The sequence below is a fragment of the Amphiprion ocellaris genome, chromosome 13 (assembly GCF_022539595.1).
Source record: "Amphiprion ocellaris isolate individual 3 ecotype Okinawa chromosome 13, ASM2253959v1, whole genome shotgun sequence".
Classification (NCBI taxonomy): domain Eukaryota; kingdom Metazoa; phylum Chordata; class Actinopteri; family Pomacentridae; genus Amphiprion; species Amphiprion ocellaris.
In genome coordinates, this window is record NC_072778.1 from 22176705 (window position 1) to 22445425 (window position 268721).

The window sequence follows — 268721 nt, forward strand, 5'->3', positions numbered from 1 at the left end:
TTGAAGTCAAGAAGAGGGACAGTGGCTTTCAGCTGGTGCGGGAAATGAAAGGTGGTGGGGGTGATGAATGCCCATGGGCCTCCGCTTGATGAATTGGGCAAAGGGGTTGACGAGGAGTCACTGATGGTCAGGCTTTGTGCGAACAGACACCAGGGCCCTCGCTGCAGAGGAGGATGAAAGGAGGATTCGTCTCAGCTAAAGGGTGGAAGGAGAGGGATTAAAGAAAAGAGAGAAGAGGGGAAAGAAAGTGACTGAGCGAGTGAAAAGGAGTAACAGAAAATTAAAAGGAAACACCCAATCCTCTTTTCTTCCCTCCCTCCTCGTGAGCATGTTCTGACTTTTGCTCGCTGTCCATTGCCTCTACACAAAACTAAAATCAATCTTATGTTAGAATAAAAATCTAGTGGTGGTAAATTTTGATTTCGTTTTTTTTTTCGGTAGCTATTAGAGCTACATCTGTTGCTGGTCAGCCATATTTTATAGTTGACATGGCAGATTTATGGCTGCAGATGCAAAAAAAAAAAAAAAGAAAGAAAAAAGCAGAAATCCAGAGTTAAAATGTTCCCATATGCTGAGAACCTGCAGAGGACATAGAAATGAAGATAATGACCTCAAGTGCATGGCTGCTGCTTTGAAGTCGCTCTCCCATGAGTCACAGCGAGAGAGCAGAAATTGAAAATGAAGTTACACTTGCAATGGGAACTGGGGGCTAATAAGTGCCTCACCTGCTTATTTGGATTAGACAAACTTCATATGTGTCTTCCTCTCAGGGGTGAGCAAAGGCCCTCTTGGACAAACAAAGCCGGTATGTTGTACAGACCTAGATGTGTTTGATTTGATTACAAAGCCCACTGGAGGTGCCTGTCTGTATTTCACAGAGTTATTGTTGACGAAATACCTTAACATTGTGGGAAATACACCCTCTTGCCAAGAGTTAGATGGGATACAGTTCTCATGTCTGCTGCACAGTAAATATGAAGATAGAGCTTTTGTAGTTTAGTGTAGAGACCGGGAACATGGAGACACATCTCGCCTGGCTCTGTCTACCTACCAATACCTCAATCATTAACATGCTTTGTTTAATCTCTATAAAAACCGTCTTTAAAACCAACACAAGATTTTTAGAGGATACTGAACTGTTTCTTGGCCGGAGCCCAGTAGCCTCCTGGAGGCCTCTGCTCCCCCTCCTGCTCTCCTCCTCTCCAGTCTTATACTGGTTAGTGGAGTGTTGCAGCCTCCCAGTTTAGAAGAAGACCTCCTGCTGCTCCTGCTGGCTCACACGTAGTCATCAGATCTGGGATCAGGTTCCTCGAAGCCCTTCTTAACCTTGTCTATTGAGGACACAAAAAAAGGGCTGACTCAGCGTTAGCGGCTACTACGAACGAGGGCTCGTATCTTGTACCACTCGGTTAACAAGGCCGCTAAAGGGGTCAAACCCCCCGATGTCTGCCTGCTAGCAGCGCTGTGCCTCTCAGGACTGTTGAGTTTAGCTGCAGAGCAAAGCTACAAACTCCCAGAGAGAGAGGATATCATCTGTTCTTATTTTACCTTTTGTCAAGCAGCATGTGGAAAATGATCTTCACTGTGAGTTATTTGCAGAGCTGGATTCCATGTTATTTCATTCCCTAGCAGAGACATAACAGAGAGGGTCTCCTCTTTCACACAGGTGGTCCTTCGGCCTTGTTCAAGGGCGCCGTGTGCGCTGGGGCAGGGTCGGGAGGGTACGCAGGGGGGGAGACACAGACAGATGCATGTGAATTTAGGTAATGGTGTAACATTTCAACGCCTGCTTTCCTTGGCCACCCCACGTAAAGACAGTGTTAATTAATTTGTTTGCTTTGCTTTCAAGCACTAACAAATGGAGCCCTCTAGGTTTGGAGAAGCCACCAGTATGCAAGGAACACAGTCTAAAACCAACATTTGTTGTACAAATTACTTGCATATGTTGTCATGAGTGGGAAAAAAAAGATCCTTGTCATGACACCAACAGAGATGTCCCACTATGTTTTTTTCAAAGGGAAAACCTTGGTATGAATATTTTAAGTTTGTCGCCAACATTTTGGCTTAGCAGTTAATTATCCATACTCTTGTGGTTTTTCTGTTTTCATGAGGCAGCTGACTTCACACTAAAAGCTGCATTTCACCATAAAAACTTCCTACTTATCCATGATACAAGAGGAGTTTTTAAACTTTTTTTCTTCGTGTTTCTTTGGCTCACTCCTTCTGGTCACTCTGAAATCCACAAAATGAGCAAATGAATATACATTTACCGGGTTATGATTACTCTCGCTAATTACAGCCTCATTGCTTTATGCTCTCACTATCCTAGTGATGCACCACCTGTCCGTGCATGCTGGCGACTGAGGTGCGGTGTAGCAACAGCAATAACAGCTCGACTGTTTCTCGGCCCTGTAGAGCTGCGGTCTGACGTTAGAGTGTATATGCGTGATCATGATCCTGTCTGATGAGGGAACAGGCCCTCAGAGCGAGACTATTATTCTTACTACAACACACAGCAGGAATCTACCCTCAAACAGATGTTAGGAGCCCTTTGTAGAGCCTTTGGCACGGAGCCCAACCCTACCTATCTGCACTGCTATTTACATGGCAATCCAGCTGCTCAGTCTCTTTTTTTCCTCCTCTCTCTTTCTTCCATCCCTCCTTTGCTTTTTCCCCCTCTCTGTCTATACATTTACATTCCCTCTCTTGCCCTGCCTCCCCCTTTTTTCTCCCCCTCGCTGTTTGAAATCAAATACCTGCTCTCGTATAAACTTTGATCAATCAAACGCACTAATTTGTTTAGCTGAGGAGACAGTGACATACTGATGCAGGTTGGGTTACACAGGGATGAAGAAGGCCAGGCGTCCCCCGTATCTCAGAATATCTCAGTGGTGACGCAAACCTTTTACTCCACACTTTATATTTAGCCAGTCCCTTTCACAGAAAAGCCAAATATATCCCCCAAAATTTCTACCTGCAACGTTGACTTATTGTCCCCTCTGGTTCGAGCAGATGTGGGAGAGGATAATAATCATTCCTGGAATCAGAGTTTATATTTGCTTTCTCATTAATCTTGTGAGGTGCTATAAAACACCTTCCACTTCTGTTTAAGCCAGCAGGGCCGCTGCAGTGTGCATAGCAAGAGTAAAGTTATTTGTAAAGTGAGTTATTTAATTTTGATAAACTCATCTATAAAGTTCAGAGCTCTCGAGGGCTCAAACTTGTGCTTCTCTTTATGTAAAAGACAGTTTTTCTTTGTACCTTTCACCTTGTGAGAGAAAAATTGCAACAATCTCAATATCTACAACAACCAAAATGCTGCAGATATTTTCACCATTAATAACATCAAGAATTTAGCATGGTGAAACCCGGTGAAGCCTTTAATATGTAAATGCAACACTAATTCTAAAATTTTGGCAGGACTGTTGTCAGATTGCCAAATGCACCTTTGAGGCCTGTGGCTCAAAACAAACTATTTTATGTGACTTTTTTCATCCCTCAGCAACTCTCACAAGGGAGGAATAAAACAAAATATAAATCTATGCTGAGAAAAAGTTAGAAGACCCTCCCCTGTTATCCAGCAAATTAGACCGTGGTTGCTAGAAAAAATGAAATAAGTGTGGATAGGACCAACTCATAAGTGTCTTTCCCTCGTGTGGTTCTGACATCTAACTGTATTATTGTCATTTTCATAATCCTTAAGATTTAAGAACAGTCACAGTGACTTAAATGATCCAAAGCATAACAGCTTTCCAGTTTTCCAGCTCTCGCCCTGGGATTTGGTCCTCATTAGCAGGCAGCTCAGTGGCAGCATTATCATAGGATGATAATTAGACAAGCAACCTTCATGTAAATGAAAGGAAATGAAATCAAAGTCCGATGAAGCCCTGAAGCTGGCCGGCTCATCAGTAGAGGGTGCTGATGTTTTCCCCTTTCAGAGCCCGGCTAACATCTCAGATTGCCTCAGAATCATGCAATGTCACGCTATGACAAATGGAGATACATTAGTTTATTAAAATGGGGAGTTCAGGCCGGGGTGATGCAGGTCGTCATTTTTTTTTTCTTATTGCTTTCATTCTTAAACATTCCTTCATGTCACGATGCAAAAGCAGAGCTGAGTCCAACTCTCTGACTCTCCTGGCGTGATTGGTTCAGTTTCTTTCTCAGTTTCTCAGTAATCAAGGCCACTTCGGCTTCTGACGTAGTTTTGCTGATATTCACCTCCTTCTGCTGGGTTGGTTGTTGACTTAAGTGAACACTGAGATCTGGTATATTGTTGGAGGTAATTTACTGTCTAGAGTGATTTACAGTTCAGGGTGATTGTGTGGGCCTGTGCCTGAGAATGCACAGTTTGTTTACCAAATACTATTAACAGAAGGCACGTCTTTTGCGTGCTCATTGACATGAAGCAGTTTCTCCACCAGAGACGTTTTAATTGACTAAAAGTGATTTTTGGCAAATGAGGAAACACCAAAGGAAATAATGGGGGCAGTGGGTTCATTGTTGATGATTTGAATTGGGAGGCTAAAATGGAAAAGAAAGCACAGAAACTCACTGTTTTCTTCCGAAGTCTTCAACTTCTCCCTCTTTGATGTTAAGGGGGCGAATAGTTGTTGGGTTGAGACAATCTCTCCTGCTGCCAGAAACAAGGCTGGAGGCTGAGACAGGTGCACTACGTTCATCACATCCTGATGGAGGAGACTGAAGGCCAAGATGTTGTTCTCAACATGTTGGAAGTGTTTGTTAACAGATGGAGACATGTGCTGGCAAACGTTACCTCACTTTGTCCAGAGAGAGGGGAGAGAAAAAGGGATGGGGTGGAAAAGCAGCGTTTAATTTTCAATGGCACGAAGTGACGTGGAGATAGAAAGAAATGCAGAGATAAGAGAGAAATTAATCAAAATGTAAATTTACTGTTTGCATGCCCAGCCGCTACAGCTGAAGATAATGTATGGTGGTAAAAGTAAGTACAAAAATATCTTTGCATTTTAACTGTCAATCTAGTCTGAGAGAAAACGGTCGAGACTGTTTATTCCCAGGTTTTGACTATAATATCCAGCTGCAAATTGTGCAAAACCACAAGCAGGTTAAGGATTTTTCCCTCAGGAAATCTTTCTTTATCCAATGTCTGTCATACTTTTCAAGCATGTCTTAGTCACATATGTTCCTCTGCAGTCCACTCCTCTATCTGTGTTTGTATCACAGCTTTATTTCTCTTGTAAGGTCATGCAGCTACAGCTGGCATTAATATGGCAAGGCTTTTTTTTCTCTTCTGTCTCAGCCCTGCTCTGGAAAGTTATATTCATCGGGCTAATCAGTTTAAAAGATAATGAAAACAGAGATTGTTTACAGAGATTAGGCCCTTGGAAATGGAGTAATCAGTGCTTTGAAAGGGCACTGACAGCGGTGGGCTGGATTACTGTCTGTAGAAACTGAGCAACGCCGCTGTAACTCTCCATCTCTAACAAGCTCTCAGAGCCCTGATGTCATCACAGATAGAAGATAGAGTACCTTATCCTCCACTGCTCTCCATTTGCTCCTCTTTGCTGGAATGAAATTACTCAACGTTTTACAGATGGGGCACCTGTCAGCCAGATGTGTCTGAGTAATGAATAAAGTATAGGATGAAGTAAGCGTTTTGACAAAAATGTCCAGAGAAAAATTAATCATGAGCTTAATTTTTTCTCAGTCCCATTGTTTAATATGCTGTTATGATTGATGTGGCAATAGATTGATTTATTTCAGGGAAAGATGCTGGATTGTACTCGAGGAAAGTTACCAGCTCCAAGCTCGACTCCAGCTCTCGAAATATTTGTAACATTTCACACTTTAATAAGCATATACTTCTGTTGACATAAACCGCATAAACAGAGGCCAAGTATTGCATTTTTTTCTCCTCCTTGTGAGGGTAGGTTTTAATTTGTGTGGCTTACATAGTGTTGTTTGTTGGCCGAACTGTTCGATCCAGTTTGTGTTTTATTCATTGCAGAGACACATGGGGCCCCAGTTTAATTGGGGAGGGGTTCCCTCATAAGAGCTCACCCTAGAAAAGCCATGAAAGTAATTATCAGTATCTCAGATCTCATCCAGCGAGGGGGGAACATATGTTTAGGATTTGGACTTACAGGGTTGCCCCGTTCACCAGCCAAACACAACTTGTATTCTTTCGCTAACTGTGCGCTTAGTGTGAGTATGTATTTATCAACATGTCCTCTGACAGAAAAAAAAAAGATCTGGGAGGAAGATAGATGGCGGGGTTGTGTTCAAGATGTGCCAGGACAAGAGGTAGAGCAGCTTGCTTTGGCTCAAGCTTTGACATAACATTTGGCTGCTCTCAGGCCTTTCGTCTTGTTATTTGGGGAATCAGATCTAAATTCCCGCCTCCATCCTAATATTTCGCTGCTTCAGTATATAAAGCATAGGCTGCTACAAATGTATAGATATGAGACAAGTTAAGAGACAGAAAGTGAAGCATGTGGTGGCTTTGTTCGCACTGTGACTGATCAGGAAGGCTCTAGGGAAGAACTCTTGCTGGAGAGGGAAGGATGGGTGTGAATCTTTTGTCTCAGTCTGAGTCCACTCTTGGCCACAACTTGCTGTCAGTTGAGCAGCCTGGGGAGGCTAAGGCCTGGTCCTCCGCCTCTGACCAATGGCTCTGGCATTCTCTGCTCTGGCACAGTGACGTCCTGGGGGAATCTTTATTCTGATCAGAATATGGGGCAGAAAGCTCCCATAAAGTCTTACAATAAAGTGAAACGGAGAAACCACGGACTGATCACCATAAAAATGTCATTTGTCTCCAGGGATTCTACTTGATCACACCATCCTATTTTCCCTACAACACATCTTTCTGTACTTTTACAACGAGCAGGAATTCGCCATTTTGTGTTGCTGCTGCCGCTGTCACATTTTGAACCATTTTCAGAGACTAATGTAAGGGGCTTGTAAAGCGCTGAATGTATTCCAGCCGCTTGATTCTGAAGGGGAACCTGACAGTGTGCTTGACAAACAGTCGGCTGATCCATTTCCTTCCCAAAGGAGAATGGCAGCGGACTACCTTTGCTGCGAGCGGCCCTACTGTGTGCCTATAAGAGCTGAGAGTTGGGTGGTCTGTCCATCAACGGCAGATCTGGGGTTAGGCCTGAGAAAAGCAGCTCACCCATATCACTTTCAAAGAATGAAACCCTACGCGCCAGCCGCTCTGTGCTCGCTGCAGCCTCATACGCACAAAGACACCTGTTGTTCGACTCTCATACAAAGGCTTAATCAATCTAGTAATCTAGGTGTTTGTAGCCAAACAAACACAAATGCCATCTTGTATTCAATTTGTTAAACTTCATATGATTAAGAAAAACTGTGCATGTTTTGCACTTGGCCGGCTGAGGCGACTGTTTGCCAAAGCACTGATTACACACAGTTTTTAACATTGGGCCTCGTGGTGTTGTGAAGCTATTTGAAACAGATATGATTTTCCATGCGCTGTCAGTTTGCAACACAAATTAAACAGTAACTCAGTGCTGAGCAGTAGGTTGCCTCTGGTTAGGTAATAAATAAAGAACAAACGTCAGCCCTGTAGGACACTGAGATGACTGTGTGCAACTTCCACAAATATTTCCCAACCTTTAATTTGCTAGTTTACAATAAATAACCTAAGAACGTCTCAGAATTACTAATAATAATCACTAAATCTGCAAATACTGCACATTATTACCGACTGCTGATTTTCTGAAAACGGTGCCTTAACTAAGTCAGAAGTGTATTTCTGAGATGATGTTTTCTTGTAACAGTTTTGAAAAATGTTGTTTATTAATTTCATTAATTATCTTTGGACAGCAGTGGTGGATTGTGCTTCTTCTCTGGGAGCAGCAAGAAAACTTTGTCAGTTTATGAATGCCAGCAGTTAAATATAGTTTGTAAGTAAGTTGAACAAAACTCAGCCAAAATTTGACAGCGTTTGTGTTTAAAGGTAGACTATGCAATTCTTGAATATATCTTTTTAGATGTCTGGCTCTGTAAATTACAAACAAAGTGGCTCAGACCAAACTTCACAACAATATTCATGCAAGTCGTGGAACAAAAGGAACACTAAATCTTTTAAATGGTAGCTATCTAAATAGCAACAATCTCTCTACAGAATCACAGACTCCACCTTTAGATTTAATATTTGAATAAATATGTACTGTAAATGCCACTGGGAGCTTGAGGGATCTCATCAAAATTTGTTTAACTTTGTTCAAACTGTTACAATATTGCATTTGGAAAAATGTTAAAAGTTTGAATCATTTCTTCTGGTTCCATTAGAGACATTTAGCTCTAATCCACATTTAACCTTTGTGCAATGAGCTCACAATATGTTTTCCCGCCTTGTGACTAAACAAATTTAATACAGCACAAATGAAAAACAGCAGCAATGAGAATTAGGCAGTAACATAGAAAAACGAAGACAAAAGTTCAGTGAGAAAAAGGGGAAAAAGAACATTTAAAATATCTTTTATATTAGTTTACACTCATGTTGCTCCTGCTGGCTGAATTTATCTGATGCTATTTAATCCAGTTATTAAACAGCGGACAAAAAAGAGAGACTGAAGGTTGTTGAGGAAAGATGGGATTGGTTTCTACCTAAATCTTTCCAGTAGAGTGGAGGCAGATATGAATAGCTGTGGTAATTTGATGAGGCGCTGCCTGTCTTTGGGATCACACACTGAGAGGAGGCTTTGTTTACGTGCCAAATGGATTTATGGAATCAAATAGAAGTTTTCATTTCCTTGTTTGAGTCGATGTGCAGGGGATTAGAAGAGGGAAAAATGTGGGCAAAGATAAAAGTAGTTATCAGACACATGGTGGCGGAACAAAGGCTCTTTGGTTTGTTCTGATTTTCCATTTCACTTTGAACACCGTCTCTATGGCGAAAATCCAGTTTGGTTCACAGTTCAAGAGGGTTTACGGAATTTAGGGTCAAGATGTGAAATGTGAAAAAGCTTTTTGATGCATTTTTTCCAACTGAAAGAGTAAGTTAGTCAATTTATTTCCACATTTAACAAAACAAAAAACAGGACGTAATGCATTAAAGGGTTTCATGAAAGTTTGTACGGGTGAATTCAATGATGATTACGAGCATAATAAACAAAGAACAAGCAAAATCTAATAAGCATATTGTGGAAATTATGTAAGTTTTAGTGAAGAGATCTGCAGTGTTATTGATCACGTGACTGTAAGAGTAAATTTCGTATTTCTTATGTCATTGCTGTTTCAGTGATGATTCTGATTGATCACAAGAGATTTTGTAAGTGTTTCTGCACTGTCAAATTTTTTGTGATTGGTGAAAATAAGTACATTTAGCCCTTAGCAGAACAAACCATTTAGCTTGTTTTTGTGCATTCAAGTCGTTATAGGAATAGCTTGTCATTTTGGAAAACTAATTAGGCTGTAAGTTTGAGATGAGAAACATCAATATCACTTCAATACCTTTCTGTTAAATATGAACAGCCAGGAGAGTTTAACAGACGGCTTTTGTGCAGGAAGTGTCGCATTTTACGATTTTAAACAATCAGGTTTGTCTGTTTATTAGTGAGTTTTTGTGTTTATATTTACTATACAGATGTGAAAATATATCCATCTTCTCATCTAACTCTTTGCAAAAAGCTACCAATATATTTCCCAAAATGTTGAATTATTTCCCTAAACAGACAAAATAAATTGCTTCTATTAGGGAGCTTCAGCGGTTGATTGTCCTCCTGTCTTAACTATGCTAAACAACTGTAATATTCATTGTATATTTGCACAAGAATGACATTTATCTTCTAATTTGACTCTTGGTAAGTGCATTTCCCAGGTTGTCCAACTATTAAACTGTGACCCGTTAGACATGTGATTCTGGGCAAATATTTTACACTGTTGAGCACTGACTGCCTGTTTTAAACAGCGCTGCCCTCTTGGCCTCCTCCATGTAGTTAAAGGAGTCCTGTTCACATCTTATTCTATTTTACAGTCCAGAGCTGGAATCAAACCTTCAGTCTGGCTGCCCTCAGTGGTTTCAGGGGCCATGGGTTCAAATCTGTCAGTAGGAAAACTCAGCAGCCAGCCAGTCGCACTCTAATTTAAGGCATCGAGATGAGGTACATGTGTATGTTTTCTGCTTTTTGTGTGCTTGTGTGCATGTCTGTTTTTTCCAAGCTTGAAAAGGACACTCAAGTCCGCAAGTGGTTTGCTCTCTCTCCGCCCTTTCTTCCCCTTTTTCACTTTCGCTGAAAGTCTGACAACATCTCTCTTAAATCATCCTCTGATATCATCAACTTCATTTTATGTTTCCAACAACTTAGAACAAATCAGTACAGAGTAAACAACATCAGCTTGCTGTCAACTGCATTGGACTGGATGTGAGACTCCATCGCAGACCAAAACAGCAACTTCATGGATAAAATATGGAACTATTTGTCATGGCATTGTGTGTATTTTGACTTCAAACTTGCTCATATTAGCTTTTGCGTGTGAGGCACAAGCGAGGTTATTAATTATCATGGTCTCTCAGCTCTAGTAAAGGCAACAGCTGCATTTCATAGAAGACTTGCAGGCAGCTTTGTATATAAAGCGAGGGACAGAAATAGACCTTTGTGCCTCAGCGTGATGTGTTACACACAAACTGCCATTTCATCAGAGAGTTGAAGTGACTGAAGAGTTTCTTATCTCTCTATAAGATTTTCCATAACAGATCTCAGTGCACAGATATGTGGGTTACAGCAATGATGGTGCCACATGAACAACTTCAAATTCTTGCTAATAATTGAAACTGAAATAACAAATTTCATTGGAAGATTTTAACAGCTTTAGTGAGCTAGCTAATTAAGCTAATGAGCTTGTAACCAGTTGACTTTAAATATTTCCAGGTGATGTGATCAGCACTCAATAGCTACAAACATAATGCCATGCTGAAACCACAGAGAGCTTGATAATGCCATTTTTTCCACTAGTCACTTGTTGCACTGGCATAAAAAAATCCCCCCAAAAGTATTTTCCTTAGTAGGTCAGGTTTTACTCCTTCAGTTATGACAAATGAAAGTTTATTATTGGTCAAACCTGCCATTGCCAGGAAAGTGAGCTCTTGTGCTGTCATTCCAGTTCAGTTCAATTCAGTTTTATTTAGTTAATGCTAATTCTCAACTTGTCTTAAGTTGAAGAGCTTGACAATATTGCATTATAGAGAGGAACCCAAAAAGATCAAAGAGTCCCTCTGAGGAAGCTCCGTGGAAACAGTTGAAAGGAAAAACCCTTCATAGAAAGAAACCTCCGGCAGAACCAGGCTCAGGGAAGGAGGATATCTGCCTTGGCTGGTTCAGGAGAGGGTAAAGGGGAGAGAGAACAGCATGAATCAGACAAACAACACTTAATAACATCTATGGGCCAAACCTAGAAGTTGAAACTATTTGGACATATGTGCCAAAGGAACAGTTTTTTAAGTTCCACCTTTGGGTCTGGTAGCCTTTTTTTCATTAATACTGGGGTAGAGGTGGTATTTTTAACATCACTGGTCCTAAATTTAAATGATATAGGAGAAAGCTAGACCTCTGGACCTTCTCCTGACTCTGTTTTCACACTTGAGAATTTCTTTTAGCAACTTAGACAATCACAGGCCTTTTAACTCAGAGCAGGTGAGTTAGTACAAAGAGCAACAAAGACAACAGTGGAAGTAGGAGGTGATGGTGCAATGAGTTAGACTGTCAGAATGAAGAGCAGGGTTTGAATCCCAAATGTTGACTTCTAGCTTAGTCTTTGTGAATCTGAAGCACTTGTAATTCGGTAGCTTTAGTAGATCCATGGCTGAGTTGCACACTGCAAAATCCAGCCGGATGTAACAGGACGCTCTGGTATTTTTTGGCAAACTGCATTTAACATACTATATATTGTGACATACCAGTTTTGTTTTTTTTTTCACAAATTATATAGAACCTTTAAGTCGTGTGAATACACGACTTACTCAGGTGTAGAGGCAGTCAGTCCTGGTACTTAAAATGTAATCAGGAATAAGTTAACAGCCAGAGTAACAGAGTCTTTCTCTTGTTTTGTTTACAACCCTGTTTGGCATAGCTTGCATACTTGTTCCTATTTTCAAAGAACCACTTTGTTTGGCAAACATAACACTATCTCGCTTAATGTTTGCTGGGGCTGCTAGAATGTAAACTGTTCCCAAATTCAGTAAAGATCACCACGGAGCCGCTATTCTAATAACATCCGGCAGCAGCTTCCACACAGCAGTGACATTTTCCACTGTGGATGTGCTGGTCATGTACACTTTTATTTTTTCACGTGAGCTATAATTCACAAAATAAATTCATGATGTGCTGCTCAGTCTCGGCAGTAACACTCTGCAACATTACTTGCTACCTGGATATGCTAACAATTGCAGCATATGTTGAAGACACAAACATAATGTTTAAACAATTCTTTACACTTATGTGTTTTTGGCAACGCTAACAAACAGACTCCATCCTCTGAACATCATACTGGAAGTCTCTGCTCCTTTGGCTTGCTCTTGTGGGTTACTTTCCATATTTTTAGACAAATTGTCATCCACTATGACACTTTAACAAACTGAAACTTTTATGATTTTATAGATTACTTTCTGGGTACGGGCTGCACGTAGCTGGACAATCTCCGGTTCGCATCCCGGCCTGGGTCTGGGATCGGGATCTTTCTGTGTGGAGTTTGAATGTTCTCCCTGTGCATGTGTGGCATTTCTCTGGGTTCTCTGGCTTCCTCCCACAGTCCACAAACATGCTGAGGTTAACTGATGATCCTAAATTGTCCGTAGGTGTGAATGTGAGTGTGATTGTTTGTCTGTATATGTAGCCCTGTGATAGACTGATGACCTGTCCTGGGTGTCTCCTGCCTTCACCCTTAGTCACCTGGGACAGACTCCAGCCCCTTGTGGCCCTAATGAGGATTAAGCGGTGTATAGATAATGGATGGATGGACTTTCTGGGCACAAAAAACCCTACAGCTTCCATAAAGTACAAGCACTCCAATGTGGATACTTAGATCACTGGAACTTGCTGAGTTCATGTAATTTTTTTTCCCCTGAAAGTTTCAATGTATTTCAACTGTAGCTCAAAAGCACTAAAGCAAAAAAGTTAAATGTAATATATGGAACACTACAATGAAAAGGCACAATATTTTGTTGAAAGCACACTTTTGCATTGTAGCGATTGCCAGTGTTTTTAACAGTCTGGTTTCTATGTTGTATGATTTTTTTTTTGTTGTTTTTGTGTCAGTCTGTCTTGCATCAGTACTATTTTTTGATTAAACATAAATAACAACAGAAATACTGATATTTTCTGTTCTTCAAAAAATGATGAGGTGTGACAAAATCATGTGATTGAAATTTAGCCACCATCAACATCAAAGCAGTCTCGCTCTGCAGTGACACACCACTCCAAGCGCTTCTGCAATGCTTGCTGGAAGCCCTGTTGTGTAAATTTGTCAAGCATGCTCCGTGTGTACTTCCAACATGATACACCTTGTTTGGTTTTCAAAACTAAAGGTTTTCATCATTAGAGCTGCTGTTTTTTCTGTCGGTGGGAACTGCAGTTCACCTCTCGGTGATGGAGATTTCATAAATGTGCATCTTCCAGTGATGACATAAATGCGTGTGACACAGTTCTAGTTCTTACTGTTGATAGCACAATGTTACACAGTGTTCTCATTTAAGACAGCCACTCCTCACATTTTGTACGTACCAAGCTCCATGTGGATCTCAAACAGTCCCAGGACAAATGAAATGAGGCGAATGGCACAATGTTGAACAAGGCTTCGTTCCAAGCATGGATTTTTAGTTATTAGTGTTTTTTGTAAATGTAAAGGGCATTTTGATGGAGGTTTTCATACTTCTGGAGCATCTGGTTACAGAGCTGTGAACACCAGTTGAACATGTGGAGAAATCCAGATCTTGACAGGTTGCTATGCCAAGTGGCAGCGGCTGCTTCGGGAGGGGTTTAACAAAAGTCAGTTTTCAAAAGGTCCTGATAGTGGGACCATGTTGTGGGAAACAGAGGTCTTGTGGTTTCTATTTGTGGCAATAAGTACATTTCCTTCTGTTGGATTTAATATCAGGATGATGGAGACAGAACACACACAGCGGCAGCTTCTTTGGAAGATATGAGCATAACCTTTGAAGTGAGTTGTAACAGTAGTTCATATATCTGGCAATGGTTTTGTCAGGTGGACAGCTGTCCATAAACACATTCCAGAAGTCCAGACATGAGCCATTTTCCAGAGTAGGTGGAGAGCAGCAATGTTAAAATCACAGGCTTGTTTAGGTTTTTCCGAGTGATCACTGTATGATGAAACTTTACATCTCTGACCCTGGGATCTGGAACTACCCACAGACACATGGCTTTTTCATTGTCCTCACAAAGCCCATCTTTTGTCTGCCTCCTCTCTCTGTGCCTCAATCGGAGTCTGACGCTGTTCTGCGGATGCACCTGGACCATAAGGTTTCACTCATATGTCCTCCACCTTGCAATATTAAAACGCTGACAAGAAGTTAAACTGAGTGGTGCTGTCATCTTTTAGCAGACTGCTCTGTGGTGCAGTATTAGGTGCTATTGTGTGGACAGTGAGATGCAAAAACAGCATGTTCTTTATTGGGGATATCATGTTTTGGGGAATGAATGCAGCTTTATTTGAACTGGATGTGCTGGGATATGGGGGCGAGGTGTGGAAGAAGGTGGCAGTGACTTGTGCTTTTAGTCTTTGCTCCAGCACAGGGGCACAGACCCGAGCCTAACAGATGTGGTTCTCCCTCTGTTCCCTGTCCAGGCTGCCATGGCAGTTGTTCAGTTATTCTCTGTCAGAGGTTCAGCACAGGGACTACAGGTTTGGGCCTTGCGTGCGCCCTCCTCAGTGTTTACCCTTCAGGCTGTCAGCATGGCTGGATGCTGGCTAAAAACAGCCAGCAGCTGATGATGTCCAGGACTGATAGAGGCATCTGCTTTCATTAAAGAAGACTCAGTTCACCAATGGTGTGAATTTAATGCTTGTTCTTCAAGGCCAAGCCGCAGATAAATGAAGGGTTATCTGTAACTCTCTTATTGGAACCACCTTGACTCTTGTTCCCCTCTCCGCCTCCATCCATCCCCGCCTCTCTAAAGAGTGATTTCATGACTTTGGTCAGTTGGCGTCACAAGAAACAGATGTGAGCAAGATTCCTGCTGGTTTCTGTTTTCGATCGAAAACCTGGTAGTTGGTTGGATTGATGACATTTTCTTTGCCTGTGAACATGTTCTTCATTGAATTTATGGAGTGCATCTCTGCTTTCAAAACACCTGCTGCGCTGGGGTGGAAGTCAAACCAAAACTGATACTCTCATGTTTCTCACATTGCCACACAAAAGACAGAGAGAAATAAGTAAAGTTCTTTTGGTTAACATATAATTCCTGGATTCTTTTTTTAAAGTTCATAAAACAGATAAATATGTGCCATAAATGCTATATTATAATCAAAGCAGGAGCCTCCATCATTAATTTATGATGTATAAATATATTATCTTGACGAATCATTCACTTTAATACCCTCAAAGATGAATGGTGCTCACTAATATGCTATATTGCTTTATTATAGTTGTCTTATCCAATAATGCTGTACTTTTATCTCCTCATGATTTAGCACCAAGTATTTAATCTGTTTAAAGTGTGTTTAGCAACGTGCTGTTTAAGCGATTTGCATTGAACTTGTCAAGTAGAAAAACAATTAATGCTGGATGTAAGTGTTTTTTCTGATTTGTGTTTAACCTGATAATTCTTATGACGGCTCTGGAAAGCAAAATGATCCTCTTTTCTTTGCCGGCTTCAGAGGCCCTGTCACTTCACATTAGCGCTAACAGTCAGCTGCACCCGGCCTGCTCTGTCTGGCAATCAGCTGGAGAGTCTAAAACACCTGCTCATGTTCGGCAGTTTCCATGGAATAATGTCGTAATTCCATCAGGAATTGATTGGAACTGGGGGGAAAAGGGAAAACAAACATGCACCTGCACATACAGTAGACTTGATTGGAAAGAATGCCACTGTTTGTTTTCTCAGGCAAAGGAAAAGCTCTCCTCTTTTACCAGGAGAGATCAAAGTGGTTATATCATATGAGATGGTATGCATGCATCGCCTCAAAGTGAATTACACCCCTGTGCAGTCTGCAACCTCTGATAATCATGAAAAAATATGAACCGTTTTATCTGCTTTTCTCTGTAAACCGTCTTTATTTATGTAAATTGAGCCAAAGTTCAGATGTAAGGTTTAGCTCTTTATTTGTATAAAAAAAAGATGTTTGAAATTCGGGGGATATCCAAGAACTTTAAATAAAAAGTGGAATTATACATGAAGCCTTGCAACTCCTCGCACAACTTAATGTCTTTGCAGTATTTTCTGGATCGTACTGTTAGCTGTTTTTAGAGGACATGAGTCTCTTATAATTTCTCCCACAGCTTGAAGGTCTCCTTCCTTTCTCAGACATTTTATTTGTTCTGACTTTCCTCAGACATGAACTGATTTTCATTTGAGGTATCTTTATTGGCACTCAAAGATAAATATGCCTATAATATTCATTGTTCCACTGCTGTATTTTTAAAAATTGTTTCTTCTTCATCTGTATGTGAAAAAAGTCTCTCTTTGGTTCACATTTTTTTCTGCCATTTTGACAAATACAAATATTCCCACTCCTTCCAGAGGGGAGGATAAGTGTTGGTGTACTTGCCAGGGTCCAACATGCTGCAGGGAAGTTGAGATATGAAAGGGCTGGGGAGGATCTGCAGTGTGAGGAAGCACACCTCTTGGGCCCTGGAGAAACACAAGTCTTCACACATTTATCATCCCACAACAGCACCATTAACGTCGTCATTCTTCATCCAGCCGACAGAGCATCTTTGCTCAAGCTGGATTTCTCTCTCTTGCAGAACATGCGATCTGAATTCCTTCATTCCTGTCAGAGCATCTTTCTCATAACCTCATTCATTGGAGTTTGATATTTATTTTTGACAAATTGTGCTTCACAGCAAACTGTGGTTGCCAGAAAATACAATTTGATTTGTTATTGAAAAGATGAAACATGTATTTTCAGCAATTACATTTAAAAAAAGTTTCTCCATCATGCTGTAACTTGGTTTGCAGCAGCCTTTTCCACACTATGCATCTTCCTTATCAAGGGGAATGGCAACGACTAAAAAGTTGATCTGTCCTGATAGCAAAATCAAGATTAACTGATGAAAAACAATGCGTGCGTAATGGAACTTTCCGCCTGATCTAGGAACAGATTGTCATGTTCGTGCTGTGCTTACTCGCTGTTTACTTTGTCTCCTCAACCTGCTAAGACATGAGATATTGTCTTACCACTCACAGGTATTCTACGAGCTGTCTCGCTTGAGCCTGGGCGCCCATGCGCATGCACAAACAGTTTCTTCCGATGTTGATGGCTGAGCGAGAAAAACATCCCTCAATCAGGAGGTGGAGGTGCCCTGAAGGATTACCCATATGTGTGTGTGCGAAACAGGCAGGACAGGAGGACAAAGGAGTCATTTCACAGCAGTTTGTCCCAGACAAGACAGTGGACACAATCAGCTGTAATCCCTCCTATTGCAGCGCCTGTCACACACACACACACATACAGTCGAGGCTAAGAAATAATAAAGAGCTCTTCCTCTTCACACACACAAGCAGCAGCAGAGGCTCACTTGTGCTGCAGAGTGAGGCCAGGTGGATTACATCAGGAGTTGGGTATTACTCCAGGTGATGCCTTGTCATCTGCAGGGTGTTGGCGTTGCAGATGGACTTACACTCCAGGGGAGAGGCATTTTGTCGGGGTGAAGACAAAACAGCGAAGAAATAACGTTGCCAAGGTAATATCAAGCATGTTCTCTCACGCCTGCCGAGTATTTCCGAAGTGTGCTGCCGTTTCTGTGCTCAAACACCTGCGACACACAATATGAGAGCAGCCTGGGAAAAGCAGGATTGTGGTTCCCCTGGGAGAAGCTGGGGATGAAGGGTGGGAATGTGTAGTGAGGCCTCCGAAGAAGTGTGTGTTCCTGGGGTGTTTGCCATGCAGCAGAATGTGTGGAGCTGAGGGCTGCAGGGGACTCCGGTGTGTGTTCAGCTGGACCTGCAGGATGTTTTTATAGGGGAGGTGATCCCATTCTGCAGTCCACACACACACATGCATACTCACAGGGACACAGGTGCTTACAGACTTTAGCTCTGACTGTGAAGGGTTATGTGGTCAGTGCACCATGCGTCACTGTGCAATAAGTTCGGTATGCAGAGAGTAGGCTGGTCTCGGTGCAGCGACGAGGCCTTTCCTGTAGCCTCTGTCTGATGTCTGCTTCATGCAACCTGGCTTGCATGCCTTTTCCTCTCTCTGCTGTCAGCCTGTCAGAAGGCTTGTTCAAAAAAGTGGAGCTTTTGGTCTGTCCGGCCAGGCCTCAGAGGGACCTCCACTCACAGGTTTCCCACAGGCAGCAGCAGCAGGAGGAGACCTGACGCTTGCAGCCAGTTTTGTGTAGTTACAGTAACTGTCTGGCTATTCCCCGCCAACAGGAATAAATAAATAAATATCTAAAGCAAACTCCACTTCATAACATTTTAATTGGCTTTGGAGGCTTAGCTGTGGCTCGCCTGTGGTTACCGCGGTCAGGCAAATATGGAGTGCAGGAGCCACTGGATGTTTCAGGCTCTCCAACATACTCTCTAAAGAAACAGACACATACAGAGCAACTACACTCACTCTCACTTTCTGAAGGCCAGTTATGCTGGGAACCCCCCCCCAAATCCAAATCCATCTTCCAAACAAGTCACATCAGACTGTAAACACAGTGAGCTTGTTTCTGTTCGACCTCCCGTTCCGCTGCTCTTGTGTGTGACTGTTTTGATGTGTTGACTTGAGGCTTTTGCGGTGTGTGTGGTTCCCATACCATTTGGAGCTGCGCTGGATGGGATCCTGTCAGCGTGGAGCCTCGCTGTGATGAAGGCTGCAAGTGGCATCTGATGATGTCATTACCAGTAGGAGCACAGAGGATGTATTTTTTAATGCGTGTGTGTGTGTGTGTGTGTGTGTGTGTGTGTGTGTGTGTGTGTGTGTCTATGCGCGATCCTCCTATGGCCCCTCGGTTTAGATGAGATGATATGAAGGTGTGCACAAGTGGGTGTCTGTATTTTTCCTGTACAAATGTTTCCTGGTTCCCTCTGAGTGATAGAATCGTCTCCAATTAGAGCCTGAGCTCATGTCACACATCTGCTGATCCCATCCACCCAGCTCCTGGAGTTTCCTACCTATTTATGAGAAAGCCATCCATCCGCCTTCACGTCTCCTAATCCTCCAGCCTTCATTATTCCAGGGAAGTGCACTGTCACCATAGAAATCAAAAGGGGGAAACAGAAAAACAACACAACAGACAGGGAGCAGGGGACAAAAACTATAATGGGGGTGGTGTAGAAGAAGAAAACAGGGAGTGAGACAGGAAACAATTGTGAACAATCTTCAAAGGTCAAAGCACTGGTTTATATATATATATATGTATGTGTGTGTGTGTGTGTGTGTGTGTGTATGAGAGAGAGAAAAGAGAGAGAAAAGTGAACAAAGAGGAAAAAGAATCGGCCATGAAAGTGTCAATGTGGAGTTTGTGACGCATTGTCAGTGCAGGGTTTGCCTGCTCAGGCGAATGGGTCTCAGGGGCTCTTTATTTTTGAAGGTTGACTGCAATTTGGATAGGAGAGCTAGTGGTCCCAGGGAAGAAGCCGCCAGCCCTGACAGGCTGCTGGAGGAGCCCTGCGCAGGGGTCACCGAGGGAACCCCATCCCCCTACGACTCTGGAAGACAATGCACCTCATGCACGTGCGCACACTCATGCATCCTGGTGTGAGAAGCCCATGGTGGGACGGTGTAGTCATACTACATCATGTGCAGACTAGAGGAGCTCATCAGTGTGTTATTGTTTACTTTCCACTACACTTTTCTCTCTTTCTTGTTCACTCCTCCACCTTAAAAAACAAAGCAAGATGGTTGTATTTCTCTGACAAGAAAGGTCTCAAATAATCTGTGGCCATGGAAACTGAAAAAATAATAAAAGCAGCTGCAAGACAACCCCAACTATTATCCTGCTCAAGCGCATTCACACAGATACGAGTTGTTCCCCTCGTACTGGTCCATGCATGCGCTAATTTGTCGGACTGGTGCTTCGTGAACATAATGAGGACAGTGAGTGTGAGAGTTTGAGTGGGAGAAAGAGAGAGAGAGGAACCTGTCATGTTCCTGTTTTGATCGGGAAATTCCATTATAACTACAAAGGTTAAACCTCCAGAAGGCTGACTGCAGACTGGTTGATGGGATTAGAGAATACATAATTGTTCACCAGTCACATGTGTCATAAAAAGAGATGCCAAACCCTTTGTAATGAGGATTATGTGTCTTTTCCATGGATTCATTTCTCCACTCTGTAACATTATTGTGTGAGCCACGAGGCCCTGTATCTCTCCCATCCTGACTGTCTTTGTCTGATTGCACACACAGGCCAACTACCTTGACTTTCCACTGTGCTCGCTGAGGTTTTTACTGGTCAGTGTGGATACAGAGCCCCACTGGCCAAAACACGTAAAACTAGCACAAGCATGCTTCATTGCACTACAAGGTGTGAACTAATGGAGTCTTAGTGTTTGGCAGCAGGGAGACCTGGAAGTGAATCCTTGGATCTTATCTAACCTCAGCAGATAATTGTCTGTTATTTTGTTCCTACTCAGGAGAAGTCACTCTGGTTCATGCAACCTACTGTTTAGGTATTTAATGTGCTGGACTGACTAAAGCATTGGTGGAGTCTTCTTTTTAAATATATGTGTGAAACTGTTTATTGTTCAACCTATTAATTGACTTTAAGTGCTCCCACAGGCACCATGAAGTCAAATTAAATAGCTACAGTTGTATAAATCTTCCCTAGAAGGTAATAAGGAAACCTCAGATATATGTTGTTTTCTTTTTGGGGTTGTGTGAGCTCATGTGTGTCAAGGAAGCAGAGAATAGAAAGAGAGATAGTAAGAGAAACAGTGTCATTCTCATATATCCAGTTGGTTTTATTTTTGTAACTTTAGTTTCAATGATTCTCTAAGCGCCAAAAGCAGTTTGTAACTATTTAAAATGCTTTGGATACTCTGAATACTGTTTTTATTTTCTGTCTGTACAACTTTCTAATGAGGGGCCCTTTCTAAAACTGTAATAAATAACTTTAATAATGGTTAAAATCCTTCACTGACTCTTTAAAGATCCATAATAAGCAATGTTCAAAAACAAACATAGGGTTGCCAGGTTGAGTAACATCCTCCTCCTATGACACTTGGATTGTCCCTTCAGCTAACTTTTAAATCCACCAGAGAGCCCCTTCAAATTATCTGTTTGGCCACCAATGTCCCTTTTAATAACTTAAATCATTCATGTAACAATTTTATTCAAGAGCCCATGTTAAACCTTAAAACCACCTGACTAATGTTGTGTAAATCCCCCTCATACAGCTCTGACCCATTGAAATATGGAAACAAGACCTCTGTGGGTGTCCTCTGGTGTCTGGTACCAGGATGCTGCTTCCTTCGGGTCCTCTGGGGGACTCCATGGATCAGCTTTGTTCTTGAACATCTCCTTGAAGTTGGAGGAGTGAACAACACCTCAGTGTCTTTGTCGTGTTCTTCAAGCTTGTTCTGAACAGTTCTTGAAGTGTGGTATTTTTCTGCTGGAGGCCAGTGCTGTCAAGGAATTTACTGTGTGTGTGGAACAATGTTCATGGAGTTGATACATAACAGCCACATGAATGCCAGGGCCCAAAGTTTCCCAACAGAATGTTGCCTTGTGGCAAAATTGTCAATGTCATTCACTTCACCTGCCAGTGGTTTGAATGTTGTGGCTGATCAGTGTAAAACTGATCCATTGAAGATGAGTAAAAGCCTTTTCATTTATTAATAAAGCCACCATGTGTGCCTTATAAATCCTTTATAAAAGGCACCTTATTTAAAAATTGTATATTATTTTTGTACATTCTTAGAAGTTAACATCTGCGACTTCCGGTCGAGGCACGAGGCGAGATGGCAGCGAGGCGCTGAGTCCCGAGCAACCCCCCCCCAACTCTCTGGTATATTTAGTCATTCCTACCGACGTTTTTATTTGACCGGAGGTGCGCCCTTACTTATTTTGTAACAATGTCGTCGAGGAGAGACCCAGGTTTGGTGAAAAAACAAGATGCGAGCAACAAACAGCCTCGACCCACAGAGCTAATGGAGGAGCTGGCTATGCTAATCAAGCAAACACTGGCAGGCGAGATGACAGCTTTCAACGAAAATGTCACCAAACTGATTAAAGAGTCCATCAAGGAGTCTCTAGCGCCCATCGAGAAGACTCTGTCCGAAAGTAGTGACATTTTGCGGTCACTGAACAAACAAATGGATTCTCATGCCAAGAAGTTCACTACCGTGTTTGGCAAAGTAGATAGCATACAAGCTAACCTAAAAAAGAACGAGACCGACACAGCGTACTGCATGAAGGAAATTGCAAAGCTGCGTGAGGAGCTGATTACACAGGAAGATCGAGGTAGGAGAAACAATCTGCGGCTGATTAATCTGCCAACCGGGGCCGAAGGCGACGACTCCCGGGGATACATTCAGAAGATGCTACCCACCTGGATTCCATCGCTTGGTGGTCCCCGCGGCTCACTGGTGGAAAACGACATGGCTCATCGGATCAACTCAAACAACACTTCGAAGCCCCAGATCATGATCTTCCGTCTCCTGCGCTACACGGACCGGCGGGCCATACTGGACGGAGCGAGAAAGGCCAGGCCAACTCTTTCCAGCGGCACTCCACTGTGGTTCTATCCAGACTACAGCGCAGCGACGAGTCGGAGGCGGCGGGGATTCAACGACATTCGGGCCAAACTTCGCAGGAGAGGAGTGGAGACGTTTCTGATTTACCCAGCCATTTTGAAGGTGAAATATAACGGCAAGAAGATGTCTTTTGAAACGCCCAAACAAGCTGAGGATGCTTTGGCCGCGCTGCTGCGGGAGGACGAAGAGGGGGGCGAGGAGGAGCAGCACAGTGACTCTGGGTGAAACGAGCTACTGCCAGGACTCAGGTTTGGATATGCTTGTTGGAGATAATAACGTAAAGTTGAGGAAATAAATGTTGGGACTATTTCTGTTATTAATTACTCTTAAGGTCACACAGCTCCTACTTATATTTTTATCTTAACATCTTTTAATTTTTATTATTTTATTCAAGGAGCGTTCTTATTTAATAGCATAGGTAAAGGAACAACTGAATTACATAAGTTGTTAAGTTAGAGAAATTATTTCATTTTATTTAATTATACAGACCTTGTTTGTATTCGCAATTTGAAGGTACAACTATATTGTAGCATTTTGATACCACTTTTGCGGTTACCTGTTACGTTGGGGGTTCAATTGTGTGTTGTTAATAAGCAGAGGAGGGGGAGGGGGGATCGGAGGATTGGCGTGTTGACCTTGCCAAGTGACGCTTACGGATGCAACAGGAGGGTAAGAGGGAAGAGAGGGGAGGGCCAGAAGGGGAAGCAATGGGTGTTGGGAATGATGGGGTGGGTTGGAGTGCCATCAACAGTAATAAGAAAAATGATACTGACACTTCTAAACCGAAATCTTTCAACATAATGTCTTTTAATGTTAAAGGCTTAAATTCCCCTTATAAAAGATCCAAGATCTTAGATTTTCTTAATAGAAAGAAAGTTGATATAGCAATGTTTCAGGAAACTCATTTGAGGCCAAATGATGTAGTTAGAATGCAGAATCGATTGTACAAACCAGTTGCTTGGTCAGCCGATGGCACACGTACAAAAGGAGTCTTGATAATTATGAAGCGAAATTTGAACGTGTCACTTCAGAAAACCGGTTCAGATGAAGCGGGTAGAATGGCATATTGTTGTATATCTGCTGAGGGCAAAAAGGTTGCGTTTGTTAGTTTGTATGCACCAAATACCTTTGAAAGTGACTTTTTCTCGTCAATAACAAAAAAATTGTTGACGCTTTCCGACTACCAGCTATATATAGGGTCAGATATGAACGCTCAAATGAACATGGAGCTTGATAAATCAACGTCAATATTTTCTAGCTCACAAGACGCTGCCTCCAGGGCACTTAACCTTTTTCTGAGGGACTTAAATATAAAGGATGTATGGAGAATACACAAGCTATCAGCAAGGGATTATACTTTCTATTCAGCTAGGCATAAAACATCCTCTCGCATCGACTATATATTGGTGTCTACTAGCCTTCTCCCTTTAGTTAATAATATAGACATTCTGTCTATATACATATCTGACCATAACCCAATATTATCAACTTTTAATTACAGTATGGTAAAGAACAAAAATAGCCGATGGAGGTTCAACACTACTCTTTTAAATTGTGAGGGCTTTTTGAAGCAAATGCGGACCCAATTAACTGAGTTTATTGCTATAAACAAAGGGACCATAGCAGATAAGACACTAATATGGGCATCAATCAAGGGATGTATTCGTAACGTGGCAATACAATTTGGTTCAAATCTTCACAGACGTCGATTACAAAAAATTTCAGATCTGGAAAATGAATGCAGAAATCTGGAAAGGGACTTGAAAAAAGACCATAAGGTGGCCATAGCAAACACGCTTAAATCTAAACAAGCAGAGTTAAATGATTTATTAAGAATTAGAGTTGAGTATGTGATGCGGGTAACAAGGTCAAAATATTATTCAGAGGGCAGCAAGCCAAGTCATCTCCTAGCTTTAACCTTAAAACAACAGGAGGCTAAGAGAGCCATCCCAGCTATTAGATCTATCCAACAAGAAATGTTAACCTCCACTGAAGACATAAACAAAGCATTCCACGAATACTTTAAAAAGCTGTACACTAGTGATGGGACTGCTTTGGAGAATGACTTGGATGAATTTTTTGCAGGCCTCAATCTCCCAACATTAACACCAGAGGAAACTGAAAATCTAGATCGACCCATAACGCTGGAGGAACTTTTAAAAGCAGTTAAAAGCTCTAAAAAGGGCCGTACACCAGGAATTGATGGGATCCCGATTGAATTATATCTAAAATTATGGGACCTCCTTGGGCCAATTTGGCTTGAAGCGATAAACTATGCAACTAATACTGGTTCATTCCATCGAGACCTCAACACCGCCCTAATAACTGTTATACCAAAACCTGGAAAAGACCACTTTGCATGTGCGAATTATCGCCCAATTTCATTGATTAATGCTGATCTAAAAATTTTCTCTAAAGTCCTAGCTTACAGGATGGAACATGTAATAGGAAACATAATTAACCCTGATCAAGCAGGTTTTTTGAAAGGCCGATTCTCTTCGGATAATATTCGACGCCTGCTCCATATACTCAGCTCATCACACAAGTTACCTCCAGCCTGTGGGTTGTTATTTTTAGATGCTGAAAAGGCGTTTGATCGCCTAGAATGGACATATTTGTGGAGAGTGCTCAAAGAATTTAAATTTGGGGAAAAATTTATTAGTATGATCCAAACTTTATATTCAAACCCATCAGCGAGGGTATGCGTTGGAGGCTGTTTTTCTGAACTATTTCAAATTGAAAGAGGGAGTAGACAGGGCGATCCACTATCACCTTTGGTATTCAATCTGTCTATCGAACCCTTGGCACAATTAATTAGAAACTGCCCACAAATATCTCCTATTACTCTTGGTACATCCTCACACTCTGTGTCACTTTACGCAGATGACACATTGATTTATATGGCTAATGTGCGACAATCTCTGCCTGTGGTCCTGGAGAAACTTAAACATTTTGGCTATCTCTCGGGATATAAAGTCAATTTTTCCAAATCAGCCTTAATGTTAGTGAATATCGACAAACAAGCTGTATCCCTTCCCTCGGAAGTAATAACTGTTACAGAAACTATTTACTTGGGTATTCACATCTGTCCCAATGTAACACTGACCGCAAAAAATAACTACCTTTCTGTTCAAAAAAAAATTGAAGAGGATATTAGTAGGTGGACACACCTACCGGCTTCGGTCCCAGCCCGAATAGCTACTGTCAAAATGAATATATTGCCTAGAATTAATTTTGTAAGCTCTATGATTCCACTACCGCCCCCAGCAGGTTATTGGCAGAAACTTGACTCTTTACTTAGGAAATACATTTGGAATGGGAGGCGTCCGGCAATTAAATGGTCAGTACTGCAAATGAAAGGGACAGATGGAGGATGTGCATGTCCCAACTTTAAACTTTATCATTGGGCTTTTGTGCTGAGAGGTTTATCTTACTGGTTAAATGATCACAAAAACACAGCATGGAAGTCCATTGAAAGTAACATTATTGAACCTTTAAGGCTGAAGCATTTTCTTTTTCTAGGATTGTCAACAAAAAAATGTAATTTGCAATATGGTCCAATTCTGTCATATATGTTGGTAGCGTTCCGAGCAGTAGAAAGGTATCTTAAGTGTAAACCAAAGTGGTACAAATCATCACCATTGTGGAACAACAGTAATTTTCTCTCAGGGGGAAAACCATTTATAAACAAAGACTGGAATAACAGAGGCATTAAGGTATTACAGGACCTTAACGGGGAACAATCACTTCTTGGCTTTCAGGATCTGTTATCAAAATATAACATTGATAAACACTCTTTATTCTTCTACCTCAGAATAAGATCTGCATGTAAAGCCTATGGGGTTCCCTGGGGATCAGAGCTGGAGGATCACCCCATTTCTAAGTTGTTACTAGATGCCCCCAAAAGGATAGTGTCTTTTTTTTATGATCAACTGCTGAAACAAAAGGTGGTGCCCTCTGTGGGGATGAAAACATGGGAACAAGACATTTCAACAGACACATCTAAACCAGACTGGCAATTAATTTGGCGCAATATCGAAAGAGCTTCCAAAAATTCTAATCATCGCTATATACATCTTAAGTATTGCCATAGAGCATATTTAACTCCATTAGTGAGACATAGAATGGGGGCAGCACCTGATCCTTACTGCCCTACTGTTTCCCGGGAACTATAGGCTCCTTTATTCATGTTGTATGGGAATGCCCAGCAATTCAGGAGCTCTGGATGAAGGTGGTGAACTGCCTTAGTACATTAACAGGAGTCCCTCTACCAATGAATCCCGCGGTACACATTTTGGATGATGACTCTCAAATATCGCTTCATGGACAGATGCGTAAAATCTGGCTGGCAGGTCTCACGGGGGCCAAAAAGATCATTGCTCAAAGATGGAAAACAAATGATGTATCATTCACTCACTGGTGTCACTGTTTTCTGGACATTGCCTATATGGAATTATCTGCTGCAAGGATTAACAATGCAGCATCTAATACAACTGAACTGTGGTCACAACTGATAGAAGATCTTGGAAAAATACTCTCAGAATGAAGTGTTATGTAACTGCCATTTATATGTTCTGCGATAATGTAGTTGCATGACATGCATATGTACTGTAGCTTGTTGATGGCAAGGGGACAAAGGGAGGGAGGATGGGGGGGTGGGACTGAGGGAGGGAGGATGGGGAGGTGGGTTAGAGCATGCGATGTTAAGAAAATTACAGAAGATCACCAGTTATGGTTACATTGTACTGTTCAATGTACATGCCTTGGATATACTGTGATTTTCTCAATAAAAAATTGATGAAAAAAAAAGAAGTTAACATCTGCTAGATACTGCATTTCTTATGTTATATCCTTTTCCATTTTGGCACAAGAATTTTCTTTGGGACTAATAAAGTTCTATGCTATACCATGGTATGTTGTTATGTTATCATATGCTATGCTGTGTTACTTTATGTTATTTATGTTATGCTATGCTATTCTATGTCATGTCATGCCATGCTATTCTATGATATGCTATGTTATGTCAGTGGTTCTCAATTTATTTCTGTCGGGCCCCCCTTCGGAGGACAAAAAACTTTCATGCCCCCCAATAACTTTGTGTGTGTATGTATATATATATATATATATATATATATATATATATATATATATAGAGAGAGAGAGAGAGAGAGAGAGAGAGAGAGAGAGAGAGAGAGAGAGAGAGAGAGAGAGAGAGAGAGAGAGAGAGAGAGAGAGAGAGAGAGAGAGAGAGAGAGAGAGAGAGAGAGAGAGAGAGAGAGAGAGAGAGAGAGAGAGAGAGAGAGAGAGAGAGAGAGAGAGAGAGAGAGAGAGAGAGAGAGAGAGAGAGAGAGAGAGAGAGAACGAGAACTGTGAAAACATGAATATTCAGGGCTGTGTTATTTTATCTGATTCCATTTTGTTGTTTTTCACAGTAAAGATCAGGGGTGTCAAACTCATTGTAGTCCAGGGACCGCATAAACTCAATCTGATCTCCAGTGGGCCCCATCAGTAAAATCACAGCATAATAACCTATAAATAACCACAGCTCCAACTTTTCCCCTTTGTTTTAGTTTAAAAAAAAGTACATACTGAAAATGTTCACATTTAATGAACTATCTTTTTACAAAATATTATGAACCTGAAATTTGTTAAGGAAAACAAGTTCAATTTCAACAGTAGCCTATTATGCCTCAGTTCACCATTTACACATGCATTGTAACTGCCAGATAACAGTTTATCTACAAAAACACAAAACATTCAGTCACAGGTTTCTGGAACTGAACAATCCAGTATTTTACTTCATGATCAAAACAACTTGTCAAGTTCTAGAAATTATTTGAAATTTACAGTTTTACAAATTTACAGTTAATGTTGTTGTAATTTTTATCATTTGTAATGTCGTCCCGCGGACCGAAATGGACCGTCTGGTGGGCCGGTTTAGGCCCACAGGCCGTATGTTTGACATCGCTGGTAAAAATAATCGGAGGAGATGAGCCGAGTATGTGACGTGATCAAGTACGCTGGTGTTCTGACTGCACATTAACGATGCGTTCTCCCGTTCTTAGGAGTCTGAACGGCCAGTGCATATACCATAGATACATAAAGAAGATCATTATTATTATTATTATCATTATTTATATCTATGGCAAATACAGTCTATGGGGTCAGCACAATCTCAGTATTGTTGTACGCTGCGAAAAACAGGCCGACGTTAAAACAATAGTTCACCTAATTAGTTCCGTGTTGAAGGACCTTTTCCTCCCAGTCGCCCGCGCCCCCCCCGACATGCCTCTGCGCCCCCCAAGGGGGGCGCGCCCCACTATTTGAGAAACACTGTGCTATGCTATGTTTTGTTATGTTATGTACAATTAACAATTTTCCAATGAATCTAATGCATTTTAGCTTGTAGTCCTCATAACTTGATACAGTTATATAACAACCTGACAGGTAAGAATGACCAAAAAAAAAAAAAAAATGTAATACCAAGAGTAAAGAAGGTGGGAGTGAACTATGACCAAAATAAAGAGACTTACAGAGCTTTTAATTCAGTCAGCTGCCAGATTAGGTACCTGCAGAGGTTTACTGGAACCCTTGGGACCAGTCAGCATCTCTCTGCTGCTTTAACCTGAGCCATTTTTATGTTGTTGTTGATGAATTTCCCCATTTCCCTGCTTTCTTCTCTCTTTTAACTTTTGGTTATTTGTATTTCGAGTAAAGCACCATTGTGTGTAAATGCAAAGTGATTATTGGAGCGCACACTGAAATAAGGCTTGGCTGTGGGGAAAGGAAACATTAAGTCTTGTGCTGCAAAGCAAACATCAGAAACTGCATTAAACATTATGGTCACATTGTAATTTTACAGCTTGTTTTAGTATTGCTCTTGACTCTGATGTACGAGTGAGACAATCAGTGTGCGTGAAGCTCGCAAATCCAAATGAACTTTGATGTGCACGATTGTGTAACGAGTTTTCTTGCATGCCAGGCTGTTAAATTGTGGGAACTGGTGGACGGAGCGGATTGGAGGCCGGTTTGTACAAGGCCTGCTGCTGCTCAGACCTCTGAACAGCGATGACAGTCCAAATGGCCAACTCCCTGAACAACCTTGTTCTTTACTGTCAGCCATAAATATGAGGGGCTTTGTTGTAATTGTGTCATTCTTGACACACTTAATATTAACTCTCCGACTTCAGACCAAAAAATGTTGTTAAGGCTGGATGTAGAACAGATAATCTGACAATGTGTGATGAGAAAAGAACGAAGAATAATTGCTTGACTGAGCTTTTTTAGTTACTTTCAGGTTGTTTATACCTGCTTAGTATTAAATGTCAAACAAACAAAATGAGCAACTAACATGCCAGTTGCTAATTGGATGTAGAATTTAGCAACTGGTTCAGAACAAAGTGGAGCTACAAGATGTGTCATTATTGGACTTTTATCATCGGCATGTCTACAAATGAATGCTGAAAGTCTAACTGAAAACTGAACACTGAGCTTTGAAGTATTCAAAATGAATTAAATATATGACATTATAAAAGAATACAAACATATGATCTAATATGAAACAATTACACTTTTTAAAATGTGGTTCATTACCATAAAACATTCTTATTTTTTGCTCATTTTCCTACTAATGGAGTTCATTGTAGATCATTTTGATTGATTTGTTGATGTTTTGACTTTTTTCTCTCTTTTGACTATTTTATTTCATAATGTCACTTCTCATTACTATAATTTTGCTTAGCAATTAAAGTAAACCCTGTGAATTTAGAAAAGTGTCTGGGTCGCATTTTTAATCACTGTGGGCTCATATTTTAGTGCAATATAAAGTCCTGCACCTCTGTTGTAACAGCAAGACCATGACTAGATGTAGAGAGTACTCAAATGTCTTTCATGCAGTATAAAAAAGTTAGGACATGAATTCTTAAAAAAAAAAAAATAATAATAATAAAAATTCGGATAATTTAAAAACAAAAGTTTTCAAACGTTGACAAAAAACTGGAATCAACATGTCTGAAACTTTAGTGCTACTGGTGAGACAGATAGATAGATAGATAGATAGGTAGACAGACAGACAGACAGACAGACAGACAGACAGACAGACAGACAGATAGATAGATAGATGTCACGACTATTGATCGTGGCTGCTCAGGAACACAAGTTTTTTTTTGCAGCAGCAGCAGCATTAGAGAAAAGTGTGTATTTTTGTCTGATCCTAAATAAGACATAAGAATAAATAAATAGTGTAGTTATGGCTTTTTATTTATTTTTTTAACTTGACTTTTAAACATGATGTTTTGGGGTTCACTGGGTTAAGTATCACTCACGATACTCACTAAAGGTTTTCTAAACCCGTTCATAAGGACAGCACAAAAGAGCACTACAGCCTGTTTTAAAATTGTTCTTGATTTCTGGCAATCATCCTGTGACTTATCCCCATCTTGTTTTCAGCATTATACTGTTAGGGGGAAAGGTCACACTAAGTTGATCTCCAATGAGTCACTGAACCATTATTTCTGGCCTGCCAAAGCATCCCAAACACAAAAATGATAATGGTCTAACGCAGGGGTGGGCAATTAATTTTCATATGGGGCCACATGAGAAACTTTGACGGTTGTTAAGGGCCGGACCAGTACATGTAAAAGCTCTGCTCAATATATATCTCAATAAAAACAGTAAATGAAACAATACAATGATGTACAATGCCCAACTCTTGAATCTCTGCTCTCAGATCCCAAACTCTTTTAAGCACCTTGTCCAGGCTGATCCATCTGACAGCTGTCTGGTAACCAAGGTCACCATGTTCACTCTCATCTCCTCCAAAAAGACAACAAACTGTCTGTAATTCAATGCTCTTGCCCTGATGAAGTTAACTACTTTAGCTACAACATCAGTCACGTGGTTGATTTTTAGCACTGACTTACACAGCACCTCCTGATGTATAATACAATGCAAAAATATCAGTTTCTGTTCTGGGTTTATTTCAGTCACTTTATCTTGCATCCGTTTCAAAAGTCCAACATTTTTCCCTATCAAATTTGGACAGCCATCGGTTGGAATACCAACCAAATTCTCCCATTTCAGTCCCAGCTTGTTCATGCGTGTATTTAACTCAGTGAACAAATCACTCACCGTCGTGGTTCCCTTCATTGGCTGCACAGCTGCCAGCTCCTCCGTCATCTCAAAGGCTTTTGTTAGTCCATGCACAAAGATGAGTAACTGGGCTGTGTCACGGACATCACAGCTCTCGTCCAGAGCCAAGGAGAAAACGTCAAAATCGTCTACTTTGTTGTGCAGCTGAAGATTTTCGGCGATGCTCTCCACCCGCCTCGTTACGGTTCGCCTCCAAAGGGTCACATTATCGAACGCTCCTTTCTTCTGCAGGCATATAAACGCTGCAGAGTCCACCAGACATTCTTTTATAAACTCTCCATCAGGGAATGGCTTACTGTTTTTGGCGATTTTGTAGGATATTACAAAACTCGTCTTGACTGCTGCATCCCTTGATGTGAGCTTTGGTATTAAAAAAAAAAAATCCTTGCTGCTTTAGCAGTTTAGCTAGCAAACCTGCAGACATCCTCCCCGCTCTGCATCAGTCAAATGTTTGTACTTCTCCGCCATGTTTGATCTCGTAATGTCGATTCAGATTATAATCCTTGAGCACCGCGACCTGTTCGCCACAAACCAGCCCACAGCTTTACCTCTGACTTCAGTAAAGAAGTACTTGGAAGTCCGTGCCTTGTTAAAAACTCTGCATTCGGAATCAATCTTTTGTTTTGCTGTTAGCTGACATCTTCCCGGGCTGAAGCTGACCAACAAACCGATCAGTGCATAAACCTTATGCTAAGTATGGAAAGCACGTGCGAAAAAACGTTAATTTAGCAGATCTTTCAAAATAAAAGCGATGCAGGCGTACTGTTTGCATGTATTGTGACGAAATATATTTGCATTGACTTTTAATATTTTCCAGTGACCTCAAACGGGCCAGTCAGGGTCATCCGGCGGGCCGGATGTGGCCCGCGGGCCGTAGGATGCCCAGGTCTGGTCTAACGCTATAGCAGAACAACAAAGTTCACAGTCTTGTCACATGTTCTCAGCAATTATTTACTGATGGATATAATGTATTTAGAAACAAATCTCTGAATTTCCTTTACATAGACTGTGAGTTTTCAGACAGTAATATAAAATCTACAAAAACATAAAATAATCAGGCAGTGAGGCCATTGAGGAAAAAAACAGTAAAAGAAAAGGACAGTGGGTACGGAAAGTATTCAGACCCCTTCAAATTTTTCAGTCTTTGTTTCATTGCAGCCATTTGCTAAAATCAAAAAATTTAAATTTATTTCTCATTAATGTACACTCAGCACCCTATCTTGACAGAAAAAAACAGAAATTTATTAAAAAATAAAAACTGAAATCACACGGTCATAAGTATTCAGACCCTTTGCTCAATATTGAGTAGAAGCACCCTTTTGAGCTAGTACAGCCATGAGTCTTCTTGGGAATGATGCAACAAGTTTTTCACACCTGGATTTGGGGATCCTCTGCCATTTTTCCTTGCAGATCCTCTCCAGTTCTGTCAGGTTGGATGGTGAACGTTGGTGGACAGCCATTTTCAGATCTCTCCAGAGATGCTCAGTTGGGTTTAGGTTAGGGCTCTGGCTGGGCCAGTCAAGAATGGTCACAGAGTTGTTCCGAAGCCACTCCTTTGTTATTTTAGCTGTGTGCTTAGGGTCATTGTCTTGTTGGAAGGTGAACCTTCGGCCCAGTCTGAGGTCCAGAGCACTCTGGAAGAGGTTTTCTTCCAGGATATCTCTGTACTTGACCGCATTCATCTTTCCTTCAATTGCAACCAGTCGTCCTGTCCCTGCAGCTGAAAAACACCCCCATAGCATGATGCTGCCACCACCATGTTTCACTGTTGGGATGGTATTGGGCAGGTGATGAGCAGTGCCTGGTTTTCTCCACACATACCTCTTAGAATTAACACCAAAAAGTTCAATCTTGGTCTCATCAGACCAGAGAATCTTATTTCTCATAGTCTGGGAGTCCTTCATGTGTTTTTTGGCAAACGCTATGTGAGCTTTCATATGTCTTGCACTGAGGCTTCCGTCGGGCCACTCTGCCATAAAGGCCCGACTGGTGGAGGGCTGCAGTGATAGTTGACTTTGTGGAACTTTCTCCCATCTCCCTGCTGCATCTCTGGAGCTCAGCCACGGTGATCTTTGGGTTCTTCTTTACCCCTCTCACCAAGGCTCTTCTCCTACGATTGCTCAGTTTGGCTGGATGGCCAGGTCTAGGAAGAGTTGTGGTCGTCCCAAACTTCTTCCATTTAAGGATTATGGAGGCCACTGTGCTCTTAGGAACCTTGAGTGCTGCAGAAATTCTTTTGTAACCTTGGCCAGATCTGTGCCTTGCCACAATTCTGTGTCTGAGCTCCTTGGGCAGTTCCTTCGACCTCATGATTCTCATTTGCTCTGACATGCACTGTGAGCTGTAAGGTCTTATATAGACAGGTGTGTGCCTTTCCTAATCAAGTCCAATCAGTTTAATTAAACACAGCTGGACTCCAATGAAGAAGAAATGGACCACAGGTGAGTTAAATATGAGTGTCACAGTAAAGGGTCTGAATACTTATGACTGTGTGATATTTCAGTTTTTCTTTTTTAATAAATTTGCAAAAATTTCTACATTTCTGTTTTTTTCTGTCAAGATAGGGTGCTGAGTGTACATTAATGAGAAATAAAATGAACTTTTTTGATTTTAGCAAATGGCTGCAATGAAACAAAGAGTGAAAAATTTAAAGGGGCCTGAATATTTTCCGTACCCACTGTATATATATATATATATATATATATATATATATATATATATATATATATATATATATATATATTAGTGGTGGGATGCGATTAAAAATTTTAATCTAATTAATTACAGGCTTTGTAATTAATTAATCACTATAATTGCAGTTTTGTCAAATAGCAATATTTGACACAATACCTGAAGTTTTTCAATTCAAATAAAATTGTGGTTGACAGCTGAATCAAAGAATAGACATATACGTGTTTATAATTTAAAATTTATTTTAAAAAATGAAAATGGGACATATAGAAAAAAGTGATTTTGATGACTTAAAGCCTGAATTTAGTTGTTTTTTCCACTGTATGGCACATAAAATCAGCATAAGTAGTCCAGAGATTCATTCTGTTTTCATCTTTTCTGGGTCTGATAAATGGTGTAATTTTGATGGTTCTTTTTATAGGAATATCAATTTTTATTTATGTATTTTTTTATAAACAAACATTTTATAATTGAGTTAATAAAAGAGATATTTTTGTTGTTTAGGTTATTCCTCCTCCAAGGAGGCAGGGCCTCAACGGAGTAAAAACTTAAACCACAAAAATGTTTCATTTCTATTTATCTGCATTTTTCATCTGTCTGCTACATTCACAGATTACTGCAAATCTAAGTGCAATTATAGCGATTTTATTCAACATTTTAAGACTTTCTGTAAACTGAAGCACTGTCTAGAAAAGTGGTCTATTATGGGATTGCTACACCGTTAGCCGTTAGCATGACTCGTGGCTAACGTTAGCTCTGGTGCTAACAGCAACATGTTTTACATTGAGGTGATACCGTCGGCTTGAAGTGACGCAGTGATCAGAAAACTCTTTGTTGTACAATTTGCACACAACCAGGATTTTATCCAAGCTGCCATCGGGAAGATTTTTAAAAGAAAACCTTCTGCCCAACAAGCTCAGTCTCATCTTCCTTCACTGTTCACCAGTGCCTGACTTCGCTCAGTGCTTCCTGTGCTTCTTCTTCATAGCTACAAACAGACTTTAGGTTCACTTCCGCCACCTACTGGGCTGGAGTGTTCATCAGCGTTACCAGTGTGACAGAAATGAGGGAGCTGAGGAGGGTACAAATAATTACTTTACTATTTTAACGCGTTATTTTCGCTGCATTTAATGAATCGAAATTAACGCGTTAAAGTCCCAGCCCTTTTATTTATATATATATATATATATATATATATATATATATATATATATATATATATATATATATATATATATATATATATATATATATATATATATATATATACATATATATATATATACATATATATATATATATATATATATATATATATATATATATATATATATATATATATATATATATATATATATATATATATACATATATATATATATACATATATATATATATATATATATATATATATATATATATATATATATATATATATATATATATATATAAATAAAAGGGCTGGGACTTTAACGCGTTAATATATATATAATATTTTATTTATATATATATATATATATATATATACATATATATATATATATATATACATATATATATATATATATATATATACACATATATACATATATAAGGATCACGCTGATATCCAAGCCACAGTCCTGGATGCTTCTACAACATGTTCCATGAACAAAACAAAGTTCGCTGTCACACTGTTGCTGTGAGGACGATCTTTAAATCAGAAAATTGACGTCCTGCTGCTTCTGCTTCTGTCCTGCATCAAGTTAAAATATTGTTTCAGCTGTGAGTTACCACCTGGTTGAGGCTGGTTCTCCATCTCCATTCCATTCCATTCTCCTGGGATTACTTCGCTCTTAGCAGTCGAGCTGAGGAAGCTTGTACAGCTCCTGTATTCACAAATATTGTGGCTTCACCTTTGCACAATTGCAGGAAGTGTTGACACATCGCCTAATTTTAAATACAGTTGCTGAGCTGTAAGAAGCTCAATCTAGTCTGCCATTGCACAAAATGTTTTGACCTGTGACAACAAACTGCGGTGGTTTAAATCAAGTTGCATTGATTGAAAAAGTAAAAAATCTACTGGAAATAAATAAAAGGGGTTTGCAGTTAAAAAATTATTTCAATTTTTTATTTATTCTTTTTTAAAAAATTGTTTGTTTGTTTTAATCATAGGCACCTTGGCATTCCATCTCTGTTTGTGTGAGAAACAAACTGAAAAAGCTGAGTGTGTGCAGTCCTGCTTGCGTACTTCTTCAACACCCTGAAAACCGTAAAATGGCCCTGAGTGTAGTGAGCCTTCACCCTGCCTATCACTCCATTACCAGCCGCGCTGCTCCGCTCAGGCCGATGTGCAAAACAGCTGTGGAAAAGGCCTCATGCTTTTTTCTTTAATAGAGTGTCCCTTTAGAAATGTTTTTCCTACTCTCCCCATTTTTATCAGAAGTACAGAAATTCCCACCCACTTCTGTCATGTAAGATTGGTTCCCCTCCAAGTATGACATGATGGAGCTCATCTGGATCGAGTTAGGGTGGGGCACCCTGTGGAGATAGAGTGGACGAGAATGTCATTACTGAATCGATAAAGCCTCATTTAGCATGTTTGGGCTCATGGTGTGCAACAAACACTCAGCTCTTGGTCAGACGTGTTCAGAGGAAGCCGCCACTGTAACATGACGATGCACCATTTTGCTTTTACGAAGTGCCCCGTCTCCCCCCTCTGCCTGGCCCCCGCTCCTGTTTCTGGTATGTTACTTGTGAACCACATGTTGCACAAATTTCAGCACCATTAAAAATGCTCTCTGTTGCCATTTGGGCTGTAAAGCACAGATCATTCTGGGAGGAAGGAGCAGATTTGGCTGTCTGCAGTATTAGCGAGAAGGAAAACGCATTACATATTTGTAACTGATTTCACTTTCTTTCAAAATTAATTCAACATCTTCAGGACATGCATGTATATGAAGATGTAAAAAAAAACACTTTTCTCTCAAAGCTTGAAGTGTCCATGAATGTTTACAGTAATTCTTCCCTCCCTTCGGTTCACACACCAAACATACTCTCTGGTCTCATTCAACAAAGCCAATAGAAACAGATCATTTGCCACAAGCTGCAGATCGTGTGTTAAGGTAATTCACTTTAATTAGTTGCACATTAGTCAAATCAGTGACGAGAATTTCTGTAAAGTCTTATCAAGTAATGGCAAACAAGATGTCTTCTTTTTGTACTGTGTCAACAGATAGTAATTTTTTAGCAACATTGCGCAATTTAACAACTTTTGCAATGTTTTACTACAAAATAAGGCTAATTTCATGCTATCCCTGCAGTCAATCAGCATGTTACTTGAACATATGCTGTGAGTGACATTCATCACACACTGAAAACATCCAGTATCAGAACAGTAACTGTGTGCTTGACGCTTCCATATATACTTTATTCAGAGATACACATGCAGCTATTATGTTTTATTTATGATATTGTGAAAAGAACATATTAGTGACAGAGAAAGAAAAATTATGAAGAGATAAATGTGTTACAGCATGACAGGTGGCAGTGAGACTGAAATGTATTTTTCTGTAATATACAGCAATTATTTATTATCATGTCTTGATAACCTCATACTTTTAAAAAATACATTTCATTTGGGGCCTTTTTGGACAGCGGAGAGTGACAGGAAATATGTTAAGAAATAGTATTGGAGTGACATGCAGCGAACAGTCGGAGATGTCAGCATTCAATCAGGAAACGGTTGCTCAGAGCTTCAGCACTCATGCATCAGGTCAACCTGTTTTCATTTCCAGGGCGTCAGATACTGCCATTTAAAATACACACAAGTTGTCCCCTTGCATTGGTGCCACCTCCACCAATATTTGATATAGACAAATGTATAGAAGTTTGTTCACTTTATAAGGCCCTCATTCACAGGACTTTCATTGTGGAGACTGAGCTCTGAGTCCCTTGTAGGAACAATATTTTTTTTCCACATGTTTGATTTTGTCACTTAGTTCGATTTAGGCACCTTAATGCTATGCAGTACTTTGTGGTTACCGGCTAGTTGCTAACTTTGTCAATCCATTGATTTGATCTCCAACAGCATGATTATTGGAATTTTTTTTTAACAAAAAATAAATTAAAAAGCTGCCAGCCACTACTGGAAATGAGGCTGATTAGAGTGGTCAGAGTAGAGCAAAACTGTAAAAATGTGGGTTTTAAAACAAAAATAACTGAAAAGAAACCTAACCAATTGATATTAAATCCATTTTTTTCATGATGTTTTTTTCTTTCCAGTTTTAACCCCTTGACGCTTGAATTTATTTACAATTAAATTTTTTTTAGAAACAACTTTGGAGTGTTTTTGCTTTCCAGCTGATGCTAAAATAAGTGGAGACTGTTGACTTATCTATTACGCATAGAACAGATATATAATAATAATAACAGATATATAGTAATTAGGTCCCACTCCGACCGCTCCTACAAGAAACCACTGCTTGCAAAAGGTTCCGAGGTACGTATTTAATATGCACAAACCGGCACTGGGGGAATGCATACGCCATCTCGGCTGCAGTCTGAATGAAAGTGGTTTGTTGTGAATTTGCGACAATAGGCGTCAAGGGGTTAAAGGAATACCACACAGTGAAAAGACTCAGTGCATGATATGTTTCCAATAACAGTCAAGAAAGGCAGCCTGTGTTCAGGTTTGTGTTGGATCATTAGTATTGTTTGGGGTTCATCATTTAAATTCAGAAGGCTTTTTACAGTCATGACAGACCCCATTAATATGACACTCAATCAATTAGCAGCAAGTTTAAATGAAAAAGCCAAACAAACTACAATGCAAAAATTAAGCCTCTATCTGCCTATATTTTTGCCTTATTTTTTTGTGACATATACTGCAATGCAGTGTCTGGCAAACCGATGTCAAATTTGGGAAAAAATAAAGCCCCAGTAATGGATTTGTACCTCTGCACATGACTTAAGATACATCTTGCATAAACAAGAGCAAAAACTTATGACCATCAAATCAAATCATGGCCAAAATGAGAGTTACAATCAAATGTCAAATCATGTTTTGTCTCATGGCATCTTGTTTTTCTAACATTTGTCTCCATGGTGCATTTCCAATTGAATGGAATAGGAAAATGATTCACGGAACAGAGGGTGTACCTGTGTCAGGTGTCCTAAGGTGCAGCTGATTCAGTCGCTTAGCACAATGCAAAAGCTGAAAGAAGAAGAATGTTGTAGGTGTTTGTGGTTCGCTGACCAGTCTTTTCCTGCTCAGTCCACTTCTAATTGTTTCCACTTGTCCTTTTGGTGCTGCATCCCTAAATCCCCCGCTGAATGATATTTTCTTTTTGAGTGACATTTCCTTGTGAGCGATTTAATTATGAAAAGATTTCCACTTTCCACTTTAATCTCTGCAGCCATGTGATCATGTCTCCCAATCAACCATAGTACATTTGAATTTGCGTAATGAAATGTGCTTTATGATGGCATGTGTATTTACAGTCCTCTCATCCCTCTACCTCTGCACCTCCATGTCGCCGAATCAGGCAGCTCTCACCTATTGCAACCCCCTGGTGGCTATTTAGGGTAGATTTGAGTCCTCGTAACCAGTTATGAAAGCAGACGTAAAAGCATAGCTGAAATAGCTGACATTTCCCAAGTCTTGTTTGATTATGTGAGAAAGGTTCTAATAAGAGACATCATGCTTGTTTTCCAGTACTTGTGCATGTCGAGCTCTCAGCCCAGGACCCATCAGGCCTGCTCTTTGATGCCAGTGCATAGCAATCAGACTAATTGGCCATGGCAACACTGATGAAATATTTCAGGAGGAGAAAAACACAGACTTGGAAAACTGAATCAATATCATTAATCACAGGCAGGAATCTGCTATTAATGGTGTCTGTTTTCTATTAGGGGCTGAATGCAGACGTCAGGGATGGGGATTATCTGACCCCAGCTGTCCTCAGCGTGACCAAACAGTAAAGTTCAAGGTAGAGTGTGCAGCAGAGTTCACAGAAACCACCGTCACCTTCCTAAATAACAACACAACACAGTCTCATCGCTATCTGTCAAGGTTGTAGTGGATGGCCCATCCGCAGGTGCAACTGCAAAGTTGATGGCGAGAAGCAGATGCAATGTCTACACTCTGTATAATATGCATCAGGAGGACATGTATGTGCCCTCCGATGTGCTTTAGACACAGCAGAAGTTAAGGCTTTGAGCTGCGATGATATGAGTGTCTATCAAATTCAAAACAGGAGGAATCATCCTTCCGTTGAGCAAGGCTGTCTGGACAGCTGTTGCACTTCTTTCTGTCTTTTTCTTTCACTCTTTGTCAGATAGTTTTTTGGCCACTTTGAGCAGAAACACGCACTGACACATTATCACCTATTAACTTGATATGGTGACATGGCAGCAAACAGAGCAACACTGGCGTTCATTTGAAGTTGTGTTTTTAACTACCTCTAGAATGTAAGTCATGCTCTTTTCAGCTATTTTTCTGGTCTCTGTTAACTTCTAAAGTCTGTCTCATCTACTAAATGCTCAACTATGTCCATCTGAATGTTCCAAACATTATCTGTCTGGTTTTCCAGTTCTGAGCAAGAAGCACATAGTGTGTTTTTTATTGAATAAAACTGTCTATTTCAGCAAGGGATACACAATGATATTGGTATTAATGTCTGCACTGGTGGAAAACGGCTCTGAAATCAAATATCATACATAGATAAATGACCAATGATGTCTGTTGAACTAGAAGTTTAAAATTTTGTTTGAAAATGTTACATGGAATTGAAAATGGCATGTTTTACAAGTTTTTTAAGGTAGTTTTCCCACTTTGTCCACTGACTGTATACGTTTGAAAAGGATTTTATTTTATGCCTGCACCTGCCAGTGGAACATCAACAGTAAGCATGATAATATATAAATACCGCTACAGGAGAGACTGCAATTAGGAAGAAAAAGCATGTGGATCTACAGCAGTAAACAAAAGTTTAGATACACTTGTAAAGATCATGTATAACACGGTAATCTTGAGTTTCCAAGGTCTCCTACAAGTCTGACCTTTCTATGATGGAATGATTGAAACACATGTAACAATCCAGCATTTTGTTTCTTTCACAGTTTTACTTTACGTCTTCTGGAATTACGACTAAAACTGTTGGATCAAAAACATACATACAGTTTTAAGGATGCAGAAAGTTCTGTTGATCAAATTTCTTAGTGGCATGACCTCTTACCTTCATGTGAGTGATTACGATTGACTATAGCTGCTGACTTCTCGGAGCCAATTTAAATAGGGCCCAGTTGATACACTCATTAGACTCTGCCACAAACACTACAGTGGGAAGGACAGTCCAAGGAGCTCGCCAAAATGAGTTGGAACATGTTGGCAAAATCTTATATTGTACATCTCTAGGTGCATTTGCATATTACACTCTTACAAAGCAATAACACTGAGACTAAACAGTAAAATTGTGGGGCAGTAAAAACAAAGAATCACTTGAAAAATGCTAAAAAAAAACAAAACAAAAACAAAACACACACACACAAACTCCATAGAGCCTTAAATTTAAGAGTTTGGGTGTGGCATTATCACTATGTGCAGCCCCAGTCACATACAACAGGCCATGTAATCCACTGTAAATGTAAGAAAATTAATTATCGCAGATTTAATGTCAAGGTATTGTATCAGGTCTTGGAATAGAGCAAGTGTAAAAAAAAAAGCAACAGTCACAAACACTGTGACCCACTAAGCACTGCCCTAAGCCAGGTAACATGAAAGGAGCTTGCACAAGTGGTGGGGTCTTTATGAGCGGCCTGGAGACCAGAATGCAGCCTGGCCTCCTGTGACACATACAGACCACAGAGACTATCCCATCAGTGTCCATCTATCCACAAGTACATCAACATAACCAAAGAGAACTACAAATGAACTATCTCAAGTGGAAAAGTTTGTTATGTTAATGTATTGAAGGACTGCAGGGAGAAGTGTCAAGTGTGAAGGGTGTATGGCTGCAGAGGCTACATAGGACGCCGTCCCAGCTCATAACTTCAGCATTGGTGCACTGATTCAGTACATGCCTGTTACTTGCCAGGGGGCGGGAAGAGGGAGTGGGGTACACAGGAGCAGCATGAACTGTACCCCTCCTCCCTCTCAGTCACTTTCTCTTTCCCTTCTCCTCCCTTTGCAACCCCTGACTTTGATGTAGCACTGCTGGTTATGCCATATTTTTCTTGGCTATTGAATCCAAATGGAAAATACAATGTCACAGAGTTCTTGTCGCTGCCCAAGTGCATAGATTTAACTTTTATGTGACTTTAAAAGATGGAAGAACTATTTGGAGGTGACACTGGCACCCTAATTCCCCCCTAATCCCTAACTCAACACAGAGCTCTTTTGCGAATGAGACGTCTCTTCCACACTCTATTTAATGCTGGAGCTCTCCTTTGTATGGAGGTAGTGACATCATCACTACAAGACGTGTCCATTATCAGCCACCTGATGACATATGGGCAAGTTGTATTTGCTGTCATGGAGACGGAAACATTGCTGTATATGCAAGGCATATCTCTGGCGGCAACATCCAGCGGCAGAGTGAGTTTACATTCGACTCTACATATGCTTGTATTTCACATCAGGAACATATCTTTGCTGCAATAACTAATGACAAAAATCAAAAGAAGATTAACTGAAGCAAAACCGCAGCAGTGCCATTCTTAGTAGTCTGAAATCAATCCAAGCCAGACCTACAACAGTTGCTCATAATATCAAGCATGATTATCCAAGGGAAACATGTTTCTATCCGTTACTGTTTCCTGTCAATGAATCACACACACATTAAGGAGAATCTGTGTTTGCCCTCTTTCAACAGTAATTACTTATGTTGTCAAATTCTTTGGAATGGCATGCCATAGTAGGCGTTGGGGTTGCTGTAGGTAGAATCTGCAGTCTCAGTGTGAATATATCTACGTGCAACGGGAACATTTTGGACATCACAGGCTGGATGAGGATTTACAGTCATGCTGACACCCAAAGGACCCCAACTAAGGTTCTCTTTGGACTCACGAGGATCTCTCTCCAGGCAGCTGTCGGTCTGGCCGGTGGCTCCTGACAGCAGTGGGACTGTAACACTGGATCCAGTGCAGGGGAGGCAAAGTCAGCTGCCAGGGTTTACATGACACTGCCAATGGAAAGATGGAGCCTTTAAAATAAAATACATTACTGGAAAAGACCTTCGATGAAACCAGCTTTCCCCTACTGATATAAGGTGCTGTGGCAAAAAAAATACTTTGTGATAATTTTTGACAGAATTTATCATTTAAGACCCCCACCAAAGAAAATTTATTATCATTATTTTTACCTTGTTAACATGTTCATACGATGTTATTTACATGCTAGAAGGCCAATCCTGTTTACCAGCAGGTTGAGGCTTCGAGTTGAAGGTGAGCTGGTGTGCTTGAGCTGCAGCATGTAGGGATCGGTGGGTGGATCCACCTATTCTAGAAAAAACAATAATTTAGAGTTCCATCCAAGACATTTTAAGGCAGGAATGGAAAAATCCCCTAAGTATGAGTTTTTAGGATTTTAAATAATGACCGGACACAGATGTTCATTTATAGTGTTTGTGTATTAATGTTAGCTGGGTATCTTTAGGTTTTTGTTAAATTAATTCTAATATTAATAATTGTACATGCTGATTATTTTTATTTTTAGCCATTCTTACAGTGCAAATACTATGTATTAGAATGGCTAAAAATAGACAATGACTGGCCCACTGCTTTCATCTGAACTGAAATATTTCAACTATTAGATTGCTATAACATTTTGTTTCCACATTCATGGTACCCAGATGATGAATCTTATATGAATTTACTGATTCCAGAGGTTTTCATTGAACACCAACACATTGAACACATGATCACCATCAGCACGGTTAACTTCATACCAGCTTAACATGAACATTTCAGCAGCTGACATTAGCATTTACTTCAAAGCACTGTTATACCTATAACAGTTCGCGTTAATGCCTGTGGACTCTTATTCTCATTTATTTCCTCTACTGCTTTATTTGTGAAAAAAACGTAGTTATCCACCTGAATGCACCACTTTAAACCACAGGAAAAAGTCTCAAAAGTTCAGAAACGATAACCAGTTTCTGTTGGCAACATGCATGTTTTTATTGGTATAAATTTCTGTCATCGCTACTGATTACACAGTGTGAACCCTCAGGCATGGAGTGGTGTTGTACAAACCGAGAGGAAATGTCTTTGCACTATGAGTAACAATTTGCAAGAGACATGGTTTATGCATTTTTTTTTCTATTTTTAAGCACGTCTGCTAATGAAGTGTTCCTGCTGGCACAGGCAGTGATTTGAAACGGCACATGTGCCCTGGTTGTATGCCTGCCTGCCTGCCTGCCTGTCTGTCTGTCTGTCTGCACTTCAAAGGCATGTATGTATCAGATACAGCAGCCGGTCGAGGTTTCTTGGGGGTGCAGACTGTTATGATCCTGCTCCAGCCCCTGCCCTTCTTGCCCCATTTTCCCCATTTTCCTCCTTTCTCCCTCATGTCTCTCTCTCTCCCTGTCTCTCGCCCTCCTGCTCTCCCTGTTTCACCTGCCTGCATTCTGCCATCAGCTGATTACTGCAATGAGTGTCACCTGCAGTAATTAGTTCATTCACCAGTTCTCTACCTCACCTCCAGTATTTAAGCTCCATGCTTCCATTCACTCCCCGCTGGACCACAGATTCACAGTCCCTTCTTAAATTCTGTTGCCCTCCGAGATTCAGTTTCCACATGGACTTTGCTTCCCCACCTTTGGACTCTGTTTTACCACCTCCTGGATTTTTCCCACATGGACTCAGTTCTCCTACCGGATTCTCACCAGCCCTGCTTCAGTCTCCAGCCTGTTTTTCCTGCCTCGCCTCCGTCTGCCCCTGGATTCCCTCAGCCTGTCTTCCCCCTCTGTTGTCAGTTCCCCCATCTTGTGAGTACCCCTCTTTAGCTTAGTATTGTTTATTCACTTTAGTTTTGTAGACATCCATTTTTGCGTTCTTAGTGTTGGTTTGTAGAGTTTTGAGTAGTTTGGTTTAGTTCGGTCCCCCCCAGTTTGGTTCTCCATTTTATGTATTGGTTTAGTTATCTGGTTTAATAAAACTCTTTCCATTATTTACTTGTCTGCCAGTTTCTGTGTCTGTGCTTGGGTTCTCCAGCCCCCACCATAACACAGACAAGGTCAACAACATGTGCTATGACTACTAACCAGCCCCCTGCGGCTCCAGTCTGCATCTGTTACATTCCTCACAAAATGGAACAAAACATGGTCACCCAGTTTGTTTTGGTAACCCGGAGCATGAAGCACATTAGTGGATCCGTCAGGAGGCTTTAAATGCAAAGGTTGGGATGACTTAATGTCGTTTACAACTCAGCAACCGTGCCACCTTTGGCTGCCTTCTCTCACTGTTCTCAGAGCTTGGACTGCATTACTAAATCAGTAAGCCCCCCTCTTCCACCCCATTTGCTTTCGATTTGCTGCTTGTACCTGGATCTTTCATTGTCAGCACGTCCACATTCATGTATCTTCTTAACCTCCTTTACCTATGCTGTTTACCCTCCTGTCTGTTCCTCACTCTTGTTACTCCTTGGTCATCTTTTCTTTCTCTCTATCCCTCTCCCTCCCACATTCATCTCTCTCTGATCTATTTATTCCACCCTCAGCCTCTCTGCCCCTGTATGTTAAATTGGAGCATGGAAACGGATTCCCTTAAGTACCTGCTCTGGAATCTCCAACACGATGATAACTCCAGACCCTTTCCATGCAGGACTGGGAAAACAGTCAGCCCATACTCGAATTTTCAGAGGGGAATGGAAAAGGAAGAAAAAAGAAACAAGCCATTAAAGTGTTTTTGCAACCTTTGAAATGTAAATTACTGTCATAGATGGGGTCACCTCTTCACTCAAGGCAGTCATCAGAATATTTATGAGCATGTAATCTCAGAAAGCACTCATTTGTGTATGGTTCAAATGGGATGCTCATAAATTACTGTACGCTGCTGTTGCAGGAGACAGATGAGCTGTTGTCACCCACAGTTTCTTTATGCCACATTACTACTCTGTCAGAGCTCAGTTCATTGCATGATCTGGCTCTGATAGGACTGTGCACATCTGGTACCAGACACTTGAGCTAACCTCTGTCTGTTTGCAGCCTTGGCCTCAGGTAAGTGTGAACTCTGCAACATGAAATTCTAGGAGAGGTGAAAAATAAGATTTTTTGATTATTGCCAAGTAGCACCTGGATTTTTCATTATTGCCGTTCATAAAATGGGCAAAGAGTCTTTAAAGTTTATGTATGCACAAAAGGTTCCATATCATTAATCCTGAGAGTGACTGACTGAAAAATAGAGGTCTTACTGTGTGTGTGTGTGTGTATATAGGCAGAGCAGTGTTTATTCATGAGGATGACTGACAGACACCAATGGTGGAAGAAGACTGATTTGGTCCCAAGTGAAGCTGACGTAGTTGCGTCAGTAAGACTGGATCATCAGAACCCAATGAGGCCTTCCACTGTCTACCTCAGTCTATTCCCTGCTGCACCATCAGTGAGTAATCTGTTTTATGAGGCTGTATGGGGGGAAAAAGGATGTTCACATATTTGTGTTTGGGTTATTGCTGCTATGTTCTCACTGCCTGTTCATCAGCAGACACAAAACATCCACAGATGAGTTGCACTCATCGGTAATGTTTCCTTCTTGGTGGCATTGTGTATGCTGTCACTGTGTCTGGCTTCATGGAAAGAGTCTACAGATAAGCACCCTTGGGGGACACTGGAGGTGGGCACACCATACAAAACAAACAGCATCTAAACCTGAGAGATGATAGACTTCCCAGCTGTCCTCTGTGTCCATTGCAGCACTCTGTTTCTCTCTCTTTGTATCACAGCAGTGGCAGTTAACAACCACTTCCTTTCACTTGGCTAAATAAAACGTATTGATACAATCAATTGTATTTATGGAAAGTCCACCCGAAGTGATGAAAATGAGCCTAAGTAAGAGGATTACCTTTTGTTCTCACTATCTCTGAGGAGAAAAGGGTTGTCTACACAGAATATTTTCCATGAGGTATTTTCAGTGGAAAAGAGATGCTTAAGTTTAGACACAGTGTTTCAGCTTTCAAAAAAGGCCCTTGAAAGTGACAAAGCTGCTACAATTTCCCTTTGATGTTCTTCTCCAAATATTATCATGTGGTTAAACACAATGTGTTATTTTATCACTTGGCAAAATGCAATTAATCTGTTTGATGACAAGCACAGAGATCAAGAACAATGATACTGATGAAAAACATTTTTGGTTTAAATCCTGGCAATGAAAAGAGCTCCACAGAGGTCTTTAATTAAACATGGAAATTGCACATGGGCGCATGACATGCACACGGTGTAATGAAATGCCTTTACTAAAACGCATATAGTTGTCCTTTGGGGCGTGGCCACTGAAATTTCCATGATTGTTGAAGACACACAGGTCTCCACCCTCGAACAGATTTATTTTCACACATGCTGGGTGAGGTGTCTGCAATTCCTCCCTGCCCAGTCATTGTTTGTTCTGCTGTTAAGTATGAATATGAGCAGAGACTAGGCAGAACTGTAGCCATATTTAAGGGCTTCTCCTGCTCCGCTGAGGTCCGTTTGCTGATGTCACACCAACTCAACAGCTTTCCAGACGTCTAAAGTCCGCTGTGTCCATCACTGGGGTGAGAACCAGATCTGGAGGCTCTGCAGTCGTCCACAGAGTCAGAACATTTGGCTGTAATGACGTAAAAATGCAGCAACGGTGTGCATTATTCCCCACTCATTCCAGCCTGACTTTCATACTCATATTTCATATTCATACATGAATAATGCATCAAAAGAATTTTCTAGACATTTCTAACTGCAGTGCATTGGTGTTAATAGGTTAATAGCAGAATGGATTAAGTCTCTTTCTGTATAGTGTTAAGCTAAATTGCAAATGACATGTGTGACCATGTTCTATGAACTCATAGCTGTGTTTTCTTGTACTGGTCTGTCTCTCTAATTACTCCTGTGCTCCTGCCTGATTTCTGCACAAATACCTTTTGTGCAAATTTGGGCAACTCAAAACAGCAACTCTTTGATCACCTGGATGTATACCAATGACAATATGTTAAGATGAATGCAGACTTTACAATATGTGCTCCTTATTGACTTCAAACGGATGCACACATGATGAATTCCCCGTCCAGACGCTAAAGCATGCAGGGAATGAAATGGAAATCCTATCAAACTCAATACTGCATCATCTTGTAGTGTTGCAAAAAACAGTCAGACATAGAGTCTGCACACACAAAAGACAAATAATACCACCATTCCTCTTCCTGACACACACATACATGCACAGACTCTGCTGTTCCCACACACACACGGAAAACAAACGCACACACCTCGCAAATGAATCACCCTCCCAAGTGCTTGGCATCATCAGCATTCCCTGAACCAGCCGTGACTGCAGAGCACAACTGCATGACATGAGAGTCTCAGGGGTCAAATGAAATGCACACTCTAAGTGCCACTTCATCTTCAAGGCATAACAGTGAGCAGCAGCTCAAGAACAAACTCAAATAACACCGGATTGTGTCAGCCATTATGCTCCTCTCGCCACTTAATAAGCATGCATGGTGCTTCTTTGTGGTCCTTTTGCACTTTACTGCAGCCACGCATGACTTCTCCCCAAACAGGCTCTCCTCCAGCCCCTACTGTCTGTTTATGTAGACTACCACCAGGGCGGCAAGGAATGCACTTCCAAGACGATCTGCTCGCACACATCTCCAAGGCAGGGAGTCTGCCTCAACCTGCTGATATGAGCTGCTTGTGTTTTACTTTTACACAGGGGTAAATGTTTTGATTGAAAGGCTGTTACTATTTTGCTAGTCACAATGACTTTGTAGTGGATGGGGTTTGCTGCCATACTGATGGATGGATGGCCGCTCCCTGGTTGAATGAGAGAGGAGCTGTCATCACCCGGCTGCCGACACTGTTGCCTGAAGAGAGAGAGGAAGGCAGGGTGGTGGTGGAGGTGGTGAGGGGCAGAGAGATGAAGAGAGAACAGGAGTGGAATGGAGAGCCAGAGGAAGGACAACGTGTTGAAGTGGGAGAAGATATCAGGGAAAAGGAATGGGGCCTCGAAAAAAGAGAGGAGAACATGTGTGATGGAAAAGAGGAGGTCAGTGTTGGGTGCAGCTCACCTCACACCCATATCCCAGAAGGCACTGCAATGAGTGAGTCTGCATTGCGTAAAGACGGGGGAAAGCAGGTGGTACTGTGAAACACACAAAGCCTTCGCACTGCTGGGCTGTTAGAGTCCATGCTTAAATGCTCCACTAACACTGGAGTCCCTTGACATGATGAAAAGTTTCACAGCATTCAGTAATGGGGAGACAATTACACTGGCTATTACGCATTGTGTTGAACAGCCACGTCAGAATATGACAGCATTCCATAAATCTTGAGAACAAAAGGAGTTTAGGGATGAAGCAGCATCTCTGAAGGGATGGAGGAGGAGGAGGGTCGCACGCTCATTAACAGAGATCAGTGCTGATAGTGACATCAGCAGACTTGGTCTTCTGGCATAAGCTCAATTTGTTCCTGCAAGGCTTTTTCTTACCTCACAGTCATCCAACTATGAGCCAGAGAAACACCAGTCTGTGTTCAAACAAGTCTAATTACTAACATAATTGGATACCTTGATGTTCACTCACACTCATTCATTATACGGCCTTGATCTCCTTTGATGCAGGTATCAGAACTTGCATAGCAGGACGAACACTGCTAATGAGTTAAACTACGTGAGACTCTACAAAGAACAACCATTGCAAAGGTGTGTTGTAAGCTGCCCTGTGGTGGCAAAACTTTTAAAACGGTCTCACAGTGCCTCCCATTGGGGACTTCTGGAAAGTGCACAACAAAATGATGAAATCAATTCAAAGCGAAAACAGAAGCAAACTAAGGAAATAAAAGGCACTTGAGTATTTGGAACTTTGCTTTTGAGCGAGGGTAAAGTTTGGTTTGATACAATTTGATCTTAAGGGAATTTTTTTACTACAGTTTTTTTGCAGGTCTGGACAACAGACAAGATGCAGTCCTGAAGAAGATTATTTTATGTCATCTAATTTTCTCATCTTCCATGCCTTTCAAAGTAGTGGGACCATCAGATGGGCTGCAGCTTTCTTTCTCTGGCTCCATACCATCCACTGCCTATTCACTCTCACAGCTGCAGATTCAACAGCCGTGAATGTATATAAATTCCTCCTCTATTTTGGGGGTGATTGCAAGAATCTGGCAGAGGACTCAAGTAGTGAAGGGAAATCATGCCCACATATCAGATGAAGAAGCTGTTCATCACTTTCCAACAGAGCAAGACACCTGACATCACCATCCAAAGTGAGCAGCTGGAGACACAGCGTTCCTGTACCTCATATAAAATGCTAGCACAGTGCCGCTGAGCAGAGGGAATTGCAGCAAACATGTCATCAATCGTTCCTTGAGCATCACCAGTGTTGGTGTTAAGGACGATCAGCGTCAACATGGGAGAGGCCAAGAGCATAAACAAAGGAGTGAAAAGGTTGGCTGTCATGAGGTTGAACCCGACACCCCGGAGACACAATTGTTTCACCTCCTCTGTGAGTAGGTGATGCATTACACACCTACGACGTCCACTTCATACCTCAATGGTGTGACAGGAGGCCACTTCCTGAGCAAACGGCCCCACACTTAGCCAAGCAGGTGGAGCAAAAACAGCTTATACAGGCTGAGCTACTCTATTGTACTGTGTATGATGTTGCATGTATTATTAAAAGCAGTTGTTGCCACTTTCAGTATTAATGTTATTTTACATGCCTTTACTGGAATTAAAATTACTCTAGAATACATATACATACATTCATACATAACATGACCAAGTAATGCCTGTTGTTTTAGCTAAGCTTGAGTTCACTACATATTAATCTGACACAGTGAGAAAGGCCCTCAGGTCATACATGTGTCCACACACATACAAAAATGCAGAGGTGGGTAGAGTAGCCAAAAATTGTACTCAAGTAAGAGTAATGTTACTTCAAAATAATATCACTCAAGTAGAAGAAAAAAGTAGTCATCCAAAAAATTACTCAAGTGAGAGTAAAAAAGTATTTGGTGAAAAGACTACTCAAGTACCGAGTAACTGTTTGATTGTAATGTCCGATTTATTTTTTAGAAATGTGATCAGACAGACAAAAATGTACAATAATGTGCAAATTCTGGTATTTCCAAATAATAAAATTTTTAAAAAATGGCAAAAATAAACATCTCTACAAAATGACAAGACACAAGAAACATAAATTTCCAAATCTCAGTTTTTCACAACATAAAGCTTTTGAAACAAATACTTGTAGTAAGGTAACGTTTTCATGTTTGAACAGTGCAAACTACTTCCAGTGACAAGATATACTGCATGCTCATAGACTGTATGTGCATGCTGTATTTCAACCACCCCACCCTCCCGTATCACGCGGACCTATCAAGCTTGACGTCACGCTTCACTTCGCCCGTGTTAGTAAACAAAAGACAGAAGCCGACGATATCCATGCTAACGCTATGCTAATGTTATCGGACTCCGAAGCAAGACCAAATTTCTCGAAAATGCCCCCATTTTTTTCATTCCCCGTCTGCTACGTGTGTAGAGCTTGTGCCGCTATGCCACCACGGTTCGTATGTGGTCATGTGACTGCAGGGCGACGTCTGGCGAAACGGAGTCACGTGATTATTGTTGCTTCGTCTGATTGGTGAAACACAGTCATGTGGTAGATCCACAGTGCGGAATCTCTCCGGCCAAATAAAGCAGCTCTAATGTGGTAAATAAAAAAGTAACGAGTCGAGTGTAGCCCAGTGTAACGGAGTAAGAGTAGCGTTTCATCTTCACAAATCTACTCAAGTAAAAGTAAAAAGTATGGCAGAGTAAAACTACTCTCAGAAGTACATTTTTTTCGAAAAGTTACTCAAGTAAATGTAACGGAGTAAATGTAACTCGTTACTACCCACCTCTGCAAAAATGGCAACAGTAAAGTCCTAAACTTACATCTATTGCCAGTCCAGGTGAAATCATATACGCTATATTGCATCATATTACCATCACACAAACTCGGAATTCTTTTTTGTTAAACATTTTAAGCCTTTTTTCAACAGACAGTCGGGAAATGGGGACAAAGCGGCACTGAAATTCAGTGAAAAATTATTACATTGACAAGAAACAGCCCAAGATAATGTAATTCACTGATCGTTGATTGGTGGAGAGACTGAACATTATTCTGTATGTTAAACGCTAATGAACTGCAGCAGCAAGCGGCGCTTACCTTCAAACGATGCAGCTGCATTCTCTCAGGAGGTCAAAAAAAATCTGGTGATTTTTTTCTTTGAATGTGTGTGGCCTGCAAATATTTTTGACAAATATACAGCTGGTGTGTAGCCTACAAATGAAGCACATAGTAGTAAACACGAGCACTTAAATTAAAGATTATTATTATTATTATTATTATTATTATTATTATTATTATTTTGTGGATTTGATTGGTTGACAGGAATTTCTAACAGTTTATTTACTAAAAACGCAGCAGTTGTTGGTTTTCCTAAAATTAATCATTTTATATGCTTACTTAAGGGGAACAAAGGATGAAGTAATATTAGTGAAACTATGTGGTTTCGGTGGTCAAATACACTGGTCTAGTAACTTCAGTGCAGTGAATCGCTGCCCGATGTCACTGATGGATAAATCTCAGGAATGTTAGTGGAGCACCAATGAGGGCTGAGGGTAGATGAATATGGCTCTCTCCAGAGGTTTGAGATGCTGTCAAAGGGTTTTCTCCTGGATACCCGTTCTTATTATAACCGCCGTTGTGCTGTGGTCATACTACGCCTACGTCTTTGAGCTATGTCTTTGTGAGTACGACAGACTGTGTGCGGTTGTTGTGATTTCCACCGTTTCAGCTCAGACATCGCAGATTAGCGCACAGCGCTGTTGACAAAAATAACGATATAGAGAGCAGCAGCTAGCAAACTACGCGGAAGTGGCACAGGGTGTGTGCTTTATTTGGTTAACGTACAGTAAGCTTGTATTACACGTAATTTAATTTGTCATTGCCATTAAGAGATCAGCGTTAACTCTGGTTCACATTAAAACAATTGTATTATTGTTGCTCTTAGCTAACTTCAACCTTACCATCTGGATTGTCGTGTTAGCTGGTAAATGTTGTTTTCCTCAATAAACATAAAACTAGTGTTAGCAGAAACACTGTTGCTATTCTCTGGAATCCAGCTTGTTATTTTTAGTAACGTCATGTTGTTTTTTTAACAGTTACACTCAAAAATCCACTGGAAAAAGGTGCGTTACCCTCTCATTTCTGTGCTACAAGCAGTGTGGACCGCTAAACTGTATATTAAGTTCATGGTTGTTTTGTGTGGTAATGTGTTTTTTTTTGCTTGCAGTGGCCTATCTACTGGTTTTTCATGTTTGCTTTGTGATGTTCTCCTGGACCTACTGGAAGTCTATATTTACTCCTCCCGCAACACCTTGCAAAAAGGTAGCCTGAATATAATGTTATTTATTTACATGTTGAATCTGTGGTGGCATGCAAAACATCTGGTGTGTTTGTTGCTTTAGTTTCAGCTGTCATATTCAGACAAGCAAAGATATGAGATGGAAGAGAGGCCAGATGCTCAGAAGCAAGTCCTGGTTGAGATTGCAAAGAAGCTTCCTATTTTCACTCGAGCTCAGTCTGGAGGTAAGTTGCCCAGTTAAATATGCTGTATTATTAATTAATTTTCTACATGTCAAAGCCACTGGAGTAAGGAGGCAGGAACAACCCATCATCTCACACATAATCTGTATTTGGTGAAAGCAAGTAGATTAGGGCAATTAGCTTTGCGTGCTCTCCTGAGCATCCTCATCCAGAGTAATCAGCCAATGTATCTCTTTCATTAGTGCTGATTGCTAAGAGTAAGTTCTATCCTGCAGGAAATATGTGAAGGGTAAGCTGGGCTCAAATGTCGTTCATTCAACTAGCCATCCTCTTGTCTCCAGCTATCAGGTTCTGTGACCGCTGCCAGGTACTGAAGCCTGACCGCTGTCACCACTGCTCGGTTTGTGAAACGTAAGCCACCCTTTCCTCCCCAATCCATTCATCTAGAGAGATTGCCTTAGGCCAACAGATATTTGTGGGCCAATGACGATCATGATAGTTAGAGGAAGCTGCTTTGTTGGCATGCCATCTCTTAGAAAGAATATCCTAATGACCAATCAGTGCAGTGGTTTAGCAAAAACAAATGAGCACATACATTTCAGAATGCATGTAATGAATGCTGTAACAAAAATTGGTCTGTAAAGCAAATTAAACTGAATTCTTCCTCTTATTTACTTAGTATTTACTGCTTTTACACAGCTGTCATTCTTTGAAAATGATGTAGATTTGTTTTTCTTTTCAGGTGTGTCTTGAAGATGGACCATCACTGTCCCTGGTAAGTTGTAATTTAACTTATAGTTAAATACTATGATAAATTTATTTATATTGCTCTGACACCAGAGTTTCTTCTTCCTTTAGGGTGAACAACTGTGTTGGTTTCTCCAACTACAAGTTTTTCCTTCTTTTCCTCTCCTACTCTATGCTGTATTGCATATTCATTGCAGCAACCGTCTTTAAGTATTTCCTCAAATTCTGGGTGGTGAGTGTCATTCTTCTTGTTTGCCAATTATGTTCATCATCTGATAATGTTGTAATACTGAGAGTCTGAGTTGCTTAAATTCAGCACTATTGTATTTCCAACAGAACAGAGAACTGAGCCCTCTGTCATAGGTTATGGCTTTTTAAAGCCCCCTTTTTTCTCAGGTTTCTAGTTCTAATGTTTCTCTCTCTCAGGGGGAACTGCCAAATGGGCCCGCAAAGTTCCATGTCCTCTTCCTCATGTTTGTGGCGCTCATGTTCTTTGTCAGTCTCATGTTCCTGTTTGGCTACCATTGCTGGTTGGTGGCCAAGAACAGATCTACTTTAGGTGAGAGTTCACATATTTGTTGAGAAATCGTCTTGGGATTCCCGTTATGAATCAGCTCTCCCTCATTTTATAAGTGGAGGCTATATTTGGTCCTTATTTGGTTTATGAATTTAGACTGGCTATAAAATCAGGTGTGGAGAATTGACGCATGAAAATGTATTGTGACATTTTCTAGAGGCCTTCTCAGCTCCAGTGTTTGTTGGTGGACCAGACAGAAATGGCTTCAATGTCGGCATACGCAAAAACCTGCAGCAGGTATTTGGGGAGGAGAGGAGACTGTGGTTCATCCCTGTAGTCACGAGGTGAGTTTGCTCTCAAGAGACAGCAGGTACAGATGCATAATTAACTGATATTTTGTGTGCAGTAGAGTTTTGCAATAAATACAATAATTAAATCACAAAACCAGAGAACAATAAAATACAGTATCTAATAATTTCAATAAACTGAATAATCAAAATATGAGGGATGTTGATGGGATGTACAATGTGATGTTGACTGCCTGCAGAAGATAGTGTGGGTTTATGTAGAAGCAAATTAACAAAATGAAGGATTAAATCAGCGTTTTGAAGTTGGTAACAGTCTTAGATCTTTAACTAGCTCCTTTCTCCTTTTGCACTTTGCATGTGTCAGCCAAGGGAATGGTCACTACTTCCCTTTGAAGAATCGGACTTCTGAATCCCACAACCCCTTATTAGCTAATGAGGACATGTGGGATGAGTCAGATGATGGGTCTGAAGAAGGAAGCCTGGGTGAGTTTATCTAAATTTTGCCACATTTATACATACAAACACACTCAAAAAAAGGTCCTAGTAAATTTAACAGTTGTAGTGTTTAACCACAGTATAGAGCACATAATATTCACTGTAACCACTGTAGGGGAGATTGGTGGCACTACAAGTACTAAATATTTTCTTCAGGATGTATCGGCTATTGTGGTTTTCAAAAAAAATCCAAGGAGAACATCTTTAGCGATGAATTGTGTGCAGCTCTTCTCCCAAAACCTTTTATATGGATAATTACTGTGTTTTTTGGGGGGTAATTTTCATCTCTTGAATTACTTGTACTACTATTATTTGTGTAGAGGCTGCAAACTTAAAACTAAAATAAAGATTGAGTCAGAAGCAACGAATGCAGGTATCGACAGACTTTGGCTGTACTTTCATGACCAATGTCTGCCCACGGAACCAAATCTGTTTCAATGAATGTCTGTCTTGCCTGATTTTTTTCTTTTATTCCTCTGAAAGTTACATCTGTATTGGCAGAGATTTATTATGATTTATTTGCTTGATTCGTTGCCAGCAAAAAGTTTCTCAAAGCTTCAGTTGCTGATGATTTCTCAAATTTTATGGCAGAAGAATTTGCTAACAGGGGCCTGAACGTGCATCAACACTTGTAATTAATCAAAAATTTTCATTGCCCAGTTTTTAAAATATGGAAGCTTTAAATATAAACATAAAAAAACATTATCTTGTAGAAAGTCAACTTCTGTCGCACACTTTGTAACCTTGGATTAAAAAGGCATATGAGATGTGACTGCACTTTGTTTGGTGCACATAATCACATTAAACTACAGATTTGTACAGTTTTCATTCAATTGCAACGATCTGGATGCGTCAGTCTCACACTGTGCAATTGCTGATGCTACCTTTGGACTCCAACCATAATATTCTGCTACCACCTGGTGGTCATATGAAACACACTGTTAATTATGAGCTGCATCTGTTCCAAGAAAACCACTGAAAAAGATTCTGAATTTGCAAGCTGAAATGTTTTCTTTCTTTCTCTCCAGTTGAGGACCAAGACCCCTCTGTTACCATAGAGATGGAGGAATAATTTACACTGGCACAGAGGACAATTAGGACTTATATCACACACACTGTGCACCACGAGGTAAATGCATTCCAAATCATGTGGATGTTCGGACATGCTGAAGTGGGCCAAATGGGTGGACTGAAACCTGCATTTGGATTGTCATTGCCGATTTAACCCTGGTGTTTCACATAACGATGAAAAATGGATCATCATCTCTCCTCTTACAGATGGATAAACAATAGCATCAGTTTTATTTGGAAGAAAACAATGTTAGATATTACCTCACATATAAAAAGCTACTGTTATTTACTGTGGGTCGTATATTTGCCTTAAGTTGTTGATCACGCTGAAGGCATGACGTGTAATTATTACTAATGTTGCTTTTGGGAGGCTTCTGTCTGACACCGTGCTATTTTATATGCTTCTCTTTCAGAGTTGGGTTGAGTTTACAGTGTTGCACCTCAGAACTTGGTCTGTAGTATCTGCAGGCTCCAGAGGTCTCTTATAGTCTCAAAAGCTGATAGTTTAAATTATTAATGGTGTCTGGCATCTACTGGTTTGGATTTTTGCAGCCTATAAACACAAGATTTAACTTTTTTACTCCTTTCGAAGTAAACGTAAGAATACCTGACTTGACCTGCGCCTTATTATTATTAAACATATTCCTTTGTTTTGGGAGTCAGTTTCTCCAGAGAATGTATCCTTCTGCTCATCATTCTGCCTGTGAGTACACTGTGCCAATATTTCGGGCACTTATTTATGAAAGAACCTATCATATTATGCTTTTATAGAGTATTTTAGCATCCCTGTAGCAGTTGGAATGCTATTAATAATGTCTGATCAGACAAAACTAGCATTCATAGATAGAGCTTGTTACATTTCAAATCTGAGATTATGGCAAACTTAATAAAATGTGTATTATTTTCAGTGGATTCATATCCTAAATATACTGTATATCATGACTGTTGGCTATATTGCTAATTTAAAAAAAATGCAGTGATCAGTGTTTTTTTAAGGGGCGAGCGTATGAAATAGTTATCACAATCTTGTTTTCTATAATATCAGCTATCCCTCGTAAGATAACACTGAAGTGTGGATGCAGGGTAATAAAGTGAGAAAAGCTTTTTTCATAGGCACATTATTATGCATAGGAGAAGACATAGGTTCTTCTATGTCTTTTTCCATTTTTCATCTTTTTAAACATCGAGATGACTGTACATATATAAATATATAAAACAACTGATCCTCATCCACTGGTTGGTAAAGGACAGTGGTCTTCTGCAATATGATGTTCAGCTTTTTTTTTTTTTGTACCTGTGTTTACGTATTTTTAAATTCATAATACCAATGTAATGAATTCTCCTTATCGAGACTGTTTATCAACTTGTGTATTTAGCCAGTGTACTTAGTTGAAACCTAATTTTCTTATTGAGTAAACCCATTTATTAGTATGAGTAAAAAGTTGGGCCTTTGTCAAACATTAATGCTATTTGAGCTTGACACTTTAACTTGCTTCATCAGATCTGTTTTTTTCATGTTGGGTTAGCCAAATTGAATGCTGCTCATGTCTGAGAGATACTTCTGTTCATTTATTGATTAAATCGTATGTTTTATCCGAGATATGATTTGGTGTTTGAAGGCATGCACAGAAAAATTAGGAAAGATGTGGGTGTTGAGTGTTTCATGTAGTCTTGTCTGTATTTATTGTTATCCAGCTTTTTTCCTGTGTATTGAGTTTGGTTCTTACCTGCTGCAGGCAGTGTCTGTATATTTTGCTCCATAAAGTGACACTTAAGAAACTATAGAAGCAATGTGCTTTTATCAAATCGTAGGATATTTATAGCATGAAAAGATGACAAATTACACCCAGTTGGCTGACAGGAGTTCAGTATTGCTAGAGCACATATGGTCCCTTTTGAACTGTATTTGGAGTATGTGATTGTGGTGCTTCCCTTTCCATAACCTCAGAACTACCAAAAACACTGATCCAGTTTCTTTTGCTGTTCTGTCTGTAAACAAATATAAATTCTTTATTGATCCTTCAGTTGTTGTAACATGCAAAATAAAATTATCCAAGTTGAACTCTTTATATGATTCTGTGTTGTTTTCTCTACACAGCAACAAAACATAACAATAAATACAGTGATCAGATTAAGAATTTTGTATCAGTTTAGGAACCTTACATAGCAGTGTTTGGCACAACAAGGAGAACATGAGATACATGACAAAGTGTGCCAAAAATATACCCAAAACAATCTGCAGATCATGTTCCTCAGGTTGTCCTCCGTTTAGTCAGTGCCAAAGTACCTCTGTCCAAAATGTGTTGGAGCCACTGGATGAACCTCTGTGGTCAAGATGGTTATATCTGGGAACTCCTGGATAATAGATTTAGCTCCTAGAAGAGAAATACACATTGGGTGAGGTTTTAAAAGAAAAATAGTATTGCAATTTATTACTATAGTGATTAGAAATTAGTAGCTCTAGCAAATGAAGAACGAGCAGCCAAAATTGAATAATTTTCTGAGGCAACAAATTGCCATGACCACAATACTGACAACCTTTTAAGTTGATAAGGAAAACTTATTAGCGAGCAGCAGCTTATTGACACATTCAGCATTTATTAGGAGCTGGTTCAACTGTTTACTCTATTTTAGCTGTTTTTTTTGCTTCTACCAACCCCTGAGGGAAATGTCTACCTCTTTATGCTCCACTGTGTTCACCAGCTAGTCTCTAGTTGCTACTTAATCTGTCTGTTGTTCCGTGCTGAGCAGGTAGTGTACAGTGGGGTTTAAGTGCTTTTTTTGTTGAAAGCAGCCGTCTGCTGTGACTGAAAGTGTTATGAGAGCAGTGAGAGTGAACCAAAACAGCAGAAATGTGGACTGCACAGCTAAACAAAGAGCTCAGCCTCACTACAAAGCAGATTCGGGTGACAATTCCCTGTGGGTTTATTATGACTCCTTTAACACTGTCACTTTTTCACATTTTAATTAGATACATGATTAATATAGAAATACTGACTCTAGCTTCTTTAAATATGTACGGAAACACTGGTAATGGTCAGTGGGCTAATTCACTAGTAATGCTGACAAGATAACCTTCAGCCTTGTATACACTGGCGCTTTGAATAAATAAACAGAAATGGCTTTTGAAGGCTTTAGAGTATCAAAAGACTGTACATTTTATGGCAAGCTTTTCAGAATCAAGTATTTCTCCTATTTAACTGGAATATTTGACCTCTCAGATTCACTAGAATAAATGTCAAGGAGGTTTAAATTATTAGAAATCCTTTGGGAAACTGAATAGCCGCAATAAATGTCACAGCAATCTGCCCGGTAGTTAATAAAGAGAAAACCATTATACGAGTCCAGAAGTTACCCAATAACTTTGAAAATTACTTTGAAAACCTTAAATGGGGACTTTTCTGGGACAAACCTATTTTCTAAAACCATTGTTGGTTAAACTGGTGAGCAAGACATCAGCACTGTGGTCATCAGCTGTGTATTATATGAAGACAACGACACGTTTAAAGTAAAGTGCAGTTGGGTGATATACCATGAGGGGTGGAGAAGAGGCTGAGTAGGATGATATGTCTGGGCTGGACTCCGTGTTCTATCAGCACCCTCACTGCCTCGATCACAGTGTTTCCTGTACCTGCAGACACGGAAAATGTGAGGTTAGATGTTTGATTCACATTCCCGTGCTAACAATGTCACCTCATTTACAGAAATAGAAACTGTGTTAATTGAAAACTTGCTGAATCACGATTATGACAGGTCAGGTTTATGAAACAATTATATCACATAATTGCATTTTTAAAAATTCATATAGGACTGATTATTGTAGCATCTCAAAAAGACACTGTGCTACATGCTGATTGATCTGCCCATCTATCTGGGCACTTGGCAGGCTTTCATTTCTCACCCTGTTAGCATGCATCAATTAAACCATATGCTCCATCATTCTGACACAATAAAATATACCCTCAGCCTACAGTAGCTTGGTCACCATCACATATTTTCAAAAACTGAGAACAGAAAAATGCTGCTTTGTGACATTGGGAAACCAGGGCTATTAAGATACTATTTTTGTTGGCCCTCATTATGCTATTCAGCAGCATGGTGGCTATCTCCCAGGCAGTGTATAATTTCCCCCATGAGAGCTATAATTATCAGAGCAGTGTGAATGGTATGATGTGGAAATGCAGACTTGGTGGTGAAGGTCAACTCGAGGGAGATTTTTCAAAATGAATAAATACATAAAACTGTTTTTACATTTGCACAAAATTGGACATCTCTTGACATTTACGTGCTACTGAGGGCAGAAAAACTAGAGTCATCAGTAAGAAAAACTGCTCGCAGCTCTCTGTTACTTACTAAGAATTGGGTACATGAGCAGTACTTTTCTTCTGTACACATCTGGGGGGAACTTGGCATAGTACACCTTGGCTTTCTGTGTCTCCTCATCACTCTGGATGAGGATCTTGCCAATGCGGATGGAGCGGCAGCAGTCCCGGAGACCCTGCTCCATGGCCTCGCCTATGGAAAGACACATACAACATAACTGGGATCGAATGGTGGTCTGTTTAACTACATTTGATACGCCCATGTGCCAGATCTGTTAATTTTGCTATTGCAAATCTGACTGTCAAATAGACAGAACAACCAACACTTATCGCAATCATTTGAGAACAATAAATTGTGTATGTCTGAACACAAAGTAACCTTTGTGTGCAAAAGGCTACAAAGCTGTATAGTTGAATGACAAGCGATGACAGAAACGTCAATTAAATGTATATTTGAAATACCAAAAATCCAACAACGTTATGTCAATTCTCCCACCACCTGGACTAAACAGAGTACTGTCTACATATCCACACAATTTAATTGGCCATGTTGTCGGGCACTGCTTAATTTTACACCCCTAGAGTGGAACAGATGCTCCATATAGACAGGAGAAAGTGTAAAAGTTACAGCAGCCTGGATGCGCTGATCTCGACAGGGCTGTATCTCGACATGTTGAGCGACAACACAAGGGATATGTGTCAAGATGTGCCCGCTGTGTGGAAAGCAATGGGAGCGTTTGTTTTGACTGGCATCATGCTCTGCTGATACGTGCTGCCTTTAAGATGTAGTATTTGAATAATATTGTGTGTCTAACAGGCCTACATTTTTCTTTTTCTGATCTAGCATTACTGTCGTAAAATGATAATACAGATATGCAAAAGACTATGATAATAGTCTCATTAATCCGAAAGGATAGAGAATGACTGTCACTTCTGGTTGTGTTTTCTGCTGAGGGCATCACAGTCAGCAGAAAACTGTGACCAAGCTTTGCAAAAGTACAGAGATGTGTCTGTCTCAAACATCCCCCATAACACAATTCTACTGCATAATTTAGTATTCAAATGATCAACCAGTTTCACAGAGTAAAGAACTGTCTGCCTATAAAAAAAGCCTATGATCCAGCGCACATGACAGCTTGACCTGATATTCATCATCAGAGCAGAACAGAATGTACAGCATTAGTACACAGTTGGCAAATCACACAGCCATAGAGGACTCGTTACATGCCCTTACAAAAGAGAGACTCTAATTTGAAGTGTGCTGCAGCAGGTTTAACTTACCACTCCTCATAATGCTGACTCCACAGTTGCCTCTTTCAAACTTGACACCTTCATACTTGTACCCTGAGGGGAAAAACGAAGCAAGAACAGTCACAAATGTAGGTCTTCTGAATAAGCCCACTGAGTCATATATTATGCTGAAGGTAAAACGCTAAACATGAACCTTTCATGTACATGTGTGTTTAAATTAGTCCTTTTTTAAACCTTGTTCTTCAAGTCTAAACATTGACTTTGTAGTTGGAGAGAAATCCTCACCTGTTGGTGTGGTAACAGTGCACTCTGAGTAGGGAAGCTGATTTAAGCCCTCTTCAACTACTAGTCTGATCTGTTATTGGACAGAAAGAAAAGCAATGTGCATTTTATAAATGTACACGCACCCAAAGTATGCAATAATTATTAAGTCATGATCTTACCAGTCGGTCCGCACAAAACACAAAGTCTCCTCTGCTGGTTGTCCTGAAAATATAAACATGAGCTGATTAGATCAATCTGGGTTACTGGTGATCTCAGTGATCTCATCTCTCAGTTTGCGATCTTTAACTTCAACCTTATTTTGTGAGGAACAGATTGGGTTCATACTACTCTTCTTTTGGTGCTTGTGTAAAATTTTTAATTGCATTGTACGTACAAGTTTATAAAATTGTGTTATTGATATTATTGCGACAATGACTAAGAAATTTGCATTTAACCCTTCATCAGGCAATGTCCTTCCATTTTGAGGGATAAATAAACAGTCAGTCCCTCTGTTGCTTGTCCACCATATTCATATTTCTGATTATATTTTTCTGAAAATGTGAGTGGAAAGAAGCTGTATTCCAAGTTCTCAGGTTAGTGCTTATTTATATGGTCAAAATATATTTGTTCTTTCCATGTTTATGTATTTTTATTTTAGGATAAATATTTAATGTTAGTTTCAGGGACTTACAGATAGCTGATGCAGGTAAGGGGTCAGAGGACAAGGCTTGAGGTCTACCTAAGTATGTATGTTTTCATCTGTAGAAGGCTTGTAACTACTAGGGGAAATGTCCATACACTAATATTCTTTTGGTGCTTGTGTAAAATATTAATTGCATTGTTGTCAAAGGTATATATTTATGTCTAAGTGAAATTATTATCACGACAATGACCAAAAAACTTGCATTTAGCTCTTGGACACTCAGTGTCCTTAGATTTTGAGGGATATTATTTTCAGAACTTATCTTGACGTCCACCTAAGGATGTACATTTTCTTCTGTAGAAGGCTTTCTGTCTTTGACAAGTTGAATTGGGACAGAAAAGTGATTACAGTGTTAAACTTACAAACTATGGATACTGTCCAATAACAAGGAATTCTTGAGGGTCTGTTCATTGCAAAAGATGTTGGATTTGTGCTTCTCTTTTGAGAATATTGATGAACTCTGGTATTCTCAATATTAGATACAATATTAGACTTACCAATGACTCAGCAAAGTGTTTGTGTTTAAGTTCAGAAGTTACAGCAGCTTAGATTCAATATTTTATATGAGCACATGAAGTTTTGTCTTGATCTGGAGTTTAATAAAACACCACTTGATTTTGTACTACAACCTCCAGATTTGCTGTGTCCTGTATGTGAGCACAGAAGAGTGGGGACTCACTTGTCTCTGATTATGGTCTGTAATTCACGGATCTGGTCATTCAGAGGGAGCAGTTTGAGCTGAGGTCCCAGGTTATCTTGGCTGTCATGCTGTGTGGAGACATCACTTGGCTCAGGGTTGGACAGCACTGCAGGCACGCTGCTGCTGTTTGCAAACCGAACTTGCTTCATTGGGTGCTCCTGGCCACTGCTGACATTGTTCAGTTGCTGATTGTGGCATGGCATGCTGAGTAACGAGGTAAAAAACGTCTCCGTGTGCCTGTTTCCTGACCGAGCGACACACTTAACTCGCTGTCTGACAAAGAAGACAACGTGTTCTTCCTTTTAGTCTTAGCTAATGTTTACACGCTTTACGCAGCTTCCGCACAGAAGCCAACCAATAGAAACGCATTCAAAACATGTAAACACTAAACTACGTCGTGTTAAAATTAATTTAGCAACCGTTAATTCCCTTATATAAACGTACCGTCTGACAGAGCTGTTTTCTTGCTAGCTTTGACACTGACCGTTGATGACGGATATGACGTAGCCGGCGTGCTCACCAACCGCCCCTCCCTTCCTCGTCAACATGGCGCCGATGTTGGCACCTCTAAAATGCGGCTTTCACTTTCAAAGACGAAAATTAGGGTTTCTCATCAGACAGACGAGCTCGTATCACGTTTGGAATAAAAATCACACTGAAAACGCGACCGATCCTAAACGCCAAAGCACATACGTGGTGAGTAAGGAGGCAACTGCCCGGGAGAGGACACTGTGTTTTTGGTGTGACAGTCCCACGCAAGGACAGAGATGAAAAGTGTTTATAACTAACTTTCAGGGAAGAAAACTTCAAGATTTAGCCGGTGTTTGTTCAAAAGTCAAGTCGCTGTCACGTAAATGTACTGTTTATCAACTAACCGTCCAAATTTCTGTTGGGCAACAGCTAGCTAGCTGGCTAACTTATCAGGCGTAGGTAACTTAATTAGTAGTTTCGGTTACCTGTATTAATACTAGCGTTATGCCTACACCGTGGTTACAGTTACAATATGTGTGTCTTACTGCTTTAGTTTTACTAGTATATCAGGTAAATGAATCATATCACAAGTCCAACTGTTTTTCTAACGATAGCAGTGTGTGTGCTAACTATATAGCCTGTCAGTAGACCCAGTCACGTGTTATCAGCGCCGACTGACAAGTTAGATAAGACTGTTTGTCCCACCCGAGAGACCTAATGTTATTTCAGATGCAACGGTCATCTTCTTGTAACATGGTGTTATTGATTAGTTGACATATTAGCCTTTAACCAAAAATCAGTCACCAGTTTTACAGTACACCTGGTTCAAACTGTGGTGGTCTCCTCGGCAACGTCACTGCCATAAAGTACATCATAAATGTTGTTTGCTGAACGTGTTTTAGTGTGGTATTGATCCAGCTTCATGGTTATTTAGTGGGTCAGTGTATTTTGTTCTTTACAATTACCTTTATGCTAGTGAAATCAGTGTAGTAGTTATAGCAAGGCATACCCAATATCAAGATTCAAGATTTTTATTTGTCATGTGCACAGTTGCCTACAATGGCGGTGAAAGGCTATTCTGGTGGAAAAACACTGGCCATATAACTAATAGGTAAAATAGCACTACATAAAATATACAATATAAGGAAGCAAGGCAAAATAAAAGTATGAGAAAAGTTTACTACAAAACGGGCTACAAATTCAGGTATAGCAAATATGAGTGTAATTTAACAAGTGAGAGTGGGTGAAAATCTGAGTTGCAGCTTCTTAGAAATATACATTAGGAGAGTTTAAAGTCTGTATGGCTAGAGTCACTGGGACCAGATTAGAATGGCTGTAATGAAGTCACAGTGATGAGACAGAATTAAGGATTTGTAGGTCCTGTGGGAAAAAGCTCCTCTTTTGCCAGATTGCAAGAACTGAGAAACTGAGGGGGAGTTTTTTTCCCCGACAGGGCACACAAATCCTAAATTCTGCTGAATCATATTGACTTTGTTATTGTCACTCTATTCTCCTTGGTGTTTGCTTAAATGGAGCCACTGGAAAAGTCTATTTCTAGGGTGAAATGTATCTGAAATGATGAGTTTTGCCCTGGACCTGCTCTGTTGGGTGTAAAAAACTTGCAGACTTGATAATATTATTCCAATGATCCATTCAGCACAACATGTCACTCTATGCTGGGCTTTCTGCTGCACAGACTGATATAGTACTCACTTACTGTGTTATGTTAGGAATCAAAATTATGTCTCATTAACTCAAATAGAATTACAAAAAAAGTTAATACATTTACATGCATGAAGTACTTGTATGGTGTTGGTATAATTACAATTTAATCAGAAATTTTTCTTTTCACATAATGCGTGTGGTCATCACAGACAAGAGGAATGTTTGCACTGATATAAATATTCCACATTTTCCATCTCCCATCATCAACTAGGATGTGTATTTTTGTTAAAATCTTAATAGAACTGTTGCTATAACACAGGTAGTTTTAGAATTAGAGAATTTGAATTTGAATTTGAATTAGAATGGCTTTATTGTCATCATACATGGCATGACAAAAATATGAATAGCTTCCGCTGGACGGTGCACAACAACAAGCAATAAGAAATAAAATATCAACATTAAATAATAAAATCAAATGTACATCTATAACAAAACAATATTAAAAATGACAACAGCAGACTTTTAATCTTAAGCCACCTACAATATCTCTTGCATTATCAAGCTCACAGCCCCTGTAGGTGTATTAGTAGTTTAGTAATTTAGTAATTAGTAATTTTACACACGGTTTACAAAAGGCAATATGTAACCCTGGGTTTTTTAATTATTTATGAATGTTATTTCAGAAGCTCTGAAAGCTTCTGAACTTTCACCACTTCCATTGATTGCATGCTATTTAAAGTGGATTCTAGTGGAAAAAAGACAGTTTGTTAAACATTAATGGGAGTTTTTCAAACCAGTCATGCTGCAGCACTGTCCATATGTTTGTTCAGTACATCTCCAGCGCTTCTTGAACTCTGACTGTGGTGACTTAAAACTGTGAGCATTTTGGGAAAAAAACACACACAGAGAAGGGAATGAGTGGGGCTTTTTTCATTTGTATTGAAATTAAATTTTTTGTATGTGCTTTGTTTGCTCTTTTGTTCCTCTTATTGCATTTCAGTGTTCTATATGTTTAAACCTCTGTGAATGAATGTATTCAAAACATCAGTCAAATGAGCTATCTCATATGTTTCAGTTATGTTCCCTTCCACACCTGCGAACAGCGACATGGAGCACAAACAGGAGCGAAAACAGTCGTCAGATTTTGGAGGCAGCAAAAGTAAGTTTGTTTGAGAAATAGTTGCAAATCTGTGTATGTTTATCAAAATCAAACACAGAATAACAATGAGTTATATTTCCACAGCATTTGCAGGTGACAGACAAACGGACATGTTGGCACGGAAATGCAGGAGGAGGTCTAAATGCAGATCCAAAAAATGTGGTGAGTGCCCAAACCCTAACCCTTGTTTCTGTTATTTCATTGTCAGCATCATTTTGATGCTGCTTTGTGTGAGGACCAAACTTGCATATGCATAACAAATAAAGAGAACATGTAAATGTAAAAAAAACAAACAAATTGAAGTCCAGCTGCAAACAAAGGATATTGCTAGTATTGATTAATTATTTGACTTTTTCAATGATCGCTTTTTTGGTTTATTAATTTCTAAAGTACTGACAAATGTCATTTTAAAGTTACCAAAGCTACAAATTGTGTCTTTGCTCATATCTGTACCTATCAGTCCAGTGTTATCCAGCTTTGGGGTCAGGGGGACTGTGTAATGTTCATGTGCAAATGGAGCTATGCCAGATTTCTAATGCTAATATATTGATTTTTGTATTATATTTTAACCCATATATTTTCATAAACAAAGTAAGGATTCAGTGCACTTGGTTAGACTGACAGGACTGTCTGGTGACTAGATGCTGGTATCATAAGAACTTGCTGCTGTAAAAATTGAGTTTGGGGCCATATGTGTTAGGTACTCCGACTAATCGCTTAATGAGAATCTCTGCTGTCACATGATCAGTGTATGCACAGCTTTTTTGTATTATTATATTTTTAAAAATACTCATTGGTTGTGCTAAAACTGTGAAACAATTATATATTATATGTTTTATCTGCTATATAAACTGAACAGCCCTTAATCTACAATGTAGAACAGTCTTGCTTGGAAAACTGAGTTTTGCTTTTAATTTTTGTAAAAAACTAAACAAAAAACTCTGTTAGGCTTAAGACGTTATTTACATTCGCTAGTTTCCTCTACACATGGTACAGAAACCTTCAGTTGTGCATCACAATGTTAATGCTAATCCTTCCTTCTTACTGTTACACATTGCTTGATTGTATTTGATTAAAGGCAGGTGTTGGGCACATTTTCACTGTAATTTGCTTGGAGGTGCTGCCATACAACAGTGCAGTGACATGGTGCCACCATATTGAGTGGATTAGAGGAATTACTGCATATTCTTTGCCCTGCAGAGAGTGCCTGTGGCAGATGTGTTTTGGAGCGTGGGTAAACATCCATGTTGGCACCATGTTGGCACCAGAGGCTGAGGCCTCAGCTGGGATGACAGCCCAGGTGTCTCCTGGGAGTTGTAGTGTCAGACTGGATCCCCAAGTCCACCTGGAGACTCTGCTGTTGTTGCTGCTGCCAGATCTCCCAGGGGACTCCTATTGACATTTGATGTTCCATGTGTCTGCCCAGAGAGCCATCTTTAGGTTATTTTGATTGTCACATTGACTGCAAAATGCTTGTCAGTTGTCAAAGCTGACAAACATAAGGCAGGTTAGAAAGTTACTATTACAATCATCGTTATTTTACACATCTGACCTGTTTTTTACAAGATGGACCGATTTCTAAAAGCAGTGGATTATATTCTGAAAAGGAACTTTGCTATTGTTTCTTATTCACAGCTAAAGGAGGTGAATTCAACCCAGATCCTGTCTGCAATGCTGTCATATGTTTGGCCTAAGGATAGACCAGACCTCCGGGCTCGTGTTGCTATCTCTCTGGGCCTGCTTGCTGGAGCCAAGGTTAGTTTACAGAGAATGTCCTTTTTATTAAATTTAATGGCATCTTTCCTATTTTCTGCTTTCTCAGTTTTGGAATAAAAGCTATTTAGATCTGTTTGGCTGGTGCCGAACAGTTTTACTTAGGCATACCACAGAACTGAAGATATTTTTGTCAGCTTACCAGTGAGGGAAATGCTCCAGTCACTGTTTCATTTTTGATCTGAGTTTATTCTTACTTCTGCTTTCTTCTTTGGTAATGTTTTCCACTCTAAAATAAAAGTTTCTAACAACAGCTAGTGCCCTCCCCGATTGCATTAAAATGCAGACGTTCTCTAATACAACTTGATCAAGCTTAGCTTTGTGGTAAATGTTAGTTACACCCTCTCCAGTTCTTCACTCATCATCTATTCCCAGCACCAACATGCAGAGTCATTCTTGCACGTTGCTGCTCATTTTAATTTGTACCTGTTTTCAAAAAGGATGCATCATAGAAAATTGATAATTGCAAGTAGTGATTATTCATGTTTCCCCTAGTAGATGTTTCAGGCTTGAGCATCATCAGGGTGGTGAATAAACAACCCCCAAAACCCAAATAAAAATAATAAATCATGTAAGTGGCTGCTGAAAGAGACTTGCAGAGAAAAAGCAGCCTTGCCTCTGCAATGAATGAGTGAAATCCAGTGAACAAGAGAAGTGACAATCCAAGGTTGTAGCTGACACATCAGCTACACCCACAAGATTATTTAGTGTCAATGGACAATCTTTTTACGTTCATACTGTCTCATGAAGCACCTGTCAGTAAAGAGCAAGGATATCTGTGTGCAACCACCAAGTTGAAGTTGAAGTTTCCTAATGCATGTTAGCGAAGGTGCAAAAATACTGATTTATTTAAAACCTGTTTCACAGCAGAATGGTGCTCTTTTACCTTTGGCAAACACATCTGCTGTTATTATTCTTTGTCAACAGCATATCATCATTGTTTGGCAGGGCTGTTGGAAGACATAACGGATATGAAAAATATGGTCATATGATGTGTCCTCCCTTAAAGTGCTCTGCAGTCCAACAGCCAAGACTTGGCTGCTCACACAACATTGTATTCACAACCCACATTATTTATTTTTAATGGAAAATTAACCCTTGAAGAGAACAAGGAAATGATAAGGATTTTGCCTCATTTTGTAGTTGTGCAGTTTGCGGCATCACGTTCAAGTATTTAATTGTTTGCTGTTTTTATTATCCATAAAAAAAAACCTTCACGGATGGTACATTTGAGGTATTCCGTTGTTAGACCAGCACACAATAAAGCATGAAGCTGACCTCTAGTTTCACACTGACACTTGTAGGTTATTTTTAAGCATGTCTTTAAAATGGTGTTTAAACAGTCATCTCCCTAAATGCAGTAGAAAAACGGATACAGTTAAAAAAAAAAAACATCTGCAGCTGTGCTTGCATCTGAGGGATTCTTGATCACTGCTCATAAAATGTCTTGCTTTTCTCTTGCCTCAGAATTGAAAAGAGTACCCAGAGAAATCAGCGGGGTTGAACATTTCATTAGCTTGTTGTCATCCATCCATCCATTATCTATACACCGCTTAATCCTCACTAGGGTCGCGGGGGGGGCTGGAGCCTATCCCAGCTGACTCGGGCGAAGGCAGGGGACACCCTAGACAGGTCGCCAGTCTGTCGCAGGGCTACATACAAAGACAAACAAGCACTCTCACATTCACACCTACGGGCAATTTAGAATAATCAATTAACCTCAGCATATTTTTGGACTGTGGGAGGAAGCCGGAGTACCCGGAGAAAACCCACGCATGCACAGGGAGAACATGCAAACTCCATGCAGAAAGATCCCGGGAAAGCCGGGACGCGAACCAGGGACCTTCTTGCTGCAAGGCGAAAGTGCTAACCACTACGCCACTGTGCAGCCCTGCTTAGCTTGTTGTCATTTTTGGCATAAAGTTTCTGAATGGCTGTTGAGTCTTTCAGGATCAACCATTGGCACTGCTTTATGAACTACTTCCGTCAGTGAGACCTTGAGCAGTTGATTTTGAGAACTGAATAAAATGGTGTTTTGCCTAAGTGTTAGACTCTTTTCTAATACACATTGTGGTGGAGTTTTTGTAAAAGCCAACACCAGATCACAAGAAAGCATTGGTTTATTTTTAACCCCCCCCCTTTAAGTTCTTCCTCACTTAATCACATAAACTTTCTGCTCTGACCACCCTTTACGCAAACAACACAAGCACTCGATAAAGAACCCATGCAAAACTTAAAATAATGTGCATTTAAAACAGGTAGCTGCTTTTGAAATGATTAATTGCATGCATTAATCAGTGTGTGATGTATCTCCTCTTCCTTTGTTGATGGTCCCTAATTTACACCCTGGAAAACAATCACAAATTCACAGCTCCTAAATAAGCATGTCCTGCTGCCACTCAGCATGGCTCCCTCTAGTGTGTGCTAAGGAGGAGAGAGCACGCACAAGCAGTCCAATCTTCTCCTTCTATTTTCCTGCTTGGCTGGAGTTAACCTCAATTTCTCCAGTTTGACTGTTTTGACCGAAACCACCAGCAGCCTGGATGCCATTTTTAAATCAACTGAATAATTATGTGGTTGCAGTGCATCACACTTCTGCAAGGCACATTATCAGTGACATTTTCATTTCAAATAAATGATTATATACAAGCTCTTGTTTTTGTTGGCCTCAAATGAAGCCCTCTCTGTCTGTGTGCCAGTCTGTATGTATAAGCTTAAGCAAATTCTTTATAGCTGGAAGCCTTTTCTTCTTTACTTGACACAGCATCTCTATTATGGGATGACATTGCCAGGTACGGATTGACATAGTGTTGATTTAATCTCTAGTGTTGCCCGTTAATGGATTAAAAGAGCACACTCAACCTTATCATGTGTTAGTGGTAAAACTGAGGACATGTTGTGGCCCTGTGATGAAAGGCTCAGGCTATTTTTGTGTCATGTTCTGTTGTTTTGGTAGCAAAGTGGAAGAAATTGTTTTTCCTTGAGGGACTCAGAGGACTTCTGTTGTCTGAATATAATACCCAAGTGTACAAAGCAAAAACCTTGAGGATGTAGCTTTTGCAGTGTAAGTGGTGCATTATTAGACCTCTTTTACACTAGGGTTGACATGGGTTGATTTTATGCTCAAAAATCATATCGTACAGAATTCGAAAGAAGTGAAGGTACAAAAAAATAACCCTCCCCTGTGTTCAGGGTTGAGAGGTTCAAATGAAATGGGTTTCGAATGAAAATGCTTTGCTGTGTGATGCCGTGTTCTCTGTCTGTCCTAATGCGCAGTGGACCGCCCATCCTGAGTCACACAGCTGTCCCTGTGCTTTTAATTAGTCCTAATAACCATTTCAATTCCATTAGCAGGAAGCACCAGCCTTCTCACCAGCACACTCAGTCAAGAAGAACACATGTGCATGCAGACACACTCACACAGCTTACCATACTTATGTGCACGTGAATGCGCCTGAATGGGCACTGTTGGATTTACCTTACAACAGTAGAAATTCATTTTCTTGGGGAGACATGGAGAGGTGCCACAGAGGACTAGAAAAATGGCAGTGAACTATAACAAGCATATGTCTGAGTAATAGGCTATTTGAAACCGTTTCCACTCTTTCTTTTTTTTGTCCTTCCCTCTGAATGTTTCCTCCCTCCCTCTCTGCTTTCCCAGATCACCAATGTGATGGTGCCCTTCATGTTTAAGTATGCAGTGGACGAGCTTAACCAGATGTCGGGACACATGCTGAACCTGAATGACGCGCCAAGCACTGTGGCTACCATGGCAACGGCCGTGCTGATTGGCTGTAAGTCCCAGACTTTTACTGCACTGGCAAGTGCCATGCTCATCAGAGGGGACTGTGGGACTGCCTATTATCTACAGGCTGACCTTTCCCACCACATTCATATCAATGCCGCTCTGCAACCTCCGCTTCTGACTCACATTATTTACATTATGAGCTTCTTTCTGTGCCTGAGTTCGCTTCTTTTAATCTGCTCAACACTCTCGTGAGTACTGATGACTTTTCAGTATGATACCTGTGTGCCCCTTAGGCAAACAGGTGGATACATTTCTAAAGCAGTGGAGAACAAATTGCTAATGTCCTTTTGAAAGTGTCTGGGTATTTTTTTTGTGTGTTGTGCAGAGGCCAGGGATGTTTCTTTCACTTCATTCCTTGAGAGCACCTCCCTTTTTTCTCCTTTTTGTCCAAATGGGTCTGTGAGTACAAAAGGGGTTAAGGGTGAGATGTGAATGTGAAGTTTCTTCCTGATTAGAGTAGTTTTTCTCTGAGCTGCTGATGAAAGGCACTATCAAATGAATAAATATTGTGAACCTGACACCCACTGCAAGTCACTCTGGCTTTGACTGAAAACAGCATGGATGCAACATACACTTAGCCTTGTAACTATTCATTTTAATGAGCCACTTAGATTTTGCACACTAATGCTACATGTTTGGTAATTGGAGCACATGACCAAGACTCCAGACAGAGTGAGCGAGGATGACAAGAAAAAGAGGGAATAGGGAATGCTCATGAAGAAAAGAATTGTGTTTTTGTTCCCCATTTTTGTGGCACCCAGGTCCACTAGTTGAAACCTGCAGTGACTGGTGTAATTTGGCTGAAAAGGTTGCACAGTGCTCATCCTACCTTGTCAGATGTGGACACATTGTTCATTAGACGAGCATTCCTATTTAACGCCACATTACAGCCCCATGAAGACCAGCAGACAGCAGACAGTGATTATTACACTGAATTTGGTCTTAGCAGACAAGTTATGTATTCGCACAACTCAGTGAAATCACCACAGGAAGACCATGTGTCATTCAAACGCAGTCTAATACCAATTTGTGACATGCTAGCCATCTGCTTGTAAAAAATTATGAGCAGTGTGAGAGATCATGGTTTTTGTCTTAAATTGGTGATTTTGTTGGACTGAACTCCTTTAGTTTTGCTGCATATCAAATATGTTTCATAAAAACCTCTTAAAATACCTTTTTAAGAGGTATTGCATTAACTCCCATGAGGAAGGCTAGACCATGACAGTGGTGAAAGTGAAAGTCTGCTTATTGACAACTCATACTCACATTGTTCAGTCTTATTTAAACCTCCTTTGCCTCTTCTAGTATTCTGCTCACACATGTGGCTCACTCCCCCGTCACACACACTCAGCACTATTGTGTACACTCAGATATGCCCTCCCTTCCTTCAGTCTGCAGTGTGCTGGCCCGCCATAGTAGTGAGGCTTCAGACAGCATCCTGCTCTGTAATTACAGAGGGGAGGCTGATGCAGTAGCAGTGCAGAGCTTGCAGGCCAGAGATGATGTGAAATTTAGCTTCATTTGTTATCCCCTGGGAAATTCTCTTTGTTAGTGGCAACTGTCACATAAATTCAGCCACTACAGAAACTACATTACAATCAGAGACAGACATTTAACAACAAAGTGCCTTGCAATAACATCACGAAATGCAAGTGACAACCACCTCCCTCATCCAAATGTGTTCAACAGAACAAAGAGCTAAAGCGATAAATGATCTTTGAACAAAGGAAGGCTGCGCTGGTAGTGCTCTGTACCTCCATCCTGATGGTAACAATTTGTATTCACCATAAAGAGGATGTGGTATATCCCTGAGGATTGCCTGCTCTTTCCCCACCACTCAAGACTCACAAAGCAGTTTTATACTGTTTTGTTGACCCACAGTTGTACTAGACAGATCAGCGATCTTATTGAGTTTGTTCTTTGTAACTAAAGACAATAAGTTGACCGGTCCTGGAAGCTCAAACTTACAAGCCTTCAGAGCAGCCAATGACCCTGAAAAGTTTCAACTGCCTCAGTATGCTATTACATCTACTAAGACAGGAAAAGTAAGGATCAGATTCCTGTTTTGTTGCTTCTTAGCGGTCTACTTTGTTAAGAATGATGATAGATTCTCACTTAATTGCCTTTGCTGTTCACAGAAGGTGTTCTAAACTGTCTGTCTCCCCCACTATCCCAGATGGTGTCTCACGGGCTTGTGCAGCTTTCTTCAACGAGCTGAGGAACACCGTGTTCGGCAAGGTAGCACAGAGCTCCATCCGACGCATCGCCAAGAACGTCTTTCTCCACCTGCACAATCTGGATCTGGGTTTCCATCTCAGTCGCCAGACTGGGGCACTGTCCAAGGCCATCGACCGAGGCACTCGGGGCATCTCCTTCGTCCTCAGTGCTCTCGTCTTCAATCTAGGACCCACAGTCTTTGAGATGGGCCTTGTCAGTGCCATTTTGGTAAGTTAAATCAAAACAAAATTGATGCTGATCACAAGCATAGCCATGTGTCTGGTAGCATAGTACCAGACACATGGCATACAATTTTTTGCTTTTCTTACTTGTTGCAGTTTCAGTCTTTTAGTTAGCTCAGGACCTTCCGTCTCCTTGACACTCTTCACAGCAAACTGTGTGGAAATTGATTTAGTCAGATATTGTCTCATTTACTTTCTAAATGAAATAAGAATCCTTGTGAACTTTTACTTCAAACACAGGGCCCATTAGTTGCAACGATGAGTCCCAAAGCTTTATAGCCACTTAAAGTCCTCCTGTCTAGAATGCCCTAAAGAGATGCACTCCTCCTCTGCCACCACTGAAGGAATGACTCATCTATAGCTTTGTGCCACCACTTGACTCTGGACTGTAATGTTAGATGTAATGAGGCCAGACTCCATTGCCCAAATAGCTAAATCATTATCACTATTACTACTTCTAGTTTTCCGTCCATTTGTAACACTCGTGTTCGTAGTGGTATCATCAAAAACACTATCTTCTCCAAATACTGTGCAATGCTAGCATTCGATATTTATGGCCTGATGTGGTCGCTTGACTTTTTATCTCATATCTCATGTTGGGTTATTGCATGTAAAAGATGCTTTGTTCTGACTGTGCTTTTCTCTCTTCTGCAGTATTACAAGTGTGGTGGACAGTTTGCAGCAGTGGCCTTGGGTACCTTATCAGCATATACCCTTTTCACGATTCTTGTCACACAGTGGAGGTAAGAGTATGAGTTTTCTACTTTTTCTGTCTGTCTGTGATTAAGATTTGTTATCACTGTGCTGCCAGTAAAGTCACTCACCCACTAGTTGAAATAAGTGCTTATGTTTTTGTGTCTCTGCACACAGGACTCGTTTTCGAATAGAAATGAACAAAGCAGACAGTGAAGCAGGCAATGCAGCAATTGACTCGTTGCTAAACTATGAGACTGTTAAGGTGAGTTCCAAACCACCCACGCAGCTACACACCTACAGTTTACCCTTTTTTCAATTCCTCCTCAATCCCACCCTGCCCCCTGCATCAATCCTTCCCTTTTATCTCTGCCTTTTGAGGTTTTTCGTCTGTTCACTTAGGCCATCCACATTGATGTGAACAAATATTTACTTGTCTGTGATGATTGTATTTCACTGGGATGACTGCCACCGTCAGAATTTGCTATTTACTCTCTGTCTCTTCTCTTACCATATGAAAATATAAAATCATTTCAAATGAGAGCAGTGAAATTTATTGTTCATATTTCCCCAAATTTTTATACAGCAATTACTGTAAGCCCATAGACCTTGGTTGAGAGAAAGGTTGTGTAACCTTTTTGTTATGAAGTGATTCAGCATCTAGTAAGATTTCAAGTATTTCTGTACTATATGATTCTTTTGTAATGAAGGCTGAACTACGCTGCCACTACAATAACTGAGAACATACTTTCCTGCTGTTTTCTTTACAATGTATGTAGTGAACTAATACAGACAAATTGTTGTCCCCAAAATCGTCAGTGAAGGCTGACCAGCAATTCAATAATACTGGTTGATGTCTCTCAGTTTTAATTGTATTGTCATGAAATGTTCAACAAGACATTGTGGATCACAGTTTCTCGCAGTTGCAATTGATATAAATTTTATTTTCATAAAGAGAGAATGTAGGACGGTAAACATTTAAGGAAAATATGTTCTAGTAAATACTAATAACTTTGACTGGGGTGAACATTTTTATCAAGTGATGCTTGAGTAAATAATGTCAGAGATCTCATGTGAGATCATGTAACAGTACTTTTCCGTGTAATTTTTTGCCTATTGATCTAGGGCTGTAACCAACAGTGATTTTTATTTTAACTGATTTGGTGATCTGCAAAATGTCAGAAAATCATGGAAAACATTCCTCAAACATTCCTTTAGCCCAGATTGATGGGTTGATCTCACATAAGACAACCAAGCAGCAAACTTATCACACCTGAGAAGATGGAAATGGGATTTTTGTTTGAAAAATGAAGAACAAAATAGTTGGTTCAATTTCTGTTGATCAATTAATTGACTCATTTTTTCAGTTGTAACAGTTTTGCAGCATTGAAAACACAATTTCCCAGGTTTTTACATTCTGGTATGTCTTTGTTTCTCATTGTCTGCGATGCTCTTCTTCAGTCAGTGTAAAATTGTCCATTCATATTTGTAAATGTCATTCCATTTGCTACAAACAATGAAACATTTATCACCAGACACTCAGGACTATTTTCTTGGTTTAGTCAGTGATCCAAATCATGTCTCAATTATAGTTTTGGTTTGAGAAGTGTCTGCCATCGAAGGATTTATTTTGAATAAAAATGCCAGCTGAGGCCCAGGGTGGTTTATGGATAGGTCTCGCAGACACCTGACTGGCGTGATGTGGTGTTGAAACATTACTTTATGTTTTTGTTAGTGTTAGTGTTGTGGTTTTAAGGCTCTTTCTAGGTAACCTCATTGTACACAGAAGAAATTCAAATATATTCACAATCAAGTTTCGAGTGCTTTGTTGGACGTTCCAGATATATTTTGGTTGCCATGTTATTTTCTTTGCGGTATTATTTTGCGTCCTGTTTCCCTTAACGTTTTGTTCTGTGTTATTTTGTGTCATCTGTGTCAATGCGGCCGGATTTAGCATCACTCTGAGCTGTGAGTGTGCATATGCAATTAGATCTCCGCCCACTCAGAAATCCGTTCCACTTTCATAAAGGACTGGATGAGAACCTGAACACGGTGCCTTGCATTTCTTCGGTTTGTCCTCCATGTGCTACTTTCTTGTCTCTCTCTCCCTCTCTCTCTCTCTTTCTGATTCGCTGCATTTCCTTGTATGCAAATCAGTGGCAAGTCGGTAGCCACACAGCATCACTGCCGTTAGCTAGAGAAGCAAATCGCCCACTTAACCAGAGCAGAAAAACAATAATGCAAACTAAACAAACAGCAGCACAGCAACAATATTAAGTAATTGGCAGCAGAGTTGAGGAGAATTGTTGTTATGATAATGCTGTTGTTTTATGTGCTGAATTTAAAAAATGTGCTTGTGGCTGATTCATGAGGCTTTCTTTTGTCTAAATGATAGCTCTATGTCTTAATCAGAATTAGTGCTGCTTTTGTGACGTAACACTTAAGAGAGCTATCTGAGCTCTGTTGGTAATGTAGGTGTCTGTGTAAGCAGCTGGAGATGTAAATACAGAGGGTGACGACAGTACTCGTGATGAACATTCTGCAGCAATTCTTCTTTAATTTGCAAGCAATGTTTAGGCTTTCCTTCCAGTTATAATTCCCTAATATTTGTAACAGTTGTTTTGCCACAATTGCTGTGCTCTGCCAAAATGTTGGATCTACAGCCTGCTCAGCAAAACAGGCTTCAGGATTTTGTTCTATCACCCTCCACGTCCTGAAATCTGTTGGGAGCAGATGAAGATTCAGAGACATGAAAAAGTGCTTTAGAAGTCAACTGAGACATAGACTATGCCCAGAGCGGTCACTCAGAACAAATGCAGTCTTGAGACAGCCTGTGCTAAAGTGTCTATCTGCCTGACACTGCTCTCCATGCTTCCTTAACCTTTAACCTCAGCCATATTTGTGTCTTTCCCTCTTTCTCTCTCGATTCATGCTTTTTCCTTGTCTCTATGGCCTGTACTCCCTTCTCTCCACTCTGTCCACTTTCCTCATGTCTCTTGCAGTACTTTAACAACGAGAAGTACGAAGCTCAGAGGTATGATGGATTCCTGAAGATCTATGAAGCATCCTCTTTAAAAACCACGTCCACGCTTGCCATGCTCAACTTTGGCCAGAGTGCCATCTTCAGTGTTGGCCTCACTGGCATCATGTTACTGGCCAGCAAGGGCATTACGGCAGGTGAGTGAGTGTGGAGTAAATATGAGTTAAGGTTGGGGGAGGTGAGGTTCCAATTACTGAAAAATCCTCCGTTCAAGACACAAATCATGACAAAATTTAAAAGCATGCATTTGTAAAGGTGGAAATACTTATCTTGACCTGAATTTACCTCTTTGTGCCCACGATTTGTGGCAACAGCACAGTGGGGAGAAATAGGACTTGGAAAAAAGAAAGCATGAAAAACACACCTGAAAACAAAAATCAAATGGACAGATGAAACTGACAAGTAAAACCCTGACTGAGCTTGATAATAAAACCTAAATGAGAACAAAGCACAGCAAGTATGAAAAATTGGCATGAATAGGAACTAAAATAGCTTTGATGCAGAAATGAAATCACAGGGGGTTGAGATGGTTTTTCTGCTTTCACAACTTGAAAGCAAAAAGGGTTTGAGTTATTTTTCTTTCAGATCTTGCATCCAAAGACACATGCATGATACAATAGGACTAGATTCTGCACATTGCTCTAAGTTGTTCTGCTGCCGTTGTAGGTACGATGACCGTTGGAGACCTGGTGATGGTGAATGGCTTGCTCTTCCAGCTCTCCCTCCCTCTCAACTTTCTGGGCACAGTATACAGAGAGACCAGGCAGGCTCTAATAGACATGCACACCCTCTTCACCCTGCTCAGCATCGACACCAAGATCAAGGTAACTTGTCAGCCTTCCATACAGTCGTCCACATTGTAGCAGTAGAAAACAAAATGCTTTTCAGAACAGAAGAGATGAGCTCACTTTACAATGAAAGTGAACATAGAGTTAAATCCAAATATTTAAAGTCACAGTATGTCCATAAACTTGAAGCCCTCAGTTGGACATTTTCTGTATAATTGAATGATTGGTGAAAGATTTTAACACAGTACTGAGTTATTCATATGTGGCTGCACCACATAGCTAACATTCACATGTACTGTAAAAATTATGTGTTGTACTCAAACACAGTAATTATGTGCTTGATGTGACTCAGGTGCTTCCTCATCTGTTGCCACTTGTAGTACATGCCATTTCTTGCTACAGTGGTGTCACTCGTATGTTGACATTGTGACAAATTATAGCAGAGCTTGACTGACTACTTTTTATTGAATTATTTAGTGTTTAGTAATTAAACACTTGAAACCAGTGGCCAATGTAATTGATACATCCATAGTTTCAACTGATTATATAGTGTGAAAAAGGCTGCTTTCCTTTCTTTTAACTACTCCTTGTTTCCCAACAATTACAGATTTTTATCTTAATTAATTTCAATACATTTTAAAATTCATTACTATTTGATAATGATCAGTGGCAGTGAAAAGAAAGAGAAACAAATGAGTAACTGGGAACTGTTGAGGTGAGAAAAGACAGGTGCACTTGTGGTAACGTAAGTGATATTCTGCCCTTTATCTGCACTACTAAAGTTTTATTGTCCATCTATAAATTCACCTTTAAAACTTATAGAAAATTGTTGCATTTAAACCAGATAGTGTTCTTCCACTTCAACATTGAAACTGAGATTTTAAACATGTAGATTTCATATTTTTTCAGTGCATTTGCTGCCAACTGGTTTTGCGAGATATTTTATCTTTTCTTTTTTTTAACTGCACGCAACAGCCCATCTTGCATCAGAGGAGTGCACTTAAGTGCAAATGTGCGCCTGCTGCCTAACAATATGAAGGCCATTCCCATCTCCAGCCTGTAATTACAGTAGGAGAAATGTATCTGCCCTGTTATTTTTCACTCATCAGTAATATTCCTCTCCATTGTGACTCCATGTGGAAAGGTACTGCCCAGCAGGCCATTACTGTCTGAATGCTTTTTTTGTGTGTGTGGAATACATTGGTCTATTATGTAGATGTAAAATAATTTAAAACTCCCCCTCACTTGAAACTGCGCCACAAAATAAAAAATAAATTATTTTGGCTTTTTGTCCATGTTGGGGGGTGGGGTGAAATTATCATTTGTTTATACTAATGGACTGTGAGTTATTTGTATTAACTGACTGAGGTGGATTGGTGGTGATTATGTTGCTATTAAGTAGTATAGAAATAGAGCAGAACAGGCTTTTACTCCCAGGATAAGGACTGCTGACCTTGGCTTCATCTCTGTGTTATGGCTAGGCTCAGTATGTACTGAAAGTTTTCACGCCTCTTGATCCTCCAGTCACCATGAAGGACAGGGTGTGAAGATTCAGGCAGTCTTTTGAAACGACCTCTCAGAATTTGCTGTGAGTGTCTCTGCTTTATGCAGCACATGTAGGCTTCATGCTCCTGCATTATGCCTCTTTACAAGGTGTTGGAGTAACATTGCATCATGTCAGGCCTTCTATGCCAGTGGCTGTTCTGTATCTGTCTCGTTTTTTTCCCATTTTGTCTGTCTCAGCTCTCTGATGGTTTGCTCTAGGAGAGGGATCTCGCCCCACCTTTAACCATTGCACCACAAGAGTCCACCATCTGCTTCGAGGACGTCTATTTTGAATACCTGGAGGGCCAGAAAGTCTTAAACGGAGTGTCCTTTGAAGTGCCTGCTGGGAAGAAGGTGGCTGTTGTTGGTGGCAGCGGGTCAGGGTAGGTCACCTTTCAGAGAAGTAAACTGAATATCAAACCTTAGGCCAGGTATGTTGTCTTATTTACATGTACAGAGAGTCTTGTCATCAGATAAGTAGACTGTGGGGGTGTGGCTCACACCAGCTCACAGACAGAAAGATGCTGATGGTTTGTTCCACGTGTGGCTGCAGGAAGAGCACCATTGTGCGACTGTTGTTCCGCTTCTATGAGCCCCAGCGGGGGAACATCTACATAGCGGGGCAGAATATCCGAGACGTCAGCCTTGACAGCCTGAGGAAGGCTTTAGGGGTCGTACCTCAGGTCTGTGACACTCTAGCACAATAAAATATACAAAAACAAACACAAAATCTATTTTTTTATCATCACCACATAGATATTTTTTTCTGGAACTTCTTCACCAAAAGTGAAATGTATGTGTACCTTTGTCTTTAAGTAGTAAATGTAATGTAGTTATTACTGATGATTATGCACAACAAGGGGGCAGCATAGAACAATGTTAATATTAACATTAATAGTTAACAATGGCATTAGAGATAAGCTGTATTCAGTTAGATTTTTACTGCAGTGAGCTCAGAGGCTGATCTGAACAGGTGGTACGTGAACATATTTTTCTCATTTGCGTTCTTTCTCTTTCTCCTTATCGTTGTCTCCGTATCTGCAGTCCTCTGTTTCTCTCTCTGCTGCAATAAAAAAACATTCTCTGAAGCCTCATTGTTTTTTCTCTATCTCTGTCATTGTCAGGATGCCGTTCTGTTCCATAACACCATCTTCTACAACCTGCAGTACGGGAACATCAATGCTACACCAGAGGAGGTGTACCAAGTTGCGCGTCTTGCAGGCATCCATGATGCTATCCTCAGGATGCCCCATGGCTATGATACCCAGGTTGGGGAGCGAGGCCTCAAGCTGTCAGGTTTGCTGCGCTGTTACGCCTACTGTTTAAATATGGTCTGTCTACCCAAGCCAGTGAAAGAGCTGTGTGTTTTTGTCTTATTCCCTGGATGGTATACTAAACTGAAAAAAATGGAAAAACACATCTGTTCTTTCAAAAACTAGCTGCTAGTAGTTCAGTTTGTCATGGAAATTTAGGAAGAGCAGAGAAATTTAATGATATAGTTATTAAATAATTCTGGAATGTAAGGCTAGCTGTCATCTGGGATTTTGATTATTCTTTTCATTACAATCTGCTGATTACTTTCCCAGGTTGTCAGTGTTTTGTAAAATATGCCATCTGAAGACACCAAGTTGACATTTTTGTGCTTAAGCTGTATTTTTGTCCACGTAACACTAAACAATCAAATCAGCTGGTGTTTAACATGCCTATGAAAGTCTGGTTTCTAAGCACAAGCATGCTGCCACCTTGAGAAAAAAGCTACACCCATTTTTTGCCTTTTTTTGTACGTATATCCACCCTGAGCACCTGCAGTCAAAAATCTTGGAATTTTTCAGTTGCGCTGGTGTCATCGCTGTGGCTCCTTTTCTGGCATTGAGTCATATGGGCGGGATTTGTCTCCCTGGTAACCAGGAAAATGGAGGAGAAGCTTGTTCTGGCTTTGCCTGTCTATCCTGAGTTGTGTTATTTGTCAGACAAAAATTTTCACAAGAGGCAATGCTAGTCTATCGTATAGCGGCGGTTAGAATGGTGATATATTGTCAGGATATTGTTGTCATAGAAACAAAACCCACATGCAGCGTGGGAGCGTTTTTTTTTTTTGATGAAGCGCTTTCCTTCGCACTGCCAGCGCTTTCCTGTTGGCAAATATAACGCTATACAGACACACGCCCTTAGAAGCCACAACAAGTGAATAATTAGGCATGTTTTCTTTAGACAATCCTCCAAAGATAGTTGTAGATTGATTTGTTTTTCTAGTCTAATACATTGCAAAAAATTTGGTGAACTTAAAGCTCACCCAACTAAATTGCATTAGTCACCTTTTTCAACGACTCCCTCAGTAATTTTGAAAGCAGAGCTATACCCGCTTTATCCTGTAGAGGGCTGTGGGTGCTGGAGGCTAACCCAGCTGGCGTTGGGTACATCCTGGTCAGGTAGCCACTCCATTACACGGCTAATATAGAAGGAAAGACAAACCTGCAAGTTCATAGCCGGTTTAGAATCTCCAATTAACCCACTATGCATGTCTTTGGGCTGTGGGAGGTAACCGAGCAACTGGAGAACACTACACTACTACACTACTCACTGCACTACCATGTCGCCATGACATATTGAGCATAATATTTAAAAAATTTTGATTATGTCAGTTTTATACAGCTAAACACCTGAAAGCAGATGTTGACTGTTTGGCCATTTCTACAGTGGTACTAGGAAATATAAAATGATGTGTAAGAGCCTAAATCTTCCACACGGCATATCTCAAAAACGTTCATCATGTCTTCTTTTTAAGGCAGTTTTCCACACAGCATGTTAAATTTCCTCTGCACTGGACCAACAGTCGACCGTAATTGTATGTTTAAACTGTCAACACATGTCCAAACCTTTCTGTTGAAATAAATCAATTCTACTAAAGTAAATATACCAAAATTCCACTTGATTAAACATGAAGATTTCATCTAAATGGCAGCAAAAAAAAGTATTTGTGCAACTTCAGATAAGTAATGACCATCTCCATTGTTAACGTGATCAACTTCACCTTTATGAAACATAACTGATGTTAAACATTCACTCAAAATGGTCTTGAAACAGGATAGAGATACCAAATGTAAATTGTGTGTTCTGGCTGAAAAGTGAGTTTGTTTTGTTTCTTGAAAATAAATGTAATTTGCGTTAAGATTTTATTATCTAATCTCATGAAAGGTATATATCTTTAGTGTTTAAATACTTTCTCGGGTATACTGGGAGATGGAGTTTCAGTATTGTATGCTGTGAGAAACAACTGTGACTGAAACATCTGCTTAAAATACTGAGAGGCTGCAAGAAGCTGCCCTGGAAGATTTTCGTTTGCACAGCTCTAAATTACATTACATTTTCTGAATAAACATGGCATTTGAAATAGTTTCAAAACTGTGATTAATCTCTAGCTGCCGCACTATTATTTTATCATTTTCTTCAATTTAATATACAAGCTTGTTTAATGGCATCATCCCTCACAGTTAAAGTCACACTCATTTGATCTACACAAGACTGCATAGTATTAGGCTCGTAACATCACTCTGCAACTCATTGAGCCCACGTAAACACACAGTGTGTCAGCAGTTTCACTCAACATTCAAGACGCAATTACTGGCAGCACAGATTTCTTTATGTGGAGTGACTGAGTGAGTGAGAGAACGGATAAAATAAAGACATGACTAACTTCTCATTAATTTCACTGGTTCTGTACATGACAGCTGCCAGTGAGTTTGTGAGAGGAGGGGGGATCAGGAAGGGGGCAGACTGGGCTCCGAAGCTCCTAACTTCCTTCATTGCTGTTTTCCACTGCCAGCAATGTTTACACTCGCGGAACGCCGCTTGCTTTCAAGAGGCCACACACAGCTCATATGTAATAAAGGCCGAGTCAGACACGGTGGGAGAAATCTGAGTCCTGCAGATTTTTCTTCACAATTAAATGAAGTCTGTTTTACCAGACTGAAGCCTGTATCACTAGCATTGTCTGAGTGTTGGGCCTCTATTTGAGGTAATTTTTTTGATGAGAACGAGCTTGGTAGAAACCTGCTGTAACTTCACATATTTCCAACCTTTTGACTTTAGCCTGCTGTCTATAACATTTTTTGTTTTGTTTCAGGAGGTGAGAAGCAACGTGTCGCCATTGCCCGTGCAATACTGAAGAATCCACCCATCCTCCTGTATGACGAAGCAACGTCCTCCCTGGACTCGATCACCGAAGAGGTTGGCCTGACTGACACTGGCATCTGCACATGATAAACCCACAAATACTGGTTCTCTGCTGCACGTACAGCTTGACACTGCATCGTGTCTGCATACACATTTAACAGAACAAACACCCACTCAGTCACCTGCTGTAGGTACACAATAATTCAGCTCACTCCTGAGTCACATACTTGCTGTGACACACACACACACACACACACACACACACACACACACACACACACACACACACACACCACCCCCATGTTCTCCCTTGCCACCTGCCACTGTTTTCTCCCACTTAATCTCCAGCTCAGCTTAAACCACACAGTCTTTGTAAATGTTACACTTAATGAGAAAGTTCAGCACGCCCTCTCTGAACTTCACGTAGAAAAGAGGGGGGCAGTAGATGTGGTTGTTAATTGAGATTTTCTGTTGCTTCTCATCACTGTAGTGTTTTTAAATTATCATAAGTAAACACTGGAAAGAAAAGCATATGAAGGTGGATGTTGCTGAGCAACATTGTCTTGACTTTGCTTCTCCTTCAAATCAAAGTTAGAGAGTAAATTTCATATATATCCTGTCATTCATGCACTTTTTTTTCTTATTATTTTCTCAGACCAACATTGATTGCAAACTGGGAACTATTTTCCTTCGGATTAGGGAATACTTGTGTAAAGCTCAAAAGAGTGATATTGTTATTTGTGTGTGCTTCCAGAACATCCTGAGTTCAATGAAGGGGATGGTGAAGGACAGGACATCGGTGTTCATCGCCCACAGGCTTTCCACAATCGTAGACGCAGATGAGATTATAGTGCTCAACGAGGTAAGGTCTCATCCACTTACCTTTTGTTTCTTCATCGCATACCTTGTCTGATTAACATTTTCAGCTGTCATTTCAGTTTTCTGACAAGCAAATTATATTGATTGAAGAGTCCATTGATTGAATTATAGTTGAGAGTTCCCGAGTACACACATGCACTGTGTTAATTGCCAGTCCAATTAAACCATTTTGCACTGAAGGGAAGGACGATGACCTGCACTGTGTGTAACCTTCAGCACACTGTATCCGCCAACAACAAGAATTTAGCAAGTTGCCTCTGTTTTTATCACTAATTTATTTTCAGTTACCTTTCTTCAGCATATGTGATGAAAACACAGTTTGTTTACCTTTTCTCATTAACTTCAGCAACAACAGGACACTGTTGGTCGAAGTGAATGTATTATTTTCTCCATAAGGGCTCATTAAAGCAGTCAGACTCAACTGGCTGTTTTGGTCAGTTGGCATGTCTTGTTTGTCTCAGTGACTAATAATGTATGGGCCAGCTTCCCAGACACTGATGAGGCCTTATCCAGGACTAAACTGCCTTTCAATGGAGATCACCATTCAAATGGGGTTTCTACGTGATTTTTGGTCAAACTTGTTTAAGCTGGAGGTGCCATGGAGACACAGATTGTTTAAAACAGATTTTTTTTTATCCATTGCTATTGTGTGGTGCGGAACAGAAATATTCAAGTGAATAGAAAAATACTGCAGTACGATTGGGCTTTGAGATGCTGTAAACTCCAAAAGAGATTAAGTGAAGTCAGCAATTGTCTGGAACTTAAGAGTTAATATGAAATGTAACACAGGCGACATGATATTTTCCACCAGTGCTCCAGTCAGATAGGATAAAATGAGAAGAGGTCTCTTTGAACTGCGGCGAGTTGAGCATGTCTCGTTCCATGTTTCCACAGTCAGATGGCAGGAATCAGAGGGTCGTGGCGAGGAGGCATGTTTGCGTGTGATGTCGCCATGGCGTTTGCTGGTGTCACCAGCAGAGGACTGCCTGGGGTGCTCATTAAAATAACGAGCGGAAGCAGTCACATGCTCATCTTTGGTGCACTAAAGATGTTGCCAACACCTCTGCATGCTCATGGGAGGTGGGGGAAGGGGTGCCTTGATTTGTGTTTGACTGTGTGGGAGGGGTGTGTGTTTGTCGTGTGTGGATGTGCATGCGTTTCTGTGAGTCCTTGTTTTTGTGAGAGGAATGCAACAGTTGTTGGGGAGGCGGCATGGATTCTAGGGGTGAGCTGACTCTCCGCAGAGTGTGGTTAGAGTTGTGTGGTCATGAAGAGACGCTAACTATAGGACCGTGTTCATGGCCCCTTCAGTTTGACTTCATGTGGAGCCCTTTTGTTTTTTTTTCCCTAATTTGCCAGGGTAAAGTGGCAGAGCGTGGTACTCACCACGCCCTCCTCAGCACCCCGGACAGCTTGTATGCAGACCTGTGGAACGCTCAAAACAGCAAAATCCTGAACAACAGCAACAATTCACCCCAGCCGCCGGCTGAGCGGCTCTCCCAGAAGGAGGAGGAGAGGAAGAAACTGCAGGAGGAGATCCTCAACAGTGTGAAGGGCTGTGGGAACTGCTCCTGTTGAGAGAAGCTGCCACCTCTATGTTTCTTCATCCCTCACAGATGGCCTATGCTGGAATCCCTTGTCTGTGCAGCATTGTGGAGGGGGTATGTCCCAGCTACCTACTCCAGCCAAAGCACGTGACTATCTCTCCTCCTCTTCATGTGAATAAAGGCCAGCGCTTGCCAAAATGAAGAAGGAGGAGCAGAAAAGGGAACAAGTATGTTTAGCACTGGCTGGTGTCCAGAGATAGCGCTTATATGCCAGTTGTCTCAGCTGAATCAAAGCATAAGAGACCATGTATATCACATACGTGTGTGTAAGACATCTGTTAGTCAACATGGTTGCCCCCTCCTTCTCATTTTGACATCAGGTTTATTGACATCTTGGGCTGCACTGGAAACAGATGAGAGTACATGGAATGACTTACATATGCCTTGATGTTGACACAAAATTTGTATTGATTTAATTTTTTAAAGTATTTACAAAATAAACTGAAGTTATAGTTCACTTTTTATATTGAGGGTGTGTACATATCACAATTTATTCTGCAATTAGGGGATCACAGTTGAAATCTGGGATTTCTTTGCAGTATCTTTATTAGAATAACACAAAGCAGATAATCCTCTGAGATTTAGTCATAATGCACATTTGCCCATGACATTGTTTTCAACGTTTGTTGTAAAAATTGGTATGTAATCAAATTACAACATAACTGGAATGTTCAGACTCGATCATATATAACAGTAAATTGCAGGAATGTCACACATAAGTTTAGCACTCAGAATAACAGGTAGGACCTCTGATAAATCATGAATGGTTCTCACCACAACTGGAGCAACAGAAGGAGGCAGCAACTTGTTTTTTTTTTTTTTTTTGTCTTTTTTTTTCACAATCATATCATTTAGCCTCAGCTGGCTGGCCTCTTACAACGAAGAGTTGTCTCTGGAAGTTTTAACAGTGCTAAGACAACTTTTTAGATTGTATGACCAGAACACAGTCTACCTCGTGAGTGTCATGTATAAATGTGTAAAGACAGGCAGTACGTGCATGTCCTAATTTTCTGAGGGCTGTTTTGGCTGCAATATAAACATTTTGTTAGAAGCCTTGCTATGGTATTGTATCTACAAATGAAAAATTCACAGCTGGGTGTCTTATGTGATACACGCAACGTAAAAGCCTGTTTCAAAGTATCCTGGACTATGTTGATGTGGAGTGCAATTCAGACTAACTGATAAATGTTGACTTTTATCTAAGTGATAAAGCTTATGTTCTACTGATTGAGTAATATATAGTAAGATGACATCCAGTTGTATTATTACAGTTTTTCTCAGTTGCTTTGGTACATTTCTCAGATCAGAATTGAAATTTTCAAAACTACTTCTTCAATCTTCACATCATTGTGTCACTTGTGCACATCAAAAAAGCAGTTTCTTATTTATTTGGACAAGTTGCAAATGCTTTGGTACATCCATGCAAATGATTATGTACAATTATCTGCTGTTTCCTACATTATCAATGGCTTATGTCATGTTGATCAAAGTGCAGTGTTTTGGGGCTCTGATGAATAGTCTCACCCCCCACAACATTTAGGCATTAGTTCATCGCATAAGTCTTTACATGCAAAATGGTTGAACAAGTTGTCATAATATGTCAAGGATATTTTTATACATTTCCATCAGACTTTTATTTGTAAGTCTGTCCTGAATTGGTAAATTGCTCCCAGGTGAATCTTGAATTTCTCTACGAAGGGAAATGTGTGAAGGGTTAGGGTTTTCTGAAATCACTCAAAGACACAAGAGAAGATATTCGTGATGTGGATGAGAATTTGTGCCCCAACAGACAGGAACGTCAGGAGGTCTAGGAAGATTACGCTGTAATTCCTGTAGCACTGCATGTACAGTTTTCCCTAAGGAGATTGTCCTATGTTCACATTTCTACTTTTGTTTTTTGTTTTTTTTTCTTTGTGCTATGCAGCGCTTTCCTTTCTGTATCACAATGACGTGGTCTGTCAACAAATTACAATACAAAGAGTAAAAGCATAAATGTGAATCTTGTCCAGTCCCTTGCAATTAATCTCCCACATACATTAAGGTGTAACTTACAATTTTCAGTAATTGTCATCAAAACTTTAGGCATAGTTTACATCAGAACATCTCTCCACAGTATACTGTTATAATGACAACATGACTAAGCAATTTGACTGTTCTATTCATACACAATGACACAAGGAGTCATTCTGATGCCACTGACATGTTCATTGACACAGATATATACTTTTGAGAGATGAACTAAGGATTTTAAGCAAGAGACTGGCTTTTGCAGGTAACCCATGGTGTTTTGCTATTTGTACGAATTGTTTTGAGAAATACACTTACTGTTTTGCAAATGTCGAGGATGATTTGAGAAATGTACCAAAGTGACTGAGAAAAACTGTAATACCAAGATGACGATGTTAGATCAGTGATTTCCAGTCCGAGAGTTGTTGTCCTTCAGGGGCTCAAGTGATAATTTCTTATTAACTTATTAAAGGATCTTTGCTATCGAAGATTTAGAAAAGAAGATCAGCACCACTGTCATGTCTGTGTTATATGAGACTACAGTAGCTGACTAACAGTTCAGTATAAAAACTGTAAATATGAGGAAACAGCAGACATAGCTCTGTCAAAATCTGCGTATCTGTAATTCACTATAGTTGATAGCTCTCGTTTATTTAATTGGAACAAAAAGAAAAAAAACTTGTCTTTTTTGCAAGTGTTGAACTATTTCTTGGCTCAAGAAGCCAAATCAAGAAATAGTCACACATAGAGCCATTTGTAAGACATCAAATTGTTGTTTTGATAATTGGATTAAACAAACAAGGCATAATGTGTTAATTAGTGGACTCTAGAGGGGCCATGAACTTGGTGTTGCTTTTGGACAGCCAATCTCTCTTTGTGCTGAGGGAAAGTTGAGATGAAGTAGCTGACTGCCGGCTGTAGCTTCCTATGTAGAGAATAGACATGACTGAGAATGATATCACATCTCTCATCTCTCATCTGTTAGAAATCGAGCAAGTTTATTTCCCACAATCTCAAACTATTCCTTTAAATACCAGTTAGTTTCACCTCCCCTGGCCTTGAAAAACATTTTATTCAAACAATCTAAAAACTGAAGAATCAGATTTTGTTTTCAATGCTCAAAGCATCTTGTAAATTTGGACAAGGAGTCGTGAGTTGACTTTGAAAGAGTTTCAAAGCAAAAAACACTGCCGGTTATATTGGCAATATCAGCTTTACAGCATATTTGCATCAAAATCGTATTTTTATCTGAGTATCCATCTCCCAAGTGTTTCAATCCAGACATTTTGCCATGCATATATCTCAATACTACAATAGAAAATGACTTCTGTTCCGTTTTTTAATCTTTTATTAATGCGCAATTCTATTCCGAAAGTTAATACCATCTCTGATATTTAGGTTAACACATTTAAAGTGTATTCTTGAAATAAAAATGTGCTTCCTTTTATTAATAATCAGAGGAATAGTCTGTCGCCGGTGAGAGCAGTGAAAGAGTTTTAGGTTTTCTATTTATTATTGATCTTTCATCCAAGTGGATACGATCTGTCACCAGAGGCTGAAGCGCCCCAGCTATGAACACAATGGTGATGCTAACACTCTCTCATTGTGTTCATTGTCTGGTGGACGGAGTGACAGTGGATCCCCCTCAAGAACCCCCGCAGCTCTCCGGATCCTCCTCGGGGACCAGAGACATTAGACGACACTTTCTGTGAGGCCTTTCGGCAGGATGATAATTGAATAGCAAAAACATTCAGATAATGTGACAGACCCGGCCCTGCTGTGCTGCACATTGTGGAGCATCCACCACCTCCCGAGGAAGTCGCACATTACAGATGAAAATAAACTTTGATACAGGCCCGCTTAAAAGGAAACCAAGTGGATGATTGCTGGTCGGATGGGTCCGCTTTGATGCGTCAGATGTCCAGGCAGATGAGTTGATGGTAATGGCGTCCTTCTAATCTAACCTAGGAAGAGATTATGAGACGATTCATTAGTGACTCCCAACAATGTTCAGCTGCTGCCCCTAACAGGTTATTTGCTAATTATTCAGTGAACATAACTCACTATGATCTGCCAGGGTTCAGTAAAAGAGCCTTAGATATTTCACACAGCGTTTTTTTTTTTAATTTTTTTTTTTATTTTCCCCTTTGCTGAGGCAAAGCTTTGTGTGTGTGTGTGTCTGATGCGGTCAAGAACATGACACTCAATCCAAGATGGACTTAGATGGGGAGGGGGTTTGCTTTCTCGCCATTTATCTTTAAAAAATGACTCACAAAATATTTATTTCAATGACCCCTAATTGTTGTGGATGGCATGCATGTGATTAGTACTGTTGTGAGCGGTTTGTCTGCATGTTTTGAGGAGGTAATGAGGAAGCCATTTCCCTGTTTACCATGCAGGATTCTGCAGGCGCAAAGCAAGACAGGCACACAAAGGCCTCTAATAATGTCTTTAATATGGGCCGCAGCAGGAGACTCAGCCCTTAGCACAAACCACGACCTTCTACTGAAGGAGAGATTTTCAAAGAGCTTGCTGCTGATATACAGATAGTACAATATCTCCTTGTTGCACCCACTCTGCCAGCACACGGCTATATCATGTCCTGCATGGTGATTCAGTGCTGGATTTAATATGTAGTTCCTCTGAACATGCCCAAAGAGCTCCATTTCTGGTCCCATCAAAGCTGTTCGGAGTGCACAGGTGATAAGAGGGATTCAAGCACACACGTCAAATCCCTGATGACCCTTCCTTGGCCTGTTGCGGAAGTCCTCCGTGCTTATTTTCATCATGATAACAGGGAGAGCAGGCTGAGACTCAGGGCGATCCCTCTGCACCAGACAGTCAGCTCACTCCCATCCCACTACAATGGAACTAGGATGTGGCCAAGGGCGTCTACGCCTTGATAAATATGCATCGATGCCTCAGAGAAGATGTAGTTATTTCCACCGTTTTGTGTGGGAGTGTAAATTTATGTGCGTAATCCCTGTGTACTATATCAATGCTCCTGGTCAAAATGAGAATGAATATTCACACATGCATGCACTTGCACACACACAGATGGTCCTTTTAAAGTCAATAAACACAGATATAACGGTATTACTATCTCTGCACATTTAGAGTATGCTGCGGATGATGCAACCTCTGCGCAGAGCCCGGATGATCCAGGCCACACATTTGTAATATGTGTGCTCGCTGCAGATGCTAAACGTGCGAATTTCTTATGAATTTGAATGCGTTTTATCCTCATAGGCAACAAAAGGTCTTCTTTCTTTTTAGCACATTAAAAACAATTGAATATTTTCTACTCTGGATCATGCAAAGTTAAATGGATTCTCTCTCTTTTTTTTAAATAACAAAAAAGTTAGGACTCCACAGATTCGTAAAAGCTGACTTCTGTCCTTTGGTTCTGTTATTCCATTTTTTTTTTTTACAAAACTTTTACTTTGTGTAAGAAGCTAAAAGGTAGCGTGTAGTAGACAGAGACTAAAACTTGTTGGACTCTATGATGAGAGATACTACATGGGAAAATCCACTCTGAAAATAAACCCCTGCAGCTTCTACATTGCATTCTTTCACTGTTTTTGGAGAATAAAATTATCATCACCTTGTCTTGGATGGAAATCAGAGTGTCAAGACTTGAGTTGAGGATGTCATCTGGTGTCACAGGTTGACTGACACTGAATTAGTGGCTCAGCGAGATGTTATATTATTATATTTGCCAGCTGTGAGTCAGAAAATGTCCCAGTGTCACAGTAAAACGACTGTAGCTGCCGTCAAAGATTCCCACAGGATTTGTTCCATTATTCACCGTCTACAGAGGAGCTCCGGGGTTTGTGTCTAGATGACAGCATCATCACTACAGTCTTTTTGTGGTTCGGCAAGAAACTTGATCAAATTCACAGTGTCAAACTAAGAGGTATTGCACAAATAAACTCGACTTTGGGTGAGATTTTCAAGTCAGGGTTTAAATCTCCAAAAGAAAAGCTGCTTTTGACTTTCAAAGAAAATTATTGGTTTTACATTTTGAACTTGGACATTGGTAGCTGGTTGACAATGCAGGTTTATGCCAACTTTTTGAGCTGGTGAGACAGACATTGACCAGATGAAACTTTCCATCAAGGTTCCTGACCACCTACATAACATTAAGGAACAGTTTGGATCAAAGCTTTGGACGAACCATCCAATTAAATGACATGAAAACATTGTTGATTTTGGTCTTTTCATTAAATTACTTAACCAACATTGGTGGCGTCAAGCTGTTTGCTTAATTCTATTTATGTATTTATTACAATTTAAGCCCACTTCCATATTTATTTGGCATCACACATGACACCATCTCACAAAAAGACTAGTCCAAGATAACAAATAACAAGGCAGGTACACAAAACATAAGGAGACGGCTGTGGCAGAATCTGAAGTACAGGCAAAACACAAGCAAAGCAAGAGCTGAGAAACAAAATTCTATGACTCAAAGCAACACAGACATTGAGGGCAACTCCCCAATGGAGAGCTGGAGGTATATATAGTGAGGATGTAAATCAGGTGGGCTCATTGACAAACTAACAACAGGTGAGGTGGGTGTGGCAGGCAGGAGACTGAAGATGCAAAGAGACACTGAGGACCTCTGGTGGGTGGAAGAAGTGACACAGAATTAAGAATTATTGTTCTAACACTAGAACAAAAACTTTCTAAAAGCTACTTGCGTAAGTGTGAAACAATCCAGAGCTCTGTGTCTGAATTTGGTGACGACAGAGCTTTGAATCTGGATGAAACACCCGCCGTATGTGCTTGTTGTAGTTGTGTCTTGTCATTCAATGGACCTAACAACTTTCAAATAGATTCACATGAATCAATATGAGCCTGCAGGTACACTTCAGGTCTGCAATTTGAATCACACTCAATGAATTACTCGCAGAGCCGACAAATCGCCCCTTCTTAGACTATTTGGTCAGGCACATTGATGCTAACACAAAAACTGATTCATGCAGGTTACAACTGTCTTCTATCTCATTGGAGATTTCACACTGACTGTCAGACCTGGAGAGTGTCAAAGCCAGAAATTTCAGAGTCTGCATTCTGCTCTCAGTGTATTAATTTTACATGGACTAGAACACCAGGGTTACCCCCTGTGGATTTATTTCAACTTTTAAACACTGGTATGAAGAATCTTTCTTTATTTTCCACATCTAATTTAGGCAACTTTTCAGCTACCCAGTGAAAACCTGCATTAATATACATTTCATAATATTACCATGCCATAATGTCTGGTACTGGTGAGTAACAGTTTATATCCTTACCTTCACACAATCTCTGTTCACTATATTCTCAAATTTCAAATTGAATCTCAGTTGGCTTTTGTTCACATTGCTCATTTATTTCATGTTGATCTGTTTTTTAGTATGGCATCTAAAAAGTCAACTTAGTGATCAGTCATGGGAGCAAAATGATAAACACAAATAATGACAGTCTATTGCTAAATAAACCTTGTTAAATAACAGGTGATGAGAACAATATTTGGTTAAGTGCAATAACACACACTGAGTGACAGTTACAATATATGCGTATTTACTCTGTCAGCCACATAATGAGTGAGTTTGATTTACAATGGAGCAACAGAGGAAGAGCAAGGAGGGAACGACTCATGACCCAATAGACACAACGCTGAAATTCTCAGTAGGAAAATGTGCAAAACATGAACAAATTCATTCCACATCTGTATAAATACAATTTGAACCTGTAAAGCTCCCAGCTGTGATGGACAGCTGCTGTCAGTGAAGCTGCTTCTCTGTAATGCAGAAATGCAAACAATGTGTCATCCTTAGTTTCTGGTTTGTGCATCATACACGTTTTCCTCATTTACACGTGTATGCTTTTCCCCTTAAATAATCTATAAAACTGCTGTCAGCTGTGAGTTTTGCATGCTGTGTTTACATTAAGAAAATGTATATTTGTTTTTTTAAAAATTTGATCTTCATGCCGAAGCTGGTAAAGAAAAGACTTTTTTGTATTGTCTCCTGAAAACTCAGACTTTAAATCCTTTTTTCTTTACAGCAACATAGCAAAATTACTGTTCTATACTGTGTTTATTACAATTAAATATTGGTTTAATTTCAAATAGGAACTTGCTTTGTACCTACAGTGACACATTAGGATAATGCTAAAATCTTTTAAATGATTTATTATGCCACTTTTATGATATTGGGACAGAAACGTAACAGACAGAGATGTCAATTTGCCGTATTTCTAAGTTAGGCGGATGTGAAATATGATTCACACTTCTTACAAATAAATAAATCATCATTTTTGGGCATTACTGCTTATATTATACAGACGTTAAATTGCTGCTATTTTCACAAATCCCTTCAAACTTCTAATTCAAACATTTCCACCCAAATTCCACACATATGTTCACTGTTCATACAGCCAAAAGTGAAACTTCATTGTGAATTTGTGTAGCTGAGTGTATTATTTCACATTATACTCACCGTGCTGCAGTACTGATTACTTCTGTCTACTGTAAAGACATGAAGAAAGTCTGTAATTATACCAGCATGAGAATGTTCTGCTCTTGTCAGCCTTGAGTTTTGTTACCAACTTGCAGCGAGAGTGAGAGAAGCTGTAAGCTAATTTGTCTCCCTCTTATAAACATCTGTCATGGGGCTGTAGTTGAAAGGGTATTTTAAGAAACACAGATGCAATTTCTGTTACTATGGAGTCACTATGGAGATCATTAGCATGTATCTTGTGCTGTACATTGAAAGTGAAAACATAGCTAATAAAATAAATGCTACTCACCTACTTCCAAGGTAATGTGAGGCGGGTGTGTGCGTGTGAAGGTTATAGATAGCTACAGCAGATCAAGTCGCGGTGATGAGAATGTACAGAGAAGAACAAGTCAGAGCCGAGGAACAGCAGTCTGTCTTTATATGTGACATCAGTAATAATGTGCGCAGCTGAGCTGCAGCACAAGGACAGTGTTCATCTTGTGCTACATTGGAGGCCATTACAGCTCAATCGTATATCCATACAACAGGAAATAAAGTGTTTAGTTGCAATAAATTGTTTTGTGTCCCTGTTTTATTGAGCATTACTGAACATTTGTATCACACACAGACCTTCATGGAAATAACCTCAAGATGTCACAGTATTTATAGCTAAAGACAGACTTTTTGGGCTAATACACCAGCAGTAATGTTTAATATGACTGATTTATTGACATTAATAACGATTTTGATAATTGATCGGTCAGTTCTGTCATTTTTTTTGCTTCTTTTACAGTAAAATGAATGAAACTAGGTCAAAATCTAAGTTTAAAAATGTCAATTTGAGCAAAGAACTAATTACCTGAACTCAGGTTTTGTCTGTAAATATTAGAAAATAGGTGAAAATGTCCATCATGAATTGTCAGAGCCTTAAGGCTACCACTTCATGTCTACTTTTTTTTGGACAAAAAGTATCAAATTCAAACATACTTAATGTGGAAGACAGAGAAATCAGCAAATTAGCATATTTTAATAGGAGAGAGTGCAACCGTTTGGCATTTGTACATGAACAACCACAAACAGCACAATCAAAATTTATTTGACTGATATTCTATCAACTAATCAAGTAAAAGACTAATTGTTTTAGAGTCTATATTCAGTTTACAAGGGGTTAGTCAACTGACAATTCATCGTTATCATCACTGGCATGACTGATTATGCTGGTTGAAGCTTCTCCAAACAGGATCTGCTGGTTTTATTTGTCACATACAATGGCAAAACTGAATATTCTTTTGAAAGATGGAATCTGCATTTGTCATCTTGGCTACTGGGGAAAAGGTATGAAGCATTTGTCACTGACTGTATGACATTTTGTAATCACTTAAACGAGAAAATAATCAGTAGATTAATTAGCGATTATGAGAATAATTGTTGGTACACCTGAAGATTTCTGCTCTGAATACAAATGAAGTGAAAATGTGTAGCTAGGGGTCATATTTAATGTAACAGCTTCTTTACCATTTACTGATGTGCACGAGGTCACTCTATTGGGCCAATTCAACCCATTGATTTTGGGATATAAGAGACCAGACTTTAATGGAAAGGCAGGTATTTGTCTTTGATTTTTTGTTTGTTTTGAGAGAGAGAGAGAGAGAGACAGAGAGAGAGAGAGAGAGAGACAGAGAGAGAGAGAGAGACAGAGAGAGAGAGAGAGAGAGCTCCAAGTCTATCCAAATATTGCTTCCAGTCCGGTGCGCGTTTTGAGTGGGCCTATCATCCAGCACAGGCAAACATGAGTAGCCTATTCATTATTCATGTCATTGCAGTTGCCCTGTTATGATACAGTCCTATTTGGAGTGGGCTACCTGATTTGCTCAGCGCGTCCGTCAAAGGCAGTGCGTGGCCCTGCGTCGCCTGGCTGTGCGCGCTCATAGGTCGGACCGAGAAGAATCGGAGGGGGGAGCAAAAGCAAAAGTGCGCGCCTACGAGACTGCGCGTCGCAAGGAGGGGGAGAGGTCCAGCTGCAAAAAAAAAAAAAAAAAAAAAAAAAAAAAAGGGAAGGAAAAATACGCCATGTCAATGGCAACAACATCAAGAAGCAGCTCGTAGCAAAAACAGAAAAGAAAAAAGAAAAGCAGAAGAAGAAGCGATAGACAGCGGGCGGAGGGGGCGCCGCGGATCGGGGAGTTTGAGAGGCGACGAGCCCCAGTGTGCGTCCTGAGAAACGAAGCGGCGATATTAGGACATGCTGGCTGCCCTGTAGCGCCTTTCTTGGAATACGAATTCTTCCGTAACTGAAAATGGAGCGGCGGGGGAGAGGAGAGTCGCGTTGTCTCCATCATTGAGAGGCGCGTCCACCTGCTATCACTGGAGGCCCGGGTTGCTGCTGCCGCCGCCGCTGCTGCTGCTGGTGCTGCTGCTGCTGGTGGTATTGCTGCTGGTGGTGGTGGTGGTGGTGGTGGTGGTGGCCGGGGAGGGTGGGTGGCCGGGGAGGGGGGACGACATGCAGGGGAAGTGTTTGCATTTCGGGGCAAAGACGCATCTCTGATACTGTCCAGAACAGCTGAGAAACGGATCCCATTGCGGACGGAGGGAGGAAAAAAACGCAGTTCGGGCGCTCCGGAGGTAGGCAGTGAAAACGTTATTATGCTGCTATTGAGCGTGCCGTGTGTATTTGAATAAGGGAGCGAGCTCTATTAGGTATGCACATGACAGCTTGATTTATACACACGCTGATTTATATGCCCTGATTTGGTCTGATCGGACATTTTTTTTGTGTGTGTGTATTCAGAGGGAGAACACACCATGCATGCGGTTTAGTGGCAGCCCTACCTCCGTGGGACAGGTGTCGTAGTCTACATTCATTCGTCTTTGCTCCATCGATTACCTATTCCCTGCGAAAATACCCCCACTTACTTAAAGCACAAGCTCTGACCTATTCGCTTAAGGCTCCGAAAATTCAGCACGAACACAGATTCCACGTGTGGTTGTTCATATTGAAGCCCTGCACTGTTTGTATGTTTTAGAGACAAACACTGGCCTGTGGACGTCATTTTGAATCAACGTTATGCATCCCGAGCAGTGCTGCCCCAAAATGAATAAGGAATGAATAGAAGGGGAATAATCTATCGTCCAAACTGATGAATGATTCATGAATGGGCTATTGAAACCTAATGGGATAACACATCATCTTACAGCTAGGCCCCTCCACTGTGATATGGCGAATGAATGATTCATAAACGGTTTATAAGCACAAATTCTTAAAATTGGCCAAAGCATGACGCCAGCAGAGCAGGCACAGGTGCACCAAGGCATGTGTGAATGCCTGCACTGTTGGGTCACTGGATCAGTAGCTTACTGTGCCTGTGCTCTCCTTTAAGGATGCTTCATGACAGATGTTTACTGGATGTCCCACTCAGCCACACTGTGAGCCAGACAAGCGATTCTGAAAAATAATGAGCTGCAGCCCATATTAACAGCCTCTGGCCTGGTTTTGTGGAGGTGTAACTTTGTTTTAAACAGGATTTTAATTTGATTAAATTTTAACGAGCTAGAAATTTGCCTGGCTGATGCTTATTGGAATGCCTCCTAAGATGGGATTTTCAAATAAGAACTTGGTGAATTTATCGCCACAGTTAATGATCTGTACAACGCACTGTTATTGACCTGATATGACTTGATTTGATTTACACTCGAAGCCCCTTTGGCCAATTTGACAGGTTGCTTTTAACTTTGCGGCACGCACTGGGTGCTTCCTGGAGTGTTTGAAAATAAAAAATCACAATATAATGTTGGACTGCAGGTGTCTAGAGGACAGTTACAGTAAGCTGTTAGTAAAATGTCTGTCACTCCCCTCTCCTCCTCTAATGTGAAGACAGCAATAGAAACCAGATGGAAGGCCATGTATTGATTGAGTCAAAGAGAGCCTATAAGAGAGCCAAATTGAGTAGACACGTTGATGTGGGTGTCATTATCATGTGTGACGGCACAGTGTGCTATTGGGCCCGAGGCTATGTGACGTGTGGAGGGGAGAGGGCCTCCTTGCTCCGGCCGCCCGGCCTTGTTTGAAGATCATAGACACGGAAACTATCGTAGCCATCATATCAACTGTGTCTTTATTGTGTGATGTGCCACCGAGCGTGCCACGGAGATTTGTCTTTGTAGCATTTGCCATTCACATCTCCTCCTGGTCAGTCTCATTGCTGTCACTAAAGTGCCATTTTCTGTTCAGTATAAATTGGGTGAGAAATTGAGCCCAATGACACATTTCAGCACCATGGCTCTGTTCCACAGTAGCAAGGACGGCGCTGGCAGGTTTTGTGAAAATGTGTTTAAAATGCTATCCGGGCGTTATGTTGCAGCAATAAAACCAGCAGCTTGTGTACATAGTCTCTTATCTTCCCCTGTCCATGTGTGCTCTGTGGCTTGTCCTCTGTTTCAGCCTTATGCACGTGTGTTGGGCCTCTACAACCAAATGAGAGAGAGTCTCAATTATACACAATGAACTGATCACCATCAATCACCTCGTCCCTTACACGTGGTCACATTGTTCAGATGCGAGGATCGTGGCTTAGATTGATAATTCTGATGTGATCACTGTAAAGCAGGAGGAATAAAACAATCAGCATAATGTGCTGCAGTATCACAAACATTTATTTTACTTTCTAGTAACTAGGCGCTCCCAAATCACTTGTCTCGCATATTCTGACTGTTACAAATGGCAGAATACAGGAGAACATCTCATTAAGCATACAGAAAAGGGCTTTCCTTGCCTGTGTGGAGCCCTGCTGTGTTTTATGTTTGGAGTGCTGCAGTTTCCTCTGCACATTGTGTCGCTACAGTTTGGAAGCGCCTCTGCTCTGTCTCAGCCTATGTAGGAGCATCAGGGGCGACTGCATGTGGAAGCACACTGTGTTTATGTCAGGTCACTGTATGCAGAGGCCCACCGTGGCGACTCCCAGCCCTGTGTTTTTGCTGTGACATGCTGGCTGTGGCCCAGCGGAGGCAGTCTTTCTCTGTGCTGCTGCTGCTGCTGCTGCTGCTGAGTTCTGTAATTAAAGGCAGAGGTAAGTCCAGGGGAGAAGGCTGGGCTCTGATTGCTTTTCATGGCTGCGAGCAGAGAGCTGCAGCATGTCCTGAGGGACTTAGGCGCTGCTGAGCTCTTTGCTGCCTGCTCTGCCCCCCAGATGGGAGCTGTTCCAGGAAGACACACATTTGTACTTGCATGCTACTGGCATGCTTATGTGCACACATGTGAACTCGCTCAAACACATTCTGCTGCACACAAACACACAGAACACAGAGTGGCTGAGAGAGGCAGAAATTACATCTGTAGCTGACAGGAAAACTGTGCTAATCTACTTTAAAGAATGCCCCGTTTTAGAAAATATGTGTCAGTATGAGGTGCCTCTTCAAAACCGTTACAGCGCAGTCATGTAATGAATTAAAAACAACGCAGTCACAAAGACATTACAGATCTCTCACTCGATTGGCTGCTCTTTGGCATTGACAGAGCGGTTGATGTGTGATTGGGATAAGTGTGGATGCGAGCAGAGGCCACCCGTGGCTGCACCCCCTCCTCCTTTTTCCTCTTTCACTTCCATAGCAGCAGCCAAACCGAAGAGGGTTTGCTCTGCACTCTGAGGGCCGGGCAAACATGGACATGCTCACATGCAGGCTCTGGGTGGGCCCCAGCGCTTTTTTAAAAAGATGAGAAGAATGGCCTCAGCGCTCTCCTCTCCTCTTTTTCTGAGGATCCATTCATGACAGCTGGCAGGTTAATGTACACTGAGGGTTTAAACCATCACATGCCCTACAAGTCCTATCAGAGAGATTCCCGTGGAAGGCAGAAGCCGGAGCACTTTGAGGAGAGGAGGTTTAAAAACATAACAGAGTGGAAAGCATTTGGATGCTATTTGAATGCCAAGTCCAGCCACGTTTTTGCACCATATTCATGAATTAGTTCTGCCAGGATAATTAAAGTAATGCATCAGGATTTCAGCCATTAACAAATAAAAGTCCAATTAAACTGGGGTCTATTAAACCACTTTTCACATCGCCTACTTGATCTCAATACGTAGGCTGGTGGCCACTGGGACCATGAGCATGCAGGCCTGATGTTCATAGCTCATTTCCTGCTTCCACATCAGACCCCTTATATTGCAGATGGATAGATAATGTGAAATTTCCCCTGTTCTGCTCATACCCTTGCGGGCTCCCTTGTATTTCCACTCGTGGGATTCTTGAAACAGATAGTGAGATGTAGCGCTGGGAAATTTGAGAAGGAGTTGAAAGAGGTGGAGATTTAATGCAGTGGACACAGGTGCACTGACATGAATGGTGTGAAAGCGGCATATTCACAACATGACTTGGGAGGGAGGAAGCTATATGACAGGGCTGGATTTTAATTGGTTTCACAGAGTGTGCTCCTATGTATTGTTCCCTTTGTAATGGCACACAGAGTGGCAATAACACCTCCAGTTTTTGTTATATAATAACACTAATAGATTCCCCTTGTCTGCAATGCTCCTTGTCTAATTTGAGCATGTTTTTTTTTTTTTTTTTTAGATTCATCATGCTGAAGCCATATTCATGTTACGCTGGATGTGCATACTGTCAGGGTTCCGACTAGTGGAATAATAAGCCACCTTCATTAGCTTTATTTTTGATTTGGCGGTTGGAAAAGAAGGGGGGAGGTGGGTGGGATGAAATAAAGGGGGTTGATGAAGAGAAAGGGAGCAAAACATTTGGTAGGATGCACGGTGAGAGAGGAGAAAACAGGAGCTGCATAAGAGGGAGGGGGGAGGATGGACATGGTGGGAAGATTAGAGGAAGGGTTGGATGGACAGAGGGAGAGGGGGACAGAAAAAAGGGAGAGACATAGTTACTGTTGATGGTGGGGGTTCAGGGTGCGTCTTTCCAGTACAGCCAGTTGGAACAAACAAACAGTCGCGAGACAGACAGTGTTGTTTCTAATGGGAGAGAAGCTCGCTGTGCCCTGGATGTTTCCCTGCACCTTTCATTTTCTAAATGCTGTTTTGTCTGTTCACCACTTAACAAGCCACCAGTGCCTCAGAAAGAAACCACGCTTTATTTGCTGCTGTACATAATTACCAGCCATTCATGACAGGCTTGTTTTCTACTCTAAACAATGTTGTGAATTTATGTACAAATAAGAGACAAGACTATGCTTCTTTGCTGTAAATCTTCCCACAGCAGGAGTGTTGAAAATGTATGGCGTTCGGTCGAAGATTTGCGGCGATTCATTTTTGCTTTAATTGCGATGCTGTTTGTGGATGCTAATCAAATATTAGTGCTAACTGAAGTAAATGGCTATTTTATCACAAGTTGATGTCTGGAGCGGAATCACATAAGAAAAGGCCTGTTGAGCAGATGTGATAGTCTTTCTGTCACATACAGCCAGCTGACGAACGGGCCTTTACTTTTCATTTAACATAGCATGCCAGAGGCAAAGCATAATCCATGCGCAACACATCTAAGCAGAAGTCAAATGAGAAATGCTTTTGAATATCTTAACAGAGAATGTGAATTGCATACATGAATTTCAAGTTGGATCTGACCTTGATCTGTTGGATGATGTTGCTGATGACACAACAGCATGACTGCTATTCTACTATGGGTAATAATTATAATCATTCACAGCTAGTGGTCCTTGTCACAGGAGTAGGGCACAATGGAAATAATAATTAGGACTTCTCATTTCAGATGCATTGCAGGAGAGTGTATGAAGTGTGCGGCTGTGGCTCTTTGACTTCTAGGATGTACAGCTGTGTGTATCCTCGCTTGTTTCCCTGTGTGTATGTCTGTGTATGTGTTTTAGCTCCTCAGATAAGAATTTTCTGCTGGCTCTGTGTTTTCTCCAGCTTTGTGACTCCTGTTATTTCTCACAGTGCACACCACACCACACCACACCACACACACACACAAACACACACACACACACACACACACACGCACACACACACACACACACACACACACACACACACACACACACACACTGTATATTTTACGTTATGACAGTGACCCAGTCTTTGCTGTCATAAACAAGCAGGTAATTGTAGGATAAAGAGGCTTGAAGGGCCAGGATGTTGACTTCACATTTATTCTGGGCTCACCCCCTGACAGCAACATTCAGTGACGTATCGAAGCTATGTCATGCGCAAATAGACATTTTTCAACTTACTATCTCTCAGTGCTCTTGTAACCCATTTCCCCAAATCATCATTCAGCGACTCTGTCACAATTTAGCCCACATACATCACAGTTGAGTCGGTAAAATGCTCTCCAGAAGGAGTCAAATATGCACCTCTGTTTAACCGCCGCTGATAAAAGAGCTAATTCATCATTTAGTCACACAAAGCCTCAGAGATTCTTTGAAATATTTTTTGTACTGTTGGAATTCAGGATTTTTTTGTTTTTGTTTTTGCTGAATAATTTCCAGACTGACTATGGGATATGTATTCGGTATTTCATTTTTCTTCGGTATTTTCATTTGGTTGCAAATTTTGCTTTCATCCTTGCAAAAAGGATCTCATTTACTTTAATAAGGACTGGGTATTGTGCCTTTTTGACCCTTTTAAACTTTTTTGAGTACTGACTGAAATTTCTGCATTGCAATGAGCGTCAAAACAGTCAAAAGGCTAGAAAACATGCTTGGCTTAGTGTTTTGTTTCTTTTTTGCTAAGTTTTGTCCTGATTAGAATTGCTCTTTGGCTTATTTAATTGACATAAAGTGCATGTTTGGCTGCTTTGCGGTGAGGCCAGGTCGCACATGCTTGACTTTATGGACTGAAAAATGATAGAAATGGCACCAAAAATACTACACACAGCTCATAAATTTAAAAAATCTACTTGTTTACTTATTATTCTACTTAGTAAACTGAGTATTTTAAGTCTTGGACTGTTACTCTGACAAATTAGCTAATAATGAAAATAATCCCTGACTGCAGCTGCACTGAATCAAAATGAAACTCTGGGCATGAGGTGTTTGACTTGTTTTTTAAGAATCGATGAGTGTATTTGGCAAAAAGACTTGAAAAATTGTATTACTTACCGTAAACAAATGCTGCAGAGTTATGCTATATTTTCTAAGGTGTATATCGGTACACTTGTATATCGAGATAGATGTATGCACACACACTGCTAGAGGGGATAAATTGGAAAAGTTTCTTTTATCACAGATGCCTTGAGTGAGAAACATGCTATTAATTGGGTTACATGCTTCTCCCTCATCTACAGTGTCCAGCATTATTACCTCCAGTATGAGCATTTTTTGTTATCACTGTTCTGTTTCTGTCACTGTGGGCTCAATACTTGAGCGGCGTCACAAGACCAGCTATTCTCCTTTTATATTCAAATGAAGTTGTGTTCAACCTGCTCCTTTGAGATCTGCCTCTGAGGTGTGTGTGCCTGCGCTTGAGTGCACCTTTTTGCCTTTCTTGTGCACTATTTGGGATTTGCTTATGGTTTATTTATGCAGGTAATTCCATTGAGAGAAACTCTTTGTCAGGGGAGAGCTAGTGTACAGTCTGCATGCATACTTTATAGCCATATGATCTAATAGGTTTAAAACCTGCTATCAAAGATGTATGCTGCTGCAGTGTTTTGGCTCGAGTGATGAGGCCTCTGGAGAGGTGCTGTATTTATGTGCATTGTGCATAGTGTATGTGTTGCAGGGTGTGTGTGTGTGTGTGTGTGTGTGTGTGTGTGTGTGTGTGTGTGTGTGTGTGTGTGTGTGTGTGTGTGTGTGTGTGTGTGTGTGTGTGTGTGTGTGTGTGTGTGTGTGCATATAATATATCTGTTTTAGGGCAGCCAGTGAAGCCCTCTGTGCTGACTGTTAATCCCAGGGTACTATGAGTCTACCTGGACTTAGTGACTTGACAGAAAATTAGCAATAACAAACACCATAGCACACCGTCTGTGTCTCTCTCTTATGCTCTTACAAATCTGCCCACAACTCCTGAGGCTTCACAGTGAACGCAGTGACAGTCTGCCAAGCATTTGGAGATATGAATGTCTACGTACGCATGTGCACATGCTTATTTGGCCCCCTGAGCTTCTATGTGGGCACGGAAGTTTGTTTTTGTGTATGCACGAGCCAGTCCACATTCACATAATAACACAATTATTTCTGTTGTTTTTTTTTCCATCATACACTGTACAAAATGATAACGAGTGAACACAGTTATTTGGATAACACCGAGTACCTACAAGGAACACATATTCAGAGGACAAAGGCTCCATTGTTGAGAGAAAAGTGAAAAAAAAAACAACAACATTGCAACAATTTACACTTTGACTTCATCTCTGGGGGCTTTACGAAATGTTAATTTAAGTTCCCATAATAAAATGTATTTAAGTGAGACTAAGAATTAATTCCATTATTCTTGGAGGCAGCTGGGGCTTCTGTATCCGTCGAGACGGTTTTCTGCTCCCTCCTGAGACCTGTGGGTTTTCCCATCACTTTTAAAATCAATTACCTTTCTAGCTCCCTCGCCTCTCCAACTCTCTCTAAGTACTCTTGTCATATTCTTCATTAGAAAACCTACCACTTCATGTATAGCTCACTATGAACACCTCAACCGGAACTCTGTGTATTTTTAAGCATCCATGGCACATTTAAGTGTCTGTCTCTGATTTATTAATACGTCTCACACAGCGATGTATAGGTGCAGGCCTGCACACCTTTTCCTATGTAGCCAATGCTGCTGCCTCAGATATAAATAGGAAGACAATCTGTGGCTGGGTAAGACCTGTTAGTCCTATGTGATACTAAAGCTACAACAAAGGTATTGCTGTACTGCTGCAGCCCTTGGGAGAGATCATGTTATTCTCCCTTGTGCGCCATCTCGCAGACATCTCACTGCACTAACTGAGGGGAATAAGCATGGATGGGCTTGACGGCTGCTTCCTATTTTAGTCATCGGCAGGTAGGCGGATGAGTTGAACTGTGAGGATCTCTGTGCAGCGAAGTCTTCGTCTAATTAGTTTGTCTAATTATGTCTTTGTGCTGGAAATTTCTCAAATTAGTGGTATCGTGCAGAATGTGAGCATGCTCATTATGGTTGTCATGAGAATTGTTGCGGCAGTTGGAGAAGAGAGGAGAAAAAGGAGAGGGAGCGAAGGAGTGTCACTAGAACCAAAAGCTCTTCCCTGGTCTAAATCCTTTTATCAAATACAAATATCTTGTAATGGGAGACGCAGCGCCCAGCTTTCAGCCCCAGGAATTCGAAGGGAAAATGTTACTTTTGTCAGTGGAACAACCCCCTCCCCTCCCCGCGCAGTGGCTGCACCTATTTGTGGCAGACCGCAAAAAGGTCCCCTTTGATTTTCCTTCCTTGTGTGTCAGCTGCGAGAGTGTCACAACATCAGGGCTGCAAGTGTCTCACATGGAGACACTTTTTGATTTTCCCTCCGTGCGAAGGTGCCACAGCATCAGAGATGTCGACCCCCACCTCTTTCCTACCGTCACCTCCAAGTCCGAGCTGCTTTTCTCGGTCCTGGATCACCTGCCAGCCAGCAAAGCCATTTTCCATCCCGCCTCTCCAAAGCTTCTCCTCCCTCTTTCCTTCCATCCCTCATTCTCCCTTTCACTCCATCTCTCTCCCTCTCCTTCCCCCACTCCTGGACCTACAGTAATTGGTATTCCGAGTGGCAGCTGGGATCCATACAAACATAGCAGACACAGAGAGAGAGAGAGAGAGAGCGAGCGAGGCAGAGGGAGTGTGTGAGAGAGAGAGAGACACATGGAGGCAGAGAGAAAGAGAAAGCCAGCAAGTCAATACGCTGGTTCATTAGAGCACTGAGTCACAGTGGCCGCTGCCTCGTTTGTTTGTGTTTGTCCAATACTCTGTCTTAAGCAGAGCCCACCGCCTCTGTCCGCTCACACTGGCAAACCTGACAGCAACACACCCCAGGCTGCCTGGTCGCCTGTGATATGGGCTTTTCTGTGCCTGTGAGTATTTGGACATACTGGCTTACGAAATAATTACCAAATCAGTAGCTCTGAATTAAGCTAAGCGAAGCCTTTTCGCATTATTCTCACCAACCAAGTCCAAGTTCATAGCTTGAGCGGGGCCAGTATGAAAATTAGAATGATCCATATTTTCTTGCCTGTACGTTTGTTCTATATCTGCGCTGCGACTGAGTTTCCATTACTGATTATGTGTCAGCAATATGTGATATTTTTGATCGGATTAACCGAGGTGTTGATGAGACATGCAGCTACAAAAAATAGCAAGTCTGATTATGGCAGCTGATGTACAGAAGCCAGGCCAGTTCTCTGAAATGGAATTTAGAGATGAGAAAAAAAAAGTCTCCATTAGGAAACAAAAATAGGATTCTCCAGTTATTGAAAATATGAAAGTGGATGTTCCAAAAAACAAGAGAAAGGAGTGTTCTCCGGTCACGGTGAGCTGAGAGCAGACCACTTGTCAGGATATTGAAAGAGAGAGAGAGAAAGAGAGAGAGAGCCAGGTTAAGAGAAAGGTTTGAAATGACCTGTTCTTCTCTTCAAGGCCTGTTTATTTTGGAGGAAATAGTAATATATCGGTGGCTGTGAGGTTGTCTGGCCCGGGCTGCTGGCTCCTCAGGCCCTCATGGTGCACGATGACCTCTCATTACCACTGCTTGAGGGAGCGTGAAACGGAGGAGATCACTCCAAAGGGCAGCTGTGTAGATGCGCCTAACCTTTTAAACCATCGGAATACGTCAACCATACAAATAACTCATTAACCTTATCCATTTAAATGAAAAGCTCCTGCTTTTATGCCACATCCCCTTCTTCTCTCCTGTATTAGATTTGTTTAATTGGTCATTGCACATGATGAAAATGGCAAGTCCCTTTGCAATGCGGTGTAGTCAAGGAAGCCATGCAGCAGGGCAATGGGGATTTGGCCCCCTTTGCTCCAACACTTAATGAAGCTGGTTTAAGATTTTAGGGGGAAGAAGGAAAGAAATAAATGGTTGTGGAGGTGAAAGCATGTTAGCATAGATGTGTATGTTGTTCAGGAAGTGGCCTCCCGCTCTGTCCGGTAGCACAGGAGAGCATTGACTGGAGGAGCTCAATAGCTCAGGCCTTTTAATCACCTCGCTCAGAGGCTGCATTGTCCCACAGGCTCGGAGAATAAGCGCTGCTAATACCCCTGTGCATATGCACACAGCCACTGGCTTCCAAACCCTCGTAGACCTACACAGGCACTAATCAATAGGCTTGATTAGCAACAGGGAGGCAGAGCGGCTTTTGTTCTCATTTGTTTGCGGAAAAAGACGGGCCCCTTCCCAAACATCTTGCCAACTTTTGCCTTCATTTATGCTCAATCTGGTGACGTTTGAAGACCGTTACTGTGGGGTTTCTGTTTATTCTGATGAGAAATCCGACCTGCTGCACCTGAGAGTCGGATCTGAGGGTGTCAAACGAGAAATGCTTGTTCAGTGAGTCTAGAATAATGTGGTGTTCTGACCCACTTGTAAAGAAAACATTTAGACTTTCACATCAGGCTTCTAAAAATGGCAGTTCTCTCACTCTCACTCTGTTTTGCTTTCTCTCTCTCTCTCTCTCTCCTTCCCTCAATCTGTCTCTCTGCCTTCTTGGCTGTCATATCTCTTTATACTGTTTAGAGATGCTGTACATTGTGTTACAGGGTTGTGACTGATAGCCTGCCAATTTCAGCTGTGGCACATCAGAGAGGCTAACCCCCCTCCACTAAACACAGAGACACACATTAGAGCTGTGACAGTGTGCTCCTTTTACTGCTCTCGCTGATTCCATGCTGCCTGATTAAGTGTTTCGCAGGAAAGCTGCGTTTTTATTTATTTTCCAGAAATGCTGCCGAAAAACACAGTGGCCAAAAAAACTGCAGCAATAGCAAGTGTCTCAATGCAGGAAAACACAGAAACTCCCTCCTGGCATTGGTTTGTGTTGTAGATGTGCTGCAGCTCCAGCAATGGACAGGAATTATTCTTCTTTCTCATCAGAGATTCTGAGGCCATTTATATTTCCATCTGCGCAGCCTATCAATAAGCCTCTAAGCCGGGTTTCAAAAACTAATAACATCAATGACTTTAAAAGGGAAAACAAATATCAAAGAAGGGAGGCGTATTAGCAGCCAGAGAGTGGGTGAATACCAAGATTTGAGTTTGTAGACAGTCTGAAGGGCACAGTAGTTGTTGTTCTGTCCCGTGTCCCTTCTCATTATTACCCCCGAACTTATACAAACACATTGTACACACACTCCTCCCTCTGACTGACACCCTTCTCTGCATTTCTCTGTCTTGTCTTGCTGGCTTCTCTCCCGTCTGCCCTCCCTCTCTCTTCTCCTGTTCCCTCATTCTCTCTTTTTCTCTGGGTATCTCCTTTCTTCTCCTTCTGTCCTTTGCTACCCCCCTCCTCCCACCCCGCCTGCCCGTCTCCTTTGGTTTTGAAGCCAAGTAAAGAAGTCGCCTTCTGAAGCAACGGGGAAATAATTTGTGGCTCCGAGAACAAAGGGAAATCTTTACTGCGAGAGTAATGGAATGGATTTTTGTGATGTGGATGAAAACTGTCTTCGTTTTAGACTCTCATTTTGTGACACAAAATGCTGATAAAAGATTGTGATTTAAAAAGAGAAATAATAATTGTGATGACTGATGGCTGAAACAGATCCCCTTCCTCTTATTTGATTTAAAGAAATAACTGGAAAAAAACAATACACGCTTTACAAATGTATTTTTGGTGTGTTGTGGAAGTTCGCTGCTAAAATTGCAGCTACCACAATTTCAGGAGTGAAATACAGTTATTAAAAAGCGCCATGTGCAACCATTATGGTCACATATTGACTGGAAATTCCTCAAAGCCCTCAAGAGACCTCCATGCTCCCTTATTGAGCTGTTATCAATGAGCTGCTTTTCTCTTGGCTTGAGAGACCGTGGACGTATTAGCAGGACATTTATTGTGTTCAAAATAAGGAGTTGGAAAGCCAAAGATGTAGTGGATCTGTCCGCTAGTTTGCCTCCTCAACACATATTTCCTCTTATGTGATATCTCGAACTGTGCAGGCTCCTTCATTCAAGAACTAATTTTATTTTTTTCATCAGTGACAAACAAATCAAAAATAACTCACAGCTTCATAGTGCAGGCAGTGTGCTGTTGTCTTTTACTTCTGCATTTCCTCTTAGAAGTAAATTAAAGAAATATAATAAACCAAACTCCAGCTCTTTACAAAAGAAGGACAGTTTACAATAGAAAATTCTCAGCTTTTAAAAAAAAAAATGCTTTCATTACTACAATGAATAAATTAGTTAGTGACCCTTCTGTGTTCTAGATCCTCAAAGTAACCTGAAAGTGTGTCATTAAAACATCAAAAATATAAAAAAAATAAGATTTGCAATTATTTCCGCCTTAAAGTGAAGAAGTGGGCTTAAGTAGTGCTGTAGGGTTTAATGACCCTTTTCACTCGAATGCTTTCTGGCTGCTTGGTGCTAAAAATCTGCTGGACTTTTCACTGGAGACAGAAAAGAAAGTGTTTCTTCACTGAGGAGCAAACCGGACTCTATGGGTGTTGAGTGACTGATGAAAGGCTACAGATTTTCCAGTCGTGAGTCTGTTCTTACCCTCAGAAACCATGTTCAAATTAGTTTAGGTATCGATGCTGATGTGACAAGTATCACAGAAACCTATTTTGTGCTACACTGAAAGGTTTGGTGCACATTTAATGCATGATCCTGCCTTTTCAGGAAAGAATAAAATGTGAAAACTGCATTACCTTTGGTCACAAGGGACAGAAAAATAGCCTCCACACAAACAGCCAATACATAAATTATTCATGGATTATTAAGTTGATATTGTCAATAAACTATCTGCTTTCACAGCTTGCAGACAGGAGCAATAATAGCAGTTTTTGGTGCTGTGATTTTGACCAGATGAGTTGAGCAAGTTGAGCATTCTTTTTTGCGCTGGTTTTGCCTCCACCATCTGAGCCCTCCTCAGACAAGATAAGAAGAAAAATAAGACAAGATATGTTGGGATAAGAGTGTGGAAGATGCTTGACTTTTTTTTTTTTTTGATAGGTGCTAACTTTATGCTGTTTTCCACTGCAGAAACTTGCAGCCCATTTTAGGTTGGCCTGTGCATTTTTCCTTCTTCCAACCTTGTAGAACCTCTTCCATTGCTGTTTTCAGGGTAGCAAAGAGTATTTCAAGCAGGTACTTCTGAGTGGCCCAAAAAAACTGCTGTGCACCTTTTAGAGTCTTTAAGCTGATTGGTTCAAATCAAAAAGGTCTACAATCACCATTTTTCTGCTCTCTCAACTTCCTCGTAGAGAAGTAGCCTTCTCGTCTTCAACATTGCCATCAACGAGATAAAATGCACTTTATAGGCTAACAAAACAAACTTCAGTTGTTTTATTTCCTCCATGCTCATAGAGCTGCAGTCGCTTCGCTAACTACTATTCATGGTTGTTTGGTGCAGTTGGAGTTGATGTCGGATATTAGACCGCAATAAAAACAGAAAACCTGAAAGGGCTGACAACAGGGCTGATTCCTTGAACATTTGTGACACCTGGAGTTCTTGGAGTAGAAATCTGCCTTTTCTGTGCTGTCTGGCGTTACACAGGCACTAAAGCACACTTTTTTTCCCTAGCAGAGCTCCTTATCTTAAAAATTCGTAACAGCAGCTTTGACAAAACCATAATTATTCTGAACAGAGACTAGAAAATTCCACAGTAGTGCTGCAGAACATGGTGATAATTCTTGTAAGTAAAGTGCCACATATAACACTTTCATATTGCACAGAGTGACCTCATTCAGTGCCTATATGAAAAATAACTGTTATTGCAGATTGTAAGTCAAGGTCACGATCTTTTGACGCTGACTGACACAATGAATTTCCACCCACACCTGGTTCCACTGTGTCTCTGCATTGGCAGGTTTATATGTGAAGCCTTGAGAGAGCCAGGCTAGTGTTCAAGCTAAGCTAATAGCCTCCTGGTTCCTCAGTACTTCACACAAGAGGGTGTTGATTTTTATCTAACTACTCTTTTAAACCATTTTAAGCATAAACAATTATTCAAATATTGCGGATATTTTTTCCATAAACCAACAGCATTTTATTTTAAGATGATCCCAGAATGAAATGTTTGACTTACGCTGTTTATACTTTATTTAAAAAAATCTTTTACTAAAAATTGCAGCATACCTAAACAATAATTATTATTTATCTGTGACATTATCTTTTTAGTCAGACAACAAAATATTGCATCCTCTCAACAGTGACCTCCTTCGTTGAAAATAAAATCCCCTTCAAAACAGAATTTGCAGTCCACACAGAGAGTGAATGTGCTGGAGTGATTAATGGTATTAACCAAACCAATATGACCCCCGCAGATAAGCTGCATTTGTTTAATGTTATGAAATAGAAAAAAAACTTGAGATAATTTTGTGAAGGGAGACACTGGAGGTAGTGGAGTAGCAGCGGTCAGTCAGCTAGTTGATAGAGGCGGTGTGGGAATTGACCTCAGCTCTCTGTCTGGTAGCTGCTGGAGTCACAGTGTTAGTCACCTTTAAATCTCAGCCGTCAGCACAGTGGGCTGGAGAAACAGACCTTACAGTAAAGCAACTTCACCGTCCTTCTGTCACCAATAATTAAACAAGACTGTACAGTCAGACGCTGGTTACAACGAAAATGTTATCCAGCTTTGAAGACCCCCTCTGGTGAAACTCCAGTTTTTTACCTTGTTAACATGTCCATATGGTGTTTTTGAATATGCCAGAAGACTCGTCCTTGAGGAAATAAGCAGTCAACGCAATGGTTGAACACCTGTGGTGCACTGATTCAGACAGAGTTTCATGTGCAACAACCTTAAAGATGTGATTGCATGAACTTGCAGGGTGAGGCTTTCTGTTTTAATGTTCATATTTTGAATCTGTGTTCAGCTTGTAAGGATGAATTATTCCAATGTCACAGCTTGCCATTGTGTATAGTCTTTATGCGGTGTTTGAGTGGAGTCGTAGGTGAGCTGGTGTGCTCCAGCTGCAGTGAGAGTGGTGAGGAATTCATAGATCTGCAGATTATAAATAAAACAGCATTGTAGATACATTTAGGTCATTTTCAGGCAGGAAGGGAAACTTCTAAATATGCAATTTTGAACAACAGAGTCAGGCTTTTAGGGGTTTAATCAACAACTGGAGAGGGACTTAAAAATCCCAAACTAATACTTATTGTATTTAACACTGACATTGTGCCAGTTGCTGTCAAAGCTTAGACAATTTCATTAATCCTGAGAAATGCCTTCAGAACAATTAATACTCGATATTGAACTGATTATCAAGACAGCTGCAGAGCACACTCAGCTGGGTTGTAATCTCCATTGTAGTGGTGAGTGAAAAGAAACAGTTTGATTTTGGTGCAGTCGGTAATTACATTAGTGTGTAGCACTTGATGCAGACTCTGGCCCACTACACTGCAGCAGTAGAGACATTAGACGTAGAATGGAGATTTCTGCTGCATATTTTTTTTCTCTGTGTCTATATTAGTTCCACACAAATCTCTCTACATACAAACACTCGATTGTATATAAAGACGGACAAACCTTCCATTATGTCACGCATAGGTTTCTTGAACAGTGGTTTCAGTGTGGAGACTGAGGCTGTTGCCATCTTGACAGTATCTGACTTTTCCTTATTCCTGGTTCATCCTAAAAGAGCAAAGAGATGGAGCATGAATGGAGCTGAGTTGGACCATGCAGACATGTTTGAACTACAGACTGTCCTGTGACTGTCACTTGAAGTGACCACACCCATAATTATGCATAACTTTAAACCAAAAAACAATTCTCATACCTCATACCTTGCTGCACAGTTGTCATGGAGAAATTAGCCATAGAGACCAAAACAGTTCTTTGTACCAAGCTGTAAACATGTTTATTTCTGCTGTCAAGTTGGACATTTTAACATGGCGGTCTATGGGGATGGATTTGCTTCTGGAGTTAGCTTCAAGTGGCCATTTAAGGAATTGCAATTTTTCACACTTTTTCGTCTACTCACTTTTTCAGTCCTGGAGGTTGATGCTTGAGGCAAACTCATATCTTACATAGCAACCCTTAATTGGGGTTAAAGAGATAGTACATTCAGACGTACCGAGCCTGCAAGGAGATCAAAAGCATCAGTTATTTCGGCAGATGCCTCCAAAACAATTTGTTTACATTTCCGACAGTGCACTCTAGTGGTCGCAGTAAGTCTGATCGGAGCAAAGAATGTTGCCTTAGATGGATCGAACAACAAAACTGTAGACTTTAGTGAAGAATTAAAGTTGTCAGTGGTTGTTCCCTAAACTTTAAGCATTTATTATTTAAGCTAGGACAGAAAGGTCTCCATAACCCTACCAAAATAGTCATTTATTTCCCACACCAAGCTTTACCCAAAGCATTGGCCCATCATAAAGCAGATTTATTTTTCAGTTTTGGAAGGAACAGACAAATGATGTCGCCCTGCTGTGATCGGGGTGTTAGATGTGTTTTTCTGGAGGGCATGGACAAACTGTGTATTTTATCATTTATTCTGGAAGTTTGTGCTCCTGTTTCTACTTTGCATGTTTCATAAACCATTTAAAGGCCAGTCTGACTCTGTGAAAATTGCCCTGTCTTTTTGGCCGTTGACATTGTGGAGCTGCATTGTTTTCACAGAACAGCAATGTTTGGTTGTTGGGCCTCACTGGATGATGTTGAGGTAACCAATGATGAATCATGAAAATGATACTTTTTGATAGGAAACACATTTGTGCATACTGTGAAGAGGAAAAAAAATTATCATCTGCTTCATTGTTAGCTAATTTCATTCATGATAAACAACCTATAGGTCCGAGTCACTGCTACATCGTCATCGTCCTTCAAAGCGGCAAAGAAACGATACCATCAGCAGACTTTTGTTCTGTCCTCTCCTGTTTTGGTTCGATATTGGACTCTAATGTTTTGTTGAAGTGGTGAGGAGCCACTCGCGTCCTAAAAGATCTTGAATCTTCCATCCAAACTGTCATTTCCTCCACGTCTCTTTCACCATCTCAGAGCGCAGGGAGAGAGGATGTGAAATGGGAGGGTGCCCATGCATACAGCCATTAATCACAGGCCCAGAGGTAAACACTCTTTGATGGTCATTAAAAAACAGTTCTATTACAGAGGTTACTGTGTCTAGTGGTTAACCTTCTCCTCTTTGATGTATAGCAGCGTGGGTTTTTTAGACCAGGAGGAGACAGAGGAGGAGCAGGAGGGGAGGAAGTATCCTCACCTAAGCTGGAATGTCCCCATTAAGCAGCTTTTGAATCGTTGTGCAATCATCATGCAACCTTTTGTTTCCCTCCCCCCAATGCACCTCCTGCTTAAACCCCACCACTGCCGTTACCTTACTCCCCGTTTTCTCCCTCCCTTCCTCCCTCCCTGTCATCTGAAATGTGCCCTGCATAAGTGGAGGCAGCTGCTTAAGTGCTGAAAGAGGGAGGAGAAAGGGAGAGTGGAAGTGGAAGGAGGGAGGTAAGGGCTGAAGAGAGAGAAAGAGAGTCTGACTCACAGTTAGCTTTGCTTTCCCTCCCTGAATGCTGCAGCATCTACTCTTCCCATTGCACTCAGGGTCTCTCACTCTCTCTCTTCCACACACACACATGCACTGACACACACACACACACACACACACACACACACACACACACACACACACACACACACACACACACACACACACACACACACACACACACACACACACACACACGCACACACACACTTTAGCAAGCACAAATAAGCTGCATTCAGTATTTTACTTGAGGTTTCTGGGTTGTTGAGAATAATTTCGTATTGCGCTGCCTTGGTGCATTATTGACTTGAGAGGCTTTATTGTCATTTTGTGTTTTTCTTTTTTTGTGTTATGAAATTTTAATGCAGACCCTTATAATTAGGGTGGCTGTATTTGATGCAGCCACCGGTCTTATCTCAGTGGTGGTGGTGGTGGTATATGCAGGGCTACTGATGCAACACAACAAATAACACATGGTTAGAATAGTGACAATTGTCTCTGTCAATAAAATGTCAGATGAAATATCTCTGGAGCTTAAGGGCAATTTGGTGAGGGTTTGTGCCTGTGTCTTTAGTGCTTTTGTGACAGTGGGCTTCATAGCTAAAAGCACACTCCCCTGCAGTGGAATTACATAGTGGCAGTGATGCCAGCAAAAGCCCAGAGCTTTCATCAGCTGTCATTCACACAGGAGAAGCTGGATAGAAGCAGCAAGGCCACCACGGCACTGAGCAGGACAAAAGCCCAATACTAGGCTGTAATTATAAGGAAAAAACAGCATCTAACAAGGTCAGAGAGGCACTGTGGTGAAGTTGATGCACTGTTTCCGTGACATAACTGTACTGTAGCCTTGATTTGGATCAGAAAATGCACCTCCAAAGGAAACACTGATAATATTCTCACATCTCTCATCAGCTGCATCATTGGGTTGACAACGTGCAAATTCTCAAATGTTGTTTAAAACTTGAGATGCATGTTGAGATCTGTGAACAGAGGAACATATCATGTAGGATCTTATCATAAACACTGTTTGAAACAGTTTAGGGCGTTTTGTGAATTACAGCTCTCATCATGAAACAATTTGTATTTAAAATAGTATCTATTGCTCTTCGGTGACATATAGTTTACCACTTCATATTTTATTTTTGGATCAAAGAAAATTTTGCCTGTCGGTTAGTGTGAACGATACAGAATTATTCAGCTACATTCTCTGTTGTGAACATTTGTTGGTTTATTCATTTTCTATGATGGTAAACTGAGTACTTCGGGGATGTTCGACTATTAAACAGACAAAACAAATGTGAATATGTTGACTCCAGCTTGTAAGAAATTGTGAGTGAAGCAAATTTTTTTTGAAGACACAATTGAATCTGACCTAATTACATCAAATTTTACTACTCCTCTATCAGCTTGTTTTAACACCAAAAGAGAAGAGGTGGTCTTTTATTTTTTTCAGAAATGTTAATCATATTTGAAAAATGCAAGTTCAAAATGCATTTAAATGGGGGAAGCAGCATTGGCCTTGGGGTTCTAGAGGTAAGCTGCCACTTCAAAAGCGTGGTTGGGGGAAGTGAATGTGTCAGTTTCGCACACAAACCAAGATCTCACAAGATAATGAACACAGGCTCCACCTGTCTTTGACCGCTTCAAACTGCTGGTCTCCGCGGTCGTCACTTTTCATATATATAATATGTTGTTGTATGTTGTTCCACATAGATTGCATGTGAAAACTTTATAATTACACTGTCCTTTAAATAATCCATCAGTAATTGGAACCGTCGAGTTTTTTCAAAGTTGACAGTATGAATTCAACATGAGAAGAGTAGAATCCCTTTATTTCATCCAATGTAAAGTTAATGCAGCAAACTAACTATGCAACAATCTAAATTAATATAAATAAGTCAGTGCTGCCAAGTGTCACTGACTCTGATCTACAATCTCACTGATACAGAAGAGAAAGAGTACATTTTCAGTTATCCATTAATGTAGTAGTAATTTTTCAATCATATAATGATCCTGTATTATTATAATTATGTGCTCATGTTCATCCCTTTATCCCAAAGCCAAGTAACACAGTTTGGGAACAATGCCATGGATGTTTAGCTGTTTGGACTACTGGTAACTGATTTATCCTAAATCAATGGGTTTCTTTGACCAAGACAGGAAGACTATGATATACACCAAAGGAAACAGTTTGAATGTTGTGCATTGACATACAGTTGACTTTCCAATGTAGAATACAGGCTAAGAAGATAAATTACTACTATATGAAATCTAGTAATGAGACATTTTAGTGCTATCTTCTTAAGCTCATGGGGTTTTTTTTCAGTTTTTTTTTTGGCGATAAATTAATTTTAATTGACTTTCTGCCATTAACATTAATGTCTTGACCCAAGATGATAAGGGTCAAGGTTTCTGACTGCACAACTAAACTGAAAAGCTGTGCTAGATTATTTTCATGAACCTAACCAAGTTATTTGGTGCCTAATCTTAACCAAGCTCATAGCAAGTATTTATTATTACAAAAATGTCATCCAAAGCTTGTTTTTTCCCCCCAAAACCACAGTGAAAATCAAAAGTAAATGACTGAAAATGAAACTTCAATCAAGAATATTGCATAACCTGGTTGACTTATATTGCCGTCTTTCTGTTTTAATCCTGTACACTGGATTTGTTGCCCCTTCTTATCCGTCTTATCATTCTGAAAGAAAAATACGTTTCTTTTAAATGCAGAGAATACAGTTTAGCTGTATCGGAACTTGTGGGAATTTTATATATATTTTTTGGAGACAAAGTTCCAACTAGAGCACCATGAAAAAGAACATTTTTGTCAATATACAAAGCAGCATTTTACTCAGATCTATGGATGATGGTTGGCGTTGGACTATTCTTCAGATTTCTTTACAGAAATTCAGTTCCTTCTCAGGGCTATAGAAGATACAAAATGTTTAATCAACTGAAACCAGGTTTTGCACTGGAGCTCAGGTTTCTCCACACTGGGTGAAAACATAAACCAGTACAAGTTCTACTCATATATGATACAAAGCTGTTTGTTGAAGAATATACAGAGCTCTCAATATACTTAATGGATGTCATTCTTTATTATGTTTTGATGTATATTTAGGTATTCCAAAAGGATTCCTGCACAGATTTCTGCTTGTAGTTGAAAAAATTAATAAGTATTCAGCATTCGGTTTTTCTTATTATCATACTCTGTCTGTGTATTTAGATTCTCATTAGGTGTTGTGTCACAATAGCTATTCTTCCATATGAAAATATACATAATGACAATACAAATCAACACCATTCATGTCCAATTACATAATGATAATGACAATACCACAGCTACATCCATATCCTCCGCAAAAGCAATTGTCTGTTTCACTGTAGCAATTCATGTGATTGCATTTCTAGTATTCCCACAACAACCACATTTCAATGTTGGAAAATATTACTTTGTTTTTGCAAAAGACATGATGCTTAAGAAAAATCAAATCCCCGACATTTTTCTTGTGACACTTCCAGTACTGCTCAGTCTCTCCAGGATTTCGCAGGCATTTTTCGAGATTGTTGTAGCTGAAAATGACTGAATTCGCAGCAGCTTTTCTAAAAAATTGCAATGTAAGTTGCGATGTTTTAAGCTTATTTGTTGCGATGAAATTGTGGGAGACAGCAACAGTTGCTAAAAAGTTGCATTTTTTTCAGCTTTTAGAACATGTTTCAACATTTTAATTGACAATATTTATTCCTAAATTAATTCTTTAGCACACCCCAACCCCTTTACACAAAAGCTGTCATACAACGGTGGGAAATTAGCAGCAGCCAGATACAGGTTTAACATGAAGTGGTTGGTAGATTTAAGGCACTAAATGAAAATTTACTATGGAATGAATCACATTTGGACATGTCTGTCAGTGGCTTAAAAAGTTCATTTAACTTCCTGGCACACACGTATTCACACACACGCTCACGGTTTGTCACGTCAGTTAACAAGAGAAGCGGAAGCACAGCATTCCACCAAGACTGTTCATTACCTGACCTTGTGTAACCAAGTATCAATTTGTCCCTCTTTCAATAACAACAAACAAAGATGAGATCAGATGCAAATGTACTCGGCAGGAATTTATTCTGGGTCTGGCAGTAGTGTGCTGCCTAAGTCCAATAAAATAAAACAAAAGATTTTATGGACTGGAACGTACCTTCCCTTTAAATCAGTACCTGTTTGTTTAACTCAAATTATGTTCTTTCATGTTAGTGACACAAGCACACAAACAGCAACAACAAAAAAGTATTAACAATAATAATAAAATAAACCCTCTTCAGCTTCAATATAATTGATCTTTGTCCCGCAACACAAATGGTTGCTAACAATATAAATGAAATATCCCAACTCAGAACCTTGTAAAATGTCTCTTTTCAATCAGTCTCTTTGCAATGTTTGTCAAAAGTAAATCAGTCCTTTTACTCTAGGGTGATGAACAGTCACTCCTCTCCACAAACTGTGGTGATCCACAGTTTGGTATTTCTGAATCCAAAAAAAAAAAATTCTCAGCAAAGGAAACAAAATTTGGGTACCCAAAAAAAAAATACTATAGAGCTCTATAGAAAGAAAAGTTTTTGTTTCTGATACTCAAGTTGTCCACGAGCAGAGCTGGTGATGGCTGGCGACAAGTCCTGGGGCATAGCGGTCTCTGCCTGACTCCGGTCCACCCGCGCGGTGCACTTCACAATGTTAGCAGATTGCTAGCTAGCCTCTCGGTCCACTCTCCACTAGCAGGAAAAAAATATAAGTGGTGACTTGATGTGAAAGATGGCTTGTAGAGACTGGCTACAGCTCAGCCATGTCTTCTCCCCTCTCAGTATTATTCAAGTGCTACCCGCGAACTCTCCCGCTCTGAGGTTGCTGCTCTACAACCGTAAAGCAGAGCTTACTGTTGTGACTCTTAAAGAGACAGTGTGCCTATTGACACTGAATATCAGGCTGGCTAGATAACCACTGGGTTACACTTGCGCTGAACTTGTGTATGTTATGCACTTATGCTACACTTGTGTGTGTTATGCATGTGTACATACCAAATCGCGTGACCTAAATATGTAGCGGGCAGCGGGAATTGACGGGACTCAGAAACACTCCTACAATTTAAGTATCATTTCCACAGCGGTGGATTTGTAGTAGGATTGCAATGGTGTGTGTCAACAGGCCGCTGAGGTAGCGTTCACTTGTTGCCATGGTTACCATGCCGCTATCAGACGCCATGCCGCTATCTCAATGGGAAATCCTTAACAAATCCGTGGATCCAGACTATAAGCTGCATCACTTCCAAAATCGAATCACTTGGTCCTTGTGTCATTTCTGACCTTCCCTGAAAATTTCATCCAAATCCCTCTGTCCGTTTTTGAATAATGTTGCTAACAGAGGAATGATTCACATACGCCGATCGTCACATAACTCCGCCGCATTCCTTGGCAGGAATAATTAATCTAACTTACCTTCATTCTTTCAATGCTCCAACAGATCTGGATGCAACAGTTTCCATCACGGTGATTTGTATGTTCTGTGGTCCGCTCCTTTCAGCCATTCTCCTAATATGTTTCGTGGTAGAAAAGTGTTTATCAATCGATGATTTTTATTTTTTTTTGTATTCCACCACAATATTTCACGGGTGTAAAACAGTTTAGTTCCGCTTTGGTGAAGAACATCGGGTAATTAATTGTATTGCACAGTCTTCAGCAGTATTTTTTGTTGGTAAATGAGAGACATTACAACGGGACACGTCTGCATCTTCAAACCATAAACAAGGAAGTGAATTCGGTGACGTACATGCATTACGTTTGCGCTGGGGACTGCAATAATTGGTGGAACTCACAGAAAGCTGGCCAAAACTTGCGAAAAAGTTGTGGTGATTGGACAAAATTGCAAGGATGCGAAGAATTCGCGGAGATTGGTTGAATTTGCGTGAATTTGCACGATCGCAACATTGCAAATTCCTGGAGGGACTGACTGCTTCTTATTTGCACAGTGTAAACTTGAGGAATAACTTATTGCTCTGGTCTGCAGTAAAGTGCATAGATTTGTGTTTTTGTTAGTACTGCTGCCAGCTGATCGCTGCAGTCCGCACAGACCTTCGCCACACTCTCCCATCGTCTAATTAGAATTTGCACTAAATTAAAGATTGACTATAAAAGACTTAACACATAAAAAGTGTTCATGTGAATGTGTTATGGGGGGGGGATCAGAGAACCCAGACGCAGACACAGAAGCGGGGAGACAGGAGGTATATTGGGAAGGGCTTTATTTAAACTAAACAAGAGTCACAACACAAAAAGGGAAACCGCATTGAGAGGGAAACCACAATCAACTCTCTACAAAAAGTTCAAAATAAACAAAGGGAGGAAATCTACAAAACTAACACAGAACCAACTAAACTAACCAGAAGGGGTACTCACAAGATTGGGGAGGCAGGCTTGGGGAAAAAGAGATTCCAAATATGATTGAGGCAGACATGAAACAAAAACAAGAATTGGGAGAAATCCAGGCAACAAACAGAGTCCAAGTGGGGAAATCCAGGAGGGGGGGGAGCGGAGTCCATTTAGGGAACAGAGTCTACGTGGAGATGTGAGTCTTTATGATCCAGCGGGGAGTGAATGAAATGACAGAGCTTAAATAGGTGGAGGTGAGGTGGAGAACAGGTGAATGGAGTGAACTGATTACTGCAGCTGAAACTCATAGTAATCAGCAGGTAGCAGAATACAGGCAGGTGAAACAGAGAGAGCAGGAGGGCGAGAGACAGGAAGAGAGAGAGAGAGACATGAGGAAGAGGTGACAGACAGAGGGAGCCAAAGAGAGACAGGTCAAAACAGAAACAGATCAGGACCCAAGGGAGAAAGAAGGAAAAAGAGGAAGAAGGGGGAAAAAAGGGCAGGGGCTGGAGCAGGATCATAACAGAATGTGGCGGGGTTCGCATATGCGCTTCTATTCCATGAAAATTGCTCTTTGGCCTTGTGTTAACTATAGTATAAGAACAAGGTATGCAATGACACTATAATATATGTACAATAGTGCACAACTTTAGATATGTTCTGTGAGATGGCCTTGTTGCAGAGGTTAACCAGTCAGAGATCATTCAGGCTCTTCAGAGTTGTTGGTCCCTATTTGACCTGCAATGTTTTCAGTCAGGAAGTAGTGAGGATGATTGAAGTGACTGCTCAGATACTTCTAGATATAATTTTTTATTCCTACATGCCTGGGTCAGCTGTGATTTGTCAGAATGTGTGTTTTTCCGTCCATTCTCATGATGTCTCTGAAACACCTTCATGCATTGTCAATGATTTTGGCACAAGCTTCCATTTAGACTCAAGGATGAAATAATGAAGATAAATTTGATGGTCAAAGGTCACTATGACCTCACATATATCCCATGTTTGTGAAGACAATACATCATGAGGAGATTTCATTACTTGTAGTACAAATGTTCACTTGGACTCCAGGAGGAACTGATTGACGGTGATGAATTTGGTAATCAAAAGTAACTGTGACTTCACAAAACTTATTTTTGTCCATATTTCAAGTATTTTGGTGCTAATTATGACAAAATTTCACACAAATGTCTAGTAAAATGAAATGATGAGTGGATCGAGTGGTGACATTTTAATATCTAAAATGTCAAAGGTCAGCTTCACTGTGGTATCAAAACGTTCTGCAGAAACGCTTCCCTGGTCAGCATCCAACACATTAACTCAGACACAGAAAGGAAGATTGTGACCATATTTCACATTTGGTGATGCTAATCCTGGATGTCCACCATGATGGTTCACATTTTAGAATTGGCATCTTGTTTAGCCTAACTCCAGATTCTTCCCACAGTCCAAAAACATGCTGAGTTTCATTGGTGATTCTAAATTGTCTGTAGGTGTGAATGTGAGTGTGATTGTTTGTCTCTATATGTAGCCCTGCGATAGACTGGTCACCTGTCCCCTTCCTTCACTCTAAGTCAACTCTGGTAGACTCTGGCCCCCCTCCAGAACCTAATGAGGACGAATCAGTGTATAGATAATGGATGGATGGATGTTTAGCCTAGACTGAAGCTGAAGACATTGTGTTTCTCGCTGTAAATTATTCACTGGAATCATGCATGTCGATATAGTGAAAACTTCCATTTTGCCAAAATACCCGACCTACTCAGTACCCTTAGTTTGTTTATGTCTTTATATATTTGTTTCTGTCATTGTGAGTCTGTCCTACACTTTGGTCAGCCGTCAGCTATGCCAACCTAGTTTCTGATTTAATTTTATTAAATTCCTTCAAAATCTTCACTGCATATTTTAAATTATCTGGACAGACATGGATGCAAACTGCAACAAGGCAGTAATTCTGTTTTTTTAATTTCTTTTTTATATTTTAGCTTATATTGACTGTGCTTGTGTTTGGCTTTGTTTTTTTCTTTGTGTCACATTTTCTAGATCCATATATTTATAGACAACACATTCACAGACCTACTGACCCTTGTGAACACAGTTTGATCTCTTTACTGTAACAGATGCATGTTCAGTTTGGATAAAACATGTAATTCATTATGGTTTTTTTCCCAAGTATATTTATTGGATTTTTGTTTTCGTTACAAAGAAAAACAAAACACAACACAACATTCCGGCACAGTTTTGACAGACAGGAAATCTAAACAAATAGAGTGAATATACAAATAGACATACAGTAGAGGTTTACGGTAATTCATTATGTTTGATTGTATTGACATATTACAGAGTTGAGATGTCTTACATAAAATTTTACTGGTCAAACTGATGATATATAATATTTAATTTGAGAGACTGCACATTAAAATGAATCAAACAAAGAATAGATTTTAAAATTTAGCTATGTAATTTTTGCGATTACTTCACAAATGGATAATTAACTTTAATTTAAATTGGGTTTGTTCACTTATGGGCTTCCACTTTATAATTTTCTTTTGTGCAAAAAAACTCATAAATGATGCTAATTTTAATTTTCCATTTTTGTGTTTTGCTGTTTTGGTTGGACTGTACCATTAGCAGTGTCTACAGTCTGCAGACATTTATAGAAGAGGCCCAAAGATAGGTTCACATACCAAGGAAACAAGAAGCACAAACCAGAACTAGAAAAAATTTTCACAGTGTTTGTGCTTATCGATTTTTTTGATCTATAGAACTTTTCCCTGGATCGCCCTCGATTTGTTTGCCCGTATTTGAATAATTTGTCCACGTTAGTATAAATTCCAGGTGTTAATGAGTTTCTCTTTCTGTCTGTGAGCAGAGGTACGTTGTCTTTTGGTTTGTTTTGTCAGACAAATTGTACACGAAATGGGTGATTACAGACGAAGGAAATTAACAGACATGCGATATTTGTTTCTACAAGTGCAATATCCATAAATCATGTTTTAATATCACTATACCACCCTGAGAAAACACTGTTTGTTCTTGTCATCGCTGCATAGTGCATTAGGGTCAAATTGATTTAGCTACAGTGACAACAATATTTGTACAATGTCTGTACAATGTTTACAATGTTTGTACACTGTAGAATCTTTACTTTCACATTACAACCAGATTATCTCCCCCAGTAACCTGAGTTTACATGATTTCCGTAATTATTTGGATTATCAGGTTTGATTATTAGTGCCACATTGCTGGATTTATGCTGTAACTTAAAATGCTGTCATCTAAGGTTTTGGTGCTAGAAAGACACACTTTACTTCTATCATGTGTACAATCAGTTTGTCTCAGTAATTCACGACTAATGCAGGGGAATCTGATCATTTTTACCTTAATTTGTCCAGAAAGAAATATGTGTGCCTTCTTGAATTTCTCTGGCTGTTTTTCTAAGGGCTCATCAACAATATTGTCATTCTGTTAAAGGAACTCTGTTATTTGGGATATGAGAGTCTATCCGTGCTGCTACTCAGGGAGCGTCTCTGAATGGCTGCCCTGGGCATTGAACAGAACAAGGCACAGAGTGAGCTGCAGCAAGCAGCTCTGGAGAAACAGCAACACTCTGTTATTCAGCCCTTGGCCTGTGCTCCAGAACATTGTGTGTACATCTGTAATCTTACCTACCCCCTGGGCTCACAGAGACCCCCACCACCGCCGCCGCTGCTGCTGCCGCCATCACCACCATGTTTTCTCTGCCTCTCATTTGCTCTGTCCATATTCTGTCTTTCCCTCTCGCTCTCATCATCGCGTCATTCCCTTTTTCTCTTACACAAAGATATAGTCAAGCAAACACACCCACACGTTTTCTCACATTGACACCCATACACAAACACGCCAAGGGCCTTGAAGATACACCATGTGTGAGATCACACAGTCTTAATGTGTCAGGGCCACTACAGCCTGCTCAGTTTTTCTACTTATTAAAATGAATAAATGACAATGATGCAAAGAAAATTTTCTCCATTTTGGGGTCATCACTGGCCCCTCTTTGTGAGGCTCGCCCTGATTTTTTCATGTGCATTCATATGCGTGTACTTGTTGGAAAAAGTAAACGTTTTTAGGCTGAAATTGAACCGAAGCCGTGAGTGTTTAAATATACATGAAGGAGAGGGCTACATGAATACAATCCTGTCCTGGATGGTGAGCAGTTATGAGCTGTGTCATGTGTCCGCGCTTTCAACTGCTCTGTGCGGGGCTTTCATCAGCCTTTGCCTCTGTCACTGAGACATTCCCCACTCCCTCCCTGCTCCCAGCTCCACTTCACACACTGTAATAAGGCATTCATACGCTCTCTCTGTTGCCTCGGTTGTTTAGGCACACCACTACATTGCAGCCCAAGTGTAAAAGTCAGCTGTTGTGTCAGGGAACGTCTGCTGGTCTTTGATGTGTACTGTTATTTTGCCATACACACACAGACACATACATGTATATATAGCTATATGTCTATATATATCTATATATATCTATATATCTATAACTCTATATATTTTATAGTCTATAAAATTCTCTCTCTCTCTCTCTATAATATATATATAGATAGATAGAGAGAGATAGATATAGATATCTATATCAATATATATATATAGAGAGAGATAGATAGAGAGAGAGGGCGATAGATATAGATAGATATGGATATAGATATAATTTTCTAGACTATTTAATTGTTTGTTTTGCCTTTTCTCTGATACTCGGACTTCAATCAGTTCATAGCAACAAGCTCATCTTGTGCAATAACATCCACGTGTACATTGCCTTTACTGGTTAATATTTACAACTGATCCCTTGAGGTTTACATGTGACATGCGATTAAGCCGCAGCCTGCACTTTAATAAATCTTTATTGTTTCTACTGCGTCACCAATTAGCCACCATTTGATATAATTACCATTACATTTCTTCCTTTCAGCGTATACCAAGTCCACTGTATAGTTTTTTCCCCTGGTTTTAGGGTTTCTGCATTTATTTCTAATGGGAGGCATTATAAAACACATCTTTTAAGCTCCCACAGAGTTCAAAACAACAGGAATGTATTTTTCTCTCACGTCTTTTTCTTTTCTCAGACAGCAGCAGCTTTCACAATTGAATTTGAATGCCATGCTTTTAGCGCCAGGGTTGTTTGATTATCCCCAGACAGGGAGCTGTGCTGGATTCCATTCCTTTTATCATACTTTAACCAGTGTGAGCTGGCTCCCCTGTCGTATTTTATGAGAGGTGATTTTAGTGTCTCTCCTTTATGCAGATGATTTTGGCTGTCTCTCCCCAGTCTAGTCTTCAAGAGGTGGATATTGGTTTTGACAAGAGAGCTAACCCTGCTACCTTCGCTCTCACAAGGCTGTCTTCCTGACTGCTTCACCAGACTGGATATTCTGGGCCATATGCTAATGCAAATTACACTTAGTGAAAGGGAGGATGCTGGCTGCATCTACAGGTGTTTTTTCAGAATAACGCTCAATGACAGGAATATTACTGTAGGCTTGAAACCTCATTGACCCTTTGTACTCCCACAGAGATGAGTGTGTCTTTATAGACTGCAACTGAACCATATATGCCATTTATATGCATATATATCCACAATGGATGACAGGGGTTCACATGTGTAATGCATTCATTCAAATATATGGGTTACAGTTGGTGCAGAGCCTCTTTATGGGATCATGAGCTGTCATTTACAGGGTTTTTTCTACTCTCTAATAAGTGTTCATGCTTCCTTTGCCTGAAAACCACTAAATGTGCACACATAGACTAAGCAGTGCATGTTGCTATTAGACACATCCCCTACTAGGCTGCACATCTCCCTGTCACTGATGGTAGGGTGTACATTTACTGAATGGGGATAATGAGCAATGTTAATGGAGTATTTCTGTTCCAGGGTCAGCTCTACCCAAGTCTCAACGTGCAGAAAACCACAAACTTCATTAGTGCATGCAAATGTCCTACAGCAGTCTTTTATACAGTGATTGAACTGAAAGATTCTTAAGCCCACCTAATTCAGACAGCATTGTTGACGGCTATAAACAACCTTCACACAGGATCATGTTTCTGTGATGATGCTGAAGCTTGAACTACGAAGTCAGCCGTACAGTGTCTGATAATCATCTCTCTCTCTCATTCTCCTTCTTTCCTGTTTCACTGACTAAGTAGAGGGCTTTGCATGATTGCCTGGATGAGTGTTTCCTCTCAACGCTGCATTGCTATTGTCCACTTGTCCCTCCTTCATCTGTGTAATTGTATGCATGAAGTTTCAACTCTAAATCCCAGCTGTTGGCAGGTTGTCTGTTCCTGCAGTGTTGGGTATTCTGGTAAGCCATTGGCTGAGGGCTATTGGTTTTTCTTAAGCTGGCAAACATAATGAAAGATAACACAAAGAGGAGCTAGGTAGTTTTTTTTTTCTGCTTCTTCAGTCAAATAGATTGCAACAAAAAGCAGGTGGAATTTGTCCCCCCTCTCTTCCTGCTGAAACAGATAGAGTAGCTGTGTTAAATAAAGGAGATGCTTCTCTCTCCATCACACTCCATCAGCATTATTTACCAGACCTGCCAGTTGCTTTGTACAGCACCTCTCCCTGCCAAGTAGGCGACTGGCGTACGACCAGGGGCTAGTGACAACAGGCTACAGTGGAAAGCAAGGAGAGCTGTGTGGACGAGCCAAGTCTATTCATTCCCCTAGGCCGCCGAGAGAAGCACAGAATTCTATCTGCTCTCACTGAGCAGAACATAGAACTTTCTGGATTTTTTAAAAATTACACTACGCTGGAAATGATCATAAACCCAGCCTATCCTTTTTGAATCAGAGTAGTTATACAACTACATGCAGTGCGGTAATATTAGTAGGTCTATAATGGCTCTGTGTAGCCATATTTGTTAACCCTGAGCTGAAGTTAAAAGGCTCAGAATAGCTGCGAGCTTTGAGCGTGTTATGTGCACTGTATGTACTGTACTGGAGGTGACTCACGCGTCAGTGTGGCTGTAATAAATGCATGTTTCTTTTGTCATTCCCAGCCACACTCCCATCAACCCTCCTCACAGAACCTATGGAAACATCAGCACTCAGGGCTTGGAAACAGAAAAGTGATTTTTTTTTCCACAGTGTGTCACAGATGGTGGGAAAGCCTTTGTAATGCTAATATAATATCACACTGTGTCAGCCTAGCTCTGCAGTTTGCTCTGTGTACCAAGCAACCTGGCTGTGGAGTGATTTACCAGTATGGAGAGAAAAAGACCTCCCTCGGTTCACACTGAAAAGGCTGCGTGGTTGGCGGGTCCTGCCGCTCGGCCTGCTGCGACTAGGCCCGCCTTGACTTTATTGATTCCACTGTCCATCCAGCACTGTGTGCCGTTAATTAACTCTGTCTCTGAATGTTTGTCACATTGTGTGTGCTTATGAGAAAGGATATTATTAAGCGACTAGGCATTAAAACAGCAGGAAGGACATAGTAAGTGATTTTGAGAAATCATGGCAAATGAGCTGCTTAATTAGGTCAGTTATTTTAGTCAAAAAGACCAAAAATGCACAGTGTCGTGACAGAAGCACACGTTTTAACATTTGATTTCTTCTGTATTCAGCAGTGAAAGGCACCTGACTGTCTAGTATTGTGCCTCTTACTACCAGTGTTATGCCACCTCCCCACAAACAAGCCAATGGCAGGCCACTTCCTCCGCTGGTAACCAATGACTTTGTGCCTTCTTCGGTTGCAGCGAGTCAGCTGCCAGAGAGGAGGAGACGGGGACATTGATGTCTTTCTCTAGCTGCACCACGTCACATTGTTGTGTATTCGATTTCCAGCCCTCCTCCCTGGTATTTGAATCACAAGGGGGAGCGTTTCATATCCTTGCTGGGAGAAGAAGGGGGATCTTGTCTATCTGAAAGACCATGCTGGATTAAGGGGGTTATTTCCCCGGAGGGGGGGGATATGAGAGTGAGTGTCACTCAGACAGCACTCACTCTCACACTGCCTCTGCCTCTGCATGTTGCCAGGGAGCCCCGTCTTTGACTTCTTCCCCTCTCTTTCCTCTCCTTCATCATGTAATCCTAAGCTTCTTTTTTTTCCCTCCCTCTCTTCTCTTCCTCTGTCTCATACGTATCCACTTCCTCATCATCGCTACCATCTCGTCACGCTCCCTTCCTTCTTCCCATGCTGGTTCAATGTGGCCCTACAGGGAATGGAGAATTGCGTGGTTCGGAGGATGGTTGTTATTCCAATCACACCTCCGATGAAGCGAGGGTCCAAGTAAAGTACAGAATAATTGGCAGGTTCCAGCAGCTACATACAGCCATTCTCTTCAGCATGTGTGCATGTGTGTGTGTGTGTGTGTGTGTGTGTGTGTGTGTGTGTGTGTGTGTGTGTGTGTGTGTGTGTGTGTGTGTGTGTGTGTGTGTGCGTGTGTGGTTGTGATGAAAGGGGAGGTTAGTATAGGTGCAGCATTCAGAGGTCAGTTCATTAATTACTAGCTCTTGTGTTATGTGCGTGTTCTCACATTCTGTTTGTCAGTCTGTGTAGTGATGACATGTACGTGCTGGAATAAGATCTCGGCATTGACAAAAAAGGAAACAGCAAACCCAAGGACAAATGGACACTAATGTGTAAAATCACACCGATATTTTCATCAAACCAGCCAATAACATATTGAATAGTTAAAATTTGGCTGCATTTTTTTTCTTTTCTTTTTAGCCTTTCAGCTGTCTCGCTCAATATTTAACCCAGCTCTGCACCATAATTCACTGACAGTATTAGTGTCTGTGATTCTGTATTTCAGAAGGTAGAGTAACGGTACAAGCTGAGCAGATATTTGGTAAACACGCGCACCTAATTAACTGAGGGTCACTCGGGGTCAGAGGGCAGAGGTCACGGGTCGTATGTGTTCACCTCTGCCTTCCCAGAGTTGCTGACTGATAGGACTCCGGGGGTGATCACTGATACACATCAATGGAGCCAAGCAGGGCAGCTAATCAAGCATGTGGGTATGGGGACGGGGAAAGGGTCAGGGAAAATAAACCAGTGCTATCTGCTGGCAAACACATTGACCCGCAGACTTAATGAAACATGTCTCCCATAGGTGCACTGCTCTATTGATTAGCCAGTCTTGGTAGTTGTAGCCAACACTGATATTGAGTGTGATTTTGCTCCCTTTTTTCCCCACCATTTGCACTGTAGGCAGGCCTGTTCTTGCAGCGGCTGAATTAAAATGAGTACAGTATAGCCCTGCTGTGCTACATGTGCCCTTTTATTCTCCGCTGTGATTGCCTACCATAGAGGCCAGCACCATAGCGACCATCATCACTTCTTCTGATGCCCTTTCCCTGTGATTCAGCTTCACCTTAAAGGGCTTCTCATTATGAGGGGCTCTAACTTTAAGTTGTAACATGAATAGAGGTGCGTGGCATGCACGCCTGCACATAGCGTATGTACAGCATTGGATACAAGCACACAGAGATCAGTACAGTTGCTCCTGAGCAGGCTAACTCATGATTGTTTAATCATAACTAGAAAAAATGCTCTCAACACGCACATAGACAGATACACATATGCTCACTTGTGAAGAAAAGAAAGGCAGTGGTGCTGAAAAGCGCATAAATGTCTATTATTCTGCAGCTTATGAAAGAGCGAGGTAGAACAAAGTGGAGGTAATAAAAATTATTGATCACTTCAGCCCATAATGTGTCTAACAGGAATTATTGTGGCAGAAACAGGCATTGACAGAGTGCTTTTGCAGGCATGTAAACCTGCAGGACATTGTGTCACCGTATTAACACTGATCACTGCAGTGTAATGGCCCCCCCAGTCCTCCCCATAAGCCTGCTTTAGATTCAGTAAAGCAAATGAAGCGTAGCTCTAATAAATGCACCTGTTGGAATATGATAATTGCATCTCTGGTGGCTGACCTTTTTGTTTTTTGCAGTAAAGATTATTTGACGCAAATGTGTGAGTGCTTGGCTCTGTGTGTAGCAGTCAGGAGTTCGAAGGGTTGGTCATGATTGGTAGTTTTGGCTCTGTGTTTCTGGGGGGTGGATGCATCTTCTGTATTTATCAGCCGTTACTCATACATCAGCATCTTTTTAACTGTGCTGAGTGGGAGCACTGTGTATGTAATGAGTGTGTATTGGAATGTGTGTGCGCTCGTGCACAGAGCCGCTTGTATGCAGAGCCTCATTAAATACGCAATGGTTTCATAAGACTGACCCTTCAAGAGAAGTGGGTGGACCAAACACAGATTTGCTCAAATGAGCAAATGAATCTGTAATGTTAAAGTTTATGGTGTGCTGGCCCATGTGTATGTGCATGTGTCTGCTCCGTGTTTAAAGCATGTTCAAACATGTGGTACATTTCCAATTTCTGGGAGCAAATAATTTAGCTTTGCAGGCCTCCCACTATCTTCCTCTGTGCTATGTGCCGTTCTTGTTATAACAAACTCAGGCTAGTCGAGGTGTTTTTGTTAATGTCATCACATTAACTGCGTACCAGCGTGCAGTCTCATGTACCATAAGAATACTGCTGTACATGGGAACAGCATATATCCATGTTAGTAAAGACGCCATTGTTTCTGTCTCATTAGCAGCAGTGCTGAGGCCTTGAGGTGCTTTGTGCGCTCCATTGGGACAGCTGATGAGGCCTGACTATGTGACCTTTAACAACCTAATCAACTTTTAACACCTCGCCTACTGCCTGCCTTATTGCCATTCTTCTCTCAGCCATTCACCAGCAGGGCCCCCTCTCATTTTTATTCCTTGCTCTAAGCAGTAGCCTTGTTTTTACTGATTGTCATATGAATGAAGCAGCATTATAAACACATGCAGCATCAACCTCTGGAGGCATGCAGTGATGTACTTCGGCTGTCTGTTCTCGCTCTTGACCTTCCCTCCGTTTATTTTTCTCTTTTCCTTATCTCTTACTGTCCTCGTCTCCACACTCTGGAAGAACTTAGGTTGAGCTAGAGATAGACAAAGAAAAGTAAAGACACAATTAAACACAATTGGAAAGTTATGTGCTTGTTTCTGCATTTCAAGTACAAATTATTTTAAAGGCTACTACATGTAAGAATGTGAGGTAACGTACATGTAATAAATACTTTTTTATGTGTGAGCAGATTTGAATGTAACTAAAAAAACTTAGACCTTCCCCAGAACGTCAGAGAAATTCTATGTAAAAGACTGGGTTGTGGGTGAGTTGCTGCCCAGAAGGGAATGAGTTTTTAGAATGTCGGGATCTTTGTTATGAGTAACATGAAAATGGAGAATGAGCCAGACAGACAGATTGGAGCAGTGTTATAGTAGACTGTTCTTGAAATGGAAGCTGTAGTCAGTCTATGTTCTAAACCTCACTTATGGTCAGTAGCTCTAGGTATTGGCAGTAGGAATGAGACTGTAGATACAAGCAACCAAAACAGGTCTCCACCACAGGATGGCCAGGTTCAGATCGAAGATATGGTGAAGAGCTCAACCACATGGAGGGAGCTCGGAGATTAGCCGATGCTCCTTTAAATCCAAAAGGTTCAGATTGTTCAGGTGTCTGATCTGGTTGCCTCCTGTGCTTCTTCCTTTGGTTTCCCGGGCACATCCACCTGGGAGGAGACCCAGAACTTTGGATCCCCCAGGAGAAACTGGACAACATTGCCAGGGGAGAAGGCAACTGGGACATCCCATTTAGCTTGCTGCCACCCCAGAAAAGTAGAAGTAAATGGATGGATGGTAGGATTTTGAATGAAGAAGAAGAAAATCAAGAAAATCCAAAGAAATGCGATGTTTATGCTTTCTCCATAGTGCCTTGCCTTAATACCTCTCTTTCTCTGCTGCCTATCAGTGTGCAGCTAATGTTAGCTTAGCGATGGAGCCCGCCAATGTTTACAGTAAACAATCGGATCCCAGTACAGCACAGACGTTGCACTAACTCTTCACTTTTCTCACGTCTACACACGGTACCAGTGCTGGGGAGTCAAATATCATCTATAATAACAAGATAGCAACGTGATGCTCATCAGTAGCATTCAGTCTTGTGTACGTCACATCACTGAGTTGTTCGATATCCTGGATGCTTGATCGCACCGAACTACTCATGAGCAAAAGGATGTTGACTGCATTGCACTTATCGGCCACTGATGTTTTTAATATGAATAACACATAAAACCTTTGAGTAGGTTATTGTTATTTAAATGTTGTGTCTGCACGTATGTAAAAGTAATTCAGACAATAGCTATTTCAAAAATGCATTTCTCGACCACCTCCTTCCGTTAGAAAGTGTATATTTTTCCATGATAGTACTTGATAAACATGACCCCAAGTAGAATACCTCCTGTAATCTTGCAGCTATTGACTTGACATTAATGAATTCTGTAAATGTACTGTAGGGGTACAATCCTGCTTCCATTATTTATAATAGATTGTTTTTTATATGTTTGAATCAAACTGTTTCATTTTCAAAGATAATATCGCAAGTGAAAATTAAGTTTTCTTCTGTTAAACATTTAACCACTTACATACACAAACCTAGTGGAGGATTAATTGCACAATAACACAGATATCTGTAAAATACACTTGGAAAATATGTTATTTACTCCAGTAGTTACTTTGTGTTATTATCACTGCATTTATGAGATAAAGTAAGAAACTGAAATGCAACAGCTCCAACAGCACAACAATAAGGTGTTAATGTTACTTTATTTTCCCAGAATGGATAGAATTGAATGAGCACCGATAAAGCATTCTATCCCATAACAGCTTTAGCAAATAATTAAATGTGATGGCAGTTTTTTTAATTCTATATATATTGATATGTTTCGCATGCGTTCATGGTGATGTGTTCATCCTGAGACTAGATGTTACTCATCTACTGTACTGAAGACAGAAGAAGCATTTTGTTGCCTGCATTATTATTATGTTGGAGCAAAGCAAACTTGAGGTTTTTAGCTTGAGTTAAATGCAGGCAGCTTCATTTTATGTTGAAAACTAAATGACAGTCTCACCAGAAAACAGTCAGTGAATGAGAGTAACCAAAAACATCAATTTGACTACTACAACTAGTGGTGAAGTGCTCCTTTAAAGCATCCTTAAGCTGTAAAAATAAAAGAATGCAGCTAATACACTTGTCTCTAAAGCCACATAGAGAGTTATGATCAACAATGACAAAAGTATGAGCTATTTCTAGGTATTAACGCACATTTAGAGACCTGCACCTTTATTCTGAAGCAGACTGCTGTTACCTCACAGGTAACAGCAGTTTGGAATCATCCAGATCTCTATCTGCGAGTTGTGCTGCGCTGATAAAGATCCAGCTCTATAATCCTGATTCATAGTGAATCTTTACCTATCAGATGCTTCGTGGGCTCTTCAGCAGCCTGTGATTGACGATGATTATCTCAAGCAGAAGCCATATCTCTGCCATGGCCATGTCAGGGATTTTTAGGTGAGGATGCTGGATCAAATGCTGCTCCAAACAGCTGACAGAGAAGGCGCACAGTAGAGGAGGTGCCTGCTAGAGACGCCATTGAATTAAGATATATAGATAAGGGATTTTTTTTCCCCCTCTCTCTTTTCATGTGTCAGAGACAAATTCATTGAGATTTGTCCTCAGCTGCAGCACAGATCTTACCTGACAAGAAATCTTCTTGACAGAGCTAGCCAGTCAGAGCTTTGTGCTGAGAGGTGGCTGGAATAAAAATACAAATCAGGAAAAATATGGTGCATCTCCCAGGGCCCCGACACACCGAGCTACCAGCTCTGTCAGGCGCCGCTTTTGTTGAACATATATGTGACTGTTTATAAAAATGTATAAATAGAACCACAAGCACAAAGGTACGAAAAGATTATTGTTATTTCATTTTTAAATATTTTTTATTAATTAACACTTACAGTGCATCCATTCAGTTAAATTATATAATTTTACTAAGCACTGATTGAAAATTGTTGCAATAATTGACTGGCAACTTGTAACAATACAATAACAAAACAAAGCTCATATATATAACCTCATTCTTTCTTCGGTACAGGAGAACATTGCAGAGTGCTTAGCACCTAAAGAGCCACATACTTCCCTCAGGAGTGGCTTGAGAGGAAAACAGATCTAAAAGGAGACTGAATATTGCACCTAATTTATCAAGTGGACAAAACCTAAAGTGTTATGAATATTCTCTTTTCCCCTGGGTGTGCAAATTAGCAACTTTGCTAACACATTCATTAAATCAGTTCTAGTGTGTCAGGCTTGTATTTATAACTTGTTGCAAAGTCTCAAGGGAAGCTTAATATTTTTATAATTTGCAATGTATTGATACTATAAAAGAACATAAAATTAATATCAACCAGGTGGAATTGCAAACACTGATGACTCACGTGTTATTTCCACTCATGCAGGCACAGAACGCACACGCATGTTGATAGTTAGCGGCCTGTCAGCTGCTGTCTTTGCGACATGCTTATGCTCAACATTTAGACACAAGCGACATGAGGTGATGCAAAGTGTTTGATCTGTTGTCCGCTGACAGTGCCGTATCTTTGAGGTCGACTTGATGTGTCAGGGAGCTTTGACATATCAGCTGTGAGGACGCCTATGGACCATTCAGCAGTACAAAGCTCATGTTTGTGATACTAACAGAAGGAGTTGGAGGGACCAAGTTACTGCTACTCTTTTAAAATAGTAAGGCAGGTTAAATTCAGAGGTCAAACCTGAGTTTTTGAAAATGTGCTCGACTTTAAAGAATGTCTTTAAAACTAGCCCTGATCTTGTCTTTTATACACAGTACTGAGACATCAGTATGTTTTCTTCCTACATGTAGAAACTCTGACTTTGAACTCTCTAAACGTAGGTGTAAATGGCATGCTTTCTTTACAGAAATCACCAAAATTACATGATTTTCTATAATCGGAAATTGTAAAAAGAGAGAGAATTGCTGGGTTGAGACAATAGAGGAATTACTCTTTTGTGATGTGCTGTTCCATTGGTGAGATTATTGTGCATGTCTCAATCAAACATACCATTTACTCTAACTAAATTCTTTCAAAAACAAAAAATTCAGTGCTTGTCATCAAAAATGTGAAGTCAGTACTGGCTCTGTTGTGACCAACAGTCACATGACAAAAACAGCTGTGTCTTTTCAGTTGAACTGTAGACAGTGTTTCCACAGACTAGGTGAGAGAAAAGTATTGAAACAGATGCAAAATGTAAAAGTGCTGAACATGTTGATTACACATTTTTTTTCATTTTTTGTAAAACAGTTAATCAAAGAAATACAATGTTACGGTACTTTTTTGGTTTTTCATAATTTATTCAATAATACCTTTGTTGTTCAGCAAAAAAAAAACATTTTTGGAGATTTCTTGTTACTTCTAGCTAGAAACTGCATGAGGTTCAAAGGGTTAAGACAAAGGACAAGCTCATACTGCTGATTTGTGTCTGTGAGCACAGTGTTATTTTTAAAATTTATGTTTTAAGTATTATTGCGTACCTCTGTCTGCACTGGATTGGTGCTTCTCTGTACTCCTACCACGTACTGCTGCAAGCTCACAAGCTCAGGAGTATTACTGTGAGTTGCGTGTGAGGCAGGTTACTCAGCCTGTCTGCAGCCAGCCGGTGAACCTGCTCTGAAACTGTATATCTGTGCTGAAAAGAAGAGTCGCCATTTCAGCGCTATTTGTTTGGATCAATGTTCCCTGTGGCGCTATGCCCTCTTTGAGAGCGCCTCTGTTGGGGATCTATTCCTTGGTCCCTGACTCTCCCTCTGCTGCCACAATGGGCCCTTTGTACCTACATATACTACTGCTGTGGGACCTTGCCTCGTATTTTTGGCAATTATAGACGATCCCACTCCAGCTATCCCTCTTGTTGCCGCTTCATTGGAGAGAAATGCAATTGAATCGAGGCGAAGTGCAGTGAAATGGGGACCCAGGAAGAGGCTTGCAGGAATTAGATTGTGGTGCTGATAAGTTCCGTATAGAGCGAGTAAACATGTTCTTATCTTGTTATCCAGCTTGCACATTAACACACGAGTGTGTGGAGGAGGGTTTAAAAGGATAAATCAAATCCTAATCATTCTGTTTGGCTTTTTCTACTGTCTGCTCTTTGTCTCTATTTCAGTTTCTCATCTTGCAAAAGACCCTAGCCCACAAGCAAAGAACAATGGCGGGGTCAGTAGTACTAGCCATTTTCCTACACCTGCTAAATGCTTCAGAAATAAGTGCACAGTGATTACGTGCCCTAATGTGTGGTGTTTAAAGAGCTGTTTTCTGCAGCAGAGTTAAGTGGTGGTACCCTCTGTGAAGTATTAATGATGTGGATGGATGAATCAGGTCAGCACAAACCTGTTGACGGCAGCTATAGAACTCTCTTAAAGCTGCACCCAGACATCAGACTTAACCGTTTGGCAAATTGGACATGCTTGTTGGCTGTAGCTCCAATTTATGTGCACTCTCTATTGCAGTTAGTCCATCTTCATTATTGAAATGGCCTCTCGTCAGTTCTTGACAGAGTGGTGGAGATGGTAAAGGGAGGGAGATGGGGAGCATACAGGAGAATCATGAATAATGTGGAAAATAAACACATTTGAGACAGTGGAGCTGGCTGGCAGGAGGGGTGTTGGGAGTGTTGTTAAATGCCCAGCTTTCCCTTTCTCCCTCTCCCTCTCTCTGTCTCTTCGTGTGATCGTATATGCAGCTTCAGCCAGTGGATGTTGATGCTGTGGATCTTCAGCCTTGGGGCTTTATCTAACACACATGCAATTGAGCAGAAACACAGACACAGACCTTGCTACACACCCACAAGCAGCTCTCTGAACTCTAACGGCATCTCTGCAGCCTGACCAGCATCCCAGCCGTGTGTTGTGTCACAGCCACATTGGAGACACACAGCGGCCTATTTTTTAATAAGATGCTGCTGTGATTTCGCTATTTTCCTCGGGATTGTTGTGTTGATGCCAGTTCGGAGGAGACGTCTAATTGCAATTCATGCTTTGTCGAGGGAGATGTGTTGTTTTAGCCAGACAGCAAATTGATTAAAGATGACCTGAAAACCATCTCATAGCTCTGTAACTGTGCAGTTAAGCCTGGGCTTTAAGTGTAATAGCGCTTCTCTTTGAAGAGAGGAACAGGTTCTGGCTGGGTCTACCTACAGGGTACCGGTACCTGCTGCACACATGAAGAGAAGCGATGGCTGATGAGGTTATTACCCACTGAGCTTGTGTGTATGCAACTGTAAGCTAAAGCAGGGGCTCCCTTCAGGTAGCTCTCCTGCTCAGGTCAGTGCACAGCTAATGGCATTTAGAAGAAATAGGATGAAAGAGATGGCAGTTGCTTGTAGTCAGCCTCACACTACCTTTGTCTTATTGTCTGCCGTCTGTCTTAATCTCCCAGCCACCCTTTTCACACCACAAGGAGATCATGTTATTAGATCCCCTCCCTTGGCTCATTTGTCATCCTGCAGCACTACTCCTCTGGAGAAGGACTGCAGGAGCGGAAAAAAAAATGAAAACAATATAAACAGGCAGGAGACCACAGCATCAAATGTTCATCATTTACTCGCCCAGGGTCTCTTGTATCTCCATTATTCTTTTGCAATCACAACAGAAGAATATGCCTTTTCTTTGCCACTCCGCTACATTTTGAGACTAACTTCAACCTCTCTACCTTTAACACATTGTTTTGTATTGGACACACACACACTCCCTCAATCATCCCCCACCCCCACTTTCACCATCACTTGCTACAATAAAAAGTATTGTCAGTGTTTACATTTTGCTGTCACCGCCTCAGTCACATCTCTTTAATCTCTCCTCTTTGAGGCGGATTGGTTTTCTTGCTGCTGAGGCACACAGGAGGGAGGGAATCAGCTAATTACAATAAACAAATATACTCAGAACCACCTATGTAAGGTTCGCATAGGTTAACAACTCTTCTATAAATGTTAAATGAAGCTTAAAATAGGATGATGGGCATACAGTTGCCATAGTGATCTTAGCTGTGATTCTTTGTGTACTTTTTTGGTTGGCAAAGTCTAAATTAATCTTAGACGCTAATCTGTGATATGGAGAAGAAATGAGTGATTGTTGCCCCGAGGGCCCTTTTTGGTGTTTCTGTCATGTTTGGAGCTTTTTCTTCAATTACCGCAACTTTGTGATTAGTGTCAGTCTTTGTTGTAATGAAATCTAATGCACTGCTGTTAATGTTGTTTTGTGTTAGACACATGGCAGTCACCCTGCAATGGCAACCTTCATACTCATGTCTGTTTCTATTTCTCTCCGTCGTTCTTTTTTAACAGGTGGGAAAGTCAAAATGATGCGTAGGTGGTGCAGCGTTGAGCCGTATTGATGGATGTGTTAACAGACAGCAGTCTCACATTGATCGTGAAGACTTCAGAACCAGAGAATGCAAATGTAGTCGAGAACACAGGTAAAAACTTCACTTTTTTTCAAACATGTAAACACGACGTCTATAAAATGTGACTTCTAAAATTAAAATGTCCATTTGTATTTTTTAATTCTTGAACATTAAGACAAACTTAGTTGTTGACCTAAGCAAAGAAATGTTAATTTCCCCAAGAACGTTCACGCATTTATGAGAATAAATGAAAGCTTAATAGCAACAGTTTCTCTCACAACACCGTAAAAACTTTGAAGAGACAATTAGAATTACCACATCCCACAGAAGTAGCTTTCTTGAATTAGCTTTTCACCCTCAGTTTTAAGCTCCTCGACAAGATATGGGGAGGGTGAAACACATCTGTCTTTTTCAAACGAAAAGTGGAAAACAATCATTAAATGAAGTTTTTTAAGCTATTGTTAATCCTCTATGTTGATGCCTCTACAACTAAGAAATATGACATTTACCTTTTCTCATAAAAAGTTCCAAATGTGACAGAGTGTGCAGCCATTTAATCTCTCACACATATTCGGATTCATTAGCATAGACAATAAAAGAGATCTGTGTGTAAAATAAAGTTTAGATTTATTTGTTTTTTAATTTAATATTTATTTTGGGTTGTACCTGCTCGGTGTGTGAATTTTTAGTAACACAAACCATATAAGATCAAATTAGGATGAATCCAGGTGCTTCTTCTGCAATAACTCCACTGATGTGCTTTTTTAAAAGCCTCATTCAGCCACTACCTACTGCCCCCTATAGTTTACCTCCACCAAGCACCACTGATTTTTAGATGAGGTTTATCTTAGTGTTTCAGCTCCGGTCCGGCTCAGTGGGAACTGACTGGTCCCCACTGTGAGAATCACACAGATTATCCCCAGCCCTCCCATGTTCCTTGAGAGGCACAGAGAGGAAGAGGGAGAGGAAAAAAACGAGAGAGAAAGTCTGAGAGCAGCGAGAGCATTAAAAAGTAGAGGAAAGGGTGAAAGCAGCTCCATTGAGCAGGAATAGGGCAGCTCTTTGAGGAGGATGGCCATGAATCATGCTGCAGTTACTCACCGCTTATTATGAACATCCTGTACTGGCTGGATTGATCCTCCCCACCACCATTCACAAAATGTCATATAGTAAAGACGGAGCAAGCGGCTTCTGTGGCTGGCCTACCAGCTGGATGAGAGAACGCCCCGGGTGGCTGAGCTGCAGAACGGCGAGCTCTGCATTTTACAAATGTAAAAGCCTCCATATAACGGGGATAAGGAGCAGGAAGTTGGAGGGGAAGCAGATAGTAAGCAGAAAGGGGTGGAAGAATGGATGGAAATGGGATGGGAATAAGGAGTGATTTCAAAAAGCCATTTGAAAGAGGAAAATGGCCTTGTCAGCTATTTAGGGTCCGAGCACCGAATGGTGCGAAGACCCTATTGGAATGCAAGGAATTATTATTATTCTTTGTGCGACGGGAAATGGCCATTTTTGACGCCCTTAACATACACGAAAACGCATGAAAATCGCCACACACATCAGGACTGGCGAAAAATTTGATATTTTATGGGAGTTGCACATATGTGTGGCAAAATGGCTCCATAGCGCCCCCTACAAAGTTGCAAAAAGTGGTCATTAGGCCAACTGCCAGAGTGTTTCATCTACAGTTACAAAATTTTGTATGCATATGCAGCACATCAGGACACACGAAAAAGTCAATCACGGCCACGCCCTAAACCCAACAGGAAGTTGGCCATCTTGAATTAGCTATAAATTTTTTGAGATTAATAACTCATCGGGGATAAGTCGGAGAGACGTCAAATTTGGCCAGTATATGCAACACTGCTTCCTCATGAAAAGTTATCAAAATGCTCACCACAAGTCAAAGGGCGTTGCCATCGCGACTCCCAAAAAAATGGATCCTTTGCCCTGAAACAGGAAGTGGTGTCTAACTCAGCTGTACATCCTCCAATCTGCCTGAAATTTTACATGTGTGATCAGTGTCTAGCCCTGACGATATCCATGTGGTTATATACATTCAGTCATAGCGCCACCTTGTGGTAGCAGGAAATAGACATTTTTTACAGTTTGATATCCTATTCTTAGCACGTTGATCAAATTCACCTCAAATGTGGTGACATAACTTTGAATACGTTGATGATGATTCCCAGAGAAAATGGTGACTCGTCATCAAAGGACGTGTCTGTGGCGGCGCGGCGAATTTCGATTTCTCGACATGAAAATTGAATTATTTATATCTCAGCTGGACATGGTCCAATCTGGACCAAACTTGATAGATGGACACCAGTCCGGGTCTGAACACATCCACACATAAATTTAGAAATACTTATAGCGCCACCTATTGGCAACAGGAAGAAATTGTCATTACATTTGCACCTACCATTGCCAGAAACTTTGTCATATCCTGAAAATTGGTCAGCTCAGTGTTTCCCCCTTGACGATGCCACAGTGTGAAGATTTTGACAATTCATAAAATTCTGTTGCCGTGGCAAAGCATCGTTGCCGTAATAAACAAAGTACTTTTTGACAGGTTAGGAATGCTCAAATGCTGGCCAAAATTGCCGCACACATCAGGACTGCTGAAATATTTGATATTTTAGACAAATTGTCCATGACTGTTGCAAAATGGCTCCATAGCGCCACCTGGAAAATTTCAAACATTTACTACGGGCCGTATGTGTCACCTACAGTTCTGAAACTTGGTAGGCATATGTAACTCGTCAAGACGCACAAAAATGTAATTGACACCCATGCCAAAAACCCAACAGGAAGTCGGCCATTTTGAATTATCTGTCATATTTTTTGACGATTTTGGGTCATTTTTGTACATTTTCAAAGCTATAAACTCAAACAGGGTAACACCGAGAGAGCTGAAATTCGGCCAGGATGTACTCCAGGCATGGGTGATCAAAAGTTATCAAAATGCTCGGCAAAAGTCTGAGGGCGTGGCCATGGCGGCCTCCTGAATTTTGATGCTTCGACATGAAACATCAACTGCTGTGTAACTATCCTCTACATGCTCCAATCTGTCTCAAACTTTACAGGTGTGATCAGAGTCCAGCTTTGAAGACATCCATAGACAAATGTACATTCAGACTTATAGCGCCACCTGTTGGATGGACAGGAAATGCTGTATAACTAGCCTGTACATGCTACGATCTGCCTGAAATTTTATATGTGTGATGAGAGTCCTACCCTGATGACATTCACATACTGAAATACAGCCACAGTCATAGCGCCACCTAGTGGATGGAAGGAAATGCTCGATAAGTAGCCTGAACATGCTCCAATCTGCCTAAAATTTTACACGTGTGATCAGAGTCCAGCCCTCATCACATCCATAGGCTGACATGCACTCTCGGTCGCAGCGCCACCTGGTGGACATGCGTGGATTCGCTGACCAGCAAGGATGCGAGGACCCGTCCAACGCTGCTTGCAGCTTTAATTTCATTTGCATTTTACTTCAAATTTTGATATTTGAGCCACTGGATTTGATGTATGAATGTAATTCATGCTACCATCAGAGACAAATGGCCTTCACATGGAAACATTCATATATTTCTTGTCTTGTTTAATACAGGAGTACGTACATGCAAGTGGGTTGTACAAGAGAATGTGTGTTTGTGCATGTGTGGCATCTGACACGCTAATAGATAGAGCTGTAGGTGCCAGCTAGTTTCTCTCCTCATGTCCATGACCATGTTCCTCAGCATGGGCTTGTTTCCGTGCAGAGCTGCCTGGCACAGAGCAGCACAGTCCACCCTCAGGTGGACGAAGCCTCGAATGTTATGGCTAGAAAGAGAGACGTGACTCTGAGAGCTCAGAGTGCTAACTGGTCTGGTCTGGTCTGGTCTAGTTTGGCGGTGGTCGGGCTGTCTAGCATGGTTGGGTTTGGCAGGGCTGGGGATCAGAAGATCATCACCACCTGCCAGCAGCCGGGGTCCTTCCATATGCTCAGTGGTGAATGTCCATGCCAGATTGCATGAGCTGTGTCACATCCAGCCTCCGTTTCTATTCAAGGAGCTTCTCTCCTGTTAACACCATTACAAAACTGTGTTAAGATGATCTCAGAGTATATAAAGCTTGTATTTTTTTGGTTATTATATGAACTATTCTTTCTGTGAGCCAGATATTGAATTCTGGCAGCAGTGAGTATTTTGGATGATTATCTTGTTTACATTTGCCAGCTCAGATGCAGTAGTAATCAGATGCTGTACTGTATCAGTGAATATGAGGCTGCTGATCCCCCTTTGACCTCTGTCAAACTCGATTTGTCAGTTACAGTCATCACTGTAAGACCCTGTGTGTGTGTGTGTGTGTGTGTGTGTGTGTGTGTGTGTGTGTGTGTGTGTGTGTGTGTGTGTGTGTGTGTGTGTGTGTGTTTGTGTACCTGTCTGACTGACTGATCTGTGGCACATTCTGAACAGCTGAAGAGCTAATGGTCCAGCTGGAGACAGATGGCCTCTCGATAACACTATACCCCCAAGCCAATACTCACACTCTATCACTCTCCCTCTCATACACATACACACACACACATACACCCATACTCGTACACACACACATGAATATATGTACGCACACGCACTCTCTGACACGCACAAAAACACAATGTACACACACACACACCGAATAGGATAGATTGTTAATCCACTATAAACCCCGAGGAAACACATTTCTCAATAAATGTTTCACAGCAATTTTGAACAATCTTTTGGCAATATTAGGTGGCAGCTTAGGTTTCATGTGAGTGCAGGGGGATAAAGGAAATTAATTTGTCCCTTTTCATGGCTTTGCTGCTTAGTAGGGCAGATGAAATAGGTAACTAATAGTTTCTTTATATTTGTCTTGTCTGGGAGTGCTGGAAAATTACTCTGATTACATAAAATTCCAAACAAACTGTGCCCATGTTTTTCATTGTAGCCCTCATTCGCTCCTGTCTAATCAATAATGGACCTACACTACCAGTCAAAAGTTTGGACACACTTCTCATTCAGTGGTTTTTATTTAATTATTTTATGCATTTTAGATTAATACTGAAGACATCAAAACTATAAAATAATACATATGGAATTATGTTGTAAACAAAAAAAGTGTCAAGTGTCAGTATTAATCTACAATGTAGAAAATAATACAAATAAATAAAAAGCATTGAATGAGAAGGTGTGTCCAAACTTTTGACTGGTAGTGTACAATATGGCTGAAATTTCTTACTAAATGTACAAAAAGGGAGTGATGTGTGAACATGTGTCAGTCACATGCTTTTGCTCTGAGGTCATTTTGGCTCACAGATTGAAAGGAACTGATGGTTAACGCCTCGCTATGATGCCTCTGCAGCCTCTGACAAGTTGCTGCTATAACAGTTTTCTGACTCTGAGAAGAAGAGAAAAGATGCATATTCCTCCTGAGGCTTTCTTCATTAAGGATGACAGTAGCGCAGTTGTATGCTTTTAGTTGCCGTTCTGGTAGCTCCAATGTGTCTGCAGGCCGCAGACCCAGAGAGACCAGCTCTCAGAACTTTCATTACCTCATTAAATCACCCTCAAATCATATCCATATTCAAAGATTTACTCACCACCAATGCAGTCATGCTGAATACTGTTTGCTGAAGAGTCTTACCCTCAAGCATTTATCACTACCTTAGTATTGATAAGGCGCATCATTTCTAAAAATCGGGGCTGTTGCTAGTTAACCTCTGTGAACACATTAATTGCTGTGCTATGTTTTTCAGCACTAAATTCTTTTCCTGGCATCGTTTTAAAGAATATGTGTGAGGCAGCAGCTTGGGATTGCAGAGGGAGGCAGGTGTAGATGATATTGGTTATACAGTCTCCAACATATGGGCCTGTCGTGTCCCATGAGTACGTACCTGCCTCTGCTGCTGTCATCTAATTATGCAGAGCAAACAAAGCTATCTGCCTGCTGCTACAAGCCCGCTTCTGAGTTTTGATTGTTACTCATCAGATGGATGTCTTCAACTGATTAAGACATTGTCACAACTGACCTGCAGAAAATCACCAGAACCTACTTTCAGTTTAGTCATTACTGTTATTGTTTCCGCCAATCTGTGTAATTTTGTGATATCAAAAGCCAAGTTGGATCTACACAGAAATGCTAAAAGGAGGGGGAGGTAAAGCAAGAAGACTGCATTCATTTGATCTCCTATATTGCTCTTGGGTTGGGAAAGAGAGGCATAATACCAGACTGTTTTATAGAATTTCCATAAACTAGATGATTTCTGAACAAACATTGTTTTAGGCTCTTTCTGTTTTTTGAAAGCTGCATTTAGCGCAAAATTCAAACAGTTTTTTGTTGCATTAAATAAATGTTTCTGAGTTTCAAGTAATTCCACTGATCACAGAGACATTGTTTTTTTTATTTTAAGCTTCTAAAACTGTACATTGTTTCCTGTAAGCATTTGATACAATTGCTAATTTTTTTTCTATTAAATAAACTAGATGCATTTCTAGCTGCTATCCCACTTGCCATGGTGCTAATTTAACATTAAGCAGGTCACTCCATTTGTCATTTACCCTCTTTGTATTTTATGTGTTCTGAGAAGTTGATTTATTTTTTTTTACAGCTGTTACTTGACTTTAACATTTGAACATCAAACCGTAATGGGTAAGAAGTTGTCCAATTTGACATTGCTAATACCTCTTACTGAATCTGGTACCAAAACTGAATTATTAATGATTAAGGCTAGCATCGCAAAATGACATTTTGAGCTCTAGGGGGTTAATTGACACTAATTGCATTTGAGCAGCCTTGAAGAATGTCACGGAAACTGCAGAATGAAAACAATGTGATTTAACTGTAGACGTACAGTTGAAAGAGCTGAAATCTTTTCTTTTTTCCCTCCTGCAGGGATATGTGAGCAGAGTGGTGATCTGAGTCTGTGCGGGCTCGTCGATGCTGCTCTCCCTCCATCCTCACCTCCACCTGCCACAGAGACTTCACAACAGGCCTGCCTAACACACCAGAGGACCACTCCTTCATCACCGACCCTCCCCCTGCCCCTTGGCACCGATCCTTCTCTGGACATAACTGTGGCCCCATGCCCTCCCTCCGATGACTCTCCAACTGTAGTCCATCACATTCACCATATTCCCACTCCCGCTCCCACTCCAACTTCACTCGCCAACCCAGCTGTAAGCTCCTGGGGCCCAACAGGAGACACCCAGAAGACGTCCCTTCCGCTGCCTGTTGTCCTCCCTCTATCGGCTGCAATGATGGAGCCTGGCACTGTGTCTGCCCTGTCAGAGGAGTGTCTTCTCCAGCCTACCAGAACCTGCCTTGGCTGCTTCATTGAAACCCACGATGCTACTGACCCTAATTCCATCCCGAACCCGCCCCATGACCCTAACGCCAACCCTGACACAGAGACTGGGCTAAGTGTACGGATAGGGGATGTGAGCCGAGAGGACTTCTCTGACATCAACAACATCAGTATCCAGTGCCTGAGCCATGCGGGAGAGGCGGTGAGTCACTATGGAGAACAGCTCCTCTCTGACCAGCTACTTAGTTTTCCTCTGCCGAAAGCCCCAGGTGAGGGCAAGAGAATGGATGGAAACAAAACAACAGAGGACTGTGATGACCCAGAGGATGATGCAACAGCTAAGAACTTGTATGAAGGACTGTTACTGGACAAAGTTAGTGGAGAGGAGGTTCTGCTGGCTAATGCTGGCCAGGACTGGGGATACTTTGAGAGTTTTATCAGTGAGAGTAAAATGGAACTGCTGGACCTTTGTTCTAAGAATGAACTGTCAGTCAACCTCTTCTCCGAGGAAGATGTTGACAATTTATTTGACGACGAAGACGATGATTCGACATTAAGCAGTGACGTCTGTTCGCTTAAGATTCGTTACGAGTCTTTCCAGGACAACATGAGAGAAAAGACAAATGTGCTCCAGGAGGAGACACAGTTCAACTTTTTTCCTAGCGTCCTTGCCAACTGTGCCAAGAAAGAGGAAGGAGCTGCAGTCTTGAGGAGGAGTGCCGAGGAGCTTCCGCCCAAATCTGATGAGCTCATCCTGGAGACAGCACAGGAGGGAAAGGCTGGGGACTGTAGCGGTAGGAGCCCAATTGATGGCTCTCAAGGCTCCCCCTTGTCCACTCCTAAAGTCAACTACCTAATGGACTTCAATTCTACAGAGGAGTCTGGAGAATTCAGTGATGACAGCTCCTGCACTGGCTCCTCCTCAGACACCCTACAGGAGGGCAAGTTTAAAAAGGGTCACTCGAAGAGATTCCTCAGCCCCTCCAACCCTCTCAACTACGGCTTGCGCTCTAAGAGAAAGGTTCGATACAGTGATGATTACTTGTATGACGTTGACTCGCTTGAGAGTGAGAAGAATGCTGAGAAAAAAGAGAAAGCGCCTTCGGGTCAGAAAGAAGAAGAGGATGTAGACTGGTGCCCCAAAAAACGCCGGAAATCCTGTCGTAAAGAGCCACCCGTGGTCATCAAGTACATCATCATCAACAGGTTTAAAGGAGAGAGACTCATGTCAGTGAAACTGGGCAAGCTGGACCCTGTGGATGCCACTGTGAGCTTAAATGCCGACACAGTAAGCAAATATGAGACACTGGCTCCTCTGAAGGATTTCTGGCAGGAGAAGCAAAGAGAGAGACAGGAACAGCTTAAGCTGGCTGCCAGAGATAAACAACAACGTGGTTTTCATCTAAACGGACGCCATCATCGCCCTTTTAATTCTAGTCATCCCAAAAGGAAATACAAGATTGCAAACAGGCTTAAGGTTCAGAGGATTCACACTGTGGAGCAATCAGCAACAGCACAGGGCTCCCCTCTCTCTGATCAGGGCCAGGGAGGTGTCACTAAAGAGGAGACCACCCCCACGGTAGGAGGAATAATAGTAGCCCCAGGCCTCCCAGCCACATTAAACACAAACTCCATCATGCACACAGTCACAGCCAAGAGCCGCTCCCAGGAGAGGGAGGAGAGGGAGGGGAGGAGATTGGGAGGAAATAAAACAGTGAGGATAAGGAAATTCAAAAGCGAAGCCAGGCTGAGGAGCAAGAAAATGAAAGAAGCAGAAGGAGGGGAGGGGAAGAGCGTGACAAATGAAACGGATGCCTGTGTCACTGCGGCACAGATTGAGGACCCTACTGCTGAGTTAGAAGAGGCAGGCATTAGCTCCACTACAGTCAAACCCCATTTCTCTGACAATACCACCACCGCTCATGCATCTGATGAGAAATTCCCCTTTGTTTCATCCACCTGCTCTCCCGACAAAGCTCCCTCCTCAGAGGAAGTGGAGACGGGTGTCCCTGTCATCCCGGGGGGCTACCTGCAGACCCTGTTAGATGCTACAGACTCCTCCGCTGGAGCAGCTATCTCTTATTTCCCCCAGCAGTCCTCTAGGCAGCAGTATTCTCTGGGGCTGTCCCTGGAGGAGAAACAGTTTTCCTCCCTGCAACTTGCTCAGAGTTGCGTCCTCTCTCCTCCCTCCGAGTCCGAGCTCCAGCAGTCTCCCCAGAACTGCCCCAGCTTCCCCCAGATGTGGCACCAACAACTCTGCACAAGTCACAGCCAGAGCTTTGGGCCCGAGACCCCCGAGACTCCCATCTTACCCAACAACTTCCCAGCTGCTGTGCCCCTGAGTGACAACCTGCCAGTGTCTAACTACAGCCAGCTGAGCCCTGAGGCTGACAGGTTGCTTTATGAGAAGAGCTACCTGAGTGAGGCTGGGCTGCAGCCCGGGGCAGATCTGCAAGTGTGTCAGTCTGCCTGTGTGGAGGGCCAGGTGCAATACCAGAGAGGGTCCCTGTGCACAGACAATGGCAGGCTCATCAGCTATGACTCAGTGGGCTCTCTGTCAGCCTCCTCCAGCAATTACAGCTCCCTCAGCCTCAAGTCTTGTGAGCGAGAGGGTGAGGAGGAGGGCCGAGACAGCTTCTTAGCTCACTGCAGTCCTAAAGTGGTGATTCAGCAGAGTGTGGATGCCCTTACCCCACTCAGGGAGTCCTCAGACCTGCTGGATATCTCCAACTTCACCCCTGACAAATTTAGACACTCATCACTGTCAGAGCTTTCCCCTCCTGAGACCCCAAACCTGTCCCCCCAGGTGGTGGGGCGTGAGATGAAGATTGCAGGGAATGCTGGAGAATACCAGGATGTGAATGACATGAGTATGGACTGCAATAGGGAGGTAAAGTGGAACTGTGATGTTATACAGCAACAGGAGCGCTCAGCAAATACATACACAGTGGAAGACAGTCAATTTCCTCTGCATAACTTCAACAACCAGGATGTCTTAGGTTTAGATAAAAAGGAGCTGGGAGGTAGTGAATTTGATGAACAAAGTGGTGAGATGTTGGCTGGTGTGAAAAGCATAAAGTCAAAGAGGAAAGGCAATTGTAAACAGACAGCTGCAGGACAGAGCCCAAAGAAAGTCCGGGCTCCCAGAGCTCCTAAGTCAGAAAAAGTCAAGACCCCCAAACAGAACTCACGTTCCACCAAAAAGATAAAGGCCATGTTAGAGGGTAAGGCGGCAAAGAACCAGGCAGGTGGTTGTGGTACAGGCCTGACTGACAGTAGCAGCACTGGGGACTGGCCTGGCACCGGCTGGTCGGAGAGTAACAGCCTGGTAGGGGACGACCAGAGAGAATTCGAGGAGCCCTCCAATATTCTGTCCAACATTGTCTCTGGCATGGCCGAGGTCCAGAGGTTCATGATGGCCTCCATTGAGCCACTGTGGAATCCCATGGCTGAGGCCTGCATGCCTTCCGAGGCTAATAGCCTCAACCTAAAGACCCTCAAAATCTTGGCAGGAACAGAGGCCGACCTGAAGAAGAAAGGAGCTGTGCTAACAGGGGCTGGAAGAGGCAGAAAGGCGGGGGGAAAGGGAGGAAAAAACCAGGCCAAATTCAACCCCTCTCATCCCTTATTCCCTCAACTAGCTCTGGGCTGTAACATGTTTGATAAACCCAGCTTTATTAACCCTGGGCCTGCACACAAAAAGCTGTACCGCCACAAGACCAGTGCAAAGTTCCCTCGGATTGAGACACTGAAGGGGAAGAGAGCTGAGAGAGACCCAAATAAGGACATAGCACTGATGACCTCTTTTGAGAAACTGAGGTAATATTTTGTTATCAGCTGCTGTTGTGCCCCCCTTCACCCTTCTCACTTTCCCCCCACTACCTGCTCAGTCCTCCCTCCCAAACATACCTACAGTGACGCTATGCCAGAGCTGCATGACTACAATGTTTCCCCTGACTACTCCCACTTCCTTTTAACCCCCTGAAGAGGATAATTAATATCTGCATGAAAAACTTCTTGTACTTTGCAAACTACCTATTGAGTGATTGTGTCAAGCTTGATTGAGATTTGAAACGACCATGGCTGCATTTTTCTTGCTTTTGTTGTTTCTGCTTTGTTTGTTCTTCTTATAGTCGTTTTTGTTTTTATTTTTGTCTGAAAAAAAAAGAAAGAATAAGCCTTGAAAACAGTTCTGTCGCCTTTTTGAGGAACTTTGATTTTGTATTTTCTCAGCAGAACTAGCTCCCTGAATTATATATTTATTTCCCTTTTCCCTAAAGATGTAGCTATATACACAAAAGCATTGAGTGACATCTACGCACCCTTCCTCCTCATCTGTTTTTGTATGCAGAATATGGATGTCCTGTTGTTGCTGTCCTTCATACACTGCCTGGCTCATTTCAAGAGGGAAACCTACATTAATGAGCCCTATTTAAGCCCAAGACATCTTAAGAACACGAGATGGGACCATTTTGTATTGATGACATATCAGACGTTGTCTTTTTTCCCCTCAAAGTTGGAATGACTCCCCCATTTCCTTTTAGCAAGCATTTCTTTTTCTTCTGGAGTTTAGAAGAACTGGTTATCTAAATTTACATTTTTACGCCTTGCAAATTCATAAAAGCTCCACCCTCAGAGTATTTTTGTCAATGTTGTTGTACAGGGACATGCAATATTTGCAAAAAAGATAATTATAATCTTAAAATCAATGTGCCAAAAGTAACAATGCTGTGTAAATGACCTCTTATATATGTGTGAATATTGGCTGTTCCTCTTTTCTATCCATTGGAATATTGGCTGCTCGGGTTGGAGACTCCTTACAGAGACTTGCAATTGCAGGAATTCTTTATTTGAGACTTTTCTCTTTTCTCTGATGAAAGGCACCAACAGCTGGCAGTGGTACACCACCACTCACTAAACCAAATCAGAAAGACTCTGAATTCTCCTCGTTTCCCCCACTTTGTTTGCCAAATTCAATTTACCTCAACATCGCCTGGCACTGAGAAGCAACAAAAGACAGGCAAAGGGGAGATCAGCTCTGAAGGCTACTGTAGAGGAAAGAGATGAAAAAAGAGATGTTCAAACGAGCTTTCTCTGGACCAAGAAGAGTGTAGTGTGGATGTCTGAGGATAAGCAAGGGAACTATTTGTCATTTGGGGCTGTGCCTCACTGAATAGCTGTTTGTACTGAAAATTTAAGGCAGTTTTATTACTCACATAGATCCTGATGCACGCATTAGCCGTGAATGGACATTTTTCTGCAGTTAGGTTTAATGTGAATGTGAAACCAGTTTTCAGTACAAATGGAATCAGTAATCTTGTAAATGAAGGGAAGCATGTCTTTGCATTCGCTCCATGTGGGAATTTTACTTCTATCTTACCTAATGGTAATTTAAACAGTAACATTTCTTGACATTCTCATGTAATTTGTTTCTTAATTCTGTCATACTTTATAAGTTGCACCGCTGGTGTATTCGGTCTCTGATTATTTGGTTAATTTTTCACATCATGTCTGAATTTAACTTATTTCTAAACAAGGTACTTTTTTGTCATCTCAGTTTCGATGGGTTGATTTTCTGGCAGAAAATGTTGTGACCAGAAATTTAAGGCTAAATAAGTGCATAAATTGAAAAAATTAGCATTTTTACTATCTGATCCAGAGCATTCCCAGGCCATTGCTATTAATTACTTTGGGCTCATTCACTACCTCACAGCTCTGAAATATAAACATCTGGAAATCCACCTTAAAATGGACCATACAATCATGTTCAATCAGTTATAAAATCACTTGATTTTATACACTAAAGGAAATTCAGGAGAAATGCAGAGCCAATCAAACGGTTACGAGTATCTTCTACAAATATGTAATCAAACAAGGCCTATGTTTTTGCGCTGTTTTCAACAATAAAATCATTTTTTAACATTGCAGTAATTACATGAGACTGCATGGAGATGTGCAGACAAATTGATTGATTGATTTAAAAACAGGCCTTGTCACACTGGATATGGCAATTCTGACGCACAGATTATAGTAATTGATTGCTTGCACATGGCAAGAATCATAATCAATCTTTCTGTGTATCCTTTTTTCTCTCCTCTCTGCCATGATCCTTTGTTTCTTTTCTCCAGTGTATCAGGGTTAGGACCAAGACAAGCTGCTGATGGGAAGCTCCACATGGGCTGCAAGCCCATTTAGTCTGCCTTCTCTCATTTCTGCCTATTGTCAAATTGAATGTACTTCTCTGAGTTCATAGATTTTTTTTCTCTTTTTGTTTTCAAAATGTGCCACTGTTGAGCTGCCTCATGTTAATGGTGCTATGAAAGCTGACAATTGTTTTCTTTTCTTTTCTGTTTCATTCAGATTTTTTTGTTTGTTTTCCCAGAGTTAAAAAAAGAAATGCAAAATAGATTAGGTACCTAACCCTCTTTATGAATGTATATTATAATGTTATGTTTGATGTATTCACTTCATGATTCTTTGACACTGATTGGAATTACTTTTGCTCTTTTCATTAAAAGATTACCGAGCTTTATATATACTGTCTAGAGTTGTTACCAGAAGGAATCTTAATGAACTCTTGACACTACAAAATCTTGTATATTTTTTGTGTGCCAATTTGTAACATATTTTGTAAGTGTATATTTTTCTTAGAAAGTGCTGTGAAGTATTTGTGTGTGTGAGTAACCTTTTATGCGCCTCTATGGGCAGTGGAAAGGATATACAATGACAAGTTTCTGGTTTTAAAAACCAAAATATGAAAGTATCAACAGAAAACTAGAAATATTTACATTTTGTTGGGAGTTTTGTAATGAGACCATGATCTTGTTGTGAGAGTGTTGTGTTACTGTGCAAAACACAAATAAGCAAAGAAAAAAAATGAAAACTTGGGAAAAAAATATAATTTGTGAACAATTTGCTGTTTTATAGATTTTCATGTAAATTATTTGAGTATTATTTTGTTTTTGTTTTGTTGTAACTGTTGCAAAGGTTTTAAATATTTGTGATCAAGCCTGTATGGTGATAATGTAATATTGGTAACTTGCTGAGTTTTGTAATAATGTTTATGGAGTAAATATACAAATTAAAATAAGATTTTGAATGCTGCTTTCTGAAGAGAGTTGGGTTGTATTTTTTACCGCCCACCCATTGCTTTAGCAGGAACTACATTACATTAGAGTAAAGATTAATTCTCCTACCCTGCAAACAAATGCAATCCATTCAAAATAATAATTAGTAAAGGTTATGACATGCAGTTTTGTGAAGAAAAAAATATGACAAACATTGTATCAGGAGTGAAACATAAGTAGCAAATCTGTTAAGCAAATATTCCACCCATCCATGTGGTACTACAACAATAGTAAGTATATTACTTAATATATAATCTTTTCCATTCGGTGTTAGTTCACCGCACAAAATGTGTAAGTACAAAAACAACCTTAATAATTCCAGTTAGTCTTTCCCTGTTTGTTATATTGGAAGATTCTTAGATGAAAGTCATTTTAATTTCTGTGCAAGTCTGGCTTTGGCTCATGTTATTTTAATGTCATATCTAATTACCACTCAGGGTCAGGCATTGCTAGAGTGACTGCTCATCCATAACTCTGAGCTGGGCTGCTGTGGTACTCATTCTGGCATGCTTAATTGGAGCTGGAGATACCGTCTCAGACCATAAACAGATCCTGTGATGTATGCCTCCAAAATTGTCAGCTGGTATTAGCATTGTTTTTGTTCTTTAGTCATCCGTAGCATATAAGAAAGCAAGCAAATTATAAGATGGAATGTCTAATACAATGGATCGGGTACACCTGTGGTTATTAAATGAGATCCTCGTTGTTTTGTCAGTACGTGCTCACACTGCATAGACAGCCATAGGCAGCTCTGTCATTAGAAAGAATTGTTTGTGCCTTTTGTTATCATTGCTACAACAACTGTAGAGCAACATTATTTTAAATAATCAGCATCCCTAAATGTGCATGTTTTTATGTGGTGTGTACATATTGAATAATATCACAATGCCTGCAAAATGCATAATTACTCAACATATTTTTGGTTGCTTAAAAAGAAAGAAACTTCTTGACAAAGCTACAGCTAATCTGATGTGTTAAATTCATTAAAATGCCATACTACTCGGTAATCCCTCTTGTGCGTTAGAACAAAGCTTAAGCCATTTCAGGGGCTTTCAGCAGCTGCCCAAAAGACCCCCCATAGCTTTACTGATAGTGGTGTATTTCCAGGTATTAGATACAATTTAGAAGTAACACGATTTTCCCAAATTTGTGCCTTTAATGTGTATGGAAATAGTCTTTTGCAGATTCCTTTCAAAATGGCCTCCTAGCAGATAATAATAATAATAATAATAATAATAATAATAATAATAATAATAATAATAATAATAATAATAATAATAATAATAATAATAATAATACATTTTATTTGTAACACATTTTTCCCTCGTCTGAGTCTCACAGTGCTAGATGCCATATTCTGCCAAATGGTCATCGCTGGGTCTCTTCTGGCACGCTTCTGTTTTACTACTGTCCTTCCTCCACCCACACAAATGTCTACCGCTTGCTATAAGCCTGTGGAGTTTTTTCCTCTATACTTCTTTTTGTTCATTTTTATCATTCTCAAGGGAAACTGATACTACATCCCTGACTTTGACTTGATATTGTGCTGTTTGTTAATTGTGCAGACATGTTGCATGTTTTTATGTTCTTTTCAGCTATTTGATTGTTTCCACTTGGGTGCTTTGTAAGTATATTTGAAATGAACTTTTTTTTTTTTTTTTAATTGTTGCCTTCATGGGACACAGCAGAGACAAGAAACTACAACAACAGCAACAATGTTCCTCACCTATGAATAAAATCATGGACATTGCAGTTTTGTACCCATATCATTAGGTCACTGCAAAAAAACTGAAAGAAGACATCACATTAAGTTACTAACATGACAGGCAATTTGGCAAAAATGTAGTTTTTGGGCAAAATGTTTTACAGTAATATTCAGTTACATAGTTGTTTCGTTTACTTAACTGTCTCTATTTGCTATACCCTCTTGATCCTGTAAAGGATTACAGGGAGTTGGAGTCCATCTCAGCTTACACTGGAGGAGAGGACAGGTCGCCAGTCATCACAGCGCCAACACAAAGAGACAGACAACCATGCATGTTCACATTCACACCTATGGCCAATTTATAGTCACCAGTTAGTCTGCCATGCATGTCTGTGGACTGTGGAAAGAACTTGAAGTACTCACAGTCACAGCAAGAACATGCAGCCTCCACACAGAAAGGCCCCAGTCGACCAGCAGGTTCAAACCCTGAACCTTTCTGCTGTGAGGTGATAGTGCCAACCACTGAATCACTCTGAATTACTGTTAATATCTGTCATTTATTTATTTTTTAAAATAACAACTTTATTTTAGATTTTCTCTTACATTGACTTTGGTGTAATATTTGGGAAATATGGTTAATTTACATGACACATACTGTGATTTTAGTTTTATTTTTTTAAATTTTCTGCGAATTGTTGGCACTTTGACACTGTTGGAAGCAGTGGTGGCAGTAGATGTGGTAAAAGATACTATGATTGCAGGATGTACACATGATGACGGGGCAGTCTGGCTGAAAAGAAGTAACACTGAGTAAAGTTGAATTTGTTTGTATGACACAAAATATATACCTATATATATATATATATATATATATATACTTTATGTAAAACTGTGTGTACAACTCTGGAGAATATACAACTAAATAAGACAGAAACAATCAAACAGGGATATTGCATTGACTAATAGCAATATTGGTCAAAATGGGATAGCTAAGGTAACTTAATCCAGTTCAGGATGTGACGGAATACGTTTGAAGCCAGTGGGTTTATGTCATGCAACATGATGAATCTAGGTCAAATGATTTTATTAAAAAGCTCACAATTATAATATGTAATGGCCGTTTAAGCTCACTGTTGATGCATCTTTGTCCTCCAGTCTGAATTCTGCAGAAGGTATTTGCATTTACAGCCGCATGGTGACGCTACAGCTGACTAGCAGCACCCTGCTTCAAAACAAACATCCTTTTTTCACTGCTGTTCTCAGAGGATCGAGACATCACGCAGCCCTGGGTTACGTCTGTCAGGCAGCCTCCCTTGTCTCATTGTGTACTGCCCACCCCTTCTGCTCGGCTACCAATGACAGACTTAAATACAAACCATTTGGCCTTGCGTTATTGCAGCTTCTCTGTCTTACCTGTAGGGTTCAACTCAGGGAAAAACATCGGTGTGTAGTCAGTTTCCGGAAAATCATCGTAGCCTTCCTACAAGAAAGAAAATGGAATCCTGAAATCGGACTTAGCTAAACGGTCAATCGTTTTTCAGACACTTTTTAAAGAGCAACCGGGTAGTACGACTATACTGCTACTAACATCGCCGAACAGGTAATGTATCCGTGGTTTAGTGTGAGATTGTATTTTCCCTCAGATTAACTTTATTCTCATTAGCTAGCTAATTTTAGCTTTGGCTTGACTGTGACCGTCATTGGTTGACGTCGTTTGCTTCATTAGCTTGCGGTGATGCTAATAGTAGCTCAGTTTTACCGAAACCCTCTTATTTTTAACGATCATTATGTAAGACAAATATCCAATTCACCTCAGACTTTCCCTAAACATAGATATTTGTGGGAAAAGTGTTTACGTCAGGTTGATGTATTCGAGAACAGGAAGTTGACAGCTGAGAAATGGCTAGCGGCAGTGTCCTGTTTGTAGCGTAAGTAGTTAGCCACTCGGGTAGTTAACGTGGAAGCTAACTAGCTTTAGCCAAACATGACTGGGGATGTTTGGTCATCTAATAAGTTTGTTTTGAGAGGACAACGCGAATTTTATCACACTCACGGCATGTCCAGTCGTCTAACATTTCATTTACACGACTCTCAACCCACAATGGCCCCTCTAGGTGCCTAGTAGTGTTTGAAGTTATCAGTGTTGGCAACCGTGTGCGATGCTAATTAGTAGCTAGCTAACTTAAGCTAAGCTAGTTGATGCCATTTTGTTTTTATGTCGACTTTGACCAACAAATTGCTTCCCCGTATGACTTAAAACACACAAATCAGTATAGTGTCCGCATCCAGTATAACCATTACACAAACACATTTCCTGACATTATCAGGAAAACTATGTTGTACTTTACCATTAAACCAAAGGCTCATCTTGCGAGTTTGGCATTTATAGTGGTGTTAGCATGTCAGTTTGCTTTGTAACCAGTGGATGTAAGCAGTGCTAACGTTAGCTACTAGCTCGACGTTTTCCTCATATATCGATTGTGTTAGACTTTGCTGCCACATTTTGATCCGAGTTTTTCCCTTTCTCTTGTTGTAATATACTGGCTTACAGTAGAAATTCTTTAAGGTGTCGATGGAGGCATTTTCATGTACCTTTGGAAGTGAATCACAGTCACTTAATCCTATTCTAAGGCTTAGTCGTTTTACTCCCTAATTTTTTTTCTCTAATCTGATGTAAAATTAGTAAGCAGAACCTAGCAATCTGTTTTTGATATACATCTGTTTTTCCTGCAGCTGGATCTTCCTGAAAATTGGAGAGCATCGCCAGACCTCCCTCCCTTCTGAGTCAATGGAAGGGTCTGACAGTTTAGAGCAGAATGGCAGTGACCAGCCAGAGTCACAGCGCAGAAGGCAGCTGGACCGCCTGGACAGGGAGGAGGCCTTCTACCAGTTTGTCAACAATCTCAGTGATGAGGACTATCGCCTCATGAGAGACAACAATCTTTTGGGCACTCCAGGTAATAAAACTCAAATCTTATTACACCAGTCTTTTGTTCCAGAAATCTGTGATTATGTAAATACCCATTGCCATTTTATCTGTTACCCTTTTTATGTACTGTACTGAAGTCTTTGCCTCTCTTACAAACTGTTTGGCTGGTAGAAAACTATAATGCATCTTTATACATACAGTGGTCCCTCGTCTACTGTGGGGGTTAGGTTCCAGAACCCCCCACAATAGAATCTGCAAAGTAGCGACCTTATATTAATTTTATTATTTATATGTATTTTAAGGAGTTCCACTTTTTCTGCGATGGTAAGCATCTTCCTCTAGTGCTTGGGTTCAGTGCCAGAAGCCTGAGAAGGCGCAGAATGTTTGATCGACATCGTAGGGCCTGAAAGAAATTTTTAAAAAATTTAGGAAAATTTCCCAAAAAAACAACACCGCAGAGCAACACTATGTGCAGTGATAAGATGTCGATGTGAAATGGGCAAGGCAAGATTCTGAATGCATGCATGGGAGACAGAGGAGATGCAAGAGACTGATGCTAAGGTCTCTGAGCCAATCAGTGCCCAGCGCTGTACGCTACACATTTTATTTTGATTTAATATTCTTTTAATATGTTTCAATTATAATTTTTAATATTTTTTTATATTGTTTTCAATTTTGTAGGCAAAAGAATGCTTATTTTACTGTAAAAATAGAGAGTAAATATATATAAATGCATGTATACTGCAAAATCCTATGAAAAATCCACAATACAAAATCAGATGTATACAATTTAAAAAGTTTTTAAATTGTATATAGTTTTGGATTTCTCACCCTGCTGAAAATGCAACAGTCTGTGGACTATTGAAGACGTCCAATCCATTTCTGTCCCAGGATAGAGGGAGAGGCAATGTAAGTTTGGAGCATCCTTAAGTGGAGCATCCGACAAGGAGAGGGCATTGAATGGATGGTGGCATGCCCTGGTAAGTCTGGAGGTTTTAAGTATTGTCCTTTTGCTGTGTTCAAACACAACCAAACAGCAAATACAGTACAAAAATTAACGCCAGTCCTTTTGTTATTATTTTTTCACATGAACAGGTATGTAGTTGTATCTCTGCGAACTTCCCCCATTTCTGTGCATTAAATAATAAAATGTCTTTCATTGTAGGAGGCTAGGCTGTCACTTTCTTCTAGCCACCTGCAGTGTCTTTCTCTCAGCTGGTCACATTGGGGAAGACATTGCAAACTTAGCGCTTATCCTTCAAGAAAAGTATGCATGGATTGCCAGAGATTTGTTTTTCTTTGTCATTAACAAAATGTTTCTGTCATGTCTCTTTCAGGAGAGGTAACAGAGGATGAGCTGTTAAGTAGACTTCACCAAATCAAAGATGGACCAGAACCGCAAAGCAACACCCCTAGTACTGAAAGTGCAGAAGATCCAGTTGGTAAGTTTGCCATTTCTTTAATTCTATTTTTATTTGTTTTGTTTTTGACTATGTCATTTGTTGTCAAATTCAGAAATGATTTGTCATTTGTAAATTCTGGTGATTTTCAGAACAACCCGAAAGCTCTGAGGATCCTGCCAGCGGGGATAGTCTCCTGGACTGGCTGAACACAGTGAGGCGCACAGGAAATACAACCAGAACTGGTCATCGTGGGAACCAGTCATGGCGGGCTGTAAGCCAAACCAACCCAAACAGTGGAGATTTTCGCTTCAGTCTGGAAATCAGTGTGAACCGCAATCTGGCTGAACAGCAGGCAGCCGCTGAAGGGGAGCAACAGTCTCCAGAGCAATCTCCAGAAGACCCTCCAGAGCAGTCCCCAGAAGACCTTCCAGAGCAGTCTCCAGAAAACCCTCCAGAGCAGTCTCCAGAAGACCCTCGAGAACCGTCTACTGAGCTGTCTCCAGAACAGTCTCCAGAGATTCAGGAAGTCGGAGCAAATGTTGAACCACAGGTTCCTATGGAGACAGAAGTAGTGGAAGAACCAGTTGTAGAAGAGCTAGCTGTCATAGTGGAACCTGAGCCTGAACTAGAAGAGATTGTTTCGCAAGAAGTTTTAGGAGAACCTCCCAGCTCACCTGCTGCCCTGCCAGTACAACCTCCACTTTGTCCTTCTCCACGCAGAGGACAAAGGAGGGCCCGCAGCCGTAGCCCAGAACCACGCAGGACTAGGGCACGTTTAGCCAGAAGCCGTTCCCCTCTCAACTTGGATCAGCTTGATGCTCTCCCTAATCCACGATATGCTTATAGCTCTCAAAGCCCCAGTTCTTCCACCGATGCTTCTCCTGTGCCTCAAGTAGAGGGCAGTTCTCGGACTCGACAACATGTTCTTTCCAGGCAAAGCACCACGGAAGGTGATGTTCAGGCATCTAGGGCTGGTGCAGAATCAGTCGCAGAAGCCCAAACCACTGGATCTCAGGAAGGAGAAGCTGCTGCGGGAGAAGGAGGAGCCGCAGGGCGTCGTCCCCCTACTATTATGCTAGATCTCCAGGTGCGTCGTGTGCGCCCAGGTGAATATCGGCAAAGAGACAGCATCGCCAGTCGAACCCGCTCACGCTCCCAAAACTCAAACAACACATTTCTTTATGAGAGTGAGCGTGGTGGATTTCGTAGGACTTTCTCTCGCTCTGAACGTGCTGGTGTGAGGACCTACGTCAGTACTATTCGCATCCCTATTCGAAGAATCTCTGATGCAGGTTTGGGAGAGGCAACCTCAATGGCTCTCCAGTCGATGATTCGACAGATTATGACTGGTTTTGGTGAGCTTGGCTACCTCATGGATTCTGACTCCGATTCTTCAGATTCAAACCGTGGAGCAAACACGCCTGCGGACCTGGAAGCTCCTAACAACCCAGATGCTACTGCAACTGATGGCCCTGCTGCTGATGTTGACGAGCAACCTGTTGCTGCTGGAGTCAGGGGAAGGACAGTTGAGACTGATATGGATGAGGGCCTTTCCACTGGTCCACCTATCTCTGGCGGCAGGGCTCGACCCAGGCCCCCTATCAGCCTAGAGGAGCCCAGTTCACTGCCCTTCCTGCGGCTTGCTCACTTCTTTCTCTTAAATGATGATGATGAGGACCAGCCCCAGGGGCTGACCAAAGAACAGATTGACAACCTCTCCATGCGCAACTTTGGTGAGAGTGATGCCTTGAAGACTTGCAGTGTCTGCATAACAGAGTATGCAGAAGGGAACAAGCTACGTAAGCTTCCCTGCTCACATGAGTACCACGTCCACTGCATAGATCGCTGGCTGTCCGAAAACTCGACTTGCCCCATCTGCCGCAGGGCTGTCCTAGTGTCAGCCAACCGAGAGAGTGTAGTGTAACTCTTAACAGACTTCAGGCCTTTTCTCTCAACCTAAGTAATCTTATATCCCAAGTCAATAAGAGGCTTTGAGGACGTGTCTCCACTGTTGAAATGTATTTCCTTCATACCATTTGTGAGTTTGATCATAATGCAGTCACAGGTTTGATTAGGGGTGCTTCATACAGTGACATCGGGACATATTCAGTCTCCAGTTGGATATTTCTTACTCCAGTCCAAAGGTGGGCACAAACAATGCATGCGATTGATCAACCTGTAGCAACCATGCAGTGTTGCACTGTATCAAGCCATGCGCACAAGCAGGCCTATATCTCATAAAGAATCCTCTGATTATAAATGCTGCACACCTGCAGGGTAGTTCAGGCACTTCAAATCAGATCTTTTGTGTTGGCTCCTAAATGGCGCCTTATATACCATTAGTTGGTTATAGGTACTATTCCTAGTTACACCAGTTCAGAGTATTAGCTGTAAATAAGCTTGTAAAAATGATTTTGAATCATACTTTGTATCAGTGAATTGGTTTTGGATTGTAAATTACCATATGAAAATCTGGGTGATGATGGCAGTAACCCCGAATTTGGTTTTTAAAAAAAGGTTGAATCAGTGTACACAGTAGAATTATTTACAGATTGTGATGTCCAAAGGATGTAGGACATAAATTGGTTTGCAATTTACAGTGTGACTTGTACTCTCTTCTTGTTCACCTGAAAGAAACAATTTGCTATTATGCAGTGGCATATAACATTAAAATTTTCAGTGTGTGCTGAATTCTTTAAAACACAATGATGTTCTGGCATACGCGAAACACAATTAGGTTATTTTCCAAAGTGCAAGTTCATTTTGGAATCATTTGGTGGTGTTATTTTCTTGATCATTACAATGATAAGGAGGAGTTATATGAGAAAGTAGGGATGTCTCTCTTTGGTAATTGACACTTAGTTGATCTAAAGTTATGAATTTTCCCACCGTTTCTGATCACAGGCATGTTATCAGAAATTGAAATAAAGTTGCTTTTGCTTTTTTCCCTTCTCTCTACACACATACACAAAAGGATATTTACTTTTTATTGTACAGTAACCATTCGTCCATTCATTTGTTAGCTATTTGCTGGATTCCTTATTTTTCCACTAACTTTATGGATTTTTTTAAATTACTGATTGATGATTTAAGTTTTGGTATTGGCAGAGTTAAATAACTAGGTAGACCTAAAAGGAAATGTAGACTTGCCTTTGTCGGTCAAACCAGAATAGTTTCAAATACCCTTTACTGTACAAATTACAACAAATGTTATTAATCCAAAGGTTTGACTGTTGGACATTTACCAAGTCACATAGTTGTCCTTTAGTAATAGCTTCAACAGAACGTTAAGACGCTTGCCCACTGTGCCCTCCTTCTGCCTCATGAGCAAATGCTCCATATCGGTGTGCAATACATGCAAAAGTGAAAGTAGGGAAATACAAACCATGATGTAAGTGTATGATATTGTTCAGAGCTGTTGTTTATGGCTAAGATCTTAAATGAAGACTTAATACCTTTTATGTGTTGAAGTTCATTTTATTTTATTTAGAAGTTCTGTAGATTTTAATAGCACTGTTAATGAACGGGGACACTGGCTACAGGAAGAAGAGGGCATCACTATTAATGCCATCCTGTCATGTTTCTTGTTTCATTGTTTGATGTCTTAGCCACAATTACTACTTCCCTTTGTGGGACATAAAAGATTGAATGCAAGACGTTGTTGAATACCATAAACATGTAAATGAAATGTATGTTCCCTCTTAGGCCATGCTTTCATTTTGGCCTTGTTCTGTGACCCACTCAGTGCAGTATGTTAACTGGGTGTTAAATGAAACTAACCGCTGAATTAAACAAGTTGTTATGCTATGAAATGCATTGCAGTTATGCATCCTGTACATATATTGTGCTTTTTCATAATCCTATGCTGCATGCAGGTGCTTGCATTTTGAATTATTACTTTAATTGCATACTATTCATTATTTCTTTTACTGGTTCATATTGGGGCTTTTAATTATTTATTGCATGCCTGGCCAACACTGATCTTATCAAACTAAATGAATGCTCAGCGTGATGGTGGTATGAAGAGCAAGTTTGTGTTTCCTTTTATTAGCACCAAAGTCAGTCACACTTATTGTTCTCTGATTAGGTACACATGTACAATAGTTGGAGATGATTACAACAGAGTAATGAACAGTGTTGACTTAGAAATGTGCAAATTCAACAATACATTGGAACAAAACTAAATGCAGCATGTAAAAGGGCATTTTTATGACGAAGAAATCTTATTTCTATGTTTATAAAAGGGACAAATTTAGCCAATTGTGCACTGAAAGTTATTGAGCTGTTCATCTGGTGACAAATTCTTGATGTTTAAGTTAATTCACATCCTACTCAGGTGTGGCTTTAAGGCAGACTATAAAAATTCATTCAAACAACAAGATGCCACAGATGACAAGAGAAAGACGAGAACCGGCTGTCGAATGGCCGCAACTTTGATATTTGTTGTGTAGGAAATAGTTTCAGACTGCAATAGTATGTCAGACAATCTTCCACATGATGCTCTGGATGTCTGCCAGTGTGATCCAGTCCTCTGAAATATCCACCAACTTCGCAGAGGCATTCAGGAAGAGCAGGACATTACTCCACAAACCAGCCACCTCTACACGGTGCAGATGTTTAACTCCTTACAATATCTGTTTCTTGATTTCATTTTCAATCTGCCCTTTACTATTTCCAATATAGTGCACTTCTGGCTGTTTTCTTATATCTGTCCTGTTGAAAGTGAAGCAGTTTTTTGGAACAATACTCCCCAACATTAAACAGAATGAATAGAATTTAAGAAAGTATGACATGCTGCGTTTATATTTTTGGTCAGCGCAGGTATATTATTGATATCACAGTTAAAGGTGGTGGTGTAGTGGATTGTGTTACACTTGAGCTCTTTCTATTTTTTTTGTCATAACATTATGATCTTATTAGTAGTCTCAACAGGCCCGTGACAGTGTTTCATTGAGCTGCATTAGATTGCATATGTGTACCTATTAAGGTGTATGATGCATTAATAGTAGTGTTATTACTAGCACCCCTACTGGTATGCTTCATAAAAATCCTGATTCATACCCAACTGACATGTGAGAAATAATAAGTGGCACTACTTTTGTCTATGAACGTTGCTGATACATACTTTTGACAGCCTTTCAATCCAGAAGTGCTGCTAGATAATAAATAAACTTGCAAAAAAACCCAGCGACGGCCGGTGTGGTTGACGGGGAATAGAGGTGGAGAACCCGGAAAGACCGGTGTCAGTTGGTGAAGATGGCGCTCCGGGCAGCTGGGAGCCGTTTGTGGCATTTTAAGACAAACAGTTTCAAGGTAAATTGTGTCCTCATATGATAATTGGTACGTCACTCTTTACACACCAACTTTGTTAGGTTTTAAAATTGCTTGAACGTAACAGCAGTTTGGAGAAATACAGCCATAATACCGAGCAATAAAAATGGCGTCGGGTACAGGTTACATTTGTGGACCGACTTGTGACATTAGCTCACTCTTTGCTAGGCTGCTTGGGCGTTTTGCAAATTTATACGAGAATTTTACCTTTGACATGTTTACAGGACGCAGCTCACATTCACCACAGAGCGGCGCTGTGATGCTGACTTCATCTCCAATGCCTTCTCATTTGCTCCTTGTCGACCGAGCAGGTTCCAGTGCTAAGTGCTAGTTCGGAGCCAGTACCTGACTTCGCAGCAGTTCTTTGTGTTTGGCTCCAAATAGTGGTTCTTTTCAGGCATGAACTCTTTGCTGGGCCAGAGTTAAGAACCGCGTACGTCACGGACTGGATGCGGGATTAAGGTGACCAGCGGTCAACCGTGAAAACACAGAACCGCCAGGCCGAGCAACTAGTACTAGTGTTTAGTGTTAGGGTTTAGAAAACCGGTTAATATGGACTCCAAATCCAAGTAGCAGTGGTCCGAGGAGGGGACCCAGTGCTTCCTGGCACTGTGGTCTTCATATGAAATCCAGTCCAAGTTACAGGGAGCTTCTCTCTGTGTAGTTTGATTTTTCTGCTTATTTTTATAATCTTATGAGCGTAATTTTTGGGGTGATTTTTTGAGTGTCAATCCTGCTTTCTGGTAAGTTTTCATGCACCAGTTTGTGCCTTTTCTGCATTCATTTACATGCACTAAGAAAAATACAGGGGCTAAATGCAACCAAAAATGCCTTTTCACATCTATAGGAGATCCATTTTTAGCTTCACAAAGAAATCCGTAGCCAGAAGTGGTGCCATTTTAATAATAGAACTTAATAGTAATTTTTTAGGCCAAAAAAAGTTCAAATGTAAGAATTTGCAGCTTTTCAGTGTCACGCATTTAATATTTTGGGTTCCGGATTGTTGGTCAGACTTGTGATTTGGAAACTGTAGTGGGCGTTTCTGGCTATTTTTTTAAAAATGTTTTATGGACCAAATGATTCATCGATTAATTGAGAAAATAGTCAATCATGGAAGTGCGATGAAAGTAATCATTGCAGCTCCTATTTTGTGCTATTACAAACCAAACCACCACCAAAGTAGATCAAATTAAGCCATCACATAAATAAAGAGGTTCTTCATTTGGTGTTGGTGCTTTCAAGAACCAGAGAGTCTTGTGAAGAACCATTATTTTTCTGAGAGAGAAAATATCTTTTTTTCAGGAAAAGAAGATACAAAATTCAGGAACCAGCTGAAAATTAAAAATATGATGGGCTACCATGCCAATAAAACTTTTAGGCATTCTGTACTCCTTTAGGTCATCTTTCTTTATTTAATATTAACCCTGCTGAGTCAACACACACAGACACACACACACACACACACACACACACACACACACACACACACACACACACACACACACACACACACACACACACACATAGACATGCTTTGATTTTGATCTTCTGTCCTCTTAAGTGTATTTTTTTGAGGAAGCAATCTAATCTAATTGTGCATGTGGCACCTATTCATGGCAATGATAAATGTATTTATTTTTTATAAATATCTAAAACCCTGGACTAAAATAGTTTAGATTCGTTGTAGCCCATGTTTAAAACTTTTTGTTCAAGATGTATTTGTGTTTGATATACCGAAGATAGAAAGACTTGCCCAACTTGGAGACAATATATATAAAAATAAAAGTCCTTTGCTTTTTCATGTTGCTTTAGGGTGGTGGTGGCAAATGCATAAATTCTAAATATTAAGTAGAGTAGACACATTCCTTGTGTCTACTCTGAAATCTACACCAGTGTTTGGAGTTCATGTGTTTTACCTTTTGCAGATTGTCTCCTTCCAAACTCCAGGACTCGTCAGATTCAAAACAACCTGTCCAGTTGAAGTGAGCCATCTCGATCATTTGGTACTAACAGTGAAAAGTGTGCCAGACACCATCAACTTTTATTCCTCAGTTCTCGGCATGGAGGTGATCACTTTTAAGGTAGGTGTCAGAACATTAAAGGTTTTATTATTTGTGTTAGTATTATGTAGTAAGATTAAGCATTATGAGGTAATTATAATGGCATTCACTGGATTCATGAAAAATAGTGAGTACTTACATTTGTTTCTAAATTGCCAAGAATATTTTCATTTTATGTGCATTTCTACATAAGGATTAGGAAAAGTGTGTTACTCTTGTGCTTTTAGTTTAAGAAAATGTCCACTAGATGGCACTCTGTGACTGCAATTCAGCTGATAGCATCTCTAGCCCATATTTATTGTACAGAGTGTACGTTTATATGTACAGTCTGTGATAGGATCTCGAGCTTTGAGTGTTTTTTTAAAATCCACTCATGTCGTGTCTGCCTTTTCAAGGGAAACCGTAAAGCTCTGGGTTTTGGGCAGCAGAAGTTTAACCTTCACCAGCTGGGCCAGGAGTTTGAACCAAAAGCCAAGTATCCAACCTCAGGCTCTGCAGACCTCTGCCTCATCACCAAAACCCCTCTGGCTACAGTGGCTGCACATCTGAAGGTACTCCATCCTAGTCTTGTAAGATGGCCACTCTTTGAAAACTGCTTCACCTCTTGCAGACTCTCTGTGTCACATTTTGTCCCCATTTTAAAAACAATCAGGTGCCACTAAAATGCTCAGAGCCGGTTCCTGGTGCTTTTTCCTCCTCTGCAGGTCTGTGGAGTCAAGATTGAAGAGGGTCCAGTGGAAAGAAGTGGGGCTGTGGGGGCAGTCACCTCACTATACTTCAGAGATCCAGACCACAATCTCATTGAAGTGTCAAATTATAACCAGGCAGCAGCAGAGGGTTCTTCTTGAGACTTCTCAGGCCTTGTTTGTGAGAATGTGAAAATACATCCAAATCTCACCAGCGCACGGCCTCTATGTTCATCTGGCCTACATCGCACAATTAGTGTTTTAGCTATGAAATGTTTGGACCATAATGACTGTAATTTAACCATCACCTGCACTTGATTTAGACAGGGGTGATAGCAGCTGGCTGTGTAGTTCTGTCCAAGTTTCCATTTTAGGAGTGTGCAGAAAAGGCCTTCTAACACTCTTAGAAAGTGAAAAAAAATAACACTTAAAAATACTAATCTATATAATGAAATGGGTATTTTTGATTTGTTTTTTAATTTCCTAAAGAAATGTCAAACAGAGAAAACCTTTCTTTTTCATGACGAAATAAAAGGGTTTGACATGTAACAAAGGCTCTGTATTTCTGATTTGTAACACAAATAGATTATATCATTGCCACTGTTGTTGTTTGCAGTGTTTCAGTTTTCTGGTTAATCTGTCTGAATATAGGAAATACTAATTAGGTAAACAGTGAAACAGGGCTCATCAGGTTACCGAGAAATGATAAAGCCTGTCTGGGATGTTAGTAAATAATTTATAATACAAGGGCAGCAAAAATAATCTTTTTGTTTATGCTGTTGTAGAAACATAGATTAGCACATAGATTAGAGGGTCAATGTAGCACTTGAAATATACAATTAAATACATTTCTCACATTATTCACATACATAAAAAATAAAGTAGTTTGCAGCCATTTGATTCAATTCAATTTTATTTATATAGCGCCAATTACAGTCAAATTGTCTCGAGACGCTTTACAGAACCCATATGCCTGACCCCCAGAGCAAGCCAAAAGGCGACAGTGGCAAGGAAAACACCCTTTTAACAGGGAAAAAAACCTCGAGCAGAACCCGGCTCTAATGTGGGGGGACCCATCTGCCTGCTGGCCGGGCGGGTTGAGAGGGACAGAAGAGGTAGAAAGGTAGAGATAGAGGGGTAGAGGTAGAGATAGAGGGATACAGATAGAGGGGTAGAGATAGAGAGGTGGGGGGGTGGGACACAAGGACCATAAAACACAGCCACACATCTGAAGCATCCAGCATCCAGCTCTGGGACCAGGGACACTCGGAGAAAGGACACAGAAAGAAACAGAGTGAATGTAATGCAATAATGGTATATATAGTAAATACATAGGTAGATAGAGAAGGGCTCAGTGCATCAAGAGAGGTTCCCCAGCAGCCTAGGCCTATAGCAGCATAACTAGGGGCAAACTAAAGGGACGTCAAGAGGGGAAGTCAGTTGTGCAAATGAAAACACCAGCTCACCCCGTCAGGGTCCCCCAGTCAGCCCTAACTATAAGCTTTGTCGAAAAGGAAGGTTTTAAGCCTGGTCTTAAAAATAGAGAGGGTGTCCGCCTCCCGAACCCAAACTGGGAGCTGGTTCCACAGGAGAGGTGCCTGATAACTGAAGGCTCTGCCTCCCATTCTACTTTTAGAGATTCTAGGAACAACAAGTAAGCCTGCAGTCTGAGAGCGAAGAGTTCTGCTAGGATAATATGGTACTATCAGGTCTTTAAGATATGATGGAGATTGGTTGTTAAGAGCTTTAAATGTCAGAAGAAGGATTTTGAATTCTATTCTAGATTTAACAGGAAGCCAATGAAGAGAAACCAATATAGGAGAAATATGATCTCTCTTGCTAACTCCCGTCAGTACTCTGGCTGCAGCGTTTTGGATCAGCTGTAGATATTTCAGAGAGCTATTGGGACAACCTGATAATAAGCAATTACAGTAGTCAAGCCTAGAAGTAACAAATGCATGGACTAGTTTTTCTGCATCACTCTGAGACAGGATGTTCCTGATTTTCACAATATTTCTCAGGTGGAAAAAGGAAGTCCTACAGATTTGTTTTATGTGCGAGTTAAAGGACATGTCCTGGTCAAAGATAACACCGAGGTTCCTCACAGTAGTACTGGAGGCCAATGTAATGCCATCCAGAGTAACTATATGCTTTGAAAGCAATTCTCTAAGATGTTTGGGGCCAAATACAATGACTTCAGTCTTGTCTGAATTTAGTAGTAAGAAATTATAGGTCATCCAGGTCTTTATGTCCTTAAGACAATCTTGCAGTCTAGCTAGCTGATTAGTTTCATTTGGCTTCATAGATAAATACAATTGAGTGTCGTCAGCATAACAATGAAAATTAATACAGTGCTTCCTAATAATGTTGCCTAAGGGAAGCATGTATAATGTGAACAGTATTGGTCCTAAGACAGAACCCTGAGGAACTCCATGATTAACCCTAGTATGCTCAGAAGAGTCATTGTTGACATGCACAAACTGGAACCTGTCTGATAAGTAGGATTTAAACCAGTCCAGTGCTGTCCCTTTAATGCCAATAGAATGTTTTAGTCGCTGTAATAAAAGTTTGTGGTCGATTGTATCGAATGCTGCACTAAGGTCCAATAAAATAAGTATAGAGACCAGTCCATTATCTGACGCTATGAGAAGGTCATTAGTAACTTTCACCAGAGCTGTTTCTGTGCTATGATGCACTCTGAAGCCTGACTGAAACTCTTCAAACAAGCTATTCCTTTGTAAATGTTCACATAATTGATTTGCAACTGTTCTTTCCAGAATTTTGGAGAGAACTGGGAGGTTGGAAATTGGTCTATAGTTGGCTAAAACATCTGGATCTAGAGTGGGCTTTTTAAGTAAAGGTTTGATTACAGCAACCTTAAAAGCCTGTGGTACATAACCTGTTACTAGAGAGAGATTAATCAGATCTAACATTGAGGAATTAATTAAAGGTAAAGCCTCCTTGAACAGTCTAGTTGGGATAGGATCTAAAAGACATGTTGATGGTTTGGATGTAGAAACTATTGAAATGAGTTCAGAGAGATGTATGGGGGTGAAAAATTCTAAATATCCATCTGGTCTTACAGCCAATTCTAAAGTATTTGTACTCGATGATACATCTGTGACATTTGCAGGAAGGGCCAGAGTAATTTTTTCTCTAATCGTAATAATTTTATTTGTAAAGAAGCTCATGAAGTTGTTACTGCTCAAAGCTAAAGGAATACAAGTTTCAACAGAGCTCTGACTCTTTGTCAGCCTGGCTACAGTGCTGAAAAGAAACCTGGGGTTGTTCTTGTTTTCCTCTATTAAAGATGAATAATATGCTGTCCTGGCATTACAAAGAGCTTTTTTATAAATTACTAGACTATTTTTCCAAGCTACATAAACTTCCTCTAAATTAGTGGAATACCACTTCCTTTCCAGCTTTCGGGACGCCTGCTTTAAAGTCCGCAACTGGGAATTATACCAAGGAGCAGGTCCTCTCTGAGATAGAACTTTCTTTTTTACAGGTGCAACACTATCAAGGCTGCAGCATTATTAACAATATAATCCACTTCTGTGGGGGTAAAATTATAATATTTCTCTTCCATTATATCAGTAAGTGGTGCTGGACTAAATAGAGAGGGTATTATTTCCTTAAATTTAGTCACCGAATTGTGAGACAGACATCTACTGTAATGATATTTATTCTTAACTCCTATACAATCTATTGTTGTAAATTGAAATGTTATCATAAAATGGTCAGAAAGAAGAGGGTTCCGGGGAAATACTGTTAACTGTTTGATTTCTATGCCATAAGTCAGAACGAGGTCAAGGGTATGATTAAAACTATGAGTTGGTTTATTTACATGTTGAGAAAACCCAATTGAGTCTAATATTGAATTAAAAGCAGTCGTAAGGCTGTCACTGTCCACGTCAACATGAATGTTGAAGTCACCCAAAATAATGACTTTATCTGAGCTGAGCACTAAATCAGATAAAAAGTCTGAGAATTGAGATAAAAACTCAGAGTAAGGAGCAGGAGGACGATATACAACAACAAATAAAACTGGTTTCTGAGCTTTTAAATCTGGATGAGAGAGACTGAGAGTAAGATTTTCAAATGAACTGATTGCTCACAAAGTTATTCTGCAGCATAACAATGATCCCAAACATAAAGCCGGAGTTACAAAAAACTATCTTCAGAGAGGGGAAGAACAAGTGGTTCTGCAGCAGATAGTCTGTTCCTCACAGAGCTGATGTCAATATCATGGAGTCCTGACTCTGTAAAGAGACGTCTGACATCTGCAGAAGAACTGCTGCAAATTCTACAAGAGGTCTGAAACAGCCTACATGCCATGTCGTTGGAACAACTAGCTTGCAATGGAGCACTGGTGGTGTTTTAAAGGCAAAGGTCTGACAAAATATATCATTTTTTTCTTTGTATGTTTTGTGTCCTACTGCCATATACTACACTGTAGGTGCTCATAGTATTGGAAAGTTTCCACGTGCTAACGGGGTGCTTGAGCATGTATTTGTGCAAGCATCTGAGATTTTGCCATCATGTTCTATATTACTACATTATGAGATGTTTTTCTAAAACTTCCTGCTGCCAGGATAGACTGTACCCAGTGCAAAAAAGACATTATGAGCCCATCAACGTGGCCTAGATGACTTCCACACGTATCCTTAACTGACATCTCTTGTCAAGATTGCATTTTGGACAGTAGAAATTGCAAAATTTGAAGCACTTTGATAGTATTTTGAAGCCCTATCCCACGTTGTAGCTTCAGTAGCTTCATTTCCAGATATTCGGTCAGGTGCTTGGAGGATCCAGAGGCTGTTGAGTGTCACCACAGAGTTTAAAGAGCCAGAAAATTCACCAGCTCTCAAAAACTCCTTAGCCGTTAAATCGTAATGATGGTTCTTGACAGGCCTTACAAGTCCTAATGAGTCAAGCCAAACGAGTTAATGAAATTTTCAGATATAGAAGGGCACCATTTTGGTTTTCTGAGCTTTCTCCAATACGAATAAGAAAACCTGTCACCTTTTTATGGATCCCGTGTTTTTTCTATATTAAACTACTAAAAATTGAATATACCTTTTATTCATCACCATCAGCTTACAGTTCCTAATGACAATCCTTGATCTGCCTTACAAGTCTGAACAAATCAATTGAGTCCTGAGACTTAGAAAGATGCCCATATTTTTAAGTGTACCACAATTACCATGTTTTTTCTGTATAGCCGTGTGTTTGGTATGCTGCAGGGATTGAATTTTCTTCTTTTCACTTCACAAGACAACTAAAAATCTAATTTTCTCGGGTATGCCCAAAAATTTGCAATCTCTGTTTTCCCAGCCTGTTCACAATTGAACCTCGACGGACAATAGAGAGGCACCTTTCATTGTCTTCTTGAATTCCCCCTCACCCACCTTTGTATGTTTTCTGTTCACACAACCAGTGACAAGACACCACCGTTGAGTGATTACTTCTACTCATTCTGAGACTACGTATGAGGAACATCGTGGACTGTATATGAGTGTAAGGTGGCTTTATCTGTAGTCTGGAGATGGAAAGACCGGTATTTCTCCATTTCTTGACATTAAACCTTGACACTGGGTCTTACTGTCAATCTATAGATCCTTGGCCGGCTTTTGTTACATGGAAACTCCAACTATGTCACCACTATACTACAGTCTATCTGACATTGCACCACTATTGTATGCTGTCATTTGCTGTGGGTGGAAAGAGCAGAAAAACAAGGGCAATTCCTTCCTATTGTGGTTGGAATCACTGCCCTTTCGTTAAGTGTTTCCCAGTGCAAGCATATCCTGGTTATGTTACATTTTAACATAGGAGGATATGCTGAGCTTTCCTAGTTTTTTGCTTTTCATTTGCAGGAATCCTTCCTTGTAATAAAACACAGCAATAAAGGAAGCGTCCGCAGAATCCCCACAGAGCGTCCCACAATTATTCCCGAGTAAACATACTTTCCCAGTAATTAGTCCATTTGTCCATAGCCCATTTCCTTCTTTGTTTTTTTCCCCCTCATGTTATTGTCGCACAAGATGAGATCAGTCAGCTTGCCATTATGTTTTAGGTCATATTATTGGAGGGCATTGCAATACTTTAAAGCACCAGCATTTCCTGATTACTCTGCTAAAAATACCATTCATCCATTGTCTTCCGCTTATCCGGGGCCAGGTCGCAGAGGCAGCAGGCCAAGCAGGTCATTCCAGACATCCCTCCCCCAAGCGACACTTTCCAGCTCTTCCTGGGGGATCCCGAGGCATTCCCAGGCCAGACAAGATATATAATCCCTCCAGCGAGTTCAGGGTCTCCACCCAGGCAGACGTTTTTGGAAAACCTCCAGAGGAACCTCCTTGCCAGAACCTCCTTGAGGCAACCGAAAGTCCTTCTCCATAGCCTCCCCGAACTCCTCCCACACCTGAGTTTTTGCTTCTGCGACTGCCGCAGCTGCCGCCCTTTTGGCTGCTTCAAGAGGCCCCCGAGCAAGCTAATCCCGAAAGACCTCCTTCTTCAGTGTGACGGCTTCCCTCACCGCTGGTGTCCACCAGCGGGTTCTTGGGTTGCCGCCACGACAGGCATCAGTGACCTTCAGGCCACAGCTCCTAACAGCCGCCTCTGCAATGGAGGCTTTGAACATGGCCCACTCAGATTCCATGTCTCCAACCTCCCCCGGGATGCAGGAGAAACTCTTTTGGAGGTGGGAATTGAAGACCCCACGGACAGGGTCCTCTGCCAGACGTTCCCAATTCACCCTCAATACACGTTTGGGTTTACCAGGTCTGTCTGGCAGCCTTCCCTGCCACCCGATCCAACTCACCACCAGGTGGTGATCAATTGACAGCTCTGCACCTCTCTTCACCCAAGTGTCCAAGACATATGGCTGCAGGTCTGATGATACGACTATGAAGTCGATCATCGACCTTTGACCTAAGGTGCTCCGGTACCAAATACACTTATGAGCAACCTTATGCTCAAATATGGTGTTTGTTATGGCCAGTCCATGACTAGCAAAGAAGTCCAATAACAGAACACCGCTCGAGTTCAGATCGGGCAGGCTGTTCCTTCCAATCACCCCCCTCCAGGTTTCTCCGTCATTGCCCACGTGAGCATTGAAGTCCCCCAGGAGAACTATGGAGTCCCCAGGTGGTACCCCTTCCAGGACACCACCCAGAAACTCCAAGAAGGCCGAGTACTCCGAACTGCTGTTCGGTGCATAAGCACAAACAATAGTCAGAGTTTTCCACTCTGCAACACGAAGTCGCAGACAGGCGACCCTCTCATTTCCTGGGGAGAACTCAACAAAGCGGCGCTCAGCGGGGGGCTCATGAGTATCCCCACACCCACCCGGCGCCTCTCACCCTGGGCAACTCCGAAAAAGGAGAGAGTCCAACCCCTTTCCCTCTCCATGATTCTTGTTCCAGAACCCTTGCTGTGTGTGGAGGTGAGCCCAAATATATCTAGCCAGTATCGCTCCACCTCCCGCACCAGTTTGGGTTCCTTCCCCACCAGTGAGGTGACGTTCCACGTCCCCAAGGCTAGTCTATGCCACCAGGGGGAGGTGCGCCTAGACGCCCACTCCTGCCTACTGCCTGGTTGGCATAGCACCCGACCCCAGTTTCCTGCCCAGTGGGTGGTGGGCCTACCAGGCGGTGCCCCCATGTTACTTTTTCAGGCTGTGCCTGACCGAGCCCACGGGGCCCCAAGGCTCGGCCACCAGGTGCTCTCTGACGAGCCCCCCCCCCCGCCAGACCTGGCTCCAGGGATAGGCCACGGTTTCCCTGCTCCGGGCGAGGTAGTGGCTTTCCTTTTGTGTGGTGTCATCAGGGTTTTCTGAATTGCTCTTTGTCTGGTCCCTCCCCCAGGACCAATTTGCCTTGGGAGACCCTACCGGGGGCTGTTGCCCCAGACAACATAGCTCCCAGGATCACAGGGACACTCAAACCCCTCCACCGCGATAAGGTGGCGATTCATCAGGGGATAAAAATACAGTAAACCACAAAACTAGTATCTTAATCATTTATTGCACATGGTCTGTTGGTCACTTATTGTTCCCGCTGTCCTTTTCTTGTCACACAGAGAAAAATCCCAAAGGTTAAACTGTAGTGACGGTCAGTCATCGATCAACTCTACCAGCTTTATCATGTAGAGGGTCATGTAGGCAACACAGAGAAACAGACAAGCATGCACAGAAACGCTACAATTGTGTAAAATGATGTTTCAAATGATGTCATAGATGTGCAATTACAAGTATCAGACATTTATATTGTTTAAACAGACATTTTAACGATTCATTTTTTGGCAAACACACATACTATAAAGTACAAACAGTAAATATTTGTGTAACATTAATATCTGTGGCCAAATCAGAAGTAAGTAGCAACTAACTACTGCATCAAACACAGTTACAACTTTAAATTAATTTTTTTTTGTTTATTTGTTTTACAGTACAACACAAATTAGGCAATAGATTCAGATGAATATTAACATCGATATAACTTATGTTATTTTCTCCTGTAGACATCCAGAGCTGTATTTCCTTTATAAATAAACAATTTTTACAGTTTAGTATGCATCAAAGATACTGTACCTATAAGTACTGTGCATGCAGTTTGACAGTTTTCTACAGTTAGACAAGCATCACATGCTATGTTTTTACCCAGGTGATGTTTGTTGTTGGTTTCTCATTTCAAAATACTATGTATAAAAGAACTTTACATTTTACAGATGTCAGTTGTTTACAAAGAATAGTGAATATGTCAGGAATTACCAAAAAAAAGGTAATTAAGTAATGCACAACCTCAAATGTTGAATGGTTCTTTCTATTCAGGATGAGACCAAAGTTCATAAACTTCAGTTAGTTTCTGTTCAGCTTCTTCTGGTGTATTTTGCGCTTCTATTTTTGACCTAGACCTCTTAATTTTAATAATATACTGAATGGTGTCTTTAGATCTTTATTAACTGTTATCCACCCTCTACAAAATAGTTTTTTAAATGAATTATTCATCAACTGTACTAACAGGCCAAGGTCCTCTGATTTCCTCATTAATAACCAAATGACTGACTGAAACAGAGTCACTGTGTCACTAAAGCACACTTTAACAAAAGACCAACAGACAGGAATCAGGAAACCAGTTGTCCTTCCCAGCACTACTCTATATTTAATTATTCCTTTTTGTTTGCACTCCAAATGTTCACGCTGTAAAACTTTTTTTTCTTTTTAACTTGACATGAGGATGTTTGTCCTTACAGTCAAAACAGGGTTATAAAAACTTGGTTTGAAATAATTTACTGGCAGCAATTAATCTAAGGACAGACCAACGTGCTGTACTTCATAACTTCAATAATCAAACATTTTCCCTACAAAATCAAAATATTTACTTCCTATTATGCATTATGCAAAACTGAGTATTTACAGTGAACTGAAGAACGCATTTAAACTTGCTTTGAGTAGTTGTATTAAATCAAAACACACAAAGAAATGGTACAATTGTATAAAATGATGTTTCAGTTATGATTTGCAGTTACAAGCATCAGACATTTACATTGTTTAAATAGATATTTCAGCAACACACTGCTGAGCAAAAACACACTCTTTAAAGTATAATATTTTGCATACACTTAAAATATATATAACATTAGTATCTGAAAATATTCAGTACATAAAACTTCCTTTGTTTTTCCTTTGCAGTATAATTTGATCACATTTTGAAGCCCATGTCCTGCTCCTTGAGCAGGAACATGTGGCCATTATCACCGGGTGACTGTAAGGGCTGTGGCACATAGTCTTCATAAAAGGCGTTGAAGCCAGCCACCCCTGCAACAGCATCCAGAACCAGAGGACTCTCGTCGAGGCCTTGGGAGGCCAGCAGGGCAGCTTCGTGAAGCTGAAGTACGTGAAGTACGTGAAGCATTGCCGATGTGCAGAGGGATCCAGAGACAAGAAGCGAGCACAGACTGCTGCACTGCCCCTAGTCCCAACCACACTGGGAGGGTGAAACCTGGAGATCAGAAAAAAGACACAAACAGACTTTGGTCAAGATTTTTTCTAACTATCTACTGTTGTGATTAAATGAGTATCAAAAATAAATGCTCTGCATCCTTATAGCTATAGCAGAGATCTTTGTTTGAACAGCTTCTGTTTTATGTGGCTCTCCACATACAGAGACAGCTGATTTCATGGATGTTAAAGGAGACACATTTTTGTTATTTTCAGTAACGTAGTGAAACAATTGACTTGGTATAAACACATGCCAAATGGAGTCCTCTGCGAAATTTTCCTCCACGTGGCTAATTGTGCTGCTGCTACTCACAGACCCTCTCAGGTCCCTGAGATGAACATAGTAACACACCTTTCACAGCTCACTGACATCACTGAAAGACTGTATATTACACCTCAGCGGCCTCCTTGTAAACCACAGTGCAGAGATCAGCTGACTCAAATAGGGGTCTCATTTAGTTCTCCATACAGAATACAAAATCCAAAAAATTATCAATGATTAGATCAGCTTCAGAGGCCAGTACAGCAGAAATGTTGCAATTAGCCTATAAATTACAGTATCCAGGTCCAACTTGACTCATGAGCCTCTCACCTCTTTGGAATGTTGTGGGCCTCATCAGACCCTGAATCTCAATGCCAACGCTGAATGCCAGCAAGAAGCCCAAACCACTGGGCTTATTGTTAGCTGGCATGATGTCACTGAGAGCCAGCACAGCAGGAAGGACGGCTCCTGAAGGATGATGAGTGGCAGGGTGCCACGTATCATCAAAGTCCATGGAGTGAGTCTGCAACAAAAGGATTGCAATTATCAAACAATTGTACATCATAGCACAACACAGAATCCGTTTAATACTTATGTAATTAGATGGCTACTGTTAGATTTGTTTATGCTGCAAGCAACAACATGATGTTGCTGTGCTTCCTGACATAACACGTTGTAAACTCTGTGTTTATGCAATGTAATTTAGCTCCCTACACCCATCCACTCACTCACTTTAATTGGAAAATCCCTTTAATTGCCATAACAAGCTTTAACCATCCGAGGGTGCAGAAATAGGCTTGTCATTATGATAGCTTCTTTAGCAACAGAAGCCAAGCAATGTTTGCAGATGTAATGATGGAAATTTCTGGGGTCAATTCAGTATTTTCATGAAGCCCTCCTGTTGTTTGCTGCCCAGACTGCACCAGTGAGTATAAATAAATACATCTGAAATAGTCTGGTGAAGTGACACATCTGTTCCACTTATTCACACTCACCGCCACACCGTTGACAAAAGCTGCCAGTGTTGGGGAGAGTCTGGTGCCTCTGCGTCCGATCCTTCGATGTCGGCTCTTCCTATCATTGTGAAGCAGAATTCACCAAGCGTTGGATTGTTCACCCACTAATAGGGAATGTGAGCTGGGTTTAGACCGTCATGAGACAGGTTAGTTTTACCCCATGTACTGGGGGGAAAGACAAAGACAGGTAAGCACAGGTGCACATTTTAAAAGCAATATTTTACAGCCCTAGAGTGTATAATCACTCATGCAAACACACACATTAAAGTGAATTTTACTGGCTATGGCAAATCACTCTTCAAATCATAGAGGCTGAATAAGCTTCTTTGTAAATCGTGACAAGCATCAAAATTTAAAGATCATCAAACACAAAGAAAAAAAATCAAATGTTCAACACTAAATGTATTATAATAAGAAGTAATGTTTCCCTTCATCTCATCTGTCCACACGTGGAATTTGCTCTGACTTAGAACCACTGTTTATATAAGGTCAGACACTTGCTTTCATCTGTCTGACTGCCTCGGATCAGATAAGTTGCTAATAAAGACTTATTTTTATCCCTTTCCCTTCACATGTCTCACCTGGCAGTGCTGCAGGGTTAGGATAGTGTGGGGAACTTTCAATAACTCCACCTACACATGAGTGGTGGTATCTGCCAACTGGTGGCTGGACTTCTTTCCTTTCAAAAGTACGAACACTTGGGTGGTACTACTTTTATTGGCTATGCTGCTCTTTGGGGTACTTATGGTGCAACCCAAATCTACTTTGGCACCTTACCTCAAAATCTGACAACAGAATCTGTTTTGAGCAATTCATCTCTGTCCATGAACATGATCAGCAACATGTTTCTGAATGCTTCCACAGAGACCCCACTTTGTCCTTTATGCCTGTCCATCAGAGAGTCAGCAATTGCTGGTCTGGTCCCCTACATCCTTCTGTCCTTTCTGCTGGCATTTTGCTCTGCCACGGTCAACTACATCATGCTTTTTGTTTTTGGGGCCATCACAGCCACTTTAGTCTTTGAAGCAGTGGTTCTCGTATCAGGCTCCTGGGCTCTGGTGGTCGCTGGAGTTATGAAGCTGCTCATTTTGATCTTTGCCACTGCTCATCAAAGGTCTGACACAACGTCTTGTTTTCAAAGGCTTTGGGATGTCCCTCTTTAACATTGTCCTGTTGGGGACCACCAACTCAGCAAGTGCCCAGAGCATTGGCCAAGAGAAGAAGAGGAACGCAAAATATGCTGAGCCCATGGCCTTGGGTTTCTTCTGTGACTCTGTTGCTCCATTCATTTTTACTTTTTACAGCTTTGGTTACATTATATCATTTGGTTTAGGAGTTGCCTGGGTCACAATCATTTCAGTTGCCCATCTGTTCTCCAGCTACTACGCCCATCTGCATCAAGATTGCTACCACACGACAAAGTTTGGTTTTCATGCTACGTATTGGCTGATCAAGGCTTGGGACGAGTCTGTGGTGTCTGCTCTGATAGTGGAGGACTACTGTCCTCCACTATCAGAGCAGACATGTAGCAGCAAGTTGCCTCTGAGAGGGAGGCAATGGTGGGAAACTGGTTCTTTGTGGTGGCAGGCTTGGTTCTGTGCGTGGGAAGCCTGAACATGGACGTCCTGGAACTAATCCACAACATGCTCTTTGTCTTGCTCTTTGGTGAAGCTTCCTCCCTGTTCACCGCAGCCTCCATCTATCAACAAAGCTTTTATATATATTTTGTGTTTTGCACTGTATGGCCTGCACCTTACCTTTCGTTGCACTTGTTGCAATGACAATAAAGTGAATCTGAATCTGAATCTGAATCTATGTCACCTTCTCCCGTCTCATCAACACCATCGCAGAAAAGTTTCTCATCCCAGTTGGACCACAGCCCATCTCCACAGAGCAGCTGAAGAAGGCTCTGAAGTGCACCGAAGAGGCCTCTGACACTCTGTTCTACTTTTCAAATGGGATCACATCTCTGTCAGCTCTTCATTCAAATGTGTCCAGTACGAATCCTGCCCTCCTTCATCTGAGTGTCAATTGGGTCCTCATCTCTGGAGCAATGATCCAGGTCTACATCAGCAGGCTGCAAGTCAACGGAGGTGGCCGGTTTGGATCGGTCATCTCATCCATCTATGTGGGAATTTGGGCAGCTTGGACCTGGTTTAGGTTTGCAGGTACGTCAGTACAAACATGTGAACAGACTCACAAATTTTTTTCTGATTCACACAAGATTTTCATCCCAAGTTTTTCTTTTCCAGGTGACCTGCTTCACTTGTCCACAGAGAGAGCTTGTGGTTTTACAGCAGGAGCCATTGCTGCACTCATGTTGATTGGTAAGGTTAGCCACATACATTTTTAAAATGGAACCATTTCATTGATTTAATTCTGTTTTTAAAAAGTCTTTTTGTTTGTGTCAGCTGCCTACAGGAACCTGGTCTTGCTGTTTCTGACAGCAGTCATGGAAGTTGTTCTGACATATCTCCAGAGTCGTCCTGTCCAGTGGCAAACTCACGACTCACCAGTGGTCTCTTGAAGATCGCTGGAGTCCTGGAGGAAGGAGGAATCTGTGCTATTCCCACAGACACTGTGTATGCCCTGGCTGCCTCCTGCGAGAACCCTCAGGCCATCGAGAAAATCTGCAACATTAAAGTAAGACTGAAAAATGTGCTGTTAGTTGAAGCAAAATATGGGACAGATCATTTAATTTCTTGTGAAACTCATCAACCTCTTTCCTATGACCTGCTCCAGGACAGACCAGCAGAGAAGCCTATATGCACTTGCATATCCAGTGTGGAGCAGCTAATGATGGTCCTCTGATACCCGAGGCTTCGTCACATGCGCTGTAGCTCATGAAGCAAACGTATCGAGCCACTGTGCCGAGGCGTGGTTTGGTCACGTGACTCGTGAGGTTTGAATCACTTCAGTGACGTTTGAAGCACTCAACTGCTATAGATAGATAGATAGATAGATAGATAGATAGATAGATAGATAGATAGATAGATAGATAGATAGTCCTCATTAAAGTTAGATATAGATAAATAGGTAGATATATATAGATAAGACATATAGATAGATATATATAATATATCTATCCATGTATATATCCATGTATATATACATATATACATGGAGGGAAGCTCATCTCCCTCTACTGTGTTTTGAGACAGATGACTGAACAACTCTATTCCCAACTCACCACCCCCATGACAAGGTTCTGTGCCAGGTGTTGCCTGGCACAGAACCTTGTCAGGTGCTTAGCTGACAGACTACAAACCAAAGAAAAAAGCAGTTCACTGGCTGTTGCTAAACTTGTGGCTCTGCAATTCAAAACTTTTGGATTCACCAATCAGAGTGGCAGCCAGTGTGAAAGAACATTTAATATCAGAATGTACAACAATTAACATAAAGAATGCCAAGCAGCAGTCATCTACGTCACAAGCAGCCTCGTCCTCCACCACCAGCAGCACCTTCCACAAGTATTTTTTTTCTCTTCTGAATAGGGAATGACTGACATTTCTGGTGATGATGATGATGATCTTCAATATTTTTCAGTTCAACTGTGGAGCCTATTGGACGAAGACGCAAGTAGAGCCTGGCAAATGCAAAGCGCCACAGCGAACACAATTGTAGAAAGAACGGCAGACCCACTGGTATACTGGGCCACCCACAAAACCGTTTACCCAAACTTGTACAATGGAGCCAAACATTTCCTGTGTACCTCAGCCTAATCTGTGCCGTGTGAACAGTTTTTTTTTCTAAGGCTGGGGAGATAGTGAGTAAAAGAAGGAACTGCTTGAGTCCCAAAACTGTTGATAAATTATTTCTTAATAAAAACTCATAACCAGTTACATAAGCGCACCCTCTTTACTGACCTCTTTACCAATAAACCCCAAGACATACTTTGCCAAAATCCATAATAATCCATATAATCTTTATTTGCACCAGTCCCATGTGAAAATGACATCAGTCTGTATTTGTAGAGCATCTCATGAATGTAGCAGCACCGTTTAAATGACACAGAATATAAGTGAAGAGTATATAGGGTTACAGACAAACATGGCATATAAGAAACGTGCTCTTCAATAGTTATTGTCATTATTATTACTAGTAATATTATTTATTGTGTCCACTAGAAACCATACAATAATCTACCGTAGTCAAAGAGGAATGTGTGCATGGCGAATCAAATACAAAACAATCCATGAACCAACGACCATGTCTTGATTGCACTTCATTTTATTGACCACTAGATGTCCTACTCGAGCACTGTGTGTCATTGAGGCCTCGAGTAATGAACCATGTTTTGAGTGAAGTGTCGAAGCTTCAACAAAGCCTCGATCAGCCATCACTAGGAGCAGCTGGTGGCAACCAATCCTCCTTGCAGTCCTCTGCTGTGGGAGTTTATGAGGAATGTGTATCCTGGAGGCATCAGCTGCATCATCAGCAAAGGAGACTGGCTGTTCAGACTAGGTAAACAGTTCAGAGCAGCAGTGATGTGTTCACTTTGGATTTAATCAACAGTTTCAGCTGCTGTATCAATTATTAGTGCTCACCCTCACTTTTGTTTCATCTTGTGTAGGAGGGGGACCAGCTTATGATCGTGTTGGTACCAAGGACAGCATCATGATCCGTGTCCCTGACCACACGGTGATCGGACACTATTAATGATGTGATATCACTGGACCTTTTGCTATTAGGCAGACAGCACTCACCACAGCATGGTCATCAAGGAAGTGTCTCCTTGAGTAACTGTATTGTACTAAAATACAAACACTGACATAATTTATGATGCTATGTAGGATCCACCAGCCATTTTCAACAGTGAAACAGAACCAGAGCAGGTTTTGTTTATTCCCCCGCCTATAGCTCTGGAGTCCTAACACCTCTGCAGCCACAGGATGGAGACAGGCTCCCCCTTTGATCAGTGAGGCAAGAGGGACACCAGGACACCACACCAGATGTGGAACAATGTCTGGCACGAGGGCGCAAAGCACTGAGTCAGCAGGAAGCGAGCAGAAGATCAGACTTTAAAGGATTCCTCTATACAGACTCCCAGGATGTGTACTGGACCTGTCTCCAACCAAGAGACTGGGTTAAACCCCCAGCCACCACCTGGCCTCCAAGGAACCAAATTGCCGGCAATAAAAATTCTGACTGATTCCTGAGCCATAGATGGGGGGAGGCTCAGAAACCTGGAGGACAACTTCAGAGACATTCTATTCACTGACAAAGGAACTCTGAACTCACATCAGAACTAACAAAGACAGTCCCACAATTCTGGACTCAACTCCTTTACATGTACAGTCATTTCACAGAACAAATGAACTTCTCAATAACTTAACAGTCAGTCTACATTATGTCTTGCCTGTAATCTTTCATTTCTCCTGATTGGTACCAACATAATATGTCTTAACATATCTGCTAGTCACATGATCATATTTTGTATCATTCCGATACACTCTTGGTTAGTAATGCACCTAGATAAATAATGCTCACCAAATTTCTATATTTTTGGAGTTACAGATACCACAAAATTATCTTCACATGTAATTATGCGGGGGACATCTGGTTGATAGACATCATTAATCATAGTTAGTTGTTGTTGTCTTGTTTGCTGTTAGTAAATAAATGTTTTGTAACGAAGTCCAGTTGACTCAATTGTTTGTTGTTCACACTTTGGTCCCTAACTTTTATTGATTCCAGCTACCAAAATTCTATGCATAATCATATTGAGCTAAAATAATTCCCTTGATCATTTTTTGAGACTTTTCTTGTCTGCAGCAAGAGATGTTTCAGATGCTGCATTATTATATTTAGCCTAACTTCGATATTTTGCTGGCCGAAAACCAGTTAGACTACCAAATAATTCTGCACAAAGTAATATTAACCCATTTTACCATACATTTCATAACTTGGTGGAGAAAACATCCATCCATCCATCTATACACCGCTTATTCCTCACTAGGGTCGCGGGGGGTGCTGGAGCCTATCCCAGCTGACTCGGGCGAAGGCAGGGGACACCCTGGACAGGTCGCCAGTCTGTCGCAGGGCTACATATATAGACAAACAATCACTCACACATTCACACCTACGGGCAATTTAGAGTAATCAATTAACCTCAGCATATTTTTGGACTGTGGGAGGAAGCCGGAGTACCCGGAGAAAACCCACGCATGCACAGGGAGAACATGCAAACTCCATGCAGAAAGATCCCGGGAAAGCCGGGACGCGAACCAGGGATCTTCTCGCTGCAAGGCGAAAGTGCTAACCACTATGCCACTGTGCAGCCCGTGGAGAAAACAATTTAAACATATAAATATTAAATAATTTAAACTTACAAACACATATTAAGAAATCCTACAGCTATTAATGATGCATTTATTGCTAATTACTCTCACGTTGTCTGGTGTTACAGAGTGAAAAATGTACCATTTGTTGTATATCACAGTTAATTGCTAATGGATGGAAAACGATTGCACATATATTTACTTACCCTTTTAACTAGTTTATTTATTTATTTTTGCACCAGTAGACTGGGACACAAGATCCAAGGAGTTCTGTGTGATGGCGACTCTAATGAAGTTGTTGCGTCCACTGTGGTAAACTGCCTGTGAATTGATGAAGGTAAAACTCAAAAATGGTCACATCACACTCATTTTTTAGTGTATTTTGCACTTTCTAACTCAAGCCCTTTATTGCTCTCTCTACAGGAACCATCACCATTGTGAGAGAGGGTTGTGTTCCGACAGATATTTGACGGAGTGAAAAGCACTATGCTATGATTGTTGTGTACCTCATTTCTTTCCTTTCAGAGAGCTTCATTGTGCCTGGTTCCCTCTAAGTGACACATCAGGAACAGAATGAGAATGACTTACTGAAAACAAGAGAGGTACAGTTCATATAAATGTAACTGTGGATGTTTTGGCAGATGTTACAGTAAAATTAGTAGACTCTAAGGCAATGGAAACGTTGGAAATGAATTTACATGAAGAGTCTAAGCTGAGAGAGAGATAGTCTTTCTCAGCTAGATCATTCTCAAAATAGAACAAGTTTGATATTTATGTTAAATTAAATTAGAATATACATTTTAAAGATTGCTGTTTGGTTAGTGATTCTGTAAATATGTATTTATGCATTTAAATTACTGTATGTCTACGTAATTTTCACACATCTCAGTTTCAAGGTTGGAACTGGAATTTCCCTATGTGACATGTGTATTGAAACTCATTGTGTATATTTGTACTTAATTATTCTGTAAAAATAAAGAAAAAAATTGACTGATACTTAATGTCTGTGTCCTTATAACAAAATATTAGTGTAAACAATGTCAATATTTGTTAAGATTATGTTTACAGCATGTCCTTTTATTCAGTATTTGCTGGTTGAGAGAAAACAGGAATCAAGGGAGGGCAGAAAGAAAGGGGGAGAATGAGAATGACAATGCAACAAAGAAACACTACTGGAACTGAACAAGAGATGCAGAGATCCTTGTGCACAGCAGAGTCTTAAGCATAAAAACTATCAGGATGTACCAAGTTTTAAATGGCAGAGAACTACAGCTGATGCATGTGGGATAAAATTTTTTTTTTAAAAAGCAAGGTAACATTCATATATCTACATTTTTACAAATGTGCATTCTGAGTTAGAAATAGAAATCAGTCATAAAAATGAAAAAAGAGTAGACTTCAACAGCTTTTGTTGGTTGCAGGCAAGACAAGGAAAGGCTGCTTTATTTGTAAAGTACATTTTATACACTGGGCAATTAAAAGCGCTTACAATACAGAAAAGGACACATATTTAAAATCTTAAAAAACTAAACGATTTCCATATTAAAATGTACAATTATAATAGCAGAAGTGCAGACAAGAGATGCACAGATGAAACAATTATCTGAAATTGATGCAGTGTAGAGAGTCAAGGCTCATGGTTCCAGGTTTGTGCTGCATTATAACAAATGAATCTGTGGATGTTCTCAGTCATCCAGGTCATGATAAGTCTCAAGCAAGCATAAGTTATGGCAACTGGACTAACCTCGTGTGAGTCGAAAACGTTTCACCTCTCATCCAAGAGGCTTCTTCAGTTCTGAAAGCCTGGTGGGGAGTACCAGATATTTATCCACCAGGAGGGTGGTGGCAAAAACAAGTGGACAAAGACCCGAAACCAACAGACTCGTTAGGTGTTAATGTGAGTCGTTAGCCTTTGATGGGCGGTCGTTACCCCTCCCAGCCCTCTAGGAGGGTGGTTGGGGGTCACCTGACTGCAAGTGGGACAGATGGCTGCACCTCCTTGGGAGGGCTCTAAGAACGGCGTTGTAAGTGGGAGACAAGTGGTGTCTGAGGCCCCCTCCTCTGTTCAAAGATGGCCGTTCTAGTTTGACATGAATGGCTTCTTTTACCCCTCTCTCAAACCATCTGTCCTCTCTGGCTAGAATGCGCACCTTGTGGTCATCAAAGGAGTGCCCCTTCTCCTTGAGGTGGAGGTGGACTGCTGAGTCCTGGCCTGTGGTCGTGGCCCTCCTGTGTTGTGCCATGCGCTTGTGTAATGGCTGCTTAGTCTCTCCAATGTACAGGTCAGAGCATTCCTCATTGCACTGCACTGCGTACACCACATTGCTCTGTTTCTACCTTGGAATTTTGTCCTTGGGATGGACCAGCTTTTGCCTCAGAGTGTTGCTGGGCTTGAAGTGTACTGGGATCTGGTGGGTGTTAAAGATCCTCCTGAGTTTCTCTGAAATTCCTGCCACATAGGGGATGACAATGTTGTTTCTCTTTTTGTGGTCCTCGTCTTTCTTATCCTCCCTGCGCTTTTTTGCTGTTTTGATAAAAGCCCAGTTTGGATAGCCACAAGTTTGAAGAGCAGAGTGAATATGTTTGTGTTCCCTTCTTTTTCCATCCGCTTCTGATGGGATGTTCTGTGCTCTGTGCTTTAAGGTACGGATCACCCCCAACTTGTGTTCTAGTGGGTGGTGTGAATCAAACAGGAGGTACTGGTCTGTGTGAGTGGGTTTTCTGTAGACCTCAATGTTGAGTTCCCCATTGGTTTCAATGCGTACCACGCAATCTAGAAACGCCAGACAGTTGTCTTGGACATCCTCTCTTGTGAACTTGATGTTTTTATCCACCGAGTTGAGGTGTTCTGTGAAAGGTTCGACCTCACCCTTCCTGATGGTGACCCATCAAATCAACAACAAATGCTTCTGTGCCCTGTTTTGTTCTAAGTCTTGGTCTTGGCAGTAGTCAAATCCCAGATGTCCTCAGGGTCAGACAAGGTTTGTATGGCACAGGCATATCAGATGTAGTTCGGCACAGAGCCACAGAAAGATTTATACACAAGCAGTAAGATTTTGAAATTGCTACTCTGACTGACAGGTAGCCAGTGTAAGAATTTTAGAACTGGAGTAATGTGATCACATTCTTTTTTATTTGGCATTCTGAATGTGTTGAAGTTGTCAAACAGTTTGTTTTTAAAACCCTTTGAAGAGATCATTGCAGTAATCTAGTCTATTGGAAATAATGGCCTGAATGAGCCTTTCGAAATCACGTTTTCACATTATTTGCTTTGCTCAAGCAATGTTTATTAAATGGTAGAATTTCACACAAACAACTGCAAGTTTTCTACAAGTGCAACTATAACTGGGTCTAACCAATAAGATGTTCTAATTGCATTTGAGCCATGAATTGACGACAGAAACCTGATGACAGGCTGTGCAAGCCTCACAGCAAACCAGAAATGGAGAGGTCTCACAAACTATCAGGATGTACCACTGTCTGGTTTCACTGTCCAAGAAACGGATCAAGATTTTTGACTAATGTACAGAAAAAAGAAAGACACAGAAAATGCTGCTTAAAACTTCTGACATCAGAAATATAGTCAATAAAAAAAAGACCCGATTTATTTGAGAATTAGCTACACAAATGAACTAATTGTGAATTTTACCTGTGGCAGATCAGCTGACAGACCCTCAAAAGCAGTGCTAGCAGTAGCTTCGCAAATTAGCGCAAAAGTGTAAGGTGCACAAATTTTAAATGTAAGTCTTGTTATATTAACAGCCTGATGTTTTGGATATACTTTCATAATCTGTGATGTTATTTTGCTTATCAAGTTGCTATTTTTCAAATTTTATTTCTCATAGATCAAGCGCAGATAAGGTGCTGCAGTGGTGAAAAAGAGGTCAACAAGGGTGTCTCTCATTTTACAACGTGTGGGATGCATTGCTTGTTAGTTGTGTCATTATCCACGCTTGGAAATTCTACAAATAGTAATTCTTTTGAACAAGAGGCTCAACTTTCAGGTTCTTCCCAGAAAATTAGTGCTTTTGTGTTTTTATGATACTGTGGATTGAATTCCACTTGTCAACTTTTCTCTTTTGTTCGTTACCCTGTGTGAACTTTTGCGGTAGATGGGGTGCTGAAAAACTTTTCCCGCTGGAATTTTCTCACAATTTTTTTTGGTTTTGTTAGTAATTACAACACATCATTTTAAAATGACAATTTGGGAAAATGTACTGTTAAAAAAAATAACAGATTTTGGGCAGTGTATATTGACAAAAACTTCTAATTACATTATGGATTCTCATCATACGTGTAATGTGCAAAGTAACTGTTAACAGACATAATGGGTCATATACAGTGCCTATAAAAACTATTCGTCTCCCTTTAAAATGTAGTCCTTTCACTGCTTTTCAGCATTGAATAATGGTCAGTATATTGTGGCTTTTTTTTAGACATATATATAAAAAACAACTCTTTCATGTCAAAATGAGAGCAGATTTTCTACTAAATAAATTAAAAATAGAAAACATAAAGTAAGTGATTGTATGGCACATAGTAAGTAGCAATACAGATTAATTCATGCATGGTTTGATTTAGCACCAGTCCTCTGGTTAATGCCTTGTACTAGTGATACAAGTCCCCCCAAATACAGATACAAATGAACACGCACTTTTTCTCTCATTCAATACAGACGGGAGAGCGGACGAGCAGCGTGCTGTGTTTCTTACCTTTCTCCCCTCGCTACTCCAGATCTCAGGACCTGTCAAGGAACACGAGACAGGTAAAACCCGCGGTCAGCTGATTACACGTGTTGTAAAGAACCTTGAACGAGAACAGCTAGCTGCCCTAGAAGATGAGGGCATGTTATACCTGCTTAGCGTTCAGGACACAATGACCAACATACAAATGACCTCAGAAACAAATGAAGATGAAACTCCTGACCAAACTAGCCATCGGGACAATCTTCAGAATGAGACAGAAGCACTCAGAGTGATATTACAAGCAACAGAGAATGCAGTGCAAGACCGAGTGAACAAAAGCGTGAACTCCATGGTAAGCGTCAGAACTTCTGTTAGGCAGAGAGCACACAGAGGAGGCGAGACTGGATCAAAGACGGATTATACAAGGGTAATTCTGGATGGAGTGCTAAGGGGGGCTAGGGAGTGCGAAGACTAAGTGACTAACTACGGGGAAGTGGTGGAGGAGGAGGGTGACGGTACCAGGGACCGGCGGTCCGGTTGGCGTCTTCGGTGGTGGACGCTGGTTGGCGGCGGAGAGCGGGCAGGAGAGCTGGAGTGGGCCCACTGGAGGACAGCAGAGCGCGTAGCGTCCGGAACGAACAGAGAACCGGGGGAGCCACCTCCTGGATCCAGCTGCTGTTCTTGAGCCTGGCAGACGGTGGCCTCAATCTCCCAGATAAGTCCCGCTAGGAAACAGGAAGGCAGGATAGGCTCTGGCATCTGTTGGACCTCTTCTTTGGCGTAGATGTGTGACAGAGCGTCCGGTTTAATGTTCCTGGATCCGGGACGATAGGAAAGGGAGAAATTAAACCGGCCAAAGAAGAGAGCCCACCTGGCTTGTCGGGAGTTCAGATGCTTGGCTGTTTGGATATATTGTAGGTTCTTGTGGTCGGTCCAGACAAGGAATGGTTGTTCGGCCCCCTTCAGCCAGTGTCTCCACTCGTCCGACGCCAGCTTGACCGCCAGGAGCTCACGGTTTCCAATATCGTAGTTCCTCTCAGCAGCCAATAGCTTCCTGGAAAAGAAAGCACAGGGGTGTAATTTATCATCCCCAGGCTGGGAAAGCACCCCCCCTGCTCCGGTATCCGAGGCGTCCACCTCCACAATGAACTGCTGGCTAGGGTCCGGCTGCACAAGTACGGGGGCTGTGATGAAGCGAGACTTTAGTTCTCTGAAGGCCACCTCCGCCTCTGGGGTCCAACAGAATTTCCGAGCTGTAGAGGTGAGTGCTGTCAGGGGGGCCGCTATGCGGCTGTAGTCTTTAATAAAACGGCGGTAGAAGTTGGCAAACCCGAGGAACCACTGGAGCTGCCTGCGGTCCTCGGACTGCGGCCAATCCTCCACCGCCACTACCTTGGCGGGGTCCATCCTGATCTCCCCCTGGGCTAACCGTCGACCATTCAGGGCTCGGGCAAACAACGGGTTAAGGAGCGGCTCCATTGGGATCGCCAGCTGGTGGACTAGGGACTCGTCGATGAAGCTCCCCTCTGCCCCCGAGTCCACGAGAGCAGAGATGGTAAGGTACTTATCCCCCAGGTTATAGTGGTGGGAACCCGTAGTTGTAGAAGCGGGGAGGAAACGGAGGTCTGGCTCACCAGGACTCCCCCAGTCACTGGTGAGCCTGGGCTTTTCCCAGCTCGGCCAGCCAGTCTGCCGCGTAGTGGCTGACCTCTCCGCAGTAGAGGCAGGCGTTCCTCCTGCGGCATTGTGCTTTCTCCTCTGCGGAGAGGTGGGCCCGGCCAAGCTGCATCGGCTCCTCCTCTGACGGGGCCGGGGAAGGAACAGGAGGTGGTGGATGAGGAAGGGAGAGCTGGTGGAGAAGAGGAGGGGGTCCGGGGCTGAGGCTGCGCGGGCAGGGAAGTGGTTGGACCAGGGGGCGTGACTGGGAGGACTCGAGGACCCGGAAACCCTTCTCCCGGCGGCGTTCCCTGATGCGGTTGTCCAGCCGGATCACGAGGTTGATCAGAGCGTCCAGGTCTGGAGATTCATCCCGCGTCGCCAACTCGTCCTTTAGGATCTCGTTAGGCCCCCTCTGGAAGGCCTCCTGCAGGGCTGCGTCGTTCCAGCTGCTTCCCGCCAAGTGTCCGGTATTCAACAGCATACTCAGCTGCGGGCTCCGTGGCGCAGGGTATTAAGCCGCTTCCCAGCATCTCCTCCCCGGACGGGATGGTCAAAAACCTTCTTCATTTCCAGGATGAAGGCTGGGTAGGAGTTGCAGATTGGACCTTGTGCTGCCCCAGTCACGTGCCACCCCCATGAGGAGACTTAAAATATACGCTATACGGGCCCTGTTGGTGCTGTAGGTAAGTGGCTGTAAATCAAAGACTAACGAAGTCTGCATAAGGAAAGCCTTGCAGGTTCCCTGGTACCCCCGTAATGCAGGCATCGGTACATAAGGCTCTCGGGCAGTGGGAGGCTCAGGATTAGGAGCTACGGGGTTGGGGGCTGGAGCTGGCTGAGGGGGAACTATAGGAGCAGGAGCGGTGAAGAGCTGGGTAAGCATGGTGGATATTTGAGCCATCTGGTCTGAAAGTGCGTTCATCTGATTAGTCATGTTCTGATTTGACGCCGTCAATTCTTTTAGTGCCTGACTATGCTGCCCGAGAAGCGTCCCCTGGCTGATTACAGCCTGGAGCAGATTTGGGGGGGATGTGGGGTGCTCAGACCCCCGATGTGTGCTCTCCAGATTCATTCTTTTGGCCAGATCGTACTGTTAGGACGAGGGGTGAACCCGAGCAGAGAGCACACACAGGAGGTGAGACTGGATCAAAGACGGATTTATTATACAAGGGTAATTCTGGATGGAGTGCTGAGGGGGGCTAGGGAGTGTGACTAACTACGGTGAAGTGGTGGAGGAGGAGGGTGACGGTACCAGGGACTGGCGGTCCGGTTGGCATTTTCGGTGGTGGATGCTGGTTGGCGGCGGAGAGCAGGCAGGAGAGCCTAGTTCCAGGGAGGTGGCAGGCTGGGTTTTCCAGGGACAAAGGTGCGCAACTGGCGGGATCCCTCCAGGGGCTGGAACTCGGCAGATTGGGGTCCAGGAGCAGGAGGGGGGGAACAAGTCCGGGGGAGAGAGGTCTGGTCAGGAGGGGAATCCGGAGACTGCAGGGGGTAAGCTGGGCTGGAGAACCGGGCAGCTGGTCGGCGATCTATGCAGGAAAAAATAATATTAGTACAGGGTTTTCTCATGACAAATGAACTATAAGGTAGCTAGAGTGAACTGACTGCTATAGCAGAGTTTACGATCTGGCAGAGTGTGGAGTGTAAGACCGGCTTTTATTGCGAGGATGAATCTCAGGTGTGCCGCACCACAGCTGCCCGGAGTTCTGAGGTTGACAGATAATTAATAATGGCGGCAGCTGTGGAGAACAGCTCCGCCAGGCATCAGAGGGAGAGGGGGAGAGAGAGAGAGAGAGAGAGAGAGAGAGAAGGAGGAACGGAGGTCAGGTGGGAGCTGAAGTGGGGATGGAGGTGGGGGCCCTGACAACTTCAGAAAATAATATGACTCCAGTATCGCATAATATGTGGCACAAAGATTTTAAGATATCTGGCCAGATAGTGAACCTAGACAAAAAGACAAATTAACTTTTTAGTCTAGCCAGGCAAATTGAAAGTGGGCTCAGCAAAGGCTGCCCAGAATCAGATATCATTGATGCTGTAAGTCATGCCATCACACAAGGTTTGCAGCTACGAAGGTACCTTGAAGGGAAAGAAAGAAAGTCTTACCATGTCTGCTTTTCACAGGATTCTCAGATCACACTACCGAGAGAAGTGCCACTCAGGACTATGACACACCACTTGTTGTCTCCTGAATGGTCGAGAGAAAACTTGCAAATGGACATTACACTAAGACACTATGAGTCAGCGTCAAAAACCTATCTTTCTGTCCCCAAAACCACTGTATAAAAAGATGAAGGACTATTTACAGGATTTGATAGCACAATGATGGGTTGAAAAATCCCAATCTTCTTACACCTGGGTTTCTTAGGGATTGTGAGTGAACAGCTATTTTCAAGTCCAGCCGCAAATTCTCAGTTACATAGAGAACTAGGCTCTGATGACTACTCCAGAACATTCACCATGTTGTCTTTAAACCATTTCTGTGCAACACTGGCTTTATGCTTCGTTTGACTGAAAGCAAATCTTCTCTCAACTGGCAGTACTCTTGCAGACTGCATCAGGCTGTTCACCAAGATTTCTCTATATTTTGCAGCATTTATTTTACCTTCTACCTTCACGAGTCTTATGGGGCTTGCCACTGAGAAGCATCCCCCGTATAATGATGCTGCCACCACCCTGCTTCACAGTGGGGATGGTGTATTTGTGACGATGTGCAGTGTTTAGTGTTTAGTTTTAGTGATTACCAAAAAGCTCCATTTTGGTCTCATTATACTCCAGAACCTTCTTTCAGCTGACTTAATATTCTTCCACATAGATTTTGGTGCGCTTTAGTACAGATTTTGTGAGACAAGAGTCAAGAGTGGCTTACCTCTCTCTCATAAAGTATTTACTGGTGAAGATCATTTGGTGTATGCACGGCCTCTGTTATCTAAGCTGCCGAAGCTGGTAACTTCAAGGAGTTGTTTGGAGTGTTGCAGCAAGAGTATCAGTAACAATAAGGAAATATATCGGGATTTTCTTTCTTGTAGTGGTAGTAGATCACTTTACTAATATGTCACCTTTACAGTATCTTAAACACACAAGGAAGTCATATCTTTTCCTCATTTAAAGAATTAAAGATAGACCAGATAGGCTGACACAGAAACACCTGTCATTACTGAGTGACTCATTACCAATAAACATCGACAGTGGTGGAAAAAAGTTTTCGGACACCATTAAGATTTGGCACAATCTCAAATATTACCATGAAATATTTGTAGAAAAACCTTTTTTGTGTTTCAAAAGGTGTGGCTGCATTAGACAGACACAAACAAATACAAATTATATATTTTTGTTTATTGTTTACAAGAAAAACTAACAAAACTAAATTCTTGACAGTTTCAATATGTCAGTTCTCAACATTGCTGGTATCAAAGTCAACAAATAATGAAGAATGTGTTCAAAACTGAACAAAAAAAAAATAAACCATCACATCATCAAAGTAATATTTAGTAGTCCTGCCATTAGCACGCAGTAGAGCTCTAATCCTGGCTGGCAATGTTTGCCACGAGACTTTCACACTGTTGAGGGGTAATCTTGTCCCATTCTTCTTGAATTTCTGCCGGAGCTGAGGCAGGGTGCTGGCGGAGAGCCAGCAGGAGCAATGAACCAGCAGCGACTGGTGGGGCAAGGCAGGCTTTTAACTGCCACCGATGAGATCGGCCACAGTTGCGCTCCTTCTGCAGTTGTTCAATTGCTGGGATCGTCAGCTGGTCCCGGATGAAACACAGAGGAGGGAGGGGCCATGACAATAGGGCCAGAACCGTCTTCATGATGCACCTAGGCTTTCCTTTTCCCGGCAACGAGTCGAGTCCTGCCGAGGAGATGGTTCAGGGCGGTCGGCTTTTGCCGCCGAGGAGAGGCGATGGCACCGCAGGTGATGGAGAGCCGATGCTCTTCTTCCAGGATTAATGAAAAATAACTTGTTTAACAGTAGCTCTTGTTCTGTTTATAGTCGGCGTCCGCCGAGTGATAAAAAAAGGGATATTAAAACTTGAGAGCCGAGCCGCGATGAAATTTAGAAAAAGTAAAACTTTGATTCCAACTGTTTCTTATTGGCAGATTAAACAGATTAAAATGTAAGCTCAGCCTTGTATTGAAGGTGAGCAGCGCCTAAATTATGTCGCAAAAATGGAAAGAGCGACAAGAATAAGCTAGCAGAAAGGAATGCGGAAAAAAGTAAAAGTTCAAAGTAAAGTTAAAGAAAACGACGTGTCTAAAGAACAGAGATAAGGCGTTGAAGCGGCTGTGTAGACGAAAGAGGTTAAGAGAGCAAGAGCGTAAGAGAGTAAGAAAGGCATTGTCCGGCCTTTTTATGATGTCCGAGAGACCTGGGCGTGGAGAGGATCTTTTGGCGCGACCTTTAGTAATCTGATTACTCTCTTTGTTCTCAGAAAGAAGGGAGAACGATATTTATTAAGCTGAGTTAAAACATATGATATTATGCGCGCAAACGCGATCTGTCCGTCTCGCACCATGATTTATCAATAGAGCGTGATCAACAGTCGAGGTTATACATTTTAATAAGCACGTGAGTTAACGTGTACATTCAAACTATATATCAGATGTGCTCTAGATACTAAAACTATATGTCATGTGTACAGTTATGAATGGTACCAATTTCACATTTTACACTCTTTATTGGAGACAATACTTAATACTTAATAATTAATATATAGAATTCGTCCCGACATCGTCGTGTCCTCTGACGTCGCAGGGGAGCACTGTGGGTCCATGAAAGAAAACTGATTATTTCATTAAAACATCAACTTCATCCCCATATCACCTACAGATGTGAATTTTGGATATGTGATAGAGGAACTCCTTACTGTAACTTTGGTAGGCATGAATACACAAATTACATGTCAGAAACACTTATTTTGAGTCCATATGCTTTCAGTAACAAAACTGTGACCCTCCCAACTCCAGCTTTCACATGATGTCCTTCCCCTGCAAAAAGGGAGGCAGATGGTTTTCCTACGAAAAAAGGGGGTTAGACATGTATAAGATAGATATGTATCAAAGACATTCACAGCAGAAATGAGAGTCATTGTCTTTCAAGTGTTTCTGCCAAGGTGTTAATGTTCGGGGAGAAACTTCATTCCTCTCCAGGAGGTCTGTGTGTCACTTTGCTAAGAATATTGTAACTTAGTTTTCTTTCAGAAACTGAGTGTTATGAGGCAGATCACACTCGTCCTGCTGTAATTTAACATTAATTTGATAATTAATAGAGTCTCTTTCCTGGGAAAGAAAAGTTCCTGGACCTGGGTAATGTCCAAAGTGACAGTTTGATGTGGATCCTAAATAAACATCCAAAAAGAAAGGATTTCTTATCTGATTTGGTCTCTCCTCTTGGCATTCCAAAGACCAAGCTGTGTCCCCTATATGTGAGATTAACCATCTTACTGTATTGTCCTGTGCAATAAATATTAGTTTATAAATCATCAAATGATATTTTCACAGTGCGTGATTATCCACTCAACAGCCTCACAACATTCTCTCGCACCTTGCACACATTTTGGAAATTATAAAATGCAAAACAAATGAAGAAGAAATGAAAATAATGAGCGGAAGAATTTAATAAACAACATGGTGTCCAGATTGCCAAATGATGGACATTTTGTGGTATTTAATCTCCCTCCTGGCACAGATTGTATCAGCATGTGGAAACTGCTTGCAGTTAATGAATAGTTTTATGTCATTTTAGTACTGGGTCAGTTTTATATCAAATAATGGGACATTTCATCATCATGTTAATCACTGATGTAATTTTAAAAAATTCTGCACCAAAAGGCTGATACCTTTTGTAGTTTTATGAAATGAAATACTAGATATGATTTCAGGGTTTCTCCGTTAATGACCCTACATAATGTCTTCATTTGCTGTGGTGAATTAGATTTCCAGTCATTTTGAAGCTTTCACAAGGAATTATAGTATATGCTGTCACCAAATTTTATGAATTATTAGTGATTATAACAGTGTGTAATTTGTCATCCATAGGTGCAAGAAAATGTAAAAGGACAGTGAGGGACATCACACATGCACTAGAAGAGTTTAAGTAAAGGAACAAGGTTTATGTGGTTGGACTTGGGCATGTTGGAGTTTAAAAATAAGTATGAAATTAAAATTTTCATTGTATTTGCGTGACCCTAAATGCATCAGCATACCTTTATTTCTATTAGTGAACATGCATTATCTGTCAAACCTTTATATTCAACGTTAAACTTTTCTTTATACCTTTGCTTTTCCTTTTTGCTTCAAATAAAGTTCTTAAATATTTGCTCCCTTCATGTATTTCTACAGTGCAGTCAGGGAACTTTCATTCTAAAGAGAGAACTGTAAATTATTTTCATACAGGTTTATTGAACAGGTATTGTAAAAATAACAGCAGCTGCATTTGGAAATAATTACATTTTCATATTTGATTGTTTTTAAAATACAACATCTTTCATACAAAAGGGCAGACAATGCAAAAAATAAAAAACATACATCCAGTACAAAACAGAAAATAAAGCTATTTAGTTAATCATATTTCAAGTTACTGAGTGCAAAAGAGTCAGTTTGAATACAGGAAGAAAATATGCATCATAGTTACTGAACTGTTTGTCAATTTGACCATGATGTGCCCCAATGTGCAATGAGCATGAAAATGTTCATGTAATTCACTGAATGAAAGTTATTCATGAACATCAGACGCCATTAAAATTGGCAGCATTTTTCAGAAGTGCACAACTACTATTAACTAGTTCTGAGGGCTGGGCTTTGTTCAGGTGAAACGGTGAACGGTGTTGAGTTTCCAGTTCCGCTTCCTGACTCTACTGTGTCGTCCTCTCCTGAACTCTGCTCCGTTTGAGTATCTGGTAGATGCAGATCATATTCAAAAGCAGGATTTTTCTGTCCCTGTCTGTGCCGCCTCTGAACCTCCTCAAAGATCTCAAGAACCTTGAAAGGACAAAAACAAAAGCAAGTATTGAGAAATAAGACAACTGTTTAGGAAAAATGAAAAGAACAAGTGAGGATATTTATGTTACCTTGGATTTAGGAATGAGACCCACTCTGAAGAAACCAATATGTTCAGTCTCAATCTTGGTGCAGTCGACCATAGTAGATGCAGTGTTCTCTGGAGATGGTCCATCACACAACAATCCAGCCACCTTAACAACAAAATGTGAACACAGTTCACTGAAAAAAACAGAAACACAGGTTCTTATTGCTTTTAATTACCCTAAATTATTGTCATTACCTTGTCTCCCAGTTTGGCATAAACTTGGTTATGGTAAGTTGTGTCTGCTTTGCCTGTAGGGTTGGCTGAGGTTACTGCAATAGGCCCCACCTGCACAAATAAAAACTAGTTTATTAACTGAAGAGTGTTCTGGCAAAACATCATTTATTTTAAGACAGGTAGTGATCTGCATGTACCAAATTAATGAGATGTGTTGCCACAGAACAGTCTGGGTTTCTGATAGCAATACTTGTGTTTGGCAGCATCTCCCAAACCAAACATGTCCATCCAGGGACCTGCATGAGATGCCATGGTGCTCATAAAACCCCACCATGCTATGCATGAAGCACACACACAGTATGCAAACACCCAAAAACACAGACCTACGTCTGGGTATAACCATGCTAATGGAGGACAGCCATGTGAAGTCCAGCACTAGAGGGCTCAGCAGGTGTCGCACCGACTCCAGCTGCTTGATGGAGGAGATCCACAAGGACATGGATCGGTCCTGTGCCTGCTTCTTCACCCTGAAATGAAGGAGAGATCAGACGGTAATAAGAAGGAACCACTACATAAGGGACACATTTAAAAACATCTGAACTTATTTGTAAGCTTTGACGACTGCGTCTGGCCTGTTGCAGGCTGCCACCAGCACATAGACTGTGTCAGTTGGCATTCCACATATGCCACCGTTTTTCATGATTTCTGCAGAGGGGAAGAGAAGACAACTACTGTCACATCAAGAACATAAACAGCAGTTTATTTCAGAAATCAGCATCATTGTCTTTCATATCTCACCTGCAATCTGCTGCACAGATGTGGCCTTGCGGGCTGGTACACGTGGGCCGATATCTTCCCCTCCTCCTACCCCATTCAGCTTTACTCGAGGTCTTCCTAAAGGGATCTGGGGGGACTGGAAGGTGCTGTTGAAAATGTTTTCCAGGAAACAATAAAAACTGACCAGGCCAAAGATGATGGTGACTCCTATGTCGTAGCCAAAAGGCAGCGCACCTACTGCATCCAGCAGGAAGCTGATGAGGATGAGCTGGAAGGTGAGAGCGTAGACAAACCAGGCCACATTTAGAAACAGCGTTGCTGCTGTCACCAAACAGTTAAACAGCATGAAGCTAATGATCCCAGCAGCCAAATTAAAGCCTCTGGTGTCACCATACAGGTCGCCATATCGTGTCAACCCCCACACTGTCCACATCATCCCGTAGAGAATAAAAACGGTGCTCTCAAAGGTTTTATCCTGAGCAAAAGCTACTGAACCACACAGCAGCTATAGTGTCCCACCAGCCATCACCACCCAGGGCAGAATCAGCACAGATAGAGGATTTCTGTCACCAACTGTGGCTGTGATGGCGAAAGCAGCCAGCACACTGCAGGCATGGCCCAACACCTTTGCATCTGCATATTTACACTCTAAGAAATTTCCCTGTAAATTAACAGTAAAGAGCTGGCAGCTAAAGTTGCCAGCAGCGCACTGTTATTTTACAGTAATCCTACCGTATTCTAAAACAACTGTTTTTTACTGTAAAAAATATTACAGTATTATGCTGTTTAGAGAGCTATTTCCTGGGGCTTTCAAAACGAAAGCCCCAGGAAATAGCATAGCATAGAAATGGCTCAGACAAGAGATGACTTTTCAACATTAAGCTTTTATTAAAGCCAACTCTGTATCAAACATAGTTCAAAAACTGACCTATCTAACCCATTCAATTTCAGTAACATACAATCATTTCCTCATGCTGAACAGGTTCCCATTGTGCATGTTCTAGTTCAGGTACACTGAGTTTGATTGAACACATTCAGCAGCTAACAAATGTCAAGTAATTCAAGTCTTTTAAAATAAAATCTATAAAAACAATTAATGATGTTTAACAGGTTGTCAGCAATCTGTTTAAAAATTGCATATCACATTTCAGGTACCCTGCCTTCAGAATCAGTGTTTCATAACTCATGATCATGTTCAATAAACACCTAGTCAAGGAACAAACCTGGAACTGAAGTATTTTATACTAAACCCAACACAATACTGAGATTTGTTACCTTAGAATGACAGCATGAACATCTGGTTGCAGACTGGGCTTTTGCTTTGTGAAAGTGAGGTCCTGTGTGGTGAGGTGCTGTGGGTTTACATGAAGTTCCACTCAGAGTCCATGAGTCTTTTTATAAAGGAGGTTACATGAGGATTTACAGTAGATGTCTTTATCTGGAGCAGCTTCCTGACCTCTGGAACATCACCTTCTCCTGGCTGCCTTTGTTCCCCTCTCAGGGTTGATAGCAAGAAAGAGCCTAGAATGAAATGACAAAGAAAGAATATATTAGGTGTGTAGGCAAAGATCCCTTGAACATAATATGGAACTCTGTCACAATCATCAACAAAAAACAAACAAACAGGAAACTCAAATTATTAAGCAAAACAGAGGGTTCCACTTAAAACAGCTATTTAGTTCAATACACATTTAAATCTAATTTTTGCAGCCGTTTGCATAACAAGCAAGTTTACCTTTCCTAAGTGGAGAGAAAAGCAACAGGACACATCCTACAAACCTTTTTAAAACTTGAAATTACCTAAATGGTCGAAAGCAGACAAGTACATGATAACAGATCAGTGGAGCATCACATTGTATATTTAATGGAAAATTACATGAAAGACAGAGATAGCTAACTTAACCTAGCTGGATCTGGTTGCTTAGAAATTCATTTTCCTGGTCTGGTTTAAAAGAAAGAGCCAAAGTTTTGTCCACTGCAGCCAAAGGGGAGGATGCTAGCAGTGTGGAAAACGTTAGCATTAATGCTAGCTAGCTAGCTGCTAGCTAACAGTGTGGGAAACGTTAGCATTCATGCTAGCGACTCGTGGCTAACACCAAGCAGTAACTAACTGGCTATGTTTATGTTACTGTCAAAGAATAAAACATAAATAGACTGACAGAAATAAAAGTAAGGCTGACTTTTTAATAATCACAGTTACCTTGTTCAGTGAACCGGAGCAGGATGGATCAGCTACAGATGGTCCCTGCAGGTCTGAGGGCCGAAAATCGTCGTCCTCACTTCTTCCTTTTCTCCACTTCTTCCCTCGGTAATGAGTAAAATCCCCCATACATACTATTTTAAACCTATTTCGTCACTTCTTTGTGTTGGCTGTTTGCTAAATGTGGTGATGTGCAGGAAGATTTGCCGAGACGAGTAACAGTTGGACTGCAGCAACAGTCACACTCAAATCAACCCAAACCAGAAAAATACTGTAATCTGCTGTAAGATTGTAAGGTAGCTTGCTGTTATTATTTTGTTCTTGAAAAACACGTGAATTTACAGTATTCAGCTGTATTTACAAAGAACGGTATATTACTGTACAAAATATGCTGTATTTTTACAGCAATTTGTTACAGTGTAGAGTAGCCCTGGTGAGGGCTGTGTAGCTCTTTATTGTGCACTCTGAGACTAACACTCTGCATCCTGGCTGGTAAAGCCTTGAAATAGCCCTGCCCCGTGGGAATCATGTTGCTGGACACCATATTGAATGTGTAACTAAAAGCATGCCGGCAGAAACTATAAATATCGCTGCCTGTACACCTTGAGTGCCTCCTTGAAAGACACCATGAGACTGCGCTGCTATGGCAATACAATAAGCCTATTGTATTGCCATAGCAAAGAATAACTGGTAGAGTCCCTCCAACAAGCTCTTCTGACAGCTGAACAGAGCCAGGATGGAGAAAAGCACTGACAAGACAACAGGGAAGGGAACAGGGGAGAAAGGCTGAATGGAGTAAAATGGTAACAGAGAGCTGTAACCCTCTGCATATTTCAGTATTGCTGTGAAACCACATAGTGGGGCAGATTGCTGAAACAATCTTTCATTTGGTGATACAAGCACCAAAATTGGCACACAGGTGCTTCAGAACCTCCTCTCTCAGAAAAGCACGTTAGCCAACTTCAAAAACAAAATGGCCGCCATTTTTCAAGATGGCCGCCATTCATTCCAGTACGAAACAGTATTTGCACTAAATATTGTCAAAGTAATGACATTTTCATGATCTGTAGATCAAAATATATGTTTTTTAACACGAGGAATCGAATTCTGAGATCAAAATTTCAATATCATTAAGTGTTATAGTGATATGATGACAATTATATGAACTAGCACTGTCTCAGGAAGTTACCGATGTGGTATCTCAATTTGTTGTGACAGAAGCACAATATAGGTACTACAGCAGACTGAAGTGACTTGTTTGAATTTAACCTGGATCATTGTTTTACTCTTTGCATTTACAGCTACACAGTTGTGTGCACTTCAGGGTGTAGCGATAACATTTGCATGGTCCCCGACATTCACCCGTGCAACGACATTTTGTCAGCTGCTGGCAGGACTGAGCAATGGGTGGGAGGGTTGACCAAAGAACTTCCCAGGCTTCACCTTTTTTTTGCCAGCCCCAGTTGCCAGGACTACTAGGTTGCATTGTACATTCTGTTGATTGGCCCCATATGCAAGCAGCTTGGAATGCAGATCGTCTAACATGCTGAACGAGAGATGCACTAGTTGGAGGAATGGAGTCATAGGGTCTTTGCTTCCGAGCAAACAAGTGCAGTCTCGCCTCATCAACCTTGGTAGTGTTGCTGTGTTTGTCATACATAATGACAACAAATTTTTCGAGAATGTTGAGATCAGCATCTTCTATGGTAGGTGGGTACTGACTCAGTTTGCTGAACACTGGGCCCACTTCAGGACAAAGTGCCCATGTTTGCCATGCAGTTGTCTTCCCTCTACCTCGAAAGGCCGAGACCACGTCACAGCCAGTGAAGGCATGAAAGAAGAGCATGCCACTACATTTCTCTTGGCCGAGGTTCATCGCCAAGTTGTGAATTGGGAACCATCTAATGGACTGTCCCTGGCCGAATTCTACCCAAAGCATTTCTAAGCCAACATTCTGAAGACTCGCAAAGAGACCAACTGCTATGACAAGGATATCTGTGTCGCATGCCTTGATCAACACAGACTTTGTCTTCTGTTTGGCTGCATGAACTGCGTGTGTGAAAATCCTGGAGTCAGCTTCTTCATGATTGCAAGGTTGTAGGCCTTCAAAGTTGATGGATTTGTTTGACAAGACCTTCTCTCCTTTGGTCACAACTACGACATTGTCGGGACACATGGATACAATCTTGTCTGCTAGATACTCAAACAGTTCTGTCTTATTGTCACTGTCTCTGAGAAAGCTGGACCAGATGGGTGGCAGCTTGGTTTTGTCTGTCACTCTACACAGACTTCCTTTGCCTCGCTTTGATCTTGTTTCAGCCTTGAGGCTTGAAGTCTTGTCGACATCAAACACAATGTCTGTTCGCTCATACTTCGATGAGTAACTCCGAATCTTTGGCACTACATCACGGACAGCATATTCCCCAAGTGTCTTTGAGGTCTTTGGCGAGAGAGAGTGTACAAGAGCAGCACCATCAATAATGATGACATCACATTCTGGCTGAGAATCAGGAAGAGCAATGGTATCTTCCAGAATGCCAACAAGGTCAGACTTCTTTCCAGGATAGAGATTCCCTGTGTCACTCAGTGCTGCAGGAAAAGACTGATTCTCATGCCTGAAGAATTCTGACAGATCACATTCTCGTGCTTGACAGGATATGAAAAGCTGTGAGAACAGATTGCAGTCACTTTTCAGTACCTGCTTCTTCTTGTCAGTGGAAGCTACAGCTGCTTCCTGGCGGAAGAAGTCAGTTTTGTTCTTTTTGATGGGCTTGTAGAAGGAAGCCTCATCACCAAGACTATTGAAAAAGTCTTTGAAGGCAGCTTGACCTTTATCAATGTGAGTTCTGACAAGCTCTGCAGCACTGGGATGTTCAATGATCTTTGTGTCCAGTGTGAGAAGATCTTTGGACTCTTCCTGGAAAGGATTGCCTAGATCCTTCATTGCACTAAACAACTTCTTGACCTTGTCAGTGAAGGCCTTCTGAGACTGGCTGGTCTGCTCATGATGTCTGATATCCTCATTCCCCAGTTTGGCCTGGGTAACCAACTCATATTGGTGAACCAGCTGGCTAACCTCTGGTCCAGACACCATCCATCGCCTCAGTGCAGATGGATCTTCAGTAATGCCAATGGCACCACCATCACCTTTGACCACTGCATTAGCTTGTTCATGGGCTTGGTCAATGGCTATACCAGAAAACTCCCTGTGAGTCTTGTGGACCACAAACTTTCCAAGTTGGAATTCATGGAACACAGCAGGATGAGTTTGTTCCAAGGATACCATGTCTCTGAGGTGGATGGGGAGCCATCGAGCATAGTTGACATTGTTGTTGGCAAAGAAGAAGGGGATCAGAGCAGAGAGTGCTTGACAGTACAAGCTGAAGTTAGCCTCTCTGAAAGATCTAACCAACGAGAACACAACCAACTCCATTGACAGGACAAGCTCCCAGAGCTGAAACTGAGGGCTCTCTTTCCTCCGTGTCTCACACCAGCCGTCAAAATCCAGGACTCTGTTCTCTTCTGCACAGTGGTAGTCATATGCTTCCTTTTGGAGCATATAGAGACAGCATGCTGTGACCTCGTGCATATGGCGCGTTTTTGTGACACTGGATGCAGAGAGAAACGAGTCTGCAGTTCCAGAGAAAGCCACCCCAGCCTCCACGAGAGCACCTGTCCATCCGCTATTCTGGAGCAAGGTCCCAAGTGACCTGAATGCAGCCATCTCTATGTGGAGACCATCAAACATTACCACAAACCTGTCCTCGCCATACCGGTCAGGCCAGTGCCACTGGACTTGTTTAGCAAGAGCGTAGATTGGCTGGTCTGCAGTTATCACAGGAACCTGGTTTGGATTGAGGTGAGAAATAGCATCCTTGACTTTGTCCATAGAATGTCTCACCGTAGCAACAGAATGAGCCTCATCACGTAGAAGGGGCAACAGTGAAGTTATGCTCACTTCAAACTCAAGACCTCGCTTCTCCGTATGGTGGGCTGACCAACTGATGTTAACCTCATCACCTACTTCCTGTGTGAGACTTAACTTCTGCAGCCATTCATATTCATCTGTTAGGGAGAGACTTGGCAAAGATGTATATGTCACATTGCTTATACTACTGTCTAAAGTTAGTTTACCACTACAACAGTTAGTAACTACAACTACAGTTAGTACACTACAAGCCGATGCTGAACCCCATGCTGAGTTTCACAGCAGTAATGTCACCAGTGTGCCCTGGTTGTGCTTTGACATCACTCTCTTAAGGTATCACAAGCCAAAAGCTTTAATATTAAACTACAGTAGTGTGACAAATAATTGGCAATGGACATGTAAACTTTGTTACTTTGTTACCACAGAGCTTAGAAACATGCAAGGTTTAAGTTGAAAACAGCACTATATACAGTCATCAATAAGTCGCCATTTTGAAAAATGGTGGCCATATTGAAATTTGCAAGGCATCATTGGCTTTACCATATGAGAATACATTCATTTTATTTTTTTACCATAAAGAAATTGTGTTAATTGGAGTTACACTTCAAAAATTGCAATTTGTCAGGTTTGCTTCGGCAGCCATCTTGAAAACTGGCAGCCATCTTGAATTTTCTGATGGCTAACGTACTTTTCTTAAAATGTATGTCCTGGACGTCATTTGTGCCAATTTTGGTGCTTGTATCACCAAGTGAAAGATTCTTATGAATATTGAGATAACCTGCCCCACTAACAGAAAGTGGCAACAAGTGTATCCATAGCTTGGTAAAAGGGGATGCACATGCCAAGATGGAAGGCTCCAGCCGTCCACAGCCAGGGGACATGACCGACGGAGAGCCGAGGGACCACACCTAACAGGGGGTAGAAAGATAGTAGAACACTAGAAAAATAACATAGATTTGATGTCACAAATTAGTCAATCTTAAATGTTGATGTTACAACCACACAGATTTATTCATGAAGTGTGAGTGTAACTGAGTGGTTTAAATGTTAAGGCCTCAAACTCTACAAAAATCTATAAAATACAGTTACACAGACTATAGTATTTATTAAAGCTAAGACACTTCAGTATTATTAATTCTGGAGAAAAATCCGATTAAGTTAGGATCGAAGTTATGACTTTATGGACAACACACATTCAATTCAGTTCAATTCAGTTTTATTTATATAGTGCCAATTACAGTCAAATTGTCTCGAGACGCTTTACAGAACCCATATGCCTGACCCCCAGAGCAAGCCAAAAGGCGACAGTGGCAAGGAAAACACCCTTTTAACAGGGAAAAAACCTTGAGCAGAACCCAGCTCTAATGTAGGGGGACCCATCTGCCTGCTGGCCGGGCGGGTTGAAAACCCAGTAAATACAAATGGCAATGAAGCTCTTTTCTTTTAATTTTTTTGATTTTGTGTTTGATATTTTTAATGTATGCATTTAGCTCTTGTTTTAGTTTTATTATTTTAAATAAAGATAACACTAATTTTTCTGCTTTATTTTATACACCTGTATTTTTTGATTGGCTTAATGTACCTTAATAATATATAGAAATAAATGTATTTGAGACTGAACAGTGTCTCTGTGTCTTTAGTTTTACTATCTAATTGTAATTGCATCAGTTTTTATGTTGCCTTGAACCAGTTACTGAGAGGGGTGACTCAGCATTTTCTCACTTCAGGTAACTCTGAAAGGTGTTCCTGGTTACACTGAATAAACAGCATGATGTCATGGACAGCAGTATGAGGGAGGAGACAGGAGAGGCAGGCAGGACTATAAAGAGTCTATGCTTCACAGTTCACACATTTGACTGAAGAGCTCGATTGCACTCTGAAACCGGACTTTCTACAACAAAACCTGCTCAAGGTGAGGAAATAAGACACACTGGATCCACAATGTCTTTACTTCCGTTGTCTGATTTAATACTTTTTCCTCTTATTTTAGAAATAGTAACACATCATGATCTTAGACAAATTCTTAATGATGAAATGCAAACGAGCAACTGCCAAATGCCTCAAATTTTGCTTAATTATTATTTGATAGAGCTTCACTCCTGCTGATTCTTCCACAGCAGACCCAAATCTCCTCCTGTAATGTCTCTTTTCTGGTGTCAACAGTGTTTCCTGGCAGCTGCAGCAGGATTCCTGGGACTCATGTCTCAGCTCGCTCTGTAAATGTTTTATGTGAACATGCAACAAGCGGCTCAGGAGCAGTGACATGCTTCCTTTCTGACAGGGAAACAAATATGATGTTGAATCTAGATTAACATGTCTTCTTCTGTCTGTGTGTTTAATAGGAATCATGGTGAAGTGTGTTGCAGTTATTCTCTCAGGCTGTGGAGTCTATAACGGCACAGACATTCATGAGGCCTCCGCTGTCCTCGTCCATTTGAGTCGTGCTGGAGCAAAAGTAAGAGCAAGAAAAGAAGAAAAATCAATTTATGTGTATTTATCTGGATCCAGTCCTCTGAAAAGATTCTACAATCCTTATAGATAGAAAGGCTAATCGTATGCAGAAAGTTCAACATGTTTGACGTTGATTTCAAGTGCAGATGTTTGCTCCAAATGCAGATCAGATGTATGTTGTGAATCACTGTCAGGGGACACCTACAGACGAGAAGAGAAACATCCTGCAGGAAAGTGCTCGAATCGCCAGAGGTGACGTCGCTGATCTGGCCAAGTTGGACGGGTCAGCGTTTCATGCTGCCATCATCCCAGGTGAGACTGAGTTTCCCACAAATGAGTACCACAGAGTGAAATAATTGACACTTCTTCACCTCCACTTTTGTGAGATTCTGAATGAGTCCTGTCGCATTCATTCATGGGGCTTCAGTGTGGCTAAGAACCTGAGTGACTGGGCAGTGAAGAACAAGGACTGCACCATCCTGCCACATCTGGGGAAGCTCATCAAGGATTTCCACAAAGCTGGGAGGCCGCTGAGCATGTGCTGTATCTCCCCCATCCTGGCTGCTAAAATCCTGCCTGGCTGTGAGCTCACCGTGAGGCAGGACAAAGAGTGTGAAAAGTGGGTGAAGAAGTTTTTTATAATCAACAGATTTGAATTCTTTAAACATCCAGAAATATTCTGGATGTTTAAAGAATTCAATCTCAGTTTAAATTTCTTTTTTTCGGCTGTATGCTCAGACAGCAGGTGTTGTGAAGGAGATGGGATGCAAACACGTAAACAAAGATGTGGAGGAAGCTCACATCAACGTCAAAAACAAGCTGTTCACTACTTGTGCCTTCATGTGCAACGCTCCCATTCATAAAGTCTTTGATGGAATTGGCATCATGGTTAAAGAAACTCTGAAACTGGCTTAACAAGAGCTTTTTGATACTATAGATGTATGAACTTATTTACTCTAAACATAAAAAATGTCTTTTCATCAAACGCTGTGTTTGTACAGAAACAAACATTTGTATTTTCCTTTTCTCTGAGCATTAATCTGCTAAATTATTGTCATCATCTCTGTATTTTTAATAAAGTCACTCTACATATTACAATTTTGTGTTTAGGTTTTCTTTACAAAAATGTAACTAGTGGATCAGTGGTAGTTGTCAGTACACCCCATGGTATGCAGTTAAAGCAAACTGTTAATAGTTCAGTCAGCAAACTTTTTTCATTATCTTAAATGCAAACACATATGAAACGTGTCTCATGTTGCTGCCCAGCAGTCTGAAAATGTCAGACTTTTGTTTCTTGTAAAAGTATATATCTGTTCACACCAGTAAAGTGTTTTAAAAGGACATTTTCCAAAATACTTCATTGGAAAAAACTCATATTTTAAATAAAATGGTGCTGTCACTCCAGCATGTTTGCTGAAAACTTTTCAATTCCAGCACATAAAGAAAAATATCAAAGTGCTCATGGTGAGCAAAGTCAAACTTTTGACTCCGCTCATTTATACTATTACTCAGCTAACATTTGATAGTTGCATAAATATTAAAAGCATACTTTTAAACATGACTAAAAGAAGCCTTAAAAGGACTTTACCTAGTCTACCGGCCTTAGCTGTTCGGCTCAGGTGTGTCTTAATCCAATAGTGTAAAAATACTGACCAGATTTGAAGAAATACTGAGTCAGACTCTGACCTGCAAACAGACAAATGATGTAGTAAAATATTTTGTTTCAGTTTGTATTGTAAGAGAATTCAGGACAATAAAATAAAATGTCATTGTAAGCATACACTGTAATCAACAACAAATTGACAAACTGTAAAAGGAAGTAAAAAATAAAAATACCTACTCAGTTGCAGAAAATCTTCCTTAATAACCACACTGGTATGAATTGTCGTATGATTTTCTTAATTTATGGTATGTTCTTTATCTTTTCACTTGACCTTTAATGTTGAACTTGTGTAGCTCAGATACAGAATTGTAGTAGTGCATTCATTTTCATTCATTCATATTGAATGAATGTTCCCATGTGAGAACACAGATGCTTTTCTGTTTCAATGCTTTCCCTGTTTGCTATCTTGTGCTTGTTGGTAGTACTGTAGATTTGTAGGCTCAATCTTTGTTACACTCTTTTCTGTGCTTGGCATGACCACTAAAGAAACTGTATCTGTGTGTTGATGCGGTCGAGACCTCTGAATTTTAACACTTGTCCAAGTTCATACAAATGTCTGCGAGATGACTGAAGGTGTGAACTCTGGTGAAACCTTAGAACTTGGAATAAAAGACAGCACAAACAGTATTGATTCAAGATTTTGCACATTAATGTAATGTAATGTAATGTAATGTACAGTTATGCATGGTTTAAGACACTAAAAGTAAAATAAGAATGCTTCCAACAGTGATGCCAAAAATAGTTTTTATTGGTTAATTGAATTTATACAAAATGCTGTGTGCAGAATAATCTTAGATCTTGATTTAACCTGGTGCAGCTGCTTTTGCTTCTTCATGTGACCCCAGACTGACTCAATGATGTTCATGAGACCTGGCTGTGTATTTGGGGACATTGTCATGCCACACAATAATATAGATTAGTGTATGAACTTGTCTTACGTTTCAGTAATGAACAAACAAATAGAATTCATTCATTTTGATTCCTTCTGTTACGGAGGAGCTGGAGAACCCAAGTCAGACAGAGAAAACTGGCAGACAAGTGAACAAATGAAAGAGTTTTATTTAACCAGATAACTAAAGCAATACATAAATGGAGAACTGAACTAGGGGAACAGAACAAAACCAAACTACTCTAAACTCCACAAACCAACACTACGAATACAAAAAACGGAAGTCTAAAAAACTAAACTGAAACAACAAAACCAAGCTCAGGAAGGATACTCACAAGATGGGGGAAACTGAACACAGAGGGGGAAAACAGGCTGAGGGAATCCAGGGGCAGACGGAGATGAGACAGGACAAACAGGCTGGAGACAGAAGTAAAGCAGGCGAGAATCAGGGAGATGATCAGAGTCCATGTGGGGTAATCCAGGGGGGAAAACAAGGTCCAAAAGTGGGGATGTGAGTCTTTAATTTCAATTCAATTCAATTTTATTTATATAGCGCCAATTACAGTCAAATTGTCTCGAGACGCTTTACAGAACCCATATGCCTGACCCCCAGAGCAAGCCAAAAGGCGACAGTGGCAAGGAAAACACCCTTTTAACAGGGAAAAAAACCTCGAGCAGAACCCAGCTCTAATGTGGGGGGACCCATCTGCCTGCTGGCCGGGCGGGTTGAGAGGGACAGAAGAGGTAGAGAGGTAGAGTTAGACGGATAGAGATAGAGGGGAAGAGGTAGAGGGGTAGAGATAGAGGGGTGGAGGTAGAGGGGAAGAGGTAGAGGGATAGAGATGGAGGGGTTGAGGTAGAGATAGAGAGGTGGGGGGTGGGACACAAGGACCATAAAACACAGCCACACATGTGAAGCATCCAGCTCTGGGACCAGGGACACTCGGAGAAAGGACACAGAAAGAAACAGAGTGAATGTAATGCAATAATGGTATATATAGTAAATACATAGGTAGTTAGAGAAGGGCTCAGTGCATCAAGAGAGGTTCCCCAGCAGCCTAGGCCTATAGCAGCATAACTAGGGGCAAACTAAAGGGACGTCAAGAGGGGAAGTCAGTTTTGCAAATGAAAACACCAGCTCACCCCGTCAGGGTCCCCCAGTCAGTCCTAACTATAAGTTTTGTCAAAAAGGAAGGTTTTAAGCCTGGTCTTAAAAATAGAGAGGGTGTCCGCCTCCCGAACCCAAACTGGGAGCTGGTTCCACAGGAGAGGCGCCTGATAACTGAAGGCTCTGCCTCCCATTCTACTTTTAGAAATTCTAGGAACAACAAGTAAGCCTCAGTCTGAGAGCGAAGAGTTCTGCTAGGATAATATGGTACTATCAGGTCTTTAAGATATGATGGAGATTGGTTGTTAAGAGCTTTATATATCAGAAGAAGGATTTTGAATTCTATTCTAGATTTAACAGGAAGCCAATGAAGAGAAACCAATATAGGAGAAATATGATCTCTCTTGCTAACTCCCGTCAGTACTCTGGCTGCAGCATTTTGGATCAGCTGTAGATGTTTCAGAGAGCTATTGGGACAACCTGATAATAAGGAATTACAGTAGTCAAGCCTAGAAGTAACAAATGCATGGACTAGTTTTTCTGCATCTCTCTGAGACAGGATGTTCCTGATTTTCACAACATTTCTCAGGTGGAAATAGGAAGTCCTACAGATTTGTTTTATGTGCGAGTTAAAGGACATGTCCTGGTCAAAGATAACACCGAGGTTCCTCACAGTAGTACTGGAGGCCAATGTAATGCCATCCAGAGTAACTATATGCTTTGAAAGCAAATTCTCTAAGATGTTTGGGGCCAAATACAATGACTTCAGTCTTGTCTGAATTTAGTAGTAAGAAATTATAGGTCATCCAGGTCTTTATGTCCTTAAGACAATCTTGCAGTCTAGCTAGCTGATTAGTTTCATTTGGCTTCATAGATAAATACAATTGAGTGTCGTCAGCATAACAATGGAAATTAATACAGTGCTTCCTAATAATATTGCCTAAGGGAAGCATGTATAATGTGACCAGTACTGGTCCTAAGACAGAACCCTGAGGAACTCCATGATTAACCCTAGTATGCTCAGAAGAGTCATTGTTGACATGCACAAACTGGAACCTGTCTGATAAGTAGGATTTAAACCAATCCAGTGCTGTCCCTTTAATGCCAATAGAATGTTCTAGTCGCTGTAATAAAAGTTTGTGGTCGATTGTATCGAATGCTGCACTAAGGTCTTTATGATCCAGCAAGGTGTAACTGAATAAACTGAGCTTTATACTGCAGAGGTGATTGTGAACACATGTCCGGAATGAGCTGATTACTGCAGCTGACATTCATTGCAGTAATCAGCAGGTAGCAGAATGCAGGCAGGTGAAACAGGGAGAGCAGGAGGGCGAGTGACAGGGAGAGAGAGAGAGACATGAGGGAGAAGTGACAGACAGACAGAGGCAGCCAAAAAAGAGACAGGTCAAAACAGAAACAAATCAGGACCCAAGGGAGAAAGGAGGAAAAATAGGAAGAAGGGGAAAGAAGGGCAGGGGCTGGAGCAGGATCATAACACCTTCACGCAAATAAGAAGATTCCTATTCAAGAACTGTTGGTTTGTACTAAAGGTGTACAAAATAATTACATGTCCATCAGTTCACATAAACTTACTATAAATGGGTACAATTAAGCATCATTGTTACTCTCCTCAGAGGTGGCCACCAAGCCAAGATGATGAGGTAAAAAAAACAAAAAAAAATTTGAAGTAAGTGATAAAGGCTTAAAGGAATGACTGGAGGTGGTAAACATCTCTGTAATGTGCAAATTGTGATTTAGGGGTTCTTCACTGCCTTTGGACATCAACAGCTTGCTGTCAGTAGTTACTTATCACAGTATCTTCTAAGATATTGTCAGACCCAGAACCCAGACCATAATATAGCTATATATACATAGTAAATACAATTTACTTTTATATATTTTCCAGTCCTCTTATGATATGTCATTATATTTGATCATCAATTAAAGTTCATTGTAATTTATACAGTAAAGTCTCCTCAATAAATATGTCGTATTGCCTGTAATTTGAGGATCATTTTCAAATTTTCTTATTATGCACGATGTATTTGTTTTTTGTGGTTGTTTTTTGTGTGTAAATGTTCACTGCAACTGTGACAGAAGGGCCCTGTAGTCCTCGAGTCTTTCCAGCTCCTCTACCACATCAATCAGCATCTCCACTTTCTCTGAGGGATAGATCAGATTCTTGAATAGCACTGTTGTTCGGTATGCTGATGATATTGTTGTCTGTTTGCTAGTTAAAGAAACATGCCAGAAGGATTTGATTAAATTGTAGATGGTCTGAGGCTTGTTCAACCAAGCGGAAGGATACTCAGTCTTTTGTTAAAAGTTTTTGTGCTGTAAGGTCAGAAGCAGGTGAGGACTTCGAGATTGACTATCTTCAGACAATGGGAAATATTTGAGGATAAAGTAGAAAAAATAATCATACAAAAATTGGGAATTAAACAGCGTTTCGGAGGCAAAGCCATGGTGTTTTGAAAAAAAATGAATGGTATGTTGAAAACCTGCGTTGTTAAATCTGCCAACACAGGGATCTAAATTGGGTTGTGGTGCTTCAATTGGAGTTGATAGTATGTTGTTCAAGTGAGCTGAGAAATATCCATTTTGATTATCTGATTTCATTATAGTCGTAACTTTTACTTTTGGTGTCACCTACAGTACAAGTGTCTAAAGTCCAAATGAGATTCAGTATGGTTAACGGGGGGAAATGGAAATGTGGAAAATGGGAATCATAAATTGGATGATGTCAGAACAAAGGGATTTTTATTAGAAAATATTATGTTGTGTTTGATGCATTTGTTATTTTTGCAAGATATTGGTGGGTGATTTTTTCTTCCCAGGACAATGAGAGGCAGATTCAAAGATGGCTGTCTAATCGGATTGAAAAACTCAGACATGGACAATGATAATAGACGATGACAAAGTACAGAGGACTGTGAAAAAGGATGCTATAATGATGCAATACATTGATTGAAGACACGATGGAGAGCACACAAACTGGAGCTGCTGCTGAGGAACAATATTTTGATGTGTTTTCTTGTATGTGCTCGCAGTATTGAATTTTGTTGGTTTATATTGTATGTTGTGATTTATATTGTATGTTGTGATTGATGAATACTCGTTTTGAGAATGATGTTCTTGCTATGAAGTAAGTACATTGGGATCTCAGGTGTTTTTTTTATCGTTGCCTAGAGAAAGTGGTGTTAGGTAAGTGAAGGTGCACTGACATGTGCGATGAGTCAACCAGCCTGACTTTGGACATTTTTTGATTTTATTTCTGATTCCCAAATGTATTTGCTTACATTTTGTTTAACAAAATTGTTTGAAACTCTTTTTTTTTTTTTTTAAATGGCTTGGAGTATGTGGTTGCCTGGGGCAGAGGGACCATAAGAGAGTTTTCCTGTCTTGATTGTTTGATGGACATCAGGGGAAAGTCTGCATCGGGACAGATTTTTTGCTCTCACACTACACACATTTGCTGTATTGCTAAGGTAGACAGGAGGGCATGTCATAATCATTCTGTGTGTGACTTTCAAATGACCAATTTGAAAGTCTGGTGCAATGGTGTAAACGGATCCTCCTTCTCTTGGAGTCTTTAGGACTTTATACACCACTGAGCTATAGAGATCCTTAATCTTATGCCGCCCCCGGGTGGTACAATCACGTAGCCACACTAACTGGCCCTCTTTCAGTGGTGTATCTCGCACATGCTGATCATAATTATTCTTTCGGTGCTCAGCTGCAACCTTCAGCTGCTCTCTGGCACCCTCAAAGGCTATCTGCTGGCGGGTCTGGTGCTCCTGAATCCACTCGTGGATACTCCCACCAACAGGGTCCTGCACTCTACCTAACAAGAAATCACCTGGTAGTCTAGGCTCTTGTCCAAACATCAGGAGTAATAGAGACTCACCAGTTGCCTGGTGGAATTGTAGGAGTACAGTACCTGCTGTTAGAGAGGAAGGCTCTCCAACCAGGGACCGCTCGCTGTAATGAACAACACGTGGCTTCTTTTTACTTGCAGCAAGGGTAACCCACGCACAGTGCAACAAGACACGTCTCGTGTGAGCTACAAAGAGGTGGTCCCTGCCGTCCTTTATTTATACAGTTGGGTTCACAGGGTAATGATATGCGAGTGAGTGTGAATGTGAGGTGTGGTCTGTGTGTGTGGAAAAATACAGTAAAATACAGTGGGGGTGGTAAATGCATTGAAACAATAGGTACAGGTTTCAGTAAGCTTATGTACTAAAAACATCATGTGTAACAGTGTAACACAGTTCATACCATAGCTATTAAGCATAGCTATAAATGATAATATAAAAACCTTCTAACACTTGAGGGAGGCAGGAACTCCAGTTTCTCTTCCGAGACACTGGCAAGGTGCGCAGTAAGTTGTGGAGCATCCGATTGAAATGCTCGCATTGGCCATTGCCAGCTGGATGGTATGGAGTCGTACGCGACTTCTCAATGCCATACAGATTACAAAGCTGTTGAATAAGGGAGCTCTCAAAGTTGCGGCCCTGGTCCGAATGAATGCGGACAGGAACCCCAAACTTCGAGAACCATTCCGCTACCAAAACCTGAGCCACAGTGGATGCTAGTTGGTCACGGGTTGGGACCACCAGTGTGTACTTGCTGAAAACATCAGTCATAACAAACATTCTCAAGTCCATTACGAGAAGGTTCCAACATGGTGTAATCGATGGCCAGGATCTCATTTGGTCGAGAAGCTAGCAAATGTCCCATGAAGCTATGAGCACCTGACTGGGTATCCTTAGCAACCTGGCACCTATCACATGCCTGAATCCACTGGGCCACATCTGAGGACATACCTGGCCAGTAACACTGAGCCCATAGCAGCTCTAGTGTCCTCTCTACACCTTGATGGCTGTGCTGCTGGTGGACCTGGTTCAGCACCTCCTCAGGGCGAAGGACCTGGCGGTACAAAATACCACTGTTCTCAACCAGTCGGTCCCACTGTCGCAGTAATGCCAACGCAGGCTGCGACATCTGCTTCCGCTGCTCATAGTCGGGACGCTGCTTCCATCTCCCAAAGGACCAAGATTTCCTGTATGACGGGATTAGCCTGTTGTAAAGCACAAACATTAGCAGGTGAATGTTGAGGCAAGGCTACAACAACAGTTTGTGTTACCTCTGGCCCTTCCAGCTGCAGAGCTTGCTGTAGGGGTAGAGGAAGAGAGGTACCAGGAAGCATGACCTCAAGATCCTGTACTCCGGGTTGGTGCTAACAGGAGAGTGCATCAGCGTTCTTGTTACTCTGCCTGGAGCGATACTTTATGTCAAAGTCAAAGGCTGCCAGTTGCGCTGCCCAACGTTGTTCCGTGGCACCTACCTTTGCAGAGGACAAGTGACTGAGTGGGTTATTATCCGTGTAAACAACACATTTATGACCCAGCAGGTACTCCCTGAATTTCTCAGTCATTGCCCACTTGAGTGCCAAAAACTCCAGATTCATTGAACTATAATTCAACATATTGCGCTCTGTGGGCCTCAAACCCCGGCTAGCATAAGCAATTGGCCTAATCTTACCCTCCTGCTCCTGCAACAGGACAGCCCCAAGGCCACCATCGCTCGCATCCACCTCTAGGATGAAGGGCAAGGAAAAGTCAGCATAAGCCAGCGCCGGTGCCGTGGTGAGCTTATTCTTATTCTTATTCCTCAAAGCTGCGCTGGCACTCCTCAGTGCAGCTCTCTGTGACAGCCCGCACACCTCTCTACAATTTAGAGCCCTCCAACACAGCTACCAGCTTATGAAGTGGGGCTGCCAACTTGGCAAAGCCCTCCACAAAATGACGGTAGCAGCTGGCAAACCCAAGAAAGGACCGCAACTCAGTAACGGTGGAAGGGGGCGGCCAGCTGGCTACCGCCTCTACCTTGGTGGGGTCTGTTGAGACACCTTTATCGGAAACCACATGACCCAAGTACCGTACCTCCTGCTGGAAAAATGCACATTTGGTCAGCTTGGCCTTAAGGCCCTCCTGCTGAAGTCGCTGCAGCACCACCTCCAGCCTCTCTAGATGTTGCTCCACTGTAGAGGAAAAGACCACAATATCATCAAGATAGAGAAGCAGAGATTGGCATTGCTGATCACCAAATATCCACTGTATTAATCGCTGGAAGGTACTGGGGGCATTACAGAGTCCAAAGGGCATGCGATTCCACTCAAACAGCCCAAAGGGAGTGCAGAAAGCAGTTCTGGGGCGGTCTGCCTCAGCAACGGGAACCTGATTATACCCACTAGCCAAATCCATAGAGGAGAACCAACGTGCACCTGTAAGTGCATCCAAGGACTCCTCTATGCGAGGACGGGGGAAGGCATCCTTCCTGGTCTTGCTATTTAGCTGCCTATAGTCCATACACATGCGTAAACTGCCATCTTTTTTCCTGAGAAGCACAATAGGGGAGGCATATGGGCTGCTGCTTTCGCGAATTACCTGTGACTCTAGCAGCTGATTAATATGCTCTTTTACAACCTCGTACTCCGACGGAGGAATACGCCTATAGCGTTGCCTGACTGGAACCTCATCTAAGAGAGGGATGTCATGAGACAATAAGTTAGTACAACCCAAATCTCCATCATGAGCGGAAAAAACAGATGTATATTTTCGAAGCAAAGACCTCACCTGACACTGCTCATTTACCGGCAATGAGGACAGGTCAATAGCCTCGACTTGGTCTGTCACGGTAGTAGACACCAAGTGGGACGCCATTGTTGCCACACCTGACGGCACCTCGGTGACTCCTGCAGGCAGACTGACAATATGAACCTCCTCTAAAGTGCCAACAATGGTACGGGGGTAAAGCAGCACATCCGTGAAACCAACATTAACAACTGGGATGTACGCTGTGGCCCCAATCACCCGAACCAGAGCAGGAGAAGCAAGAAGCCCAGCTGGTAAACCAGAATCCAGAGGCTCGAACAAAACAGTGCTATGGGAGTATTTCTCTGAGCAGGTGGCAGTAACAATCTTGGTCACGCCACCGGGGATGCGACAAGCCTTCCTGCCCCGAACCATTACTTTACCATGAATCACTTCAGGGGTGTTTATACTAGCCTGATGGCATTTTTGCAAGGCCTGCAAAACAGACTCTGAAACCCCAGAGACTTCTGATGAATCAAATAAAGCTGAAACATGTTGGCCAAAAAGCTCTGCATAGCATCTGCGGATCACATTCATCCCTAAAACACCAGGAACCTGAGAGGGCAGCTCACCATGGGGGTCTTTAAACCCCCCCCACTCCACCTCTGTCTTGGTGATGTGACATTTGCGTGCATTGATGACAAGTCCAGCTTTAAGGATCCTTTGAAGGACGTCCCAGAGGTGTTGAATGTGATCCTCAGTGTAGGCTGCAGCGTAGCCATCAGCTCCTCTCAAAACGTCATCCACCAGCTGCTGAAATGTAGCTGGAGCTCCATGCAGTCCAAATGGCATTGTTCTGAAACGATAAAGTCCACTTGGGACCCTAAATGTTGTCAAGTTCTTTGAAGTCTCCGTCAGAGGCACCTGCCAATACCCTTTACAAAGGTCAAGTGTTGTCAGATATTTAGCATTTCCTAAGCGCTCAATCAAATCCTCTACTCTTGGCATAGGGTAGGCATCAAAAGCGGAAACAGCATTCTCTGGGGGTGGTATCCCTGATGGGTTGCTGGTTGGGACAACGGAAACGTATCTAATTTTGAATGAGGTTTGTGCAACCAGGCTTGGTGCTGAAGAGCTCAACAGGCATGATGGCATCTAGGTTCTCCTGCTGGTCTGGAGACAAATGCTCAGATCAGGGACTGCATGTCCTTCAACTGCAGCAGGAAAGAACTGCTCCTGTGGTTCCTCGTCCTCAACCACAGTGCGAGCCCACAACTGCGTTGCTGATGCAGGTTTATCCAGCCATTCCTTCAACAAATTCACATGGAAAACCTGATGCTTCTTGCGACAATCTGGCATGCTGAGTTCATAGGTGACTGGACCTACTTTCCTGTTGATCACATAGGGCCCCTGCCACTTAGCTAGGAGACTGCTCTCTGATGTTGGGAGAAGAAGTAGAACTTTCTGTCCTTCCTGGAAAATCCTCTGGCGACCCACTCTGTTGTAGTTCTGCTTTTGACGCTGCTGAGCACTGATCAAATGTCTATTGGCCAACTCTTGGTACTGCCCAAGCTTGTCTCTCATCTTTAATACATACGAGAGAACATTCCACCTTTTTTCTGGTTTTGGTCCCTCCCAGGCCTCTTTCAGCACATCCCGTGGACCCTGTACTGCATGACCATACAGAAGCTGAAATGGAGAGAAACCAGTTGATGCTTGTGGCACCTCTCTATATGCAAAAAGGAGAAATGGAAGCCATTGTTCCCAGTCAGCTCCTGAGTCTTCCACAAACTTCCTCAGCATGGATTTCACAGGGTTTTGTTGAAGCGTTCAACAAGGCCGTCTGTCTGTGGGTGGTAGGGACTGGTCTTGACCCCTCTGATCCCCAGCAGTTTGTAGACTTCCCTCAGGAGGTTAGATGTGAAATTGGAACCCTGATTAGTGATGATTTCTTTGGGAATCCCCACCCTCGAGAACATTTGTATAAGGCAGTTTGCAATCTGATGGGCCTTGACCTTTCTTAGAGGAAATGCTTCAGGATATCTTGTAGCATAGTCACACACTACTAAAATATACCTGTGGCCTGCACTACTCCTCTCCAGTGGGCCTACATTATCCATGGCGATGTGAGAAAAGGGGGTGTCTATAACTGGCATGGTAATAAGAGGAGCCCTGTCACTTTTCTTTCCTGGAGCTATTAAGTGGCATTGTGGACATGATTTGCAAAACTGAACTGTGTCAGCAAATTGCTATGGCCAGTAAAAATGAGTTAACATCCTGGAAAAGGTCTTGAGTTGTCCTAAATGACCTGACCAAGGTACAGAGTGTGCTAGCTGCAAGACTACAACCCTTAAGCTTTCGGGCACAACCAACTTACTGCGATGATACAGTTGCTCATCTTTTAGGAGAAATATCTCCCTGACTTTCTCAGTGACCTCAGTTGAACTAGGGATGCACTTTGCAAATAGAGGTGTTAAAGATGGGTCCTGCCTTTGAAGCTGAACTATATCGCTAGGAGCAACCATTAGGTCAGCACTATCTGGTTCTGGAACTGATTCAGTAATCCTTGTCCCCCTCACTTTATCCTGTCTCCTCTGTACTCTGCTCTTCTTTGCACAAAACTGTCGGGCTCTCTCAACCTCAGGAACATCACACCCTGCAAATGGTAACTCATTCCAGCCTAGACCTGGCTCTGATTGGTGCTCCCTGTGTCTAGACCTGGTGACTGCCATCATACCCTCACATGGAACACAGATATCCTTTTCGTCCCCCTTTGATATCAGCTGTCGAAGGATGGGAAGATTCCAGCCTAACACCACCTGGTAAGGAAGTTTGCTCATTACTCCCACTGACAGTAAATACTGTTGGCCCTCAACTGTAATATTCACATTAGCTAAGGGGTAATCTACATTATCACCGTGGACACACCAAACCTTCACTTTACCACTACATGTGAAATCTCTGGGGAGACAATCCTGCCTGACAAGGGTACGGCTACTACCTGAATCCAACAGAGCAACACAAGGCTTTTCTCCAATAAAAACACAAATAGTGCGCTCATGATCCCTAGAGGATGCTAGAATCTCCACTCCATTTCCCTGATAATTCACAAACTCTACTGAGCAGCACAAATATGTTTTACTAATTGACTGCCCTGGACAGTCTGCCTTAAAGTGACCCGATTGACCACAGGAATGAAACAGTAGGGGACCTCTCTGGTTAAGTTCCCTAACTCAGTGTAAGTGCAGTAAACTATAATCAGTTTCCATGTTAGTTGTATTTTGCATGTATCATCTGTCTTATCATGCATGTATCAAATTGTGTGTTTTATGGTCCTTGTCCCCACCTCTACCCCTCTACCTCCACCCCTCTACCTCTACCCCTCCACCCCTTTACCTCTATCCCTCCACTCCTCTACCTCTCTACCGCTCTACCCCTCTACCTCTTCCCCTCTACCTCCATCCCTCTATCTCTACCTCTCTACCTCTTCTGTCCCTCTCAACCCGCCCGGCCAGCAGGCAGATGGGTCCCCTCACATAAAGAGCCGGGTTCTACTCGAGGTTTTTTCCCTGTTAAAAGGGTGTTTTCCTTGCCACCGTCGCCTTTTGGCTTGCTCTGGGGGTCAGGCATATGGGTTCTGTAAACCGTCTTGAGACAATTTGACTGTAATTGGCGCTATATAAAAATTGTGTAATGTGTAAGATGAAAGTATTAAGGGACAAGTGGTGAGATGAAATGAGAGTTCTCATCCACTTTGTCGCACAGGGTTGGATGGTTTACAGTTTTATTATTAACATGACTAAAATACATTAGTCTACATTCTACATACATACCTGATGTTTGTCCTCCAACATCCAGAGGTTTATAGTCTGACAGATACACAAACATCACTACACTTTAATGTGATCACCAGGACATCCGTATGCTGAACATCATCACTGATTAATGAGAGAATATTTCATGTTAACTACAGTACTCAGAACCTGAATACAGGTGAACTTCTACAGGTGAGCTCCTACAGGTGAGCTCCTACAGGTGAGTTCTTCCTCTGCCTGCCAGGTAATAAAACAGAAACCTTTTCAAACATCAGCAGCACCTGATCAAACAGGTCTGATGTTAGAGCAATATTTACTTCTGGCTTCAACAGTTCAATTCATTTTTTGAACACAATATTTAATGCAAAATGCTTAAATACATTTCAGCATTTTCTATCCTTCAGTTTCCATGAACAGCATCCTGCTGGTCCAGATGCTGAGAGTCCTCGGCTCTCAGTCAGTCCAATCACTGCTCTCTGGCTCCGCCCTCTGAGAATCTTGTTGTCCTCACTGGCACAGCCGCAGCACCGTACTATGTTTGGCTCCACACTTGCTGATGACCACATCCGGTCTCAGAAAATGAAAAAACGGACCTTTTTTCGTTTCGCTCTCTTACTGATTTTATTTTTTTGTTATTCTAAATATAAAATGAAAATCAAAGCATTTTTAAAAATTTGTATATCCCCTTTTGATCATGAAAAGGAAAAATGCCTTGTATTTCAATTTTAATTTTTGTATTTTAAAATGAAAATCAAATAACCATTCGTTTTTTGTTTTTCAATACCCGTTACATAACGGAAAATCCAATTGCCAGATATATACACGGACCCAGCTCTTCTCCCATTAAGCAGTAAAGGATATAAGGGAGTGATATAAAATTTCAGTTGTTCAAATTTTTTTGAGATTTTAGGTATTGTTAAAGATGTATATGAGTTGGTTCAGGTTATTCAGTCATTATTTTTTTTCAAGTTCTGCACTTTATTTTCAGATGTGCATGTTATACATGCTCAGATGTACGACTGAATTGCACTGCATGTGACTGATGCTGTTGCTGAGCATATTTCATATTTATTCACTTAGATTAACCGGCAGAACCATAAGAAAATTTGGCCCATTTTTATCCTTAGGCAGATTCAGGGAAATTAATCCTAGCTGTTCTTGTGTTAGTTGATTTGTTAATACTCGTAAACACTCTAATTATTGTTTTTATAATTTCACTGTTTTTAACTTTGCTTTTTAATTTATCGTTATTCAAGTTTCTTATATCTGTTCATACATATTTTTCTTTTCTTTCTTGGCTGCATTTTAATTTTAAATAAAAGATGAATTAATGAATACAGTCCGAGAGCCGTGGCACAGTCTGCTGTTACTAAGATAGCAGGTTATGCCACAATGAATAACAGCCACTTTCACCCACTCATAAACTGTTTTAGATGAATCACACTTCGAACATGGACTAATAAACAACCCGGGCTTTATAGTTTTTTTTATTTTTTTCTCTTCTCTCTTTTTTTCAAACTGATCTATTCAATCACAGTGAAAGTTTCTTTCATATGCCCAAAGTTGGCACTGCTTTTCCGAGTGGCATACAGTTTTCACTGTGGAGTCACAGGAGTGCCACAACAAAATATAAATAAATAAAGAAAGAAAGAAAGAAAGAAATGTGGAAACATAAAGAGAAATAAATAAATAAATAAATGTGGAAATATAAAGACAAATAAATAAATGTGGAAATATAAAGAGAAATAAATAAATAAATGTGGAAATATAAAGAGAAATAAATGAATAAATAAATCTGTTAAAAAATAAGGAAATAAATGTGTAAATGTAAAGAGGAATAAATAAAAGAATAAATAAGTAAGTAAATAAATAAATAAATAAATAAATAGCTAGATAAATAAAACGGAAAATTTTGTCTTTGCTTTTCCCTTTTCGCTTTTTTCCTTTTATTTTTCCATTTTATCATTGTCTTTTCCGTTTTGCATTTGCTTTTTCATTTTGTCATTCCTCAGTCCACCAAGTAAAAGCAATGACAAAAGCCTTTGCTTTTAATTGGTGGACTGAGCTGTCAATCAAATGGCTCTGGGCAGGGCTTTCTGTCCAGGGTGAGTAGTCAATACCTGATCACAGGATTCCTGTCTGATGCCAGCTTCTAGCAGGGCTAAAGTGAAGTGATGTCACCGGCGCTTCGGCTGATTCTGACAGCAGACACTGAAAGGACTCTGATATAAATAAATTCACAGAATTTATTTATTTCTCTTTATATTTCCACATTTATTTCCTTATTTATTTATTTATTTATTTATTTATATTTTATTGTGGCACTCCTGTGACTCCATACTTCACCGCTGAATCAGCGACAAATACAGTGGTAGAAATCCAGGGCTATGGCTGGGCTGCCCCCACGACAGATTAACCAATAGAAGTCCTCTCTAGGTTGTGCTTGAACGCGGCCTTGCGCGTGCCTTAAAACTCCAGCCAGTCAGACGCCAGTGGAGCTGAAGGAGCGCGAGCTCCCCGTGCTTTGCAACCACTGATCTACGGCACAGTCCGTGAACGCTGCGCGCGGAGTTACGTTGCCGACATGCGGAGGGACAGAGAGGACATGATCGACAGTATCAACTCAGCACTACGGATAGTGAACTAGGATTGTTTATATCTGGATAATACGTTTCTGAAGCCACAGTCTCCTGATAAGACCGTTCACGGAGTAGCAAATTTGTGCGCCGCAGTTTCGGAGCTTTCCTCAAGAAGCGGCCCAGAACTTCACTGAGGGGATGGATAGGTAACAAGGAGCATCACCAGCTGCTGCTGACACTTCTTCACAGAAATTTGGTGGAGTTTAGAAAACTCAAGATTGTCTGTATATGGAATACATTGACACTTCTTATTGTTTCCCATGTAGAATCATTAATTTTCTTTTCTAATTTAAGTATATAATCCAACGAGATTCTGCCTCCCACCCCCTCCCTCAATCTCTCCTTGGCTTCCTTGAAACCTTGTGTAAAAAATAGTAACTATCAGAGCTGATTCAGACCTGTTCCATAAATCATGACTGACCAGCGTGATTGCATGTGGAATTGTCATTCGGCTTCGGAAGAACTGCTATCCTGTTCATGTGCTGTTCCCTCTTTTATGTACAGCAGCTGCACTACAGCATATCTGTGCACAGTGTGTATCAGTGTGGGTTATTCACAGTGCTGCTATGCAGACTGACTGGAGCCACGCTCAGACAGCTTCACAGCAACCCCAATTCTGAGGCAAATGCCTGGACTGCTCACACAAAAAGAAACCTTTACAGCTAAGGAAAAGTCCTCCACACCACTAAATCCAGAGGGACAACTTGTGTGGAATAGCAGATGTTACACAGTTTTGTGTACTGATGTGGATTATTTAGGATGCTGCTATGCAGACAGAGTGGAGCCACAGAAAACCTGCTGGTGAAATTAAAGTAACACACATGGCTGCATGGCTTTTTTTCAGTTCAGTTGAACTGCCTGTGTTGCATTGTTAGCAGAAGAGGTTTTGTGTGGTAGTTTTGTTGTTTTGGTTGTTGTTGTGATTAGATTCACTGAAGAAAACCCAAAGCTTGTACTAAAAGTTGTGTCTGCAACTCAAAAGTCGCCTTTGTCATTTTACAGTGATGGCGATTATGTATCCAGAAGGTGAAAGCTTCTAAAACAGATTCTCACTCTTACATAGTGAATGATATTTCATAGAATTGAAGCATTTTGTTGGACAGTTTTAAAGACTTTGATACTGATACAATTCAGTTTCACTTCCATTTCATCATTTTGTTGTTAAAACTACATTCTTGTTTCAATACACTAATTTTTGGAAAATGAAGAATCCTCTTCCTCTGAATAATACCTGGAATAGAGCTACTAACAAAGATTCAGTACTGATCTCTGTGCCAGGCACTAACAAGAGGTTCAAGAGGAAGTCCCGTGAGCCTAAAAGGCTTTTCATTAGCCCTGAGGCTGAGAGAATGAAAACATACCCAGTGGGCATCTCAGATGTATACACAGTAGACGATGCTCGTATGGAGGTGTGTAATGTTAGCAAGTTGGCTCCACTCCAGAGGCAGCTGATCATGTCACAGGAAGTGATGGCCAGTTCTACAGGGATTCTGTCAGGACTACCAGAAGATAGTGTGACTCCAGCCCAGAGTGGTGCCATAGACATGAGAATTGGTATTAATGGGCCTGCCATCACTTCCAAATTGCCCCAGTTACCTATCTCTCCATTCTCAAACCCAGAAATCTCCCACTGGCCTACCTCCATATCTCAGCCCCTATCCAACAGACACAAAATTGGCCTCCACCCCACCTTCTCTCTGTCAACATCAACCAGCAGCAGTCACTCACCCAGCCACCAGGCCTTCTCCGTGGAGGCCTCCGTGTCAAGCCAGTCTGCAACACTGTCTGTCACCAGAGCCTCCCAGTCTTCCCAGTGTCATGAACTTGTGGAGCGCCAAGTCCCTTCACCTAAGGTAAATATGTGGAGTGTCACAAAAAATGTGCTGAGATTTACCTAAAAGAAATATCAATGTATAGATATAAAAACTAAAGTGATTATTCGGTGATTCACTTTTTCAAGTAAGAAACACAAATACTGACTTGTTTCATTTTCTCTATTGTGAAGATTTGCTGCCTTTGCCTATTATATATTGTAAAAGGCATCTCTTGGTGTTGAACTGTTGAGATATATATATATACATATATATGAAGAGTGCTGGATTCATTGAACAAGGAATCAGCAGAATGATCAGTCATTAAAAAAATGTACAAAAATGAATTGGGATCAGTGTTTCTTAATGATTTTTTCAAGTTTAGCCAATAGTACCAGTATTGTTTATGGTACCATGGTATGTATAGAATAATCAACTGCTGCCTGTTAGATCTGTGTGGCATATGGGTGTAAACTTTCTAGACAGCAAGTTGAATAATAGTGTGCTTTGTTTACTTTAAAAAACACACAAAAAAATGCCACATGACAAGGGCATCTTTTTAATCAGTTCTGCAATGTGAGCTTCTACTGTCTCCTGCTCTCAGGAGTCTCCCAGGAAGCGAGTTGGATTAACTGCTGATGGACCTGGGCATCCTCCAGAGGTCAAAGCCATCCAGCAGACTAGGAGGCTTCTAGCCAATGCCAGGGAGAGAACCCGTGTTCACACTATCAGTGCTGCATTTGAGGCCCTGAGGAAGCAGGTCAGACTTCAAACTGAAACATACACACAAACAACAATATATGTACAAGCACAAACACACACACTCCATCACTTTTACTGCGATAAGGATGCCTGTCCTAAAAGACTTTTATGTTAGGTTTTTTTATTTTAGTTTTGTGTGTGTAATGTTTAGTCCAGCGTCACACTGAATATAAGACTAGACATTTATCTTGCACCACACAAACCTGTACATACTGTTTCCTCAAAGCTGAGAAAACATCTTAGTAAACGTCTTCATATCTTAACAGCTTGTATTTTACACCCCTAGTTTATAACAACTAGCTTCACTGAATGACTCAAGAGTGTTGTTAACAATGTCTGCACTCCTCCTTATGTAACTGATAACTGGCTGTAATTGTAGGAAGAGAATTAAATGGTTGGGCAAGCAGTGAACAAATTGATATACAAGTATATGGAGGCATATGGGGGGCCTTTAGATAACTATAAGACATCAGGACAAGTAATGAACTTGAACGTCACATTTCATTTTCATTACAGAAACATAGACAGATGAAGACATTTTTCATGTAATACAATTTGTACATCAGAAACAGGGAAACTCCCTGTTGTCACGCTTAAGGATTTTTTTCAGAGAAGGTATGCTATAAGATAAAATGATGACTACCCAAAATTGTACTTGAACTTGGCCTCATACAGCAGCTAAAGACTACCAAGCAGAAACATGCCATAATCACTCAAAGTCTTACAACCCCATGATGCCTAAGAGACAGAAGAATTTGTCAAACCAACATCCTTTGTTGCTCCCTTTGGTTGCTACTTCTTTGGAGGGCTGCTGTTTGGGACAGCTTCTGCACCCAAATCATAAGAGCTTTTAGTGGAAGGCAACTGGACTCTTTTGTTGCTCATGAAGATGTTTCACCTCTCATATTTAGCCATAAGGAACAACAACCTTGCAGGCGCAGAAGGAGGACAACTTGGGTTATAGATTTCAACGTTACTTTCAAGTGCAAAAACACTTCCTTCCAACCTAACAACACACGAAAGGAATGCCAAAATATTGTGAAAGACCAGAGTATCACCATTACAAAGGAAGATACACAGTTGTACTTAGCACAGCAGAAAACCATACGCAAATAGCTACACTAATCAGTGACAACACCAGCTATGAGGTGCTCAAAGTGAGACCCCACTAGCAGTTTCAAGAAGGTGGTAATTGACCTCTTACAACAGCTGAAAAAACGGGGAAACGCCATTGAATTTTACCCTGGAGATGCCACACCATGTAGATATGGACTTCCAAAGATACCAAAGGAAGGAGTACTACTCAGGCCTTTCATAAACTCAGTCACCTATTACAGTGCAAAACACCTCACCACCATCTTAGAAACTTTGATCGTGTCTTCCGTCAACCGTCTCCACTGCTGTTCATGTCCCTCCGTTTTTCTCTCTCTCCAGGTTCCATGTTACTCGTATGGACAGAAGCTCTCCAAGCTGGCCATACTACGTATTGCCTGCAACTATATTCTGTCTCTGGCTCAGTTAGCTGAGCTGGACTACAGTTCCGATCACAGCAGTCTGAGCTTCTCTCAGTGTGTGGAACAATGTACCAGGACCCTGCAGGCTGAGGGTAGGAGCAAGAAGAGGAAGGTAAGGCTGTATAGCATACATTGTCAAGGAGTGGCTGGAGGCCCAGCTACAGAGAGATGAGAGGGTACTTATTTTTCTGACCAGCTCTTGATTTAATTTTAAATTAATGGAAACACAACACATTCATGTTAATCCGTTATTCTCATAAATTCAGTATACCCCAATCAGTCACTGCCAGGTGAAATGAACAACATTCATCATCTCATTCCAGTGTAATGTTCTGCATTCATGTGGATTTTACTTTGCCATGTTGTTATGATCTAACCCTTAGGGTTGGCTGGATGCAACAAAATAACCAGATGTTAATGGTTTGGATAAAGGAATTTTATTGCTCAGTGGCAAATTGAACAAAAAGGTGATCATATGAAGAACTCAGGGCTGGTGGGTGTTGCTAAATCAAAGAATAGAATATAACAAAACAAAGGCTAATAGTTTCTAAAACTATCTAAACACAAGCAAAACTCCCTAAACAAACTTAAATAGATTAGCAACACCCACCACAAGTAACAAAAACTAATACAAAGAATGCACAGAACAAACTAAACAAAACTGGTGCCTCTGAATACACACATACTGAGCACACAGTTCACGAATACTCAAAATACCAAATAGCTTCTTCATACAGATGGCAGACTGCGAATTGGAGCCTCAGTTTCCACTGAGACTTGGGGCTCCACACCAAATCTGCAGCCGCCAACAGAAGCTCGAATTTGTCCATAGCACCCACCACAAGTGCTTACGGACCGAAGGACCACACTGGACAACAATACACAGAGGCACTAGGGTGGACTGGTTGCAAATACGAGCCACACCGACTGAAAGTCTTGGTTGTAGCTATATGGACATGTGCAGTGATTGTGGGAGGAGGAGTCGCGGTGGTGGACCAATCCAAGGTGGGCTGGGAGGAGGTCTGGAGCTCCAGGTTAATCAAGCCTTATGAGTGCCAGGTGGGAATCTGGAGCTCAGTTGTCGAGCAGGTGTTGTCAATCCATGCCATCCAGACACAAAAGGGTGTACAAAGGTCCTTTTCCCACATACTGCCATCACAGGCCGTAACACGTACTACCAATCCAAACACTGTTTTAGACCAAATGTGCATCTATATGACAATGACACTCCTTTTGGGCCTTCCCCTAGCGGGACAATGCACCCTACCACACTCGAAAAGCTGCTCAGGTATGACTCGAGAACGCAACGAAGAGCCCAAGGTGCAGACCTGGCCTCCACTCACAGGTTGCACTAAAATAAGCTCGAAGCACAGAGGCCTCACTCCGCCCACAAGACCAAATAGATCCACTGTCAATGTCCCAGTGACAGACACCACAGGAAACCCCCAGAGGTCACATGGCCACATGAGGCAGGTGGTTTTAATGTTGTGGCTAAACAATGTAATTTATAATACACACAGCAATTCCATCAGAATCAGAATCAGAATCAGAATGAGTTTTATTGCCATTGTTCATGAGGTTCACAAACGAGGAATTTGACTCGGTGCAATGCTGCTACATTAAACATTTAACAAATAGTAGAGATAAAAATAAAGATAAAGTAAATACTATAATAAAAGCTAACATCTACTATAATAAAATCAGTACAGCAGCAGAGTCATTTCATACTCACCACTCTGCTAAGAACATGAGATGGGTTATATTTGAAACTCGTCTGATTGGAAATAATCAGTGAATGAGCGCAACATCAGATTAGTGCAGAGACAGAGACTTTGAGACTGTGACACAGCTTTGTTGTTGTGATAACAGAGCTAACATTGTGAAAATAGAATGTAACTGTGTATCATGTGAGCCATTATAGTGCAGATAATTCATCCTCTCACAGCTTTTTTCTGAAGCATCTCGGGACCTCTAATGTTTTTTTTTTGTTTGTTTTTTAAAGTTTGCCTTTATTTGTGCTGGGCAGCCTCCACTATTTTCAAAACATTTTGAGAATTATTATTATTATTATTAGTAGTAGTATTAGTATTATATGTGCATATCTGAAAAAGTAAAGCAGGTGTGGACACCTGAGGTCCCTGCTTCCACCAGTCTTCAAACAATTTTTACCAGAGCAGATGATATACATGACTTGATGCAACAGTCTTTTACTAACACACCATAGTTACTTCAGCTTTAGGCTGAAAGTGGTGAGGGGAATAGGGAGAAGCTGCTTCTCCATATAAAGAGGTGTGAGTGTGTGTGCGTGTGTGTGTGCGTGTGTGTGTGTGTGTGTGTGTGTGTGTGCGCGCGCGAAAAATACACTATATTTGTGATATGACAGTGGATGAAAAGGCTTTCATTTGTAAGACCGTCACAGTGTACAGCTCTTAGATCAAACTTCACCACTTAATCTTGCTCTTTTAGCTGAGGACTTTTTTCCTTGCTGGCTAGCTATTTCTCTCTCTCTCTCTCTCTCTCTGTGTGTGTGTGTCTGTGTGCGTGCGTGTGTGTGTGTGTGTGTGTGTGTACGTTCTCTGAAAGTCCCAGACACCAGATGTTTAGAGTGGAAGGGAAGTGGAGCTGGCGCCATGAAGGGCAGAGGGCAGTGAGAAGGCACGCGAACTGAAACCACACACACACACACACACACACACACACACACACACACACACACACACACACACACACACACTCTCTCTCTCTCCCATTTTCCCATTTTGCACACGCACTTGGCACATTCCCCAGCAGTCTCTCCAACACATTCCCCCACTATGTCTCTCCAGGCCATCTGCTCCAACATACTTTGAAACAAGGAGGGGAAAAAACACAGTCATCATCAGCCTGTCAGACAGCAGCTGGTGGAAAGAGGGGAAAGAGGTAGGTGGGTGGAGGGTGAAATGTGCCTGTATAAGCCACTCATTCTGTGCACATAGCTAGCAGGAAAACAACTTTTTACTGCATTGTGATTTTGCACCACTGCAGGACAAATACCAGGTCAGGACTGGTGAAAAATTTTCCTACATAATTTCATCTCTGCTGAACACGTTTGTCTCAACAATATGACCAGTCATGTCAGTACAAAATATTAAATCTGTAATGGCAGCTCCTCACCTATTGTGAAGGAAGATTTTACCTGAAGACATTTTTCCAATGACACACCAGCTGTGTGAAAAAACTTATTTTTCTCCTTATGTCATGGCTGAGTATAAATACAATCTTTATCTCTCACACAAAGCTGCTGATAGTATTAGGAAGCCTTGAAGTCCACATGAAGCAGTGAGAAAATGTTCTGAATATGTTACACCAGAGAAAACTGTTTTTATCCAACCAGGTAAATTTGAATGATTAAAAACATTTCCATGTTTCTATTTTTTTTTTTTTTTTTTTAACAATAATGAAAGAATCAGCATTATTTTTTCCTCTGAAATGTTGTAGGCAGATCCTTTGAAGGCGCTGATTGACAGCTTTTGTTAAATGTGTTTGTTTTTTGAGATAGAAGACAAGCTACTTCTCTCCAATTAAGCTGTTTATTTTCTAAATATTAGTGGTCCCAAAAGAATCCTGTACAAGGACCTTTTGTTTGGAACAGACTCCCAGAAAAGGATAAAATCAAAAGTGAATACAACATTTTATTCAGTCTAGTACTGTGTGATAGATCATAGATATAAACATCTAATTCAAATATTGAAATGTGATTGGCTAAAGGTGGGGATAAACCATGGTTTAGACTTAGTTCTCCCATTAGTTGGTGCACAGATATGTCCATATCTCTTGGCACATGATTCATCCAATCCCCAGGAGCCGCACCCTGTAAAAAGAACTCTCCTGCAAACTTTTTCCCGCTTTCTACCAGTTAGTATTATTCCATTGTTAGCTGAGATGTGATGTAGCCATTAGTGGTATTTCATAGGGAGGATGTAGGTGTCCTTTAGGCAGGATTATTCTGGTTTTCTCCCTCAAATGACCTTGAGTTAGCAGTTTCAGTAAAATTAGTTGTAAAAAAAAAATAGGAATGTGCTGTGTATCAAGGCCAAAACTCTATCTTTGTTAGTGTGTGCATGTGTAGAAGAAGAAACATTTTTTTGTAAGCGGCTGTAACTTTCCAGCCTGACCTGTCTGTATCAATCAGAGCTTGGAGTTAGTGCTTATCTCCATCTCTTCCCTTTTAAAGGTCAAGCACAACTCATGGATTCATTGCACAGAAAATGGTTATTATTATCAATATTACAACACTCATATGTAATATCAGTTTCAGTGTTCATTTAGTTGTACCTTCGTGAGATAAAAATCCTAACAAATTTCAGTGTTCAGTTAGTAGTGCCTTTGTGAGATAAAAAATACTAACACTTTCACACCACCCCAAATGAACCTTACTAACCAGGCAAACGGACGAGTTTGTTTTAACTAAATCAAGCACAGTAGATATAAATCACAAATATGTGCTTTATATAATGTATGTGCAGTATTGTTGTCACTATGCAACTGTGGACTAAGTTACCTATTATAATACACTAAGCACATTTATTAGACTCTCATTCATTGGTGGCCTTGTACTGGCAAAAATGTCAGGAGGATGAAGACTGGGGAGGGAAATAGTAACCTATTTACCAGTTACAGTGGATTATTTGTAAATCAGTGTTGTCTCAGAAGAAAGTTTGTAACACTACTTGGTGTAATTACACAACTACTGTCACTGTAGAAGTGAGTGTTAGTGGTGACTATCAGCATTCCATCAACACAACTCTCCATAAAACCAGCCTACTTCTTCTTCATGTCATTATTCTATGAAAATTTGAATAAAGAAATATGGGCTGACTTGCAAATTCTGGCATCCAGGGAAGTCACAACAAAAGTATAGCTAACCAGCAAACTGTAAGCTGTAGCAGGAGATTGAGCAGCAGATCCATTAATGCTAATGCACTCTAGTTTTCATAATATTATAGTGTTAGGCAGTGGTGTAGTCTACGTGATACGCAAGTATACACCGTATACCCACTAGAAAAGGTCTCGAATTTCCGTATAACCACTTAAAAATGTGCAAAGATACGTATGAGTATGTTTTTTGACATGACGTTCACTTTCCCGTTCATAAATTTGCCTTCTCTGTGTTAGGAAGCAGTGAAGTTGGTATGGGGCGGGGGAAAGGAGTATGGCTTAGAACAGGGATCATTAAATGGTGGTCCGGATCCGGGCATCGAAGGCCGTCTTGTATGCATCTAAATTTGACAAGTCGCTTCCATTTTACCGGAGCAGCTTTCCAATGTTTACAGCATTGGAAACTCAGGAAACACACAGACCAATTACATAAGAGTTCAACCATCCCACATGATGCTACTCAGCCAATGAAGTCTCTGCATTGCATCGCGGCTCTGCCTTCAAAAAACAGTTGAGAGGTGAGGGACAGAGAGGAGGACAGTAGTGATGGGAAGTTCGGCTCTTTTCAGAGAGCTGGTTCATTTGGCACGACTTCCAAAGAAGAGCAGGCTCTTTCGGCTCCCAAACAGCTCCTAATTTAGCATTATTTGTAGCCTCATATTTTAGCCTAACCAGGCAAATATGAATGATTTGTGTTTTGACAAACCCTTTTGCATTCAGTGTTTTTATGAGACGGAACAAATGCACAAAATGAGGGAATTACAAGGCTTTATAATTGATAATTTTGTGCATTTGTCCTGTTACAAAAACAGGCATTCTTGTTTTTGTTTAATACTCCAGTCAAATTTTTTTTGCACAAAAAAACAAATGAACAAAACACTGCACACAAACCCACAGAACCAGAACAGAAACAGAACCAAACTCAGTATTCAAACAGTAAAAATGTCCTCAGTGCAGGTTGGCAGTCAGAAAAATCAGATGCCTGAGCTTGGACGGGCTGATACGATTCCTTCTTTCGGTGAATATCTGCCCTGTTTTTGAGAAGATTCTCCCAGATGGAACAGAAGTTGCCACAATAGTCTCCCCTCCATCATCTTCACCAGGCGGGAGAAGACTGAGGGCTCGGGCTGCCACCAGCGGGTCATCTGCTCATTGGATGAGGGGTTCCTCAAGATATGATCTCAACTCCATTACAACATCAGCTGTAGGAATTCTCCTTGCAGCATCTCCTGTATTTCTTTCATCAAAGAGCCTCCACACAGCACAAGTTTGAGGCAGCTCCTCCACTTGGCCCTCTAATGGTGGAGGTGTCTGGCTGCTGGGGGACATTTTGCTGCTGCAGCACTTATTCTATGAAGTGTCTCATCAACAGCTCTGTTGTCACTGAAGGCAAGCTTCTTAAACTTAGGATCCAGTAACGGGGTTTCTGCGAGGACAGTGTTAAACTCCATTTAAAAAGTTGGGAGTCGGTTCTCACTTGATGGGAGTCGGCTCTTCAGATTCACTGCAAAGCATCGGCTCTGAGAGCCGTATCTTTTGCGCATTACACATCACTAGCGGACAGACTGTGGTCACATGCTGACCATGTTTGGCTCAACATACAGCTGCAAGGCAGCTTTCTCAAATATGATCATAATCAAAACTAATTATCGTTCCAGACTCACCAATGAGCTCTTCTAAATACGTTTGAGAATAACCCTGACACCATTCAGGCCATGATTCAAAATACTGGCAGGACAAGCAGCAGCTCAGTTCTCACATTAAGCAGCAGAGATATAAGGGGAGTGATATAAAACAGGAAGAAAATGCAAAAGTGTTCAATTGTTTACATTTTTGAGATTTAGCTATTGTTAAATATGTATATAAGTTGGTTCAGGTTGTTCAGTCATTATTTTTTCTTTATTAAAGATGTACGGGTATATCAAAAGTTTATTAATAAAAGTTGTCAAAATGTTTTTGAACTGTACTGAATTTATTTAATTTGACGGTCAGTCAGTGATTACATGCAGACGCTAATAAAATTATTAGGTTATATCAACATCATTAATTCAAGCTAGACATTATGATGTTCTGGACTTTTGCTCAAATACATTTTCTCTGACTGGACCTCTTTGAATTTTAATTGAACAATCCTGCCTCAGAAGAAGAGGGGCGTCAGTCAACAACCTCTAATGATCCAATGCTAGTTGATGGAGAAAAAAATAGCGAAAAGAAAGCAAAACCAAATGACACTATTTCAGTGTTTTAATAAGCCTGCTGCTTGTCCTGTGAATACTGCCGCTTTGGGGAACACTACAGCTGGAGCTAACGTTAACATTTCAGAAAGGGAGCCTGAGGCCACATCAGCTCTACCTGATGGCAGGGAAGAAGAACCTACTGACACTATCGCCGTACCTGGCAAGTGGAACTCGTGTATGTTATAATAATAGTAACCGCTATTGTAACAGCAGGCGATTGGCACATTGAATTGTATACAAAACTAACTAACTGGTGGTTTGGTTGAAATCAAGGAGCTGCTGCTGCTGTGTGTGTATCTGCGCACATAGATGAGAACTTGACCTGGCTTTGGTTTACAAGGCTGAAATAGGAAAAATCAGAGTATACCCACTAGAATAAACTAGACTACACCACTGGGGTTAGGAGAAGGGGGCATGCTAAGTATTGCTTCAGTGTGCTATTAAAATCCTGAACTAAAACAGTTAAACTCTATTGTCCAAACATAATAAGAGTGGGACTCGCCACTTAAAGAATCCTGATCAGCAATCTGTGGGAGAATTCTGTAACACCAAAGATGGCTCGTAACCTGCTCTCCCGTCTAAAAATGCCGTCGTTTGCTTTGTAAAAACCAAACCAAGGAACATGCAGCTAATCATGCTATTGTACTGCATAAGCAAGCACAACAGCAAGAATAGCATTAAACTGTGTATGTGTACAAGGGGTATAAACCGTTGTGTGTGCGTGTGTGTGTGTGTGTGTGTGTGTGTGTGTGTGTGTGTGCGTGTGTGTGCGTGCGTGTGTGTGTGTGTTAGTAATTCTATAAATGCAGTTTTTATGTCTGAGGGACCACTTAAATTGCAGGTGAGGCTCTCTATCCATTCACTAAGTTAACTGCTAACTAACTGCTGAAGCTTGAGACCTGACTAAAACAACTTCGGAACTACATAGTTTAGAACTAGAAATTTTACTTCTCTTCTGTGGCAGTAAACATATCAATGGCCAATAACTTAGAAAGATTTTTAGGGCTGACAAAGGGTAATACTAACTGCTGTGAATAGCATGACAACAGCTATGAAACAACATTCCCCTTTTAAAACATACAGCAGAGAACCTATCAATCTAACAGTAATAATTTTTCTTTCTAAAGCACTTCACTTGAAGGCCAATAAATTAAAGACAAAATCAGTAACAACATCCTTAAAACAGAGAACCAAAATACAGTGTGTTTTGTTGTATAGAAATAAAAGAATAAAAGTTAAAAGGATAGTTTAAAAAAATTTAACAAAAATGACAATACAATAGATGCTCAAATAAAATTAGGATGGATGTTGCTTTACAAAGAGGTTTAAAAGATGTTACGAACTTAGCCAAGCTGATTACAATGCAGGTAGTCACACAATGACACTGATGGTCATTCACGTGCTTGTAGAGACTGTCAAAGCTCCAGCAGTTTCCTTGTCTTTCCAGTGGAGACACGGACAATTCAGTAATTGCTCCTTGCTGGTTTAGTTCTGTCATTGCTATTCATACCTCACTGATGAATTTTATTATGTAATGACCCATGTAGTCCCATCCTGTATCTCTGTTTCCCCTCTCCGCTCACGGCAGCTTGAGCACACTAGCTCACTTGTAATTCTGCTCACTGTAAATGCACAGTGTCCTCTACGCTACACAACTGCAAGTTGTAATACTGGTGTAGATCGACCAATTCTGAAGTATAATAATGGCAGAAAAAGCCCCCACCAGGCAGTAGACAGGAGGGGCTCCTTAGGTTTATTTCATGTGAAAACCCAGAAGTCTCAATCTGTGCTTTTGGGACTTTCATTAGTGCACTGCAGTTTCATGGTGGAAATGCTCTGCCATGGCACTGTTTATTTTGCTCATGATTTGTCCTCTACCATATAAAAACACCATACTGCATATAGCTAAAAGGAGAGTGATTTGTGGGCTCAAGTGGGATGATCACATTGCCCTGGGTCTGCTGAGTGGAGACTCAAGTATTCCTGTTCTTCTTTTTAAATGATTTTAATACTTAAGGCTTTTATGCATTTTAAAAAAAAAAGTGGTACCCTGCATTTGAATGTTTATATGGTTCTTTGAACTAAAATGGTAGAAAATTTCAAATTGAATTCTGTGGATTTATTATTATTATTATTATATTATTAATAATAATAATAATAATAATAATAATAATAATAATAATAATAATAATAATAATACATTTTATTTATAGGCGCCTTTCAGAACACTCAAGGTCACCGTACAGAGGGAACCAAGTTAAAAAAAAACATTCAAATATACAGTATAAAATGTAAAAAATTTAAAAGAAGGAAATTCAGCAATTTTAAAACAACAGAAGGAGAAGGAGGAGTGGAGGTCAAAGTGAGTAGGCTTGTTTGGACAGGTGGGTTTTGAGATTGGATTTGAAAATGTCCAGTGTGTTGATGTTTCTGATGTCAGGTGGGAGGGAGTTCCAGAGGCGGGGGGCAGAACGACTGAAGACCCTGTGGAGCCCATGGTGGCCATATGGGCAGGAGGGATGGTGAGGCTGAGGGAGGAAGATGATCTGAGGGCCCGGCTGGGCGTGTTTATGTGGAGGAGTTCAATGAGGTTATGGAGGGTCTTGAAGGTTAGGAGAATGGTTTTGTAGATGATGCGGTGTGTGATTGAGAGCCAGTGAAGTTGTTGGAGAACCGGAGTGATGTGGTGGAGAGAAGGTGTCCTGGTGATGATCCGGGCTGCTGCATTCTGGACTAGTTTACAGAGGGACTTGAGGGGGAGACCAGAGAGAAGGGAGTTGCAATAGTCTAGGCGGGAGGTGACCAGAGAGTGGATCAGGATGATGGTGCTGACAGGGGTGAGGGAGGGACGGAGGTGGTTGATATTACAGAGATGGAAGTACGCAGACTGAGTGATTTTATTAATGTGAGTTTGAAATGACAGAGTGCCATTGAAGACGACACCCAGACTCTTGACCTGCGGGGAGGGGGAGATTTGAGTGGTTTTGAAGCTGTGTGGGTGTAAATTTCATTCCACTTCACGTAGACTGTGTTACGATGTGATGGGACAGTTTGATGTATTGGAACCATAGACTTCTCTCTTTTGTCAGATCTAGGATCCATATCCAAGCTAATCTTCTGTGTGACACAGAGGACAAGCTCTACTCAGAATCTGAATTTTCAGTCCTTGTGTTTCATTCCCTGATTCTGTTTCACGTAGAATACAATTAACTGATTAGTTACCCAAAAATGAACACAGAAATAAAATGTTGTCTAAGTGCGTTCTATTTTTCCAGAGTGATTGTGTTCTTTATTTTGAAATGCTTTTTTTTTTGTTGACAGGTTGGACGAATGCCAGAGGATGTATGATGTTTTCAGACTACAGTTACCAGAATCGTCTCTTCTCACTGTGGCCTGATGCACTACAGTCATAAAACCAGGCACAGACCCAACTCATCTGTTGTATTGTGTTGCTCAAATAAAGATAGAGGCTAAGATCTATTTCTTTCGAAGACAATAATATGCACTACAATAAAAAGATGGAAAAGGGAAAAGAACCATATTGTGTAACCCAAATGTAATGCAGATTAGCCAGAAAATATGACTAATACTGTATTTTGCTTCTATTATACCCGTACCATATACCTAGAATGACTGGCGTCTAGTGATGATGATGATTATGTTGACAGGGGTGATGGTCATGATGATTATAGTAGGGGTGATGGTGATAATGATGTTAGGACGATCAAAATGACAACTATTGTTATGACTGTTTTTAAAAATGAATTTTTTTCTTCTAATTGAGAAGGATGGAGAGCATGTCAGACATAGACCCTTCTGACATAATCTCCAACCTGAGTTATAATACCTAATTGTTTTCCCCAAAATAAATTTGGAGTTGACAATGTTTACATCAACTATACTTTTTGTACTCTCATCTCTCTTGACTCACTGAATGTGACAGTGATTGTATATATGTATACTATGTATTACTTTTATAACCATTAGTATTTTCATTCATTAACTGTGAACCATGCTAATTTTAGTCTGTTTATGGGTCCCAAACATCCTGAGATATCAGTGTGTAAAATAACGCATATCAAGTATATTAGTATGGCCATACTAATTTCTAAAGCAAACATTTGAAATATTAAAAAAAGAGCCACAGCTAAGCACCAAGCATGTCAGGGGCTGGAGGCAGTGTTATAGTGACCAACGATCAATGGCAGAAACACAGAACTGCCATTTTTAAACAGCCGAGCGAGTAGTAGTAGTAGTTGTGTTTAGTGTTAGTGTTTTGAAAACTGGTAAATATGGACGTCAAATCCAAGCAGCAGGGGTATGAGGATTAGATCCAATGTTTTCTGGCACTGCAGTCTTCAACTGAAATTCAGTCGAAGTTAGAGGGAGCCTCTCGGACCAAGCCAGTGTTCGAAATGATCCAGTGGGAGATGGCTGGGTATGAGCGGAGCCTTGACCAACTTTCTAGTCCAAAAAGGACTAGATGGACCAGAAAAGGGGGCTGGGACACAGCAGTGGTTGGCCAAAACAATCCCCATTATGACCTGCTGCATTCAGTGATTCCAACTGAGGCTCTGAACTCTGCACAGCCATGCGGGAGTTGATGCATGACGAGTCCGCCGTGTAGACCACTGATCCTGATCCTGGTAAGTTTTAACCTTCCTATGAATACGTTAGCTACAATAGTCCCACATCAATTGATGTGGGACTATTGTAGCATCAATCAGTTGATGTGGGACTATTGAACGTTACACCAGCTAACGTGATACGGGCACTGGCTATTGTAAGCTAACAAGTCATGAAACAACTCCTACTGAAACCTGAGAAAAGCAGCCGCAATATTTCATTACACGACCTGTATTCACAACTTCCCACATTGTTACACAATGACCTATTCAATCATATTACTGACCTATATGGTAATCATTGAAATTTCCCTTGAAGAACCCATTAAACTCTTTGCTAACACATTCTAATTTATGTGTAGATTATGTTTTGCATCATTAATACAAGTCTAAAAAATCCATCCTGCAGTTCATCCATGTCAGCCTCCTCCTCTCAACAGACCAAATCAAGTACTATGCAGACATCAGCATGATCAGTAAACTTTCGGCCCATACTAAAATCACAAAATACAACATTTACTTTAAGTTAACTGGACAAGCTCTGGTAGACAAGCTCTGCGCTTTTCAAAGATTCTTAAACACATCAGCAGCATATGTTGTTTTTTTAACTGTCACACCAAGCTCGATAGATAAATTGCACTACTGCAGCAGATTGAAGTGTGCTTACATGACGTGGGTACATACAGTACTCACAAAAAATTACTCAACTTTCAGGTGAAACTTATGAAAAATGTCATAAGTTCTCATCCACATCACAACAAATATCTTCTCTTGCGATTCAGCATGGAAAGGATCTTTTAGAGTGTCTTATCCAGCCTCTCCAGGCATCTGCTGTGACGTCATCACACGCTGCATCTATGGCAGCAAGAAGGGTCATCTGTGTGGCTGGAGATCATATAATTTCCATCTCCATCCTGAGAAAAATTCCTGTTGGGTTAAGGAATGGGGAGCAGGGTGAGAGGAACTCCATCAGCATCCTGTTGTGGGTCGCAAACATCATCAGGCAATGGCCAACATCATCAGGCAATGGCCTGATGATGTTGGAGCGATGGAAACTGACATTGTCCCAAACTATCATGAACACTCTTGTTCAGCGATGAGATCCCTGTAGAGAGTGACTATAAAGGTGACAAGACAATCTGTATTGTATGGTTCAATAATGGGAATATGCGGTAGCACACCATTCTCAGAGATAGCAGCACCCATGTTTATGTTCCCACCTCGTTGGCTTGGCACATCAACTGCAGCTCAGTGGCTGATGATATTTCGACCTCGCCTTCTGCGTTTCATTAGGTTCAAGCCAGCCTCATCTGTGTAGATGAAGTTGTGCGTTCATTTGCTTCCAGTTCCATTATATGCTATATCCAGAAGGCACAAAATGAGTTTTATGAATTACATGCATTTTCATTTTGGACAAGATACAGTTATATCAAATGTATACAGCACATATTGCATCTTCTTTTCTACAGCCATAGCAAATGTGTAAAGTTCACACTTACTGTATAATGTTGTAGTGTTTACTGTGAGGTACAGTTACTGCATGCTCATACATGTTTTATCTTTACATACTGGTAGCAGAGCTCCTTCACTCTTTCATCATTTCTTTCAAATGGAACTCTATACAACTGCTTCATATTGATTTGTTGTCTTTTCAGCACCCTGTCAATGGTTGAGATGCTGACTGTTTGGATGTTTTCAAAGATGTTGTTGTCGTCTATAATGGCACTCTTTATCTCCCTGAGTCTTATGGCATTGTTTTGTACAACCATGGTGCAAATAGCCTCCTCCTGTTCAGGTATGAAAAAGGACCCTCTGCCACCCCTGTGAAGCTGTCTTGCAGTCCTATGTGAAAAAAATACAGCAATGCAAAACACAAAATTGAATAAGATAAAATGTCACTGGGACTTCCTAGTCACGCTCATCTGGTATGGACGCATTGTAAAGAGCTCTGCAGAGTCGGTGATTAAAGTACCTCCGGGAGATAACAAAGGATTTCAAATAGGTTGTATTTTACATCGTACAGGAGGGAAATGTATAAAACACGCAAGACTGAGAAGAAAACTTTGAAGGCAAGTGAGAACGCCGAAGAAACTGAATATGCTAGCGACGAGGAGGCTAACAATGGGGAGGCTAATGCTAACCTAGCCCTTCAGCATGGTAGATTGCTAGAAAGCATTTCGTCGCTAACCAAGGAGATACTGGATTTTAAACGAGACATCAAGCAAGATCTGGGTGAATTCAAAGAAGATGTAACGAAGAAAATACAAGATGACTTGAAAGAGTTTAAAGACGAGATGCTACAGAAACTTGAGAAACAGAATGCTAACATTGACGAGGCTCAGACACGCATAGCAGACCTCGAAGCTGCATGTATTGGAATGAAAGATACCCTCCTCTCAACAATCAAACAGAACATGGAAATGCGCAATAAGCTTGTGGACTTGGAAGGACGTGGACGTAGGAATAATCTGAGAATCTACGGGGTCCCAGAAGGTAAAGAGGGCAAATCTGTACAAGATTTTGTGTCAGAGTTGCTAAAAACACATATCAAGCTACCGGAAGGGGTTCAACTTCAAATACAGCGAGCACACAGAGCACTCATCTCTAAACCAGCTGCAACTGCCACTCCGAGATCTATTATAGTAAACTTTTTACAGTTTCAAGTGAAAGAAATGGTGCTTAGGATGGCATGGCAAACCAAGATTGAGCTCGATGGCAAACGTCTGTATTTTGATAATGACTACACCTCCGAAACGATGGAAAAACGCAAGGCATATGGGCCAATTAAAACCGCATTGAAAGAAAGAGGTGTCAGGTTTCAGACGCCTTATACGAGGATGAAAATATTCTGGGACAATGGACTACGGATCTACGACACAGCGGACGAAGCGGCGCAGGATTTGACCAGGAGAGGATTCAAGCTGACATGGACAAAGAGAACGGACCAAAGGGGATCGATGGAGGACAGACTGGCGGAACTGATGCCGTGGACGCGTGTTGGAGCGGAGGACCGCGTGGGACTCCGAGCGCGCGGGAGGCTCACTGAGTTTCGACGTACCCCAGTGTGAAACAAACAAAGATAAGCACACTAAACATATTTTACACTAAAGACAATGTAATGAGTAAGCCACAACTCGAAAGTAATCTTTTCTATGTTAAAATAGCCTATGGTAAAATGAATAGTTTAAGAATAGATATTCTATTAACAACTGGATAATAAAAGAAAACCGACTAGAGACTCACTAATTGTTGGACATGTCTAATAAGGAAGAATCACCACTGGTTTGGGACTTCCCTTATTTCAGAGAGGGCCCCCATGGCAACATGGTACATTACCCTTTACCCACCAACAGGGACCCACAGGAATGTTTACAATCCTGTCTTTTGGAAGTTCCATTGTTCTGTGTTTACTCTTTGTTAATTTGTTTGTTTGTGTTCGGGACACAGGGAGTGAGACAGCAAATGTTACCTTGATTATTTAAATGATGGAAAATATAAAAATACTGTCGTTGAATGTGAACGGGCTTAACAATCCTATAAAACGAAAGAAAGTAATGTCTGTAATGAAAAAGGAAAAAGCACAAATTGTTTATTTACAAGAAACCCATTTATCGAAAGAAGAAAATGAAAAGTTAAAAGGATTTGGCTACACTAAACTTTACTATAGTACATATCGACATACGCACAAACGGGGTGTAACGATTCTTATACATAACACTGTTAAATTTGAATGTCACCAAGAAATTAACGACAAAGAGGGGAGATATGTCATTGTAAAAGGTGTACTAGAAAATGAAAAAGTAACTATGGTCAATGTTTACGCTCCACCTAATAGTAGCAATCTTTTTTTTAGAATGCTTACTAACAAAATTATATCTGAAATAGAAGGAATATTGATTTGGGGTGGGGATCTTAATATTCTGATGAACCATAATCTTGACACCACAAACAAAAAAAAAAACCACAAGAATCCAATCTCTAAAAAAATTAAATTCACACTTGAAGAATTTGGAATTGTAGATGTCTGGCGGGAACTAAACCCAAATAAAAAGACTACACCCACTACTCTGCACCAAATAAAAGTTACTCACGTATTGACTATTTTTTTCTAAATAAATTGGATTTATATAGAGTGAAGGAATGCAAAATTGAAGAAACAACTTTATCAGATCACTCCTTGTTGACATTGTCATTAAAATTTAATACAAGAACACGTAACACATTATGGAGACTTAATGTAGGAATCTTGAATAACAAAATGATTAAGGAGGAAATTAAAATGGATATTAAAAGGTACTTAGAAGAAAATGATAATGACGAAGTTAACCCGACCATTTTGTGGGATGCTTTAAAAGCCGTTACAAGGGGGAAACTCTTCTCCAAGACGGCAGCACTCAAAAAGACAAAAATAGAAAATTATGAAAAAGAAAAAATAAAGCTGAGAGAGCTGGAGAATCAACATAAAAAGACTTTAAATCCAGACTTGCTGCCAAAACTTAAAGAGATAAGATCCAATATTGACAAAATAATTACATCAGATATTGAGAAGAAAACCAAATTTCTTAAGCAATCCTATTACGAAGTGGGCCCCAAAGCAGCTAGACTACTAGCAAGAAAGCTTAAAAAACAACAAACAGAAAGAACTATTTATAAACTAAAGAAGGACAAAATAGATGACTTTACATATGAACCCAAAGAAATTGAAAAAATATTTAAAAATTATTATGAAACGCTATATACTCAACCACCCAGTGCAGACAAAGAACAAATTAAAACATTCCTACAGTCATTAGATCTACCCTCTATTGGAAAAAAACAAAATGATCTTTTAACATCACCAATAACAAAGATTGAAATAGAAAACGCAGTTGGTAGGCTCAAAACAAACAAAATGCCCGGCAGTGACGGATTACCATCCGAATGGTATAAATCATTTGGTGCTGAACTTATACCATTGTTACAATCATCATTCAACTATACATTAGAACAAACGGTTCTTCCTCCATCGTGGAGCGAAGCAATTATAACAGTCATTCCTAAAAAGAAGAAAAATGAGACTTGTGCAGATTTTAGACCCATATCGATACTTAATGTAGACTACAAAATTTACACCTCTATTCTCGCAAAACGATATGAACAATTTGTTGGCGATCTTATAGATGAAGACCAAACTGGATTCATCAAGGGTCGACAAACGAAGGACAATATTAGAAGGACTCTTCATATCATAGATTATATTACAAAGGAGAAAATTAGTGCGGTACTAGTAGGCCTAGACGCAGAGAAGGCCTTTGACAGCGTTAACTGGGTTTTCTTGTATGAAGTTCTAGAGAAATTTGGTTTTAATGCAAAAGCTGTTCAATCTGTCAAAACACTCTACCAATCACTCACAGCCCGAATCAAAGTTAATGGCAACTTAACAGACAATATACAATTGAAACGTTCAACTCGCCAGGGATGCAGCCTATCCCCAACCCTTTTTGCAATTTATATAGAACCTTTAGCTCAATTTATTAGACAAAATCAAAATATCAGGGGTATACAAATTGGTAATGACTCACACGTTGTCGGACTTTTTGCAGATGATGTAATCTGTTATTTGAAAGACCCAGAAATATCTTTTCCCACTCTAATTCAAAATTTGGAAATGTATGGTTTTTACTCTGGATACAAATTAAACTTGGCTAAAACACAAATATTAACAATGAACTACTCTCCATCAGAATTTATAAGGAAAAAATATATATTAAGTTGGAATTCCAAGAATATGTCATATCTAGGAGTCACATTAACCAAACAAATTGAGAAACTTTATGACGCCAATATCCCCAGGGTGGATCAAGAAATTAGGAATGATATAGCAAGATGGGACCTTCTCACTCTGGACTTGAGTTCCAGAATAGAGGCTATTAAAACAAATGTTCTGCCACGTCTCCTTTACCTTTTTCAGGCACTTCCCATAGAAATCCCAGAAAAACAATTCAGGCTATGGGACAAACTTATATCACGATTCATTTGGAATGGTAAAAAACCAAGAATCAAATTTGAAAAATTACAAATAGTAAAAGATAATGGAGGAATGGCTCTGCCCAATCTCAAAGAATATTACCATTCAGCTCAGTTAACTCCCATAATGAATTGGTGTGATGAAAATTATGTTTCAAAATGGAAAAATATTGAACAAATTATACAGGGAAGAAAAATATCCAGTATTTTGGCAGAGACAGAACTAATCAAGAACATTCTCAAACAAGTAGACAAAGTGACTTGTTTCACACTGGAAATGTGGCTAAGTATACTACGAAAATATAACCTAAAAAAAGAACTTCCTTTACTTCAGTGGCCGGCTTATGATAAACACTTTATCCCAGGTACTCATGATCATACATACAAACAGTTAAGTAAAGGCATAACAGCCTGGTGTGTATTGATTAAGAATGGCAACTTTAAGAGTTTTCAAGAGTTAAAACAAGAATTTGACTTAACTAATCAAGATCACTTCCGCTACTTACAATTAAGGGATTTCTACGACAAAAAAATCAAAAACAATGTGAATCTTCTAAACAATGATATTGTAAAAATGATAGTTGAAATATACCATTCCAAAAGATACAGACACTTATCTTCTCTTTATAAACATTTAATGAGGAGGAGAAGTTGTAATACTTTAGACGTGAAGCAGAAATGGGAGAAAGAATTAAGTGTTGATATTTCAGAGGAGGAATGGTTCAATATTTGGAGAATTCAACAATCAACCACTTCTTCTAGAATTTGGAGGGAGCATTGCTGGAAAAATATAATACGATATTTCATAACCCCTAAAATTACAGCTAAATATGTATCCAGAGTACAACCTTGTTGGAGAGAATGTGGAGAGGTTAATGTGCATCATGCACATATTTTTTGGTTATGTCATAAACTTACACCATTTTGGAATGATGTCCATTTAACAATTGTTAAAATATTGGGATATTCAATTCCCAATACATGCTTGGTAATGTATTTTGGTTCTATTATTATTAACGAAGTAAATAAAAATGATAGATATTTATTAAAAATACTTCTTGCGGCTTGCAAAAAGGCCATTACTAAAAAATGGTGCAAATTGGAACCACCCACAATCAATGACTGGCTACAAATTGTTTCTGGAATATTAGAGATGGAAATTTTGACTCACAGACTAAGAACTCAAGAAGAGCAATGTCAAGACAAATGGGAAAAATGGACTGTTTTCACTTCAACGCTAGACTGAAAAATTGAAAGGAATAAGTTCATGCATCTATTGTATTCTGGTTTGAAAGAGCTGTGCCCGATTTTTTTTTTTTTTTAAGAGTTGCGGGGTCACCCATGTTTTGGAAGACTCTTTTCTGGACCAGGCTCATCTCGGACTTTCCCGGTGCTTTTGCGGCTTCGGGATTCTTCACAGGGATGATTTTGAGCCCGGGATTGGCAACTTTTGGGGAGGAGGGCTGTGACTTCGGTGTGGAGAATGCCAACTACAGTGATAGTTTATGACTTATTGAAGAACTTTGAGGCCAATATTTTTTGACAGATGTCTCTCTTTACTATATACTAAGGGCAAAACAAATTTTATTTCAGTATCAGAAATTAAGGGAGATTGGCTATAGCTCCTTCAATTCAATTTGCTTTTTTATTTCAAATTTTGATCTGATTATGCTGTATATGTCTCATTATGTCCCTGGTGTCCCACATGTTAGATTGTTTTTTTCTTTCTTTGTATATGTAAAAGATAACAAAAATAAAGTGTTAAAAAAAAAAAAAAAAGATAAAATGTCACTGTATAAAGTATACTTACTGCATATTGTAAAATGCAAGTGGAATACTGTAATATTGTATGAAGTATTTCAGAAAGTATACAGGGAAACTACACCTATGATCTCGTTACCAACGTGTTGGTTTGGGACCTAAGGAAGCTTAACCCCCTGAAGCTTCCTTAGTTGCAAGGCAGTCTTAGTATGCAGGCAGGAGCCCCCAAACCTGAAGAGATTCCCTCTCTCAACACTGATCAAAAGATACATCAGCTGGCCATATCAAGCCTTAAAGTGAGTCACCTTGACATGTATGGAGAGAAGTACAAGCCATTTTAAAGGGGCCAAATATGTGACGAAAGCAGGGAAATTACAAGTTTGGACCTAAGTGACAACTATCAGAGGCCAATGGTTGGCAATTGAATTGAATTGAATTGGGTCTGCACGGTGGCTTGGCGGTTAGCACTTTTGCCTTGCAGCTAGAAGATCCCCAGCCTTCCCGGATCTTTCTGCATGAAATTTTCATGTTCTCAATGTGCATGTGTGGGTTTTGTCCATGTACTTCTCCCACAGTCTGAAAACATGCTCAGGTGAATTGGTAACTCTAAACTGTCCATAGGTATGAACACGAGTGTGACTGTCTGTATATGTAGCCCTGTGATAGACTGATGACCTGTCTAGGGTGTCCCCTGCTTTCGCCCCAAGTCAGCTGAGATGGATGGATAAATTTAATTGAAAAGGGTGTTTCATTCTTGAGCCTTATGCTTGACTCTGGTGGCATGACAAAAGTCAAGGTCATGGCATGCAAAGACGTCCACGTAGGTATTGAGACTCTGTGTGACTGTCTTTCCATTCCTCTGGCAGGGGTGAGTCACCAGAATCAAAATCAACCCAGTCTCAGTAGGCTTGCTGGGGGATTGAGCAACTTGCAGCAACAGAGACTGCGTTAGGAGGGCTTTGAGTTTCAAAAACCTCTTCTGGTCCTCTCTTCTTTCTATGCACAGTCTGCAGGTCAGCTCAGAAAGGCTTGCACTGAAGATCAAATTCCCTGACTGGTAAGGAGTTAATCCTTTAGTGGCCATGCAATTTTATGCTGGTTACACTTTACACTATTATATATCTTTGCTGTTCTTTGTTAGAAGGGGTTGGGTGAACCACCCCCTACTTTTAAATTCTCCAAAAGTACTGTAAAAACTCTTGCGTGATGGTTGCAGGGTGTTTGCCAATATTAGCATGTTGCAAACTTCCTCTCCTGCCAAGGAGGTAGTTTACAACTGGGAATACACTGTTAATTCAGCAGTTTAGTTAACACATTTGCTTTTAAAGAGCCCTCTATACTGCCTTCACTCATTCACATTTTTAACCCCATCTGCACATTCCCACCTTAATGTTTCATGTTTGGCCACACTGTCCTTATGGCTAGGACCACCCCAAACATACTAGACGCCATCTGATGAGATTTATGGTGGTTTAATCTGTTGTGGAGTATTTTCTGACTTCCAAATTCATTGCATAAATGCTTTTCACATATTTTGAGAAGAAAATGCAAAGAATCAGTAATCATCAGTAATTAGTGTGTGAACCTTTTCAGATATTTGAACTGCATGTTAAACTTTTCTCATCGTTAGACATTTGTGCTTTTTGTTATATGTTACCAAAGATTAAAGCTTTATGCATTTTTTAATGAATACAAATGTTGTACATTTCAAAACCAAAACAATAACAGGGAACACTTTTCAGATTTTCCAGATCAGCATTGTATAAACCCACTTGTCCTCACAAGGAAGGGAGAGGAAAATCTCAAATGCTCATTTAATACAAATATCTAATCAATCATTTGGAGGCAAATCAATACAATAATGCAGCAGTTTTCAAGTTTCCAGACCTCTATAGGTCAATTAAACCATGCCAAATGGTATGCAAAAATGAAAGATTCTTCTTTAAGAAAGGTCAGTGTCTATACCTGCTGATGAGACTCGCATCATTTGGTGTGAGCAGGCCGCTGCTCCTCAGCAGTGGCCTGCTCACCACAATGTCATAAAATGTCCTCACCACTGTGGTGGTATCGACGGCCTTCTATACGGTGGTGTGCTGGGGAGGGGGCTGCTCTGAGCGTGATAAGAACAGACTCAACAGACTGATTAAAAGAGCCAGCTGTCTGTGGCTCTGGACTCCATTGAGCAGGTGGGAGAGAGGAGGGCTCTGGCAAACTGTCTACTATCATACGAAATACCTCCCACCCTCTGCATCAGACTGTGAACTCCATAAGAAGCACCTTCAGCAACACTGTTACACCCTAAGTGTAAAAAGAAGCGTTTCCGCAGGTCCTTTACTCCGACACTTGTCAGACTTTACAATGCCACCTTATAAAACTGGTCTACCTCTATTACTGCTGCACTTTTTTCCCTTACATATGCATACCACTTATGTGCAATAACTGTTTCAGCCTCATCCTCCTGTAAATAGTCTTCTTAAAAAAAAAAATCATCTTCTGTGTATATAATGTTCTCTGTGTTTTTGCACTGTGTGTTTGTAATTTATTCTTGTACTGCCTTTATACTTTTTCTTCTTTGGAGCTGCTGTAACGGTGAACTTTCCCCACCGTGGGATCAATAAAGTTAAATCATTATGATCACCTGCTTAATATGTTGTCAGTCATTCACATGCCACTAAAATAAGACTGACTTGCAGAGCTTTGGGCTCAACGAGACCTCTCAAGAAGCCTTGTGGTAACAGGCAAATAGACATGAATCGGAGATACTTTAAATCCTGTAATGGGTGATTTGGAGCTACATTGGATGACTGGTACCAGCTCCTCCTTGCTGGTTCATGGTTTGTCCCTCCTTAGACTACTTGCTGGTAGGTAACCACCACTGCTGACCAGGAGCACCCTACAACCCTTGCTGTTTTGTAAATGCTGCAATCCAATCATCATGTGAACATAAAGATTTAACTCTTGCCAAAGTAGCTCAGATGGCTGTATTGAGAAACCAGTTCAGCATAGTTGGGCTTTCTTTGAATGCGTAGGCTAAAAACTAAACCCCAGTCAGAGATGACAGGTATCACGAAGGTGGTTTTCAACTTTCTTTGTTAACTCAGGTTTTCTGCTTCAAACTCTGCTTGTTCACACAAAAGGGGCATTTAACATGTCATTTAACCCTTCTTCTGCACAAAATGAAATGATCATGTGCAGCTGCTTCCGTCAACAGGTTGGAGAACAATGAGGAATATAAGAAATTTATGATGGTAAAAAGCTGCTACTGCAAATGATGAAAGACAGGAATGCTGGTAGAAAACTGTTAAACATAGCGTAAAGTATTTATTTTACTGATCAATGCAGTTGATCATTTCTAACTGACAGCTGGACATTAGAGCTGTTAAATTTTAAACTTTGTAATCAAACATTCCTATTCAAACATGATATTGTCTTGAAGTGTATTTAGGTCTGAAACTGCCCCCTAATGCAGGAATTCACTTTAATTTGTGGCCAAATCAAAGTGAAATTAATGGTACTGATTAAATAGTTTCTCTAATAAATACCAGTAGAATAATCAGTGTTCTAATCTGTATTAGCAGCAGTGCATTTTACTGCTGATAACACCTTAATTGTAACACCTCAATTATGCATAACTTCAATCCATAACACAATTTAAATTAAGGAGTTTGTCATATTTTCCCCTCTGTATGGTTGCCATGGACAAGGAAATTAGCTATCAAGACCAAAACTGTTTTGTGTAGCAGGCTGTAAACATGTTTATTTCTGCTGTAAAGTTAGGCATTGTAAGATGGGGTCTATAGGGACTCGGTTGCTTTTGAAGCCAGTCTCAAATGGTCAGCCAAGGAACTGCACATTTGACACTTTGTGTTGGCTTTGTTTTTGAACCTGAGAGTAACACACCAAGCAAAAAATTCTCCAAAACTTCAGTGACACTTGGTTTGAACTCGATTTAAGTTCAAACCAATATTGTTTACACTTAAAGAACAGAAAAAGCATGTACATAACTAAGTTCAGCCTAGTGTCCTGTGAATTCCTGCTGCCGAGGTCTGTTGCTGAACATTGCATAAAAACATACCTCCACATTAGGAAAATACCAGTTTGGAGCTGTCATTTTTGCTTGTGTCTTGTCACTGGACCAAAGAGATGTCCAGTATGCAGAATTTGGCTCTACAGGTAGGGCAGGGGACTCGGCTGGACAACCACGTCTCAGGTCTTTGCTGGTCTTGGCGGCTGGCAAACCATCGACCCAGACATGACAGACACCACATGGGTCTGCAGAAACACTGCTGGCACTCTGACTCATTATCAGTCCCTGTAGCACATAGCAGTCACAAAGACACAGTTACATCATTACATATACACACACATGAACATGAACACAGATTCTTACCTGCTGTAGGGCAGAGTCTGACAACCTTGGTGTTTGCTGGAATCTGCATACACCCAATACAGGGATCCACTTCCTATGTGCAGAGATGATATCCTTTTGTAAATTTCAATTTTACACTTGAATTGTGAATTCAATTGTAAAATTTTATGCTGAGCTTTACATAACGCCATCTGCATTAACGGCTACATATAGTACCTGTCCAGTGGGGAGTGTATACGGCTGATTGAGGTCCACTTGGGCTTTGAATGTTTCCAGGAAAAGCTCACTAATTGTTTGGTGGATTACAACATTGGGAGAGTTTCTGATGGGAGCTCGGAGCTTCTCCCTGAGCTCAGCATACTCTGTAGAGTTAAGCCTGAAAACAGTTGAAAAAAGATTGGATTTAAATGGATGTGCAATTTTCACTTCATTATTTTTCCTGAGATATTTGTGTGTAATTTTACAATAACTGAATGCCTGAGTTATGTCCAAAAACGTGTTTTTTTAGGTCACAGTGGCCTTGATCTTTGACCAACAAAGTCAGTTCATCCGTGATCAAGGTGAATTTGTGTTAACTTTGCAGTAATTCTCTACAGACTTTCAATAACCAACATACATATGGACAGACATACGTACAGATGGATTTACATCTGTACATATGCAAATGATCTTCTGATTGAGGTCCACCTGAGACTTCAATCAGCCTAAGTAGGTAAATGACCTTCTTAGGCTGCTAAGAAGGTCATTTACTGACCTAGGAATTGTAGTTGCTAGGCTAGGAATGCCAGTTGGCAGCCCAGCTGGCACTCCTTGGATTGCAAGTGGCTAGCCTGAGAATGCTAGTTGTTAGTCTTGGAATTCCATTCCAATGCTAGTAATTTTACTAGCATTGGATTTGCAATTGCAATTGCAGTTGTTATCTCAGGAATGCAAGTGGTTAGCCTGGGAATGCTAGTGACCAGCTCAAGAAGGCCAAATACTAGCAGAGGAATGCTAGTTGCTACTTTAGGCTTGGTACTAACCAGGCCTGGAGATGCAAAGGACTAGCCTGGGAATGACTTGTTCTTTATGAATGCAAATAAACAGCCAAAGAGACTGGAGGCTAAAAACCCACTCCCTCACACGCACGCACGCACACACGCACGCACGCACGCACGCACACAAACACACACACCTACTTGATATTGAATGGTCTGACAGCAGGGTTAATGCTGTCCACTCTCAGGGTCAAGATCTCTGTGGGAGAGGCAGAGTCGGGACTCAGCTGATGCTGTCTGGAGTCTGTCACTGTCACATGGCATTCACTTTGCAAGGCCATGTAGATGTGATAGGTGGTCACCTAGTAGCAGACAAAGATGGTCAGACAGGGTTGATGATGATATTTTTAAAAAAAATGTTTTTCTTCCCGTAGTGGTTAGCACTTTCGCCTTGCAGCAAGAAGGTCCCTGGTTCGCGTCCCGGCTTTCCCGGGATCTTTCTGCATGGAGTTTGCATGTTCTCCCTGTGCATGCGTGGGTTTTCTCCGGGTACTCCGGCTTCCTCCCACAGTCCAAAAATATGCTGAGGTTAATTGATTACTCTAAATTGCCCGTAGGTGTGAATGTGAGTGTGCTTGTTTGTCTATATATGTAGCCCTGCGACAGACTGGCGACCTGTCTAGGGTGTCCCCTGCCTTCGCCCGAGTCAGCTGGGATAGGCTCCAGCCGCCCCCGCGACCCTAGTGAGGATTAAGCGGTGTATAGATAATGGATGGATGGATGGATGTTTTTCTTCCTTTTCTTTTGACCATATTTTCAAATACTTTAAAAAGTAAGAAGCAGGACACAACCTGAAGAAGATAAAACAGTTGAAAATGTTTCGTAAGGTTTACTGAACAACAGTTTACATTTAACAGAGGTGGGTACAGTAGCCAAAAATTGTATTCGACTAAGAGTAACGTTACTTCAAAATAATATCACTCAAGTAGAAGTAAAAAGTAGTCATCCAAAAAATGACTCAAGTAAGAGTAAAAAAGTATTTGGTGAAAAGACTACTCAAGTACCGAGTATCTGTTTGATTGTAATAACCGATTTATTTTTTTGTAATGATGTGATCAGACAGACAAAAATGTAAAATAATGTGCAAATTCTGGTATTGCCAAATAATAAAATAAAAAAAATAGCAAAAATAAATAACATCTTTACAAAATGACAAGTTAGGGCACAAGAAACACAAATTTCCAAACCTCAGTTTTTCACAACATAAAGCTTTTGAAACAAATACCTGTAGTAAGGTAACATTTTTAGTGTTTGAACAGTGCAAACTACTTCCAGTGACAAGATATACTGTATTTCATTTCCCTCCAAATGGCATGTCCTCAGTAGATAGAAAATAACATTACAACTAGGGCCGGACCCGAATATCCGAATACTCGGTGGTTGTGGTGGTATCCGAATATTAATTTAGAGATCCGAATATTCGGACCCCCCGACCCCACCCCACCCCCCGCTGTATCACGTGGACCTACCAACTCTGACATCACGCTCCACTTCGCCTGTGTTAGTGAACAGAAGACAAAAGCGGAAGACGGAGATATCCATGCTAATGGTATGCTAATGTTGTCGGACTCCGAAGCAAGATCAAATTTCTCGAAAATGCCCCCATTTTTTTCATTCCCCGTCTGCTACGTGTGTAGAGTTTGTGCCGCTATGCCACCACGGTTCGTATGTGGTTATGTGACTGCAGGATGACATCTGGTGAAACAGAGTCACGTGATTATTGTTGCTTCGTCTGATTGGTGAAACACAGTCATGTGGTAGATCCACTGGGGAATCTCTCCGGCAAAATAAAGCAAATCTTATGTGGTTACTAAAAAAGTAACAAGTGGAGTGTAGCCCAGTGTAACGGAGTAAGAGTAGCGTTTCTTTTTCACAAGTCTACTCAAGTAAAAGCAAAAAGTATGGCAGAGTAAAGCTACTCTCAGAAGTACATTTTTTTCAAAAAGTTACTCAAGTAAATGTAACGGAGTAAATGTAACTCGTTACTACCCACCTCTGGTTATTACCCACCTCTGACATTTAAATATTTTATTGTCTTGAACTGCAGCTCATTCTGTTCTGCTCTGTATCTGTGCTCTTAAGGCTAAAGACTTGTAAATTAGCGTCGTCATTACATCAACTACATGGTTGCTGCACTAATTATTTAGAGGCAATGCAGCAAACTGTAAACACAACAGAGCAATTATGGTAAATGGTCTGCACTTTTACTATGAATTTCTACCTTGTTCAAAGCGCTTTACAATGTTTCCCGTTCACCCATTTACAATGGTGGCAGAGCTGCCATGCAAACATGCTTGCGTGCCATAGGGAGCAACTTCAACATGCAGAGGACAGAGGGATCGGCCTGCTAACCTTACGATAACGTTGGACAAAAGGCCGCATCACCTGAGCCTCAGCCGCCCAATTTATAAGGAGTTGCTTTAGCTACAATAAATGTAAGTTCAATATTCACTCTCCTCAGAATTCATGCATCAAACTGATGAGGAGATGATTAAACTCTCAGAGAGTGCAGAGTGAGAAGAGTTCTTCTGTGAGAATTCTCTGTGGATTTATTAGCAGGGCCACAACATTACATTCAGTAATATGAACTGTTGCAAGACTGATGTAGCTTTAATAGGACCCGCTCTCCTTGGATACATTTTTTCCTGACCTTTCTAAAGAAAGGCCATTGTCTTTTTCTATGTACTTCAGGATTACGTCCCAGATTTGTTTCAATTTGAAGTGTACAATAAGTTTTTTTTTTTGTTTTTTTTACAAAAAAGGAATTTACTATTTACTAAGAGCGTATAATACAACTCTGAGTAATTCTATTTATTGAGTAAGTATAAAGTTAGGCAGGGTCTGGGTTAGCTTTAAGGAAGCAAAATGTAAGCTCTTCCACTAGGGGTAATCTGTTGTCGTAGATGACTTGGGACATCTACAGAATCTTAAGCGTTTCCAGGTAACCAAACCATCATAGCGGTACAGTTGGATGATTTGTAGGTGCTTTTGTGACAATCTGTAAATCAGAAAACTGTAGCTCTTTGTGCTCAAAGTTCCCACAGTCTTTTCTTGGCAGTCTCCTCCTGGCATTTTTTTAAAATGAAAAAGATGCATATTTGCAGTTATTTATATTTATATTATAAGAAGACTACCTTAAAGGACAATCTTCTGTTATTTTTCTGACTTAAAAATTAATAGAAAGAGTGAAGCACTCTTGGCCGCTACACAATAATGGTAACGTATACATTACGATTGTCCTGTATGTGCATATATATATTTGCACATGTTATGGCTGAGACACTTCAAAAACAAACTAATTTCATAACTTGATCAAAATACAGTAATACTCAGATTCTACAGAAAAGGATTAAAACTTGTGGTCATGGAGTTCCATCATGTATCCCCAAATGAATATTAGATGTTTCTTTTAAATAATTAGTTGTTACTTCAGTATCTCTAGTCCATAAATGATTAAATTAAGTATAGGAGTCATAGCATTTAATTTTGTCATGTGAGGCCATGTCTTACGATTTTCCACAGCAAATTGTGTTTCCTCCTCTAACATGAAAAAAACTTTAGGGATCCTTAACATACTAAATACAGTTGTCGATTGTTAATGGGTTTATTTTCACTTAGCAGTAAATATTATACTTAATCCAAACAGTGAAACGGGTTGCGTGGGAAAAAAAAGTTGTGCTTGCCTTTGGACTGAAGAACTGCTGTCAGTCTAGTGAGATTTACTGGAGACTGGAGGCACATCACTGAAATCACTTATTAATCTTAGACGACAGAATGCTTTTGCTTCGTGACACTAGAGAAAAGTTTGATCACATATGTATGTACAAACAGCTAAACAGCATTATTTTGACTGAGTATCACATGTGGGGAAATCCACTCCAAAGCTGTGCAGAATTCAGAGAGGGTGGAGGCTTGGGAATGTATTCTATTAAGTCTCAAATCTTAAAAGCACACAGTAAATTGTGGACAATAGGAGCACAGTTAGACAGTTAGCCAACTTCACAGATATGTGGGGGAACTGTAAATGATTTGCTGTAGTGTTGGACAGAGTGCAACATTGTAGTTGCTGATTTTTGGCTCAAAATTTGTTCTTCACAAATCATTTAAAGTGTGCATACATCTGTGACACAAGCCCATTTTTTTTTCTTTGTAAGCTGTGCTGAATATGTAAACACACAGAAGAAAGTTTTTATTTAACTCACCTTCAACACCCAGCTGTCAGTTACAATAACTCTGGCTCCTGGCGCCCCTGTAGCAAACTTATCTATGCGTCTAAATTCAGTGTTGATACTGGTTGCCACAGAGCCCCAGCTGGAGTGAGGGGACTGTACATGAGCCTGCAGGGCCTGGCTAATTGGATGATTGTGCCAGTGACAGCGGGACCAGTAAATGACGAGCGTCCAGCTGGCCAACTGCAGGCAGAGAGAGAGGAGGAGAAATGTTCTCCAGCTTTCACTCACCTGTTGAAACAACACAATAACAGAGCTGAGATATATACCAACATTTAACGTCCCTCACTGGTCATTGATTTAACCCCTAACAACTTATCTCTGTCAGAGTGAGAAATTTATGTCTTTTTTTCCATGAAAACAATCCCTGCTTTAAAATGGATTTGAAAGGATTGGTTCCTTAGATTTGTTACAGAGGGACCCTGGAAGTTTGACTGTGTTTTTGAGAGTGTTGTTAGTACACTAAAGTTTCAAGTTGGAAATGCTTAGCTATGGCATTGACTGCTTATAGAGTAGATGATGCATCTTCTAGCATATGGCACACTTGATACATGTTAACAAGATAGAAATCAGGATTTCACTAGAGGGTCAGTAACTACTGTCTACCAGGTTATCAGGAATAGATACATTTTAACTTTGCATTACTGAGAAGACTCAAACACATTGTGCATGCCTGTAGTCTTGTCTAGCACCGGAGATGAATCACTCAATCTGAACTGATGCCAGTCCAAATTTAGTTTTTTCACAACTAACCACAAACTGTGGTGGACAGATGTTTCATAAGAGGAGGACAAATTATACTGTAGCTTTGGGTTTCCTTGGAAAATTTGTTGAGGTTTCTGTACAGTTAAGACACTACTGACAACTAGTGCACCTCCTTCATGACATGAAGTTGAAAATCTGTCTATGGGTGCCAGAGGAAATATGATAGTAAGTCTTTACAGTGAAAACACAAAGTTTGTGAAAGAATTTCACACGTTTGTAGTCTGTGTTTGAACACATAAAAATGCTTGCGAGAAACAGAGAAAACATCTAATGCTTTGAGTTCACCTGGATCCACTGACATCGACAGTGTGAAGTTGATATGAGGGTCATACTGCCTCAAATATTACAAAAATGTTCATGCCTATATTTGTTCATGACAAATATAATATAGTCATCTTATATTTCTCTAGTTTTTTTTGTTGTTGTTGTGCATACATGTACATATTTGTAAAAAGTGTAGTAGTTTTAACATGTTTGCATTCTTTTCTTCATGCCAGTCTGTCGGACAATGTTTGAATTTCCATAACTTGAGAAATAATGAAGCTCGTTGATATTTACATATGGTCCTTAATGATTACAACACTGCTTAGATAGAATAATACAAACCAATTATATTATGGTGCAAATTTGGGAAATGAAATGTCCATTTTTTAAATTATTATTATTATTATTATTATTATTATTGTTACAATATTCCACCAACCACAAAACATTTACTTGTCACTATAAAGGGCAATTTTTTCTCATGATTGGCACCAACAGGAACTGTGGAGTATGTTGCCACTCACAGGCATACTTTATGAGAAAAAAAAAAATTGAAAATGTATTTATGTCCTATATTGAACATGCACTGAACAGGTATGATGATGACGATACTGCTCTAATAGTGGTCTCAATTGGAATAATATTGGTACAGGCCAAAAGAAATTTTTTAAACTCATAGTCCTTCAAATAATTTAATGAAAAGTGATTCCACAGGCCATCACCATGTTTATTATTTATATGCCAGACATATATATTTTAACTTACTTTGGATTTCTTTATCAAGATTTGTTTTAATTCATTATAACTTGCTAGCAAAGAGTGAGTCACATACAAACTGTGTTGGAAAAATTGGTAGCAATAACACATGGTGTACTAATGTAGCATTAAATTCCTGTTTTAAAGTAGTTCATGCCCAATTATTTGTGGAAAATGTGTTTCCCAGTTCACTGCCTCTTACTGCATATTGTGGATGTTTTTTCCTGGATATTCCAAAAGATGCTGATGTCATGCAATGTGGGTGTTTGTCCGTATCTGTCTTTAGGCAAAATGGTTTCAGCAGAGGAAGTTCTAAGAGCAGGTTTTGTTGCAGATGAACTTATTTGTGATTAATCTTGCCACAACGTGAGACAACAAATTGAAATGGTGAGTACCAACTATTTACATCAAAGGCATACCTTGAGCATTGTACACATATGTACTGTATGATGTATGACGGGGGGCAGCCCTGGCTGGAGTCCAACACCCACAGAAAAAGTGTCTGACTTTGTGCCAAGTATACGGACACAACTCTCACTTTGGTTGTACTGGGACTGAATGGCTCGTATCAGCGAGCCCGGTACCCCATACTCCCGCAGTACCCCCCACAGAGTCCCGTGGTGGACATGGTCATAGGCCTTCTCCAAATCCACCAACCACATGTAAACTGGCAGGTTGAACTTCCATGCTCCCCTTAGCAGCTCCGCAAGGGTAAAGAGCTGGTCCACTGTTCCACGACCAGGACAGAATCCGCATTGCTCCTCCTGAATCTGAGGTTCGATAATCGGAGTCTCACTTCCAGCACCCCAGAGTAAACTTTTCCGGGGAGGCTGAGAAGTGTGATACCCCAGTACACAGTCTCCGGTCCCCCTATCAACCCCCTACCATGCCATACCCCCATATGTTCTATCAAAGCAGGGTTGTACCATTGAAGACCATATGCACATATCAGCGAGCTTACAGAATTTCAGTAACTGAGCTATGCCAAGTTATGGCACTTCAAACATTGTCCAGAGAGAGAGAGATAGGCTGACCTGGTGAATGTATCCCAGGTTTTTTTCTGGAGCAGCGATACACATTCCCATGTAGTAACCTGGAGAGAAGAAAACAACAGGGACATTAGCTAAACACACCGAGCCATGCTAGACACAGCTTAATCTAATATACTTTCCTAGGGCAGAATGACTAACCCTAAATGGTCACAAACCTCTAGAGAGACACGTTTATACAATAAACTAGCATAATAAGAAATACATTACACATTCTAACAAAAGAGGCAATGTTGGATTATTCAACGTAATAGCTACTGCTGATAAGCAGTAGTAGCTACACACACACACACACACACACACACACACACACACACACACACACACACACACACGCACACGGGTACAGTTGCAGTGTAGTCAGTTGATGTTTGTGTTTTGGGGTTGACCTAGTGGAAGTGCGGAGTGAACCAGGACGGTAACGCTGCTCCTCTTTACGTGGTACTGGATGAACCCCACATCCTCGCTGCCCAGCCAGGACGAAAACAGATTCTGGATGGTCAAACCGGCCGAGCGGAACTCGTTAGGGGTAAACACGAAGCAGAGAGAGAATACGATGTAGGCCAAAGTAAAAGACAACTCTGGGCTCTCCATACTTTATCACGGTTCACGGAAACGTCTCGGTGTGTTGATGGATCCCCTTCCTCCTCCTCCCCTTCCTCCTCCCCTTCCTCCTCCCCTTCCTCCTCCCCTTCCTCCTCCCTCCTCCTCCTCCTCCTCCTCCTCCTCCTCTCTCTTCTTCTTCTTCTTCTTCTTCTTCTTCTTCTTCTTCTTCTTCTTCTTCTTTTCTTCTTCTTCTTCATGTTGGCGGATTGGGGTTGCCACCATTCGACGCGCTATCGCCACCAACTGCTGACTTCCATGTTTGTAAATCTTTGGTATTAATGTTACACACACGAAGACAAAGGCGTGCGGACGTTTGTGTAACCGGGTGGCTTTATTCCGTACAACACAGAAAACGAACGTTTTTCGCAAAACAATGGCGTCTCCGTCGTCACTTCCTCTGATACAGCTTCCGTTTTTTCTGAGCTTCTTGGGAAATCAGCCTTTCTCATGCGCCACTACTGCCATCCTCTGGTGGAAATCGGCATAGCACCAGAAACAACTCAACCAATACAGGTGAATGCCACACAATATGAACAACAAAAATACAAATTACAACACCAATAAAAGGAAAAGTTGTTGGGGGGGTATCCTCCCTTCACCATCAAATAGTCCTGGGCACCACATTAAGCGTGCTTTATAGACAAGTACAGACGTTGTCTGAAACGTAATTTCTGAAATCTGTGTACAGATTCTATTGAAGTCCATGGGTTCAATGTTCGAGTTTATTCATTAACAGCTATCTTCTTCTGCTTCTTCTTCAAATTGCATCCCTCTCTTCTGGATTTAGGCCGATTCCTCCTGTCCCATATTTGCTCAAAAATAACCCAGGTTATTGCTTCCAAACTTCACTATATACTTAACAGCGGCCTCACTCATCCATACGGTAATTACAGTTCTTTCTGCTGTGTATTGCCTATATGTTAGCAGTATATACTCTATTTTTTTTTCCTGTCTTGACAGTATTTACATAAAGTGTTTTGTGCTGTTTTACAGTTCAAGTTGTAGTGCATGTAAAGGCTATGCTGTTGTCTTGCTACCATAGCTGGCTAAAACTTTACCAGCTGGGTGGCCCAAGGACAAAAATTTCTTCTGGGACAAGGTGAAGCCCTTTCATCCACATTCTGTCAATAGTGTACAGTGTTATTAGAGTCTGTTAACCCTGAAATGACGGACACTAAGTTTTCCGTTTCACAAAGGGAGGTAACTCAAACCAGAGAAAGAGGGGTAACTCTAGCCTGTTTCACAGAGAGGTAACTGAAGCTCTCGGTCAGTTACCGTAGTAACAGAGTCTATGAACCTAACCTGGTTGGCACGAGGATTTTTTTTAGTAAACCTCGAGTTTCTCTCTGTCTCCGCCCTCTTTCAGTCACACAGGCTATTTGACTTCCTCATTCATTCATTCAGTCAGCAGGCGAGTTCTGGCATAGTCTAGTTCTGCCATTTGTCAAAATGGCATGTCCTTTCATTAACGATCCAGTGGATGAAGGAGCAGCATTACTGCGTGGAGAGTTAAATATTCGTCGGATGATTGTTATCAGACCGCGCAGATGTTCTCGCATTTCCGGACAATTACCTTTTTGAGTGGTACCGTTTCATGTCACAGTCCATAATCTACATACACAACCTAATCCGTCCTTACATTTACAACATTACCAACCGCAGTCAGGCTCTCACATCCCAACAGATATTGTGTGTTGCGCTGCGGTTCTTTGCAAATGGAAGTGTTTTGTCAGAGATGCAGAGCACTTCAGTAAGGCAACTGTATGTAAGGTGGTCAGAAAAGTGTGCCTGGCCCTGAAACGGCTTTCACCTATCTTTGTCGTTTTCCCTGGACATAAACCTGTCAGAGCCATCAAGGAGTTCCACGGGATTGCAGGTAGTTCATCAACAGCAACAGATCTGTTAAATTAATTTTAAATCATATTCTGTTAATGACATTGTGCTGCAACCTCAGACTGGGATTTTAATTTCTGTTAGGATTTCATCTTAAGCTGCTGCCACGTGTGCTTCTCCCCCGCGGGATTGCACCTAAATGAAATAACTTAATAGGCTACTATTCAAACAGTTTTCCCCTGTAATATTATTGTGATTGCAAAGGACTACATTTAAAGCTACGCATTGACCCGGGCAGCAATGTTCTCCCACGCCGTGTCCCTCTCTTTTGCAGCTGCAGCGGTGTTGCACTTCTTTCTAAAAATGTGTTCAAACTCGCCATATGAGCACATTAAGATTTCCAATTCAAGTGGGGTGAAAAAACGCAGCCCTCCGCTTCCCCGTTGCCATGGTGACTCATCGATTCGTCGCTCCATTGATGTTGTCTTTTTATAGTTGTGGTGCACATGCTAACTCCGTGTGAAACTACTCCGAGCTGATAAAACCAACTCAAGTCTGCTGTTCTGGAACCGGAAACTCAGAGTTTCCTATCTCAGAGTAGATCAACTCAGAGTTCAGGGTTACACCCAGAGTTTGTTTAACCTGCTTTGTGAAACAGACCCCAGGAAACAGTGTGGCAGTCTTATTCGCCTCTCTGCTTCCACCCTATGGCTGTCAACTTCTCATTATCCCATTGTGTCTGACCCCGAACCATCCAGACTCGATAAGTCTATTAACAATGGAAGGGCTGTTCATAACAACCTTATCCAAATTAATACGATTTCATCAGAACCAAAAACAGGACAATTAAATGTGGATTATTAAATATCAGATCTCTGTCATCAAAATCTATTTTAGTTAATAATCTGATAACAGATCAGATCACATTGACTAAATGTGTCTGACTGAAACCTGGCTGCAGCATGAAGAATATGTCATTCTAAAGGAATCAGCTCCCCTTAGTCATATTAATTTCATAAACCCAGAAGTACAGATAGAGGGGGAGAGTGGCAGCAATCTTCCACTCAAACTTATTAATCAACCAGAGACCAAAACTTAGTTAAAATTCGTTTGAAAGTCTTAGTCTTAGTCTCACACACTTGAATTGGAAAGCGGAAAACCAGTTCTGTTAGTTGTTGTATATGGACCACCTGCCCCTTAATCTGAGTTTGTATCTGAATTCTCAAGAGTTCTTGGCTGATTTAGTACTCAGTACAGATAAAATCAATATATCGAGTGACTTCAGTATCCATGTAGATGATGAGAATGACAGCCTCAACTCTGCATTTAGCTCATTGTTAGACTCAGTTGTTTTTTCCCAAAACGTTATGAAACCAACTCACTGTTTTGATCACTCCCTTGATCTTGTTTTGACATATGGCATAGTAATTGAACATCTCAGTTTTTTAACCAAACTATATTTTGTCTGATAATTTTTAATAACATCTGAATTTACAGTAATGGACTACGGAGCATCTACCAAGAAGTTCCATTATAGCAGATGTTTATCTGATAAAGCAATAATTAAATTTAAGGAAATGATTCTATTACTATTTACTTCAATGCCAACACAATAGAGAGCAGCTCCTCTAATGTTAGTCCCACACAAGTGGGTAATCTCA

At 41.1% G+C, this 268721-nt stretch overlaps 11 protein-coding genes and 2 long non-coding RNA genes across 24 annotated transcripts; 8 read left to right on the top strand and 5 right to left on the bottom strand.

Moving 5' to 3' along the window:
- Positions 1-37816: 37816 nt before the first annotated feature.
- LOC118470059 (uncharacterized) lies at positions 37817-45741 on the bottom strand. The gene is made up of 3 exons (XR_004847067.2): positions 45403-45741; positions 44066-44199; positions 37817-43885 (listed from the first exon to the last, which is right to left on the bottom strand). It is a non-coding gene; the product is annotated as an uncharacterized LOC118470059 (long non-coding RNA).
- A 7781-nt stretch (positions 45742-53522) lies between these two features.
- zdhhc15b (zinc finger DHHC-type palmitoyltransferase 15b) lies at positions 53523-59688 on the top strand. 3 transcript variants are annotated; one of them, XM_023266627.3, is made up of 11 exons: positions 53523-53683; positions 54099-54125; positions 54230-54324; positions 54405-54525; positions 54825-54894; positions 55226-55258; positions 55342-55462; positions 55657-55789; positions 55965-56091; positions 56420-56538; positions 57579-59688. In XM_023266627.3, exons 1-11 carry the CDS (start codon positions 53560-53562, stop codon positions 57620-57622), a joined length of 1014 nt encoding a protein of 337 aa, XP_023122395.1. In that variant the 5' UTR covers positions 53523-53559; the 3' UTR covers positions 57623-59688. The 3 variants fall into 3 exon arrangements, with proteins under 3 accessions (XP_023122395.1, XP_035802452.1, XP_035802451.1); XM_035946559.2 differs by having other exon boundaries at positions 53548-53986; XM_035946558.2 differs by having other exon boundaries at positions 53548-53821.
- Positions 59605-65368, bottom strand: uprt (uracil phosphoribosyltransferase (FUR1) homolog (S. cerevisiae)). The gene is made up of 7 exons (XM_035946560.2): positions 64841-65368; positions 63638-63680; positions 63480-63549; positions 63225-63287; positions 61975-62136; positions 61154-61252; positions 59605-59996 (listed from the first exon to the last, which is right to left on the bottom strand). The coding sequence occupies exons 1-7, from the start codon at positions 65062-65064 to the stop codon at positions 59890-59892; spliced, it is 768 nt and encodes a 255-aa protein (XP_035802453.1). The 5' UTR covers positions 65065-65368; the 3' UTR covers positions 59605-59889.
- Positions 65369-65379: 11 nt separating this feature from the next.
- abcb7 (ATP-binding cassette, sub-family B (MDR/TAP), member 7) lies at positions 65380-89378 on the top strand. The gene is made up of 16 exons (XM_023266607.3): positions 65380-65557; positions 68073-68156; positions 68241-68318; positions 69792-69911; positions 73591-73723; positions 75914-76182; positions 76851-76939; positions 77067-77154; positions 79892-80066; positions 80596-80753; positions 82482-82645; positions 82816-82945; positions 83387-83558; positions 86386-86489; positions 87190-87297; positions 88674-89378. Exons 1-16 carry the CDS (start codon positions 65408-65410, stop codon positions 88890-88892), a joined length of 2241 nt encoding a protein of 746 aa, XP_023122375.1. The 5' UTR covers positions 65380-65407; the 3' UTR covers positions 88893-89378.
- Positions 89379-99876: 10498 nt separating this feature from the next.
- nexmifb (neurite extension and migration factor b) lies at positions 99877-157147 on the top strand. The gene is made up of 3 exons (XM_023266596.3): positions 99877-100035; positions 142663-142793; positions 149631-157147. The coding sequence occupies exons 2-3, from the start codon at positions 142712-142714 to the stop codon at positions 153863-153865; spliced, it is 4317 nt and encodes a 1438-aa protein (XP_023122364.2). The 5' UTR covers positions 99877-100035; positions 142663-142711; the 3' UTR covers positions 153866-157147.
- Positions 157148-160218: 3071 nt separating this feature from the next.
- rlim (ring finger protein, LIM domain interacting) lies at positions 160219-167018 on the top strand. Its single transcript, XM_023266618.3, has 4 exons — positions 160219-160474; positions 161608-161831; positions 163141-163245; positions 163356-167018. The coding sequence occupies exons 2-4, from the start codon at positions 161663-161665 to the stop codon at positions 165128-165130; spliced, it is 2049 nt and encodes a 682-aa protein (XP_023122386.1). The 5' UTR covers positions 160219-160474; positions 161608-161662; the 3' UTR covers positions 165131-167018.
- A 1342-nt stretch (positions 167019-168360) lies between these two features.
- Positions 168361-171836, top strand: glod5 (glyoxalase domain containing 5). The gene is made up of 4 exons (XM_023266632.3): positions 168361-168519; positions 170463-170618; positions 170993-171148; positions 171302-171836. The coding sequence occupies exons 1-4, from the start codon at positions 168463-168465 to the stop codon at positions 171443-171445; spliced, it is 513 nt and encodes a 170-aa protein (XP_023122400.1). The 5' UTR covers positions 168361-168462; the 3' UTR covers positions 171446-171836.
- A 15014-nt stretch (positions 171837-186850) lies between these two features.
- Positions 186851-188204, top strand: LOC129350365 (uncharacterized). Its single transcript, XR_008603733.1, has 2 exons — positions 186851-187031; positions 187141-188204. It is a non-coding gene; the product is annotated as an uncharacterized LOC129350365 (long non-coding RNA).
- Positions 188205-202335: 14131 nt separating this feature from the next.
- Positions 202336-209327, bottom strand: LOC111566180 (uncharacterized). Of its 6 annotated transcripts, none has more exons than XM_055016664.1 (4): positions 205431-209327; positions 202837-204751; positions 202475-202564; positions 202340-202385 (listed from the first exon to the last, which is right to left on the bottom strand). In XM_055016664.1, the coding sequence occupies exon 1, from the start codon at positions 209317-209319 to the stop codon at positions 206713-206715; it is 2607 nt and encodes an 868-aa protein (XP_054872639.1). In that variant the 5' UTR covers positions 209320-209327; the 3' UTR covers positions 202340-202385; positions 202475-202564; positions 202837-204751; positions 205431-206712. The 6 variants fall into 6 exon arrangements, with proteins under 6 accessions (XP_054872636.1, XP_054872639.1, XP_054872640.1 ...); XM_055016665.1 differs by having other exon boundaries at positions 202837-203498; positions 204506-209327; XM_055016662.1 differs by having other exon boundaries at positions 202837-203158; positions 203252-209327.
- Positions 209328-211705: 2378 nt separating this feature from the next.
- Positions 211706-212724, top strand: LOC111566174 (glutamine amidotransferase-like class 1 domain-containing protein 3, mitochondrial). Its single transcript, XM_055016891.1, has 4 exons — positions 211706-211813; positions 212004-212146; positions 212237-212432; positions 212548-212724. The coding sequence occupies exons 1-4, from the start codon at positions 211706-211708 to the stop codon at positions 212722-212724; spliced, it is 624 nt and encodes a 207-aa protein (XP_054872866.1).
- An 8474-nt stretch (positions 212725-221198) lies between these two features.
- On the bottom strand, positions 221199-225442 carry LOC129350363 (uncharacterized). The gene has a single exon (XM_055016668.1). It carries the CDS (start codon positions 223218-223220, stop codon positions 221199-221201), a length of 2022 nt encoding a protein of 673 aa, XP_054872643.1. The 5' UTR covers positions 223221-225442.
- A 2913-nt stretch (positions 225443-228355) lies between these two features.
- Positions 228356-253682, top strand: LOC111566167 (transcription factor ATOH8). 5 transcript variants are annotated; one of them, XR_008603688.1, is made up of 6 exons: positions 228356-230372; positions 230935-231090; positions 232527-232718; positions 235190-235261; positions 235432-235525; positions 243082-243661. XR_008603688.1 is itself a non-coding variant. In XM_023266624.3 (4 exons), exons 1-4 carry the CDS (start codon positions 229722-229724, stop codon positions 243106-243108), a joined length of 1026 nt encoding a protein of 341 aa, XP_023122392.2. In that variant the 5' UTR covers positions 228357-229721; the 3' UTR covers positions 243109-243661. The 5 variants fall into 5 exon arrangements, 3 of the variants coding, with proteins under 3 accessions (XP_023122392.2, XP_054872348.1, XP_054872349.1); XR_008603689.1 differs by lacking the exon at positions 235432-235525; XM_023266624.3 differs by lacking the exons at positions 235190-235261; positions 235432-235525 and having other exon boundaries at positions 228357-230372.
- Positions 253683-255451: 1769 nt separating this feature from the next.
- Positions 255452-265288, bottom strand: tmem129 (transmembrane protein 129, E3 ubiquitin protein ligase). The gene is made up of 7 exons (XM_023266620.3): positions 265011-265288; positions 264607-264665; positions 261761-262018; positions 257700-257860; positions 256738-256897; positions 256543-256615; positions 255452-256464 (listed from the first exon to the last, which is right to left on the bottom strand). The coding sequence occupies exons 1-7, from the start codon at positions 265213-265215 to the stop codon at positions 256280-256282; spliced, it is 1101 nt and encodes a 366-aa protein (XP_023122388.1). The 5' UTR covers positions 265216-265288; the 3' UTR covers positions 255452-256279.
- Positions 265289-268721: the final 3433 nt, after the last annotated feature.

Bases quoted from the DNA above. Each gene is read 5' to 3' on its own strand.
- zdhhc15b (XM_023266627.3), top strand. From the start codon at position 53,560: ATGAATATGGCTCTCTCCAGAGGTTTGAGATGCTGTCAAAGGGTTTTC. The intron at 55,259-55,341 runs GTAAGTTGTAAT...TTCTTCCTTTAG, and splicing joins ATGGACCATCACTGTCCCTG to GGTGAACAACTGTGTTGGTT. The intron at 55,463-55,656 runs GTGAGTGTCATT...TCTCTCTCTCAG, and splicing joins ATTTCCTCAAATTCTGGGTG to GGGGAACTGCCAAATGGGCC.
- uprt (XM_035946560.2), bottom strand. From the start codon at position 65,064: ATGCCATGCCACAATCAGCAACTGAACAATGTCAGCAGTGGCCAGGAG. The intron at 63,550-63,637 runs GTAAGATCATGA...GTCCAATAACAG, and splicing joins TGTTTTGTGCGGACCGACTG to ATCAGACTAGTAGTTGAAGA. The intron at 59,997-61,153 runs GTATATCACCCA...TTTCTCTTCTAG, and splicing joins CCTCTTCTCCACCCCTCATG to GAGCTAAATCTATTATCCAG.
- abcb7 (XM_023266607.3), top strand. From the start codon at position 65,408: ATGGCGCCGATGTTGGCACCTCTAAAATGCGGCTTTCACTTTCAAAGA. The intron at 68,319-69,791 runs GTGAGTGCCCAA...TCTTATTCACAG, and splicing joins ATGCAGATCCAAAAAATGTG to CTAAAGGAGGTGAATTCAAC. The intron at 83,559-86,385 runs GTTTGCTGCGCT...GTTTTGTTTCAG, and splicing joins GCGAGGCCTCAAGCTGTCAG to GAGGTGAGAAGCAACGTGTC.
- nexmifb (XM_023266596.3), top strand. From the start codon at position 142,712: ATGGATGTGTTAACAGACAGCAGTCTCACATTGATCGTGAAGACTTCA. The intron at 142,794-149,630 runs GTAAAAACTTCA...TCCCTCCTGCAG, and splicing joins AAATGTAGTCGAGAACACAG to GGATATGTGAGCAGAGTGGT.
- rlim (XM_023266618.3), top strand. From the start codon at position 161,663: ATGGAAGGGTCTGACAGTTTAGAGCAGAATGGCAGTGACCAGCCAGAG. The intron at 161,832-163,140 runs GTAATAAAACTC...TGTCTCTTTCAG, and splicing joins CAATCTTTTGGGCACTCCAG to GAGAGGTAACAGAGGATGAG. The intron at 163,246-163,355 runs GTAAGTTTGCCA...GGTGATTTTCAG, and splicing joins AAGTGCAGAAGATCCAGTTG to AACAACCCGAAAGCTCTGAG.
- glod5 (XM_023266632.3), top strand. From the start codon at position 168,463: ATGGCGCTCCGGGCAGCTGGGAGCCGTTTGTGGCATTTTAAGACAAAC. The intron at 168,520-170,462 runs GTAAATTGTGTC...TACCTTTTGCAG, and splicing joins TTAAGACAAACAGTTTCAAG to ATTGTCTCCTTCCAAACTCC. The intron at 170,619-170,992 runs GTAGGTGTCAGA...TGCCTTTTCAAG, and splicing joins TGGAGGTGATCACTTTTAAG to GGAAACCGTAAAGCTCTGGG.
- LOC111566180 (XM_055016661.1), bottom strand. From the start codon at position 209,319: ATGGACAAAGTCAAGGATGCTATTTCTCACCTCAATCCAAACCAGGTT.
- LOC111566174 (XM_055016891.1), top strand. From the start codon at position 211,706: ATGGTGAAGTGTGTTGCAGTTATTCTCTCAGGCTGTGGAGTCTATAAC. The intron at 211,814-212,003 runs GTAAGAGCAAGA...AATCACTGTCAG, and splicing joins TGAGTCGTGCTGGAGCAAAA to GGGACACCTACAGACGAGAA. The intron at 212,433-212,547 runs GTGAAGAAGTTT...CTGTATGCTCAG, and splicing joins ACAAAGAGTGTGAAAAGTGG to ACAGCAGGTGTTGTGAAGGA.
- LOC129350363 (XM_055016668.1), bottom strand. From the start codon at position 223,220: ATGCCATCATGCCTGTTGAGCTCTTCAGCACCAAGCCTGGTTGCACAA.
- LOC111566167 (XM_055016373.1), top strand. From the start codon at position 248,644: ATGATTAAGGAGGAAATTAAAATGGATATTAAAAGGTACTTAGAAGAA.
- tmem129 (XM_023266620.3), bottom strand. From the start codon at position 265,215: ATGGAGAGCCCAGAGTTGTCTTTTACTTTGGCCTACATCGTATTCTCT. The intron at 256,616-256,737 runs GTACTATATGTA...CTCTGCACATAG, and splicing joins ATACACTCCCCACTGGACAG to GAAGTGGATCCCTGTATTGG. The intron at 256,465-256,542 runs GTAAGAATCTGT...TATGTGCTACAG, and splicing joins CAGACTCTGCCCTACAGCAG to GGACTGATAATGAGTCAGAG.